This window comes from Arvicola amphibius, chromosome 1 (genome assembly GCF_903992535.2).
Source record: "Arvicola amphibius chromosome 1, mArvAmp1.2, whole genome shotgun sequence".
In the NCBI taxonomy this organism is placed as follows: Eukaryota; Metazoa; Chordata; class Mammalia; order Rodentia; family Cricetidae; genus Arvicola; species Arvicola amphibius.
In genome coordinates this window covers 27,125,718-27,410,262 of record NC_052047.1, presented here as the reverse complement: position 1 = coordinate 27,410,262, position 284,545 = coordinate 27,125,718, and the positions used below count along the sequence as shown (strand labels likewise).

Sequence of the window (284,545 nt, the reverse complement as noted above, 5' to 3'; positions counted from 1 at the left end):
GTTGTCAGATTTCAGTGTACACGAGAACCACTGGCAGGCTTTGGAAAACATGACTTGTTTAGTTGAGTACACCTGGTGTGTATGGCTCCACCCTGGAGGAGACATGTTATTGCACATGTGTTAAAACCTTTACCATGTGCGCTACCAAGAAAGAGTCCAAATGAACTCTCAGAAGCAAGAATGTTTTAATGTTGCATCGTTTGGCCATGATGAATGTACCCATAGGGTGGGAGAGAATGTCAGTGGAGAGGCCATGCAGGGGTGGTCAAGAATATATGAAAGTCTTTTATCTCACACTGATTCATAAGCAAATGCATGCAAATGAAGACAGTCCGACTTCATCTTCTGCTGGATCCCAGGAATCTGTATGTCACTGTGTAGAATATTTGGTGGTACCTGGGGAGTAGTTATGATGTCACTCCTGCAACCTGCAGGCATCTTCTCTTGTCATACGATGCTCCCAATTTCAGAAATGTCAAGACTTCTCAAAATCAAAGCCCTGAAACCAATCCAAATCGAATAGTATATACCCCATAAACTACACTGACTCGAAATTCTGGGTTATTTATTACAGTTGACTTTGTTTTTGGCACTTACTATATGCCAGGACCTGTGCCAGCCTCTAAGGATACGTACTGTGTCATCGTCCTGGCCGTTGTGGTTTCATAGTCTAATGTCCTATTTTAAGTCTGTTTTGGAAATTTCTAAAACTTAGTTTCAGTTCCAAACTAAGCTCTTCCACTTGCGAAACAGTTCATTTTAACTCCTTAGAAATAACTTGGCAGCCTTCACCTTGAAATAATAAAACATTGTAGGGTGTGTGTTGCTGTTTGTTTGATTGATGGTCTGTAACATGACCCAGATCATTTCAAGTTTCTATCAGAAGGTACCCATGAACCACCCATTCATCCCCACCCCACCATCTCGAGTTTCTATCAGAAGGTACCTGTGAACCACCCTTTCATCCCCACCCCCACCCCACGTATAACAGCCGAAGACAGAAAGCCCCCTCAAAAAATGAGGCGACTTTTCCAAACTGATAGTAAGTACCAACCCATTTGTAGGGGTCTTGATATGGTGCTTTTCTCATTGCTTCAGGCCTTATGACTTCAATTCCAAGGTTAAGGGAAATTATGAACCTTCATGTTAGAGGACTTTGCAAAATTCAATGAAGTTTCATTAGTAAGTTAGATTATTGATTTTTGTGAACTTTGTGAAAATCAGCAAGAAAAAAAAGCTGAAGGGCTGCGGGATGATGAAGAAGTAACTTCCTAGAGGCACACGACATCGCTATCTGAGAACAGTAACTCTTCTCAGCAAGTCTGCGGGCTGTGCGCAGTTGCCAATCCTGTTTTAAGCTTGAGAAACCTAAGGCACAAGAAGTTTGTTCAGAAGACATGGGTTCTACGTTCAGTTCCACATAGTGGACTTGATATAACTGATCCCCCAGATGTAGCCAGGTTCTGAGAGGAGGAAGGTTTCAGTCAGTAATGTTTTACAGCTCTTAGTTATGTAAGACCGCAGAGTCCTTCAGAGAACCCAGTCATTTCTAGAAGGCTTGGTGAATTTCACTGGACAGTTGTACATAGAAGGATATTTACAATTCTTCTACGCCTGTTAAAAATTTACTTAGCAATTGTGGTCTCTGTATCAAGACAAATATTAGATAAACATTGTTCTTTCAGTAACTGGATTCATGAGTGGGTCACAAAACTTCATTTTTGTGGAATGTAACCAAGCAAGGTACACACGCATAGCCAGGCACGTACATATGCACACACACACACACACACACACACACACACATGCACACACACACACACACACACACACACACACACACGTGCGTGCACTCATTCAAAGTCATGGATAAACAAATACCACTGCATACCCCAGGGAATTATTTTTAACTATTTTTGTTCAAACTGGTTTCACTTGGCAAATTGTAACTCCCTACAGGTGGCACCTATTCTCTGGGAAGTGTTTCCTTTTCCCACAACTGAGAAACTGGCACCACGTACCTCATTGCCCTTCTCAACATCTGTTTGTGCTTATGTGCCAGCCAAGGCCACCTGACCTGTGAAAGGAAACAAAACAAAAGTTCATGGCCACTGCCTACCAAACGTCATATTCTGCTCTACCCAGGCCCTGGAAACACAGCTTGAGAAACTCGTCTGGTCCACCATTGGAAAGAAGCCGCCCTTATTTGACTGTTGGTGTTAATGAGAAAAGAGGGCGCAGCATCAGAATCTAGAGAAAATAATTCTTAGAGCAACTAATTACTCATTTCGCACCCAAAGCTTTCCAGGTATGAAAGCCGCCCTGAAGAGGTTTGTAAGATTAGGGAACCAGAGAAAGAACTAGAAAGTAAATATGCAAAGCTGCATACCCGGTCTACAGGGAAAGCTGAGAGTGCCACAGACTCACTTTAAAAAGAGCAATAAACAAAAGTTGGGGAGACAGGACCCCCTCAACACTGGTAAGAGTTAAAGAAAAAAAAAACTGATCTTGCAGCAAGTGAACTTTCCTTTCCGTTGTTCATTAGGATAAAGGGTATCAACTCATCATTCTACCAAGAGCCGCGGAGAAAGCAGCCCTTACCTGCAATGCCTTCTGCATCTTTGTTTTCCCCACAACCAAGTTACATTTACCAGATGCAGTTAAGGCTAGAGAAAAGTCCCTTTTTCTTTTGGCCTTCGGTTTCCCTTTCTGAAACTTTTGCTGGAGTTGAAAAAGTGGGCACTAAAATGTTACGATGTAAAAGCAGGCATGCACAAGCAGACGTCTGCAAAGATGCCTGCGTCAGGGAGACTCACAGCAAAACAAGAAAACTGAAACTTTTAAAACTACCAATAGAGAGGAGTTAAACACAGAAAAGGTAAGCCAGCAAGCAATAATGCCTTGGATGAGCCCAGTTAGTTAAGGTGCAAAGGACATCAGTACCAATGATGTAGCTCAGGCACAAGCCATTTCCAAAAGGCAACATGAGAACGTGTTAATGATGCTGGGGTGTGTGAGACTGGCAGTTGGCTTGCATTTCTTGTGGTATTTTCCATGCTGGTGGAAAGTTTTAAATACATATTACATTGATAACTTAAGAACACAGCACAGGTTGGATGTATCTGTATGTATAGTTTTTACATGGGGGGGGGGGTGTTGGATTCTCTGTTTTATTGGCAGTCCCAAAGACTCAAAAGGAGTCTATTATCAAAAAAGTCCATAATAAATAAATGTAGAACGGTCATTGTGCACTGAGTATTTTCATTTACTGTTATTTAGCCCTTGTCTCACAGCAGACCAACTTTGTCTCAAGCAAGAGATGGATGAATATTTTGACTTTTGATGCTAACAAATGGTTCACAGCTTCAGAATCTTCAACTTATAGACAGAAGCTGTCAGACAACCCATTGTTTAAAAAGAACCTGTTGGGCGTTGTGGCATGTGCCTTTAAACTCAGCACTCAAGAGGTAGAGGAAGAGGGATCTCTATGAGTTTGAAGCCATCTTGTCTACATAACAAGTTCCAAGCCAGCCAGGTAACCACTGTGAGACCCCATAAAACAACAAAACCATGAGAAGACATGTATAAGGTCAAGGGGTTGCTGCGAGGCAGTGCTCCCTTTCGGTGACCTTTCATAACTGTGAGCAAGATGGGGGGGTTGTAGACATGGATGGAGACTTTCCTCTTTCACCTGAGGCTCTGAGCAGGGCAGCTGGTGGCCATGAGATATGTGTTTGAGACCTGGAGGTGACAGAGTACAGGACATTCTCCTGACACACCAACTCAGAGAAAGTTTGCTGCCCCAGCCCTCTGCCTTCCCCTTGGCTGAAGAAAATCAGGAAAAGTGGTTTGAACCCTGTATTTTCTTTGCCCTTTTCAGGGTCCACATGTTTCCTGACCTTTGTCCGTCAAGGGCAGTCACCTGCACATGAGTTTGGCTGACAGTCACATCCTGCTCATCTCATGGCACTGGACCATGGCTGTGGCTCCCTGAGCTGCCTAGGTCGTCACTGCTGTCTTCCTGTCATTTTCTCAAGATACCGTCTGATTAGGTTGCTTTTTTTTTTCTTAGCAGGGAGCCTACTAGCTAACTTACTTGTCAGATTAAGTCTGGGGAAATAAATTGGACTTGCCTGATTTCCTTAAAATTCTTGTTGGGGGAGGGGATAATAGCCACATCTTTAAGACTGACAGGTAAAATGTTTGCTCAATATTAACCTTTCAGTATCTGCTTTACTTCTGGGCAAGGATATGGAAATGCAGGGGTCTCCAAAGACGAGTGGGTCGGCACTGAGTGTCCATGTGTCTAGTCACAATCCTGGAGAAAGCAAATGTATGTCACGGATGACACAATCCTAAATCACGCTATGGTGGAAAGAGGACTAACACAAGAGTCAGAAAATCGACTTTTAAGGCCAAATCTGTCGCTAATGTGTCCTGAGTTTTCGTTAGCAAATCAATAATGTTCTCTAAAGTCTCATCAGGCAGGGCTTTGGTCCTGTCGCTCCATGGCAAGCCAGAAACAGCAGTTCTGCTCTATTCGGAGATCTACAGCTTGTCAGTCCCCACATGGATCCTTGAAGAGGGTCACCTCCCTTATACATGAGCCAAAAGCAATTAGGTCTTCAATCTTTTGTGCTATCCTATGGGGAAAAAATATATTTTCAGAATTTATATTATAAACTGGAAAACTGGTTCCCCCACCGTAGCAGCCTAAAAACCTTAGTGTAGAAAAAAGTATAAATGTAAGAAAATGATAGATAGATAGATAGATAGATAGATAGATAGATAGATAGATAGATGATAGATGATATCTGTGTGGTTGCTAGGGAGGAGGGTGGATGGATGAATGGGTTAATGGTCTCTAGAGACAGGCTACAATGGTTTAGATTAGATTATAAACACTTTAATCTTTTTGACTGTATCATCTCAAATGAATCATTTCACCTATTTGTGACTGTGTTCATTTAATACCAGAATTCTAGTAATAATATTCACAATATGGTTACCATTGTTAAACCCAATATTTCATGAAGCTCTTAACATGATGCTGGGCATATAGTAAGTACTCCATAAATGTTAATGTGACTGTGTTATTATCTAGGAAATAGTGCACATGTTGTGTGTTCACTGCACCACCAGTCACACATGCACACCTAGTGTCCTGGCTAGTTTTTACGTCATCTTGACACAAGCTGAAGTCATCAGAAAGGAGGGAACTTCCATGGAGAAAATACCTCTATACGATTCAGCTTTAGGGAATTTTCTTAATTAGTAGTAGATGTGAGAGGCCCAGCCCATGGTGGGTGGTGCGCTCTCTCTCTCTCTCTCTCTCTCTCTCTCTCTCTCTCTCTCTCACACACACACACACACACACACACACCTTTGGTGGTTACTACTTCCAGTAGAGAGTGGGTTTATGAAATATATTGTTGAGATACTTTTTTGCTATTTTTCTTAACAATAAGCCTTACCTTCCAGATATTTAATTCCTATCACTTTTTTTTGTTTGTTTGGTTTTGGTTTTGGTTTTTTTTTTGAGACAGGGTTTCTCTGTAGCTTTAGAATCTGTCCTGGAACTAGCTCTTGTAGACCAGGTTGGCCTCAAACTCACACAGATCCTCCTGCCTCTGCCTCCCGAGTGCTGAGATTAAAGGCGTGCGCCACCACCGCCCGGCTTATTCCTATCACTTTTAAATTCATCCTTCTCTCCTTACATCATATTATATCACAACTGGAGTTTCCCTTCCCGCTTCTCCCAATCCCACCTCCTTCCTTCCTTCCCTCTCTCTCAGATTCCCCTCCTCCTCCGTCTCCCCTCAAGAAAGAGCAGGCATCCCAGGGATATCAACCTCACATGGCATAGCAAGCTACAATAAGACAGGGCACACGCCCTCATATCAAGGCTGGGCGTGGCAACCCAGTAGGTGCTAGGCTACCTCTCTAGCTCCTCAGTCCTTCCTTCTCCTCTTCCTCAGGGTTCCCCGAGCTCTGCCTAACATTTGGCTGTAGCTCTGTGCATCTGCTCCCATTAGTTGCTGAACGAAACCACTCTGATGAGAACTGGGTTAGGCTCTGGTCTTGAGTACAGCAGAATATCACTAGGAAACCTTTCATTGGTTGGCCACTCCTAGAAATTCTGTGCTGTCATTACTCCAGCACATCTTGCAGGTAGGATAAACTATAGGTTGAAGGTTTTGTGGCCGTGTTGATGCCGCAGTGGTACTACTGGAAGCCTTGCTTGGTTACAGAAGATGGCAGTTCAGGCTCAGTATCTCCCATTCCTAGGAGTCTTCACTAGGTTCACCCTTGTAGATTCTAGGGAGTTTTGATTGCTTCTTTCTGGGAAGGGAAAATAGAATAGATCTTGCAGGTGGGCTAGGGACAGGTGGAGATGGGAACAGGAGGGACCAGACATTGGAGATTGGGAGACATTTGAGACACTGGAATCGGGAGGCATTTGGGGAATGAAATTCCTATTATTATCAACAAACATTTAAATGGTTTCAGAATTTTCAATGGATATCCCTTAATGTGCCTTTTATCTTGTGTGACTGTTTCTGTGAGATGGGTTCTCATCTGGCTAAGACATAAGAATGTGCACTAACTAATAAATGCTATAAACACAGCATGAAACAACATTATCCATTTGTACTCCCGTCAGCAAGTCGTGAGTTTCTCTGCGTCTCTGCACCTTATTCATACTGAATAGTTAGTTCTGTTTTTAAATCTGCCCATCCTATGAGGAAATTAAAATATTTAATTACAATTTAGAATTTCCCAGTTATTCTTGATTCTGACCAGGCTTTTTGCAAACCTTTACAGTGTTGTACTCCACCCACCACCACCCCACATCACAAATATTTTTCTGAAACTGTTAGATGAATGTGAAAAATGTACCACACAATATCTAGCTGATAATATAGTCATCATCCTGGGCCCTCTCTTCCTCGGGTTAGTGTCACAGAAATGGGACGGAAGAGGAGAGTGTCGTCTTTAGCTTCTTTCTTTCTCTTGTGTTCCTTCAGTCACTGGACTCAGAAATCCAAAATTTGAAATTGAGACTCTTTTAATAATATTGTTTTATAAGCAAGCCAACTACTACATGGGCAGAAATCAAATAAAATTCAAATATTTCTGTCTTAGCAAATGTCCATTGAGATCTTCAATCAAAACTCCCTACTAATAGGAACATGAGTGAAGGACAGAGACCCAACATGCTGCAAGTCTCTGGGAAAAGCAATCTACTAAAAACATCTATTAAAACTGCAAGTACACCATGGGCCCCAGAATTTCACTCCTTGGAATCTGATAATAGAGACGACAGCACTGACATGATATATCACATGAATGAGGTCATGAGTCACTCTTCAATGTCAATATCAATCTCTTGGGATCCCAGTAAAATGGAGATTTGTTTGTTTGTTTTATAATAACCGTATCTTCTGGGCTTTGGGGCCATTATCTGCCCCAGTCCTAGGTTCTCAATACTAACAAGAATCTTCCCTATATCAGTACCCTCTCAACTCCATGCATTATCTTCTAGTCTGTAGTCATTGACAGGGTTCAGGTTTTCCTTACATTAACAGCATGGCTGTATTTTTTTATGCCTTTATACTTATATGAACATATTTCTAAGTGAGCTATTATTGCTATATTTTACAAACCTTTTTAAAAGAGCATCACAGAGTTAAGGAGTTCCTTTCAGCAGCCATATGATATCCTACATGAGGATATGATGTAATTGGCGCAGATATTCCCTATGAGCTATTTGAGTTGTCTAGAGTTCTTTGAGAAATTCTTCAGTGAACACATTTGAAATAAAGCCCATGTACCTGGTGGTTTTGTTTCTCCTGGCTAAATTTTTAGGCATTTTAGGAAAAAAAAAAAAAACCTTATGTCAGTTTAAATTTTAATAAACAAAGACATGTTTTGGCAATTCCTAAAAACTTTCAGTAATTCATTTCTAATAACAGTGTATAAGAACACTCCTTTCCACCTCGCCCTTCTCTGTATTAAATGTTATCAATAATTTAACATTTAATCAACCTAATTGAAGGATTATTTCATCATTATTCATGTTTCCTGAGTACAAGAGAAGTTTTTAAAACATTGACTTGGGGCAAGATAATATCTCAAGAACTCTGTTTGCATGATCTCTCACTAGACTACATTCACCCCAAACAGAATCACAGACTCAAGCCTCAGCCCAGTGTGAAGAGGAGGAAGCCTCCAAAGCATTGTTTTCCTTCCCCAAAGACTAGATAAGATGGTGGATAGAAGGGAAAACTGTAAATTGGGGGCTCAAAGATCCACTCAAGTAAGAGCAGAAACAGTGACAGGAAGACTGGACCACCAAGTGGGAGAGAGAAACACCTCCCACCAGGAAAACCAGGAAACAGAAGCACAGGAAATCCTTTCAGGAGAGCTTTGAAGCCTGCATGCTCACCCTCTCCCCTCCCCAGCCACTGGCAAGCTTCCACCTTCAGTAGGGATCTGTAAGGACCTCAGAACTAGGCAAAAAACTTTCATATCTTAAAAGAGGATGGAGATGAGAGATGGGGTGGGCTATTACCCAGCTCAGTTTCCTTCTCAAGATGAAATTAAACAGGGAAGTTGGGAGTCCCTCCAAACGTCTTTTGGTACCAAGCCTTTTTGGTACCAAAAGTCTTTTGCCACCATGACTTTTCTTGACCCATCTGGACCTCCAGTGAAATACTGGCTTTGGTGTATTTTCCATTTCTCAATTAAACTGTTCTTATGCTATTTTATAAACATTTTTATCTACTTCATTTTGTAAACATGTAGCACAGATATGTTTTTCTTGCTTATTCACAGGACTTCTGATTTTGCTATTGCATTGTATCAGCAGAGGTTTTGAAATTTTATGCCATTAAATCAAAGTTTTTCCTTATGTCTTCTGTGAGTCAGCCCTGTTTAAGGAAGTGTGCATGAATGTTCCTCTAGATTATCTTTAATAGTATAAAGAGTTTATAACATCACCACTTTTATACATTCAGATTTTTAATAAACCTGAAGTCAATTTTGTATGTGGTAAAAGTCAAATATGATCTGGTTTTCTTGCCTAGGTTTACTTCCCGTCTCTATCACTTATTAGCTGTTTAACTTCAGATCAGTGTCCCCACCTTGCTGGGATACAAGTGTCTGGGGGGTGGCAAGGGCTCATTAACGCCAGCTAAGCCAGTGGAACAGTACAGACATGATTGTTAAACGTTTTCCTCAGTCAAAATGCAGAATTTAGTAGCATAAAGTTTATTATATATATATATATGTAATGTGTAATATAGGGTACATATGTACATATGTATATATATATATGTATATATGCATGACTATATTGATCTATTTCATTTTGCGTCCATTGAGCTACATATAAATGTTATAATTTTTGTTACTATCTCCATGATAAGTCATAAAGCTTAGAAGAGAAATTCCCTCTCTAATCCTCTTGTAGCAATCCTTTTCATTTTTTAAGAATTATGTATACGTGTATTTTTTTTCCCTGCATGTCTGTGTACCACATATGTGCAGTGCCTACAGAGGGCAGAGGAGGACATCAGATGCCCCTGGAACCGGAATTACAGGTAGTTGTGAGCCACCGTGGGTGTGCTGGGAATCAAACTCAGGTCTTCTGGAGGAGCAGTAGGTGATTCTAACCACTGAACAATCTCTCCAGCTCTTACACTTGTTTGTTCATTCGTGTGTGTGTGTGTGTGTGTGTGTGTGTAAGAGAGTGTATGTGTGTGCATGTGTGATGTGTGTGTGCATATGCTTGTAAATCCCGTGATGTGTTTGCGGAGATGAGAGGACACAGTTCAGAAGTGGGTTCTCTCATTCCAGCACATGAGCACCAAGGGCCTAACTTGTCAGGGTCAGGGACAAGAGCGTTCACTCTCCTAGCTGTTTCCCTGCTCTTCTGTCAGCAATCAATTTTGTGTTGATCTTACAAGCTTTAAACCAACCTGGCCACGTAGTATTCATCTACGCATTCTTTAAATTAGTCAGAAATCACTTCGGATGAGCAATGGAACTGAGCCAGCAGTGCCATCCTGTCCAGAAGAAGACTGCTCTCAGCCAACAATCTCAGAACCAGAGATGGGATGTAGCATAGTCCTGTCCAACACTCACAACTTTTACCACACAGAAGCCAAATCAGAAAGCTCTGGGGAGAGCAGCCACTCTCTCCCTCACTTGCTCATTTGAACAAGTTCCTCTGTGCCGCTGTGCACTCCTTCGTTGTGTTAGCAAACAACTCAGTGCCTGCACTGTATGCGTGCTTTCACCAGGGCAAGCCGAGCTACTCTGTGGCTACTGTTTTTACCAGATCGTCCCTAATGTAAGGAGAGGCTCTCCCCACTTTTTACATCGGGGGCACAAAGCAAAGATTCCCCTGTGCTTTCTTTGAACTGTCTTCAGCCCGTACGCTTTCTAGGATAAAATAGTTTATCTGGATTTGCACAATCATTTCCTGTCGTTCCGAGATCAAGCACCATCTTGACGTGTAAACATGTGTCCTTCTGTCCGCCCGAGCAGCTTAGAGGGCACCAATTCAGGTTTCCCTTCCGACGGTGACCAGGAAGGGGCCCAATAAATATTTCAAACATAAAAGGATTGTTATAACAAAGGGTTTTAAAATCCCCCCTGGGTTATCTGAACAGCTTTCCGTTTCATTTTGTGTTTTACCTCTACCATTCTCAAAGGGGAAGAACCTTGTCTTTATTTTTTCCAAAACAAAACACAAATGAACACAGAAATGGGTTAAGATTTGAAAAGAAAACGGAGACAACAGGAACAACAGCAGCAGACAAGTGGAGATCTCATAAACAAAGACACAATATCAAGTGGAAGAGATACCTTATGGTAAGAAGCCCATCTGAGTCCAGGTCAGCCTGGGTAATCCCCACGGAGGACACTCGTCCTGATAGCAAGCAATTCTTCCCTCAACGACAACTCCATGTAGCTGTGTTATAAACACAAACCTATCAGAGCATGCATTACACACACCTTACTGTGACATGGCAAATGGTGTCTGGCTTCCCAGATAAGCTTTATGGAGAGTGAAGAGGAGGGGGAACAAAAGAAGTAGGTGAGAGACACAGAAGAAACACTTCCCTTAATCCTTTGATGTCACCAAAGTGATCAGCGATGAAAGAGGCGTCCTACTTGCCTTCCCTCTTTGCAGAGATTGGAGGAGCGAGCTGCCTGTAAGCCTCGGACAAAGCAAATGGCAATGGATATTTTTAATATGCGTTTTCATTTTTACTTTAAGTGGAGTTGAATGTCTGTGCTTACAACACACAGTGTGACATTTCAATACATATGTACAATGTGTGATGATCACATCATGACAACTAGCCTGTCTACCACCTGCAACATTTGTACGTGTTGAGTACATTCAAAATTTTCTCTACTAGCTGCTTTGAAATACACAGCTAATTGTTGTCAACCATAGCTGTCCTTCTGTGCTATAGATCGTGAGACGCTATTACCCAACTGTCCTAGAAAGAGGCCGTGTTCCCTGTGTATAAATTGTAAGGTTTCTTTATCCAGCTTTCTTTCTCCAGGTGTTTGCACTTTCTTCTTTGACTACCAAAGTGCTTGATACCCCTCATGGGAAACTGTTAGGAAAGCCCAGCAAGCCAAGGTAACTTATAAGAAGTTCGAACCTTACAAACCATATGGCTTCACAGTGGAGTATTTCACTAATACAGGCATTTGGCCCAAAAGCAGCAGAGGCATTAGTATAATTAATAGTATCAAAAGTATCAGTTATGAAAGACCTTGGAGTCTGTTTGGTGACAGGTCCTTGCTTGAGGGTTATAAGAATGAACATATTACCTCATCCTCACGGTCCTTCCATTGTAGTTTAGAATAATACACAAGAATAAATTCAGAGGCTCCTGGGAAATGCGGGACTACACTTTTAAAGCTATACAGAGGCCAGGCATGCAATTAGACTCCTGGTGATTTCGCTTATAATGTTATAACAATGCAAAACTCAGGCTAGATGATCAGTCCTTTCCATACAGCTAAAGTACATTGCTTTTTCCTGAAAATAATGTTAGGCTCTTTCTGTCTCCAAGGCTTGTGATATCATTGTTTCCATAGGAATTTTTATCTCCCTCTTTAGAGTTCTTAAGTGCATGGACCCAGTCAGTGTCTTTAACTGTATTCAACTACTTGAAAACAACCTGACCTGGGAAGAACTAAGCAATAAAATTATGTTTTCCCTGCTGAGTAAAACCCATGCTGGCTTTCAAAGTGGTGAGTTGTACTTCTAAATAATAATAAATCAGGAGCAGAAAAGCAGATGGGAATGAAGCCAATTTATCATTAAGACACATGTTCTCCCACTCAAGTGCTAACCGGCTCCAGCCCTGCTTAGCTTCCAAGACCTGGATGGGAGTGTTCGGGGACATATGCGCAGTCTGTAGTTTAAAAAGGAAGAAGAAGAAGAAGAAGAAGAAGAAGAAGAAGAAGAAGAAGAAGAAGAAGAAGAAGAAGAAGAAGAAGAAGAAGAAGAAGAAGAAAGACAAGGAAGGTTGGCAGGCAATCATGGGGAAAATGTGGTGCACTACTGGAGACGTGTCAGGAGCGCATCCGCAAACCCCCCAGAGCCATTGATAAGATGCTGTGGGCTGTTCTCGTTACCTGCAGCAGCTGTCCATGCTGATTAAGTCACAGGACAGTGCCCCAGGAAAGCGCGTGTCCAATAAATATTTACCAAACGAAGCTATCTATTTGTCCAGTTCTTCATTTGAGCGCGTATTGCCCGAATCATGACATGATTAGACCACAGGTCTAATTAGGCTTGGAGTTGACTAATAGTTAAGTTTGTTTCATTTGTGGTCTTTCATAATGAACCTTTTCTCCTAGGGAACGAGAAGTGGAGAGGGAGCTAAAGACTGCTATTGCCCTCACCTTAGGGAGGAGGAAGCAACTGGGTCTCACAGAGGTGAAAAGACCGCTCACCTAGGGTCGGACCTGCTTCTTGACATCCCACTCCAGTGGACTCGTGAGGACTCTTAGGTCCTATGCCTTGGCTGAGTGTCATTCAGCGAAGCATGTCAGTTCATGGGGGTGGGGTGAGTTATACATGAAATATAGAAACAGTTTTATGTAATCGTTAGCATGAAGCTGAGTGGATAAGTCCTCCTCCTCCCCAGGTAGAGAGTGCCTCCCGGAATCACTTACCTACCATGGCCAGTAACTTGCCTCTCACTTTTAAGCAAGTAGAAACCTCATCTCTGTTCATTCTTTTTCTCCATGGAGCAGGCGGTCTAGGGCTTGGAGCTGGGAGTAGGGGGCAAGGTGTGCATTCTTGCTTGCACAGCAACATGGTGGCAGTCTCCTTTCATGGGTGTTCGGAACTGCAGGCTGTTGTGGCCTTGAAGGTCCCTCCCTTCCCCTTTTCTCTTTTTTAAAGCCTGTTCCTATAGTTTTGCAGGTAGATTTTTACAAGTCTCTAAGCTACTGAGTACTATAAATTGGGAGTTCGGAGGTATGTATTTTACGTACAACACAAGATCTTGTCAAACTTCCTTCAAATTACAGAATTAAAACCATTCACATCCCTAGCTCTTCTCTCGCCATGCTTTGCTAGAAGGTCATGGAAGCTTTGAGTGCAGCATATCCTATCCCATTTGACTGGCCCTCTAATCACTTAGGAGGGCACCTTGGGCCCCTGTTTTACAGATGTGAAGGCCACAGGTTCACGATAAGACGGGAGCAGGATTTGATGAGAAGATTGGCGTCCTTAACTATTACTGGATATTATCTCTCCCAGCAGATGCTCTGGGAAAGCACAAAAGCAGTGTGTTATCTTCAGTTGCATATCTTCAGTTCTATCTGTAGGAGTCCCAGGACTTACCACTGCCATTTGGTGACAGCAGTAAGAGCAATCTGTGTCATGTAATTTAACCCCAAAATGTACCCCTCCCCAACCTACGCTTTAATCATTGGTAGAAACTACAACCGCACTGCCTGGACGTGGACACTACCACTCAACCCCTAAGCTCCAACCCCCAAACCCAGGTCAACTTGACACCAGAGCCTGTGCTTTTAACACTTGGGCTCTGCTGTGAAGCAAATTCGATCCGAACACGGCTCACTCTGTGGCCACCTGGCACGACCATCCAAGCTGCTAGGAAGCAGAGGCCACAGACTGATCCCTCTGGGCTCGAAGCCTCTCTTTGAGGCCCAGAGGATCTCGTGGTGCAGCCACAGTCTGCGCCTTGTATCCATGGGTGGTAGTGTCCTTGCAGCGTTCAGGCACTCGGACCCCACCCCATCCTCTCCTTCCAACCATGTCCCCAGCCTAGACTCCACTCTAGAGATGGTTTCATCGACCATGGAACATAATTCTTTTGCAGTAAAGCCAGACATGTGGAGTCGGGGGATTCCCACTGCAATGTTTTCGTGGCATTAGGCCAGTTGTATTTTACAGTCACTGACCTAAGGTCTGGCTCCTGATAACAGGAGGTACACCAGCCATGGCATCTGGGGAAAACACACCTTCTAACAGCTGGATAGCCCAACCCTTTTTGCCATCTCTTCTCTCCTGGTCGCTCTCCTTGCTAGATTACCCCCACACCTCTATCTCCATCTCCCCCAAGACCTAGGGGTTCCCTGGGAGGTGAGTTCCTGTTGGGGGGAGGGGTGCTCTCCTGTAGATAGGAACAAAGACAGAGCGAGGACACCTAGTCTCTGCAAATGGAGATAGGGCTGGCCAAGACAAGGCGTGACAGACATGGGATTTGCATGTGGACACCAGCTATCTGAGCATCACGGACTTGTCAGAAACACATCCGGGAGGTAGAGAAAGAAAAATGTGACTTCTCATCCTGGCATATTTTGGAGAGCAGATGCTAGGGAGACAGTGGCCTCGGTGCGGCGTTTTCCTGTGTTTCACCATACTATTCCATCGGTATGAACACAGCATCATAACATTTTCCTTCTCGGGGGTATAAATTTGCATGTTGATGGATTCTCTTTCTTTCTGGCCATAAAATATTTATATTTCCAAATTATTTGAGGTTTGAAAAAGCTAAAACCACTTAAACCAAAAAGGAAAGGAGAGAAAAAGAAAGGAAGCAAAGAAAAAAGAGAGAAAAAAAAAGAGATTATTTTGTTCAGTAACACACACAGCTTCTAGCATGGCTGCGTCCAGATACTCACATGGTGTGGTAGGAATTACCATCCATCTCTTGGCTCCTTTTTTCCCCTTTATGTTGATTTTGTCTGGCAGGTTTTCCTTCCATGGTGACGAGACACCCCCCCACCCACTCTATGTAAGAAATTATCTCTCTCTCAAGAAGTCAAGCAAGATCCTCAGGTTTTTCTTTGTGATATGGGGTTGGTCAAGGACCCAGTCCAGAATAGTGCTGTGGCTGAGGCATTATGGGATATTCACTGATCAGACCCCAATCTCCAACACAGAGGTGTCAATCTCAACATCTAAACCATAGAATCAGCATCAGGGAGAAGCAGTTCTTCAGAGAAAGAGACGGAACCCTCCTGTAGAAGGGAAGTGAGCAGGCCAAACCACAGAGGATCGTGAACTTTCTTCGGTGGATCTTGGAGCAAAGCCTTCATTAATTCATCTTTTTGCTTATCCTTTTTTTTAATTTTGCTTTTTTAGCTTCTGCATCCAAACCACAAAAAAACCCAGAAAAGTAAAAAAAAAAAATTTCTTTGAATAATAGCACCAAGTGCAATAAAGCAGGAGCCAATTTATCAACAGAAGGCCATTTTCTCTCCCCTTTTAAATGAGATTTCCCAGCTCGTTGCAAAGACTCCATAGTTATGGCCAGGTGGTAGTAAACAGCACACATGTTAATTCGGAGGCCGCTACACTGCTGGCCCAGAGCCAAGTCTCAATTATTAGAGGATGCAGAATATGAGGAACTAGGGATCAAAACTAAGGCCCAATTTTATCCGCAGATTTGACACTTCCTAGATAAAACTTTGCCCCAGCTGCTGTGAACAGTTGTGCTGATTTGACAGTCGCATCTGGTGAAATTGCCCCCCACATACCTAGATAGAATTATGGGCCCTGTGATCCTCAGCACACTCCAGAGAGTTTGATGGATTCACCTCCACTTAGCCCAGATGCAAAATGAGAGCATTTTATCATAGGTGGGGAGGAAAAGATTCAACTGACCAATACCTCAAAGAACCAACAGTGAAAACCGAGTCTCAGGTCGCAGCTTGAAACTGAATTCCTTCTTGCCTTGCCCTCATCTCCAAGCTAGCCACAACTCCCAAGGGACATCCCTACCAAAACACAGAATGTCTTCTTCAGAGAAGTATCCATTGCTTTTTTTTTTTTTTTTTTTTTTTTTTTTTTTTTTTTTTTTTGAGGCTGCAGCAAAACGTCTGAGAAAAGCAATTTGAAGAAGGGAGGTTTATTTCAGTCCGTGATCCCAGAGTGTAGCCCATCATTGCGATGAAGATGAAGTGATAGGAACTCAAGGCAGCTGATAACAATACATTCACATTGTTTACACTTACATTGAATTGTAATTCAATGCTCAGCCAGCTTCCTCTCTTTTTATTCAGTCGAGGACCCCAGTCCAGAGAGTAGTGTCGCCCAGAGTTAAGGTGGATCTTTCCACCCCACTTAATCCAATCTAGAAAATCCCTTACCGGTGTGCCCCTAGACTTGTCCCCTAGGTGGCTCTCAATCTAGACAAATTGACAACCAAATTAACCATTGCATTCATCTATCCTTAATCTTTCTTGTTTCTGTAATTGTAAACAATGGCCAGAGAGAGGATGGAAATGAGAGATGGGGAAGATTAAAGACAGAACAGCGAGGGAAACTGAGTAAAAGGAACCACGTTGCGCTCCAAGGAGCCGGAGCGGAGGGAGAGGCAGCTTCCTGATGGAGGCCAGCATCAAAGGGTCTCTACCTGGTAGTCAGTTTTCATTTGTAAAAATCATTTTTATCTGGGACTGGAGAGATGGCTCAGCAGTTAGGAGCACTGACTGTTCTTCCAGAGGACCCAGGTTCAATTTCCAGCACCCACATGGCAGCTCCAGTTCCAGGGGTTCTGACACCCTCACACAGACATACATGCAGGCAAAACACCAATGCACATCAAATAATAATAAATAAATTATATAAAAATATTTTAATTGAAATATAATTATAACATTTCCTCCTTCCCTCCCCTCTCTCCAGTCCCTCCCCTGTGTGCTCCTCCAACCTTTCCCATACCCCAACTTCCTTTCAAATTCATGGCCTTTTGTTCCTTTGATTATTATTGTCACATATACTTATATGTAATCATACATAAATAAATGGATACATTGAGAAAGAAGTCATTTTATGTTTGGATAGGGAATATCCTCAGGGTTTTCAGCTAACTTGGAGATGGGGGGGCAGGGCAAGAAGGAATTCAGTTCAACCACCTGTGTTTGTTGAGTGTTGTTTGTATGTACATGATTTCAGGGCTGACACTTTGCAGTGGATAACCAGTTAGGGGCTCATCCCCTGGGAAGACTCATTCTTCCTCTCTCAGCTTTATTTTGTCCTAACTTCTCCCCAACATGATCACCCCAACTACCTCATTTTTTCTCTAGAAACTGGAACCATACCTTTTTTATGTCTTCCTATGGATAGCACATTGTACCCAGCTTGATTACAAAGTACCTGTGATTCTCGCAGTGGTCTGTGCTGATCCTGTTACCAGCTACCATTTATTCCGGAGGGAACATTATAACCTGGTGGAACAAAGCCGTCTACTTCCTGACCAGAAGGCAAATAAGCAAAAGAGGAAGAGACAAAGGTCCCACAAACCTTGCCAAGGGCACACCTTTAAATCTAAAAGTCTTCCACTAAGCCTCGCCTCTTAAGTTTTCACTACCGCCCCATAGCCCCAGCTATGGCCAAGTCTTCAACATACGGGCTTTTGGCAAACCAAAACTGCCAAACCATAGCACTGTTAAGACAGCCAAATAGGCCTGTCACCTAGCAGATGTATAAAAAGGGAAATTTAGTTGAAATTTTATTTGATTTCATTTATTTTTTCTTGCCATGCTGAGATCATATCCAGAGCCTTGGTCATCAAAGGCAAGTATTCTATGCCAAGCCACACACTCAGCCCTTAACCGAAATTTCAAATACATCTATTTAATCCAGAAGTCCCACTTCCGGAAAATCAGCTTTCTTCTTGAAAAACACAGGCAAATGAAGATGTGTACCCCTTACCCATCAGGCAACGAAACAGGGAATGGGAGAGAAACTAGGATGGCTAACTAATGTGCACCCAACCACTGCAGGAGGCGGTAAGTTGTCAGATAACAAACGCAGCTGAGGTGTGTGGGTAATGGAGTCACATGACATGACTCGGAATCCTGGTGTAGCCATGCTGTATGGCCCTGAACAAGTCGTCTGTCCGTGCTCCCATCTCTCGGCTTTGTGAGGTAACAAGGACAGATGAGTTTATTTCATAAGTTACAGCCACCGTTTGAGTTAATGATGTGGGATTCCCCTCCGTATGCTGTGAATACCATTGGTTAGTAAAGAAGCTACTTTGGGCCTATTGCAGCACAAAATAAGGCAAGGCAGGAATTCCAAGCAGATAGAGGAGGAGAGAGTAGGCTGAGTCAAAGAGATGCCATGTAGCCACAGAAAGAGAAAGACACTCACTGGAGCCTGCCAAAAGCTTGCTGGTAAGTCACGACCTTGTGATGATAATCAGATTAATAGAGATGGCTTAATTTAAGATGTAAAAGATAGCTAAAAATACGCATAACACTTAGAACATGCTAGAAGACATACATAATAAACTACTAAATTTCAACTATTTTACAAACTTTTATTTTTGCTTCTTTTGGGGTGTAATTTATATATTCAATCAACCCCAGGATGTTGAAAGCTTATGAATTTAGGTAATCATATGAAATTTTCAAACTTCCAGAACAATCAAGAATTTTTTTTTTTGTCATCCCAAAGAACTTTCCACATGTCCTTCTACAGGGCATTCTTTCCTTGCATTAGGCTGTTTAGAATATCACCAAGATGGAATCAAACACATACACTTCTGTGCCTGAGATCCTGAATCAGCCATGTGTTCCACATCATCAGGGCGCTTGTGCGTGCATGCGTGTGTGTGTGTGTGTGTGTGTGTGTGTGTGTGTGTGCATGTGTATGTGTCTGTGTGCTTTCACTTTTTCTGCTGAGCAGTCTGTCATGGCACGAATGCAGCAAATCTGTTCTCCCACTCACTAGCTGATAAATGTCCCAGAGGCTTCCACCATTTACAGTTTCTATGCATGAAACCGCTGTGAATTTTACATACAAGACCTTACATGTCTATGTCTTCATTTTTCCCCTAAAAATAAGATTTATGAGTCACAAATTGAGTATGTTTAACTTTATAGTGAGCTATCGATGGTTTCCATAATTGTGTTATCATTTTACATTTCTGCATATCACTGCTGATTTGAAAACTCTGAGCAAACAAATTGCAATGCCACTACACCTCACTTAGAATGGGTATAAATGTAAGTGCACAGCTAAGTGGGAGGCATACCCACTTTCTGTTTTTATTTATTCATTAGCAGCAGTTGCTTCTGGGACACAGCATAAGAGAACAAAGGAGCTGTTTTCCGTATTTGTCAAAATGGCAGACTTGTGATTTTTTTCTCTTTCTTCTTTAAAAATATTTCTCAAGTAAATAAAACCATTAATTTTACTCGAAGATGATACTCATCTGGAAAGAGACTCCTTCCTTTCCCAAAGATTCCAGCAAAACAGATGTGAAGGTTGGAAGCTCTGGGAAGACTGATAAACAGCTGTGGGAACGTTGCAACATCTCAGGGAGCCCAGGAGGAGTGAGGCGCTGCTGGTGCTGGTTGCTCGGATCTGCCTGAGCAGGGTCTTCACTACACACAGTGATCCCATTCATTCTTTGTGATTCTTTCCACACTTGGGCTCAAAAGACAGAAGGACGACTTCCTTCTTCATCTTTATTTCTTTTTTTATTTGTTTGTTTGTTTGTTTCTGTTTGTTTGGGTTTTTTGATTTACAAATTATAGTCACTTATTTTAAAAGTGAGGAAATAATTCTTGTATTACTAAATTCTGCTTAGGAATTCATAGTCTTGCTAAACACTAGCAGAGACTTCAGGGAATCCAAAGTCATCCAAGAGGTCAAAGACCCATCAGCATCTGTTGGTTGTTCTATCATTTTTTAAAGCTTTCTCAGACTTTAGATTGTCTTTTTTATGGAAGCAAACAAAGGCAAATCCCATTGACTGTCCTATGGGATCCTGAACACGTTTTCAAAGCTTCAGGCCAGGGAGCAGGGTTTGCCAATTACCAACTTGATGGTCTCCAGATCCAGTGTGATTCTCCTGAGAAACCTGTCTTCCTGTCACCAGGCAGGAATATAACACCCTTGCCCAAACCTTGTTGACCACCCTAACTGCCTACCAGACCCCTTCCCTGCCTCTGGGGCCAGCGGTTTCTAGCTTGGCCTTTCGGACCAGCATGTCTAGCCAGTTAGTCACTGCTCCAGAACCTCTCTTCCAGGAAAAGCCTATTGTTCCTGCACTTCCGGATCGCTGATTTCCTGTCATTTTTTTCTGCAGAGAAAGAAGAAAGGCCATTCGAAAATCACAGGAGCCTCTGCCGCACGTCCCAGTTGTACTTATCACAATTGTGTGCTCGATTCATGGTGAGGGCGAGCAGAAGGTCTCACCCAACCTAAGTGCCCTTGAACGCCAGGCAGTTTCCACCTGGGTCCCCAGCATCAAGACTACCTGTTTACACACATACGCTCAGTGGCTCCCTAGACAGGGAAGATGATGCTCAGCTCCATGGAGGCTGGACATCTTCCCAGGCTGGGGAGGAGGGACAAGCACTTGAATAGGTGGAAATGTCTCCTGCGCATTCCTGCCCTTCCCCTAACTCATACCAAAGTAAGAACTGGGTCAGACAAACTGCGCCTTCTTGCCCAGGAGAGACTGAGTCACTAGGATAGGAAAGATGACAGGCAGGGTGAGAACTGAGAAAACCAGAACCCGGGTTTGAGTCTTGGAGTAGACAGACACGCACACATGTGTACATGTGCACACACTTGCTCACATGAGTATTCTCTACAGTCTTTGTGGGGACCTGGGTCTAGGGCCTTGTGAATGGCTAGGTAAGTTCTCCACCACGAAGTTATACCTCCGCGAGTGTCCACATTCTACACATTGATACATACATATGAGTCAGAGAGCTTGCTCAAGTTCACACAGCTACCAAAATAACTGACCCACAGCTGACCTGTGCCTATACAACAATGAAGTTAGGCCACTGATCTCCTATTCACTAGCTCCGTATTTTCTGCTGATTTACTTAGCTGTTTGGGTGTCAGTATATTAATGTGTTAAAGCAAGAATAATAAAACCCATAGGATTTGTTTCTGGATAGACTTGAGAATTAAATTAGTTTATGCATATATTTTCGATATACTAAAGGTCCTTTTGCCTCTTTACCTTCGTTTTGGTTTTTCTTCGAGGTACAATATTGCAATCATATAATGAGAAACATGGAAATCACTTGTTTGTAACATTAGTCTTTATTGTTTGGAGACATTATTTAAACAGAAGACTATGACTCAGTAGCTTCTTATAGAAGCTAGTGTCCATAAAGGGCTATCACTGCTTGTGGGTGTGTGGACTGCACATCCTCTAAGATGCAGAAGTTGACATCTGTGCATATTCTTCGCACCAGTTCTGCCCTGCTGTGGAACAATGGTCTTGTACCCTGTCACTTATATTGCATTGTTTTAATAAAATGCTAATTGGCCAGTAGCCAGGCAGGAAGTATAGGTGGGGTGACCAGGCAGTAAGTAGAGGCAGGCCAACTAGAACAGGAGAATTCTGGGAAGATGAAAGGATCACTCTGCAGTTGTCATCCAGATGCAGAAGAAGCAAGATGAGAATGCCTCACTGGTAAAAGTACCAAGCCACGCGGCTAACATAGACAAGAATAATGGGTCAATTTAAGATGCAAGGAATTAGTTAATAAGAAGCCTGAGCTAATAAGCCAACCAGTTTATAATTAATGTAGTAGACCTCTGTGTATTTCCTTGGGATGAACAGCTGCAGGACTGGGTGAGACAGAAATCTCTGTCAACACTTCCCAAAATGTGAGTGTGAGAAATAAAGGTGTTTATTACATCATCACCTATAAAAGAAGTGAGGAATAAAATTAAAGTAACTCAAAGATTTATCAGAAAGGGCTGATGATATACAAGGAGTTTTATATAACAGAATATCATGAATAATTATTGGTAAAGTCTCTTTAGATAGTAATATTTAGATAATAATAATTTCCAAAGCCATTAACAAGTGGAAAGGAAAGACATGAACAGCATTCATGCTACCCTGCCATGCTTGTGCCCATACACACATGTGCCTATGAACCAATCATGCTACATTGCCATGTTTGTGCCCATACATACAAGTACCTATGAACCCATTCATGCTACCCTGCCATGTTTGTGCCCATACACACATATGCCTATGAACCCACTTATTCTTTAATAGACCAGCACTGTCCAGTAGAAATACAATCTAAGCAACAATGTAAACCACATAAGCAACTTAAAATTTTCCAGTAACCACACTTAGAAAAATAAAAAGGAACATATAAAATGAACTTCATGACACCTCAAATACTAAAGACATGGAATCGATATGAAGCATTTATGAGATGGATTATATTATTTCATAAGTTTCAGTGTGCTTCACACTTGTAGCACAGGTCAGTTCAGACTAGTCACATTTCCTGGTTCCGTGTGCCGTAGGCACATGGCCTCGCTACTTTCTAACTGACCAGCAAAGGTATGGTCATCTTCACAGGCGTCTAGTGACAACAGTCTCCGTGTAAAGAGAAGGAGGATGTTCTGAGGCATAGTTCCTTCTGCTCTGTTCCTTCTTGTGCTTTCCGAATAAAACAATCCGACAGCCATTCTTTACCAAAACTTCTTATTCACTCGGCTTCCAATCAGGGATGGATGAGTCACGGTGTGAGAAAATGATTACCAATAGTAAACGCCTCCTTCCTATGCCTTTCCCTGCTGTCATAATTTAATTATTTAAAGAATCCGTCCCAGGAACAAGCGATCTTAGCACCGTGGTTTGCCACTGCGAAGGGCGTCTGGCTGGGAAAATCATCCCAAACAGCAGAAAGCCATCCATGGGGTTTTAGAAATGATTCCTAGCTGGGCAAATGGAAAATGAAATGACCCTGGCTGGCAAGGGAGGCATCTCATCAAGTTCCGACCACAGAACATAGAGCAGGAAGTTGTCAGGGGCACATGACAGGCAAGGGCAGGAAGAAGGAGACAGGTAAAACTGGTAAGGAAAAAGGAGCCTTCCATAAACAGGAAACAAGCCGTGTCCTCTTTGCCCCTTAAATCTCAAGTGGCGACAAGTACAGGACCCTACTCCCAGTCAGGAGACAGGAGACACAGGATCTGTCTCTCGTGCTCAGCTCAACCCTGGCAAACATCTGGAGTCAAGCGAGGAAAATGATCAGGCTCTAATTCCTTCGAGCGGGGCGCGTGGGGAGGATAAGGAAAAGATAAAGTGGCGGGCTGAAAGGAACGGGACTCTGACGGCACAGGAAGGGCGTTCTGAGGAGTGGAAGCAACGACATCTGTGGAAGAGAGACCGGCAACCGGGACGCTTGTCCGCGCAGGGCTCATCACTGGAAGGATGGTGGACACACCGACAGCTTTATTTGGGGGACTTAGTTGCAGTGTAACACAAGGAAAAAAGCAAATTGTAAAATAATAGATAACATAATTCCACAATCCTGCACACTCAGACACACCAATGCATGTGACCAGAGAGACATTTATTAAGGTAGAAGGGGAAATGGTAGGATTATAGATATTAACTATTTTTTCCTTTTAGCTCGCCTATGCTTTACAGATTTTTTTTTCAACAATGTACAGTAACACGGGGAATGGGTCACGAATCCACACAACCATCAGATGGCCACACAGACAAGAAGTTTGATCTGTCATTCATCCAGGTTTCATACGCAGAAACAGTGGTTCATCCTACCCACATTAAAATGCATTTCGGTCAGTCAAATTAATTCTTTAACAATCCCTGAGTGTGCACCACCTCGTGCATGATCCTCCAGGGGCTACTTAGCTTTGCTAACCCGTACAGTTCAGCCACACTCACTCTGTTTGATTCCCCCACCCCCTGCACTTCTCCTTAAAACAGTTCTCAGCAATAAACACAAGAGCTTGCTTCCACCGCCCTTTATTTATACTTCAGTTTTCCTCCAAGAAATCCTAAGAGGTGAAATAACTGAAAGTAGATTTTTGTCTTGTGTATCTATCTTATGATTTTAAAAAATGTGGAGATAAATGCACAGGAGGATAGAAACAAGTAGCTACATTAGGATGTAAGGTTTATGAGTGATATACATTGCTTTATATTTTATATTTGAAAAATATATGTTTTATATTTTAACATCTGAAGATCCAATCAGCATTCTAACATGTAGGGGAAAGGGGCCCATGTGCCCTAATTGAATTGGGGGAAGAAATCGGGGTGAACAGTATCAAAATACAGGCTATGAAATTCTCAAGGAATTAAGACATTTTAAAGAGAATGCTCAAAGTGGGGTAAAGGGTACGAAACTAGAGTTGTACAGGAGAAATGACGTCTACGCTTGACAGCACAATGCAGTGACTATAGCTAACAATACCTTATTGTATACAGCAAAATAGGTGGAAGGGAAGATTTTTCACTGTGCTCAGAACAAAGCAATAGCCAATACTTGAGGGCACGTATATGCTAGTTCCTCTGATTTGATCATCATTCTTATATGCATGTGCTGAAATCCCAGTCTACCCCATAAATATGTCCAATCATTATGTATAAAATGTATTTTTAAAATAATGTTTGATATTGGAGGAGCCCAATTCCTCGGTGCTCCAAGCTGTGTCCCGGTGTGGTCCAAGGCTACAATCCTGCGTTCTCGGAGCTTGTACATCATGGTGGCGTCCCTCTGACGACATTGCTCCAGATCCTACTCTCTCGGTTCTGCTAACTTCTACCTCTCAAGGCCCCCAGTTCTGGGGAAGGCTGGAGTATGGGAAAAGCAGTGGCTTTCCCACTTTCTGGAGTTGATGGCAGGAATTCTGCCATCCAGGACTGGCCTTTAGGGAGGCCGGGCTGCATCAACTCTGGGACCCTTTGGTGATCTTGGAATACCCATGCAAACCTCCCTTCTTCAATTGTTGCCTTGGGGGCATTTTAGAGAGACCCGATCTCTAATTGTCCCATTGATACTGTTCCCCAGTCTACATCAGAAAGCCCGATGGGATGGTGGAGGGAAATTAGCCTGTTCATCTGACTGTCCTGCGTGACCCAAGCTGCCAGCTCTGCCCACAGGGATCCAGTCTCAGCGTGTCAGAACACCAGGGTCCCTGTGCTACCAGATGCCTCCCACAACCGGCTCTGGCCTGAAGGATCTCCAGCACATGGATCATGGGAGGTTATTCTTTATGAGATTAATAAGCAACAACAAGCCATTTCCCTGGGGCTCCCTGGCCCTTCTCTAGCTGGCCTTGATATCCATCCTCTCTCGGAAGTTTCCTTATGGAGAAAAACAGACTCGGGTACCTGCTTCTCATCTCTCCACACCCCGTTTTCCTCTTCTGCACTTCCCTTCTTCCCATAGCATAAGTGCAATGCTATTCATAAACTTCCCCACATGGTATTACACGGAAGAGTCGAAACCTTGGTACCCAGGCTTTCTCACCCTCCTAGAGAAGGAGGCCCCTTCCTTTGTATATTTTAGGGGAAATTAAGGAATTTAGAAAAACCACTCCTCAAAACAGTAGCTGCCTTGGAAGACCATTGTCTTCAGGCAGAATGTGATTTGTTTTTTCTGGGTATAGAAACCTTTGTCTTTGCATTCTATGTGTGAGATTTCTAACGTCCACACCCTCCCCTCACGTTTTCCCACCCTGCCCATGCAGGCAGAGGTGTGTTCTGATCCCACCAGGCCAACGTCATTCCTTCAGAAAGAGTTACTAGGAAGAAAAATGAAAAGCACACATCAAATTTCAAGCCATCTCATCCATGGCAGAAAGAAAATAATGTTTATTTTTAAAGACATTATAATTTGTTAGCTAGCTCAATTTTAAAAAATAAAAACCTCTAGAGAGTAGATAATCCCCAAGTCACATGTTTTAATGTGATTTTGGGGAAGTCAGATGGATGCTAAAATGTTGGTACCCAAACCTCCACTACACTGGTAATAAGCCTCGTTGCCTCATCATTGAAATGGGAACAGCTCTAAGGCCAGCATGTGCAGATAAAATTAAATGGAATCATGTGTGTTAAGCAAATCCACTGGTACTTGCTCAGGGAACATCCCGGATACTAGTAGAGTTGAGCTACTAACACCAGTAAACAGAGATAGTCCTAAAAGAGAGGAACCGTAACTGCTGCCCAAGGTTTGCCTTTGGGGCCAGGATTATGAATTTCAAATCATCATGAATACCACCACAGACTCTGAAAACATAATAGTGCCACAGAAGCGACAGAAACCTTGCAGGGCCCCAGCCCAACACCCCAGGCGGCAGCTGTGTATCCAGACGACTGTGGCAAGCTCCTCTCTGCCTTCTCTTTGCTGTCTGCAGAGATAAGTTGTTGTTGCCAGTGGGCACTGGCTCGTTTGTCCCTTTGGGTTCTGATGTCTCTAATTCTCTTCCTAATGTCACATTTTTTCTTACAATTCTAACTCATTTGTTCCTTACATTTTTCTCGTGATGTATCAAACACATCTTCCCCAATCTCCATCATTGCAATCAATGGTCTGCATTACCACTGGGCCATAGTCAGTGTAACCAGAAACTATGAGCTGAGCTCTTGAAAACTGTGAGCCAAAACAAACAGTCGCTTTCTGTAAGCTGTCTTTGGTATTTGGGGAATAATGAAAAGCTGAATGATTCAACCATATTAACTTAAGCTGGGGGTGAATAACAAGACTCGGAGCAAGGAGAACTTGTTTAAGATCATTCAGTGAGCTATTAACATCTTCATTTATGGAAGAAAAATGATATGGGTGGAAAGGAACCAAAATGAAAGCCAACAGCTGTTATGTGCAGTCACTGTGCCAAAACTTTTTAAATATGTATTTATTAGACCATAAGCGAATCGCCTCCTACCTCTCAGACACTGAGACACAGTCTTGAGAGCCAATCTCATATTCAGCCAGTTTGCTAATCTACCAAGTCACAAAACCCAATGAGAAACCACCAAGGTCAATCTTCACAGTCACTCAGGACAGACAGGAATGCAATGGAAGGAAGCATACCCAGAGGAAGAAATGGAGACTCAGAAAAGTGAACTGATTCCCCCAGGTCTCATACAACTAAAAGGCAGGAGGGACCTGGGCCCCTCCCTTACACCAGGACACCAGGCTCACTCCGCTTTGCCCTAACATGAAGTCTGGCATTGGGAATCTATGGAGAGTCTCTTGGTGACACATTCAGGACCTCAGAGTGTCTGAGAGCCACAGTAGATGTGGCCATGACAAAACCCTGGCCCCCCATAACTACCTCCTCACACAGGGACCATCAATAAAGGGACAATCCAGTTTATTTATTTTTTTTTACAAAAACTCCACAATGTAGCAGATTGCTCATGCAATTTTAAATGGAGAAAAGAATTGCATCCTATGCAAAGATGCATACCATGCACGGTTGAGCAGCCCCCAGTACTGTGTGAGACACCATTGCAGCCTTCTGAGCTCTCTAGTATGCGAATCACAGGGGATCCACTCAACACCTTCAGCAGGTGAGCAAGAGGCATCATCCTCCCCAGAAGATAAGGGAAGCAGCTGGCAAGAACCTGTGTGGGCAGCCAGCGCTCTTTTCCTAGACCAGTTGGCTGTCTCTGGTTATTTCATGAGCAAGCGCAGGGTAGGAGACCACTTTTACAGGTGCAGCCTGGAACACGGCTGTGTTACTTGATTAGTTGCAGTACATGGTGGTAGGGTTACCCCTCTCAAGGTGTCTTCACGATGACTGAAACGTTAAGGACAACGTGTTCCATCCCTGGGGAGTCACCAGCAGGGCCAACAGGCAGCCTGGCTCAGGTTTCCTTTCCTTGGTGGTGTTTTCTTATCTGTCTCCCGTGATGGCTCAGCCTCCATGGGTGAGTGGGGTCAGGAAGCGGCACACACAGCCTCTGGTTTCAGTCTCTGTGTGGAAATTTTCTAATTATAGGTCACACCAAGAGTTTCCATTCCCCCCACCCCCAGCACTTCACCGTGTTTATGTAACTTAATAAGCAAAGACCCCGAGCCTTTCGTTAAATGACTTAAACTATGGAGCTTTTAATGAAGAATCAAGCTCATTCTCTTATCTTTCTGACTAGTAAATAGCCGCCTGTTATCTGCTTTGTCTGTAGTCGGAATGACAATCTCCTCTCTGCTTAGGGTTTTACAGTCTGATTACGCCCCAGTTTCCTGTGCCAGCCATCAAAAGCAAAAACAGTAACACACACACACACACACACACACACACATCCCCCAAATAGAGCTCCTTAGAACTCCAATCTTCATAGAAGAGAGAATATATCAGAGAACCAAGGGATAAGTTATAGACTCAAGATAGGTAAATCATAGTACCAACTTAATAAAGAAGCCAATTAAGAGTGTACACAGAGGTTTTAGAGTGCTGTTATTCCTTGGAGAATGCAAACTGTGTGGGCTACCGGTTTTTAAAAGCTGTATTATAATTGTGTAGATACATCTTCCCTAAATCAATAGCCTACATGGTCTACATGGTCTACATGGTCTACTGGGATCTACCAGAAATGGATTCAAAAACAGTACCTTTGAGGCAGTAGCAATAATCGGACTTAGAGAGAAAAACGGAAAGGAAGAGCCTCCTTTTGTTATTGTGTTTGTTGGTTGGTTGGTTGGTTTGAAACAGTCTCGCTGTATAGCTCAGACTGGCCTCAACTGCGAGATCCTCCTGCCTTAGTCTCCAGAGCTGGGACGATAGCCTTATGCCAGTGGAGGCACCCCCAAGCCTCATTACTATAAAAGGTAAAACCACATTTTAAGCCATTTTTTTTCCAAGTCAAAAACCAGCTACGGAGGAAATCAGCTGGTCTTTTCTGCCAGAGTGTGTGAAGAGAAATCTCTTTAACAGATCAGCTGAACAATGAACCCTGCTGAGGAAATTTGAAAAAAAAAACTACAAAAGTAGGATTTTAGCAAAAGACCTGACCCTGAGGGTTGGCAGCGATTCTGACTACTATAAAACAAACCCCTTGATTACCCTCTAGGGTCTGAGGACCATATCTATATGAAGGGAAATTAATTTAAGACTCAGGCTGCCAAGTGGGCTTCTGGAAGGTGCTTTCTCTCCAGAAAGCCTTAACAGAAGCATTGAAGCAGGAAGGCGGGGTTCAGAAAGAAAGGAATCAGTGGACCCCAGAGAATCAATGGGCTTTGTGCAGCAGGCACAGCATAGCTTCCTTCTCTGCGTGGAGAAGACTAATTGACAGGTAGAGAGGGCACAGAGTGAACACCGCCGGACCATCATTATCGCCAGTATCTGGGAATTCCCAAGCAGTGTTCGCCTAGCAGATATCTGATATCACTTTAACAGACATTTTCCAGGCTGTATGTAGGTTTCTTGATTTCTTTTAAATTGGTGTTCCATTTTGATACGTGGAAAAGTCATACTCCTCTGTCTCAACTGGACTTCAGTATGCTCCTCTGTATGGTGAGGTGTCCAAAAATTCCCAAGGAGTTTATCTTCTTGTGTAGGAACACCCTGTAAAATTTAAGACTTTTTTTAAGACTATGAATACATATTTTTTATATATCATAATACAAGTATCTCCTGCACACAGATAGCATTTATTAAATGGCTTTATACCTGCTATGTTATTATACTTTATTCTTCGGGGGTATCATGTCTGTTTTCTCCTCTCCTCAACAGCCTTCCCTACATCCTCCATAAAGCCCATTCTTTTAGGACCTCACCTAAGAATCCTCCCAGGTTGGCTACATTCTTCAGCGTGATTTGCTAAAGGAAATCTTACGGAACTTGCTAAGCTCCTAGCAAATTAAATGAGAAAATATTAGGAACACAGAGCTAATGTGGAGTAAGGAGATTGTGTGGCGGGACAGTGTGGAGGTGGGATACTGAGATTGCTAACAGACAGGCAAAATAATAAAATAAACACTGTGCTCTTTAAGACCCCAGCAAGGACCCTGAGCCATCCGAGTCACCGGAGCCATCACTCTGCGACCACAAGCACACTAAGGTCAACCAACAGCCCACGTCATGTTTCAAACGCTTTTGTCAAGACACTTCCATTTTCACCTTCTGGAAAACCATTGTAAGCTGGTGGTGATTTCTGAGGGAAGCCTGTTTCCCCGGGGCTGGAGAGAAGGCTCAGCAGTCAAGCGCACACACTGCTCTGAAAAGGACCAGAGTTCAAGTGCCAGCACCCACATTGGGCGACTCATAACTGCCAGTAAGTAACTCCAGTTCTAAAGAATCCAGCGCCATCGTCTAAGCTCTGTGGGCACCTGCATTCACATCCCCACACACAGATACACACATAGACACGCAATTCACGTTAAATTAATAAATAGAATATTTCTAAAAGATACGTAACCTCCTGCGTGGGTTAATATTGCCAGGTAAGTTTGTACAGATGGATAGGTCCATGATGAAAATCATGCCCCACGGACAATCCTTCGTTCCGTCTATAACTTCCCCAATGATGCACGCACCCTGAGCATCTCTCAATTTGGAGTCCCTCAACACAAGTTTGGAAAAGCTCTAACTTCACTTTCTGGCATCGAGATCAGCTCCTGGTACGTGTTATGTCCTCGGCAGGGATCGATTAAATGGATGAATGAATGAGCAAATGAATGGAATATTTCTCTAGCCTAAGAATCTGTTATGAATGTGCAAACCAGTCCAACTAACGTTTACTGAGCGCCTGTGCATCAGGCCTTAGGTTAAACATGTGTTTAATACATTCCTTTGAAAACTACCATAGTTACTTTTTGCTCTTCCCAGACAAGCTAAGTAATTTTTGAAGTTCTTCAACTGATGACTTGCAAACTGTGAGGCTACCACAAGCCCATCCCTAACCATTGTCTTTACAGGTCTGCCCTGCCCCAGGGGCTGCTATATCTGTCATGAACACAGGACTTCCTGTGTAGTCCCTCCAAGGTAGAGAAGGCATAAAAGGCCCATAATCAAACTCCCTTTTCTATCTGTAGAGACAAGGTTATTCTCTTTATTCAACCCGGGCGTGGAATGAGGTCTCTATTAACAGAGAGAAACGGGATTTTGTTTGCTTGGGTTTTTGTTTTTGTTTTGTTTTGTCACCTGTGAAGGTAACAATAGGATTTATAATAGCATCTGAAGTGTCCCAACCACTAGATGGCACCGAAGCTCAAATGTCATAGCACTGGGGATCACTTCTACATGTCTTAAAATAATAATACCAACAATAACTAAGGTAGCTGCACCACGAAGCCTTAGTATGCGCCAGGAGCTCTCCCGAGGTCACTGTGCACAGCAGCTCCCTGAGTCCTTACACCTCCTAGGGGTAGGTCTCATACCACACCCACATTACAAACAAATGGAGCCCGATAGTCAAGTATCTCAACCGAGATTGCGCAGGTAGTAAGAGGCAGAGCAGAGAAACAAACCCAGGCAGCCTGACTCCACAGCCCAGCGCTCCTCATAGCCAGTGTTTCTTCTATTCCTCCTCGCTCTCACTGACCTTGACTTAGCTACTGAGCACACGTGCAATGGCCATGACAGATTATGTTTGAAACCCGTTGTGGAAAAATCCTTTCTCCAAAGGGAACAATCAGAACAATCAAACTCATGTGGGTCACATGAGCCCAGCAGGCACGAGCTAAGATTCAGCTGTCTTCAAGTATTTACTCACGAGCACAGCCTCAAAAGATCGTCACCCTGCTCTTGTTTTAAAAAAAAAAGTCACAGCCTTTGGTGTCCAATCTGACTGCAGTATCTCACATGGTTCAGAGTGCCCCAGGGAGACCAGGAGACCTGGTTCTCCTCACTCATCTCAGGATGTAGGACACATCTTGGCTTCCTGAGAATCTGGTACTGTATTTGCTAAAATTAGAGAGTAGTGGGCAAGGGTGTCGCTCACATGCCTTAGAATGAACTAGACCCTGGACTTGATTCCCAGGACTGCCAAAAGTAAGTCCATAAAATAGAGAATGTTTTTCCTCTTTATAAATATTAAGAAAATGTGTGAAAATGTTCACCTGTTGTTGTCTCTCAGTGGGGTAGTATTTTAAGCTCCTCCCCCTTTTTAAACAAACTAACTTCCTTGATTTTCCTATCCCTCCTTTTCTTTTACAACCAAAGGCTCTTTCCAAAGAGCCACTCTTAAAACACAGATCTTACCAGCTCTGCTCTTCCCCGGCTCACTGCATCACCTGCAAACAGCGTGGGTAAGGCCTTCTTTCATTCACATCCAACCTGCCTCTTCTGCCTCCACTCCACCAGCTTAGCCCCCTCCTTCAGCTGGCACAGCCAGAGCAGATCCTGTCCCCAGGTTCTCATTTCCCCCTCTCCCTGCAGCTGTTCCCTCCAGCTATTGGGTTTCTGTCGCTCACCATCAGTCATTGGCCACACTTGGCGCGGTGTCTTCCTGTAGAGAATGACCCCTCGACATCGCCTAGGAAAGAAGTGAGAACATCAGCCAAACCAGGTCTCTCGGTCCTTCTCAGCTTGAACTTTGACCCTACAGTGACCCTGCTCTTCCCAAAGCCCTCACTCTAAAGACCACTTGCTGCCCATCCCTCACCAGCCTGTTTCCTTAGAGATAGGGCTTTGACTCCAATCCTGCTCTATTTCTCCCTCTTCCATCAGAGCCCATCTCTGCTGCACCATCACACTAAACAGTTCTCCAGGATTCAGTTCAAATAGCAACTCCTCCATGAAGCCCCCTTCAGGCTCGTTTGTATACGTTCATCTCCATCTAGATGGCTAGCTCCTTAAAGAAGGATCTGGGGCTTGGTTACTTTTGTAGCTCCAATAACTCATAGTAGACAGCCAGATATACAGTCTTTTAAGAAAATAAACAATTCTTGACTTGATGATAAACTACCTCATAAGCAGAGTTGCGAGTCACTTATAGGATTTAGTGGTGGTTTAATTTTCTAATCCAAGCTGGGTCTGGTGTCTCGAGCCTGTAATGCCAGCCACTCAGGAGACTGAAACAGAAGAACCACGAGCTTAAGGTTCCCCTGGGCTACAAAGGGAGTTCCAACGTGACCTGAGCAACGTAGTGATAACCTGATTAAAAATAAAAAGTTAAAGGGAGGGGGGAGGATGTAACTCAGTAGTAGAGCACTCGCCTGAGATACATGAGTCTCTAAATTCACTTGCCATTAAGTGTGTGTGTGGAGGTGGGGGGGGAATCTATGATCTGCAGTGTTCATACATGTTGTTATCTAATTGAATTTCTTTTTAAACTAGAGGAATCTTCTATGTAAGTTCTATAATTGTCACATATTTGCAGGACATTGTGCTGTGTCTGCCCTCAGTGACAATGAAAAGACAGGGACACAGCACAGTGGTAGAATGCCCAGGGCCCTGGCATAAGAAGACCCAGATCTATAGGGATCTGGAAGCTGGAGGAGGGCCAGAGACTTCCAACCCTTGCCCTGCTTGTTAAATATTAGGCCTCTGGCAGCCACCACTGTCCAATCCCAAACTAGCCTCGCACAAACAATGGGAAGTGGGATAGTTCCCCGCTGAGGATTTTTTTTTTCCCTTAAGCCTTCAACAGGAAAAGCTTGGCTATGGCTGGATCTATGTTTAGACTGTTGTCTTTTGTATTTGGTGTAGTAAACTGCATTTCAAGGCCCCCAGGATGCAAGCTATCCTCATCATCGGCACAGTTTCCCCTCCAATAAGATTTTCACGTCCGAAGGATAAAGGGCGATAAATAAAGAGCAAGGAACTTTGCCGTGTGGCGCTAGCAGCCCCACATGTGAGCCTCAAGAGAACACTTCAGCCATTTTGCTGACTGAAGAACATATGTGCATACCATAAAATGTACATACCTGTCATGAAAATATGGTACTTTTCTGCAAACTTGAGATCAATTTGAAAAGAGGAAGAAGGAAAGGAGAAGAGGGAACAAGGAACTGACAGTTGGGTCTCTGATCCTATTCCACTTTCCTCTCCCCCACAAGGGGCCTGCCAAAGGGGGGGACACTTTGGCTCAACAGTCACCTTATGGAATTGTGGGGGAAGTGTTAGAAATTTTGAGTAGCTGCTGATTAGGGCCCACTGGTGCAAGCGGAATGAATGACCCTCCCAGTAATGGCTAACAGGGTATCCATCCATTGGCACAACTCTTGACAGAAGGCTAGTTCTCAGTAGAGGGAACCAGGAAATATCCTCCCTTTACAGCCCAGCTACCAAATGTTATAATTTGAACTTGACCGATGTCTAACAGTAAGGGTCTACACACAAAAAAAATAAAAGGCCCAGTCTAAGAAGATGGAGTAGAAACACTTTTCTCAGGCCCTCCCTGCCTATAACCAACTTCCTGCCCAAAACGTTGTGTGAAACAAACACAAAAAGATAGGAAAAGGTAGACCCAGCAGAGAACTTGGATCTCAGGAATTTGACTCAGGATTGAGTTCCTGACTTAGGTCCATATGTGGAGTTATAGAGTTCAGCGAAGCAAACATGCCAACAGGTACAGACCTTAAAAAGAAAAACAGAGCCCTAGCAGAGGCTAGCACTAGTTGTTGGGGGGCGGGGGGGAGAAGGTGAAACCTAGCAAGACACAAACCCTCAGAGAACAACACTCATTCTTCCTCAACTGGACAACACCACAACAACATAGCTCCCAGATGGCACCCAGTGAAGGCTGATGGAGGAGCCCAGACTTTACTCTCCAATGACTGTGGCAAGCCTTGGACATGTGTGTCCTCTCCCCATCTGCAACAGTATTAAGAGAGGGGACTCTGTGTGGTGATAATGACTTAGGCACCATCTTGGGAAAACTGGTTAAGGTCGTTAACAGACAGCAAACACGCCAGTGCCCGAATCTTTGATTTCCAGCCTCCAGATCTCGGGAGATTGTTCCCGTGCTTAAAAAGTTACCTAGACGTGGCATTTTGTTTCAGCAGCATAAATGGGCTGAGACAGTAGCTCAGCACTCCCAGTGGAGTGACATTAGAAATCATATAAGAAGCCAGGACCTCACCTCCACCAACTGATAATAAACCCCCATCTCACAAGCTGCACCCGGCATCAATGGAAACCGGGCTAGAGCTCAGGTATCCACTGTGACCCATCAGTAAGGAGGAAGCCCTCTCTCTCGCTGCCAGGCTGGACCAGAGGGTACCTAGAGCAGAGTCAGTCAGAACTTCAATCATCACCAAACAGCAAAAACAATCCCCTGCACCATCTGTGCAACGTTGTCTCCCCGCACAGCAGTTGTGAGGAACTCCAAATTCAGGTGTCACAGAAGGCTAATGGAAAACACACACTTCCACCTGAGAATAGCAAAGCCTTTCCTTCCCTTTCCTCACCAGAGCTGCCCCAGAAAAAGCCAGGCTAGACGAGAAGGCTGAACAAAGACTGAAAGTCTCCTCCAACACCACACAAATGTTTAAGAATTCCACACTAACTCGCACTATGATTAAACCACTGAAAGCTTAGCTAACCGCAGCCCGGGAGATGAAATAAATGACTATGACATCCTCTCTCATCAGAACCACAGAGGCCAGAAGGAACTGAAACCGCGTTTCTCATGTTTTGAAACAACTGCCAACCAAGAACTGTACACGCAGGGAAACTACTCTAAGGAATGAAGGGAGAAAGAAAGACGTTCACAGAGACGAGAAAGCCGAGAGAATGTGTCACCAGTGGGCTTAGTCTAAGAGGTCAGCTGATGTCCTTCTACACAGAAAAGAACCAATAAAGGGATAGAAAGCCTGGAGGACCAGAAAGAAGTGAACACCTGGTGAATGGAGATACATATAAACACAACGGGTGTTTCTTTTCCTCTTGAATCTTCTAAATTATGTTTTGTTAAGCAAAAGATAAAACCCCTTGAGGTATTCTAAGGCAAGTAGAGGAAATATTTAAAATAGATATGTTAGAGATGGACAGGTGGTAAAGCAACATAAACCATTTATGGTTTTGTGGTTTTCTGTAATAATCTGTCTATTGCAAAGCAATGATGAGGGATAAGAACCACAGTTATCTGTGGGTGTAAGAAGAAACAGATTGAACCTGCCAACATGGCTGCCAAACATGACCTGAAAAAGGGCAACCAATAGACATGCTAACGTGAGAGGGGAGGGCTCAGGAAGCCTCAGCCTTAGGCAGAGAACTACAGGAACATTAACAGCTGGAGAAATAGTCTTTCCAGGGAAGAGCTTGCCTGCCGGTTATCCAGTACCACCCGGTCAGCCATGAAACGTGCATACAAGTAACATAGAGACTGAGCAGATTGTATTTATGTATTTAGGAATACACACACACAAACAACAACAATTAATAAAAGGCCATATATTTGAAAGAGAACAAAGGGTATATGGTAAGAGTTGGAGGGAAAAAAGGGAGGGGAGGAAATGCCATAATTCTATTATAATCTAAAAAAATTATAATCTAAAATCTCTGATCTAGAGGCAGAGAGATATCTTAGTGGCTAGAAGCCTTTGCCAAGCTGGGCTGACCACCTGAGTTTGATCCTGAAAATCCTCATGGTAGAAAGAGAGAACTGACTCCCCATATTTGTTCTCTGACCTCTACACACTTGCCATGGTAAGAATACACCTATGCAAGCACACACATACACAGAATTAGACACACAGACAGTAATAATAAATAACTTGGGAAAAAAAAACATGCTCCAACTATATGCTATCTACCAAAATCTCACTTCAAACATAATGGTACAGGTAGGGTTGAAAATAAAATGGTAGAAAAAAGATGTATTGTGCAAAGGTTAATAAGAGAAAGCAGGAGCGGCTATATTAGTAACAGATAAGGTGGACCTCATAGCAATAAATAAAAGGCATTACATAATAACAATATGCCAATCCATTAAGGAACCATGATATTTCTAATTGTGCAGGATCAAAACATAAGTAAATAAAGCTGTGGAATATATGAAGTAAAGCCTGCTAGGTGTGGATGGAACCATAGACAATTTCAGAGGGAGAGAATTCAGCATCTTCATCTCAACAAACAGTGAATATAATTATTATATCGTAAACCAGCACAGATGTAGAAGAAGCCAACATCACTGTCATTGGGCCGCAGTCAGTATTTATAGAGCATTCTATGTAACAATAGAGAGACACGTCCTTTGCAAACACCCACAAAAATAGAACTAAGATGGATCCAATCTCCAGTCACTTTTTTTAGAGAAAGAAAGAAAAAGAAATGCAGTCATTCAGAATATGTTCTCCTACCACAGCAGAATCAAACTAGAAATCAATTGCCGAAATGGGAAAACCCCCAACCCTTGAAATTAACAACAGTTCTAGATAACCGAAGGGCCAAAGAGGAAGATCCACATTAAATTTAAAAAGAGCTATGATGCAAATTGACGATGTACTGAAAATCATAAAGCATTGTATGGCTAAAGCAAGAAGACAGAAAGAGAATAACACAAAACATCCTACCCTTGTGTTTACTAACTGCCACAAAACCAATCTATCCACAAACAAAACAAAACAAACAAAAAACCCTGACCTGACAACTTCCACCAGGTGTCTGTGGAGTGGCCACACAAGAACAACAATTTCAGAAGTATAGAGATCTCCAGGCTCAAGCGGTTTCCCTAAGGAATTCTAATTACCGAAAGAAGAATTAATATCAATTCTGTTGGATCCCTTTCAGCACAACTGAATAAAAGAGAATATTTCCAAAATCATTAAAAAACATTAATATACTCTAATGTCAAAATTTTAAAATAAGACAAAATATAAAAAGAAACTAAAGGTCAATATTCATGAATAAGTGCAAAATTAATAAAAGAGTAGCAAATAAAAATAATTCAGTGACAATGTGGGATTCCCCTCTGTATGCTGAGAATATGTTTTTTTGTTTTGTTTTTTTTGGGGGGGGGTTCCCCATTGATTAATAAAGAAGCTGTTTTGATCAATGGCTTAGCAGAGTAAAGCCAGGCAGCAAATTTGAACAGAGATATTGTAGAGAGAATAGGTGGATTCAAGAGATGCAAGCCAGCCGCCGAGGAAATAAGACAGGTAGAAAATAAGGTTATGCTACGGCCATGTAGCAATACAAGGACTAATAGAAATGGGTTATTTTAAGATGTAAGAGCTGCTAGAATTACGCCTGAGCCATTGTCCAAACAGTGTTGCAATTGATAAAGCTTCTGTGTGGTTATTCAGGTCTGCGCAGCAGGGAAATGAATGCTGAGTCTTCGTTTACACAGCAATCATGACCAAGTGGGTGTCACTCTGGTAGTGAAGTCTGGGTCAATATTAAATAACATCGTTGTATTCTATAATATTTGCAGACTAAGAAATAAAGATGATAGGACCCTATCAAGTAATCTTCAAAAAGAGTTGAGAGTGTTCAACATAATCATTCTAAACACTGTCAGAATTAATACAAAAGTATTTCTGCAGCTTGATAATGAACACATAACAAAAACTTACAAGTAATGTTCTAATCTCAAGGAGAAGGGAAATGCTGTGCACCTAAGATCAGGAATAAGGTATGGTGTGCACTCTCACCACTCATAATAGTGCTGAAAATTCATGCCAAAGCAATAAAACAAGAAAAGGAAATAAAAGCCATGCATTAAAGCAAGGAAGACAAAAAATGGGGGGGGGAGCTTTTCAAAGGTAAAGATACGGTAAGCTGATGAGTGAACTAACTTATTTCTATCTATCGGACGGGAATGCTAAAACTAATAATATAATTTATAATCATCCAAATCAAATTCGCGGATGAACATACAAAATTGTGTACGCAAGCCTCCCTTTCCTGTTGAGCGTCTTCGTATTTCATCCTCCGCCCCGTATCACACACAGCTTTTCAGAAGAAAACAAGCGGCCACCACGAGTGGTTTCCTTTTTCTGCTTCTCTTATCAGTGGGATGTTGAACTTTCAACTTCTGCTTGGTAGCTTCCAGGTGTCTTTAAGGATTTGAGGATTGTCCAGTTGCAGCCTTCGTTCCTAACCCTTGTCAGCTGAAGGCATGATGCATAGCTCAGCATTAGCAGAAGTACTCTGAGTGGGGAGTTTTGAAGCGTTCTCTAGAGTGAATTAGATCTCTCAGAACTTCCCTTTGCCAGACTGGCCAGTGGCCCTAGCAGCCCACCTGATGCTACTTCAGCAACCTGTCCTGGATGCTTCATGAAGCTCAACACATCGAAATGTTTTATGAATTAAGAGAAAGCTAAAGGCAGTACATAGTGACAGCTCATTGGCCATCTAAGCTCCTTTTGGCATAAATAATTTCATCCTAAGTCTGAATTTGTCTTCGTTTTAATCTGAGAACTCCATCTTGTTCCAGAAACAGAGCTGCATAAACTTTCACAATGAATGAACTACACGACTGCCCGACACTTCCAAACAAGCACTTGGATTACTTTATTTATCAAACCTGTCTCAGATGTAAGGTGTCGTGATCCTAGGTGGTGCACGAGATACAAAAATCACAGAGACACGAACTTTTGGGACTTGATAACCTTAAAGAAGATCTAAGACCCATGCAAGCAACGCAGAATCATCTCCCCTCCTTAAGATCTGTAATGTAATCATCTCCTAAATCCATCCTTCCATGAGTCTAACAGAACCCAAGGCTTGGAGTTTGGGGGTGTGGACTTTGGAAAGCCACTAATTTGTCTATCACAGATGCTTCAAACACCGGTTTCATGCCTTGTTCTTCAAAGGGTAGACACTGTGTTAGGGAAAGCTTCCAAGAGCTGACCATTCAGACACAGTGTAGAGCCAATTGTTGGAGGAAGGGGCCACTTGTTCGTTCCCAGCCGCTTAGCACTAAAATAATCACACATAAACTGTATTATTTAAACCACTGCTTTGCCCATTAGCTCTAGCTTCTTATTGGCTAACTCTTACATCTTAATTTAACCCACTTCTATTAATCTGTATATCACCACGAGGTCGTAGCCTACCAGCAAAGTTTCAGCACATCTCTCTCCAGCGGCAGCTCTATGGCTTCTCCCAACTCTGCCTTCCTCCTCCCATGCTATAGGCCAAGCCAGTTTTCTTTATTCATTAACCAATAAAATCAACACATAGACAGAAGGACCTCCCACACCAGCCAATTAAAAGTCTTTATTCCAGTTGGATGGAACTACACTCGGGTATTCGAGACCCAAGTGTAGCACTGAGTATTTAGGGTTAGGACTTTTTAAGGGCAAAATCCATACCCTGGTATCTGACTTAGCAGCTACAGGTGAGGTTTTGCAAAAGCAAGCAGTTTAGCAGAAGCTAAGTTAGCTGGGTTATCTTGACCTCTGGTTCCTGGTTGGATAATCTTAATCTTCCATGGGATTCTCTAGCAAGGAGAACAAATTCTAATTAAACCTAAAACGGCCTCAGCAAGACTAACAAAATGGAGGAGACGCCGCACTGCCTTCCCCCTCACACCTAGACCAGAGGTATCACCATCACTTGGTAATTTTTTTATTATTACATCATAATCATGATTATTGCTATTATTGGAGGTGTGTCTGCATGTGTGGAATCAGAGGGCAGTTTGTGAAACTGATTCTCGCTTTCCAATTCTATATCGGTTCCCCAAATCAAACTCAGGTCTTTGGGTTTGCACAGCAAACGCCTTTACCTTCTAAGCCGTTTGACTCCCTGATTCTTAAAATGAAAACTTTTAGGCCTCCCTCCTAACCTACCGGAAGAAGAAACTCGCCTTTAAGTGATTCTGACACGTGCAAGCTTGAGAAAAAATAATAAAGCAGGCCCAGAGGACTGTGGGTAGTGGAATTCACCAGACAGAGGATTCCCAGGCCCTTGGAATGCTGGGACAAGGCTGATGCCATCAGGGCAGAGAGCCTGAGTCTCAGGCTCACAGTGCAGCTGAATGTGCCGCTCTCGACATGAACTTAGTGGCGTTCTTATGCATCCCACAAAAACAATCCCTTAACTGCAAATGTACATTGAGTTCGTGATGCTATCACCTTAACCTATTCAAATTCACCAATTTAACAGAATAAGCTAGAGAAATGATTTCTCTTTTAAATCTGTAAATCAAAACCTTATTATCAGGATTTCCAGACTAACATAATCCAAGCATATACATTATAGGAATTCTCAAAACATGACTTATCCACACACATTCTTCAAAGTAACTAAGACACAATTTTACTCTTTCACTTTTCCTTCCATGGGCCTATCTATCTCCAGGCTCTGCACTGCACAGAAAAGAACTGCAGGTGACTTCCCTTGAGGGTTGATTTAGGGCGGAGGACAATGGCCTTTCCATAGGCAGAGAAATGGGGCCATTTAGAATTGTGCCTTGGAGAGGTACACAGGAAACAGGAAGCTTTCTGTCAGCCATTCTTCCCTGCCCCCACGGCAGGAAAAGCTGCAGGAGAGGCTAGGCAGCCTGTAGTACGCCTTTTGACCCAGCCCAGGAAATAAAATGGCTTATTCAATCTGGAGACCTGCGCTTGTTGCGGAGTGCGCAGACAACCCCCTCGATCCCCCAGCTCTGACAACATGATAATATCCATGCGGTTGTCATGCCGAACACTGAGGAAAGGAAGAAGAATGTATACTCAAAACACATTAATTAGGTTTTAAACAAAAGAGAGATACGTTTTTTGTCAGGCAGCCGTAAACAAGCTATCTTCTACCTCAAAGCTTCTCCAAGGGGCTGTCATTTTAAGTCACTGTCATTCAAGAGAAAGGTGCGCTACAGCGCCCCCTAGCAAAGGCAACAGTAATAGGAAGAGTTAGCCCACACCCCGTGATGCAGCTGTACCTCCTGATCTTGACAGCAAAGTGTTGCTCGGCTTGGAAACTTGTGCTCGAATGGCCTCACAAAATTAAATATACTACAATAAAAATAAGTTTGGAAAAGGCCAAAACCAACTGAAGCCCTGGATTTGATGCCTTGGAAGAAAGCAAGAGGGAGACAGATATAGAATGAATCAAAACATATCAATATAAAGGCCATCACAATTAAACAGTTTAAAATTTCTCTTCAGGAACTGAAAAACGTCTGCAAAACGGTTCTGCCATACAGCTGCAGAGCCAGGGATCACGCTTGTGAAAGGAAATCAGCCAGGATTTCCCTGGCAGACGAAGTGTGGCTGAGTTCATTTGAATGCAGATTCTGGCCATTTAAAACAATTCTAAACTTATTCTTCCCCCTGTGCTCCTTAGAAGAAGCCACACTGGCAACCTAGTTGCCTGGAGAGAAGCACATAGAGTCATTTTTGTATTCGTAGGTCGACTTTTCCCTCTTTGACTAGTGTGATGCTTAGCGTTGTTGTCGGCTTGACAGGACTCAGAGTTGTGAAGAGGCTGTTAAACCAGACATCTGTGCGCGTCTGTGAAATTGGGGAACGTAACTGGCGTATGGGTCAAGGAACCGAAGGGAAAGACCTCAAAATCTCGGTACAATAATTGGGGAGCCCAAATGAAACAAAAAAAGCGAAAGGGGAAGCCAAGCCTGAGATTCACTCCGTTATTCTTGAGTGAGGGCTCACGTCTTCTCCAGCGGCACTTCTTTCCAATACCATCGTCTCCTAGAGATGTTAGGCTCTGGATTGTTCCGTCTTCGAGTGTGGACTGGAATCAGGGACTCTCTAACAAGCTGTAGACCCTCCACCCCAGACCCAGCTACATCATTCTCTGGAGGTCTCCAACTTCCTAAACTGAGCAACTACTGCTTCCCTAGCTCACCAGCCTGCAGGGGGCTGTAATGGGGCTGTCTAGCCTCTGGCCAGTGTATAAGTCAATATTATATGCACATTCTCTTGGTTCTGTCCCTATAGGGAACCTTGATGAGTCGCTTCCTCTTCACACACGACTTCAGTCACTTAACGCGTTGACTCATTTTTTCCTCTGAACCATTCTTACCTCTGCCCCTCTTCATTCTCACTGCTCTCTCCCTAGCCTCAGTCAGCTCTGTGTTGACTACAAGCACTACTTCCTGACTTATGCCCAAAGGCTTGAATGCTCAGCCTGAAGCCCCAGGTCCTTTCAGTATACAGGGTCAATGCCCCTTGTGTGCACATCTTATTCCCCCTGGAAAGGAAGTCTCCCATCTGGGTCCCCATATCACCTTACTTTAACACAATTGTTGTTTCCAATTATTGTAGTAGGACATAACTGTCATAACATAGAGGGTGCACATCCATATAACTCTTTAAATATTTACATTTTTGCGCACTGGAAATCAAGTCTAGATCAAGATATCAGTGTCTTGGGGGACTCCTTTGTACCCCTTCCAATTCAAACTTTTTGCCACCCAAAGGTAACCACAACTATAACCTTCATTGCAGTAACTTCATCTGGTTACTTTTAAAAGCATCCATGGAACGTTAAAGTAAGCATTGCTGTTCAGTTTTCCTCTTTGGGGACATGCCACAGTTTACTTGTCCATTCTCCTGTTAGACATTGGTGCTTCCACCTGGAGATTATTAGGAATAAAGATGAGGTAAACTTTGTTCTACATAGCTTCTTTTACACACACACATGCTCATTTCAGTTAGTTAGTCAGTCAGTTAGTTAGTTAGCGAGTTTTATGTCCGTTAGTAGAACCGTTAGGAAACAGGGCAAATAGATATTTTACATTTTCATGTATTGCAAAGCAGTTTTCCAAAATGGTTACATCATTTGCCGATGTCTGGATTATTCCAATAGCTATGTTAGTTTATTATTAATTTTTATGTGTCCATTCCCCAACCATGCTTAAGCGCTTTGGACAAAGTTCCCTACCTTGTGTTCCCCCATATACACAGATTATAGGTACAGTTGAATACTTACGTTGCATACAACTCAAAGATTAAATGCATTCCCGAGCGTGGCGGGGGAGGGGTTTGGAGTGTTATGTTTAATTAAAGAAAAATCTATTACTTCCCTTTGGATCCAGTCCAGGGATGACAAATGCCTAACCCAGCCCTCTGGTACCTCAGTCATCCAAAGTGAAGTGGGACATTCAGACCAGGTCACCACATTCTCCAGCCGTCACTGAAGTGCCCTCAAAGCCCAGTCATGTGTATGTGCCTGGATTGCTGGGGTTTTGATGTGTATATTGTTACCTATCAAGCTGCCGGAAATGTGAATAGAATAAAAAATCTCCAGAACTCTTTTTTCCTAACTCCTGTAACTGTGCTCAGTAACTGTCCATCCGAAGGTGGAACCAATTAGTGCCAAAGTCAGCCACCTCAACCCATAGATAAAACACCCCTCCCAGACAACTCCCAATGCCTCCTATTCCTTGATCTGTTTGTGCAGATGGAGGGGATTAGTTACACAAACATGGGGCGAGAGATAGGATTTCCCGGAAGTCCTCCAGAGTCCTCCAACTCACCCCCTCTCCCAAAACGTGTCCTGTTCTTCCTGGTTTTGCTTCTGAGTGTGTTACATTTTTCACTGCTCCTACGTATTTTTTTTTTTTTTGCTAGAGTTAGTTACAGGCATGAACTTTTTCCTGCTCCATTTTATGGCACCTGTTTTTTGCTTTTTGATTTTCCTTCTAAATAAAACTGGTTCTAGACGCTTTCAGACACCACATCCAAGAGAAGCCCTTGGTAACTCAAACTCCTTGGGTGTCTTCCATGGGTTGATACTTAAAACTCCAAGACAAAGTTTTATAAAACTGTGTAAATGGAAGGTGTGTGTTGCTACTGTCTGCTCTTCACCCAAGGTATCATTAAGACAAAAATGTCCTTTTGAATCTAAATAAAAGTGTCCTTTAAATTAAGACATGCCGGTGTCCCGCCCCCAACCCATCTGAGGATCTGCAGTCAGCAGGTAGCTCTTCTGTGTTACTAAGACATCTCATCTTTCTGTAGAGAAACTTCAAACACATGGTCACTGATTATTCTCCTTCTTGAACTTCCTAAGGCTTTTTACCAGTCTATACCTCCCAATTCTCCTTCTCAAAGTCAACAAAACGGCTGTGTAAAATTCATTGAAACTTCTGATTTAAAATCATCTGGCCTGTGATACTCTACAAAAATTGTATAAATACACACACACGCAATGGCTAGCACACCTGATGTGCAAATGTGACAATCAGAGTTTAGATCCCCAGCACCCACACAAATTCTGGATGGGTATGGCAGCCCACCTATAATTTCAGCCACAGGACACTATACAGGGAGTACCTAGAGAAAGCTGGCTAGCTGTATCAGTGAGCTCTGGGTTAAATTGCTGCCTCCATGAGTAAGGGAGAAGAATTGTGATTGACTCAACCTTAAGACTACACACATACAAACACACACACATGCCTACACACTCACATGCATACCCCACAGGTGCCACCATGCATACTTGCGTGCACAACATACACACACATAAAATTCTTAATAAAAAATAATAACCAGATTCTCCTTCAATTGTACATACGCAGACATAAGGTTTTACAGAGAAAAAAGTGAATATTAGAATCAGCTATGTACACTACAGGATTCCTTTAGGCTATTTTTAGTCTGAGTCACCGAATTCCCTAGTTCTGATATGAAAGTAACTGTTTCATACATAAGATGTCATTGTGTCAATGGTTTTAACCCATAAAATTGTGATGCTTGTCTTTCCAAATATTCTGCACACCATAAGTAAATGGCTTCTGGTGATAATCAGCTGATGCTAATCGCAAATGAATGATCTCACAAGCCTAATCAAGCCGTGACTCAGCCAATGAACACGCTTCCCTCGCACAGCCTCTTGATTTGTGAAACCCACCTGACTTACTTAGCATAATATGCTAAAATAAAAGGACACACACATATTTGAAGACTAAAAATCCACAAATCTATACTAATTAAAAATATTTTTGAAAGATTTGATTTGTATTCGTTTGTCCACAAAGGAGATGATACTTAGGATGACAAGAAGAATCATTTATTGGGGCTGGAGAGACAGCGAAAAGGCAGAGGGTGCTGCTTTTCCCAGCAGCCCCTTCGGTGGCTCTCAACTGCCAGGAAATCCAGCTCCATGGGATCTGATACCTTCTGCTGGCCTCTGCAAACACCCACCCACATGTGCCATACAGAGACACAGAAATAAAAATAAATCTTAAGAAGATTTATTTGTAGATATTGTAGAAATTGTCTTCAGGCTGTTGTTTCGAAGAATGTGGGAGGACTCCATCACAGTACGTGTCTAAGAGCATTTTAAACATATTTTTTTTTTTGTAGTATCTTATTGGGGGCTCTTGCCTCTTGGGTAGTCTTTCCCAGAAATAATCAAAAGTAAACATTTATGAACTTGGAATCAATGATGTTCAATCCATGAAAATGTCTTCATTCAGCATAAAGTTTCGGTCATTGTGAGGCTTCTTGATAATTTTGTGACCGTCTTTTTAGATGTCCTTGACATTGGTTCTAGTGACTTCTTCATAGTGGGGCTCTTCTTTGGAATAAATTTATTTTCCTTTCATTTCAGTTAGTGCTTATTTTGTCTTTCCAAGTACTTTTTTTAACGATTTCAAGTTTCATAAAGTCATATAGGTAATTCCTCATTTCACAATCTCACTTAAAGAATATTTCCTATTTTATTATTATTCAAATATTTATTTAAGAAGTGTCTTTTCTATGAAAACCAGAAAGCATTTTTACATACTCATTTTTTTATAAGAACATTTAAGCTTTACAAGTCTAAGGAGACAGGTATGGTGGTTCAGGCCTGCAACCCTAGCATTGAGAAGGGGAAGCAAGACACTGTCTCAAAAAAACAAGCAAGGAAACAAAACAGTCTAAAGAATATGAATTTGTTAGAGAGATAAAGTTGAAAAACTAAAATGGAAAACTCTGGGTTTTCTCAGGCGAAGACTATATTTCACTTAGTGTTTGTTTTCTTCCAGACTCTGACCCCTGTTCTCCCATCTGCCCTAATTCTACCTTTCATTTCTGCTCAAAATTATTCTCTTCAATGTCCAAGTCATAACTTCAAGTCTTCCATTTTTTTTCGCTCAACCCAACTCTCAGGTCTTTGTTTTTTTCAATGGATAAATATGGGGTGGAAGAGCTGGCTCAGCGGTTAAAAGCAATTGCTGCTGTTGTAGAGGACACAGGTTTGGTTCCCAGTACCCACATGGTAGTTCAAAACCATTCTTTACTCTGATTAGACAGGATCTAACCACCATACCAGGGATGCACACAGTACACATATAAGCGTGCATGCAAAATACTGACATACATAAAATAAATTTTACAAAATATAAAGCAATAAGAATAAGTTGGGTTAATAGTCTTATCTATTAGTTGGCTAGGGAAGACATGTTCTCCTTGCTACTATGTAAATTAAATACAACCATACCTAGACAGTTTAGCACATAGTAGATGCTCAAACATGAGAGAAGATCCACAAGTCACACAGAGTTGTTCTGGAATTTCATGGCTACATTGGTCTCTCTGGGTTCATCTCATCTGTAGAAAAATCTTCTTCTTAAATTTCAAGAGTTTGAAGCCCAAAGTTGTGGGGTCACATCTGGTGAGGGCTTTGTTATATCATCTTATGACAAAAAAAATCTAATGGAAAGACAACTCAAGAGAGAAGAAGGGGTCAAATTCATTTCTATAACCAATCCACCATCTCCTTAGCTAACCTGCTCCCAAGACAGGGGCATGCGCTCACTCTAGAGGATGAAGCCCTCAGGATCTAGTCATCTCTCATTAGTCCCCAGCCTCTATCACAGTCACAGTCCGGAGTTCTGTTACTAACACATGGATTTTCGGGAACACGTTCAAACCACAGCACATGATACTGATGAATAAATGGAGACCAAAGTCCTCCAAAAAAGCAACAGGAGTAAATAGATTTTTTTTTTTTTGAGATTCACTTTAAATTTGGAAGTCTTCCCATCTCCAAGGCAAGAACACTGTGCTCTTGGGAGGCGAGAAAAAGTTTCCCTGGGGTCACCTTCCAAAACCTGTCTCAGATCTGAGCTCTGCTCAGGACAACTGCTCAGAAGACGAGCTGCCTGTGGGTACTGAGTGTGAGCACCATACAGAAAGGATGGGAGGAGTCCTTCAGGAAGCTGGCCTGGCCAATTATCTCCCTAAAGAACATGTGACAGTTCTCAACACAAATTGATTCATTCATAAAGCTGATGGGGCAGGGCTTTTGTCTAGCAACTCTGAGGTGGATCTCCTACACCCTCAGCCACCTCTCCCTAGAGGACAGATGACGAGCCTAGTGTACAATACTACTTTGTTTCTTGAAATGAACGTGAAGCATTAAATTCCCATTTATAGAATGAGGGACAGTTTTCATTATAACACAAGAGCTAAGTGGAAGCCTCGGTGTCCTACTAAAGTGAGAGGTGAGAGATGTTTAATACCAAAGAGCAGAGAAAAGACAAGACAAGAAACCAAGAAGGAAGGAAGAGGGGAAAGAGATTATCCCTGGGAAAGAGCAAGTAGAGCCAAGGGAAAAAAAACTAGCACTGGGCTTCCAAAGGAAAGGTGATATTCTGATACAGAAAAATTCAATCCAGCATCCAAGGAGAAGAGGTGCAAGTCATTCAGTACCTGAGCCCCTGGGCTGGATGCTTGGCACATCTGTAATTATTACCCCTGTATTCCAGATGAGGAAAGCAAACTCGGCACAGTGATGGGAGCCAACACTCAGCCAAGGCTCACAGGATAAAGAGAGCAACATGCATACAGTAACTCACGACAGTGAGTTCATTTGACCTCCCTGCCCCTACCCTGGGAGCTCCATCTCATCTGAGAGCACTATAACTGTGATTTCTAATCAAGTGTGAATGGGGAGTAAATGCCTCCAGTCTCCCTCCTGGGCCACTTTCCTCATCTTCACAGTCTAGAATGGCGACTGTGTGTAACAGAGAAACCTCACGACTACTTGAGTGTGACTGTGGAGGGCACACTACAAATGTTCCTCGTCAATTCCAATAGTCGCTCTGCGAAGATCCGTCCTCCCTTGTGCCTCTGGCTTTTTGCCATGAACTGTAGAAGCTACCAGACTAATAAATTTAACCAAGTTCTTCCTACCAAAACAACAACAACAAAATGAATGCAAGAAAACAAATCCCCAGAGCCTCTTGTTACCTCCACCTCCCATAATGATTGTCATAGGATCAGGCTTAACTGTGCCTCCTTAGATGGGTCCCTTCGTGTATCAAAACAACCCTTACAGACTCCAAGTAGTCATGTGTTTCCTTGACACTAATTCCCAGAACTCAGAAATGCTCAAGAAAAAAAGTCATCACCCCCATGCTTCAAGTGCTTCTGGACACCAATGTTTTTGGAACTAAAAGGAAAGGCTGGATGGATTATGTTGATGAGGCAACCCCCTGGCTTTTTTAATCTACCACAGCTCACAGCTCTGTTTACCACCATGACTGTTGTCCAGCTAGACAGTGAATCTAAGAGGTCATGATTTGAAGACAGAGAAGGGATTGCCCAATTTTAGCAACAACAAAAATTCTTGGTGACTCAGATTTTGGTTAAAAAAAAAAAAAACAGTCTTGAGTCCTTATTGTCCTAGTTGCACGATTCCCAGGGTGGCGTTTTAAAATACAACTTGGTTCAGGCTACTGCAATCCTCAGAAATGTTCCCTTGTTCTCTCTTGCCCGAATACTTACTGAAATGCCCTTTGATTTCAAAACCTACGGCAGTCTGCCTTTCCTGCCCCAACCACACGTACCTACTCATACACTTACAGTCTAAACTCACTTTACCCTGGCTGAATGAGCCAGGTGACTTCAAGCCTTGGTCTCTCCATCATTCTATTTCTTCAAACTTAATGTTCCTCCTCCCCATTTTTTCCCCAACCAAAATGTAGTTCATCCTCTAAGGCACAAATTCAATTTCATCTCCTGAAGATCACCTTGCAAATTTTCAAGTGGAATTAGTTATCCCTTCTACACAACTATTAACTACCTATTTTCTCTGTACATGCTGTAATATCTGGTTGTTTCCAAGGAACTTTCTGCTACTGGTTCACAGGGTCCCTGAAAGGAGAGCTCAAGAGTTTGTTTCTGGCTGGGCAGTAATGGTGCATGCCTTTAATCTCAGCACTTAGGAAGCAGAGGCAGACGGACCTCTGTGAGTTTGAGGTCAACCTGGTCTACAGAGAGAGTTCCAGGACAGCCAGAGCCACACAGAAAAACCCTTTCTTAAGAAAAAAAAAAGGTTTCTGGGCTCAGTGGTTAGGCACAGTGGTTGCTTTTCCAGCAGACATGGGTTTGGTTTCCATCAAACACATGGCGTCTCACAGCAGGCCCATGACTCCAGTTCCAGAGTATCTGATGCCCTTTCAGGCCTCTAAAGGCACTGTATGCACAAGGCACACATGCAGGCAAAATACTCAAACACATAAAATAAAACTAAATCTTTATTTATTTATATTAAAGGAAGCGTTTCTGTCACAGTGCTGAGTATGGGGTCTTGCACCCAGCAGGAGGTCAACAGATCAATAATGAGTGATGTGTGAACTTCCTGCAGCTTCAGGTAGTGAGATACCTGAAGTTTATAAATCTGGAAACTCATCTCAGCCCATTCAGAGCCAAGAAAGAAAATAAAAGAGCTTCAACTAGCAATGTACATTTTACCCACAGTCAGGGAAAGGTCTCGCATTAAAGGGATAATAGATGTGTATCCCTATAACTAGACTGCTTAAAGGGTTGTATTGGGGTTCTCTAGAGGAACAGAACCTATAGAATGAATGGATAAGATATGGAATTTATTACAATCACTTACAGGCTGTGGTCAAGCCAGATCAACGATGGCTGTCCACCAAAGGGAGGTCTAAGAATTCAGTAGCTGTTCAGTCCACAAGGCTGGATGTCTCAGCTGGTCTTCAGTATATACCAGAATCCTGAAGAACTAGGCTCACATGCTAATGAAGGAATGAACTGGCCAGCAAGGAACAAGCTTCCTTCCTCCACGTCCCTTAGATTGGCTGCCAGCAGAAGGTGTAGTTCGTATTAAAGGTAGATCTTCCTACCTCTGGAGATCTGGACGGAAGATATATCTTCCCACCTAAAAAGATCTGGATATAAGTGGATCTTTCCACCAAAAATTATTTAATTAAGAAAAAGAAATCCCTCAGGGGAGCTGGAGAGATGGTTCAGCTGTTAAGAGCACTGACTGCTCTTCCAGAGGTCCTGAGTTCAATTCCCAGCAACCATATGGTGGCTCACAATTATTTATAATGAGATATGGTGCCCCTCTTCTGTCATGTAGGCAGACATACCAATGGAACACTGAATACATAATAAATAAATAAATCTTTAAGAGAGAGAGAGGAAGAGAGAGAGAGAGAGAGAGAGAGAGAGAGAGAGAGAGAGAGAGAGAGAGAAAGGGAGGAAGGAAGGAAGGAAGGAAGGAAGGAAGGAAGGAAGGAAGGAAGAAAGGAAGGAAGGAAGGAAGGAAGGAAGGAAGGAAGGAAGGAAGAAAGAAAGAAAAAAAAGAAAAAGCTCCCTCACAGCTAATATCCTGTCACTTGGGTCTTAGGTGATTCTAGATGTAGTCAACTTGATAGTCAAGAATAACCACCACAAAGAATAGCCACCACAAGGGTTAATGACAGGAATCTGCTTCCCCTCCCTTTGCTTCCACCTTGTACTACAGTTACCTTGACCCCATTTGTTCAGTGCCCAGTATATGAAGGCATTTGATAAGCCCTTGCCCAAAGCCCAGTCAATAGTGACTTTCAATACCACAATATTCTGTGCACAGGACTCATGGTTCCCCAGAAAATGCCAGAATCTCAGTGCCAGCTACCAAGGAATGATACCCACAAGAAACACCAGCACCTACAAGGGCTGCGCAGAAATGAAGCATCAAGAAATGTGATAAAGTCTATTGAAAAAGCCAACGCGAATGAGTCACATGGCACGCAGGCCGGCAGACATTCCTGTGGAGGTTACAGGCTACAGAATCTTCCACTTGGACGTTGACTTGGTGCTTGGCTCTGGAGTGATGGCTCTGGAGTAAATCTGACCTCTGGTGATCTGGTGACTCCCTGCAAGCCAAGAAGCTTGGATCCCAGCTTCAGCTAAGCTGTGCCTTGAAAGTCACAAGAGGGAGTCCGTTTTCAAATCATCCATCATGCCTTGCTGGTGACAATCTTGAGCAACAAGAGGATTGAGGGGAAGTTCGGAGAAAAGGGATGCTTCATCTCTCGCTTGGACTGATTTTAGTCATTAAAACTGGCACAAAACGAGAGATTTCAAGACAATGCCAAGCGAAAGTTAGACTGTGTAAGATCTGAATGACAGGGGATATCCATCTGGTGTGCACCATGCATTAGAGGCTTGGTTTCTTTAACTTCTGCACCTAAAAGGGGTGTAAGAAGTCAGGAGGTGGTCCTGTTTGAAATTGCAGAATTTTAAGTGTAAGCAGCTAAATTCACAGGAAAAGGGGGGAAAATGCTGAGTAAGAAAGTTCCGTGGCTCCCAGGTTTGGGGGGAGTGGTTACTCCTGCTTCTTCCCAATTTGCCTGGAAAATAGAGCTGCAGGGGATGTCAGGAAGGAAGATAATGTAACTAATGTTCAAAGCCTCTGCTGCCCATTGGGAGCTCTTCCATGTCATATTTACCAACCCCCGCCTCTCCTCCTCTTAAGCAATGACGAAAAAAAATGCAGAATCCTGAAGTGCAAATTACAAGGCTATGATCAGGGATGATCCGAACTATAGGAACAAGCGGGGGCCTCAGCTAAGATGGAGACTGACATTCAAACACAGGAAGTGCCGGGGCCAAAATCCACAGCAGATGGAGACAGGAAGCATAGACCTCTTAAACATTTTGACTAAATCCTGTCCCCAAGATCTCTCAGCATTACAATTATATGTTTAGATTTGTATTTTCTCTCATTAAGGAAGACAGTCATCTATAAAAAATAACTGTAGGAGACAACAGGGAAGATAAGTCCTCTAAGATTTATATGCCGATTCTGTTTGATGTACATGAAAGAAGTCTTCTGTCTGGGGGAGTGGAGACGGCTTCATCCAGGAGAAGGCACGCGGCCTGTGTCTTTGAGGGCTTTGACAAGCACGGATGAGGGGAAGAGCACTTGCAGAAGGCAGCGGTGTGGGCACGGAGGCAGTTTAGTCTTGCGGATGGGCGAGTATGTGAATGATGAAGGCCATTTCATAAGCAAAACCAAATAAACCGGTCGCCAAATATTCCTACACAGAAACCGAGAAGCTCAGACTATTCAAAGAGTAATGGAAGTCGCTGAAAGTTTGTGGGTGGCAATGGAATCCATGCCGTGGGGGATTTCAATATGTTATTTTCCAGCTGAAAAGGCATGGGATATATGAGGACTACAGGGAGAATAAAGAAGCCAGACCATTTGGAAGGTGTTTGTGATAATCTTGTAAACGGGGATGCAAATTTGAACCAGTGAAAAGGACACATCAAAAGATGTCACTGCTCCATTGACGGTGTAGAATAGAACAAGCCAGACCTAAAAAACCAGTCATGCACAGCTAACGAAATGAGAACCGCGAATGGCAATGGGCCCCTCTTTTTTTTCCTCTCCCTTTTTCTTTCCACTTCAGGAAACAAAAAGCAAAGTGTACCGTGGTTGGTCTTTATAAAGGGCTGACACAGTCATAAATTGAAATGTCAAACGTCTGCTCCTTGTCTGGAAAGCCACAACTGTGGAAGCTTTAGACCTAGTCAAAGATCTTTAATTACAAAATACAATATAAGTTACACATAGATATTGTATAACATGCAAATATTATTTATATACAAAGTAAATTATAAAGTGCAATAAGAGTCCATAGAGAAAATAGTGAATTCTTTATTCTTCTCTTTGTTGAAAAATGCCCAAAACAAACAACTCAAAGAAGGTTTTACTTTGGCTCACAGTTTGAGGGGATACAAACAATCATGGCAGGAATATCCTGGCAACGAGAGGATGAGACAGCTGGTCATGTTACTTCCACGTCCAAACCAGAGAAAGATGGATGCTGATAACTCATGTGGTCACCCTTTTTCACACTTATTGTATCCAGGACGCCAGTCAGTCCATGGGATGGTGCAGGTGCTAATTCCCTCCACAATTAGCCATCTCCGGAAACAAAGACACACCAGAGGCATGTCTCCAAAGTGATTCCAAATCCAGTCAAACTGGCAATGAATATCGATCACCAAAAACAATTCTAAAAAGCAAATGACTTTCCCTTTTTTAAATTCTCAGTTTCTGGATTGGAGAGACAGCTCAGAGGTCGAAGGCACTTGCTGCTCTTTCGCAGTCTGTGCTTCTCACTCATCTAACTGTCTGCTGAGCGGGAGAGATGAACACGTTCTAGCAGAATTCCTTCAACTGCAAATGACCACATCCCATTCCAAAAGCCCCAGCGAGACAGAAGGTTTGGGAGTTCGTGGGACTTAAGTCCTTAAGTGACTGACTTCACGACTAGATGATCTGGTGAGACATCGGACCTTGGTATCTGAGAAAATTCCAGCCTACTTTTCTTTTGGTTTTGACCCATTTTGCGGGCATGCTTCCCTCAATAGACTCAAGATGGTTGTCAACAACTCCAGACTTAAATCCAGTGACCCCAGAAATGCCAGCAGAACCCTACAGATGCTTTTTTTTCCTTTCCAATGCTTAAAAATAAGAGAAATATAGAAAGAGAGAGAGGATAGGAAGGAAGGAGAGAGGAAGAAAAGGAAGATGGGGGAGGGGGAAAGAAAGTAAGAATGGGAGGGAGGAGGGATGGAGGGAAGGAGGGGCCAGCAGCATGAATTAAACCTATGACTTCCATGACTAAAGCATAGAATGCTCTGATCAGCAGCAGATGCAAGACCTCAGGGCTTCTCCTGAACAGGAATCAAAAGTGAAGAGACATTTCCCCACAGAAAATCTGAATACTCCTACAAAAAGAATAGGGAATGGATGGTGAGGTTAGAAACCCACAGATGTCCACTGAGGTCATTTCGCGGAAACAGAGAAGCAACATGAACAAGTTAGAGATAAGACTTATTAAGCACAATTAAGCAAGAAACTTAATAATTTTTTAAAAATCTGCATTTTAAAGCTATTTTACTGAAGCATGGAATGCACCACCCAGGCTGGCTTCCTGTTAGCCCTGAGATAGTTTAGTTGCCGGTATATTACATATTACAGATGAACCATGAATTAATTATGCGAGAATGCTGTTCTTTTGGCAGCTGTGGGAAGAGAGCACTGAAGAGAACACACAGCTGATGTAGGGGGCACTGAAGAGCACACACACAAGAGGTGAGGGAGCACTGAAGAGCACACACAGCTGAAGTAAGGGAGCACTAAAGAGCATACAGCTAAGGTAAGGAAGTACACACAGGAGGTGAGGGAGGACTGCAGAGCACACACAGGAGGTGAGGGAGCATTGCAGAGCACACAGGAGGTGAAGGAGCACTGAAGAGCACACACAGGAGGTGAGGGAGCATTGCAGAGCACACAGGAGGTGACGGAGCACTGAAGAGCACACACAGGAGGTGAGGGAGCACTAAAGAGCACACACAGCTGGCGTGAGGGAGCACTGAAGGTCGGCGTTCCTCTTGTCCAAAGGACTCTCCACAACGACAGTTCTAACCAGCTACAAACCCCTCAGGCATTTAAGGTTTCATTGTGAATGAAGTGCCCTTGAACATACCAGCTCATAAACACCCCATTTTTGTTCTGGCTCACGATAAATCAGTGGCTATCCACAGGCACAGCTAGCTAATTCACAGCACATGTCCTCCATTTATCCCCAAGGCTTATTTTTAAGTAATATCTCCCTTCTTGATTATTTTTCCTAAGTATTTTAATATTTCAAATCCCACACTTGATATGAAGTAGCTAAACTTGCCAAAAATATTAATTGAACATCTGCCATTCTGCATCTTATTCCAGCTTCTGCTAACCTCATTTGTCCACACCCAGGGCCTTTTGTTCGTTCTTATTCCCAGTTTACCCATGCATGTACAATCCCATGCATACACATGCATATATCATCCTCACAGGCCTAGTCAAACAACTTGGACTTGCAACAACATATTTACTTGCAACTATATGTTGAGAAATGCAGAGCTAGACTCAGCAGGAAGGAAGCTGTGATCAATTCATGATGGCTTCGGTGAGCACAGAAGAACACGGTGTGTATTCTATAGCCCCAAACCCATCCTAAAGTCAGCCCTAATCAGGAGGGACCCTGGGAGCTCCATCCAAGAGAACTCAGTGTTCAGTCTCTTCTCCAGGCAAGTAGGGGGCCAGGCCACAGGCTGCTCCTAGCCAAGTGGAATTAGCAGGACCTGAGCTATGTACAGGGGACAGGTAGGGAGGGACAGAACAGCTAAGGACTATAGAGCATGTTGTTAAAGTGATGCAAGCCAGGCAAGCCAGTTACCAACCCAAAGGGAATAGACATGGGGGAAATCCAAACCTAAGGAAGCAGGAAGGAAGCAGGGAAACCAGTTCAAAACAATAGAGTTCAAATGAAAGAATAGGGGGTGGAGCCTGGAGGAAGTACCCGGGCTGGGGAATCACAGACACAGATGCTTACGGGGTCTTTAACCAAGTGCACAGGTGGAAAGGAAGCCATTAAAGGCAAGGCTTAGCTCTTTCACTGAGCATCAAATCATCTTGCTATTGGGCAAATTCTGATCTGAACCCCGATGGTAATTACTACATCTTGAGCTATTCCCCAAACCCAAGCCCTTCCATGTTCCCACATCCTAGGATTGTTCCCAAAGCTGGATTCCCTATTCCCCCTGCTTTTGCCGGCTCCTTACCCTTCACCATTGTTGAACGGAAATTACACCTATTGAGTCTAAATTAGAACCTGGAGCCCATGGTATACCAGTTAGCCACCAACAGACTTCGCTGATGGTTTCATTTGTTCTACACATAGTTACTGAGGCCACTTACGATGGAAGGAATCCACAGGCACGTGGGTCCTATCTTCATCAAATTTTTAATCTGGTGAGAAAATTGACACACATAGAAAAATGAGACAAACAAATGTAACATTGTAACTGTGATAAACATTGTAAAAGGAAAGGATGCTCCTTTAATAGCGCTATCTAAAACAGTCTGAGAGGTCAGGGGAGCCCTGCTTGATAAAGTGAAGGCAAACTAAGCATCCATTCACCCACCTAAATCACCCATCCACTCAACAGACAGTAAGAATAAGTGTGCCTCTTCCCCATGCTAGGCTCTGCTCTCGGTTCTGGGGATCTGGCAATGAACAAAACAACATCTCCAGAGCTTGTATTCTAAGTAGAGAGGAAGATGGACAAATATTTGAACAACTGGATAAAATAATAACAGTTACCAACCATAAGAAAGACCAAAACAAAGCTGCACGGATTCTAGAGAAGTTAGGGATTTCTATGAAGGGGTCTGTGTGGCACTAAGGAGGCTAGCTTCATATCTTGGGTGTCTGCGGATGCTAAAAAAAAAAAAAAATACCTACATCAGAGCCCAGAAACAAAGCCATCCTCATCAAATAAATAACGTGTGTTAAACACGAAGGCATGCTCAGGCAGCCAGCTAGCTTATGTATTGTGGTTCTTCCTGTCCTGCTCAAAAGAATTGCAATGTGAACGTGAGACTGGTTGCACATGCCTGTTTGGGTACCCAGCTTACTAGCAGCTGTGGTAAATAAATATGGAGCCCACCGCTTGGCCTCCCTCACGCCTATCACAAGTGTGACTGTGACCCCTGATAACATTGTTTTGTCACCTTTCACCCCCATAAGCAATAAAGACAAATAAGTTGCTTCCTGACAAATGGCCCAGAGCTCTGAAGGAAGGAGACGTGAGACTTGGAACGTTTCTACCATTGAACTCCTTTGAGGGTTCACAGCCATAAGCTTCCTAGGGAGCGTCAGGGAGGATCACATCATGTCTGTTTTCCTTGTAGCCCATGAAATTTCAAAAGGCCCGTGGATTCAAGACTACTACTTTATGTTATTGCATTTTGCAGTAACGAATAGCTGGTTTCAGATTAAAGTGAGAAGCACCTGTGCTTCGTTTGTGTCTAGCCATGAGACCCTGCAAAGGTCATCTCATGTTCTTTCTGGAGTGATTTCCCACCCAAGTAAGACTCTTTCTAGGGATAACAGTAGCATAGTGTCCTTTCAACGTCAAAGCCATCCAGATACTCAGGATATTATCACCAGATTTGTCAGTAGATCTTTGTATGTTAGTAGTTTAGACAAGATCCTGTTGGACTGGGGTGGTCCATAAATCCAATGATTGGCATCTTTGTAAGAGAAAGGAGGAAGAGACTCAGCAGCAATACCTACACAGCAAAGATGGTGACAGAAAGAGGAGCTGGGGACCTACAAGCCAAGGAACATGGGAACCAACAGACACTAAGAAGACACAAGAAAGGATTTTCCTTTAGAGCTTCCAGAAGAGGAATGGCCTTGAATAGCGTGATGCTGGGTTTGCAAGTGTAGAACCGTGAAAGAATAAAATGCACTCCTAAGCCACACCCCACCCATTGCTTGTGATAATTTATCGTTGCAGCCCTAGGGAATGGATACAACAGCTACAGAAACCTGTGGCCTGGCATAAGAAGACAAGGGAGCCAGCATACTATACTTCCATCAGCACAGACAGAAGCAGAGTAGCTATTTGATGAGTTTAATTACCAACACTCTGGGTAAGAACCTGTCTTGCTTAACAGTGGAAAGATGGACCTCACTAAAGTGAGCGGAGGGAGAAGAGAGGGAAACAGAACGTGTGTGACAGGAACGCAAAAGGAGAGACTACTGAAGGGAGACAGAGACTCACAAGATGCCCAGCGGTGGGGTGGGAAGGACAGTGGGGAAGAGTCGAGTAGTAACAAAGTATAATAATAGATGTGTATGAAAAGTAACAGTGAGACCCATGGCTTTGTCTGCTAACTACAAAACTTACTTTAAGAAAGAGTTGAGCCTTTGAAATTAGACTAAGTTGATTCCTCAGCCCGTCATTTACCATATACAAGTTATTCACTCTCTCCAAGTGGGGACTCACCATATGAGGTGGCTGGGAGAGTTAGGAGAGGCCACTTAAGGGCTGGGTAAGCACCGCCGAGTTGTTAGGTCCCAGTCAGGGGAGAGTGTTGGAGTCAGATATTGCTGTAAATACCTAACTTCCCAAAAAGCAGGGTGCACTGTGGTTATCCCAGTGATGCCCTGGGATATTGGTTAAAAGACCCCACAGATACAGTTTCCTCAAAATGCTTATACTTCCTGGGCTGTTCAAGCTCCGCTTTTAGGAGAGTGAGGCACTTACATCTGGACTGCTGTGCTCTGGGAGTGGAAATGCTATGTAAGTAGCTGCTAGACTCTATTTAGGGATTGATGATAAGGAAACTATCTGTCCAGACTAGGTATGGTGGATACACATGTAACTGTGCACTCGGAGGCTGGGGCAGGCAGAGGCACTTATGGTCAGTCAAGGCTACCTAGTAAGACCTGTCTCAAAATACATTTTAAAAAAAATAATAAATAAGCTGGACCATGGAGGCACAGTCCTTTTAATCCCAGCACTCGGGAGGCAGAGGCAGGTGGGTCTCTGTGAGTTCAAGGCCAGCCTGGTCTACAAAGAGATTTCCAGGACAGCCAGGGCTGTTAGAAAAACCCTGTCTCGAAAAACCAATAAATAAACAAATACTAAAATCGTTTTAGTGTGTGTGTATAAAACAGACAAAACAACTTTTAAAAAATGTTCTTAAACTTTTAATTGAATCCTTGGATGCAGAAGCCACAGTTGATCAGAACCAATGACACATACTAGAAGCAGACAGAGCCAGGCACCCACCTTGTATCGTCTTTCTCTGGGCCTCAGTGATCCTGTCTGTGAAGCAAGACCAAATTATCTGGTGCTTTCAGACCCAGAATTCAGTATATAGCTTCATTCATTTTCAGACTTTCTGGTGTTGTTGTCTGTGTGTGTTTTTTTGTTTTGTTTTGTTTTTAGACAGGATCTCACTCTGTAGATCAGGCTGACCTCAAACTCACAGAATTCTAGTTGCCTCTGTCTCCCTCGTGCTGGGATTAAAGGCGTGTGGTAATACTCCAGCTTCATTCATTCTTAGTCTTTAGAAATTATTCCATGTGAAGAAAAGATTAAAGGTGCTATGGAAATGTCCAAATAAATCCATAGTATCTATAAATCATAATTACAATTTTGACTTTGAAAAACCTATGCATAAATTCTTCTTTCTCTGCAATTAGTGCATGTCAAAGCAAAAGTTGCCCTTTCGCTAAAATCATGTACTTTTTTTTTCTTTTTAGACAGGAAAATCTGAGAAATAACAAAAATAAAAACAGTAATGCCTCATGTTTACATAACATCTCTGATCTGAGACTTTCCTGTATGGTATTTTTATAAACTGTATGTGTGTCTAATTTTTGCAAGTCACACAAAAGTGCTAAGCTGTCTAGGACACTGATATTACGGGAGCTCTTCAAAGCGGCACGTGGGACGCAATAATAAACTCGGTTTTTCGTTTCAAGCGTGTGTTACACGCAGGAAGCACTGACTCTTTTAGTCTTAAAGGATGTTGCATCACGTGGTAAAACAGAAATGAAAAGCAAATCAAGGCAGGATCTAGAGAAAGTCCATGTGTGCTAAGTGTGGCTCTTATTAGGACATGCGTGTTAGGATATGTAGCAAGCATATGACCGAGGTGTTCTCTGCCCGGACGTGACTCTAAGTGCCTTTGAGGTCTAAGTCTCAGAAGCCTCACAGCCTGAGCTTTGGAAGTGAGTAAACCGAGGCCCAGACAAGGGGAGTGAGGTGATTCAAAAGCTGAGTGCTGGCCATCCAGGGGACTGGTATTCAGCTCCAGCATTCTGATGGAGTTCACTGTGATTGCCACCGCTCTCGGTGTGGGAAAGGGAAGCTCAAAATGTTTTCAGATAACCCACAGCGCTCACTGTTCCTGGTCTGTGTTCCGTGCTTGCCTACTCCACGAGGACATACGGGGCTCTAGATCGGATCACTGACGGATTCCACCAGCATGCACCATGCATCAGCCTCAGGAAGATATCTCTAGGCCACACCGACTGTTAGCAAGTGCTGTAGTTGTCAGGTAACTGGTATATTGACATATGCAAGGGCAAGAAATAGCCAAGGTCATGTTAAGTTTTGTTTCTGGGCAATAAGCTTCTCGTAAGCATTTCATCTCCTTCCAATACATAACCCAATCTCTATCAAAAAAGTCTATGATACTATTTCCATTATATAGTCACATATTGTAAGAAATCTATGCATATTTAAAAACACCTGAAAAGCCCTAAGAATTGGATCAAATCCATTTCGAACCATTTATTGCTATTTCTTATTCCTTGGAATTATTTGAAGTCTAAATGGCTAAAATTACTACCATCTGTACAGCACTTGAAAGCCTCACTGGAGGGCACACTGGTCAATGCTGATTTTTCCATGGCTTCTAGACATCTCCTCATGCCTGTGATGTCCCTTCTAGCTCTTGAGAAATAGACTCATTCTATCTCAGGAGAAAATGGAACAACCAACACATGGCTGGTGTGTCACCAGTAGGAACACTTCATCTGTTGCTACAGAGCTCTGATCAGAGAGAGCATTTAGGGCTTTGTCCTAGGCTACCTCCATAGTGGACTCAAAACTCCAGGTTTTTAAGAAGCGTTGTCAAAGAATGTTGGTCTGCTAAGTGGCATGTCCTTTGTGGTTACAGGCAATATTTTTCCATTTTGTAAAGTTTCTCCATGTTTGGGGGGGGGGGGGTCTTTGATCAGGCGATACTGATATTGTTCCCAAAAGGATCCCTCTCCTACTCCCCATTTTTTTCAGTCTCTTTAAAGGAAGCCAAAAATTAATTTAGAATTTCCAGGCATAAATAGGGAGAAAAATAATAATAAAAAAAAAAAAACAAGAAGTGGGTTATTTGTTCTGTGGAAACCGGTCTTATCTCTCATCCATTTGTTTCTGTAATTTAGGAACCTATGACTCCAAGCGCATGCCCATCTGTCACAAAGGACTGACTTCGTTTTGGAGGTATTAGCAGTTATCAAGGGGCGCAAGCAGGGAGGGGCGCCAGGGAGTGCGGGAGTGCGTGGACGTGCAGACAGAACCTGCCTGTGTAAGCATTCTTCCCGGAGGAAACCCGGCTGAAAGGCTGATAAACCCCAATCTCTTCTCACAGCTGCTCTCAGGGCGCCTTAATGCACTCCTTCATTCGTTCATCAGCGCTTTATGAGAAAATAAACAGAAACACGGCCTGCTTCCTCATTGTCAGCACGTCAGGGCACTTCCTGCTCGGCGACCCTGCCTTTCACCTTAAGAGTCTGGGGTCAAGGCCTCTGTTTTGCCCGGCTTCTTAATGGTTCTTTTTCAAGCTGAATTCAAAGAGCCTAATCAAATCTGAAGTCCTTTTGGGTGGATTAGACGTCACAGACCCCCATCCCTACCCCACGCTCTGTAGGGCATGGGGCTCAAGCCTGGCCCACCGCTCTGAAAGAATCAGGGAATAAACTGTCCCGACTCGGTGGAGGCGGCTTCTTGGCTGCTTCTGTTTTCTTCTTCTTCTTCTTCTTCTTCTTCTTCTTCTTCTTCTTCTTCTTCTTCTTCTTCTTCTTCTTCTTCTTCTTCTTCTTCTTCTTCTTCTTCTTCTTCTTCTTCTCTCCTTCTTTCTTCTTCTTCTTCTTCTTCTTCTTCTTCTCTCTTCTTCTTCTCTTCTTCTGTTCTCTTCTATCTGCCGTTCTTTCTTTTCGTCTTGCTTCTTCGTCTTGCTTCTTGCTTCCTTCTTCTTCTTTCATTCTGCTTTACTTGTTCTTCTTCCTCTTCTTCTTCTTCTTCTTCCTCTTCCTCCCCCTTCTCCTCTCCTCCTCCTCCTCCTCCTCCTCCTCCTCTTCCTCCTCCTCCTCCTCTTCCTCCTCCTCCTCCTCTTCCTTCTTCTTCTCCTTTTCTCTCTCTCTCTCTCTCTCTCTCTCTCTCTCTCTCTCTCTCTCTCTCTCTCTCTCTCTCTCTCTCAGAAAAGAAAAGAAAAGGAAAAGAAAAGAAAAAGTGGCCCTCAGGAAACACACACACTTAAAATTGCCTTTTGCCAATTCTATACGATACCTTAAACTGTGTGCTTTTAAAAGATTGTCAAGTTCTTCGTGACTTTCCACTAAATCAGATGCCTTTCACCAAAGAAGAAAGTAAAACCCATGGCAAAGATTCGAGCTGGTGAGGTCATGACCCTTGAGTTTAAACTCCCAAGCAGCAGCTCAAGATAGCTGTGGCATGAGGATCTTTGCTATTGAGAAGCTGAGTGTGTTTGAAGCGTGAACTGTGGACAGAGAGTCTAGCTGGTGACTGTAGCCAGAACTCCGATGGGAGTCGTCATATTTCAGTGACTCTGGGGGTTGCTGGGCACCCGTCATGCTGCCTCCAAGTGGCATGGGCCTTCAGTTAGGAGCACAGGCTCTGGAGCCTGACTCCGTGACTCGGGCACGGCTCTCTGTGAGACCTTTGGGACAAGCTGCTTAGTCTCCTGGGATGTTGGGTGGTAGATGAGGAACAGAGAGAGGCCAGTCATGCCGAGCTCAAGAGCTGTTAAATACGAACAGTGGATTCACACGTTTGTTACACTTTGCAGATTGTGGGTATGAGCCAAAAAGGCTCATTTTTGGTGGTAGTCGAGGTTGGTCTTGACAGAAAAAAGAGAGCAGCAGACACGCAATGGAATCTGATGTGTTGGTAAGTACTAGATGCTTCTGTCTGACCGAAGTTTATTCTCACTGAACAGAAATGAAGTAAGCTGTTGGCAGGAGCCTGGGATTTCAGTATGCTTTAGAACCAAAGGCCTGGGGGAAGAGGGAACATTCTTATCTGTGATTTGTGAGTTCAGACACAACCTCTCCATGTCCTTATTTTAAAAAAAAATAGAGTTGAACTAAATGAAATATTTCTGAACACTCTTATTCACCCCTCCCCCAAGATCCTATGATTCCACTTAATGCCATGGGCTATTTGAAGGTAAATGAACCAGCAATGAGTAATATTCCCCATAGTAATTTTTGTTAAAAAATGTTAGCGGCGCAGCTATCAGCCCAGCAGAGACGGTTGTGGGTCCCTGCAAGCTCCCCGGGTGGTAGCGGGCAGAAACCCATCCCGGCAGCCAGAGGGCAGACAAGCGGCAACAGGTTCCCGTAGGCGGGAGGGCACATGTGAACAGGCAGCGGCGGCAGGGGGTTAAAGGCACAGACTCAGAAAATAGGCATAAAGCTTTATTAAAGGGGGGGGGGGGAGAGACAGAGAGAGACACGTGTGCACACGCCAAAGGGGGACAGTGAGAAGAGAGAGGGAACCAAGATGGTGACCAGAGGTAAGAGGTAGCAGGAGTGGGCGTGGCTTGCAAAGGGGCGGGACCAAAAGAATAACAGTAATGACAGACAATTCAATACTGTAATATTTAGACTCTAAATATACCACTGTTCCAAAGTCTCCCCGTCCCATCCCTTTAATTAGATTTAAAACTCTTTGCAGACCAGGTCGATGTATGCGTCGTTCTTCCTCCTCGCAGAACACAGCAGAGCAGTTAATATCTGGTGAGCATTGGCCTTGTGCTAAGTGGAACTTAACTCCATACCCCAGGCTAAGGCGACCACCTCACAGCTCTGTCCTCATGGTGGGCACTCGTTGCTAGCCCAACTCAGATAGGGTCACAGAAAGCAAACCGGGTATAAGACTCAGTAAAGCATGTGTCTAGCCTTTTCCTCACTTCAGAGGCTATTTAATAATGTTCCAGCCACTGTTCTGGTCCTTAGGGACATTCCGTGACACCATGACACCCCTGAAAGGCCACGTGCATGCATCGAGTACCAGTGAAGCCTCACTAGACATTACCTTGTGCTCCGAACTTTTCTCCCCTAGCTGGAGTGTTCTACAGGTCTTTAGCGTTTCGTTAATATTCCCCCATGGTGAGAAGTGTGACATTGCCCAGCTTAAAATTAACAACAGCGGGTTCTGCCCGACACACCCTGTGCTGGACACCATGGTGGTGAACTGGGGGCAGGCTGCACCCTGCATCTGGTTCTCCCAGATCTGTGAGGAAGCAGTGAGGGATGCCCTGAAGACCAAGTTAAAGCAAATGCCAAGAAGATTTCTGGCAGCATCATAAAAACCGTCAAAGTGAAGGAGGAGGAGCCAACCCTGACTGGAGCATGAATAGCTGGATCTTTAAGGTGACAACATGTTACAGGCAGACTGAAACCAACCTCACCTCCTGGGCACAAAACTACCGGTCTTGTTGATAAACTGACTAGGCCAACAAATTGATGTAGTTCATTCAGAAAAAATTAACAAGAGCAACAGCCATACGCATGTATAGGTTTATGCAGAGCTAAGTCCCGAGCCTTTATCAAATAATCTCTGGAACTTCTTAAAAAGCAGCGTATTCTGCAGTCGACTGGTGACGCCTACTGCTAGGGGTTCTCTGCACTCCTTAGCATTTCCTGCTGCTCTGTTTCTGGTCTTAAGTGCGTTCCAAAACACTCTGGGATCTGTCAATTATCTGTAAACCAACTGACAGGTATCCAGTGCAGACCACAAGCAGACACGTCTTCACCCTCGTAGCTGCCCTCAGACAGCACTGTGAAAAGTAAAAGTCCATCATCTGCAGATGAGTGCCCGAGAGAGGGCTGCTCTGTGATTCCTGGGGCCAAAAGGCTGCTTAGAGATTTATCACTCCAATGCTTATCAGCCACGAAGTGGCTGTCTTCCATTTAAACAGCAGCCTGCTTCCCTTCTATGGCTCCATCCTCAGTTGCCAAGGTTCTTGAATGCTAATCAGGAGACAGAGGACACTCCGATCTTGTCAAGTGCTCCCAGAGCCATCTGACACAGGCAGTGTGCAAGCATCAGGACTGGGGGAGACACCCCCTCAGCTAAGGTTCAATACAGACATGACCATCACCCACGCTGCACCCATCTCCGAAAAGAGAAACAGAGCACGCTAGCTTGGTTTTTTGTTTTTGTTTTTTGAAATTTCAGATGTTTAAAAATAATAATAAAGCAGCCCACATATGCACGGCTACAAGAAACAAGACTGACATGTTAGTATCAGAAGTCTAAGGATAATATGCATGGGCAAAATGTGACTCTAGGAAAAGCATTTGAGATAGAAAAATATGAGTTTGCAGCCAGTGTGAGTAATGGCATCTGGGTGTTTATTCAGCAAATGAGACCCTCCGCAACACTGTATCTGGCAGCTTTGATAGCGAAGTTACTGTGGTTTGCCGATAGAAAACAAGTCCCAACTGACAAGTCTTTGCTGAGTTTACTGTATATTGAAGCCCTTCCCAACTTCACCTCATAATGAACAAATATTTCAGTCAGACCTGCTCCCTAAACTTCACTTCTTAGTCTTAAACAAGGTGGGGGGGGGGAACCTGTCCATCCGTCCCCCCTGAAAGACTCTGAACCATCAGTAGTATTTACAAGAAACATAAAAGACAATCACCAGATTATTTTACTGTGGCTTCTAAGAAAATAAAAACAACCCACCGACTTCAGCTCTGTCTGGAGAATCACAGAGTCCCAGAGCTGGAAGCACACGAGGTCACAAAGGAAGGGAAATTTGGGGACCGTATAGTTCATACACGTGAAAATGAATCTCAAGAGAACAATGCATGGTTCCCATTAGGCAAGTGGGGGTTCACAAGGGACCTGACACGGTGCAGCCATCAGATGTGATAGTTCCCAGAAGGAAACAAAGATAAGAGGCGGAGCCAGGCTTAGGGAATCAAAGCTGAACTCAAACCCTTCATGGAAAGCGAGCCTCCCGGGAACGCTAGTCGTTTCAACTCAGCACGGCGGCATTTGAATCCTTATTAGCACCAAATCTGCTCCTAATATTAATTGCTAAGGTCAAGTTCGGACACAAAGAGCATAGGTGTGTGGGTAGATACAACCTGATGGGTTTATCACCCCAGCACAGGCTTTCTGCTGCAGGCGTGTGCCCGATGGCGCAGCAGCTGTAGGAAGTTGTTTATCTAGCCTCTTGACCTCTGTGGGGTGTGAGGAGATGGTAAAAATCACAGTTTTAAATTATAGGAATCCTCGAGGCATGCCAGCGTCTTCTTAGCATGACGGAGGCAGCAGAAGGTCAAGAATGAAGGACCGCGCCCCAATAGCATCTGTGAAAACAGTCTTCAGTTCTGACAGTACTTGGGCCCAGATGCACGTCACCCCTTCAACACTCAGAACAGAGTTCCTGGGCTCCCACAGTGCACAGAGCACAGTTAAAAGGCATTAGACAAAAAAAAATAGTTCTAATACAGCAGCTGGGCTCTCCTGACCTTTTCTAAGATCAGTTGATCTTTGCAAATTTATTCTTCACATTTTTCAAAATATATTAATTGTACTGGGGTGAGAAATGGTTCAAATCTTCAGGTCATTTTTTTTCCTACAAAAACATTATGGGGAGGGAGGTCTAAGACAAATAAAAAATTTAAAGGAAGACGACAGTTTTCACAGAGAAGAAAGCTGTGAGCCAGCTTGAGGATCACACCACTTCCAGTCTGATGGGCTCCCTGCTCTTGCCTGTGGGGGGGGGGGAGAAGCTACATTAATTACAAATGGGCCTGATCTATCAACCCAATCACTCCTGAGAAACAACAACAATGTCATTAGGGAAGTTTCCAAAACAGCCCAGCTCCTGCTTGAAAGCTAATCCCTCAGAAGCATGCTAAGCATTACTTTTGTTATGACATTTGGATGAAGTCACCAAAGGTCCTTTGGTCTTCCTCTGTCAACGTCAATGTCCTCTGGGGACCCAGTGTTGTGATCTCAAAAGACAAAGGGAAACAAGTCAGGGTCTTCAAAGAAGAGGATGCGCAGACAAAAATAATTTTTAAGAAACCCAGATAGCTTCTCCTGTGGGCCTAGAATAATTAGAAAATATTTCGTTTCCTCCTCCAAAGAATGAGCTTGCCATCAAAATCAGAACGTATGTTCATGTTTCTCCTAGTCATGTTAATTGATTTGACATATCCCTAATCTGACAAAATATCTGTAAACTCAGTTATTCACCCTAAGCTAGCTCTAGATATGCAGACTACATGCATATGATACAGTTATAGAAGGTGAGATAGGTTCTCTGGAATCTGTGGTAGAAAAGTTGGAATAAAATTCCATTTCTACTTGACATTGCTCATTCGTTCTATGTATCATGCATGTATACACATGCATATGTCTGTATGTGTGTGTCCTTTTACCGGGAATACCAAGATTGACATGCATGGGTCTTGCCTTCAAGGGACCTCTTAATCTAATTGTGTTTTTAGAGCTAGTTTGTTTGACATGGTTTTCAGCAGTGATTTTTCTAAAACAGGCCATTTCAGACTTAAAATCTGAAATTTCTCTTTCTTTGATTACCAAGTAACTGAAGTTGGGCCTGCAGCATTCTGAGCCTCAGCGTTTCACTACTGTGTTGACTTGCCTCGGGGAGCTGGCATGAGAGTCTTCCAAAGTACTAATAACAATGATGAATTCTCTTTAGCCATGGAAATGACAGATACAAGGAGTTGGAAGGAATTTCTACAGCAGGACAAAAAGAAACATGAAAATAGTTACAGATGCTGAAGAAAGAAGACACGTATTTTAGCATGTAAAAACTATCAGCCAGAGATGCATTCATTGAAGCATGTAAAAACTATGAGCCGAGCTGGAGATGCACTTGGTGCTCACTGTGGTGGCAGAACACAGCTTCCAAATGTGTCCCCTCACCCCTCTTTAGCAAAACAGCAGATCATGGTGGACAAGTCATACTCACAGTCAGAGGCAAACAACCAAAACCACTTTCTGGAAACTTTGTTAAGATTTCTGTGAGCGTGAATTCATGGAAACAATAGAGTTATTACTGCAGCACTATGGGAATCACAGACAGATGTCCATAAGTGCAGAAGTGCACACATGAGTGACATTAGGAAAAGACATAGCCTAGCCGAGTTGACACCTTAAGTTAAGCATCACAGTTAGGAAATTTCTTTTAAGCAAATTATTACAGCTTAGATATGGCTTGAGAGTCTCTTGGGGTTCACTACTGGATACTTGGTCTTCAGCAGTGGGATCTTTATGAAGGGGAGCCTTCTAGGAGGTCTTTGGGGCATTGGAGTTCCTGGCAAGACGAATTAAAGTTCTTTGGGACTCCTGAGTTGATTCTCATCAAACAGGTTGTTCTAAAAGCCAGAGTTCAATCCCTGAATTGCTCTCTGGCTCTATCTGACCAAATGTTCTCTCCTTATTATACACCTCTTGGCGCTATGATACCTTCTGCCATAAGGCCGTCATCAAAGCTGAGCCTGATGCCGCAATGCCTTCAGGGCCCAGAACTGAATATTAATTATGTCTCTCTTTTGACTGTAAGTTCCAGGCCACTGGGTTACGTAGTTAGAGTATATCTCAAAAGTCACATAAAGAAATGGCTTTTCCTTTAAAAAAAAAAAGTTACCCGGCCTTGGGTACTTCATTCGAGTGACAGAAAATGGAGTATTACACAAACGGATCTATGATGATACACAAGTTTTCTAATTTCAAGTCCTTGTCCTGGAAAGTGATATACTATTTCATAGATGTTTTCTTTGTTATCGTTAGGAAAGCTTGTGTTCATACATCCACAGAGATCTCTGTAAAGAGGAAAACCTTCTTGCTTGTTAGACCTTTCAGAAACTGCCAGGATGCTAATCACCTCTCACACCAATAAAAGACTCTGGGGATGGTTTAAAGGTCCAATTCATTCTCCCCAAAGTTGAAACTAGCCCACCTTCGAGACCCCCCTTAAAGAACTTTTCACCACAAGGGAGCTTTCCCAGAGACACTTCCAAGGGTCAGTATCACCATCTTGACCCTTCTCAAAAGGTAAAATCTCCAAACAGCTACCCACTTCCTTCTGGATATCAAAGAGTGTTGATAGCTCATCCTCAGGGCCAGGTGGCAAGCTCAAGATGGGAGTGGTGATTTGACATGAATGGGCATTATAATGAAAAATATAACAGCTCTCAATCACAGGGGAAAAAATCTGATGAAATAAGTTATGGTATTAATTTAGATATTAGGTTAGAATATCGCACAGCTGCCTAGAATGGTGTAAGCAGGGACAGAAAACAAATCATCAGTTTTCAAATGGCAAAAATTCCTAAACTCTCATGCAGCACTTTGTGTGCTAGTTCATTCTTCTACCAGAGACTATGAGTTTGGTACAGTATGTTGAAACTCAAAAAAAGGGGGGGGGGCTAAGAAGTCATGCAGTGTTAGAATAATTAATTCAACAGGAAGATGTTCAAGTTATATTTCCGAATGAAAAGGTCCAGTGTTAAGAGGCACAATACAGTCTGCTTAATCTACCTCTCGCTTTGCTTGGTAATACTGGGAAAATATATGTACTGATATATGCAGGAGTTGTCTCTGAGTGGTGGGATTAAACGTTACTGTTTTACTGTTGATATTCGGCTTTGCTGTGGAACTGTCTGTATTTTCTCCATTTTCTACAATGCTTGTGCTGACTTTGCAAACAGAAAATATGGACAAAAGTTGAAGTTGCAAATACAACACATAGAAGGGTTTGTTAATCCGTCCTCAGCAGGAAGGTTCTAACTCACGTCCATTGGCCCGTTTGTTTTCATAGTAGCTGGCACAGCGATTAGAAGATGCTAATTAGAGACTGCTCAGTGGTAAAGGAACCTGCCTGATAGACCTGGTGGCCAGAGCTCCAGCCCCAGCACACACATGCTACAGGCCTACAATCCTGTCGCCAGGGTCATGATTAAAGCATGAGTTGGGACCCTGGTGGGTCCTATGGTGGGTGAGAAACACAGGTGGGAGACAAATACTCCATGCAGACAGAGCTTGAGTGTGGAGTTAATCAAGAGGAGGGTAGCGGGGAGGGAAGGGAGAGAGAGAGAGAGAGAGAGAGAGAGAGAGAGAGAGAGAGAGAGAGAGAGAGAGAGAGAAAGAGAGAGGGAATGTCTTGTGAGACATATGTGCATATGAGTGTGTGTGTGTGTGTGTGAGAGAGAGAGAGAGAGAGAGAGAGAGAGAGAGAGAGAATGTCAACGTGAGACGTGTATGTATGTGAGTGTGTGTGTAGTCAGGAGAAAGAGAGAGAATGTGAGTGTGTGAAAAGTGTGTGGGTGTGAATGTGTATGCATGGGAGTGAGAATGAGTGTATATGGGTGTGTGAATGTGTTCGTGTCTGAGTGATGGTTAGAGCAGAGCATGTGTCTGAATGTGAGTGTGTGTGAGCATGCACATGTATGTAATGCATCTCATTGTGTGAGTGTGTGTGAGAATGCATATGTATGTCATGTGTCTGAGTGTGTGTGTGAGAATGCATATGTATGTAATGTGTCTGAGTGTGTGTGAGTGTGGAGCAGTGGAAGTGTGTACTTGAGTGTGTATGTGTGTGTGTAGGGGGAGTGTATGTGTGAGTGTGTTTTAGTATGCATGAATGTCTACATGTAAGTGTGAGTGTGGGTGTGAATTTGAATGTGTGTGAATGAGTGTGAACAAGTTGAGTGAGAGTTTGTGTGGGAGGGGATGGGGATGAGTGTGAGTGTGAGTTTGTGTGTCTGTCGATATGTAAATGTATAGTTATGTGTGTGTTGTATGTCGATGAGTGTATGAAGTAATTATATTATGTGAGTGTGTTTGTGTGTTGGTGACTGTTTCAGTATATGGGTATATGTGCTTGAGTATGTCTTAGTGTGTGTGAGAGTCTAAGTATGTAGGTATGTGTGCTTGTCTTAGTGTCTGTGAGTGTCTAGTTATATGGGTATGTGTGCTTGTCTTAGTGTATGTGCGTGTGAGTATCTAAATTTGTGGGTACTTGTGCTGGAATGTGTTTGAGTATGAATGTATGTGAATAAGTGGAGGGGAGATTGAATGTGTGTGTATGAGAGTGTGTCTGAGCATTTGTGTGCATTTAAGTATATAAGTGTGAGTATTGTTCATGTGACTAAGAATGTGTGTAAATGTATATGTATCTACGTGTGTGAGTGTGTATCTGAGTGTCTGTGAGTGTGTATGATATGAGAATGTGTGATATGAGTGTATATGAGTGCGTATATGTGTGCTTGAATGTGTGTATATGTTGGGATGTGTGTATAATTATATATCATATATGAGTATGTAAGTTTGAGTTTCTATGTGTGGTATGTGAGTTGTTAGTATATCAGGGTATGTACACAAGTGTATTTGAGCGTGTGTGTGTGTGTGTGTGTGTGTGTGCGTGTGTGTGTGTTCTGTGTCAGGCTGCACCATACTGAAGTGTTAAACATTCTAAAAAATTCTACCACAAGCACCACTTTCATGCTTGATTCCTAACAACTGAGCTCCAGTATAAAAACAAAGTTTTCTCCTCTAAATTAACTCAGAATATGTCACCTTGATGAATCAGATAGCAAAATGCACTTCTAGATTACTGTGATTTAGATTTCTGCCAGGTGCAAAATAATAACCTAAACTAGATATTCTCCAGTGCCTTAAAAAAGAAAAAAGAAAAAGAAAAGAAAGAGAGAGAGAGAGAGAGAGAGAGAGAGAGAGAGAGAGAGAGAAAGAAAGAGAGAGAAAGAAAGAAAGAAAGAAAGAAAGAAAGAAAGAAAGAGAAGAAAGAAAAAGGAAAAAGAAAGAAAGAAAGAAAGAAAGAAAGAAAGAAAGAAAGAAAGAAAGAAAGAAAGAAAGAAATCAAGCAATCAAAACCCAAAGGAAGTAGCACAAGACCTCCAGCTCCAGCACACACTCCTGTCCCGTTCCCAGGCACAGAACAACTGCAAACATGGTGGGCATGGAGGTGCAGCCTGTAACCAAGAGCCAAGACCTGAAGATAAAGTTCCAGGCCAGCATGAGCGGCACAGCAAGGCTGTGTCTCAGAAACAAAAACAAAAACAAAACAAAAAAATAGGGGTTGGAGTGGAGCACTTGCCTAGCAAGCTCAAGGCCCTGGGTTAATTCCTCATGTCCTGCAGAAAAGAAAAATCCAAACCCACATCCTTAACCACCTCTCCCAGCCATCCTGGCTGACAGAAGAAGTAGCAAGACAGCTTAGGTGTGCAGGGCACCATTCAAAAAGCTGAGGGTTTCAGGCCATGTCTTTTAAGTGTGGCATGGGCACAGAGGAGACGAGGTTGGAGCTGGCCCTACTGCATTTTAGTCCTAGGTCACTGTCCCCAGCGTTAACAGAGTCGCAGGACTCAGAAAGCCTGAAGAAAACACTGTTCAGAACAGCTCCATTCTGCCTAACATACCAACAACCCCCAAACGGCTTCCCTTCATGAAAAACAGCAGAGTAGTACCCTGGACCACAACAAGTCATTAAGAAACCACAGAGGACAGCTGAAGAGTCAGCTTTCATTTTCATCCCAGTGACCCCCATGCTTGTCATCGTTATTAAGACATCAATTTCCTGTTCGCTTCCCTCTGCCCTTTAAGTAAGGAAAACCAATTCCCTGGAGGAGACTGGAGGGAAAACAACACGGACAGGGCACTTAAAGCAGAAACAAAAATGGATGAAGGGAAGCTCATATTTCTTCACCCCTGCCCCCAGTGACAATCACCTCAACAGAGAAACTGGAAAACCATGACACTAGATGAGACAGGACTGCCACAAACTATGCATGACTCAGCTTCTCTATCTACTCAGGGACCTGGTCGATAAAGACTCACTGAAGAATGTAAAGCAAAAATCAAGAAAGAATGAGAATAATTGATATTTTAGGAGAAACTTAGCTTGATTTCACTAAACCACTAATTTCAGTAATTATCACTGTAGCCGACATTTAATCATTGCTTAGTAAATAAATGTCAGGCCCCGAACTAAGCTCTAGCTGCTGCTCACCATATTTAATTCCCACAAGAATCCTTGGAAGGATGGGGGATGATTGTGTTCTTCTGACAGTTGAAGACACCTCAATACATCATGGCTCCAGTGGCCAGGAGGATACAGAGTCCACTGCTCCCCTGGTGCTTACAAATCCAGCCTCTTGTCTCAGAAAGAATATTACAGTTGTCTATGGCTGAGTGGAATTTGTCCTTAAATTCAATGATTCGAGGTTTTCAGTGATTCTCTCTCATGCTGCTACCATTCTTGCTCAGGATCTCATGTTTGTTTTAAGTCAGGTGATTCATGGGCCAAAAGTTATCTAGTCCCTGATTGGCTTGAATGTCCAAGCAGGCACATCCATACAACCTCTAGATAATGCTGGCTATCGGCTAAAAACTCAGGGCAAGCTGTGGATCTGATATGCATATGACATGGGTCTCTGACATCATGACACCTGGGTTCCAAGAGGGAGCATTCTGAGAAGACAGCCATCTTGAGAGCAAGCATCCAGGAAACTCAGATAGATGTGGCAAGGCCTCTTAGACTCCATCTAAACATCATGACCTGGGCAAGAGTGTACACAGGTATAGCCCAATTCAAGAGGAGAGGGATAAACAGGATCTGATGTTCAGGAGTTGGGAGATTCATCTCTAAATACTAATTACACAGTCATTTCTATGAAGCATAAATATGTATGTGCCACTCTGGGAAGAAACACAGGGAAAGGGGAGAGAGCTCCAGAGAGAAAAGGGGAAAACTGGGAAGACTAGCAAACCGCGTTAGGAGGTAGATCTAAAAACAGCACCAAGAAAAGCAAACTCAGGTCCTAAACACACGTTTAAACTTTATTCTAACTTTTCAATGTAAGTTGTGAACACCTCTGCATGGTCCTCAAATGCCTTCCCTAAAAACAGGTTCTCTAGAGTCCTTAAAGATGTGTTGCAGGAGACTTCTCTTTCCCTTGCATGATTAAAAAGATGGCGGGAGGTTTTGGACTCCAACCAGCCTAAATATGAACTTAGAATCTAACAGGACTCAAAGACCTAAGACAACTCTTTAAAAATCGTTTTCTACTTTTTAAAATTAAGTTAGTACAGCAATGTCATCACAACATTCTCATCAGTATTTATCATTATATATTTTGTCCCCAAAACCAAGGACTCAACTTATATAACATTCTGTTCCTCCATCTGAATTTTATGAACAATAAAAATAGCTGCTTCTAAAATATTGTATCTGTGTGTCTGTCTATGTTACTGCCATACAATCACAATGCATTTAATTCAAGCCATATTTACTTATATTCCCAAATCTAATAGAAAAAAAACTTAAGTTTCCTTCATTTAAAAAAAGATTTACATTCTCTCTCTCCCCTTCCCCCCTGTGTGTGTGTGTTGCCAGAAAAGGCTATCAGATAACCTGAAGCTGGAGTTACAGGTGACTGTGAGCATCTCAACATGCATGCTGAAGACTGAACCCTGGTTCTCTGCAAGAGCAGCAAAACCTTAACTGCTGAACCATCTTGCCGCCACCACCACCCTTCTTCAAAGGAGCAACCCAAGAAGAAATGAAATTATTTGCTAAGAATGTCAGGAGAACTGAGCAGTAGTGGTGCATGCCTTTTATTCTAGCATTCATAAGGCAGAGGCAGGTGGGCAAGTGGATCTCTGTGGATTCAAAGACAGCCTGGTCTACAGAGTGACCAGCCAGGACTATCTCAGAAAAGAGAAGAAGGAGGAAGAAGGAAGGAGGAAGGAGAAAGAAGGAAGGAAGAAGGAGGAGGGAGGAGGGAGGAGGGAGGAGGGAGGAGGAGGGAGGGAGGAGGAGGGAGAGGAGGAAGAGGAGGAAGAGGAGGAAGAAGAAGGAGGAGGAGGAGGAGGAGGAGGAGGAAGAAGGAGAAGGAGAAGGAGAAGGAGAAGGAGAAGAAGAAGAAGAAGAAGAAGAAGAAGAAGAAGAAGAAGAAGAAGAAGAAGAAGAAGGTGGTGGTGGTAGTGGTGGTGGTGGTCAGAAGGTCCCTAATCTCAAAGCTCTAGAACATAAATATGAGTTAAAAAAATAAAACCAATAAAAGAAAATACAGGGGAAACATTTCTGTATATTGGTGGTATGGGCAAAGGAATTTTTCTTCTGAGACTCCAAACATACAGGCAATAAAAGACCCAGACAAGGGGTGATATAGCAAGCTTAGAAGTGTCTATACAGTAATGGAAAAATAGGAGTGAAAGCCACCCTGTAGATGAGGAGAAAGTAATTTAATTTAAAATTACAGTCCCTCATTTCCCTATGCCAACCCCCCAGCAGACTTCACTCTGTGCTCAGCTCTTTGCCCAGGAGGTGTTAGCTCCAGGAACATGGTATTAACAATTCTGTACTTTGAAAGGCAAACCTTGTGAGGCGAGGCAAGAAGGCGGGATGTGGCATCACACAAAGTAATTTTCCCTTGTGTAGACTTTTTCTCAGTTTCATACACAGTCATTGCTACTGAAAGGGCAGGCAGGAGGTCCCATTTGACCTGTTATTTTTGTTTTCCTCCATGGCAGTCTCAAAGATGGCCTCTCATGTCCCTAGATGACGTCCCTAGCCTTTCTGTACTCCAGCAGACACGATTTCTCCTTCCCCAGCAACTGTTCTTCCTCTGAGTCTCATCTCTTCACTCACTGTTCCATTCTTTCCTCTCCGGCCTGTGACAGGATATTAAAGGGAAGATCTCTAGAGCTGAAGGGGACAGTCCTGAGCTCCCAGGCCTGGTAGAGAGCTTAGAGCTTTCCTTCCCTGTGCCAGGAAAGGTGCAGTGGAACTTCTTCTGAAAGGGGAATTAAGAATCTGCCTGAGACAAACAGGACCTGAATTCCTCTCACTCTGAGGGGAGCCCTATAAAAGCCTCTCTCAGGACTTTCCGAAGGCTAAGAGCACCACCCCTACTAGCACTGCCCTAACTCCCCAGCCCCACTCACCCATTACTCTTTATAATCAAGAAAAGGTGAAAAAGAAATAGAAAGTTGGAATTGAAAACATCCAGCCTTGTGGGTCCCTTGGGAGACAGAAGGGGTGCGATCTTGCTTCTTTAGGAAGCAAGGGGAGGCTGTCAAAGACCAGCCTCAACAGAATTCATATGTTCTAGGGTAGGAGCACGAGAATTAGAATTATTAAGCAAAAGAAACAGAGGTATAAGAGAGAGAAATACAGAACAACCTCGGGAGGGACATCCAGTGAATACTCAATCCGTCTCCTTTATTTTCCACACACTTATATACTTCATAAAAGGGGAGGAGGGAGGCAACGTACTTCGCTAACATGATATAAGGAATAGACTTAAATTCTCTGTTCTTTGGTCCAGGTGGAGCAGATCCACCTCTATACCCAAAATACTAATTAACCACAACAAGGTCAGAAGCTTGTTTGTAGCCACACCTGTTGTCAGTGACTTTGAAAGAGCAAAGGTAAGCTCAGACTCTCTGACCTCCAGTCCAGGCGGAGCAGGCTCACGTCTGTGGGCCCTCACAAGACGCAAGCTTGCAGAATACTTTGAGGTGTAGGGAGAAAAGAGTGGAACCGGCGTCTCAGCGGAACCGGCGTCTCAGCCTTGGCTAGATACACACTCTGAAATCCTAAACTGAGACTTCCCCCCTCCCCAAGTGGTGGTAAGAGACCCCTATGATGGTTTGGCTGGATCTCATAGAGTTTAGGAGTATCTGATGAATACTACCGGCACCTATGGTTCTTCTGGAGATTTACAAAGGCAAAATCCTTGGCATGAATTCCTAGGAGGAAGATTGGTACATTTCCACCACCTCCATTCTTGACTTGGTAGCTCCACCCAGATCCCTTCTCTAAAGTGGTCTGCAGCCTTCTAGGATCCAGAAAATGAATCGTTGCCTAGGCTGCTCACCACGTCTACATAAATTATCCCACACAGCAATGGAGAGAACCAGATGAAACCAAACCCAAGAGAAGAACATCCTAGCTTTCCTTCTCATCCCTAGCCCAGGCCTAGAAATGCATGACCTTTTGTCTCTAATGCTTCTTTCCTAGTCTGCACGGGGAGTTTCCAGTATTTCTCAACCAGGGCAAAATGGCATCTCCAGGAGGAACCTGGGACAGTGGGAGGACTTGTTTGGGGGGAGAAGACAGAGGAATGCTGTTTTAAAATGTGCACAGCAGTTCCATCCTAAAGAGCTGCTCACCCACCCAGAAAGGACCTGGGCAGGAAGTAGACCTCAGGGCTGATTCGCCCTCCACCTACCCCCATCCCCAGTCCTTGCGTTCATGGCCCTCTCTGTTTCATGGTGCTATGTCAGTAAAAGGCAGTGTTCATATTCCAGCCATGGATCTCCCTGGTCTCCTTTGTACTAGCTCCAAAGAGCTAGCCTTAGACCCGGCCTTAGATTCACGCCATAAACTCGAATGGGCTGAAGTTTTTGTAACTGGGAGAGAATTAAAGGATCCGCCAAATATGTAAAATAGCGGGAAAGGGAATTTAACTGGACACTATAGAAATCAGCAATTGGAAAAAAAAATAGAAGCATGTCATGTCTCTACCCGTTTCTGATGGAACTCCTCCACTGACTCCATAAAGTGGAGCCGGGTCATGGTTTTCAAACACGTCAAGGAAGGAAGGTCACAGAGACCATTTCTGTCCCCCTTACTGACCACCACAGATAAGCAACCTCTGGTGGCTCAGCTTGGAGCCTTACATCCTGTTTCCGCCCTGGGCTGGGGTGGAGCCCCAGTGCCTGCCAGCGGGACGCCTGTGATTGGATGCGAAGCTCACCAGCAGCCTAGTGGGGGACCGGCCACAGTGGGCACAGATGCATCCCTGCCAAAGAGGAACAATGGACAAGTAATAAAGGAGAGGTGGATTTTCCTCTCTCCCTCACTACAGGTGCTTGACACCCGAACCCCTGTAAATGACCCAGGAGGAGGAAATTGCCATAACAGAGCAAGCCAGGAGGACCGAGCCTCCTGGGAAGCACCTGGCCTGGTCAGATAGGAATTGGCTCTGAGCTTCCCTCCCTCCAGCAAGGCTCACACCAACTGTAGCCCTTAAGCCCACTTGTCCTCGGTATCTTTCCTCTCTCCCTTTTCCTAATCCTTTTAACATCACTTAAACAAGTAATTGGGAGGTAGCCCAATTAATACTTCATTTAAAATACCCTCTTAATTTAAAAAGTCAATTGGTACAGGCTTCTAAAGAACAATATTGGCAATCTGGGAGCTTTTTCAGGTATGTTTATCTCCTGACCCAGCCATTCTGCTGAGCAAGTGAGTTTACAGCATTTTATTGGTCGTGACTGCTCAAACAAGCGATCGCGGCATACTTGAGTAGATCAGCGGATGAGTTGGGTGACAAGAATGAACTGTGACGACATCGTGGACACACCAGTAGGTACTCAGTGAAAGCTGACTATGAGAAAGGGCTGCAGATGCCACCTGCCTCCAGGGACCTGACATCTGGAAAAGGGGACACTATGGAAACGGTACAAGGATAAGCGGTTGCTAGGAACTAGGGAGGTTAGATAGAGGTTAGATAGAGAACGAGATTCTTATGGGAATGATTTATGTCATGGTACAATGGTGTCTGGGTATCATTACGCAATTCTCTAAATCCTCAGCACGTGTTGCAGCCAGCGTGAACCCTAACGCAAACTGTGGGATTTGGGTGGTTATGATATGTGTCTATGCAGGTTCATTAGTTTAACACCCTGGTGTGGGTGTTGATAATCGAGAAAGTCATGAATGTGACAGGGCTGTGGGTATTTGGGGGAATATCTGAAGGTTCCTCTCAATTTTGTTATGAACCTGAAACTTCTTTTATGTTTAAATATTCCCTAAGGAAAAATAGCAAGTGATTTAGATTTATGGATGACAATTTGGCAATCTTTATCAAAGTTTAAGGGGCCAGCAAGATGAGTCAGAGGGTTAGAGCCCTTGCTGCCAAGTGTGATGACCCGAATTCAATCCCCATAACCTATGAAGTAGAAGAAGAGAACCGGTTCCTACCAATTGTCCTCTGCTGTACACACACTGTACACATTGGGGCACACAGGCACCCTCACATATACACACAAAATAAATACATGCAAAATAAATTACTTTTAAAATCTCTGATGTAGTAACTCCCTGACCTATTAGCTGTTCTAATTATTATTCTCTGGATCTGTCATCCATTGCTGTATTTGGAGCCTAGAGCTGTGGGATTGTACCAGAGACAGAGCAGATGCTCAATAAAAATGTCACGTCCTTAAAGTAAGAAATATGCAACTTTAAAAGTGAATTTGTATATAAATTATTCAGTCTTGGCTTATGGAAAGCGTGGATTTTCTCTGCTGCTTAAACATGCATAACCCTTTCCAGTTACAAGACATTGCTAAGACAGAGAATCAGCCTGGTCTAGACAAGACTCCTTCTTGCTCTATTCCACATACCTCTTTGTCTTGCATATTTGGCATAGCCCCACGTCTAACTACTTCCCCCATTCTGTTTAGAACATAAATCTTTGTGTCTATATGTAACAGCAAAAGATCACTTTTTTGGTTTTTATTTTATTTTATTGAGCTATACATTTTTCTCTGCTCTCCTCCCTGCCTCTCCCCTCCCCTTCAACCCTTTCCCATGGTCCCCATGCTCTGAATTTACTCAGGAGATCTTGTCTTTTTCTACTTCTCATGTACATTAGATCCCTGTATGTCTCTCTTAGTGTCCTCATTGTTGTCTAGGTTCTCTGGGATTGTGATTTGTAGGCTTGTTTTCTTTGCTTTATGTTTAAAAACCACTTATGAGTGAGCACATATGATATTTGTCTTTCTGGGTCTGAGTTGCATCATTCAATATGATGTTTTCTAGCTCCATCCATTTGCCTACAAATTGCAAGATGTCGTTATTTTTTTTCTGCTGTGTAGTGCTCTATTGTGTAAATGTACCACATTTTCCTTATCCATTCTTTAGTCGAGGAGCATTTAGGTTGTTTCCAGGTTCTGACTATGACAAACAAAGCTGCTATGAACATAGTTGAGTACATGTCCTTGTGGCACTATTGAGCATACTTTGGATATATACCCAAAAGTGGTATTGCTGGGTCTTGAGGAAGGTTGTTTCCTAGTTTTCTGAGAAATCACCATACTGATATTCAAAGGGGCTGTACCAGCTTGCATTCCCACCAGCAATACAGGAGTGTTCCCTTTACCCCACAACCTCTCCAGCATAAGTTGTCATCAGTGTTTTTGATCTTGGCCATTCTTACAGGTATAAGATGAAATCTCAGAGCTGTTTTGATTTGCATTTCTCTGCTGGCTAAGGATGCTGAGCATTTCCTTAAGTGTCTTTCAGCCATTTTAGATTCCTCTGTTGAGAGTTCTCTGTTTAGGTCTGTACTCCACTTTTTATTGGATTATTTGTTCTTTTGATGTCAGTTTCTCAAGTTCTTTGTATATTTTGGATATCAGACCTCTTTCTGATGTGGAGTTGGTGAAGATTGAAAAGATCATTTTTTTAAATGCTTTTTGCTTTATAAAAGTGATATTGGGCCAGGCGGTGGTGGCGCACGCCTTTAATCCCAGCACTCGGGAGGCAGAGGCAGGCGGATTTCTGTGAGTTCGAGACCAGCCTGGTCTACAAGAGCTAGTTCCAGGACAGGCTCCAAAGCCACAGAGAAACCCTGTCTCGAAAAACAAAAAAAAAAAAAAAAGTGATATTGGGTACAACTCTGCTCATTTAGTTCTTGCTCTTTAGAGTATGTTTTTAAGATCAGTCTCCGTAAAACAGCGAGTACACCTGCTTGTTCTATTATGGCTGCTGTGCAGTTTCTTACACTCTGCATCCACCAAGGCTCACTAAGCCAATCTCATCATAATAGACAAATGACGTTAGAAAAGATAGAGTTCCTTTATGCGATCTCTTAGAGACCTGTGTAAGGGTCGAAGGCATGTGGCTGCGGCTGGATTGTGGGTCTGAAGGAATATGCATCCTTGCATTGTCCTCCATTTCTCTATGAAATTCCAGACTGTTCGCTAGAATGGGTATGCCAGCTCGCGTGCCTGCCAGCATCACACAGGAGCATTGCGTTCTCTGGGAGATAAACTGTCAATAGGACAAACCACAGTGGCTCTACCGCCTCTTAAGGTCTCCTCCACGGTTTTATTAACTCACACTAAGGGTTTTATTAACTCATCTGATATGTGGGCTGTCTGACTGACACTTGTAATTATCAAACCCTGAGATTTTATTTTTAGTTTTTAGCTATAAACTGATATTCTTTGTGGTTTATTTAGAAGTTTAGATTTCAACAAAGTTCATTTTCTTTTGTTATGTGAGCTTTTTCTTTCCACTATATTTTAAAACTTTTAATCTTTGTTTTTTGAGGGGTTCTTCTGAGGAAAAAATAAGGATTTTATGTCGCAGTTGACTTCTGAGAGTGCTATTCTAGGTGACCTGAGGGGTGACCAAGTGCCTGAGATTGTTCCTGAATACACGATGAAGGATGAACCAGATGAAGTCATTTGTCTGCCACTTGGCTCTTTCATGTGATGCCAAAATCTCTTGTACAATATCTTTGTCCTGTATTAATTCAGGTCTTGCTTTAAAAACATCCAGCTTGGGACCTGCAAGTTGGCTCAGTGTATAAAGATGCTCACGGTACAAGCCTGGTGGCCTGTGTTCAATCCTCACAACCTATCGAAAATGGAAAGGAGAGAACTAACCCCAGAAAGTTATACTTCAGCCTCCACATTTACACTGTGGCTACGTGCCAATCCACACACACACACACACACACACACACACACACACGGGGGGGGGGGAAGGGGGAGAGAAAGAGAATAAAGTTTAAAACGTCCAGTTTCAACTCCATACTCTGGCCACAGGATGTAGTGAAATCAAACTGTAATGGGGCTGGACACTCACTTTGCTGGATAGGCCTCCTAGGGCCAAGCAGCGCTCAGAGGCTGCTGTTGAAGGGACAAAGTCACCAGTTTTATGAAGACATAAATCCTGTGTGTGACACAACTGACAGGCCAGGCAAGGTGTGCCCCGTGATACGACAGAGGCCAGTCTGGTACAGGCTAACCAAAGTCAGGTTAGAACCGAAGCATGCTCCCCTGGGAGGAAGCCTCATCTGGTACTAAACTCAGTAGCCGGGGAAGTTGCACTCGAACTCATGGCATCTGTGATTAAACTGCCCGAGATCAGGCCACCAGCATCCTGCCACGAAGGATGGAGGAGCTCATGAGGACCCACCTCTTCCTTAGGATTTATATGCAGTTACTGGGTGCTGAGGGTGGGAGGACATTTTCTTCGCTTGTGTGGACACTAGTAAGATACCCATGCTCCTGTACACAACCTTAATGTAACCCATGAAGTCATCAAGCAAAAGAAAGAAGGAAAGTATTAGGGAGCTGAACTAAGGAGGGAAAGGGGACCAGTGAGGGTGTGAGGGGCAGAGAAGAAAGGAGAAGAAGGACATCTAACTAAAATACATTATACGAGAATGAAAACATCACAGGGAAGCCTACTAGGTATAATTAACCCATTGTACTAAAATGACCAGTTTCTTATTTTAGGAGAATCCCGCTTTATCTCATTCTTCACAGACATTATATCAACATCCCATATTCGTTCTCAGCATGGCAACTGGGACACAGTAGGTCAGGGGAATGACGTATCTCTCTACGTCCCATTCTTTCTGGTTCCACTGTCATGGGCTGTGAATCCTCTCCTCATTAGGTATCTGGGAACAGCTCCCGTGTCCCTCATAGTGTTTCCTTCCTTAGCTTGGTAGCTCCAGTCCACAGTGTGCCCCTTACAGCAAATATTCTAACCCATTCAAGTTCCTGTTGATTCTCTGAGCAAGCAGTTCACTTGAAAGGCTTATCATGTCCCATGTGTAAAACTAGAACCTCCAAACAAATTCCAAACGAAGGACCATGGGTCTACTGCCTTCTAGGGTTGGTCACAACTCTATGGATATCAACTAAGGATGCTCCCCTATTTAGCAGCAGTTACCTGCTGGTTCACTGAATTGGTGGCCAGCTAAATCCCCATGGCCTTTAGAATGGTTGCTTAACCCTGTGAGATTGCCTTGGGAGCCCTCTTGGACAGTTTAGGGTGTAAAATGAGATTAACATCTCTGGCTCCAGAGGCCATCAAATGTGTTTTTGAAACTTAAGTAACCTCACTTGAAGATTAGTCTCCCTCCTTTGACCCATCCTCCTGCAATCTGAGCCACCTGACTTCAGAACTGATTAGATCTGGGTTCAAATCCTGCTTTTGCCTAACTCTCTGACCCTGGGAAATTATTTATTATCTTTGAGCTTTGCTTGCTCTGAATGTTTTGAAAACACTAGCATTTGCTTCATAGGCATGTGGAGCAGTGCAGCGTAGATCCAACAAGATGCAATATGAAGGGACTGGAGAGATGGCTCAGTGGTTAAGAGCATTGCCTGCTCTTCCAAAGGTCCTGAGTTCAATTCCCAGCAACCACATGGTGACTCACAACCATCTGAGATGAGGTCTGGTGCCCTCTTCTGACCTGCAGACATACACACAGACAGAATATTGTATACATAACAAATAAATATTTTTAAAAAGATGCAATATGAAGATGTGTCTGGTGTAGAAAGATGGTCGCCATACTAGGACTCTTCTCTGAACTCTTTACCCTCCCTTCCAAGTCCTCAAATGGCAACATAAGGCATAAGGCATCCAATTCTCCTCCCAAATCTATTCATTTCCTTTCATGATTCTTCAGCTCTGTCCTCTGGCTCAAAGCATGCTGAGTGATCCAAGACAGGACAGTACAGGTCACAAGGTGTTCCTTTCCTGGGTGACTGATAGAACTTCGTGGGAAATTCCCAGACTCTCCACGCTTCCATGACTGCAGTCAAAGGCAGGGTGCAAAACCTGATAAAGGTGACTCGCCCTCTCTCAGTGGTTTAATGTTGACACAGCACATCCACGACAGGCAGCGGTAAGAATGTTAGAAATATGTAAGGACACTGTGTGCTTGTCTAGAGCCCTTGGAGTTCAGAAAAGGATATCCGATCCCCAGAACTGGACTTACAGATGTTTATAAAGCATCACATGGGTTCTGGGACTTGAACTCAGATCCTCTGCAAGAGAAACAAATGTCCTTTTCAATATCTTCATTATCAACATGTGCCCTGGTTGTTTCTATACCTTGGATATTGTGAATAAATACAGAACATAGGCATTCCTCAAAGCTCTTGATTTCCCCTCCTTCTGATCTATACACAGAGGTGAGATTTCTGTGTATATAGTCGTCCTATTTTGTAGTTTGTCGAGCGAGTGAATATTGTCTTCCATAATGGTCTTAGCAACTCCCATTCCCACCCAAAGCTTACAAGCTCTTTTCTCTTCTGTATCCTCATGAACTCGTCATCTTTTCTCCACAGCTCTTCCAACAGGGATGGGCTGGTAGTTCATTTTGTTTTTATGTGTATTTCTCTAATGATTACCGTAGATCTACTGATGCTATAGACCTTATCATATCAAATTCTGGACATTTGTATGTCTTCTTTAAAGAAAATTTTATTCAATCCTTCTGTCCAAGTTTTAATTCGGTTGTTCTGAGGGTTTGTTGCTGTTGTTTGTTGTGGGGTTTTTTTTTTGGGGGGGGGCGGGGTTGTCTTGCTTTGCTATTGAGTTGCTTTTATAGTTTATATTCAAACCCCTTGTTAGATGCATAATTGGCAAATATTTTCTTTAAATCTGTACGTTTTCTTTTCTCTTTGCTGTTTTTTTTTTCTTCAGAGTGCAAAGACTTTTGAGTTTGACATAATTCCATTAATTTCTTTTGCTTTGGTTGCCTATGTTTGGGTGTTACTAAAACACATACAACAGACACACAGAGAGAGACACACACACACACTCCCTACACCAATGCCATGTGGGTTTTTCCTATGCTTTTTTTAATTTGACACTTTCAGGAGTTACACTAGAATCTTTCATCAATTTGTCATTGATTTTTTTTATATATGCAGCATTATTTATGGGTCTAAATTCATTCTTCTGCTCATGGCAACTCAATTTTCCCAATACTGGATATTAAAGAGATTGCCCTTTCTCCAACAAGAAGTCTTGGTATACCTGTCAAAGATTGGCTTTCTATTTTAGCTCTGTATTCTGTTCGGTTGTAGGGATGTCCACAATGTACTGCTCACTACAGCTCTGTGACATGTTTTAACACTCGGAATGCCACCGGCTCTGCCCTTTCTCACTGTTGCTTTGCTTGTTTGGAGCCTTTCATAGTTTCCTAAGAATTTAAGATTTCTTTTATAAATCTGTGAAAAATATTACTAATTTTTAAAAAAAGAAATTGTATCGAATCTGTAAATGACTTTGGGTAATATGAACATTTTAACAATTTAACAATTGTTCAGTGGTATTTACTGCTTTTTGAGAGAATGGGACACATTTCCCAGCATCCACATGGCAGCTCACAATTGCCTCTATCTCTAGTTCCAGGGACTTAGATGCCCTCTTCTGGTCTCTGCCAGCACCAGGCACTCAGACTGTGCACATATGCATGCAAGCAAAACACACATAAAATAAAATCATAAAATACGATATATTTTTAATTTTTATTTAAAGTATTAATTCTCCCAATCTGTGGACACGGGTTATTCTTACCGTTACTTGTTGCTTCTATTCTATTCCATCAGTATCTTCTCCTTCTCGGCTCACAGAGATTTCATCTTCTTCACCACGATTCTTCCTGAATGTCTCTCTCCCTCCCTCCTTTTCCCCTCCCTCCCCCTGTCTCCACGCTATTATAGATGGAATTGTTTTCTTAGCTTCCTTTTGGGGCTGTTTATTGTTTGTGTCAGGAACACCACTGAAAGTTGCACATTGGTTCTTGTATCTGAAATTTGCTGATGTCATTTAAATCCTAATACTTGCTGGTTCTAACGTCGGGGTTTTTCTATACCTAGTATAAAACCTCCAGAGATTTTTACTTCTTCCTTTTTAAAATTTCTCTTGTAGTCATTGTCATTTGCTTCCTGCTTCTAACTTCAGGCTTGCTCTGCTTTCTCTGTCTGGATCCGAGGTGCAAAGTCAGCAGGCTGGCTGTCATCTTTGCAGAGAGACCACACCTCTAAGACATGTCTCTGCTGCACCTATCTCTCCATTATTTTCATTTCAACTTGCTTTTCTCTACTCCTCAGATGTCTTCCTCAGCACATTGGTTCTTCACAAGCATGAATGTATTTTCCATATATTTATTAATGTCCTAAATTCTTATTCCCAACTTTTACATTCACTTTGCTTTAATTGGGAAAAACTCCTGACGTATTTGAATGCTCTTAAATGCATTAAAACTTGTCTTGTGGTTCATCAGGATCTATCACTGAGCAGGCCCTGTGCACACAAAAAGAATGTGTATCCTGCTACTGTTGATGGGGATGCTCTTTGTGGGTATATGTGGATTATTTGAGGCAGAGTTACTCCAGTTGATTGAGTTCTCTGTCTGGCTGATTCATCTGTCATTGAGAGTGGGATACTGAAGGCCTCTACTACTCCTGAACTGCTTTCGAGTTCCCTCTTCACCTCTCTTGATAGCTTCTGTGCAGATTTATAAGGTTCAAGGTTGGGCACTGTAGTGGTTTGAGTGCCAACGTCCCCCACAGGCTCAGATACTTGAACATTTGATCCCCAGTTGGTGACACTGCTCAAGAATGTTTATTAGGTGTGGTCTTGCCTGAACGGGGCCAGGCTTTGAGCGTTTATAGTCTCACCCCACATCCAGCTAACTCCCTCTGCTTCATGCTCGCATCTGAAGAAGTAAGCTCCCAGCTTCCAGTTCCTGCCATCACGTGCTGCCCGCTCCTATGCCTCATCGCCAATGGACTCTTCTCCCTCTGGAACCATGAGTCAAAACCAACTCTTTCTTCCTTAAGCCGTTTGACACATATGTTTACAATGAACAAACCGATGAATTTTCCCCTTTATCATTATTTAATAACCTTATTTGTTCTCATGTCAGACGTTATTTACAGCACATTTCTTTAGATGGAAACATGGTCATGCACTCCTTTGGTTACCACCTGCTCAGACCATCTTTTCCCACCCCTCCCTTGTCATCCTGTGTGTGTCTTTGGAGCTAAAGGATGGCTCTCGCAGGCAGCATGCTGTGGAACCTTGCTTGATTGCTCCGTCAAAATTTCATTCACCCACTCTATGTCTTCTATTAGATAACGTAACTTGGTCACATTTAAAGCAATTATCAATAGGCAATTTTGCTATTTTCTGACTGTGCACCCCAAGTTTCAGTCCTTTATCTTCCTACCCTATGCTGTGATTTGATACGGTTTCATGGTGGTATATTTTGATGTTTTTTTCTTTTGTCTTTTCTTTTGTGCACCTGCTAGAGGTTTCTGCTTTGTGGGCACCATGAGGATTATATATATATAAAAAAAAACATTTCATAGTAGTGACAGTCTATTGTAAGTTCACAGAACTTAGCCTCATTGCAAATACAAACTCAACACATTACTAACTCACTCATGTTGCTAGAGCTTTCACAATGTAGATCTTCTTATCCTTTATATCCACTAACAAATTAGTAACATTAATAACACATATTTTCTGAGAAATATGTTACTAGGCAATTTCAATGTTCTGAGCTGTAAAATCATCATAGAGAGCATTTACACAAGCTAATATGACTAGTGTCCTTAGGCAATACAGTCTTATGAGACCACTGTAGCAGATGTAATTCACCATTTACTAGAATGCCATTATATAGCCTATGAAAATCATTTTTCTTTTTAACTTTTCTTTTACTCTCTAGATTGTGCCTTTATTTCAGAAACGTTTTTAAATTGTGTTTATTAAGCTATACATTTTCTCCACTCCCCTCTCTTCCTCCTGTCCTCACTGGTGACCCCCATGCTCCCAATTTACTCAAGAGATTTTTGTCTTTTTTACCTTCCTATGTAGAGCCATGTATGTCTCTCTTAGTTAGGGTCCTCATTGTTGTCTAGGTTCTCTGGGATTGTGAATTGTAGGCTGGTTTATCTTTGCTTTGTGTCTAAAAGCCACTTATGAGTGAGTACGTATTATATTTGTCTTTCTGGGTCTGGGTTACCTCACTCAATATGGTTTTTTTCCTAGACACATCCATTTGCCCACAAATTTCAAGATGTCATTATTTTTTACCACTGAGTAGTGCTCCATTGTGTAAATGCACAACATTTTCCTTATTCATTCTTCAGTTGAGGGGTATCTAAGCTGTTTCCAAGTTCTTGCTATTACAAAAAAAATGCTGTTATGAACATAGTTGAGCACAAACTTTAAAGAAAGAAATTGAAGAAGATACCAGAAAATGGAAAGATTTCCCATGCTCTTGAGTAGGTAAAATTAACATAGTAAAAATGGCAATCTTACCAAAGCAATCTACAGATTCAATGCAATGCCCAGCAAAATTCTTCATAGACCTCGAACAAAAGAACAATACTCAACTTCATATGGAAAAACAAAAATCCCAGGATAGCCAAAACAATCCTATACCAAAAAAAAAAGAACTTCTGGAGGTATCACAATCCCTGACTTCAAGGTCTATTGTAGAGCAATAGTAATGAAAACATTCATTACTGTTTCTACAGTAATAGAAACAAACAGGAGGACAAACAGAATTGAATCGAAGACCCAGATGTGAATTCACACACCTACAAACACCTGGTTTTTAACTTAAAATAAGCTAAAAATACAAACTGAAAAAATAAAGCATATTTAACAAATGGTGCTGGTGTAACTGGATATCAACATGCAGAAGAATGAAAACAGATCTGTATCTATCACCATGCACAAAACTCAAGTTTTTTTCAAAGACCTCAACCTAAAACCAACCACACTGAACGTCATAGAAGAGAAAGTGGGAAGTACACTTGAACACAGTGGCACAGGAGACCATTTCCTAAATATTATCCCAGTAGCACAGACACTCAGAGCAACAATAAATAAGACCTCCCAAAACTGAGAAGCTTCTATAAAGCACAGGACATGGTCAACAAGACAAAATGACAGCCTACAGATTGCGAAAAGATCTTCACCAACCATACATTGGACAGAGGACTGATCTCCAAAATATACAAAAAAAAAACTCAAGAAACTTGATATCAAAAGAACAAATAATCCAATAAAACTTAAACAGAGGACTCTCAACAGAGGAATCTCAAGGATTCCTTAAGATTATTCCTTAAGATTACACTTAAGGAAATGCTCAACATCCTTAGCCATCAGAGAAATGCAAATTGAAACAACTCTGAGATTTCATCTTAACATGTGTCAAAATGGCCAAGATCAAGAACACTGATGACAGTTTGTGCTGGAAAGAATATGGTGTAAAGGGAACATTCCTCCATTGGTGGGAGTGCAAACTTGTACAGTTCCTTTGCAGTACGGCAATTTCTCAGAAAATTAGGAAACAATCTATCTCAAGACCCAGAAATACCGCTGTTGGGTATATATCTAAATGATGCTTAATCATACCACAAGGTCATGTGCTCAACTATGCTCTCTTTAACTTTTATATTAGACTGAAATTTGATTTATATACCTCTATTACTATGTATGAGTGTTCTAAGTTTTCCTATAGATGTATCTTTACCAGTTGTTCTAGACTTTTGCTTATTTTTCAATGATAGCCAGCTTGTGGGATACACCTTACATGGCTAGTAAATCCAGTTACTCACTATGCTCTTACTCAGAAAAGCATGCCAGTGAGGTCGAGGTGGGAAAAGCATTTTCCTGGAACCCACGAAGAGCATCAGGTATGGTGGGGTACAGCTGCAATCGCAGCACTCCTACTGAAAAGCAGTAGATGGATATAGGAAAGTCACCAGGAAGCTCCTGGGTCTGGAACCCGGAGCATGTGTGCAGGGGCAAGAAACAAGGGACCTTCCCCCAACGATCTAGAAGGCTAGAAACAACATCTGAAAATCTCCTCTGACCTCTATGTGTCTAGTACACACACACACACACACACACACACACACACACACACACACACGCCTGTGGTTAGTAATCACAGCTAGGAAGAAATGATACACATTTCAGGTATGTCTTTGTCTTTGACCAAATCCTTAAAGTATTCAACGCTCACAATGACCCCTTCCTGAAACCATACTTTATTACAAAGGTAAATAAGGCCCAGAGACATCATATTGTCCAAGTTTAGGCAACCGCTATGTGGTAAAGCAGAGATTTGAACTCATAACTACAAAGCCAACTTTCTTTCTCGTCAGACCTCCCAGGTTGCCAACAAGACCTCCAGCACTTTCCAGTGTCCCGCGCTGGTTGGGGAATCTGGAGCCAAGGCTTTAATTCCTGATTTGACCACTGCGTAATTTAGGTCAATTTACCCTTTTAAGGGTTTTTCTGACTCCACTCAAAATACAACTGCACTTAGCATAGAACCAAAAAGAATGAATTAGTGCTCATAAAGTTCTATGCGAAGACTAAATATACTTTTATTTCTTAAATATTCTCATATACAGATACAATTATAATCACAAAAAAGGCTTTAAATTAAGATTGGATTTCAATATTTCCATTTCCTGGCTAACCAAACACCAAGTGATGTTTTCAAACCCAGCATAGATAGTGTTTTCTTGGAGTCCAAAGAGCAAATGTTAATACTTGTGGTAAGTTTCTGAGAATTTACAAGCGTTAACCCCAAGTAAACAGGTCCTAGAAAAAAAGCCAATGTACACAGACGGATAAATATTCACCAACAATCCCCATGCAGAAACCATGTGGTACCCAGACCAATGAATATTCACCAACAATCCCCATCCAGAAACCATGTGGTACCCAGACCAATGAATATTCACCAACAATCCCCTTGCAGAAACCATGTGGTACCCAGACCAATAAATATTCATCAACAATCCCCTTGCAGAAACCATGTGGTACCCAGACCGATAAATATTCACCAACAATCCCCATGCAGAAACCACGTGGGAGTAGGAGGGTTCTGATTCAGAAGTAACCCAGGGCTGAAATGGATCAAGTCAGGACTTTCATTTTAGGTCCGCCTGGTTGCCTGTGACAAGCCTGTTCACTCTGGCTGGAGAAGCCAGGGTTAGGCAGAGGAACATACATGCTCCTAGTGGGGTGGGAATAAATTCTGCACAGGTAAGGAGGCTTCCTTGTATTCCTCTGACTTGATGGATATGAATTATCGTATGCATTTCCTTTTTCTAGAAATATTAAATATTCTGAGAGGCCACAATCAACCAAAAGGTTCTTCTACCAAATAAGTCAGAGCCAACCCATTGCTAAATGTGCTGTTCTCAGTGCCAATGAGACAAACCTAAAACTCAAGATTTACCAAGAAGTGAGCTAAGACTCACCCTTCAGCAAAGGTTGCCTGCAATACATGCCCACTCATTGCCACAGACCCTCTCTTCTGAGCCTTGGGCTGATGGTTAATAAACATGATGAATTGATCTGGCTAGGCTACTGTACCCGGAAATTTGTTCAAGCATGATTCTGAATGTTCCCATGAAAGTGTCTTCTAGATGGATTAAAATGTAAATCCATAGACTGCGTGAGGCGTCCAGCCCTTCGCACGCTAGGTGGACCTCATCAATCAGCTGAAGGTAATAACAAGAAAAGACTGGCTTCCCTGGAAAAAGAGGAACTTTTGTTGTCGGGGGTTTTCTGTCCTGCCTGGTTTCTGTCCTCCCACCAGGTCCTACAGCCATTTAACCCCAAAGAAATCACACAGAGGTCTATATTAAAGATAAACTGATTGGCCCATTAGCTCAATGATGGGGAAGTTCTGCCAATCACATTCTGTTTAGGGTGTATCCCCCTGGGGCCACAGAAAAACAGATAAAACATCCAGGTGTGTTTGCCCCTTCCTCTTCTGTTTCCTGCGCTCCTGTATAGCTGAAACCCTGGTTTTGTAAGTTTTCCTTTCTTCTGTTTATTAAAGCTAAATATTTTATATTAAGCTGGTCTGGTTAATTCTTAACTACCTATCGACTACACCCCTTCAGCTCAGGCTTCTTATTAACTCTTATAACTTATATTAGCCCATTATTCTTATCTATGTTAGCCACAGGGCTCGGTACCTTTTTCAGCGAGGCAATCACATCTTCCTTCTGTGATTGGGACAGGACTGGGAGGGTATGGGCTTCCTCCTTCCCAGAATTCTCCAGTTCTCATTGACCCACTTCCTGTCTGGTTGTCCCTCCTATACTTCCTGCCTGGCTACTGGCCAATCAGCATTTACTTAAAACATAATTGACAAAATATAGACAATTGTCCCGCACCAGACTTCTGTCTGAAAAGCAAATGGATGGATGGATGGATGGATGGATGGATGGATGGATGGATGGATGATTGGATGGATGGATAGGTGGATGGATGGATGGATGGATGGATGGATGGGTGGATGGATCTCTGGTGAATATTCTAAAGTTATATTTTTAACTGAACCTGATTGATATTTTAAGAAGGTGCAAAAACAATACTGGTTCTGTAAAAACCATACTTGGAACTTCAGTCTTTTCCCAGGTCGGCAGAATGTAATGCCATGCTCTCTCATGGTGCCAGGTAGGGACAGTGAGTACAGCTCCCACACAGCCTATGAGCATGGTGATAAGTAGCTGGCACTCCACAGAGTACTTTGTACCATCTCTGGCTAATTTAGGATGCGGGTTAGTATAGCAAATGAATTTTCCCTTCATCATTCTCAAGTTAGTATGGGCTGTGACCACCACTGTGTAGGACAGAGCACTTGTGAGGTGTGTGTGTGTGTGTGTGTGTGTGTGTGTGTGGGAACAGGAATCAAAACAGAAGGGTTGCCCAGGCTCATTCATTTGATAATCTGGATTGCTCAGAGAGATGTTGGGAGATGACCCATCAGGCAGTTGCCTCCATGCCTGACAACCTGAGTTCAATCCCCAGGATCCACTTAGTGGAAGGCTAGAACCAACTCCCAAAAGGTATACTCTGACCTCTGCACGTAAACATGGAACCCTTGCCCACACACAGGCACACAAAATAAATCAATAAATAGTCATGATTTTTTAAGAGTTAGCCTGTTTCTAGACAAACCACTTCAATTACTGGTTCAGTAGCCACAGCTTTGTGCCCTCTGGCATGACTCATCACGGTCACCAGCCATTACACCCTGGGAAAGCCGTAGCCATGACTAAGCAGCTAGCAGGCCCTCCAAGTTCATTTTCACCCGTTGTTTTCTGAGGCAGCCATAAAAACATGAATATGACACAGACAGAGCGTGTCTGCTTTTATTCATTGTCTGCTTGCGGGGAAAGAGGAGCAGCTGTAGTAGAAGGAAGAGGAGGCTGAAGCCTGAAGCCAATTTTTATCACTCAGGGCTGGAGATTAGAAGCAGTTGCTTCGTGTTCTGAGCTGTTTGCCGTAAGAGGAACCAAACTCCCTCTGCATTGCTGCCTCATGAAAATCTAAAGATACACGGGGCATTCCTCCTATTATACACAAATGTGTGTTTGGGGAGGATGGCCATTCACGCATGTGTGGTATCACATGAGGATGCATAGGTTCCTGCTTCTGAAAATGCTAAATACTGACTTGTGATGGGAAGGTAGTAAAGACTGCACCATTCCACAGCGGACCAGAAGTCCCAGCGTGTTTCTCTCCGTGTTCCTCCCTGCAGACTCTCCCATACGCTTCACCTTGACTCAACCCCTACTGCTCACACCAGCACACCAACCCCGCTCTAGAGAGAGTATCTGATTCCTGGGAAAAGTGCCCAGTACCCAGCAGCACTCAGCACAAGGTCAACAGTTGACGGGCAGCAACTGCAGAAATGAAGGCAGCATAAAAGAATAGATACAGCTCTACATAAGGGCGAGCATGACATTTACAAACAAAAAACCAAAACCAACCGGGCTGTTGTAGCCGGGGCGGTGGGGGGAGGGGGGGATGCTAGTATCAGACCCCAAAGGAAAGTGGCCCTTCAAAGAAAATCCAAGGAGTGTCCCTGAAGCCAAAGTATATGGGTCACTTCAAGCTAAATGACCTTAGGCAAATCAGAGTCCTTTTCAGATTCAGCACCTGCGATGGAACACTATAAAGACATCCTGCGTCACAGGAGCCAATGGATGAATATGCTGGAAAACTCAGTGCAGCAGCTGGGCCACTAAGTTAGGCTGAGCGCTGGTGCTGATGCTGAAGGTGGCGGTGAAGGTGGGGGGGGGGCAGTGATGGGGCTAATGTGGGTGATGGCGAAGGCCGTCAAATGGTGATGGTAACGGAGGTGGCAATGGTAGTGACAGGGGATGGGAGTAAAGGTGGTGATGGTGTGCTGTGGTACTGACAGTGTGCTGGTGGCTGCTGTGGTGGTGGTCGTGAGCAGTGATGGCGGTAGTGACTGGAAGATGGGAGCGGTGGGGTGCAGTGATGACAGTGGCAGTCACACACACACACACACACACACACACACACACACACACACAAGGATCAGTCCTTTGAGGGGTTGCTCTAAGCAACATTATCTCCTCCTGATAGCAACACAAAGTTAAGCAATGGCTGCCTTGCGGCCACAAGAGGTAAAGCAAGGACCCAGCACCCTTTTGTTTGAAAGACAGAATTGTACTGAAACAAGCCACACTTTCATTTCCTGTCACATTTGAAAGACTTTCCAAGGCCAGCGCTTTGCCAGTCCACTATTAGAATCTCAAAGGCAGAAGGAAGGACTGTGAGTCACCGCCGAGGTAAAAATAGTGAGTGCGCTGGATAGGGACCAGCCATTCACTGCCACAGCCAAGACGCAGCTATTTCCATGTTTGAGGAATAATGTCAGAAATGCCCCTGCTTTTGGAAACTCTTGTGGGAAGGTTTTTGTGGAAGGAGTTACAGACTTTCCAGAGCGATGGGGTATAAAGGTAACAATCTGATGGGAGGAAATTTGCCATGAACCTGAACTTGTGAAGTTGCATACTTCTTTATCCAGATCCGGTGTTTGGAATGGTTTGGAGGTTGAAGACAGGACTAAGACCCTCTTAAACTACCGTTTGACCATCCTAGTGCTGCCCAACAGCAAATGCAGCCACACCTGAGACGTTCTCCACATCAACCCTCTGTTCCTGTTCAGTAGGGAGAACTCTGCACCAAGGAATGAAAGGAGAGAAGAAACGTCCTCACTTGTAATGATATTTAATCTAAATTAAATCTGAAATGCAGGGTAGAAAACACGAGAGACCTTGCTTCAGCCCTCCCCTCCCTTCCCCCAAAGCATGGCCGGGCTCCCCAAATTCACACCTCCAAATAACTTTAAGACATCAAAGCTCCATTGAAATGCATACTTTGTCATGGGTAACACGGTGAGTCATTTATAAAAACAATTACTGGAATGAAGCCATTGCGTCATCTGGCCAGTCACAGCGCAGTTTCTACGGTACTAGTGAAGACGCTTTGGGTCCTGGGGAGAAAGCCAGAGGATGAGCTCTGGGTGTGGGCCCAGGAAGACTAAAAGGAGCCTTGCTACCCCACTTCCCAGTTTGCTGGAACTGACCCGCCCTTATTGTTTGAGTAGTTTGGCCTGAGATCGTGGGAATTGCCGTGAGCGCTGTCGGTTGCTTTCTAGTGAGAGCCGCCTGCCTACGGAAAGGGAACGGCGAGAACCGGAGTTCATGCTCCTCCACTGCATGACTTTGTAAGTTTTCGTTAAAGCCTTGGAACCTCAGCTTTGCTTCTGTAAAATGGGAAGATGAATACGTGCCTAATCTCAGAGAGTGCTGGTGGAGCCAAATCAGCTCATGAATGGGGAAAGGCGCCACAAGTTAAGGCGGAAATTCCAAGGACCATGTTTGGTCCAGAAACCACACCTTTCGGTATTTACCCAAAAACATTCAAAGGTTATGAATACACACACACACACACACACACACACACACACACGCATGCACATACACACTCTCACACCCCAAAAGAAAAACATCTGTACATAGGGGCTTAAATGAGTTTTTCTTTTATAATTTCCAAGACGTGGATGAACCCAAGATGCCTTTCATTTGGTGAGCTGATAACCAGACACATCCATATGAGATAATAGAATTCAGAGGTACAAAGCAATGAGCTACTGAGCTCTTGAGGCCCTACTGAGCTCTTGAGGCCCGAAAAGACACAAAAGAACTGTAAATGAATACTGCAAAGTGAAAGAAGCCAACCTGAAAGAGACAACATTAAAATACAATTCCCAACCTCCTGGCTTTGTGGAGAAGGAAGAAACTAAGATTAAAATAAAACAGCCAGTGGTTGCCAAGACTGTGGAAGCATGGTCAGATGACATGGAGTTCAGGGACATTTTAAGGCAGTGAAACTATTCTGTACGATATTTTCAGAGTAGGTACAGGACACGATCCACTTGTCAACATCCATAGAATGGACAGCACAGGATAACCCCAAATGCAAACACCCCGCTGCAGTGAGCCAGAGGGCTGCATACAGTTCATCAACAAACCCGGTCCTCTGCAGAGAGGCATCCAAAGCTCTCCCTCAGTTTAGAGAGCTGGTGTGTGGAAATAGCAACTTCAGGTTCTTTTCCCCAGGCCAGATGCCATGTTACTGTTTCTGCGGTATAATCCGCAGGCAGCGCACCCCACTCCTGCATGTTACTGTTTCTGGGGTATAATCCGCAGGCAGCTCACCCCACTTCTCAAGGTGCAGACAGCCTTCCTTGGGCAACCAGCCGGCCACCGATGCCGATGCCAACGCTAGCTTCAGTAGCCATAACCCTTCCCTTCTCTTCCGGTGCCCTCTCGCAGACTCCCCTCCTTTCTGCTCGGCTCACTGTTTCCCCTCACCTACACCTGCTTCGGCCTGAGAGTGGCCATTCTACGGCCACAGCTAGGAACAGCCTCCAGCCATCTGCTAACCTTACCTTCTTATGGTTCTCCCTCACCCGGTACTCAGAACCACGTTTGGAAGTCTGTACTTCCCCTCCCCCCTTAAGAACACTGCCAAAATGACAAGCAAAATAAGATCTTCCTCAGAGTCACGCAGGACCTAGTTTCTCACCGATGCAATCCATGCACTTATAGGGCCCAGACCAACCAGGAACCATTACTTCAGGCCAAGAAATCTAGTGCACTAATTGGACTTTTCTGTATCAGCCAATGTTGGAAAATACGTCCTGATAGTCAACATGTTAAGCGAAATAAGCCAGTGGCAGCCATTTCGTGATCCTTACTCATGTGAGACACCTTAATCAAATTCGCAGGAGCAGATAGGGGAGTGGTGTGAGAAGGAAATGGGAAACTGCTACTTGGGGGTAGGGGATGTGGTGGTTTGAATAAGAATGCCCCCCTCATATATCTGCATGCTTAGTCCCCACATTTGGAAAGAATTAGGAGGCGTGGCCTTGTTGGAGGAGGCTCCACTGGTAGTGGGCTTTGAGGTTGAAAGCCTGTGCCAGGTCCATTCTCCCTCTCTCTCTCTCCTTCTCTTCCTGCTGCCTACAGATCAAAACGGAAATCTTTCAGCTGCTTCTCCAGCACCATGCCCGCCCACGTGCCGCCAGACTCCCTGCGATGGCTCAGACTAACCCTCTGAAACTGTAAGCAAGTCCCCAGCTAAATGCTTTCTAAGAGTTGCCTGGGTCATAATGTCTCTGCACAGCAGTAGAACAGTAATTAAGACAAGGCGGGGGGATACATTTTCAGTTGCACAACAAGAATGTGTTCTGGAGACCGACTGCATAGCCTTGCTCCTCTAATTAATAATACTGTAGAAGTTAGAAGCATGGTAAGCAGATATATGTTAAATGTTCTTATTATAACTAATCTCAAACAAATAATAATGCCAGGAATCTCAGGTCCAGCTCACAGAGCATGGGATTTCAAAAAGGTTTTTTTTTTTTTTTTTTTTTTTTTTTGTCCAAGAGGATGAAGTCATTTGCTTGGATGTGAACCACTGCAGTCGCCCAATGTTAGAGTTCATTAAATAAACCATGAGTTTGAAAAGGAAATAAATAGCAACCAATGGGTCACTTTCACAATAGAATCGAAATGATCCGGAATTGCAATTCAACATTCTTCTCGAGCAATTGTGGAAAAAGTTTGACGCCTGTCTCTTCATCTTTAGCCACAATAGACAACATTTTTCTCTGTTTATGAAAGAAAAGGCTTCTCTAAGAATGTGCTGTGCAAAGCCAAGAGCCCATTGGTTCTCCCCTTGGCTGCGCTGTGGAATAGAAGGCAAAAAATATCTGTCTCCCCAGCAGGTCAGGTCCAGACACCTGGAGCTGGACACTGGGCATCACGAGCTCAGGTATTGCTTAACCACACTTTCTTCTTGTACCCCAACCTGCCCTGTACCGCTAGATATGTTCACAAGTTCATCTCTTCACAAAGACTGAGACAGGCCTGTGTTCCCCAGAATCATCAGTAGAGAAGAAGGTTCACGTTCCTTTGTTTTGGGGTTGCTTGTTCTTATCACGTTAAGGGGTGTTATCTAGGTGTTCCTTTGGGGAAGTCTAGTTGGCTTGGCTATCTCAAGGATAGCTAGGATCCCAGAATCTAGCACATAGACCCTGAGAGTCTGAAGTCCCACACAGTAACTATAACCTTAACAGTTAATGAAGATTTTAGTAAACACAAGAAATAATCACTTCCTATTAGGCTTGTATGGCAAAAGAGATACACCAGGCAGTAGTGGTGCACGCCTTTAATCTCAGCACTCTGGAAGCAGAGGCAGGTGATCTATGTGAGTTGGAGGCCAGCCTGGTCTACAGAACAAGTTCCAGGACAGTTCAGACTATTCACAAAGGAACCCAGTCTCAAAAAAAACAAAGAAAAAAGAATATAAATACACATTCCAATAAACATGTTAAAGCAGATTCATAAACAAAATATAAAAAGAAATAAAAATATCTCTCACGTAGTTAAAATGAGTATATAAGCAAACATTCTAAAAACTTGGAAAGAATTTGGGTCCCAGGGCAAGGTTGAGTGCTTGCGTAGCAGATATAGGGCCTTAGACCCCAACACTGTCACCTTCCACATACCCCAAAATTAGGTTACAGTTACTAAAACCAAAACCTAGAAAAAACAGCATTGTTTCTGTTATGTGCCTGAAAACCTGCTTCTTTAATACATCTTTTATTTAAAAAAATTAATTTCCTGTGTATTAGTGTCTGCATGTATGTCTGTGCACCACGTACATGCTGTTCAGTCTCAAACCAGAGACTGACTGTTGAGGTGTCTAAATAACATATCAAAGCAATCCTGGCCTCCAGGTTCAGCATCCCAGTCCCTACCTGTTACAGAGTAACATACCTGTTATGTAACATACCTGGAAAACCCCACACATTACCCTGAGCTCACCAGCCCAGGGGCTGGGCTGTCCTTCCCCCAGACGCTTTTCCCTACATAATCCAGGCATTTTTGTACCTTCAGCCTCCTGACTGCTGCACCTGGTTCCCCTCTCTCCCCTCTTCCTTCTCCTCCCTCTCTCCCCAAGTGGTGGCCCAGCTCAGTCTGGTAATTTCCACTCCGGACCCTCCCAGATGTCGCTCCCCTGGCTATGCTCTCCCACATGACTGTAACAAACTTCTTCCTCCTCCACTCCTAGGAACAGTCATGTCCCTTTCTTTCCTTTTTATTTCTCTCTTTTTTTCATCCACACGCCTTGTGCCCACAGAGACGAGGAGAGGGCACGAATCCCTGGAACTGGAATTACAGAGTCAGCATGTAGGTGCTTGCAACTGAACCCAGATTCTCTGCAAAAGTAGCCAGGGCACTGAGCCATCTCTCCACCCTCCCACCTCGATTTTCATCTAAACAATGGTCACTTTTTCTACTCTACACTTATCCTTCCCAGTTTTAAATAATATGCACATAATACTTTCACAGTCACAAAACAGGTATATATTTTCGAATCCCATAGTTGATGTCTGTCTTCTGGGAGGCATAAAACTTCTAAACATAGGTTAACTTTCCAGAGCTAGATGGTGGACGGGCATGCTGTGAAACTTTTCACAACAGAACTTGGAAGGGGCCTGGGGATGTGACCCATTCGGCACTGGGCTTGCCTGATGTGCAAGAATCCCCAGCATTGCATAAACTAGACATGGTGGCACCCATATGCCATCCTAGCACTAGGAAGGTAGAAGCAGCAGAACCAGAAAATGCAAGATTATCCTCAGCTATGTAGTTTGAGGTCAGCCTTGACTACCAAAGACCCTGATCCAAAAACAAAACAAGCAGGGGGGCAGACACCTTTAATTCCAGGACTGGGGAGGCAGAGGCACACAGATCTCTACGGTCTACATAGCAAGTTCCAGGCCAGCCAAAGATAGATAGAAAGACCTTGTCTACAAACAAACAAAATAGAACTGGGCAAGGGAGAGGGAGGAGTGTAGTGTGGGGCTCTGGGTTATCCCTGCTGTTCCAAACGACTTCTCCAGTTTCAGCACTAGCAGGAAGCAGACTTAAAAGACACACTGCTTTGGAGAAGTGATTTTGCCTTTGATTCCATAGGAAACTAGAGGCTGTGGATTCATTCCAGATAAAGATGGACCATATTTGATCAAGGAAGACCTCCTAAATCTTGACAAATGATATCAAGAAAGGTTTTAACTGGTCTTCCAAGGACTTGGCCATTATCTCAATTTTTCTCAGGGTCCCCATAAGAGTACCAACACCCCCAATCAGCAGAAAGTAGTCTAGAGAACTATGCCCAAATTCCAAAAATATTGTTTATGAATGCTTGTTTTCACTTAAGTGGGGGGTTGATTATAAATGGTTAATGGTCATAGTCAATCTCTTTCTAAGGATAAAGGGGGGGATACGATATAGAAATTATGGGAAAAGAGGTTGAAAATTATGATAAAAAGTGTAGATTATTGAATCTAGTTTAATCCAAAAAACAACTGTTAATCTCAAAATATTTTAAATTGGTATAGATTTTAATTTACTGACACAAATTTAAAGTCAATTTTATTATACTGTATGTATATTTCTACTCTTAAGATTATGTTCATGTAACTTATTTTAAAATATAACATAATTAAAATACAAATTGATAGTCATCTATAATAGTGAAACTTATAGTCATGTTAGTTAGGTTTTCTAGATAAACAGATATATTTCAGATGCATAGGTAATCTTCAAACACTTCAAAGACCTATAGAACATGACATTTAAAATGCTTTAAAAACTTAGACTTTTCTTGACAGTGAGACACATCTGTTCCTGGCAGCACCAATTACTTCAAGCGGATGATGAGTATCAAAGAAGCTCCTTATGGAGTTTGCTTTCACTGTGGCAAGATTAGCCATTTGGGGAAGAAACTGCTTTTGCCTTGATTGCTTGACTAGACATGCAGGACCCACAGGAAAGTGATTGCTGAACTTGTTAAAACAAGATGGGATAGTCCTTCAGTATTCCTGTCTAATGGAAGACTCTGCCAGACTTTCTACAGGACACAGAGGAAAATGACTGATAAACTGCCAACACAGATAGGACAGTTTCAAATTTCTTGCTTCGCTGAGAAATCTTCTAGATACTTTAGACCTGTAGGCAGAAGATGGATGCCCCAATGTTACAGAAGAACTTTGGGTGACTGTCCAGGCAGTCAGATATCTCTGCCATTTCTAGAGTTTTGGGAGTTACTTGCAATATGCTTCCTGTTTGCTCAGGTAATATTATATCCTTCGGGGGTCTTTGATTGACTTGAAGACCAGATAGTTATAATTATTGTTTTCCTTAGTTAAGGCAAAAGATAAATTAGTTTAGACTCACAAAGATAGGCTAAATAATAGAGTATTTTCTTTAATTTTTGCAAATAAAAATAGTCTAAATATTATAACTATAATTCTTGCTTGATACCTGTTCTATTATATGTAATTTTACAATGTTAAAGTTAAAAACTTTCCCTTTTAATTAGACAAAAAGGGGGAAATAATCTAGGATATCCTTCTGTATGCTGAAAATATGTGTTGTTCTTATTGGTTGATGAATAAAGCTATTTGGGCCTATGGCAGGACAGAATATAGCTAGGCAGGAAATCCAAGCAGAGAGACAGGAGAAGAAGGATAGAGTCTGAGATATGCCAGACAGTCACTGAGGAAGCAAGACATGTAGAAAATGAGGTAATGAGCCATGAACCATGTGGCAAAGCATGGATAAGAAATATGGGTTAATTTAAATGCAAGAGCTAGCTACTAATAAGCCTGAGCCTTCAGACAAACATTTATAATTAATATGTGCCTCTGAGTAGTTATTTAGGAACTGGTGGGTGGGAGAGAAACCTCCAATTATACCCTAGCACCACAAAACATCATCAACAACAAAAGTCCCTAATTCTAGTATTCTTTGAAGTACTATTTGCAATAGAACAGTAACCACTCAAAAGTTCATCAGTGGAAAATGCTTTAAATTACAATGGCTTTACTCCACTTAGCAATGAAGCCCTGAGGCCAGATGCATGCAGGTATGGGAATGTCTCTAATTTAATAACAAAGTACACAGTTGAATACAAGTTTTAAAACAAATTCGACAAAAAGTAAAATTAGCTCTATTCATGTACAAATTAAATATATGCATTCATTTTGCCCTAGGTAAACGTGTCATCTATTCATTTTGAATTATGGCTCATAAGCTAAGGCTAGCCTCAGATTCACTATGCAGACAAAAACAGCCCTGAATTCTTGGTAATTTTGCCTATACCTCCCAAGTAATGGGATGACACATGTGTGCCACCACACCTGGCATAAATCAGTTTTTAGAGTACCAAAAAAACACATACCAAAATGATAACAATAATTATTTCTGAGGGAGAAACTTGGATAGAGTGGGTCAAAAGAAGCTCTAGCTTTATATACAATGTTCAATATTTTAAAATTTACAACAAAACGTATAAGCATAGTTCATGTGCAACTTTTGGAAAACAAAAACAAAAAGGGTGGAAAATACATGTTAAAAAAGGAAGCTCTTAGGGAGAAAGGCACACACACACATGTACTTCCATGTAAGTAAATGAAGCTTTAAACCTCAAGAAGGAAGGGAGGGAGGGAGGGAGGGAAGAAAGGAGGGAGGGAGGGACAGACAGATGGAGAGAAGGAAGGAAGGAAGGAAGGAAGGGAGGGAGGGAGGGAGGGAGGGAGGAAAGAGGGAAGAAAAGAAGGGGCCAGGGAGGAGGGAAACAAAGACAAAGAGGAAGCTAAGCTAGGGCAGCTGACTCACATTCAGCCCTCCATAGGTGAGAAGGTGGGGCCCTACCTCTTAGCACCTGTGAACTTGAGCTAGCTCTTCGTTTTAGAGTCTTCAGACAAGCCTAGGTAAGTGATGGAGCTCAGCCACCAGGGCATAGTAGGGAGTCAGAAAACTCCTGATCAGTCTTGTTGAAAGCAAGGTGCTGGCTGGCCTCTCTGTGTTGGGATTCAGTGAACAGCATTCTATGGAGGCTGCTTAAGGTCTCCCATCTGTACCCTGACAAAACAAAGGCAGGGGATTTCATCTGAGCCTACAAGCTACAGCGGTCCGTGGTTATGAGACTCCTTGCCCATCAGCGTTATCACTAGACTTCATGCTTGCTGCACTTGAGAATTCCATTACCTAATGTGATTCTCACCATTCTCTCGGGCTATCAACACAGATGGTATTTATGTTTCCAGAGGAGGAAATAAAGGTTAAGAAGCTAAGCTAAGGGACTTGCCAATGTCACTAAGGAGCAGGTCAGGAGTTCAAATCAGTTTCCTGTGGCTGAGGAGCCCCTGCTTCAACCACAGCACATCTGGCACTTATCATGTGACCAAGTGAGTCCAGGTAGAGAGGACATGGGACAGGCGAGGAAGGTGAGGAGGGGAGTATGTCCTAATTCACACCAATCACAATCTGCCTTCTACCTACGCTATAAAAAGGAAATCAAATACTGATTTTCTTTGTAAAAAACGTTCCGTCTCGAATAATCCCTGCATATAACTCACACACATTGGGCTTGAGCCTGCCTTGTCCACAAAGAAAAGGTCCTCGGGCCACTGTCTGCTCTTCTCCCTGATGAAGCTGGCCCTTTTCCAGCTCACCCCTTCCTCTCCAAGCACACCACATAGGGGAACTGTTCTCCATATTTGTCTGGACTCTGCTGAGTATTGAATATTCCGAGGCTGTGTTCCACCTGCAAATCTATTGAAACAGATTTTTCTTCTCCATTATGTGCGGTAAACCATGACCTTCTGACCTTTGTGGCTTTATCTCTAGCCAACAACAGAAGGAATTTGGTAAGGAAAAGTTGTTCAGGCTGGTGTTCGAGTCCCTGTAGTGAAAAGGTCTCAAGTTTTGCATGCCCTCAAAGGCAGTTACACTCCTTTTTTTTAAAAAAAAAAAATTTATTTTATTTACATTGATGTTTTGCCTGCATGTATGTCTGTGTGAGGGTGTTGGGTCCCCTGGAACTGGAGTTACAGACAGCTGTGAGCTGCCATGTGGGTGCTGGGAACTGAACCCTGGTCCTCTGGAAGAACAGTCGGTGCTCTTAACCACTGAGCCATCTCTCCAGTCCTGGCAGTTATACTCTTTAAGAGAGGTGGAGAGGGAGGGGGGAGCAGAGGAGGGTAGGAAGGCACTTTCTGTAAGAAAACGTTAGTTTTTCTCACCTGTGAACATCTTCGCCTGCCGACTCCATGCCCTCATTTGTGTCCTGCCTGTAGAACTATATCAACTATTCCTGCCACCTCGCCTGGGGCTTGCTGCCTACTGAGACGGCGACAGACTCTTGAGAACTCTGGAACCCTATGCCCAAAATGAACTCCCCAGTCTATAAGTTGCCTTGCTGCGGCGTTTTATCACAACCATAGAAAGTAACTAAGACACTTCAAGTCATCAGATAATCAACTGAGAATTACAACCAAAAGCATTTTGCTCTTGGACCTTGGTCTAAGCAAGCAAGTGTGGCTTATGTTTAAAAAGACATCTTGGCTTCATTGTGAATACTGTAGACTTTAAAACTGTAGCCCACAGTTTTGTTAAACATTTTGTCGGCTGACAAATTCAAAGGGCAGAGAGCTTCTTTAACACAATGTGGTAGATAAGAGAATTGCCTTCAGGGTCAGGCAGACCAAGTGCAAATTCATGCTCTTCCCCTTAATGGATGTGCCATTAAAAAGCCAGTTACTCTTATTACAACTATTATTTTTACTTATTTACTGTGACTACTAGAAACGTGGAGGTTCACACACGCACACACACTAACACACTAAATAAATAAATAAATAAACAAATAAATAAACAAATAAATGTTCCAAAAAGTTGAAAGGCTTTGTAAGATGGCTCAACTTGTAAGGGCACTTCCTCTTTGAAAGAGGAGATGGTTGAAGTGTTCACTCCGTTGCTTTACTATGGGATTCTAACCTCACCTCGGCCCCTTGGGCACCACAGCTGAAGTATTGTCTAACCTATATTGGTTCTCCCTAGAGGATTACTCAGACCAAAGAATAAGAGCAGCTCCTAAGAAACTGGTCCCTGGAGGTGGGAGGAGTGGCACATGCCTGTTATCCAGACACAGGAGCGGCGGTGGCAGGAGACTTCACGAGAGTTTGAGGTTAGTCTGGTCTCTAGAGTGAGTTTGTGTCAGCCTGGACTCCATAGCCAGATCCCGTCTCAAAAACAAAATTCCAGCCTGGTCCTCAAGAGCTAGTTCCAGGACAGGCTCCAAAGCCACAGAGAAACCCTGTCTCGAAAAACCAAAAAAAAAAAAAAAAAAAAAAACCTAATGGACGTTGGGCACATCTTAGAACTACGTTTTTGTATTAAGACTTTTTCTTCCAGAAAATGCAGTCTTTTGGTTACAGTGTGGCTGGACGGTGGATGCAAGGGCTGAGTGGAAGCTGATTATTGCACTCACTGGTTCCCTGTCGGAAAACTCTGCACGAGCCTCACGAGCTCATGAGGTTACTGCGTATTGGCAAGATTGATAAAACCTGTTACCAAGCTCTCTGAGCCCGACGCACAGAAGCTTGAGGTTAGTTTCTCTGCCTCCACTGTTATTCCATCCAACATCTGGTTGTCAAACTCCACTCAAAAAGGTTATATAATCAGAGATCAATTTTACACGCCCCCTCCCCCCCCACACACACACAAAGAATAGAAAACAATGACTTAGTATTCCCTCTATTGGTCAAGAGTACAGAGAACATAAGACTTGCCATCCATAGATCATGAAAATTATGAAATGAGCAAACCAAGAAAGGATTAGCTTGGGTAGTAAGTTAAGTGGCCTTGTGGGCTTTGCTCATCCATCTAAAAACAAGTTTAAGGGAACTGAATATGGAACGTTAGCGCCACCTACAGGCAGAAGTCCATTTGACACGTGAGGTAGATGAGTCATGATAAAGGGTAGAGGCGGCAGATGTGATGCAGCCCTGCATCCTCTGGTGGTACCCACGCTTTGAGCATCTTTGTTGTGTATCATTTCGTTTTGTTTCTCCTGAAACACACTCTTATGAAGCCCAGGCTGATGGTCCTGACTTGGATTCCTGATTCCCCTGCCTCCACCTCCCAATTGTGGAGATCACAGGCATGAGCCTCCATGCCTGGCTCCATTAGAATTAGGCAGGTTCAAACTGAGTTGTTCTGTAAACACAAAACGTAGAAGGTTTAAAGTGGAGAAAGGGCTGTAAAATGTCTTGAGTATAGTGTTTATATTGATGTGTTAAAATGATATTTGTGATTACGATACATAAGGCTATTTCAATATTATTACAATTACTATTTTTACTTATTTATTACTTTACTTATTTACTTATTATTACTAAAATGTGGAAGTTCACATACACATTCAAACACACTAAATAAGTAAATGTTTCAAAACGTTGAAAGGCTTTGTAAGATGGCTCAAGAAGTGAGGGCATTTGCCACCAAAGCCTGACTTCTTGAGTTCAGTCTCTGGTGCCCACGTAATGGAAGGGAAGAACTAATTCCTGTATGTTGTCTTCTAACCACCACATGTATAGATAGACAGACAGACAGACACACCACACACACACACACACACACAATCTATAAAAGACTACTAAATGTACAAATGTGAAAGTCAATACTTGGCTCACATCATCTGTGTACTAGATAATGCTGGCCTCACCCTACTTTACAGAATGAGGGCCATAGACAGCGCTGCAGGCTCTCAGTCAGTACCTGGGAGCTGGTTAGAAACGGACTCTCAGGCCCCACCTCCAGCCTACTGAGGCAGAATTTACAGTAAAAGAAAATCCTTTAATATACTGAATCGTGTGTCTATTATGTTTGAGACTGGCTAATATAATCCAGCCTCCTGGAGACTCAGAATGTTGGCTTGTCCATGGTTATCTAGTTGTCTCCCCTAAAGCCTAGGTCCCCCGTGATCTTTAAAGTATTGCATACCCTACCCCACACTGCTGCACCCAATGAACCCACTGATTTCTTCAAGGGAAACACACACAAGATTGCTACTTCTTCACGGGTTGGGAGGGTACTGAAAAAGGGAAAATATTTTTAGGTATGTAAGAAGTTACATGTCCTGGGGAATTTTCATAGTGTGTTATAGAATGTTATTTTACACTGTGTGGTGCTATGTCACTGTGTTGGCTTAATAAATAGCTGAATGGCCAAGAGCTAGGCAGAAATATGTTAGGCAGGACTTCTGGGGCCAGAGAGGACTCTGAGAGGAAGAAAGGTGGGGTTGGACACAGAAGAAGCAGGGTATCCAGGAGGAGAGGTAAAAGCCACGAGCCATGTGGCAGCACATAGATTAATAGAAATGCGTTGGTTAATTTGAGTAATAAGAGCTGGTTAGAAACAAGCCTAAGTTAAGGACACGATTTCATAATTAATAAGTCTCCGTGTCATTATTTGGGAGCTGGCCTCACAGAGAAAGACTTGCTACAATAGCATCTTCTGCATTTGTGCAAATCAGCCACGGTATTTGCATAATGACCTGTGCTTTCTAAGCCTATTGCTACAAATAATATACTCCAGCCAGGAAATAAAAAGTGTGAGTTTGGAGAAAAGATGTGTGTCCTAGCCAATGAGTGAGCGGAAACCGGTAGCTGATCCTCCCACACTAGGCAGAAAAGAGAAGGAGCTGCCATTTTGACAAGGGGTTCCTGGCAGGAGTGTCTTCTCCGTTGAAGGTCCAGGTTCTCACAGTACTGTTAGCACACACAAACCTTTGAGACAATATTTGTCAGAGGAAAGGATTCATTCTGCTAATGAGGTCCTATACTTCAGGAAGTATGTCAGCCTTTACATTGTCACAGGCAAATTCAGGAAAACACCATAGCTAAAATCAACACCGTGTTTATGCCCAAAGTCCCTCTCAACTGAGAATACCATTAGGAGAAAAGTCAGACACTGTGCTTGGTGGTGGAAATACGACATTGCACGGAAAGATGAGGTTTCACTTGTAATAATACAGACCGATAACTCTAAGTGGGAGACAACTTAAAGATCCTTTCATTCATCTTGTGGAGAACATTTTATGACCTTGATCAAACCTAATCCATTCCCAGCATACAATGCACACGACCCACTGTTTGCTCTCACAAAAGATCCCTTTTTTGCATGTCAATTGGAAAATGTAGATTTCACAGAGGAAGTGAACTCCTGTGTTATATGAATTGATTGTACCAAAGAGGGTAGGAGGTGCGTTCATGAACTGGTGTTTAAAATGATGTAAGGCAGGGAGGAAGGAAGGCTTGCCTCCCACTCTCTTCCTTACAATTGTCCCATTTCCTCATGGTTTAGCCATTACTCATGTCATGTTTTGTCATTAACCTAAATAAAATAATGGGACTTCGATCCCACTTGCTACATAAAATAATGAACTCATGATGAACTAATGAAGGATGGTGGCCATAAAGAATTTTTAAATTAGTAATGACAACAAAAGCAATAGGCTTGAAGTTTAATTTATATGTATCACTGATTTGGAGTGAACACACGCCAACAGCATCTCTTCTACTGGATTTATATGGACTGATTCATTCTTTAAGAACCCATGGGTTAACACAAGGCACTGCAATGGGTGCCTGCAATACAGGTGGGAATAAAGCAGCCCTGGCCTTGCTTGGGCATTTGTTTTAATGAGAAAAGCCAAGCAGTAAGCACACAAATGATTAACTACAAGGTAGATCAGAATGTAATCAGACACAGGAAGGACAAGCAGAGAAATAGAAAGGAGGTACGGGTGTGTTTTATGGAGGTGTTGAGCATAGACCCAGGAAAAGAGGGAAGAAACCTCGTAGATCCTTTGGGGGAGGGTAGCGTGGTACTGAGCCAGAGTACAACACCTCTATCACTTGCACGCTGAGCAACACAGAGTCAGGGCATCAGGAGCGAAGCAGACACTATTAAGAGTAGGAGGGAGCTGAGCATGGTGAGGCACTGATATACATCTCTAGTCCTAGCACTCAGAAGGCTGAGGCAAGAGGATTGCAAGTTCAAAGACAGCCTGGGCTACTAAGCAATACTATTAAATAAACAAATAAAATGTCAGAGAGGTAACACCATGGGGATGATTCTGAGTGTGAGAAAAAGTCACTGGTAGGGTTCGAGGATTCATTTGTGATCTGGTCATCACTGTTACAGGGAATCATTTAGCTGCTACACTGGAAATCAATGCAGGAATGTGAGAAATGTTGGAACTTTTCATTGTGCTAATCCTAGCCAGAGATGTTGATGACTTAGACCAGGATGTTGGAGATGGTGCTGGAGATAAAGAAACAGCAGCAGGGGGTTGGAGCGGTGGTTCAGAGGTTAAGAGCACTGACTGCTCTTCCAGAGGTCCTGAGTTCAATTCCCAGCAACCACATGGTGGCTCACAACCATCTGTAATGAGATCTGGTGCCCTCTACTGGCCTATAGGATATAAGTAGGCAGAATACTGTATATATAATAAATAAATAAATCTTAAAAAAAAGAAACAGCAGCAGAGCAACACGTGTTTGTGAAGGTGAAACTAACCTGACTCTCAGGTTAATAGTCTATGGTGTTTGAGAAGTGAGCAGAATTCAAGCTTTTTAAACAACCTGACAGATATTGATGCCACTTTATGGAGGGGGGAAAAAGACGTGAATATACTTGAGTTAGTGAGACAGGAGAAGGATCAGCTTGGTTTTAGAGTGTTCTTTAAGTCCTGGGTATTGAACTTAGAGTTTCACACAGGTTAGGCAAGCACTCCTCCACTAAACTACATTCCCAGCCCTAGTAATAAATTTAAAATGTTTAAATGTATTAATTCTCTTACATTGGCTAGATGAGAATAGAGTTCAAAGGGGAGGTTAAGGTGAGAATCTCTGCTACAGTGTCAGTCTCTGGAACTCCAAAAGACCACCAAATGACAAGTATGGATGGAGAGGCACAGATTTGGGGCTCTGGGTCTTAGAAGAGCCAACACTGAAAATGGCTGGGTTGTGTTTATCCATCCTGATGCTTAGAATTGTCACCCAACTAAAATGGCTGTGCCTTTATCCTCCATGCCAACCGCCTGCACTCCTCACTAGACACTTTGTTCTGGTGGGTTCCCCATAAATATTTGATGGCTGAAAGAATGAGTGAGTGATTGAGAGCCAAGACAATGTGTGGAGGGGTTACCAAGATCAAGTCCCAGGCAGGCAGGAAGGATTAGAGGGCCACACCTGGTACCTTTCTCCAGTGCCTGTCAATCACTGTTCTATCTTTTTTTAAAGAAAGTTTTGGAGGAGAATGGGCTTTATGGCTCATCAGATTCAGGAATCTTACTTTCCAAGAGGAGGCCTGGAGTTCTAAGTAGGATTATCACTTGAGGCTAGAAATGGACAGGGGAGTGATTAAACCCCTCAGACCTCAAGATTTTTATTACATGGTCTTTTATGACTCACTTCTGTCCCTTGGCATGTAATCAAGGACTATGTCTGTTGTGATATGTCTTGGTCTATATTCCGCATGGCTGAACATTCCATTGTATGCATGTACTGTTTTTAAGATCTAGCCACGTGTAGAGGCCCTCTGAAATGCTTGAATAATGCCGCTATGGACATTTACATGTTTTTGTGTGAACAGACGTTTTCTGTTCTAGTGGACTTAAGCTTAGGAGTGGAAGTGTTGTTAGAGCCAATAGCTGCGCAGCTTAACTTTGTAAAGGACTTTCAGACTGCGTTCTCCAGGCTCATGATGCTCCCACCAGCGTGTAGGGTTTTAGACTTCCCCACATTTTGGCTAACACTATTTTTTGTTTTCTTTTTCTTATTCTTGTCTCCTCGGTGACTGTAAAGTAGCGCATCCTTTAGGTTTTTATTAGATTTCCCAGATATATAAGAGTGTTGGGATCTTTCGATGTGTCTATTGGCTGTGTGTGTGTGTGTGTGTGTGTGTGTGTGTTCATTATTTTCTCATGGCAATTAGACTGCTTGAGATCCTATTCCTATCATTTAGTTGCGCTTTATTTTTAACATCAGGTCAAACAGTTTTTAGACTTCTCCATAACACAAAGATCTTAAGAGAGTCAAATACCCCCTCCTATTATTTGGTAGCCAGCGTTTCATCCCAACTTTATTTTTCAGGCTTTAAAGTCATTGTTAGGTTTTCACTAGGCCAGTGTTGACTTTAAACACTCGCGTTGACAGTTTCCATCGCTTTCTGTTACACTCTGCACCTCACTCTTGCCTTCCAGAACATGATTTTCTTCTTCCCGAAGGTAAGCTAAAATATTTGAAAATAAAAGATAAAAAGAACTTACACGAGGCTCCATACATCTTTAATCCCAGAACTCAGGAGATAGAGGCAAGAAGTGGATCTTTGTGAGTGCCAGGCCAGCCAGGGCTACCCTGGCTCAAAAAAAAAAAAAAAAAAAAAAAAAAAAAAAACCTTATAAGAACTAAGTTTCCTTTTTTAAATTTCTGCTTTCATTCTTGAATGATACTTTCTTTTTTTTTTTTTTTTGATGATACTTTTTTTTTTTTGGTTTTTCGAGACAGGGTTTCCCTGTAGTTTCTAGAGCCTGTCCTGGAGCTAGCTCTTGTAGACCAGGCTGGCCTCGAACTCAGAGATCCGCCTGCCTCTGCCTCCCGAGTGCTGGGATTAAAGGCGTGCGCCACCACCGCCCGGCTTGATACTTTCTTTTGTATAAAGTTTTACTAACAGTTCCTTGGCTTTAGTATTTTGCAATCGTACTCCTTGGCTTCATGCTCCTTGTTTGGCTGTTATTAATCTAATGCTTATGCAGCTTAGTGATTTATCTTTCTTCTCTAGACACATTTATGACCCTGTGTTCATGTGTTGTCTCTGATATTCTATTTCATTCTTATGTCTGGATAACTATTTTTATCTATTCTGCTCTTGTTGTTACGTTTCTTAAATATCAATTCCCCCCTTTTTCGAGACAACATCTTTCTACATAATCCTGGAGGGCCTGGAACTCACTATGTAGGCCAGGCTGGCCTCAAACTCACAAATATTTATCTGCTTCTGTCTCCTAGGATTAAAGGCATGTGCCGTCATGCTAAACTAAAAGTCACATTTTTAATCAGTTTGGAAATATTCTCAGACACTTCCTTCTCAAACTTAATATGTTGCACAATCGTCTCTCTTTCTGGCCTCCTGGCACCCCCCTTTCTCCTGGCACCCCCCTTTCTCCTGGCGCCCCCTTTCTCTCCCTCTCCACTCTTTTCCATATTGTTTATCTTCTCGATGTCTGTCCTTTCACACCTCTATCCGTTGGTGTCATTCTCCTGGTCCCTATTCTGCTATTTCTTGTCACAGCCTAGGCTAGTTCCCAGGCCACAATCTCTATTTTTACTATCTCTAATTGACTTTCTTTTCTTTCTTAAGAAGTTCTCGCTGGGCCGTGGTGGCACACAACTTTAATCCCAGCACTGGGGAGGCAGAAACAGGCAGATCTCTATGAATTTGAGGCCATCTAATCTACAGAGTGACTTCCAGGACCGGCTCCAAAGCTACAGAGAAACCCTGCCTCGAACCCCCTCCTCCCCCCGCAAAAAAGAAGTTGCATTTGGTTCTATAAAACTTACCTGGTCTTGGGCTGGCGATGCATGAAGTCATGGGTTCAATCCCCAGCACTGCAGAAATCAGCTATACTAGTACAAACCAGTAATTCCAGCACCCTAGAAGTAGAGGCAGGAGGATCTAGAAGTTTGGGTCAACCTCAGCTACCTTATGAGTTCAAGGTCAGTCTGGAGCGCCTGAGACTCAGTTTCTCACTCCTTCTCCACCCCTCCTTGCAAAACAAAAGCTGCCTGCTCTTTTCCTGACCAGTGTTTTCTTTTCAAGGGTCTATGGTTTTGATCCTTGTAAACATTTTCATCGTGTTTTACTTCAGGTTTTCCTTCCCGTCTCAGTTCCAGTGTAGAGGATTCCTGCGTGCGTAGCTTGGAGCAGACTGTTTCCCCGTGAATTCTGCTGCAAACGCCTCGTCTTCGCTCTGACAGCGTCTTCCGAGTGGCATTTGCTCATGCCAGACAGGAGTATCAACAGCTTAAACTGATGTTCATGGTGTTGTAGTTTTCATCTAGAAAGACCGGTAAAGACTGAACCAGTAGCAATGACCCAATAAGCATGTTTGCTCCAGACAGAAAGCAGAGACTTCAGACTGTACACTGTACTGTTTCTGCTCCTGTGTACAGTTCACCCAGACACCTCCGGATGGTCCCTGCCTCGTATGGACAAAGGGGCTCCGTTCCAGTTTTCCCTCACAGGGATTCAACTCCTCCTCCTTTTAGACTAGGTCACTAATGAAATTCAGGTCTGAAGTTAGCGACATCCCAACCATCCCTCAGACCTTCTTCCTCCTGACCAAGCTCTTCTGAATGCTCATCAATCGACCTTGCCAAAGCTTCCATTAAATCCAAATGTTCATCTTAAATAAAAGACTGGAACTGAAGCTTCTTTTTGATAGTTCTCAAATACACTCATCCTGCCTTTGTGCCGTCTAGTCTCCCATTCTAATAGAAACGATCGATCATGGGAATCGCAGTTACGGGGAACTATAAGACAACACGCTTGCCTCCAGATGACACTTGATTCACTGCCCTTGAAAGGCAAAACTGGAAAGACGTAACCGATGTAGGGTTTGGAGCACGTGTGTCTTCTTTTGCCTAGGCCTCCTGCCAGCTTGTTAAAACCTTCCAGATGAGTAACCATTACCTGCCTATGCATGGGAAAACAGGCAGGGGCAAGAGGCAATGAAAAAGAAGATATAACATGCATTTGTCATAGTGAGTAAAACCGAAGGTACAAATGTCCAGGGCAAAGGTCAGGACAGCATTTAAAACCTTCAGCCAAACACAAATGGGGCTTCTGGAGCCTGGAAAGACAGAGGGGGCCTCGCTATAGGCATGTAAGAACTGTGCATCTGGGAATAAGCTGGAAACATCCAGTGTGTACTGCTCTCATCCAGGAAGAAAACTCCTAAGCCAAAAATATTTATAAATCCAAACACAGAACTAAAAGGAAATTTAGTACCAAGCTGTGCAGGGACATGGCAGAACCTGAAGTGTGCGTCCAAAGGCTAGAGAAGATAAGCTCTATATCTTCTCTAGTATAAGATAGACCCAGCCGAGCGGTGGTGGCGCACGCCTTTAATCCCAGCACTCAGGAGGCAGAGGCAGGCGGATCTCTGAGTTCGAGACCAGCCTGGTCTACAAGAGCTAGATCCAGGACAGGCTCTAGAAACTACAGGGAAACCCTGTCTCAAAAAACCAAAAAGAAAAAAAAAAGATAGACCCATACTCTAGGACCCAACCTGAGACATTTTGGCATTAAAAGCGGGTAGTGGAGCGGGGGGATGGGAAGACTATGATTGGGGGCTAGATAGGAGAATGTCCTTGGTTCGCCAGGGTAGCAGAGATGGAGAACACTGAGAAGTTCTAGGTCAATGAGAGCATTCTTCCCGCTGTTCTAATCGTGAATGTGGGACATGGTACACGTGACCAAACGGACTGCACTAAGTGGGACAAGCCAGTGGGGCATGGTGGCAGGTGTCTGTAATTCCAACACTCGGTTGGCTGACGTAGAAAGATCACCGTAAATTTAATGTCAGCCTGTCTACATAGCAAGGATAGCTAGGGCTACATACTGAGATCCTATTATTCTAGAGAATAATAATTATAAGTAGCCCCCCGGCATAAACTTGGGCTGTAGTTAATAGAACTATTAATTATAATACCAATTGTAACTAGCTATAAACTATAGGCTACAAATGACTATATATTTACTCAGCAGTCATAACAAACCATTTGTGATGGTTCGTTTCAGTTGTCAGCTGGCCACAATCTAGAGTCACCTGGAAAGAGAAATCAGTGAGGGATTGTCTAGACTTGAAGTGATGCAGGAGAACCCAGCCTGCTGTGGGTGTCACCATCCCCTGGGCTTGGGTTTCTGAACCATGTAAAAGTGGAGAAATCATGCCGAGCACTATGAATATAAGCTTGTATTCATTCCTCTCTTGGCTGTGGATATGACTCTCAGTTCCTGTCCGAACTGTAACCAAGAACTGTGAGCTAAAATAAATCCGTTCTCTCCTAAACTGCTTTCCATCAGAGTATTTCATCGGAGAAACAGAAAGAAAACTAGGACGGGACTCAGACAGATAGTACCAGGAACAAGAGAGCTTATGGGAGCGCTTTAAGCTGTTTTCCTATAAACAGAAATGTTCTTTGAAAAAAAGTCCTGTCTGTGAAAGTGAAAAACAGGGAATGAACAAACCCCAAGATATGTACTATTGGAAGGTGTAGGGGAATGTGGTACAGTAGTGGTATTGGGATATCCCGACTTATCCAGAAGCCAGGATATACTTGGGAAGAGCCACAATAGGACAGCTCAGCCCTGGAGGAAAGGTGTCCTATCAGGAAGCCAGGCTACCTGAAGCTGGGGTGCGGTGGGAGATGGTCTCCCCACAGGATATAGGGATCCTACTCCTCTCCTAGAGAGTTGCTACAGCTGAGTTCTGCTCTGCTCCCTTTCGGGAGTGTTCTAGCAGAGTTGTCTTCTCCCGCCCTAGATGTTTCTTCTGCTAACACTCTGCTAGGGGAAGCCCCTGCAGAAAGGTAGCAATCTCCTCCGGCTCAGAGGAATGCCATTTAAGGAGCTTCCTAGCAAGGTTCTTCTGCTCTTCTCCACCTTTTTGAGGCCCCCTAGGAAGCATCTCAGCAAGGTTTTTCAGCTTAGTCTCCTAAGGTACAGATGTCCCAGCCAGGTTCTTCTGTTCTATGCAGGCAAATGAAGGTCATCACCCAAGACTCTTTTGAGAAACAGATTTATTTGGGAAGCAGGAGTCCAGGAGGGTGGCTGCCTCTGCCACTTATGGGCAGCTCTTAACTGAACCAGTGAAGGGCTTTTTAGGGGCGGAGTTTTCCCAGGGAGATAGGGGTGGGGGTGGGGGATTGGTTGGTTTTTTTCCCTGCTCAGGGATTGGCCAGTTTAACTGGGCAGGGGCAGAGATGACTCTGACTTCATGGTCAAACTGTGTTTCTTTCCCTAGTCCTCTTTAGCTTTTTGACTCTAACATTAGGACCAGGGCATATTACTTTCACTGGCTCTAATTCTAGGGACAAAATGTGTTTCTTTGACACTAGTTTCAGAGCCAGGGCACATGTTTTCAGTTCTGAGTTCAGAGATAAAGATGTTTCTCTCCCTGGTCCAGGTCTCCCATACAGGGGTGTGTTTGTTTCTCTGACTATGGGTTCACAGCCAGGGTGCTCAGTGATTGGTCAGTTTCTGGCTCCAGTTGTCCCTTTTGCGCTACAGAAGGGCTGAAAGCGGGGAGAGGTCCTGAAGGACGAGTGGAGATTTACGGCACTAAAAAGTCTAGGAACTTTTTCCTTCAGTAATTCCTTTTAATGAGTGCGAGTCTACCGTCCTTAATTTTAGCCTCCAAAGAAATGTCCACTAGGGGAAATGGTCACATGATGCTGCTTCCCAGAGACCAGGGACAGGACCACTGCCTCCCTCACAGGGCACTCGGGCAAAGAACCAACGTTGCTGAACATTACTAGATGCAGCCCTCACCACCCAGAAAACTCTCCAAAGGCCATCAAGGGCTCCATTGCTCTCTTCAGCACCAACGAGTTAAGCCCATAACACACTTGCAGTTATTTTGCGTGTCTTTGTTGTTTTGCTGCTGGGGACTGAACCCAGGGTCTAACCCATGCTAAGCATGCGTGCTTCTGCTGGGCCACACCTACATGAGGTTCTGCTCCTTTTGATAGACCCACAAACATTCATTACTGGTGAGATTTTGAACAACTTAAATCGAGTTCTCGCTTCTGGATCCCTCTGTAAAATGGATATAACTAGCTCTGACCTCCGGAGGGCCATGCTTAACTAATTCAATATGTCAGACACTTGCAGCAAGGTCCAGTAATTGGAACACATCACGTGTCTATTAGCTGTTGTCTCCAGCTGAGTGCGCAAGCTGCTTTCTACAGGAACTTACCCCCCCCCCCATTTCTTCTAAAGATCTCTAAGTGATTTCCATTTCTAGAACCACAGCGCAAACCCCCTCTCCCTCCCCAGAGAGTGTGCTTTCAGTGTTTGCATCTTCTCTGATCCTATGAACATAGAAGAAACCTGCTTCAGGGCGTATGGGACAATCTTGCCTGCCAGATGTCTCTTCATGGTTATCTTATCGAAAATGTATGTGTATATGTGTGTGTTCATGTGTGTATACATGTATGTGAAAGCCATAGGTCAATGGCAGGTATTTTCCTCAATCACTATCCACTAATTTATTTATTTATATTTATTGGCATGAAGTCTCCCGTGGAAGCCCAAGTTCACAAAGGTCATTCATCCAAAGGTGGTCCACAGCAAGCCATCTCTGAAGGTGGTCCTCCTGTCTCCAGCTCTCCAGTGCAGGGATCACAGGCACATCTTGCAGACCCCCGCTTCCTTACATGGGCACACGCAGGTCTTCACAACTCCACAGCAAACACTTTACTGACTGAGCTACCTCCTCAGCCCCATGCTTATCATTTTCTCAAGAGAGGAACTCCCTAGACAGTAGTCTGGGTTTCATGCCGGCTAGTAAATCCCCTTACAGTCTAGCAAAGGACGGGGAACCGATTCTGACTGTAGCAAAGAAAACGACTTGAAGGAGCATGACAGCACGTGCAGGAGAGAAAACATATCCCAGAAGCAGAGAAGATGTGACTATAGGGGATGAAGTAAGAGGACGTCACCTGAGACCTCAGAGCGTACGGACTTCAGATGTATTGTGCAAGTGCCCAGAGCAGTGGCATCTGTGACAGGCCTAAGCCAGAGCTGAGACCCCACCTCACTGTAGAGCTTGTCGGGTATGGTAGCCCCAAATTCTTCTCTGTCTCCTACCATGGCTGCCTTCCTGCATGGGTACTGTTCTCTCCCTTAGCGTCTTTCTGGTGACGGAGAACACCCATCAGCAGGGCCTAGACTTGGAGAGCCGCAAAGCTTGTAGACATTAGTAATCACAAAGCCCACATCCTGCTTATGAGCCGTATTGATTTGACAAGGCTGTCCTCACACGTGTTTAGCTGGTTGCTTAAACAATTGGAAGCATCTGGTAGGTCATAGACAGACAGAATAACTTTTCTGTATTGGTCTTGGCAAATCAGGAAGCAAGTCTTCCAAACTCACTTCATCTGCAAGAGCTTCTTGGCTCCACTTTGACTTTCCTACTTCTGTGTAAATTGGGATCAGTTTGTTACGTTTCAGCAAACTGGAGTTTGATTTTATTAGGTTCATTTCATAATCAAGCTTGGAGAGAATTATCATCTTAACCATGCTTTGCCATCCAAATATAAGCTTCTCACTTCGGTTGAACATACTTTCCTTTAATATCAGTAATGTTTTATTATGTTTTTAGTGACGTTTTATGAACTTTTTATTAGAATTATTCCTAGACACATGATATTTTATGATACTATAAACTGTACCTTTGAAACATTTGTTTTCTGTTTTTTGCTGGGAAATAGAAAAGGCAATATTTAAGAGTTGACTTTTGTCTTTGGCAATCTCATCTCTGTTAGCTTATCTGTGGACATGGCCATGTAACATCTTCAAACAGTGAGAGCTTCTTGCTGTGGGACAATGGTCTGTACCCTGTCACTTGTGTTTTAATAAAATGCTGATTGGCCAGTAGCCAGGCAGGAAGTAGAGGCGGGGCAACCAAAACAAGAGAATTCTGGGAAGAGGAAAGGCTCAGTCTGCAGTTGTCACCCAGGTGCAGAAGCAAGATGAGAACACCTCACTGATAAAGGTACCAAGCCACATGGCTAACACAGACAGGAATTATGGGCTAATTCAAGATGTCAGAAAGAGTTAAGAAGCCTGAGCTAACAGGCCAATCAGTTTATGACTAATGTAGACCTCAATATGGTTTTTTGGGGGACTGAGCAGCTGTGGAACTGGGCAGGACAGAAATCTCTGTCAACAGTTTCCTTTCTTGATTTTCAGAGCTTATTCCTTTTATTTCTTTTTCCCATTTTCTAAGATGCCTTAAGGTCTTTAGTATAAAACACTGCAGATGTTGGATTTGAATTTGTATTTTGAAGGTCCAGTATGCTGCCTGGCTGGCTACTTTATGTTAGCAAGACACAAGCTATAGTTATCTAAGAGGAGGGAATCTCAATTGAGAAATTACCTCCATAAGATCAGGCTGTAGACAAGCCTGCAGATGTAAGGAGGCCACTTTTTGGTTCCTGGCCACTTAGCCCCGAAACAATCACACAGAAACTGTATTATTTAAATCACTGCTTGACCCATTAGTTCTAGCTTCTTATTGGCTAACCCTTACATCTTAATTTAACCCATCTCCATCAGTCTGTGTATTTCCAGATGGCTGTGGCTTACCTGGTAAAGTTCCCAGTGTCTGTCTCCGGCAGGGGCTACATGGCTTCTTCCTGACTTCGCCTTCTCTCTCCCAGCATTCAGCTTAGTTTTCCCCACCTAGCTCTGTTCCCCTGTAGCTCTGCTATAGACCCAAAGCAGTTCCCTTATTACAGAGGGGAATCCCACATCGCGCAGAGAATTTTCTTAATTAGTCATCAATGGGGGAGGGCCCAACCAAAAAATTGTGGATGATGTCATCATGGGCTGGTGGTCTTGGATTCTATAAACAAGCAAGCTGAGCAAGCCATGTGGAGCAAGCCAGTAAGAAGCTCCCTTCCATGGCCTCTGCATCAGCTCCTGCCTCTGGGTTCCTGCCGTTTGAATTCCTGTCCTGACTTCTTTCAATAATGAACAGTAATCTTAAGCCAAATGAACCCTTTCCTCCCTAAGTGGCATAGTCATGGTGTCTCATCGCAGCAACAGTAACAATATCTAAGACATCAAGACAACAGGATTTGCTAAGAGGTTGTATTTGGGGTGTGAGAGAAAGCCTAGAATTAAGGTTAAGTTCAAAGTTTGGGGCCTGAGTAACCAAAAGCACACCATGGCTGAGGAGTGCAGTTGTGGTCAGTGACTAACCATGCTAATGCTGCTAGTTAAATGAAGGAAGACCAAGCAAGGTATTGACCAAGACTGAATGTAGTAATCTTCCCAAAGGATGACCCAAACAGCACAGTTTTTCACTTTTGAAATCACTCTTGTGAGAATTTAAACACACACAAATGCTCAAAAACAGAGTTCCATGCCTGGCTTCTGGTTCAGTCACTGCCCTCTACAAGAGGTTTCTCCAGTCATAAACTTTGTTCTCACTAAAATTCAAACCAAAATCTATGGGGTCATTTTTCCTCGAGACTCCACTACTCATCCTGTTCCTGTTTTACACACAAACACACACACACACACACACACACACACACACACACAATTTTGAATCTTTCCCTAGGTTAGATATCTAAAGAAGAAACTCCTACTAGGAAACTTAGTCCCTGCAATGTGTTTACAAATGATCTTCCCAGAAGATCCCATAGAAATAGAAATGTTAACTGTGACTATGTCCCTGTCTTAGAGTTTCTATTGCTGTGAAAAGATACTGGTGTTGGAAGTCCTTCTATGTGTTGCTTTTATTGGTTAATGAATAAAGAATCTGCCTTGGCCTGTGATAGCGTAGAGTAGAGCTAGGTGGGGAAAACTAAACTGAATGCTGGGAGAGAGGAGGGGAGTCAGAGAGATGCCATGGAGCCACAAGAGGAGAAAGATGTGAGCTGCCAGTTGGAACCTTACTGTTAGGCCACGATGGACTGTGATTGTAGATGGAGCTGCGGGGCTGCGTCCCGCCACCCGGCTAGCTTTACACCCAAAATAATTACACGGAAACTGTATTCTTTTAAACACTGCCTGGCCCATTAGTTTCAGCCTCTTATTAGTTAATTCTCATATCTTGCTTTAACCCATTTTTAGTAATGTGTGTTCACCACAAGGTGGTCACTTACCAGGAGAGATCTTAACCTGCATCTGTCTTGGAGAGGAGAAGCATGGCAACTGCCTATGGCGACTGCCTGAAATGTCTGCCTTCTCTCTCCCAGCATCTTGTTCTGTCTACTCCACCCACCTATATTCTGACATATTGGGTCAAGCAGTTTCTTTATTAATTAACTAATGAAAGTCCTCCATCATGTGATGTGGAAACTGAGCTGAAATAAACCTTTCCTCCCCACGTTGCTTTTCATCATGGTGTTGTAGCACAACAGTAGAAAGCTAACTAAGACACCGAGAGGTCACACCGTCTGCTACAAACACAGAGCAGAAAGTGTGACCTGGAAATGGGGTAAGACTATAAACATGCAGACATCTGCCCGCAGTGACATATTTCCTCCAGGAAGACTCCATGTTGTAAGGTTCCACAACCTATCCCAGAGAGCACCAACCAGAGACCAAATGTTCAAATACGTGAGTCTAGGAGGAACATTTTTCATTCAGACCACCATAGGCCCACAGCTCACAAATGCCTGTAACTCCAGCTCCAGGGGATCTGACTTAGTTTGTGAACTGAGAGCACCTGTATTCAATTGTGCACACACACACACACACACACACACACACACACACACTTTCTCTCTCTAAAAATAAGAAATGTTTTAAGAGAAAAAAGTGAATGTATCATAATTTGGCTAAACACATCAAGGTGTATTCACGGTGTTTCCATTTTTCTGTTGGATATAAGGCTGTGATAAAGATCTGTATGACAGAGGTGCAGTTGGATCCCAGTTGCTCCCTCCTTTGTGAGTAGCCTGTGATAGCCAAGGACCTGAAATGCCACCAAGCTGTCAATAGGGAACCAGGCCTTCATCCACCACGATAGTGTCTTTCGTTGATAACTAAAAGACAGCATCGGAGCAAGAGCCAGATCCTTGGAGAGAAGAATGTCTCTCCAAGGGGACCTGTTGTCCTGTTCCCCTAGGACTCTAGCCAGTGAGTATCTACAGGTCTTCCAAATCTTCCGTTTTCATTACAGCAGCAAAGGCAGCAGACACAGCAGGTGGCTACTTCTCTGTCAGCCGTAGTTAAGACTCATTGTCCATAGAACCGAACAACATCGTGGAGCAAGCAGATAGGTAACAAACTCACGTCCATGGAGGACATTACTCTGCTTTTCCACTCCACAGTTGACAGCGCCTAGAATCTCTTCACCAAGGCCCTTCCTGAGGTGAGTCCTGCATTTGCAGTGATCTCCATCTGGAGCACATTGATGAATCTGTCTGTTCCTGGGGACCCAGTGTGGTACTAACATCCTTCAGAACCTGACTCTTGGGGGACCTTTTGGAAACCCAGACAAGAATCCAGCCTGGACTTGAACAGAAATTTCTCTTTACACCTTTTCTCAGCAGTAATCCTAACAGTTCAAGTTTACAGATACCTGGGCTGACGAGAACCTGACCACGAGAGTCAGATTCCACGTGCCTCATGGTGGAAGGAGAGAACCAATTCCCCCAAGCTATCTTAGGCTTCCAACCACACATCTTGGTGTGTTCCCACTCCACTAAATAAGTAAATAAGTGCAATTTATTTTTTTAAAGACTTGTAGCAGGTGTTCTTGCATGTTTCTGCAGAATTTCAAGATGGAGTTGCATCTAGGAATGCCTGTGCAGGATTAGAGGCCGTGAGAGTTCAAAACGTTGTTCCCATGAAGCCGGTGGGCAGCAGTGGCGCCGCTCTGGAATGGAGAGCCAGGGCGGGGCCGCGCGTCCCCGCCCAGGTGTCGCGTCACAGCCAAGCGCGCCGCCAAGGCGGGAGGGCGGGTGGCGCGCGTGCGTAGCCCGCTCCCGGGCCATGGCTGGCTGGGCCGTGGTCGAGCTCTCGGCGTTGAACCCGCTGCGCGCGCTGTGGCTGGCGCTGGCCGCCGCCTTCCTGCTCGCACTGCTCCTGCAGCTGGCGCCCGCCGGGCTGCTGCCGAGCTGTGCGCTCTTCCAGGACCTCATCCGCTACGGGAAGACCAAGCTGTCCGGCCCGTGCCGCCCCGCCGTCTGCAGGGCCTTCGATGTCCCCAAGAGGTAACCGCGGTGGCGGGGCGCGCCCGGCAGGGGGCAGCCGAGGCTGCGCGGGCACGCGAGCCTGTGGCTGCCCAGAGCCGTCCCCGGAAATGACTGAGCATCCCCCAGGTTGGCCAAGGACCCTAGGGTCTTTTCCCCAAATTCTCCACTTCCCCTTCCCAAAACTCTTAACTTGAGGTCGTGTGATTCTGTCTACGTGACTGGATCTTCCTTGATTTCCCCTGTTGTCTCCCCAACCTATCACAGTCACGAAGGAGATCTAGAGGGTACCATCCTGCAGCGTCGCAGACATGCCGTGCCTGCATCTCAGCAGGTGCGCTGGCAAGCTGGCCCAAGATGTCCCATCCCGGAAGGTTTCACAAAGTTGTGAAATACTAAAATCTTCCGGACACAAATAGAATTCACTCTGAATATGTGAGACTTGCTCCATGGTTTTCTCATTTTTGCCCCACGTTGAATTCCGTATGTAGATGGAGAAGTCAGTTTAGCACTATTCTAGATGGTAAAGCTGTGTCTTTTCTTTGAAATGTATCATACTTTTGCATTTGGAACTGAATTTGAAGGAATGTGATGGGTTTGTCTAGGTTATTTTCAAAGTCTATAAACAGTGCCCACCTCTGCAGATGGTGGTGGAATTGCCAAGGAACACAGAAAAGTGGGCTGGCTACAGCTCTCTTGACTGTTGGAGAGCGATCTATCTGGGGTTCAGTCTGAGAGCAGAGATCCACGAAGAATGTATGGTGTAGTGGCAAAATGGAGCCACGCAGAGTAGCTGCTACGGTAAAGACATAAGGCCCTGAAAAATGGTTTCTTAGAGGCTCAGTTTTAAACACGTGAGCCAACTCTGCCATCCTGTTGTAATCAGGTTTGGTTGGCCTGTATCCCTTTCTGCTATATAGTAATTTATTTTCTGGCTTTTGACAAAGGTCCTAGTATCCCTGGATTTAAAAGCACACTTACAAATCACTTCTACCCTTTCTGGCTGTGGATGGGGCTCATCAGCTCTTGTACTTAAGCCTGTCATTGTATAAAAGCCAAGAAGAGGTGAGCTTTACCTGTGTTCATCCCTGTAACACTTGGCACTCTGGGCTTCTTGTAATTCCAGCACTGTTGTGAAATAATTATTCTTTCCTTTTCCAGAATTCTAGAGCGGAACCTTCTGCGGTGTCCAAGTGCTCTGAGGTGGTGGTGGACGTTGATGTTTTCCCCTAAATTGTACTTTGTTTTTTCAGTACTGGGGAAGGTCCCACAAATCCAGGCCAGTAAGGAAAGGCATTTTTAAGTGAGGCAAAGAAAAAACCAGGGGAGCATTTGCATCAAAAATGACAAGGTCTTCAGAATACATGGCAACAAAGCCCTCTCACCTTGTGTCTTGCCGGTCATTTCCTTCCTAATTGTTGCCTCCCGTTTATATGACAAGGTGGTAGCTAGAGTTGAATAAAGTAGCATTCTGCTGCCAACTTTATACTTCTCTCTGGTTTCCAACTATCTTCAATGACATTGTGCTTAGCACTTTTCATGAGCAAAAATAAAATAAAGTATAGTGAATTAGAAGCCACGGCTGAATTGCCCGTGCGTCATGTACTCAAGACTCCCAGCACTAAATGCCTTTCTTCATTTCGTCCTCATGACAGGCCTGTGAGGGACATGTCATTGTCACCATTCCCACCCACTTACATACAAATGCAGGCTTGTCACACCAGTGAGAATGGCAGCCAGACCTTGAATCCCACCTGTCAGCCTACAAACCCAAACTCTTAACCCCCGGCATGCCTCACTGGCAGGCTCTTGCCCCATGCAAGCCTGAGTCATGTCTGAGAGATTAAATGGCTGTGGATTTACTCCCAGAGGGTGGCACTTCGTAATTTCTTGGTTAATCCAGATTTTATAATATTGTTCATCTTAGCCAGTGTGCTTATTACCTAAGTATTTTGAATAGGTTTTCCTTGTGTAAAATGTAATATCATTCTCAGAAATGAAAATAAAAATTAAGCCTGTGACTTCTACGCTTACAGATAGGCAGCAATGAACCACGTTTCTTCAGCACATGTGGTAGTACTTAGGTCATTTAGTCTGTAGTTATTTTCTCCTAAGGAAGCAAGAATAAAACCTAAGTTCCTGGAATGTTGTTTTCTGTTCTCGAGTCTGGTACTAGCTGTTTGTTTGTTTGAATTGGCGGTGGGGGTTGCTTGTTTGTTTTGTTTTGTTTTTTAATCAAGACAATAACTGCTTTTCTTGTTTTGATTGAATCCCCAAAAAGTCTGTATAAATAAGTGACCAGGACCCAAAAGTCTCATTGTTCTTGGCTTCCACAGTAGATAGAAACACTTCTGTTTCTAAAATTTCAAAATAGCACCAAATAACATGGAAACTGTTATCACTGCATGGGGCTCTGCCGGTCAGGTGCTGCCCAGATTCCAACACTGGAGTCCAGGGGCATCAGAAGCAGTCGGAATCTGTGGATTGGATACGGGTTACATCTGTATCTTCATCAACCTCCTGCTAGAAAGTTAGCATTTCCTTAATTATGGATGTCACCAACAAACCACAGGACAATAGCAATGTCTCCAAGTTTTTGATAAACTATAATACATTAAAAAAAAACAGTGAAGACTCCTTGAAACAGTATTGTTTCTATAGCCACAAAAACATAGTGCTTATTCACCTCTAGAGCTCATTGTTCAATGCACAATAAACACATGGGTTCCTTATGGCGTAAACTTGACTTTTAATGATTGGATTACCTAGATGTCCATTTAATTGCTTTTCTTAGTATCCTCCATGTGTGTTATGTTTATGATGACATTTTGAGAAGGGCCCAGAGCCTTTGCCAAGCAGCATTTACCTTTGTCACCAGCTATAGCAGTCTCAGCAAAAAGGCCCTCCTACCAGAAAGTCTGAAACAGAGGCTAAGGGGCTGGATGCTCAGTTGCTTTGACTAGTTTCTTCTGTGAATGAGCTATTTGTCCTTGACGCGGTTACTGTGCCAGTTTTCCCAGAGGGTCTGCTCCTAATCTCCGAGCTAGTCTAGGCTCCGTGAAGCTGATAGGCAAACAGAAAAATATATCAGCAAATTTCAGAGAAGCAGAATCTTTTCTAAGGCTGTCAAGTGGTCCAGAGGAGACCCAGCAAGGCTATCGGAGCAGGAATAAGAGTAGAGGCGGCACTACCTAGGGGCGGAAGGGTGGAGTGGGGAGAGAGCCTCTCCGCAGAGGCTTGTGGGCCAGGACGGATTGGGACGTTGTTCAGGGGAATGGAAACTGCTCTGTGGCAGAGGGAAAACATTGCATCACAGGACATGAAGGATGGCGCCATTGTATGAGTGAGACTGGGCAAGAGGCTGCTGTGTTAGTCCAGGAAGAAGATGGTGGCCCCGTGTGGATTACAGCTGAAGCATCATGGTATCCTCAGGTGTCAAAGGTGGGGGTAGCATCAAAGTACTGAGCGCAGGCCAGTCACCTGGGTAGCATCCCTTCCCTAATTATCCCCAGGCTTACCTGGCTTAACTCCAGGGCCAGTTCCAGCACTCAGTGCACACGCATGTAAATAAGACTGTGTGTCCTGGACTCCAGCCCTATGCAGTCCTGTCTCCCTTCTGACTTTTCGTCCTGTAACCTGCTCCCGCTGGCCCTGTTCCAGCTCTATACTCATCCTCATCCTACCCCAGAGCCTTTCCATCACCTGAAAATACTCCCTCTCAGCCAGCCCGTGGGTTAAAGCTTCTCGATTTTATCTTCAGTGGGGCCTTCCATACCTGCCTTACTTAAAATGGTAACTCCACTCCCCAACAGACCTTCCTCCTCCATGCCATCAGCCACAGCCCATAATAATCATCCAAGTGGTGGTTAGAGGAGTACCCACACCCAACCTCGTGCGGTCAGAAGATTGCTGTGTCCCTGCTCCCGGGACCTGGAAAACAGCTCTTCTAGGAAGCAAGTTACGGAAGGAGGAAGGAGCAGAGTGTCTTCCCCCAGAAGGCAATGGGGGTTGGAGCTCTGCACTTGGAGTCTTCGCTGTCTCCTTAACTACAAGCAAGCGATAGGACCTCCTGTAAAGACTAGAAAGTGCTTACTATAGAAAGACATTCAGACAGCAGAATAAATATGAGACTGAAAAACAATACGTTGTGTATTTAAACCAGAGGTGCCATGGAACAAGAAGAGCCGTAAGGCATAGCCCAGTAATTCATTCGAAACTACTAATTAACTTGCCTTTAGGTGTCGCGTAAACTGGCTATGTGTGATACAGGATTAGGAAAACTGGTTCGCGCAAGCGTGTCTGAAGACCAGAGGGCAACAATGTGATGTAAACACCAGTCATTCTAGCTGTGTCTAGAGCCAGCTGCTGCCACCACTGTGACCTTGGATAAGGAACTCAGCCTTTCAGAGCCCTGACTTTCCAACTGTGGACCTGTTGTAAAGATGAAATGGCATGCCCCTTCTCATGTCCAGGTCCCAGTCTGCATCCGTTATCTCAGGACTGGATAGTCTCTGTCCCCAACAGATGGTTACATCCTTTATCTCAGGACTAGATAGTTTCTCTGTCCCCAACAGATGGGCTGCATCCTTATCTCAAGACTAGATAGTCTCTGTCCCCAACAGATGGGTTACATCCTTTATCTCAAAACTAGTTAGTCTCTGTCCCCAACAGATGGGTGTTTTATTAGTATTATTTGTATTTATTAGTGTTATTTGTTTAGGGGTGTTTTGCCTGCATATATACCTGGGCATGATGCTCATGCCTGGTGCCCCTGGAGGCGAGAAGAGGCAGCTGTATCCCTCTTTTACTGGATGGTTGTGATGGTCGTGAATTGCCATGGGGTGCTAGGAATGGAACCTTGGTCCTTCAGAAGAGCAGCAAGTTCTTTTAACTGCTAAGCCATATCTTCAGCCCCTCAGAAAGATGTTTTGAAACTTTTGGAAGGATTGAATAATGATTTTCTTTCTAAAATATGTGGTATGCCTAAATGAATCCCCATTTAAAAAGCCTGCATCCTTCCATGCCCTGTGTCCCCTGCCATCTTCTCCAGGTCCTGTCACACAGCCACAAGGGAGCACACCCAGCACACACCCCTCTCACTGCCTTTGCAGCCTTTTCCTTTGATTGGAAAGTGTGCAAGTTGACCCCACTTAATAGTATACATTTTAGGTCCATCCATTTTCCTGCAAAATTTTTAAATTCATGTAGAAGGTTTAGACTTGGAATGTATAATATTAAGTGGGGTCACATAATGAAAGAAAGAGAGAGGGGAGGGAGGGAGAAAGAAAAAAAACTACATGTCATCTCATTAGCCAATGAGATGTATATGTGCAAACACATATACATGTGGGTACATTATAACATGAAAAGAGAAGAAAAAGGCTAAATACACAGGGTAAGGAAGGACTGGATGTAGGTGCTGGACACAAGTTATGAAAGCAGATATGTTTTTCTACTTCAAATTCCACCACGAATTTTTTTGGTGTTGATGGCAGACAAGTGCATAAACTATATTAGAAATTAAAAGGGTTAAACCTAATGTATGTCCCACAGCTTCTGCTCTGAGCCCACTCTAACAATATAGACGTTTATTGAGTTGTGTAGACCTTGGGTCTGGTTCAGTTCCTAACATCCGCGTTGGAAGTGTTCTTCCAGCTCTGCATCTGGTTGCATGACGCTTGCGGGCAGCTGTATGGCTGGCCCTTACTGCAATCCTGTTTGGGTTCTACAAGACTTCCATGGATCTCACTGGTGTTGGCATGGTCTAGATCTTCCGTGTAGGGAGCTGTGGCTCCTTCTGAGAACTTGGGGGTCACTCTTGTTACCCAGAGATGAGACCATTAATGGATCTTTCTCCAGTCCAGTTTAACAAGTCTCAGGATTTGAAAGTACATTTTGAAACATTCCCTCCTGCAGAATTCAGGTTCTGTTTAAAACCAAAACTCTATTTGGGGAAACGGATGATTGTTTGGGGGCGGGGTGGCAGAGGAGCTCGGAATCCTCCTCTTGTGAGGTCCTAGCTGGTGGTTACCTAACTCTTCCTCCTGTTGCAGGTATTTTTCCCACTTCTACATCATCTCGGTGTTGTGGAATGGCTTCCTGCTCTGGTCCCTTTCTCAATCTCTCTTCCTGGGAGCACCTTTTCCAAACTGGCTGCGTGCTTTGCTCAGAACTCTTGGGGCCACGCCGTTCCGAGGTAATTTGGCTCTCTAGCCTGTTCCTGGTTCCTGTCTGCAGTTCACCAATCAGGCCCTTCTGCAGGGCCTGGAAAGTGGAGGGCAGACAGGGTGTGCATGACTGGTCCACAGCCTGGCAAGCCTGTGTTGAATGCAGGGCGGGCTGCTCTCCCTCTGATATTGTCAGTATGCTGATAAGCTTACAAAGAGGGCCTCACACATGCTGGGGAAGCTTTGGAAATCCCTGGGTTTGCATTGAAACATTTATCATATTTATACGGCTGCAGCCAGAATCATGCCTTGGGACTCACAGAAATTTGATTTTTAAAAATTACCTTTTGGTAAACATTGAAAAAGATCTAGTAAGATGGATCAGTGGATAAAGGTGTTTGCCATCAGGCCTGATGGTCCAACGTCCATCTGCAAGAACCACATTTGAGAAGGAGGATACAGACTCCTACAGGTTGTCCTCTGACATCTTCACAGCACACACTCACATGCATGTACTCACGCATGTACGCACACACACGAGTACGGGGCGGGGGGAGTTCTGATACCTGGGCATTGCTTTGTTTCTTACCATGGTCATGTATATGGAAGGTTAGATGTGAGGAGTTTTCTTTGTTTTATCCTGTTCATAAAGAGTTTAAAAACTGGGTATTAATTTACTCACAATCCAAAAAGAGCAAAGCAGATCTGTGCTGGTAGAACTTATGTAACAGTTTTCAACTTTGGGACAGCCCGATGCAGGGTGAACACTAGGGGGTGCTAGTCAAGCCTTGGTTCTCAGTCTGGGTGCTAGTAATACGTAGGAATTAGTAAAAATTCACCAAGCTGTGTGCCTGTGATTATGTCCATGTTACAGCAGACTGGATTTCATGATGTTTAAAAATGAGCTTTCTTCACACTCCTTGGCTCATGCAATGACGGGCCTGCAGGAAGGTGGATCCTGGGACCCACGGTCTCTCAGAAAACGTAATTTCTCCTTTTTCTTTCGGCAGCACTGGAGCTGGAGTCCAGAGCCTCCCAGATGCTAGGCAAGTGCTTCACCACCCAGCCCAGCTCCTGTCCTCTGCTTTTTACGTCTGAAAAGAAACACCCACCTGTTGGATCCCCATCTCTGTCTCTGCCTTTGTGGGTGGGTGTGGCCCGGGATCCCACCAGATAGGACAGTACCAACATCACCATGAACCTCTCCCTGACCATTTGCATCTAGCAGTTGGCACAGGAACTAGAGACCCACGGATCCTGAGTCCTGAGCACACAGACCCTTTCCCATGACGTCCATGTAGCCTAGAAGGCTCTTAAATGATAAAGTAGAATCAGAGATGAGTCCTGTCCCCTCTTCCCACCACCCTGCCATTAGCTGACCACATGGCCATTATTCAGCTTGTGTTCTCACGACTTGAAAGAGGACGACATTAGTTTGAATGGCCTCTCCAGCCCTCTGACTTTGAGCCTATGTGAGGCTCTGTTTCAAGTGGGTAAACAGAACGCTTGGCTTAATGCTGGAGGAGCCCCTGACCGTGTTGCCTTCTGCACTGCAGTGGGTGAGCTGGCTCTGTCTGCCTTCCTGGTGCTGGTGTTCCTCTGGGTCCACAGCCTGCGGAGACTCTTCGAGTGTTTCTACGTCAGCGTCTTCTCCAATGCGGTGATTCACGTCGTGCAGTACTGTTTCGGGCTTGTCTACTATGTCCTAGTCGGCCTGACCGTGCTGAGCCAAATGCCCATGGATGACAAGAACGGTGAGTGGCCCTTGCAATGCAATCAGGTGTCATCACGTCAGAGGGGAGACATGTCAGCCGTGACAGCTGAAACCTGAAAAACACCAGCATAAGCAGCCAAGCCTTGAATGACAATAGTAAAGTACAGAGTCTTCTTGAGACCTGTAGGAAGCATAGCTAAGCTCTGAACAGGAGGCATGAGACGTCCAAAAGAGGAGGAGAAGGGGGAATGGGAGGAAGTGGCTTCACCAGAGCCCAGCTATCTGGGGGTGTATGGGGGAGAAAGAAGTTATGCGGGATTAAATCACAGAAAGTGAGATGAGGGAGGTGCTTTAGGCCAGTAGTTCTCATCTGAAGAAGGAAAACAAGCCTTTCTCTTGCCATGAGTTCTTGGGATGACTGCCGTATAACAAAGCCTTTCTTCAGCTGGGACAGCCTGAGGGAAGAGGACAGCCCAGTCTGGCAGTCTCCGGAAATGGCCTCAAGGTGTCCGAGTGTTCTCTAGCAGGAAGAGCTCTGTGTGAGAGAAGGAAGTGAGGTAGCTTGCTGTCTTATTTTGGAAGCTGCATAGCATAAATGACTATCAGTTTCATAAGAGCAATCTGTGCGGACAGTATAGAACTCTGGTCCTTTGGGGTGGTGGGAATGACTGTTTCAGTGCTGAGGTTAACTTGACCTTGAAGCCGTGGGCTTTCAGCCCAGCTCTCCTGTGACCCTTTTCTCCATGCCCTGTATAATAAGTTGAGGCAGAGATCTGTATTTCCAGCTATCAGTGATTGAGCCTTTCCTTGTTTGATTCCACTCTCAGAGTGCTCCAAAGCCCGCTCTGTTGCTGGAATACACTTCCTGAGGCTAGAAGAATTCTTTGAAAGACAGGCTCATCAACCAGATAGCTTCTCAATTTGTGAATTGCTTACCAATTCAGGCAGCATCTCCTAAGTCCTCTGGACTGCGTTGTATTAATTACTTTCTTGTTGCCCTGGTAACATACCGTGGTCAGACAACTTCCAGGAGGAAGATCACAGTTACAGAGGGTTGCATCCTTCTCAGTGGGGAGGCACGGCAGCAAGCCTGCTGAGCAGGAAGCTGAGAGATCACACCTCAGTCATGACACGAAGCAGAAAGGGTGAACTGGGAGCAGGAAGGGGGTATCTAGTCTCAAGTCTCACGTCTTGGGGTGCGCTCCCTCCAGCCAGGCTGCACCCCCTAAAGCTCCACACAGTGCTAGAGACAAGTCCCTGAGCCTGTGCAGGCCGTTTCTCGCTCAAACCACCATGTTAACCATTAATCAAGTCAGGTTTTCCTCCAGCATCTTCCACGACGGCGTTCAGATGCTCAGCCAGTTACCCTGGCTTTTCGCCCAGGGGAACTTTCCAGAACTCCTTGGTTGCCCACCAGCTTTCTCTCTGTCTGCTTCTGTTGGCCTTACTTTTCTGAGTTTCTTCTGTGGCTGGAGCCCAGCTTCTGCTTTTTGCTCCATAAAAATGTTTACAAAAGACAGCTAGGACACCCACAAAAATATTCTTCCAACCACTCCCCTGTGCCACTGCTTCTATTTGACCCAATCACCCCTCACAGTGTTCCCTGGAGCCCCTGGGACGTCATGACTGGATTAGTTAGTTACTCCTCTTTGTTGAGACCGGACACAAGACAAGAAGCAGCTTCATAAAGAGGCTTAAGAACACTTGCCCAGCAGTGGGCTTATGTATCATAGCCAGGCACGCTAACTCATGCCTATAATTCCAGTATCTATGGCACGAAGACAAGAGAATCATTTCAAGTTCAAAGCCAGCTTTGTCCATATACTGAATTCCGAGCTACCCAGGTCTACACAGCCAAACCCTATCTCAAATCAAAATTCACCACCGTAGTGTGGAATGCTGCATTTGGTGATTGTAGGACCTGCTAGAAGCACTGTAGGTTTGCGTGTGTGCTGGGCTGATGTCCACTTGACAGAGTTTCTTCAAGCTCAGGTACTCTATTAATGGTCAGGGCCACAGACTGACCTCACAGGGCCCTTATGCAAGAGAAAAGCGTATCTGCAGTCCATAAGAACCGGGTTAGAACTGAAATCGCCACACGTGAATTTGGCATATTCTGGTTAGCCATTAATTATCCTCAACTCATTCCCACTGTGGGTTTCTGTATAGAGAAGCGTGATCCTTGGTGCTCTTGCCCGAGTCAGCTTCTTAGGGCTTTGTCTTAGCTCCAGAGTCCCGGGCTTTTGCCAGTTTTCAGTGGACAAGTTCTGCTTCTTGAGTTAAGACAAGACTGTCCCGTCTGCTTGTCCAGTTCTGGGTGGCTCTAGGAATCCTTCAGTGGCCTGCCTTCTCTTCTTGCTGCTACACCAAAACGAAGGTTGTGCTACCAGCTCTTCTGCTTTGGGAACAGTCTCTCAGACTAGGCTCGCTCTAATCCAGAAAGGACATCATTTTTAAGTGTTTAAGTGTTCTTAGCTTTTACGTTTCTTCTCTTTATGAGAGACCACTCACCCTTAACCTCAGAAGGTCTTCCTAATAGACAGAACTAGGCAACGCAGTGCATACATGTTCTTGTTCTCTCTCTCTCTCTCTCTCTCTCTCTCTCTCTCTCTCTCTCTCTCTTTCTCTCTCTCTCATTTGCAGGGGTGGTTATTGTGTTTTCCAAGTCAGCCTTAGCTGGCCTTGAACTCCTGATCCTTTTGCCTCAGGTTTCCAAGTACTAGGATGGCAGGCATGCAACCACTCTGCCTGGGTTAGCTCAGCTTTTTGTATTCAGGATCTCTCTCACAGGGCTCTGGGTGACAGCTCAGGGAGATGTTTCTTTAGAGAATTTTTTTCTTAATGGGAGAATGTGAGCAAGAAAGCTTAAAATAAGACTCAATCATAGAAGCACGAAGCATCTCACCACACAGTAAGTCACTCAGGTATGGGCTGTTCTTGCCAGAAGCATTTGAAGAATGTTCAAGAGAAGATGTTGCTCAGTCCCTGCCTGTAATCACCAGAGCTGTGGAGACCGAGAGGCAGCTCTCACTGTCCAGAGGCAATATTATGATACTATAATACAGGATAACATGATGACTTAATTCTCGGAGCTCTGGTATTCTGGAATTAGCATTGACTGATGGGGTGGTTCCTGTTTTTATAGTCTATGTCCTGGGGAAGAATCTGCTAACACAAGCCCGGTGGTTCCACATCCTTGGAATGATGATGTTCTTCTGGTCATCTGCCCATCAGTATAAGTGCCACGTCATTCTCAGCAACCTCAGGAGAAACAAGAAAGGTGAGGTCTCTCCCAGCGCCTCCCAGATGGGCTCTAGCCCTCCGAGGATGGCTTTCTCTGCCCTTCATTCCTTTCTTTCATGTCCCTGTCGATAGCAAATACTCATTTTTTGACAAGACACCTTCTTGAATTGTGATCCTCCCATTGGTAAAATGATCTCCCTGACAGTCTGTAATTCTGTCCTGTACCCACCTCTGGGGACAGCACCGCACATGTGTCTGATCGGAGTGTAGAAAGCTCACATTAGTATGGGGTAGCGTGACCCAGCAGAAGGAAAGAAACTGAACTTCCGAGTTAGGCTGGTCTGACTCCTTATGTGTGCAGTTTGCAGGAGTCTTGTTTTATAGACGAGGAAACTGAGGCACAGTGAAACTGAGCAATTTACGTGAAGTTACACAGATATCAAGTGGGAGAGGCAGGATTTGAACTCATGCACCCTGACTCTGGCATCTGAGCTCTTGTGTGCTGTGAGAACTGATAGGAAACCTGAACAGAGACTCTTTCAGATTTTTTTGGTTTTGTTTTGTTTTGTTTTGTTTTGTGTTTATTGTTGTTTTAAGACGGGGCCACTAGTATATCCCTCGCTGTCCTGGAGCTCCCTTAGTAGGCCAGACTGGTCTCGAACTCGCAGAGGTTCACCTGCCTCTATCTCCCGAGTGCTGGGATTAAAGGTGTGCGCCACCATGCCCAGCAGGCCTTTTCTTTTCCTGAGACATAGTCTCACTATGCAGCACTGACTGGCCTCGAACTCACAGAGATCTACCTGCCAGTGCCTCACAAGTGCTGGGATTAAAGCCATGTAACACCATGCCTGGCTCTGTGGTTGGTGGCCAGTGGAAATGTGATGGGATGGTTGTTTTCCTACGGGGGAGTGATACTTGGTAGAGGTCCTGTTGGTGGTTTCGGAAGCGGAGTGGAGTGGTTAACCACCGCCACCGTTCTGTTTCAGGTGTGATCGTTCACTGCCAGCACAGGATCCCCTTCGGAGACTGGTTCGATTATGTGTCTTCAGCCAACTACCTTGCAGAGCTGATGATCTACATCTCCATGGCGGTCACCTTTGGGTTCCACAACTTAACCTGGTGGCTGGTGGTGACGTACGTCTTCTTCAGCCAGGCCTTGTCTGCGTTCTTCAACCACAACTTCTACAAGAGCACTTTTGTCTCCTACCCGAAGCATAGGAAAGCATTCCTTCCGTTTTTGTTTTAAGGCAGCCTTTGTGGTGGAGAATGAAGCCAGGCGACAGATTCCGTTCCTAGAGACACTGAGACAAAGGGAAGTACACTTGCTGCGGGAATGTTTGACATTCCTGTTCTACTGCAGTGCTGTGGAGCATTAACTGGAGAGCAGTGCTCCCGGAGAAGACATTCCTGCCGAGCTTTGCAGAGCCAACCAACTGCAGTAAATGGGCATCTCTGAGCTGATTTATGATGACACTAACCAGGAGTATAAACAGTTTTGCATGCATGCATGCTTGAGCCTCCCCCCCATCCCACACCCCACCCATCCTCTCTCGCTTTTGTACAGGAATTAAAATGATCATCTGTGACTGGGAACAGTGAACTGAACTGAGTATCATGGGATATCCCGGTTTTTAATAAATGTTACATGTCAGTAACAACAGAAACCTCTGAAAATCACAGGAATGTATGATACCACCCCATTTGTTCCAGGGAGAAAGGAGTTTGTTGGAATTAGTTAACATTCTGAATTTTATCACCAATAACTCCAGTTACTTGACCAGTGCTTTGCCTGCCCTGATAATAAGTTTGGGAACTTCTTTGATTGAATTCTCTTTTTGACGTTTGTACTGAATAAAACCCAGGAAATAAACTATTTTTATACTGATGCGTACAGACGTGCCCTGAACCGGTGCCCTGAACGCGGCAGCCTCACTCTGCCTTGACTCAGTGTTCCCTGATGCCTGAGTCTGTTTCAACTAGCAGAGCCAAGCCTAAAGGTAGGAGGAATAGCGTCACACCTATTCAGATGCTTCTGCTAAGGGAAATATCCAGCTGGGTGAATGGGAAGTAAAGGCATGGAATGAAAGGAGACGGAAGCCTGAAAAAGAATACCATTGCCCTGGCAACAGGAAGCCCTCCACATCCCTAAGGTGGAACACATTCGGGTTGGGATGGAGTTGGGTAGCTGAGTGCTTGCCTGGAGTATATGAGGCTCTGCATTCCGCTTCCAACACTGAGAGAAGAAACTTGGGCATACTGCTTACTAGCTGAGGTACTTGTTTGTTTGGGTTTTTGTTTGCTTTGTTGAGTCAGGGTCTCAGGTATCCTAGGTTGCCTTGAAGTCCTTCTGCACTAGAGAATGACCCTGCACTTTTGACTCTACTAGCTCAGTCTCCTAAGGGCCAGAATTGCGGGTGTGTGCAGTCCAGCGCTGTGGGTTGAACCCGGTGCTTCATGCCTCCCGCACACTCGGCCTTCATCCCCAGCTTACTCAGTCAACACAGATGTCATATACTCTAGAGTAAGACATCCCTAGAGTCATCCTGCACACTCGGCCTTCATCCCCAGCTTACTCGGTCAATGCAGATATCATATACTCTAGAGTAAGACTTGCCTGCAGTCTGCCAACTGAGGCTATTTAACTGACCGGCATTCTAATATAATGGATTCTTAAAACTTACTTAGGTACTTGTCTTTCAGTGATAGGGTTGAGCCTGAGGCCTCACAAATGTTTGTCACACCCTCTTATCACTGAGCTACACCCTAACTCTTTTAATCTATTGTGTGACAGTGGGACCCAGAAAGAAGTGGTTTTTTTTTGTTTTGTTTTGTTTTTGAGACAGGATCTCTCTGTGTAGTCCTGGCTGTCTTGGAACTTGCTATGTAGACTAGGCTAACTTCAAACACAAAGATCCACACACCTCTGCCTCCCAAACACTGGGATTAAAGGCATGTTCCACCACATCTAGCTTTGCATAGGGAATCTGGTTGACAGAAATAAGGTTAGCACCAAAATCCAACTTGGTGAACTAGTCAGTTTTGTTAGGTTACTTGCAGCAGTATGGGTGAAGGGAAGCTTACAGGAACCGAAAAGCCCACCCCAGCATGAGTGACAGCTCCCTGAAGCTGGGACCCTGGAGCACACTGCACAGCCTGCAGGCAGCTCCATAGGTTGGAGAGGGTCCTTCCCAGGCAGCTCAGTTGATTTCTGCTTCTTCCAGGCAGCTTATTTCATCAGAGTGTTTCTCAGCAGCCCTTACATGTTATATATTCCTGAGGGGGAGGGGCCTAGTGAATCTGCTCAGTTTCAGAGACTTCCTGAAGCCATAGAGTTGTTTCCCAGATTTAATGGACTTCCTGCAGGATGGAATGTTCAACTCCCCTTTAGAACATCCTGGTGTTTCATGTCCCTTTAACATCTTGTGTTTAATGAACTTCCCTTAAAACAGATGGTTTAATTTTTGGAGTCAACTACTGTCTAGCACACTTGCTTACCAAAGTCCACCCTGCAGCTCCTGTGTGAATCCCAATGTGTTTTTTCTGCCATCTATCAACTCACCACTTAATCAAGACTAATGGTTTGCTCTGTCTGTTCAAATAAATAAGGTTTAGCGGTTATCACTTAGAATTTGCTGTCTTTGGGACCAGGGCTCAGGAACAAAACTCTTCCCAATATATGGGATGTAAGGAAATCATGCGGCAGTTTGTTCTTTGCACCCATACAAATGGCACGCAGGATTTTAAATAAATAGTTTAAAGGAAAGTTGTACTCTGCTGTAGGAAGAAATTTTACGCCTAAGTTAACCAAGGACTTGGACTTGAGTAAAATAAGGAGCATCTCCTTTGATGTCCTGTCCGTCTGTGAGATAGCTTTGCTTTCCTGCCCCTGCCCCTACTGTCCTTTGCTGTCCCTTGCACACCATTCTATATTTATTTCTTCCTCACCCAAACATGTCACTTCTAGGTGCAGAGGGAGGGAAGAGGAAACAGCAAAGTGTTCCAGGGCTCAGAACAGGGCTGGGGTGAAGCTCAGCTCCTAGAGCACCTGCCTCGCTTGCATGAGTCCCCGAGGTTCATCCCCAGCACCGCATAAAACCAGGTGTGAGAGTGAATGCCTGTAGTCCCAGGACTTGGCACGTGGAGGCAGGAGGATCAGAATATCAGGGTCCTCCTTGGCTACACAGCAAGTTCAGGACCAATTTGGGCTACATGAAACCCTCTTTCAGAAAAGAAAGTGTGTGTGTGTGTGTGTGTGTGTGTGTGCAAACGTGTGTGTATGTATGTGCGCGCGTGCGCGCATGCATGCACACATGCATGTGTGTGCACGTGTGTGCACATGTGTATGTATGTGTGTGCGCGCGTGTGCGCATGCATGCACACATGCATGTGTGTGCGCGTTGTGTGTGTGCACATGTGTGTGTGCGTGTGCATGACTGTGAAAGTAGCGTGAGTGGGGCCTGAGCGATACAACACACGTAAGAACTATGTGCTGTCTTCAGGGGCAGAATCATCACTGTATTTTGTGTTTGTGAAAATATTCCAAAAGGGAGAGCATCATAAATTCTTCCCGAGGATGACTCAGAAATCGACTGAGGTGGAAATTCTTCACCTCCTGGGATGTAACTGCAACACTGTCAAGCTGGCAGAAAAAAGGCTGAGTTATCTCAACAGCACTGGCTACCCTAGCATGCTGACAGTAGCCTCTGTTTGGGGCTGTGACTCATCCTGCACACCAACAAGTTCTTACAGCGAGCATGGATTATCTCCACAATCTTGTGTTTTGTACTGTGTTTTTAATACAAAGAGTGGCTATTACTGCAGCCTGATACGGGTAGAATACACAAAGGTTTGTGTATTAAAGGGCTGGTTGCAGTTAATGGGTCTTTAAGTGATGACTGGAAAACTGGAAAGATGGCTCAGCAGGTAAGAAGACCACTGACTGCTCTTCCAGATGGTCCAGAATCAATTCCTAGCATCCACATGGTGTCTCACACCTGGATGTGTCTCCAGTTCTGGGACATATGACATTCTTTTCTGAGCTTTGTGGACACCAGGTGTGTATATGGTACACAGATATACATGCAGGCAAACAGCCATGCGTGTATTTATTTAGGAGATGAATGACTCCTAAGTTAATACACTGTTTAAATTACTAGCTGAATGAACGCTTAATGAGTGGGGCCTGGTTGAAGTTAGTGGCTCTCTAGAGGGCAGGTCTATCTTGTCCCTTGGCAGTTTCTCAACTCTTACTCTCTCTCTCTCTTTCTCCTTCCTGGTTGCTCTAAAGCGAGCAGTTTTCCTCTGGCATGTCCTCCTACCGTGTGTTTCTGGCTAGCTGTCATGGGACTTCTAGAAAGATGTAAAGAAACATTTAATCACCCCCAGATAGAGCAGGTACCAACAGACTAAAACACTTCCATCTAAATCTAGTTTTGTGAACCATTTGGTTAGGGGATAGTATCTACAGGCACATGGGTGACTCCAAGACAGCTGCACCACCAGGACGTCCCTTTGACAGCTTGCAGCTTTGACAGCTTGCTTGCAGCTGTGCCCCTGCAAAGTCCTGTCCGTGGTGTTTGCAGCACGGACCGCTTGTGAGTGACTGCACTGCTAAGACTCTGCCTCCCATAAGCAACTCTCCAACCTTTCTACAACCTTGGGGAGGTGGGGGATTTGTGAGCCTCATGGGTCTAGGGAACCTCCCTCTGGCCTCCATGAGGGAATGTTTCTAGGCCTAACTGCTAAGCATCTCTTGTGGGTTATTACAGTTGTTCTGATTCAAGATGGCAGCGAGCACGTGCAGCCCACAGTGTAAAGTTTCAGAACACCTTTGTTTCTTGCTCTTATATTCTTTCCCCTCCCTCTGATGCTCGATATGCCTAGAGCCCCAGAGGAGTGGTAAATGAGGTGTATAATTATGTTCTCCCATTGAGAGCTGAGCTTTGCACCATTCTACCACAGTAAAAGTCATGTATTCTAGACAATGTGACCAGCTCGGAGTTTTCATAGAAGCTGCTACCCTGACCAAGGCCAACAGCAGAGCTAATCTATGGCCATAAACCTAGATGTTTAGGCCACAGACACAACACATCCATTTAACAAAACAATAACAGCAACATCTCCATTCAGCCTATGGCCTTTCTGAGCCACAAGTTTTTATTTTGGTTTATCAAGCCTGGATTCCCTTTGGGGTGTTAAGTCTTTAATCCAACTGGAAGTGAGTTGGTTATGCCCAGAGAGTTGTGCCACTCTTGCTCCTAGGGGTCACATCTTGCAGGGCATGCTAGTGGTATGAATACATGGGACCAGTCCACAGCTGAGCAGGACCATTGTTTCCCTCGGCAGCTAGCACAGTAGCTAGGAAAGTCATCCATTAGTGAGGATGTCTCCATTTCAGTCCCAGGTGAGTTTACCCAGAACTTTCAGCCAGAGTGGGCAAGATTTTCAGCAATAAAGACTTACTCTCTAGTTCGGGCATGCAAACAGCAGAGGCAATAGCCGTGTTGTGTGCAGGGGTGGGTGGCCTTCAGAAGCCTCCCTTGCTAATAACTGTAGTTAAGCACCTGCACCTGGCACTGAGATTTCCATTCAATAACCCTATAGCATTTGGGTGTCCCTTGCATCCAGACAGAATTTAGCTGCTGTTTTTACTGGTCTTTCTAATGCCTTTCCAAATCTGTAAGACATTTACAGGCTAGCATTGTAGAATGAAATCTTTTCACTTAGGCTGAGCAGTATCTCTGAAGATCCATGGCCTCCTGTTCCAAGGAATGTGAATTGGCCTTGGAATTTAGCAGCTAAGGGGGTACTCACAGAACTTTAACAGGGTCCAGTACAGCATGAAAAGCTCCCTTCGCATGCCCCATTTGGGGCTTTCAAAAGAGCGATATTGGGCAAGCAGCACAGATGAAGTAATCACCCCCTTTAACCCTTCACAACCCAGTCATTTTCCAGAAGCTGTCTCACCTCGCAGGCTGCACCTGGCCATCAGGACCGCGGTTGGACAAATAATCTCAGCTTTACAGACTCATTTTGCCCAATCATGTGACTCTCCCTATGGTTTGAAGCCCAAGGCGAAACTCTGTGGTAGATGTTATGTGACAAAGGAAGCATCAGCTTAGTTGTCCCATTTTTGCTCACCGTGGTGACCAAATACCTGGCAAGTAAGAGAGGTTTCTTGGCTCACAAGTTGAAGGAAGATAGTCTGTTGTGGTGAGGAAGACAACGTCATGTGGTCCTGTGATGGCAGAAACACTCTGTGGCAGATACTTGCTCACCACTGAGCAGGCCAGGGAACGTAGGGAAGACAGAAGTGAGCCTGACAAGCTCAAAGCCTGCCCCAGTTATCTACTTCTTCCTGTAAGGCTCCATCACTTAAAGGTTCTACAGTCTCCCAAGACAGCAGCCGCTGAGGATCAAGTGTTCAAATACACGAGACTCCAGGGGACAGCGCACATTGAAAACATAATGCACCCCAAATCCCCTTCTTACAGGAAAGAAATGGACTCAGTACTCTGTCCAGGGAGGAGCCTTATGAGTTGTTTCAGTTCCCAGCTCTCTCCCTGAGGGACATTAATAGGACCAATCTTGTCAACTGCTCTGATTTGGGTCAGCAAAGATGATGTCTAGCCTGGAGGAAACAGCCTGCAAGCAATGCAGACAGCTAACCACGGACTAAACGTTTGGACAGTGTGAGTAGAAACGCATAGCCTTTCTTCTTTCCATTATTCTGCTCAGGTGTTTGGTCACAGTGACAAAACTGACTCTCATCTACCAAGAAAGCTGGATGGATGAGCATTTTATAGAGAATAAAATATCATGCGTAAATATTTGCATGATACCAGGGACCTTGAGACACTCCAGAGCTGTTAGTAGGCAATGCATGTCAAAATGGATTGCTCTTTTAATGAAGTCCTTAACACGGTGTCCTTAAATGTAAATTTAATTTAAAAAGATTGAATGTGGTTTGTCCAATATGTAAAAAGTCATTCTTTGGGTATTTAGACTGCTAATGATATTGTAAACATTCTGAGAAGGGAGTAAACAAACCAGGCAGAAGAAGTGTTTAGGAGCCAATAACCCTACCATCCTGCTCACATTTTTTTTTTTTTTTTTTTTTCCAGGTTCTGGTAAGAGAAATGCACCATTCATGGGAGATTGAGAGAAATGTCTCCAAAATGTTAGCGTTTGAATCTGTTTGGTGAAGTGAAGAGTCATCAGTCTTCAACTTGAAGACTGTAATGCTAATATTTGTTCCCGCATAAACTGAACCAAAACATGTCAGTGCTTTGAGGTTTCCTGTTTCCTGACCTTGAGACCTGCTGCCCAGTGGCCTACTGTCAACTGACTCTAATCATGACTCTTTGGCTTGGTAGACTGTATAAGATATTTGAGGCTTGAAAGCAACCCACCCTGAAGAAATCACAGAACCCAGTAGGTGGGCAGGAACACAGCTAGTAGCTGGGGTGACGAGGTCATAGTTGTGAGTGCAACTCTGGCCCACAATCCCAGGTAAAGGACAGTAAGATTGGGTTTTGTTTTCTCAGGATTAGCTCTGTCCAGCTCTCCTTCTTACCTACTTGTTGCAGACAAATTTTGCCTCCAGTTCATCTTTCTCCCTTTTCACTTTAAACTGTGTACAGCGGGGGTTCTCAACCTTCCCAGGGCTACGACCCTTTAACACAGTTCCTTATGTTGTGCTGACCCCAACCATAAAATTATTTTTGTTGCTATTTTTGTTGCTGGAGTTTTGCTACCGTTATGAATTATAATGTAAATATCTGTGTTTTCCGATAGTTTTTGTCGACGCCTATGAAAGGGTTGGTCGCTTGACTCCCAGAAGGGTTGCGACCTACAGGTTGAGAACTGCTAGTCTATAGGGTTTCCTTTTGTGATTTTGCTTTCAAGATTAGGAAGCATGGGGCTGGAGAGATGGCTCAGCGGTTAAGAGCATTGCCTGCTCTTCCAAAAATCCTGAGTTCAATTCCCAGCAACCACATGGTGGCTCACAACCATCTGTAATGATGTCTGGTGCCCTCTTTTGGCCTTCAGACATACACACAGACAAAACATTGTATACATAATAAATAAATTTAAAAAAATTAGAAAGCATGGCCACAAGATGGCTCAGAGGATGAAAGTTCTTGCTACCAAGCCTGATGACCCACATGGTCCTCTGGCCTCCACGTACTGTGTGTCCAACATGTGCTTGAATGTTAACAATAAATTAATAAATTATTTTAAAAAGAAGACATGAAAGAAACTGAGATTTTAGGATGAGCGTATACCCAGAGCACAAAGTAATTGCGAGGAAGAGGCAGCGGGATGGGAATGGGTTGTCTTTTCCCTCGCTCTAAAAGATGCAATTCTGGGGTAAAATCAGAGAACAACTTCTGTTTAGGGTTTCTGTTGCCGTAAAGGGGCACCATGACCATGGCAGCTCTTATAAAGGAAAGCATTTATTTGGGGGTGACTTATAGTTCAGAAGTTTAGCCCATCATCGTCATGGTGGGAAGCACGGTGCGGTGCAGGCAGACATGGTGCTGGGGAGGTAACTGAGGGTTCTACATCAAGACTGGCAGACAGCAGGAAAAAGACAGTGACCCTGGGCCTGGCTTGAGCATTTGAAGCCTCAAAGTGATGCACTTCCTCCAGCAAGGCCATACCTACCCCAACAAAGTCATACCTCTAATAATGCCACTCCCTGTGAACCTATGGGACCCATTTTCACTCAAACTACCACATCTTCTGCTAGAAGTGTCCTAGGAGATCATGCTAAAAAAAAAAAAAAATTGTGCAGCTAGTGGAAATCTAAGATGTTTTTCTAAATAATTCACTTATCTACTGTACAATTTCCAAAGTCACCGTGAGTGTTGTGTTTGTAATATTAGTTGGCAGCATCGCTGGTGAACCTATTCTCTCAAGTTCATTGCTCAGCGTTGCCCTTCAGAGTTTCTCCTTTCATCCTCCGGGCGCTTTCTCTTTGTGTCTTAGAATTACAAAGCACATTGAACAAGACAGAGCTCCCTCTGCCCGCAGTTAAGGTTTAGCGTGGCTCAGTGTTTTTCCCTACTCAGAACAACTTCAGAGTGTCAAGTTTTGTTTCTGTTTTGTTCAAGGAGAACACAAGATTTTAAAAAATTAATTTTATTCTATTCCTTGGATTGTGTCCCCTGTAACGTCTGTCCTAGGATGTGACCGTTTAAAAGCAGAAGTGTCTGAGGGTGTGTCAGAAGGAATATGTAACATTCTACTTGCTGTGCATAATCTTCGTCATTCACAGAATACATTCCGACGTTAGGATCAGAATGGTATTCAAAGGGCAAGGGAGATAGGTTAGTAGGCAAAGCACTTATAAGCTTGAGAATTTAAATCCAGCAGGATGAGGTAGGGTGTCTCTAGCCCTGGCACTCCTATGACGAGATGGAAGGAGGAGCTATGAGAAACCCAGGAGCACACTGGCCACCTCGCCTGGCACACCCACTGGCAGGCAAAGCACATTACAAAACACATTGAACAAGACAGAGTTTCTTCTATCCGTGGTTAGGGTTTAATGTGGTTCAATATTTTCCCTACTCAGAATAGCTTCAGATTGTCAAGTGGGTAAGTTTTGTTTCTCTTCTGTTCAAGGAGATTTGAAAAAAAAAATTAATTTCATTCCTCTCCATGGATCGCATCTCGTGCAATGTAATGAGGGACCCTATCCAAAGCAATGGTGAGGGCAGCTGATAGTCAAGGTTAGCCTCTGAGCTCCACATGACATGTGGACACCCTCTTTCTGTCTAACACACACACGCACACATGCGCACATGCGCACAAAAGGTGGAGAAAATTTTTTTAAGTATTTGGAGATATGGAGATCTTACTAGGAAACTCGGGCTCATGAGAACATGTCTGTCTACAGAGGAGACACTCATGTCACCTGTCTTGCAGTATCCAGGCCTATCTTCGTGACTCCGCAGCGTGTGTTTTCTTAACCATAACATCCAAACAAGTAAAACAAGAACAATCCCCAAAGCTACTTACTGCCGCTACTCGGCCAAGTGGGAACTCTCCAACCTCTCTACTCCAAAGCTCATCTTCTGTGTTAGACACCTCACTCTGCCCTCAGCCCCTTCCCTTGGCACAGGGAATACTCTAATTGAATTTCCTAGTATTACACAGGGTGTTCTAAGACAGCATTACAAAATCACCTTGAGGAATTCTTGGTAAGAAAAAAAAAACTATTTTTTTTCTTTATCTTGAATCTGGGAAAGAACTTCTCTTATGGAAAAAAAAGGGGGGGAGGGGACCAGAAACTTATCAATAGTCTTACTAGAAGGAAAACCCAGGGCAATCCTTACCACTTTCCGGAAGTTTACCCGAGGGCATGTTTGTGGAGGGGGAGCAGGAGGCACTAATGATGTTCCTCCCATAGATCAGACGAGCGGCTCTGAAGGGTTTTGCACCTATTTCGATCAGTTCAGTGTCTTCTGTCAAATCTACATGTTACTGATGTGAAACAAAAAGCAATAATTTAGCTATAATAATTTATCTATAATAATTTAGCAATAATACTAACAGAAGGGACCAGCGCCCGTGGCAGGGAGAAGCAGAATTAGAGATGGCACAGCAGCAATAGGTATGGGGGAAGGCCACAGCTGACCGTGGCTTGTGATGATCGCCCTGCTGGGAGGAGAGCACCCGTATCGGGCGTCAGCGCTGCGTCCTGCCGGTGCCGCCCAGACTCACAGTCACCCTGTCTCTGAGCAACAGAATATTGAGACGAAGAATGGTTCATTTTCTGGATTAAGCCTCCTCGTAAGACCTGTATGCTTTGACTGCTGCTGGAAGCCATGCTGGCCCCTGGAGGCCATGTTGATGTCCTTGGTCCGTGCTGCGCTGGAGACCGTGTTGACGGCCGTGATCACGGCTGTTCCCGAGACCGTGTTGATTTCTGTGGTCCATGCTGCCAGCAGAAGTCATGTGGAAGCCTGTGATCCATACTGCTACCGGTTACTATGGGCAAGGAAGCTTCCTTTGCAGTGGTATCTATCGATGACTGCAGACTCCTAACTGAGAATGAGAGACGTGGAAAGTTTCTGAGACACTCTACCCCAAGGGAAGTAGTCCAGACAGGAAGCTATTGAAGAGAGTTCTTAAAAGCTGTGATAAATATACCTCAAGGACATATGCTCAACTATGTTTATAGCAGCATTGTTTGTCATAGACAGAACCTGGAAACAACCTAAATGTCCCTTCACTGAGGAATGGATAAGGAAAATGTGGTACATTTACACAATGGAGTACTACACAGCAGGAAAAAAATGACATCTTGAAATTTGTAGGCAAATGGATGGAGCTAGAAAACATCATATTGACTGAAGTAATCCAGACCCAGAAAGACAAATACAATATGTACTCACTCATAAGTGGTTTTTAAACATAAAGCAAAGAAAACTAACCTACAAACCACAATCCCAGTGAACCTAGACAACAATGAGGACACTAAGAGAGACATCCATGGATCTAATTCACATGGGAAGTAGAAAAAGACAAGATGAGTAAACTGGGAGCTTGGGGACCATGGGAGAGGGTTGAAGTGGAGGGGAGAGGAAGGGAAGGGAGTAGAGAAAAATGTAGAGCTCGATAAAATAAAAAAAAATTGTGATCAAGAGGCTGAAGTGTAGCTCTTCACAGCTGATGGCTTCAGGCAAGGGGGTGGTGGGGGTAGTTGCCAGGGAAGGACTCAGTTTTCTTTAAGGGGTTGGCCACTGGGAGTTTGACTAGGGCAACACAAATTGGACTTGGTGTATGTTTTTCTTTTGAGAGAGGGAGGAGGTGCAAGGGTGGGAGGATAGACCTGGGAGGAAGGGGAATCAAGTGTGACCAGGGTGCATTGTATGAAATTCCCAAATAATTAATAAAATATTATGTTTGGTGGAAAGATTATTGATACGCCATTAAGTATAGAAAATGATAACATCAACATATTATTTTGGCAACTTTTAAGTGTCTGTGGTTTCTCATGAACCGTTATTTCCCCTCTTATAGTAGAGCTTTTACTGCACAGCTTTCCTGCCACTTGAGCAGGGAACCCTCATTGCCTTTTGCACTAAAAATTGTGCAGCTGGCCCCAACCTCAGGCAAGGCTGTCACAAGGTTCCTTAAGTCATGAAGGGAGACAATGCCCACCCATAAATGTTTAGGGGGTATAGGAAAAGAGCAAGAAAGACAAGATGTGTACTTTTAAAATGTTCTGTATAAAACCACGGGGTGGGTATTTAATCTATACTAAGAGAAAAGCAATGTACTGCCAGGGTAGGTAAAGTAGAGAATTAGAATAAGACAATATGCTGCAGCTGATTTTTGTTTTTACTATTTGGGGGCCTGCCACTCAGCTCTCAGTAAGTCACTGAGACTTATTTTTACTTAAGAATGCCAGGCCTAGCTTGGCCTGTTTCTAGCCAACTTTTCGAATTTAAATTATCCGATTTCTCTACAACTATGTTTTGCCTTTGGGCCTTTTGCCTTTCTTTATTCTATATGTCTTTCTTTCCCTCTTACTCCGTGCTGGCTGTGTGTCTGGGTGGCTGACCCTGGTGTCCTCCTCTCCTTCACCTTTTCTCAGTCCTCCCTCGTCTCTAGATTTCTCCTCCTATTTATTCTTTCTGCCCGCCAGCCCTGCCTCCCCTTTCTCCTGCCTAGCTGTTGGCCTTTTTGTTCTTTATTAGGCCAATAAGGTGTTTTAGACAGGCAAAGAAACACAGCTTCACAGAGTTAAACAAATACAACATAAAATAATGCAACACACCTCTGCACCATTAAACTAATATTCCTTTAACAATATGTTTTTACATTTGTGCTGAGGTTGCCAACAGAAAAAAAAAAGATTAAGGGCACTATCTTCAGTGAGTAGCATTCTTGTCAAAGATATATCTTTGCATAAAAAAATGGGCTTATCAGGATAAAAATCCATTCAGATAAAGATCAGATTCACATAGAGCAGACCTGTTAGATTGTTCACTAGTGTTCTATGATATTCAAGGATGCAGTGTTATTTTCTTTCTTCTTTCTTTCTTTCTTCCTTTCTTCCTTCCTTCCTTCCTTCCTTCCTTCTTTCTTTCTTTCTTTCTTTCTTTCTTTCTTTCTTTCTTTCTTTCTTTCTTTCTTTCTTTTCTTATTATGCATACAATATTCTGTCTGTGTGTATGACTGCAGGCCAGAAGAGGGCACCAGACCTCATTACAGATGGTTGTGAGCCAACATGTGGTTGCCGGGAATTGAACTCAGGACCTTTGGAAGAGCAGGCAATGCTCTCAACCACTGAGCCATCTCTCCAGCCCCCAGTGTTATTTTCTTTTCCCAAAGAGCAGATAGATAACTGCAGTGATGTGGGCCAACTTTTTTTGGTGTTTCTTTAGAAACAATGACTTTCTGGACCTAGGAAAATGGTTCATCAGTTAGGAGTGCTTACTGCTCTTCCAGAGGACCCGGCTCCAACCCCAGTCTTACCAGCATCCATAACTCCAGCTCCAGGGGATCTGATACCTTTTCTGGCTCTGTGGCATCAGAACACACATGTGCACAAACATATATGAATGCATATGCACACACACAAATAAAAATTTAAAAAAATGACTCTCAATGCACTCAAATCACAACAACATGGCTTGCGTTTTGAAAATGAGATAGCAGAGAAAAAGAACTTCAAGCAGATGAACAAATTTGCTTCCTATAGAGCTAACATAGATGTACTGAATTATACCTGTTTTTATTTTTATCTGATGGTTATTGTATAAACCAATTTATGATGGGAATTTATACTTACCCAAAGCTATTGGACAAAGCAACTGAACATATTTTATCTTCTCAGTTTTTAGTAAAATTACAGATTCCTAAGTGATGTAGCTTTTGTGTTGGTGCCTCTCCTGGGTCCGTTTTAGTTTTTCATTTATTTAAACACCAGACTGACTCAGACAACATGCAAGTGTGTGCAGTATTACAATAGAAGATTTCATACACGAGCCTCTAAAATTAGGAAAGACGGTGACAACACGTACAAGAAAGGGAAACCATATTTGATATCCATAAAGCCAGCTTGCACATCCGTGACACAACACCTCTGGCCTTGCCTACACTTTTCAGGGTGTTTCAAGGTCAACTCTGAAAGACAGCTGAGAACTATGTGGAAGTCACGTTCCTCTGTGCAGTGAGACAGTGTGCATGCATGGCTGCTAATTACAGGTTGAAAAGGCCACAGGCTTTTTGAGGACCCTAGTTAATTATCTCCTCCTTCCTTCCACCAACTCTCTAAATCATTAGAGAGCAGCAGAAGTTTGGCTTTTCCAAAGGAAAGAATTTAGGAGGTGATGGAGAAAAGTGTTTTGTTTTTAAGATAGTTTTCCGTTGGCAGAGTGGTTAGACATCAAAATTTAAATTAACAAAACCCAAACGGAACCAGGGCTGTCTCTTTGACTGCAGGCATAGAAAACATATGAGACTTTGTGCCTTTGCTACAGAGCTTCTCATGGTGATTGAGATCCCAGTTCTATGCAGGATCTAAAGTTACAGGGTTTTCACTATGAGCCTATCAGGGCCCAACCTGTTTGCTCAGCTATGTAGGAAAAGATTACCAACAGGCAGGATGCAAGTCAAATGCAGCCAACAGACAGGCCCTGTTTTGCAAGTGTTTTTTAAATTTTGAGTTGGGGCTGCAGAGATCCACGGTTAAGGGTACTTACTGCCCTTGCAAAGGACCTGAATTTGGTTCCCAGCACATATTAGGCAGCTCACAACTACCTATATTGCTCCCTTCCTAGGGGAGTTGATGCCATCTTCTAGCTTCTGTGGGCACTGCATACACAGGGTGCACAGACACTCAAACATACAGATACACATAAAACGATTAAAGAAATCTCTTTAAAAATTAACCAATAAAAAAATTGGACTACTGTGTTGCTGTATTTATGTGTCAACTTTTTTTGTTTTTTTAACACTAATCTAGATTGCTCTTAAAATACTTTATAGATGTATCTACAGTCTTCAATGGATGCGTTCAAATGGATGGTTGCATCAAATAGGTTGAATGTCTTGAAAGCAAAACCTGAGGCCTTTTGGAAGAATGGATTCTGCTTCTGGATTATATAGAAAAGTCCTCTTTTAGTTTCCAGACTTAAAGATTCAGTTTGTTCTAGGTCTACTGTTGTGGAGAACCCTAACTGATATCGTTATTTTGACATAAACTATTAATTTCTGACCCTAATGGGTTGACTCCCCTTAGTTTCTATACGAAAAGCTCTTGACAGAAAGACTACATTTCCCAGCATCCCTTGAAGCTAGTGGTAGCCATATTTTTAAATCTAGCCAATAAGATATAAGCAGATGAACATTATGGAAACTTCATAAAATGTACCTGATGGCTCCTTTGTGTCCCCATTGTAACATCCAGACATGCATCTCATGCCTGAGATGTAGGAGCTAGAGTCTAGAGGACATACTGAGTCATGAAGCTAAGTGCCACACCCCATGAATGACAGCACAAAGCTAGAAGGAACCTTGATCCCTGATCTCCATGGGTCTGCTGGACTGGATTTAAACCACTGTTACTGAAGGAAACCCTTCTAATCGATGCTAATGTAGACTATGTAGATATAGTTCTAGTTTGATACAATTGCCAGCTTTAAAAGAATGGAAATTTTACATAAGAATTTGGATCTCTGAATTCTCCCCTGAACATGTGGCATGTTTGATCAATTTGAGGTCATGCTCCCTGTTCTTTCAATTCATCAGTACAGAATAATGAAATCAGATGCATCAGATGGAGCTAAAGGGCCTCCCAAGTCTATTTCCTTCCTTTCAGTTCCTAGAGGTAAGGCAAAAGTATGTTCTAAAAATAGACACAGCAAGGTCAAAGGTCCTGAGGTGGAAGCAAGTTTGACTGGGCATGGTCCACGTGGTGGAGAAAGGTAAAGATGAACTCACACAAGGAGCAGGAATTACATAATCCATCCTTCGGAGGCAGGCACTTTGGTCTTTATCCTGAGCATATTTAGATGTCATTAGAGAACTTCTATTTATTCATCTGTGGCTATGTCTGTGTGTGAAGGTGTGAACTTGCCACGATGTACACACAGAGATCACAGGACATCCTCGTTGTCAGCCCTCACCTTCCACCTTGGTAGAGACAGACGTTTGTTGCTTGCTACTGTGACTCCAGGCTTGATGGCCTGTGGGCTTCTGAGAGCCTCTCCTGCCTTTGCCTCCCCTCTTGCTCAGGAGAGCTGAGAGTACACACGCGTGCTATGTCGATTCTGGGGATCCAAACTCAGGTTGTGGAACCTTCGCAAGTGAATAAAATTACCTATTTCATTTTAAAAACTCCTTCTGGTTCCTGGTTAGACTATAGACTTGCAAGAGCTGAGTGTAATCTCCCCGCCTGGGAATTAAAGGGTCAGGAGTTTGAGGCCAGCCTATCTCAAAACAAACATAAATAACTACACACACACACACACACACACCCCAGAAGCAAGGAGGCAAATTGACAAGATATTTAACAGTCCCCTGAGAAATGACATCTGCTTTGGAAAATGGAGAGACTTACGATCTGTTTTAGAGACAGCCAAAATTGCTGGCAGGTCGGATGTGGGGTGTGAGGACATGACAGGTACTCAATGGCATGAAAGCTGGTCCCCGTCACTCATACAGAAGCCTGAAGGAAGAACAGATTTGGACAGGCAAGCAGAAGACCCTCTCGGCTCCCACTTTGAAATTTCCGTGAACTATCCCAAGAAAGAGGACGAGCAAACAGGCACGTAAGTGAGGGTGGGCATTATTTAGCATTCTTTCTGAATACTCAACCAGGTTTTTCAGGTAGAAAGCCAAAAATTTCTATAAATTACTTCTGAAATTGCATTTAATGCATGAAACCCTTCTAAGTTATACTCAGTCTTGTCTGAGGTTTCCTTGGACCAGCTGGACATACCTACCAACTCGTGATCACTATGTTTCCTTTCCGGGGTCTTAGCGCTTAGCCTGAAGGCCAGTACTTTACTTCTCAGACTAGGTATGCATGGAAGAACTGAGGTCAAGTATTTTGCAAGTTGCTCTTTGTCATCCACTTATGCTTCAATTTATCACGTTCTCATTTTAATTTTGGATGATCTTTAGCTGACTCAGTGACATTTCCAGTTTCTGCCCCCCCCACCCCGCCTTTATCACTTTTGTCTGTTGGAGTCTTCTCTAACTAGTCTTTATTCCATGAAACCTTTCAAGAATAAAGCAAACAAAATGACTTTTTAAATTATTTTGGGGCTGATTCTGGGTTGCTGGGGAAGTGCTCCTTTCCTTCCAGAAACTTCAGAATGAAGGCAGAGAGTTAGACAGATAGGAGGCCTGTTTGAAGGGATTGCCTTCTGTGTGTGTGTGTGTGTGTGTGTGTGTGTGTGTGTGTGTTGGTTTTCTCCTTTTACCATGTGAATTCTGGGTATTGAATTTAACTTATCCGTCTTGTTGCCACAGACCTTTACTGTGATGGAGCCCCCTACACTTTTTTCCCCCTTTATTCTTTTAGACGTGGTGGGCAGATGGGCTGGGCTACTAGGGGCATCCAGATCTAAGAGCTTAATCATTCAGTAGAAGATGGCCCTGGGCCTGGAGAGCAGCACATACCATCCTTCTCTGCAGGCTGCAACCCCCACGAGGAACAGCACAGTGGGAGGAGTCCAGTATGCCCAGTTCTCCTGTCTCAATTTATTCTCCATTGCCAGATATGCAGATTAGGAGGTGAGGAAATAGTACTTCCCATAAAACCCAGGGTGGAGAGAGGTCTTGGCAGGAAATGAAACGTACTCTTGACCCGCTGACCGGTATGATGGCTGAATCCTCATAAACTGGGCACCAACAGGCGGCCAGAAACATTCTGTCACTTGTTGGCAGTTCTAGGATAATTCCTTGTCGTTTGAGAAGACATTTAAAGGGGGTTAGTACCCACCTTGTGAGATGACTCGGGACTGTCCTGCCTGGCTTAGAACAAACACTTGATAAAGATGTGCCACCAGCAGAATGACAATAAGTGCCTATTCCCCTTCTTTAGTAATGTGCTGGGGCGGGGTGGGGGGGTGGGGAAGTGGGGGGGGCGGGAGGACTATGCAGATAGAGTTAATCTCAGCAGATGGAAGCCTCGAGGCCCTGTTAAGAAGTATGCTATACCTTCGATTGTGAGTGTTACTCAAAGGTCCCTGTGCCAAAGGCTTGGCCCCCAGCTGAGTGCTGTTGAGAAGCACTAAGAACTTTAAGACCTGGGGCCTGCAGAGAGGTCTCTGGTGACCGGGAGCAGGCGCTCAAAAGGGGGTAGTACAAGAAGGGTCTTTCCGCCATCTAGAGAACTTCATTGATCTCTTCAGTGCCTTAATGCTTTCATTGAAGAAGTCTTTCATTTCCTTCGTTAGGCTTGCTCCGGGTGTGCATGTGCGTGTGCTGTCAGTGGCATTGTTACCCTGATTTCTATTTTTGTATGTTGTCAGTATATAAAAAGCCTAGTGATTTTTGTGCAGTTTGTATCCTGCCACTTTGTAGCATGTATTCATCAGCTCCTACAGGTTTTGGTGGTGAGGGCTGTAAGATCTCTTATATACATATAATCATATCACCTACAAATAGAAACACCACCTCTCCAACATCCCCTGCCCCCCGCCCATCATTTGTATTCCTTCGGTTTTTTTCTCTCGCCTTATTGCCCTAAGACTTCAAGCACTATATTGACTAGGGGTTGGGGAGAGTGGACAACATTGTCTTGTTCTGATTTTCATGGGAATGCCTTTTTTTCTAATAGCATGATGCTGGCTAGAGGTTTGTCATCTATATGTGGCTCCTGGTATGTTGCCCAGGCCTCAGCGGATGGCTTCATTTGTGCATCTAGGCAACACTAACTGGACCCAATGGATTATTTTTAAGAAGCAAAAAAGAAAAAAAAATAAAGTTCAGAGGTAGATGTGTTGGAGGGAACCTAGAGGGAGTGGAAAAGCAGAGGGAGAGATTAAGATACATTGTACATGTTTCCAAAACTTCCTATACCACATGCCCCACCATCTTGTGTCGCTCCACCACAGGTCCCCAGACAACAGGATCAACTGATCATGGTCTGACATTTCCACAACCGTGAGCCAACATAAACCGTTCCTCTTTTTAAACTGTCTCTGGAGTTTGTTACACTAATGGGAAGCAAACACAATACAGAAATAAAAGCTATCTTACAAGGCTGAGAGGAGCGGCCCAGTGCTAGTCCTGGATTTCATGCCCAGCCCACACACTGCACACACTGCTATGCCCATGCAGCAGTATTCCTTGCTGTAGAGTGCCTGCTAGGATTGTATTTCAGTGAGACCACATCTAAGTGGGACAGTGCCAAAAAGCTAATCTTGGGTAGGGGTCAAGTAAACGGCTTTAGTTCGTCTTTAGTGAGGGATGCCAACAGTGTGAGGAAGTAGCTTAGTGGTAGAGCAATTTGTGTAGTAGGCACAAGGCCTGGATTCTCTCACCAGCACTTCAAAAAAAAATTAGCCTCTTTTCTTTTGATTTTTTTTTGTTTGTTTTTCAAAGAGAGCTACTCACAATTAAAGCCTAGGATAATAGTTCTGAGTCCTCCAGGGGTTAAAGCTATGTCTTGGAGCAATGCATAGGCCCAGGAGGTATAGCTATGTATGAGAACTATTCCCTTTGGAATCTAACACCTAGAGCTTCCCTGGCAGAGCCCCAGTGAGGCCAGGGAGCTGGGCAACACCGAGGGGCTGGGAAAACCCCATACTCCTCAGATCCTGCCACTGTAACCATGCGATGCCAGCTCCCCTCTGGGAACAAAGCCCTATGCCCCTTGCCTGGCAGCCTTTGCTGAACATTCCTGTCTTACTCCAGAACCACTGGAGCTTTGGAGCCAGCAGTTCAACACCCTGCCTCTTTAGCCCAGGGACTTACTTGCTTTCTCTTTGTGAGGTAACTAGTATTTATCCAGAAGCTCCTCCTCTGAGACAGTCATAGATTGGGGGCAGCTAACTTCAGAAAAATAAACCCAGCCCCTAGCAGGAATAAAGAGCTTGTGGCACTTAGCCCTCTATGTACTGGGATGCTCCTTCCCTCCCACTTGACCCTTTTGAGCAAGGCAAATCTTTGCAGAAAAAGGTGGTTGAAGGAGTCTGCATTTCTGATCTGTTACATTACATTGTGAGGGCTCAGAACACTTGCACTCCCGGAATGAACAGGGAGGTACAACAGCTGCACCCCAAACTACGTGTAGGAGGGCATCCTGGTTACCTTAGCACACCAGGCAAATGCATAAGCTAGGGCTTGAAGGGCCAAGTGCTGCATTCTGTAAGGAGCAGTAGAAGGCTAAGGACAGGTTACAGGAATGGCTTGTGGAACTAGGAGTCGGACTTAAAATAGGACCTGGCAGGAGGTGTGTGTTCAGCTTTTCTTTTTAAAACTGAAGTCGTATTCTAGAGCCTAACTAGTCATTCCTTCCAGTCTTTTTTGTCTTGCCTACCCCAGAGCCTCCATCCCACAAAAGTCCTAAACAACACCCAACTTTTCAAAAGCGTAGCCTTTTCAGGACATCTCAAAAAGTAAGGCATTCTGGGCCAGGGTAGTTAAAGACCGTTTTGCCTGCTGCTATTCAACAAGGTCTTAAAACAAAGCTTGGAAGTTTTCATCTTTTACTTCTGAATCCCACTTCAGAGCCTTCAAAAGCCAGCATGTGGACCCCCGAAAAATATTCTATGCAGGTGACACTGGGACTTAGTGAGGTGGATGGAAGGGCCACTTTAAGGTGTGGCAGTTCCTGCCAGGGAAGTGCCACGTAAGTAGCGGGGCTGGGTGTCACTTGACATTCAACAGAAGTGGAAGTAGCGGTGGTTTTGGCTCTAATTGCTTAATGCTCTTGAGGAAGTGCTGGCAGGGGCCTTGCAGCCTGGTCACTGCCTGGCCAAGATCCCAAAGGGGTCGCTGGTGGGGCCCCGGAAAGATGCCGGGAGCGTCAATCTTCCAAGGCCAGCTACCTGCCCCGCGCGCCCGGTCCAATGGGAGGAGCGCGCGAGCCGCACCTCAACCTGCCGGAAACGTCACGACGCCGAGGCTGACGTCGGGCCAATGGGAGGCTTCCCTGGCCAGGGGGCGGGGTCGGAGGAGTTGGGCCGCGGAGGCAGTTGGAGGAGTGTGTGGGTTCCCCTGCCCTGCCGCCGCGGAGCGCCCGCCGCTACTCCGTCCCGATCGCCGCGTCCCGCGTGGTGCAGGCTGCCCGCTGAGCGGCGGCGGGAGCTGACGAACGCGCCTCCCGGCACGCCAGGCTCCACGCTTCCCTTCGCCCGCACTTCCTCCTGCCGCAGCGCCGTGCCGGCTGGGCGGGCGGGATGGCGGCCCGGGGGAGCTGCCGGGCGCCGACGCGACGGCTGCTCGTGCTCCTGCTGCTTCCGCTGCTCTGGGCCCCGGTCGGGGTCCGCGCCGGCCCCGACGAAGACCTGAGCCACCGGAATCAGGAGCCTCCGGCGCCCGCCCAGCAGCTGCAGCCGCAACCCGCGGCAGTGCAGGGCCTCGAGCCGGCCCGGGCCGAGGTGAGGGCCGCGGCTGGAGGGTATGGGGCGGGCGAGCCATCGGAGCCGGCCACTGGGTACCAGGCTCCGCCGCTGGCGGCGCCGCCCTCTTTCCGAGGCGACTGGGGGAGGGGAGCCGGCCCCTGTTAGCCTCGCCGGGGGGGAGGGTGTTCGACTGTTTTTCCCAGGCGCGGCTTGGCCTCGCCTGACTGCTTGGGGGAAGGGAAAGGGAGAGCCCAGCCAGGGGTCCCCAGTGGTCCCCTATATCCCCGGGATCGACGTACTTGCTCCGGAGTCAACGTTCTGCTGATCAGATGTGCCGTACTGGAAAGACTGGAAATACTCATCCGGAGTAGAAAGTTTTTAGCACAGAGCAGCTGGGAGACTTTAGCTTCTCAAAGGGTCATCATCACACATAATCTTCCACATCATTGTGGAAGCAGTCCAGTCGGAGATGCTCACCCAAACTCAGCTTGGTTCTTTGCCAGATATGGGTCTAGAGATCATGCATTGCTGGCCTCCCTTTTTAAAAACCGTGCTTTGGCTTGAGGGAAGTGGCCCTTAAAGAACGCAGAGACCTGTGTCTGATGGTAGAGTGGGGGATTCAAAAAACTACATTTACGTTCACCACATAGATATAAATTAACCTTTTAATCTATGTTCGTAGAATTTCTCCTTTCTTAGACACTATCTGTCTTGGGCTCTCTTATTTCCAGTTTTGACTCATACATTCTGGAGTTTTTAGTCTGTCAGTAGGGTCCATTTTGGCATTCAGTTTCCTGCCCCAGTCTATGCCCCCTAATTAACTGAACTCAAAACTCTTGAGAGAATGGCTCTGTTCTGACCTCAATCATATGACAGGTTGGATATTCACGTTTCTTCATCACCCAGTTCCAGCCAACTTCTAGGCCTTTTAGGGACCCACCACACCCTCACTGTTTTCTGAAACCGCCGCTTCCAGATCTCTGAGACCTGGCATGTGCTCTCTTGCCAGTCCCTCCTAAACAAAGGCCTTACAACAGAATTCGAGCTTGAAGCCTGCGGGTCAGAACCCTTCCCATCTTCAAGAGCCAACAGAAACCTCTGGAGCCTTTCCCAAGCTGTTCTTCGGAAGGGATCATTCTCTGAGTAATGGGTGTTTTCATTTCCTCACGGTTCATATTACACTGGCCTTTCCCGGATTTTGTTTTCTATGCAGTTACCGGGAGGTGGGAATGTCTGCGATTCTGAGTTTGCCTTTACACAGCAAGTACTTTCTAAGAATCACCTGCCCAGGATGTAGTAATCGGTCTTGAGAAATGAGGAAAGATTCTCCTTACTGCAAGTGCTCGGGAAGACGTTCAATAGCCACCTGTTCAGCGATTCCATTAGTGTGACGTTAAGATTTGGGGAGCCGATTTCAGCCATATATGGCTGTTAAACAGGTAGAACAGGTGACATTTCCTGGTTGTGGATGGGGCGGCCTAGGTTTGGGTGCTTTAATGTCCAGAACCCAAACCTGAGTTAGAAGCCAGATCCTGCTTCTCATCTCCCGGGTGCTCTTAGCAGAGTTAGAAGCCAGATCCTGCTTCTCATCTTCTGGGTGCTCTTAGCAGAGTTAGAAGCCAGATCCTGCTTCTCATCTCCCAGGTGCTCTTAGCAGTCCTTAGCCTTTTGTTCCATTCTAATGCATTTTAGTGGTTCCTGGATTATATATTGATGTAAGCCTTTGATCTTGATGACTTATACCTCCTTGCCTCCCTCCCTTTGAAGGACTTTAATATTTTATCTATTCTTAATACTTGGAGTTCTGACTTGGTTTCTTAAAACTTGTGTACATGTTGTCTGCCCTTGCAGAGTGTTAATGTCTAGAGAACGTTGTTATCTTATTCCTCTTGGTCTCTCTCCTAAAACCTTGTATTTTTTATTTTTGTATTTTATTACTTGTTGGCTAAGTAATTTTCTAAGAGGAAGATCTAAGATTTTACATTTTAGTTCCTTTTGGGTTTTAAATACCTATATGGAAGATGTGTAAAATGAATTTGAGCAGGAAAAACTATCTTAACAGTATACATCCAGGCTTCTTTTACTTGCTAAAGGGTTTACTAGGTGAAGTTAAGGAAACTCAACTTCATCTTTGCTATCTGTGATTTTGTTCATTAATCACAACTTAGAAAATCGAACTGCAATAGATTATATAGATGTTAATGTTGGGGCCCTTGTAAAGTTTACAGAGTACGTGCGTGCGCATACACACACACACACACACACACACACACACACACGCACGCTCAGAGTGGAGGGGTCAGGAGTGTTTGAACTCAAGAGTAATAAATTGCCTCTGATAGCAGTACAGATCAGGTGGCCTGTGTAGAAGTGGGAATCACTGGCTCTCAGAAGCCAGGGGCTCTAGTCCTTTGGCATAGAGGCATTGGGTGGAGCGGGTTTTCCTTGTCCTGTCTTCTGACGGTGCTGCCTCCTCCATTGCTGCCATTCAGATGACTGTGCATTCATGGTCTGGCTGGTCTGTCCCTACTCTACACATCTTCTGAACCAGCTCCAAAACGCTGAGTCATGAACTTTATTCTTTGTGTTCATCATTGAGCCTGCTGCCACATACTTGAGCATCAGAAGCCTACTTTAAAACAGGAGCGCCCCCTCCCCCACAGTGAAATAACCTAATGCAAAAGTGCATTTTATGAATGTATAACTTTATAGGCATTTCATGGTCACTGTGGTCATTAACAATTTTTAAGGCAGAAATGGTGGCAGGCACAGTTATAGTTAGTTACTGCAGACCTTTGAGGATGCTGGAGATAATCTTACTGTGGTAGTAAAGGTCACAATCTGTTGGCCTCACTGAAGTGGTCTTAGGGATGCTTGACTTTGCAGCTAATGGGCTGGAGGGGAAGTGCAGACACCCTGTGTTTTGTTCTAATATTTTCATAAGTATTGGTGTTCTTTTCCATTAGGAGTTGATGGTTTACACTTAATAGCAAAACTATCTCATTTTAATTATATTTTTGTATAACTTTTTGCTGTAGCTCAAATATTTCTTACACTACTAGAATACATTGAAAATTTTTCTCTTTAATAAAAGTCTCACTTGCTTCTGTGCGACATAAATGACCAAAGTGCAGTTTAACAACCATATAAGCCAGGATTCTTATCTGTTGAGTATCTGGGTTGCAGCAGACTTCGCAACTATATGCAGTAGTAGTTTTAAAAGGATGAGATATTTAAATTTAACCTTTGAGGCCGCTGCCTCAAGTTGAGAGTGGACTGTGAATATCCTGGCTTCATTGGCAGGGGTTCCGGTGGAAGAGACAGCACAAACAAGTGGCTCTATCTTACTGGGTGCAGTGAGCTGACAGAACTTTCAGACGGGGCTCTTGTGCTGAGTGTTCTTTGTCTTTAGAACCTGGTTAGGAAGAAGGCAGGTGGTGATGTACAGTTGTCCCACCCTCAGGAGGTCGAGGAGGAGCAGAGGGGTTCTCTTTGAGCATATAGTGATGAACAAATCACGGTTTTTGTGCTCCAGATAGTGACCTTAGTTTGCTCTTATTTTTTTCCGTTTCTTTCCTGGGCAGAGTATAGATGATAAATATTCTGAACTTGAAGAAACTGTTCTGGCTGTGTAGCACTGTTGGTAGGCCCACAAAAATCTTGTTACCCGTCCTGCCCAGGTTCGTGTTTTCACGCCACTTCTTGCTGTTCTGTTACGTATTTGCCGTGAGAACACCTCCACGGCACCGTTTGTTTCCCGTCTCACTTAGGGCATTCTTCCTCCATACTGTCGATGCCCAGAGCGGCCTCCGCATGGCTGTGACGGGCACTTTAGGCTGTGAGGACTGTTTCCCATGGTGGCCTCTGCCTGAAATGGTGCTTTGGTACTCAATTTATTTGGTGTTATGTCAGCAAAAGAACTCTATTAAGAAAAATCAGTAAAACTAAGTGTGTAATATGTTTCTAATATAGAAATACATAGTAGAATGGTAATGTTCATAAACAAAGTTGCTAAATGTTAATAAAAAATAAATTTAAAATATATACTCTTAATAGGAGTCAAATGTAACATTAGTAAAAATAAATATTTTAGATCAACTAATGAAATCATCCAGAAAGACTTAGACGTTGCAATGAAAACTTGTAATAAAATGCCTTCATCTGGTCATGGTGGCACACACCACTATAACCCCTGGATGGAGTTTGGCTCTGTTGGTACATATTGCTCTGTTACAGATCCAGCTGCATAGCAAGATGCTGCTCCTACCCAATCTCTAATTGGGATCTTTTAACGCTGGCTTTGTCTGCAGGGCCATTGTTTTAGGTTACGTGGCTTTTTGCTTTTTGTCATTTGCACACAGTGATATTTTCTAGAAAAATCTGTTCTGACTCTGTCAGTATTGTTGAGGCTGAGCTAGTCCTAAGTGTTGTCCAGATTCCATTATTTTACGTGGTGTCACCTCTTATTTAATAACCTTTTATATATCTTTATTATACGCACACACAAAATCTGAAGGGGTGGAATCAGTTTTTGGCAGCAAGCTGTAGGTCTTGTTTCCATGCAAGCATCTTCCTGGTTTCATCATGACTAAAAGGAGAATTTAGTAAGTCATGTTTGTGTTCATTAAACTCTACGGTTAGAATTGGTTAGAACACAGTTCTCTCTCTCTGTTGTCATTTTCTCGTGAGGATAATGTTGTGGTGATGCATACCCATAATCTCAGAACGATAAGAGATTTCAAGTTGAGTGCAGCCTAGCCTATATAGTAGACTGGTTCTCCAGTAACCAGTTTCCCCTTCCTTCCTTCCTTCTTTCATTCCTTTTTCATTTTTATTCTTCATCTAAGACAGCTAGAAAGATGGTTTATTGTACATGAGTTACACTTGGCCACAAGTGAGAACAGAACTAGTCCAGAATGCCATAGCTCCAAGGGCAAAGGGCCAGTGGGAGTGTTCCGGTTGTCATGGAGGCAGGCAGGTCTGTAGGTGGTCTCTGCGAGCAGATGGCGACGTTCCAGGGCCACTGAGACTCATACCGACCATATCACACAGTCCAACATCTAGTACCAGTGTCCCAGCCTTCAGCGTCTCTGAAGCACCTGGCTTTGAGTGGGTTCTGAGATCTAAATTCAGGTCCCCATAGTTTTTGGTGACGAATATGAACAGATCCATCTCCCCAGCTCTCAGCAAAGATTTTTGTTATGTTTAAGTGCAGGATGCTGGTCCTTTGTTTCAAGATGCAATTTGTGTTTCAAATATTAAAATACTGACATAGAGCCCCGCGGTGGTGGCACACACCTTTAATCCTAGCATTTGGGAGGCAGAGTCTGGTGGATCTGTGAGTTTGAGGCCATCCTGGTCTACAGAACGAGTTCCAGGACAGGCTCCAAAGCTACACAGAGAAACTCTGTATTGGAAAAAAACAAAACAAAACAAAAAACCAAAAACCCAAACCAAACCTGGTGTAGTGGTGTATCAGGAATACTATGAGGAAGCCCAGTATCTGGTGTCCTGTGGTGGGATGTGGCAGAGGAGTGGAGTGGGAACTGCGCTGCCTTCCAGATGCTGACCCCCTTCCAGCTGTGCCCCGTCATCTCCATGTTGGCTTCTTCTGTGCTCTTTCTCCCCTTTTCATGTTTGCATCAAACTCATCCTTTCTGCACCTCCTCCCTTGTTTTGTAGGAAGGGCAGTGTTGTGAATTGACCCCAGGGTCTGTGTCTGTTGGGAAGTGCTCTACCATTCAGCCACATCTCAGCCCTGCCCACCTTCTGCCTCCTCTGACCTCCAGTGCTTTCTTCCTTGATTCTCTTATTCTCCCCCCTTTCCATTGTTCCTTCAGTCCCACTTCCATAGCCAGCTCCTCCTATTCTGAGGAAGGAAGAAGAAATAATGAGGGACCTTTACTAGCACTGCTTGGCCCCATTGGTTTCTGTTCTGCTGTTTAGAGACCACTTCTACTGGACGACCAGCTGTCAGCTAATCTTTGATCATGGTTCCCACCATGCCTTTTTATCCTTTTGAGACTTACTTACATGTAAAGAATATAATATGTAAGTAATATATAAAAAGTACTCAGAGCAGCTAGTGTTCTTACCTGCTGAGCCTTCTTTCCAGCCTCCACCCCATCATTTTGAAGCCCACTTGTAACCTAGCGAATTAAGTCCAGAGATCTTTTCCTGTTCTCATTTGACATGGCGAGCTACTCTCTTAAATTTTAAATCTAACACCATCATGGCAATATGATTGTAGAAAAATGAGTTAAGCCTTTTGTGCCCATGTTAAATTGTGATCACTGCTTTTATGATTTTTTTGCTTATCAAATGAAATGATGTGAAAATGATCTGGGCTCTTAGTAACTTAGGGACCTATTTAGTCCCTAGTAGTTGCTACACAGTAAACAGCAGACCACTGCCTCAGCTAAAACAGCCTTTTTATTTCTGTTTGCTTTCTTTCCTTCTTCGACCCCTACCCCAAAGTAGGTTTTCTAAGGCCTCCCCATACCCCAAGTTTCTGCTTTAAAGAGATGTTTCACAAGGATTTGACAGTTGTGAAGACTGACCTGACAAGTTCTCTGTAGATAGGTTATCCAGCTGGCAAGATAATTTCTCTCAGGCCTAGCCTCAGGTTGCTTTGGCCGCTGCACTTTGTGCTTTGTAAGACCTCCACTTTGGCCTTACAGCCTTGTGCATGATTGCATGTGCTGTGTACATTATTTCAGGTAATCTGTTACCTGAATTGTAACCACGTCTGAAAATTGCCCCTATTACCACACCACACTGAGTGTGCACAGCTGGGGAGGCGGCTCAGCTAAGGGCATCCATAGAACTGAGCGCTTCAGCTGGAAGTAGGGAAATCTGAGCACCCACAGTACATTGGAATACTGTGGAGACAGCAGCACTGGGGTCGCAGTTCAGTCTCTGGGGCAGAAAACAGTTTCACTAAGTGAAGCCAGCCCACATGGAGCATGGGCTCATGCATGTTCGAGGCCTGTTAAACTCTACAAAATAACATCCTCTATGTATAGGAACCCAGAAGCACACCAAATATTCAGTGATGACCTTCTGAAACTATTCCTGCTCTTTGGGCTTTTTAGTAGTAAGGTTCTCCCCAACCCCAGAACTCCAGGTAGTGTGTACAAAGAGAAACATGTGACTGTGATTTCACTCTGCACATTAAGGAAACTAAGCCTTCCAGTGGGTATGTGTACGGTAAGGATGGCCAGGAGAAGTTGCAGGAATGAAAGATTTCTGTTTAGATTATGCTTATTTAGGAAAGCATGACGCCCCAGGTGACTGAGAGATCTGGAGATTTAGAAAATTAGTTTAACACTTTTATATTTTATTCTATTCTATTAATTTATTTATGGTTTTTTTTTTGAGACAGGGTTTCTCTGTGTATTTCTATTTTTTTTCTTTTTTCTTTTTTTGGTTGTTCGAAACAGGGTTTCTCTGCAGCTTTTTTAGAGCCTGTCCTGGAACTAGCTCTTGTAGACCAGGCTGGCCTCGAACTCACAGAGATCCGCCTGCCTCTGCCTCACTGAGTGTTGGGATTAAAGGCGTGCGCCACCACTGCCTGACTTTTTTTTTTTAGCACTTCCATATTTTGAAATATGGTTTTTGGATGCAGATCTATAGATTAATATATCAATATGGTAAGACATCCAATCCATACCTCCTTTTTTTTTGAGCACTCTGCAGCATCCCTCCCCCTTTTTTTCAGCGTCTGTCTCTTTTCAAGTGTTAAAATGTAGCCAGTCTCATTGGATAGAAAAGCACCCAGGAATAAAATGAAAAGGCAGCTGTGTCCATGGCACCAGGTGTGCACTGAAGGAGGCAGCTGTGTCCATGGCACCAGGTGTGCACTGAAGGAGGCAGCTGTGTCCATGGCACCAGGTGTGCACTGAAGGAGGCAGCTGTGTCCATGGCACCAGGTGTGCACTGAAGGAGGCAGCTGGAAGGACAGCGCCGGAGCTCTAACCTTGGTGGGTGTAGAGTGGAGTCAAGTTCAGGAGCATGAGGTTTGAAAGTCATAGGTAACCTGGGCATGCGGTGGTGGTTTAACTTTCCCCTGTGCTCTCTCCATTTCTGGTGGTCAAGACCCATGTATTTCCTAAGGTTCATTTTTGTGGGCTTTAGCCATTAGCCTTCTCCCATGGGAATTTCATCCCCTTGCAAACAGCTCTGGCTAATTTAGGCTGCTGGCACCAGGTCTATACCTTGTCTGGCCAGCCTCATCTCACGATCCGCTTCTCTTGGAAACCTTCATGTGAAACTGCTTGTCACTCACATTGAACATGTCTGAACTACATCCCTTGTTTTGATTTTTCTTTTCCCCATAGCTTTTAGGAACATGACTATCAGGCAGCCAGGCAAAAAAACAAAAAAAAAAACAAAAAAAAAAACAAAAACTTACCACCATCCTTAATTGAATTCTACTCTTCCTAAAGCCTATTGTGGTTTTTTTTTTTTTTTTCTTTCATGTGCATATGTTTTCCTTCTCTGATTGATTTCGCCATTCCTCTTGGGCAGTTTACCTTTGATAGCCCGAGTAGCAGATATTCCCCCACTGCCCTGTTTATTAGCCACAGAGCCTCATTCATGGTTGTCTTACATTCAAAATCTTTTAGGAACTTTCCTCTTGCCTCTGAGTTGGATTATCATTATCATGGACACTTTTCTTTTGGGGTGCAGTTTTTTTTCAGACTGCAGGCATTCATCCAGTGGTTTACTCTGGGGTCCTAGAACAAGCGTTATTCTTTCTCACTGTTGGGCAGGATCAGGCACACACTGCTGTACTTTCCAGTCAGCCATTCCCGGAGTCTAGTCCTAGATCCTTTGGGACTCGAGCAAGAATCTCCGAACCCAGCTGTGAGCTCCCTGACCTTTGGGTGAATAAGTGCAGAGTATATCCTTTCTGGTGGATATCCTTTCTGCATGAGGCCTGCTACAGCTCACAAGGAACTGATGCTACTGCTGGAGTAGTAGGTTGGGGGAACAGGTCTTTGGAGGGGCTGGAGACGAGACTCAGCTGTTGAGAGAAGGTACTGCCCTGTGAGGACTCAGGTTTGGTTCCCAGGACCCATGCAGGGTGGCTCAAAGCCGCTTGTGACTTCAGTTCCAAGGGATCCAATGCCTTGTCTAGATTCTGTGGGTGCCTGTCTTCACATGTGTGCATATGCCCGCACACACACGGGTGCACACACAGTTAAAAATACATTTTTCAAAGAGGTCTTTGAAGTGATGCAAACCTGGGTCATGATGGCAGAAAGAGGTACGAAGGCTGTGTGGGGCGAGGTGGCTTCGCCTTCTCCTCTGACCGTGGCTTCGCAGACTGGGTCCCCTGCGCAGCCGTCTCTCCGAGTGGAGCTCTGACCGTGGCTCCGCAGACTGGGTCCCCTGCCCAGCCGTCTCTCCGAGTGGAGCTCTGACCGTAACTCTGCAGACTGGGTCCCCTGCACAGCCGTCTCTCCGAGTGGAGCTCTGACCGTGGCTCCGCAGACTGGGTCCCCTGCGCAGCCGTCTCTCCGAGTGGAGCTCTGACCGTGGCTCTGCAGACTGGGTCCCCTGCGCAGCCGTCTCTCCGAGTGGAGCTCTGACCGTGGCTCCGCAGACTGGGTCCCCTGCGCAGCCGTCTCTCCGAGTGGAGCTCTGACCGTGGCTCTGCAGACTGGGTCCCCTGCACAGCCGTCTCTCCGAGTGGAGCTCTGACCGTGGCTCTGCAGACTGGGTCCCCTGCGCAGCCGTCTCTCCGAGTGGAGCTCTGCTGGAGCAGCCGCGCTGTTTCGTTTCTTCCAGTATTTCACAGCTGCACTGGAGCCGCAGCAGCAGAGCTGAGTGATGACCACAAAGCTGTGCAGCTCACAAAGCTGTGCAGCTCACAAAGCTGTGCAGCTCACAAAGCTGTGCAGCTCACAAAGCTGTGCAGCTCACAAAGCTGTGAAGTACTTGGCTCTTTAAGGAAAAGTGGCTCACCCGTTCTGGTTCCGATTTCCGTCTCTGGAAATGCCCACTGTTTCTTGAGATCTGGGGTGCATTTACCATCATGTACAGAACTCCCTTTTTCCCTCTATGTGTTACCTTCGTATGTAATACAGATTTCATCTGAAGTAGCTTAATAGTTTTTCAATATTAGTATTTATAGAACATTCTTATTCATAATCTTGAATTTCTTAAATTACAACTGTGTTTGTTTATGTGAATGTATGTGGCACCTGTGGGCCACATCACACTTGTGGAGGTCAGAGGACAACTTGTTGTTGAAGTAGTTCTCCTTCCCATGAGTCCCAGGGATGGAACTCACGTTGGTAGGTTTGGAAGTCAGTGCCCTTACTGCTGATCCATCTTAACAACCAGTATATTTTATGTAGCTCTCATAGGTTCCTGTTGATTGGACACTTAGTTACTTTGTCTCTTTGATTTCACTAGTAATATGTTTCCACTAAGGAAATGTCAGCTCCTAGGGTTCCTGGCCTCACCTTTGTGGCTCTCACCCCTTCTGTGGTATATTGTCATTGTATGAATATGACTGGATTTCAGGGGCCTGGGATGCAAAGGGCTAGAGGCCTGATAAAGCTTGCTCCAGACATTTTCTTTGAGCTGGGTTTGAGGAGCGCGGACAAATGGGGCAAATGAAGAGCACTGGGAAAGGAAGTCTGGCTGACTGAGGCTGTGGGTAGCAGAGGCCTGATGAGTTCTCAAGCTACACTGCCCGTGACTGATCCGTGAGCAAGAATATGTATACCACTTTAAATGTGGTATGAAAAAATGTTAGAATACTTCATGGCAATTTAAAAATATTGCTTATAAGTTAATGGTGATTGGATGCATTGAGTTAAATTGATCTCAAATAATTTTACCTGTTTTTACTTTGTATAATGGGTAATTTAAACCAGAAAATACAAAGGTACGTTATGAAGCTAATTGTTTAGCTTGTGGTGTTTTGCACTTAGCACTGCTATTCTGAGTTCTTTGGGAGAAAGGTTTATATTGGGAACTGGTGTGGTTAGCTGAGTATTAAATAGATACAGGTAAGGGTTTGCATTCTAGGCCTGGAACACTCTTAACAGTTTGATACTGATTTCTTTTAAGTTTATTTTAAAACTAAGAACAGAGCATAAGATAAGAAAACGGAGGTGGGTCACAGCTGCTGCAGAGAAACCCCTGCTACCGCCTCTTCCCTCCCCTCCACTCTTCTCAGTGGCCCAAGACTTGTTGGCCTGTTCTGGCCAGCTAAATGGAAACGGTACCTCTGCCTCTTTACAACCGAGCAATGGAACAGCGGTTGAGTGGTGAAGGGACGTGGAAAGCTGGTCCCGGGAAGGTTGGCGAGCTGGTCCTGTGTTGTGGGTAAGACCCGAGTGCTTGTTGTGTGCCAGGCGCCATCCCTCCTGAGGACCTCACCTGAAACTCCACAGTTCTGGCATGGCTGCCTTAGTGGGCAGATGATCTAGTCAGGTCATGTTGGTAATGCTTTGGATGTGAACAGTCTGGTTCCAGCGCTGTGGACCTAGCCACTTTACTAACTCAGTGAAGGCTGACCAGATCAGGGAGCCAGTAGATGCTAATGGATCATTTTTCTGTCCCAATTAATATTTCATGTTTTAAAAAATGGAGATTTTCACACAGAGGTCTATTGTATTTGCATAATTCTACCTCTCCCTCTACCCTTTCTGACTGCTGAGCCTACCGAGTCCACTTAGTGCTGTTGTCTGCAGTTGTAAATCCTAACCTGCCATCCACAGGCCAGTGCAGCTTGACCCTCAGCGAAGAGCCCTTTCCGGAAGACAGAGACCATTGCAGATACTGAGCTGGATAGAGCACAGAGAATAAGTGACTGGGTGGCCCCACCCCAAATGGGACATCGGCGATACTTCATTTTTAAAAATCTCGTCTTCACAACATTCTGCCGCTTCAGTTTGGCCATCCAGGACTGACTTAATAGACTTTAAGTTTACTCTTCTTTAGTCTTCTACATAGAGAAGTTTTGAGAATATGGAGGATTGTGTTTGTTTTAATTTTTTTATTATTTTTATGCATCTATGTATGTGTGTACCTATGTACATCTGTGTGTGTGTGTGTGTGTGTGTGTGTACATGCACATATGCATAGAGGTCAGAAGGTAGCTTGGAGGAGTTGGTTCTCTCCTTCCACCATGAGTCTTGGGCGTTAATCAGGTTGGCCACAAGGACCTTTACTCACTAAGCCATCTGCTGGATGGACTCACCCTTAAAAGTATTTTGAGAGAGAGAGAGAGAGAGAGAGAGAGAGAGAGAGAGAGAGAGAGAGAGAGAGAGAGAGAGAGAGAGAGAGAGAGAGAGAGAGGGAGGGGCGGGGGGAGAGGGAGGGAGGGAGGGAGGGAGGAGAGAATATGAATGAGAGAATGCATGCCCCATTCGTGCCTGTGGAAGCGGGAAGAGGGTGTCTGATCCCTTAGAGTTGATTTGAGATGCCTTGTGTAGATGTTGAGGACCAAACTTGAGTCCTCTCGTAGAGTATTGAGCCATCTCTCCAGCCAGCTCCTTCCTTTTAGTGTATTCTTTAGGCAAACTTGATTCTTTATTTCATAGGAGAACAGACTACATAACTTGGCCAAGGACTTAAGTCTTAGAAAGCCATGAAAATATGAAGCGTTTATCTCTACTGTGATTTGATTTAAAATGCAAAATTTTCTCTTTTTTGAGCTTTAGAGCCAAATGATCTTTTTTTTGATTTAATAAAGTTTTATTTTTCCAAATGTACAGCTGATTGAACCTGTTCATGCATCTTCACCAGCAGCTGGGGCATCTCCACCCTTTGTGTTTCTGGTGTAAATTACTTGGGCTCTGTGCTTTGAAACCAGCTTGATAAGCCCTTTACTAAGGAGCTCCCTGGGCTGCCCTGGCCAAGGAACCGCGAATCTTCAGTCTCTCAGAGACCACGGCTGGAGTAATAAGTTTATAGTTGGGAACTTCCTTACAGAGTTTGTCGTATGTAGCTTTGTCAAACAGGACTAGATTGTTGAGCTTGTCCAGAACTTTGCCTTTGGACCACTTCTTCTTTTTGGCCTTGCCACCGGACTTATTTACTGGGTCTTTGTCTTTTTTGGCCGACTTTCCGGCATCTTTCTTCTTCTTGTCATCCTTGGGCGGCGTGATGAAGCTCGGAGAGTGGCGACGACCACTGCAGCCTCCCTAAGATGTCGGGGAAAAAAAGAGCCAAATGATCTTAAGTGCTGTATATTACTCCTGAATTTTTTTTTTTTTTTTGGACTTAAGATCCTGAAATTTTGTGAAGTCTTTTCATATAAAAACATCTAGCTATGTGTGGTGGTTGGTGCTTGTAATTAACCCAGGACTTAGGAGGATGACATCGCAACAAGATGGTGACTTCCAGGCCAGCCTTAGCGTGGTAACCAGACCCTGTCTCATAAGGAAAGAGGGAGTGTGGGGAGGAAGGGTGGGGTTCCAGCAGGAAAGTTATGTGTTTGGGATGTTCCTAGTTGAAGTGCCTATCTATGTCTTCTGGAATGTGTCATGCTTACGGACTGTTTATTGGGCCAGGTAGAAGCTTATTTTAAAGGAGTGTAGCTAGAACTAAGGTGCTGAAGGAGAGAACCTGTACAGTGGTGCTTGCTGGCTGCGGGGACCACAGAGAGTTTCCTTGTTTTGGCTCAGAGGTCTCCCCTAGTCTGGGCCACTCTTACAGTCTGATGTTCCCTGTAGCAGTTGAAGTCAAGTTTATGTCATTCATTAAGGAATAGTGTACACAACAGCAGTGGAAAATGTTACAGATAGCGTAGCTAGAGCCACAGGAAAACCTTCCCAGTTACTGACACCGAGACACACTGTCCTTCCTGGTGTTCATCTGATTACCTTAGCGTCTCAGCAATGAGCCGGGAACGAACTGTATTAGATTTCACATCTGTGCTGGCCACGTAAAATCCCTGCTCTGTAGCCATCCTTTACGGGTTCTCTCTCTTCACCCTCCTTACTTTTCCCCAGTTTTTATGATCTCTTAAAACTGTTAACAGGCAAAGTTTGCCTCTACTCGCTTGCTAGGCCCTGGGTGTTGAATCTCTCCATTTCTGATGACCTTCAGAGGTCAGTGCCTTCTTAAAGGGCAGGGCTTTGGAGCTTTCTAGCCAGCTTTGGGGAAGGCCAATGAAGTTTGTCATATTGTTATGTTGTTATCTACCAAGACTGCTTTGTTTTTTATCAGATAACGTTCCAGGATATTTTTAGAGTTCATCACAGGACCATCTGCACATCCAGCTATATTAAACCTCGTCTTAGCTGCAGCCAGCTCTGGTGTAGCCTTTGAGAGCTTCCTGTATCCCGTATAGGCCTTTACAGTGTTAGTGATAAGGTCTTGTCAGCCTCATGTTAGTGAATGTTTGATCAACACCCGAGTCTTCACCCGGATTACTAGTGAGAACTTGAATGAGACAGCAGTGAATTGACTCTAACACATACTTAGAAAATAAGGTAATTATGGTGTCAGGACATAGTGTACTCTTCTGAATTGATCTGTGTAGAGAGCTGAATTATAGACTACCGCTATTACTAATGACATTCCAAATTTTAAAGCAATAAATTAGTGGAATGGCTATGACAAAAAATAACTCTTCTCATTTAAGAGAATGTCAGTTAAATGATTTAAACATTTTCTTGTTTGTTTTTTTTCTTTAATTTTCAGAAAGGACTTACACCAGCCGCCCCAGTTCATACCAACAGAGAAGATGCAGCTACCCAGACGAACCTGGGATTTATCCATGCATTTGTCGCCGCCATATCAGTCATCATAGTGTCTGAACTCGGTGACAAGACATTTTTCATAGCAGCCATCATGGCGATGCGTTATAACCGGCTGACTGTGCTGGCTGGTGCCATGCTTGCCTTGGCCTTGATGACATGCTTGTCGGGTAAGGGTGCTTTTCCAGGGAACACGATGTGTGTCTTGAATCATTCACCCAGTTACATTGAAATCTGCTTATCCCCAGACTTTAGTAAACAGCAAATAAGCAAATGGTTTCAGGATATACATTATTAAAACCCAGATTTTACTTCTTAAATGGAAGTTTTAGCTATTCAGAGCCAAGATACATACTTCTGTCATTTATTCACTGGTGGCTTTTACCCTTAATTTTTATTTATTCATCCATTTAGTTTCGAAACGGGTTTTCTCTGTAACAGCTCTAACTGTCCTGGAGCTTGCTCTGTAGATCAGGTTGGCCTTGAGTTCATAGAGATCTACCTGTCTCTGCTTCTCAAGCGCTGGGATTAAAGGTGTGCCACCACAGCTTGGCAATTTTTATTTATTTTTTAAATTGATTTATTCTGTGTGTATGAGTGTTTTGTCTGTATGTGTTTTGCACCATGTGTGTGTCTGGTCCCTGCAGACTTTAGAAAGAGGGTACCAGATGGTAGTGAGCCATCGTGTGGGTGTGAGGAGCCGAACCTGGGTCTCTGCAAGAGCAACAAGCACTGTTAACCACTGAGCCATCTCTAGCCTTAATTCTTAATGTTTTCATTTTATTCTAGTTCAGTGTTTTCCTTTTTCTTCTGTCCATATAAGTTCATTTATACTTGCAGTTTTAAAAGTGGGGTTCCAGAGGCCACAGAAAACTGTGTGCTTACTTCCTGAGGCACACTGGGTGGTAACACTGAGAAGCAGCCTTCATTTGTTTTTATTAAGCTTTTTCTTACCCTGCTTATGTGAAATGAAGCATTCTATAACCTTGTTTATGTTACGGTTGGGTTTACTGCTGTATAGGCTCTTAAGATGTTAGACCACAAGAAAGTCAGTTTAACACTCAAATAACCGAGCTTTATTTAGTTGCTACGTGAGAGCTACCTCAGGCCACCACAGTGTGTTAGACGACGTGTTAGACGACGGTGTTTCCCTTTGAGCCACAGCTTGGTGTGAGACTGACTTCCCGTGGCATACACTAGTGAATTAAGTTAACTCACCCCTGGATTTTAGCTTCCTCTCAGTGAAGTACAGATAATAGTTTCTACCCACCTTGTGGTTTCTGTTCTATAGTGATAAGATAGTTTATTTGGAGGGCTTTGCCATTTGCCTCTTACTATTATGAAACTAATTTCTTAAAATGTAGAGCAAGGGCCATACTTGTGGATTCCTGGGAATTTCTTTAGAGCCAGGTTTCTTGCTAGCCCCATAATGGCTCCCTCAATCAAAATATCTCTTTCCTTGCTCTCATCTCTGTCCTTCTTCCATCTCGACTATCCCGTTCCCTCAAGTTCTCCTTCTCCCTCCCCTTCACCCCTTCTCCCTTTCTCTTCCTCTTCTGCCTTCCCTTCTCCCACCCCTATGCTTCCAGTTTTGTCAGGCGATCTTGTCTGTTTCCCCTTTCCAGGTGGATCGATGTATGTTTTTCTTGGGGTTCTCCTCGTTACTTAGCTTCTCTAGGGTCATGGACTATAGGCTCCTTATCCTTTGCTTCACAGCTAGTATCCACTTATGAGACAGTACATACCATGTTCCTCTTTCTGGGTCTGGGTTACTTCATTCAGGAAGATTTTTTTCTAGTTCCATATATTTTCATGCAAGTTTCAGTATTTCATTATTTTTTACTACTGAGTAGTACTCCATTGTGTAAATGTACCATATTTTCTTTATCCATTCTTCAGTTGAGGGACATCTAGGTTGTTTCCAGGTTCTGCTATTACAAATAATACTGCTATGAACATAGTGGAACAAATGTCCTTACAGTATGATTGAACATCCTTTGGATATATGCCCAAGAGTGGTATTGCTGGGTCCTGAGGTAGGTTGATTTCTCAATTATCTGAGAAACGCCATACTTATTTCCAGAGTGGTTGTACAAGTTTGCATTCCCACCAGCAATGGAGGCGTGTCCCTCTTACTCCACATCTTCTCCAGCATAAGCTATTATTGGTGTTTTTGATCTTAGCCACTCTGACAGATGTAAGATAGTATCTCAGAGTCATTTTATTTGCATTTCCATTATGGCTAAGGATGTTGAACATTTTTAAGTGTCTTCCAGCCATTTGAGATTCTTCTGTTAAGAATTCTCTGTTTAGTTCTATATCCCGTTTTTTAAATTGTATTATTTGGAATTTGATGTCTAGAGATCAGTCCTCTGTCTGATGTGGGGTTGCTGAAGATCTTTTCCCATTCAGTAGGCTGCGTTTTTGTCTTACTGACTGTGTCCTTTACTTTACAGAAACTTCTCAGTTTCCTGAGGTCCCATTTATTTATTGTTGCTCTCAGTGTCTGTGCTACTGGTATTATATTTAGGAGGTGGTCTCCTGTGCCCATGCATTGAGCTAAGACCCTAAGCAGTAGAGAAGAGGGTACCTGAACTGGCCTTGCCCTGTAATCATATTGATGAATATCTTAAATGTCACCATTGAACCTTCATCCAGCAACGGATGGAAATAGAGGCAGAGACCTGCAGCGGAGTCCAGTTGAAGAGTGGGAGGAGTGAGAATATGAGCAAAGAGGTTAAGACCATAATGGTGACACCCACTGAAACAGTTTACCTGAGCTAACAGGAGCTTACCAACTCCATCTGGACAGGGAAGGAACCAGCATAGGACCAAACTAGACCCTCTTAACGTGGTTGACAGTTGTATGGCTGGGGCAGACTGTGGGGCCACTGATAGTGGCACCAGGATTTATCCCTACTGCTTGTACTGGCTTTTTGGGAACCCATTCTCTTTGGATGAACAAATCGTTCAGCCTAGATATAGTGGGGAGGGACTTTGACCTGCCCCAAGGCAATGTGCCTTAGTCTCTCTGAGGAGTGGATGGGAACTGAGGTGGGACGTAAGGTGGAGGGAATGGGTGGAGGGAAGGTAAAGGGAACTGGGATTGGTATATAAAATGAAAAAGGATAGTTTGTTTTCTTTTTTTAAAAAATAGTACTTAAGAAAAAATGTAGAGCAAGGTTTATTTCTGATTCTCTGATGCCTTGATTCTTAATTAAAACTTGTGTTTTTATAAACACATGAGTATTTTAGATATTTAGAATAATTTGAATACTGTTTACAATTTGAAAATTAGTATAGGTTTTAGTATTTTATAGCAGCAACAGATTTTTTCTTCAGAAGTAACGTATCACAGAAGAGGGGGTTGGGGTTAAAGGATGTAAGAGCCTGAGGTCAGGGAAGACTAGAGTGGACCTGACGGAGCACTGCACACTGGCATGACGGAGCACTGCACGCATGGACCTGATGGGGCACTGCACACATGGACATAACAGAGCACTGCACACTGACCTGACGGAGCACTGCATGCATGGACATGACGGAGCACTGCACACTGACCTGATGGAGCACTGCACACATGGACATGACGGAGCACTGCACATTGACCTGATGGAGCACTGCATGCATGGACATAACAGAGCACTGCACACTGACCTGATGGAGCACTGCATGCATGGACATGACGGAGCACTGCACACTGACCTGATGGAGCACTGCATGCATGGACATGACGGAGCACTGCACACTGACCTGATGGAGCACTGCATGCATGGACATGACGGAGCACTGCACATTGACCTGATGGAGCACTGCACGCATGGACTCATAGCAGCTGTGATTCTCATCACAAGAGCAGGCCTGTCTACACTGTAGCTTGAGTAAACCGGGAAGGAGTTCAGGAGCCCCACCCTAGGCTCTGGAACTATGGACAGCTGATGGCTTCTTAGGGAGGCAGAGGCAGTTTTCTTTTAGATTGTGGTCATGGTAGGTCAGCCATTCTCCAGTGGAGGGCTTCCTTCCCAGGAGTATATGATCTTGATTAGTTCCTTAACTTAAGAAAACAAAAAAGAAAAAGAAAGAGGACACGAAGTCAGGGTATAGAGAGGGTGGGAGTGGACCTGGGAGGAGTTAGTGGTGAATATGATCTCATTATATTTATATATTCTATATGAGGTAATATTAATTGTAGGAAATAGGGTTGAACTTGGCCACACTCGGGATGTTCTGTCTCAGTGCTGTCAGTTGTGTATTGACAATGCTAGCAGTGCCATTACTGTGTCTTTATGCACCGTTCTGTGCTGCAGAATACAGTTCCACCCATTCTCCAGCTCTTATGTGTGCTTAATCCTTTCCCTCTGCTGGGTACCTCCTGCTGCCTATGGGGGCTGCCTTGTGGCTCTGCTCTCTATTGGGACCTAAGCATCTTTTTTGTACTTCATCTGATGTTACCTAAAATACATTAATTTTTCCAAGCTTAAATTTCAGGAGTTGCAAAGCTGTTATTTCTGGTATATTGTACACAGCAAAACAATTACGGTGCTGTGAACTATGCGCAGTGCAGTCCTGGAGAGATGCTCAGTGGGTGAGAGCACTTGCTGTGAGCATGAGGACCTAAGTTTAGTTCCTAACATAAAAGCAGGTACGTCTGCCTGCGTATGCCTATAACCCAAGCTTTGTGGAGTAGAGACAGTGCCGCTCACTGGACAGCCGAAACTGTTGAGCCTCAGGGTCGGTGAGAGAGCCCCCATGTCTTCCTGTGGCCTCTCTGTGCACATACCTTCATACTCATACCAAAAATATTAACTATATAAAAAATTAAAGTAATAAAACCTGAGGCTAGAGAGAAAGTCGAGCAGTTGAGAGCTCTGGCCGCCCTTGCAGAGACCCAGGCTTGGCTCCAGCACCTAGAGCCTCCTCACTGCCATCCTGACTGCAGTTCCAGGGCGTCGTCAGTACCCTCTGCTGACCACCTCAGGTGCCAGTCGTGCATGCAGGCCAAGCACTCATCAAACAAATACATAGATAAATAACCAAAGAGACCTACCCAGTGGCATCTTAAATGCTGTTTGTGTGCTGTGTGCTGTGGAGGAGACATGTAAGGAGTTGGAAGTCTGTGGGCAGTGTCTTCCTGTGCCGCTTCCTCATCGGACTCTCCTCTGATAACTGAGAGCCTTCATCTTCAGACCTCTGGTGTGGTAACACAGTTGTTCTGAAACTGCTGTTACCTTGACCACAGGGCAGGAGCTTAAGCACCCCATAGTGCCGTGTATGTGCTCCTGAGTTGTGAGCCTCCAGAAGACAGGGGTAGGCCTTGGGCGGATGTAGGTGTCCAGGCCGCACTGGAGGTGAGAATGCTGTATCTGGGGAGAAAAGAATTAAGTTTGGGAGATTTCAAAGGGTCTTCCACATTTTATTTTAACACTTAATATTTTTTATGGACGTAGTTTTATTTTCCTATTCTGTCTTGCATGTGTGTGCTTGTGTGAGTGTGGATATCTGCACAGTACATGTATGGAGCTAAGGGAACAGTCTAGAGTGATTTTGGTCCTCACCTTCTGCCTTGAGGCAGGTCTCATGTTCACCGCTGTGTATCTGAGCCTAGCTGGCCCATGAGCTCATGGAGCCTCTCCTGCTTCTGACTCCCGTTTCCCGTTGCCCCATGTGAGCACTGAGATGACAGATGTTTGCTGCTGTGTCTGGCTCTGTGTGGGTTCTGGGGATTCAGACTCAGGTCCTCATGCTTGCACAGTAAACGCTTTACCCATTTTGATGGCAGTAATTTTAAATGTAAAGCTGCACAGACGAGAGGGTGTAGTGAACACTGGTGTACTGCTCTTGGTCAGGTGCACTGACTGTTAGCATCTTACCCTGTTGCTTTAGCATTTGTGGCCAATCTGTGTAAATAATCTGGGCATGTTTTTATACTTTCTGTATCTTTAGGCAAATAGAATGTATTTGTACATAATACTTTTTTTTTTAACTTTTATTGATTTTTTTTTTTTTTGTGGACTTCACATCATGTATTCTGATTCCACTTATCTTCCTGTCCTGTTGCATCAACTCTCTGCCCTTGCAATCTCCCCCCAAAACAAAACCAAATTTGAAAGGAAAATAAAAAACCAAACAAATTAAAAAACAACAAAAAAAAACAAAAAAAGAAGAATCTTGCCGTGGAAGCTGTTGTGTGGCCCGCTGAGTCACGCAGTCACCCTTTAGCCCACTCATCTTTACTTGCAAGTGTTCATTGCCACGAGTCATTGCTCTGGCTCCAGGCCTCTGGCTTCTGCTACACTGCTGGGCTCTCACTAGGGCTCCTCTTGGATATTCTGTTGTCCTATGTCATGGAGATCCTGCTGTTTTGGATCTATAGGTTTGTCCCCTCCACATGTTCCAATGGTTCATAGATGAGATGGATGTTGGGGTGAGCCAACACATAGCCCTGGTTCTGGACCTGGGTTGATAGCTGGTTTGGTCAGCCTGGCCAGTCTGCCAGCTTTCCCTCATGGTCACTGTCCGTACGATCTGTCCAGGACTGTCTTGGCTAGCTCAGCAGTGCAGCCTGCAGCAAGGAGCAGGGCCAGTGCTGCCCTCAGGTTCAGGTTCTCTTCACACATATCGCCAGGGCCAACTCTAATGTTTTGCACAGGCAAGGTGCAGGCCCCTCTCTCCCAATTGCTGTTGGGTACACAAGGGTGTGGTAGGGGAGGCCACACCCCATGGTTTTTCCTTTTTCATGGGGGATGTTTGCACATGGTTAAACTTGTTTATCTTCTTAGCCAGAAGCTCATGAGTGTCCTTGTGTCCTCAGAAGAGTATTTCATGGAAGCACATGACATCCATTTTTTTTTTTTTCCTCAGTGACATGTAGTTTGACTTGTCCAGTTCAGGATTTTCTTTCTTAGTCTTCTCTTGGAGCTAATATCCAGCCTGTGGGGACACACTGTAACACAGTTTATAACTTGTTCTTTACTGACATTTCCCCAGAGATGTAGTATAATTCTTGCATGTTTTTCCTTAATGCTTTCAAAATGGTAGCTTCCTAACTCTGGTTTCTGTTCTACACTAGTGAGCTCTGGCCTTGTGCACCTTCCTCCTGCTCTTATGCTCATGCACTGTCTCCAGGTGTTTATTGACCACACTGTCCAGGCTGGCCTGTGGGAGCCTATCTAGCTGCTGTCTTTGTCCTGGGGCAGCTTCTTGCCCTTCCTTAACTTCTAGGAATAACAGGTGCATCCTGTGCTTGGTCAGCCTCTTCTCAGACATTCCCTAAGAATGCTTTGTTACCAAAATGTCTGTTTCTTGGCCCTTTCAGTAGGCAAAGGAAAATATATGTCATATTGGTATGTCTACACATAACTATAAGGAATTTTTAGTATTTCATAAGATAACGCTAAATTTACATAGTTAAAAAGGAACAGTGTGAATTGTGCTATAAGAGAATTGTCATGATTCTTGATCTTTTAAAGATCTGTGACAAAGAGACATCTATTTATAGAGTGGTATGTGGCTTCCAGTTTGTAAAATCTTGAAATTCTTAGAGGACCTCAGTCTACCTGGCTCAAGTACTGTGCCTAGCACAAATGTAGGTGGGAAGCCAGCCTCTAGTTGAGCATGACTGGAGAAAAGGTCAGCATCTTAAAGGTCCCTGTGGCAGACGTGGGCATCATGGAAAGCCAGTGAGCTCTGACATTCTCAAAACTCAGATATGGAAAGAAAGAAGCAGAAGTATTTCAGGTCGTTACATAGCGGATGTGTCTAATGTGAACCAGCTCCCCTTCAACAAGGTACATTACAATTTCTTTGAGTTCACCTGCTGTGGAAGACACCTAACACTGTTGGCATTTCCTTACAGTTTTGTTCGGCTATGCTACAACAGTCATCCCCAGGGTGTATACCTACTATGTTTCAACTGCACTCTTTGCCATTTTTGGCATTAGAATGCTTCGGGAAGGTTTGAAGATGAGCCCAGATGAGGGTCAGGAGGAGCTGGAAGAAGTTCAGGCAGAGTTAAAGAAGAAGGATGAAGAAGTAAGTTGTCACTGGTACATGCCAAAGGCACTCGGGGACACAGCCCTGCTTTACGTGTGGGTGAACTTGATTAGTTTCAACTTCTAGAACTTGGCTCTGATGTGCTTTTGGGTTACTGTGAATGTGGCAGAGAGGAAAATGTTTTAGGCTGATGGCCAGTGTCTGAGTTCTGGGGACTGTTAGTTCTATGTGTTTCTTACGCATCTGCATACTGTTTGGTTTTGTTGAAGTGGGAAAACTGATACTGTGTGAGGCTGGTGGCTAAGGGGCAGTCAGGATGCAGAGTATATTTTCTTTAGTGAATGTGCCGTGCACTTAAATGCATTGAAAGGACTGAGTGACTTTGTTATTTGGATATTCTTACTAGGGTTAATGGTAATTTTTATTTGTTTCAGTTCCAGCGAACCAAACTCTTAAATGGACCAGATGTTGAAACTGGTACAAGCACAACAATACCTCAGAAAAAGTGGTTGCATTTTATTTCACCCATTTTTGTTCAAGCTCTCACTTTAACGTTCTTGGCAGAATGGGGAGATCGCTCTCAACTCACTACCATTGTTCTGGCAGCTAGAGAGGTGAGTAGTATTTGATTGCTTCTGTATCAAGACCATGGTTCACATTGTTCCACACCAGTGGGCAAGCAGGCCACGGGCTGACTATCCATGCTGAAAGTTGGACACATCTGTTTATTTTATGACCTGGAATTAGCCTTCCAGACTTTCTCCATGTCTGTACTTCTTGAACCCAAATTTAATTGTTCTTTTCTTTTTATCTTGCTGGGTCCATTCCCTGTGTTTTGCCAAAATAAAGCTGTGGCAGTTGTCATTGTTGCCTGGCTCTCCCTTCATGTCTTCTCTGTATGCTTATTGGGAATATAAATTAGTATATCACTTGCTTGTAATCCCAGCACTGGGGAGTCTGGCAATGATGGTCTTGAATTCAGGTCAGCCTGGGCTACATACTGAGACTGTCTTAAAACAACAAAATTTTTAACAGCAAAAATTGATGTAACAGAGGGGAACGCGCTTACTTCCTCATGAATTTTTGAGCAGCTTTTTGATTAATCATTTTTCAACATCATTTTAATGACTCAGAAATTTTCTGAAGCACACTTGCCTGTGAGTTTACACTGACCCAAGGAGGGTTACTTCTGAAATAGAGAAGGAAGGGACAATAGGATCTAAGGACATCAGAATGCTGGCAGTGCTCATCTTGGGATGCTGCAGACTGCGTCTGCAGAGCATTTCTGTCCCCTCAGCTCTAGGAGCTGATGACTGCAGTGTAATTAGAAGACACCTTCCGACCCTTTTTCTCGCGAGCTGGGGTGACTCGAGTTGGGACCAGAAGTGAGCCTGTCTTCTGCAGGTGCCCTTGGGCACACATATTTTAAAGACCTATCAGTTTGCTACTGGGAGGAGGGAGGGTGTTTGATGTTATCTTTTATGAGATGCCAGTTTCTGTTCACAGATGCTGATGTCCTGGGGAGCTGCATGCTCTTGATCTTAAGTTTATATCAGTTACATTATTTTACACTGAAACAAATTTAAATCCTGGGAAATGTCTCTCTGAAAGATCACGTTCCTAGGGGGCATACACCTTTAATCCCAGCACTCAGGAGGCAGAGGCAGGAATCTTGGTGGTTCAAGGCCGGCCGGTTGGTTCTACAGAGAAAATTCCAGGACAGCCAGAGCTGTAACACAAACCTGTCTCAAAAAACCAAAAATGTTCCTTACCATAGTCCTCCAGCTTAAAATAGAAAGCATTTCCAGGCCAGGACCGAGATTACACAGAAAGAAGCCTAAGAATGCTTTATTTGGAGATGGAAAAAATAAAAAAGGAACTCTATTATTTGATTCTCATAAAACAAACTTTTAAAATGCTCCTTAATGGCTATGTCCTGTCTCCTCTTGGATGTCAGAATTGGGTCTTGAAAATGAGCTTGTGGTGGAAGCTCTGCCAGGGTCAGCTGGTACCTGCAGTTACCCACTTTGTGGGATGCATAGGGTGTCTAGCAGCCTCCAACACAGCACTCCATGTCAACACTACTCCCCGTCTTTGTATAAATCATGCGGTTTGGCTTTTTAAAGGATCCATTAATACAGGTTAACAGCATTTTTTAGTCTTTGTTGAAATGACTTTTTTTTTTTTTTAGTACCATTTTATTTTCAAATGGAATGAGACAGTTTTCTGGGGTAGCAGTTTGGTGGTTGTGTGTCATGCCAGGCTGTCTGAGTCCTGACTGTACATGCTGCCTTCTCACTCCCAGCGGCTGGCTGCTGACCTGTTGCTCAGCTTTCTTCACCCCCATCAACCACAGTGTGGTCTTGGAGCCCAGGTCCCACCTTCTCACCTTTCTCGTAGCTCAGTTTTTGGAGCATTTTCTGCATCACTCCCTCCACTGTCTTTAGGGTCCTTCTGTCGCATATCTCAGTCTTACTTTCCAGAGTTCGGAGAGCTTGGTTATGGTTGGTTAAGAGGACAGCTCTCCTACCACCCAACTGCTCACCTCACAGGGTGGGATGGTTAATCTGTTATCAACTTGAGATCTTAGAGTCACCTGAGAATTATGTTGACTAGATTAGGGTTGAAGATCCTACGTGGGGGTGGAGGCACCATTCCCTGGCTTAGGATCCCTGACAGTGGTATAATGAGGAAGTGAGTTGAACACAAGCATTCATCACTGCTTCCTAATTGTGGATGCTAGTGACCACTGCCTCAAGTTCTTGCTTTCTTTAGCCTCTACCATTATGAACTGTTCTCTTGAGCTGTGAACCCAAATAAACTCACCATCCTTAAGTTGCCTTTCCCAGTTTATTGGACATCACAGATGTTCACCTGTTGAGGCCAACTGCTGGGTAGTTTTCATCTTGTTGATTACATCATGGTCAACTTGTCCATACTTCTTTCCTATGAGTTTTTATACGTTTTTATGTGCTCCCTCAGGTGATGTTATTATCTAATTTGGCCTTTTTATAAAGGACAATTGCTTTAGCTAACCAACCTCAGGCAGTCCTCTTACTGCCCGAGAGTTGAGATTACAAGTGTGTTGTGCCTAGCTTTCAGCTGAATACACTCTACTTTTCACTTGCCAGCTCCCATAATTCATTCCTCTGCTCCTTTAAAAACATTGTGAGTCTGTGTATGACAGCGTGTATGTAGGTGCTTGTAGAAGCCAGAAGAGGGCACTGAATTCCCTGGAAATGGAGTTACAGGCAGTAGTGTGCCACCCGACATGATGAAAAAGAATTCTGGCCCTCAAGAAGAGCAACAAACATCACCAACTGCTGAACTGTCCTCCAGTCTTACCACACCAGTGTGTCACACCGATGCCGTCATGGCGTCCATGTGCCTTGCCACTCACCTGCTCTTCTCGTCTTCGTCTCCTTCCCAGTCCAGGCAGCACTGCTTCTCACCAGGGCTGTCAGGCCTCCTGGTCGTGATCCCTTCTAGTTGTCTCCTTTGAGAGCAGAACCCCACTTGTGTTAAAGCCAGTCAGTGTCTCAAGACAAGGGAAGTGTTCATAGGGATCCCTTGTAGCTAAGGACTGAACCTTGGCATCTGAAACAGAAGTCAAGTGCCAACCTACACTCCATTCCTGGCTCTCAGCCTTCCCGACACACTCCTCAAGGCCTCCTCAACTATCTGTAGAAACTTTACTCCAGTGCGTCATTGTTCCTCTTCCCCAAGACATACATGGGGTTCCTTCCTATTCTCCTGGGCTGTCTTTTCTGGAAAGCTTTCACTGTTCCCCCAATTTGATACCTTCTAGCTCATTCTGGTATTTATTCCTTACCTTGAGCTAAATCCACAAGGGCAGGATTTCTGCTCTCAGGAAACACAGCAATATTGTACCATACAGGATTTCAGTATTCAGATCTAACCTTGTATTGTCCACATTCCTTGAAGCAGCTATTTTCTGTTTCATAAAGTTAGAGTATATGTGGACTTTTATAAGTGTTTATGATGCTATGTGGTTCATGACCCATTTTCAGTTCTACTTAATATTGATGTTTCTCACACAGCATCTCCAACTTAAATTAACACTAGCTCCGTCTGCTTCCAGGATCCCTATGGTGTAGCAGTGGGTGGAACAGTGGGACACTGTTTATGCACTGGATTGGCAGTAATTGGAGGAAGGATGATAGCACAAAAAATATCTGTTAGAACAGGTAAGAAGGTCTCTTTAATTAAAATGTAAACGTGTTCTAATGCTTGAAAATCAGACTTTTAACAGAAATGGTATGCTAGCTTTGCTCATCTCTCTAGAGACCATGTGGTCTTCATGCACATCACTTAGACCTGTGTGTACATTGCCTGCTTCTGCAAACTGACTTTTCCCATGTATACAAATTAGTTAAATTACAAATTGATCAAAACATGGCCAAACTCAGCTTCTAAGCCAGTGAAAAACCCACTGCCTGAAGTATGTTTATGATAGGCAGGTCCTGTGTGAGACTTGACCATTTTCAACCTTTTTATGCTGTTGTTTTTCGAGACAAGGTTCCCCTCTAACAGTCCTAGCTGTCCTGGAACTAGCTCTTGTAGACCAGGCTGGCCTTGAACTCACAGAGGTCAGCCTATTGGCCTACCTCTGCCTCCCGAGTGCTGGGATTAAAAGCATGTGGCACCACCGCCCAGCTCCACCATTTTCAGCCTTTGAAGGCCGTCTGGGGTCTGAGGCTTGTGGGCGTCATCTATCAGGCTTGGCAACAGCACCTTTATATGCTTATATGCTAAGCCATCCTACTGCCCCAATTATACAGCTGCTGCCAACACTTTCACTAATTCTTTCTCTAAGCAGTGTGCAAAGAAAGGTCTGCTTGTCAGGTAAGAATGAGAATCAGGAATGCTGGGCCACTGACAGTTGAGTCGTTTGAGAGTGGAAAAACAAACGGTTTTGTTAGCACAGTGTCACAGTGGAAGACATGTTGCTCACTCATCTTCTCTCTCCTTTTTTCCAGTGACAATCATAGGAGGCATCGTTTTTCTGGCGTTTGCATTTTCTGCATTATTTATAAGTCCAGACTCTGGTTTTTAAAAAGCTGTTCATCTGTATTCAGCTTAAGATATGCAACTTTCTGTACATAGTGTACATTACAACTAAAAGTAATGGAAAACACTGTATTTTGTAGTATTAATTTGTAAGTTTGACCCATTTACTGAAGTATTATGTCCAAAAGAGATAATCATTGATTCTAGTTGTAAAAGAAATTTAGAAGTCTGACTTCTAAGTGTGGGTTTTTCCTCTAGCCTAATTATGTTAACACCTCAGCCCTTACGTCTGTTCTGATAACGTGTGTCCAGTGCAGTGAGACTGACCACTTGAGTTTTCTTGCAGCATGACCCTTTTATAAATAACACTGGGGTGTTTATATATATATATGTATATCTTAAACATTTCCTTGGGGGAAAGAATATTTCTACTTTTAAAACCATACTCCTGAGCCAGTAGAGTAATCAGTGGTTTTGTGTTTCGGGAATTAGGGTTAAAGAGAGAAATAAGGTTTACTGTTGTATCAGTAACATGCCGTAAGAGTTGTTGGCTAGGTCCATTCTTCCTCTTATTTTTTTTTAATTGGGTAAGATACCCAATATAAAAATAGTCAATATTTGACAACATGGACTTACCAAGTTAAAAGAGAATACTATGAATGTATTCCTATTTTTTCTATGCTGAATAAACAATGTAACAGATATAATGTAAATAAAAGTGGTATGACTAGTACTTGGTTCTCCTTGTGTGCTATACAAAATACTTTATAACTTACCAAAGTAGTACTAGTATTTCCTATTTGTTATATTTACATTGTTATTTCCAAAAACTAATATGCAGTTTATTTCAGAAGTAATCCCTTGATCACAGCAAATCTCAGTAGTCACTCAAGAGTGTATTCTGACGATACTGTGCACCCAAACAGCAAAGGCTGTTTGCTCCCAACGTGTATTCTAGTGTAACGTGGGAGCACTGCCATTAATAGTATCGTTCAGTGTGAAGGCTGGTTCCTTTTGAAAATGTTCAGGTATCCCTGTGTGGAACATGATAGAACAATGTAGTTTAACTGAGCGATGATAGATGTCCACAGTGTAATTTGTAATCTGAGGCTATTGTGAAGAACCAGCTAAGTCACCTAACATTCTAATGAAAATTGTTGAAAGTTACTTTTTAGTTGTTAGCTGTTCTTCCAAATATTGTTAAACAGCAAATACTGATGAATTCTTTTCTGTAAGCTTTTAAGGAGTTTTCCGATTCCATAAAAACTGTAATACTAAAGGACAGAAAAACAGTTTCCATGAATTCTAACAAAACACTTTAAAGACATCCTCGTCCTGTCCCCACATTGCACCTTCTATATGAGTAGACCCGTGCAACTGTAGAAAGCAGCCAGCAGCGCAGCCCCAGGACTGGGTGAGGTGAGTACTGAGCATAACTGCTGAGAGCAGTCTTGTACCAGCAGGACATTGTTTCTCTACGTGGTAATTAAAATGTAAGCTACAAGGCAAACACTGCTAGCACAATTAGGCCCCACTGTTGAATAAAGAAAGGAAAATGTCACTGACAGATTTAAAAACATTTAATAGTCTTTCTGTAAATCAAATGTGACTCTTACATGTTATGTGCCACAGAAAGCAGGTAATTCATACTGAGAAGCAGCACTGAGGTATTCTTTATTTTTAAAACTGAAGGAAACAAAGTTTAGATCTAATTATTTTGACATTAAAACAAAAACAGAAAATTCATTGCTACTGCTTGGCTCTTTTGCTGTAAATTTTGATTCTAAATACATTACAGGCGTCTACGGAAAAGAGCATTCTGATAGTCCATGGAGATGTAGGTAGAGCCTGTGTTCATCCAGCAGGAGGCCTGAGTGAAGGCATGCTAGCAACACAGTTTTACTTCTTCAAAAGTAACTTTGATAACCAAGGATAACCAATTGTATCAAACTCAACTAAAATGGCAATATTCAGCTGGTAACAGGAGTCCTTATTTTAATCAATACTGTTTTCCAAATGTAGCTTATAAAAACCAGGGAACCTAATATAGCACCATTGAAACCATTCATTATCCATCATTTGTCTGTGGAGTTTAGGGTTTTGGCAAAAGGGTAATACCTGAAAGAATGCCAGTCTTTTTTAATAACTGAATTTATCTCAATGAACTGTTTGCTTGGGAGGGTTTTCTTATCTGGAGATCAGCAGCCATGTGTATCTCTCTCTCCCTTGGAAGCCGGAAATGATGAGCTATGTCTATTGTTTTCATTTAAACCCAGAACCAAGCAGTAAGGACAGCAATGTCAAGAACAGCACAGCAAGAACCACAGAGAACAGCAAAGAATCTGGTGCATGTTTATACAACCACTAAGTGATTTAACAAAGTTTACAAAGATAAAACATATATGTATATATATATATATATTTTTTGCACTAACTGGTTTTAACACAGCACTAATTGAACTTGTCTTTGGGCTTCACTCCTTACAGGGTGAATGTGAAAGTGCTATACTAGAGCTTTCCCCAACTGAAGCCACAATAAAATAGATTCCAAAATAACCTTAGAATGGTTTCAAAATTCCAGTTGTTTTGGCTGATACATCCAGTGTTTAATCAGGAACTTTTTGAGGGTAATGTTTTTGCTTGAAGATGTCAACTACAGGATAACAGCTTTTCCTGTATTTTAGGTTTGTCATATTCTTAAAACCATTGTCAGCAATAAACTTGAACCAGTACTCAAACACAAACAATTTGAATGTCACAGTTTGTTTTCTCTGATTTAAAAGCATGTATCTAAAAATGGTCTATTTTCAACTTACCCTCCTTAGAGTTAAACACCTTTTACATAATTAAACTCAGTTTGTCTGATTGTATTTTAACTACTGTTCTCCAAGGGGTCCCTGTGAGTTCGACCCTACCTGTGGGACTCGAGAGCCACAATGAGAGTCCTGTTGGAGGACTCTATCCCACAGATCAGGTGAGCAGGAGGGATCCTCACGGAGCAAGACCCCCAGTGTTCAAGCACCGCTTTACTAGTCAGTGCTGGCTATAGAGATTTAAAGATAATCAACTTTTTAATGAGTTTTCAGTATTCATACATTGTATAACTATTTGTAAGGACTCAATATATGGAAATGATGATGACAGCCATTAAAAGGTACTATTTTGCTAGCATTACCCAAATGGGCAAAAACAAAGGCAGCACGTAACATGTGCCCTTGGTTCTGTCATCTGGCCTTTGGCTGTGTTGGGGAAGTAACCACATAGAAAGTGCCCATGAAGCACTCAAGGCAACAAGTGACACTAGAAAAGGGTTGGAGTAATGTAACAAAGCAGAGCTGAAAGGAGTTAGCTTTGAAAATAAGGAGGAAGTGCAGGGATGTCCAGGTTGACCCACCACTGCCATCCTGATGTACAATGGGTTTCAGTTATCTGTCAGTGGAGAGTCACTGGGGGCAAGGTAACAACTGCTGCCCCAAATAAGACCCAAGAACAAGATAATGATGCAAAACAAAAGTGACCATAAATTAAATACAGGAGACCAAATGTAGATAAACAAATATAAATAAATACATAGCCATTTTATTTAAGAAACCCAGAGAACTGCGTTCGGAACAAGTTCCTTCCAACCACTTCTAAGACCTCCTATAACTACTTACTATGGTGATTGTCGCTTAGTTCAGCACCTCAGTGTTTGCTGGTGGTGTTGACGGGGTCTCAATAGTCTCCACAAACTATATACAAATACAACCTATTTCTCTAGAACATTTTCCTGGGAAAACCCAGGCAACTTAGAAAGTATTGTTAAATACTCATCTTTGAAAGTATTATTTCAAGAAAACAAGGAATGTAGTGTTATGACAACGGAAAAAATATGCAAACAGTCACGTGGAAAAAAGAATTTTAATTTTTAAATATATACTTTTGCGTAATTTCTGGTGAGCTGTTCAACACTGTTTGTGATATCCTGAATTAGTAACTCTACCAACAAAATTTACCTCCGGTGTTTCCACAGGAGACATTAAATAAGACCAAATTATAGTTTTCTTCAACCAAAGCAGTCATTCTCAGTCTTTTTTGTGCAAAAATATTACAAGAGCAACTCAAGTGGGAACGCTGAAATGACATGCCAACATTTCAGGGCACATTTAAAACACTCAATAATTCTTGAAATTACCATATCCTAAAATATTACTACCAACTGTTGATAGATTAGTTCTGTGTATCTACTCAAGACAGATGCATATTTTCCTAGACCTCTGAAAACAAACAGGCTCATTGGTCTCTTTTGGTGTCCACACAATAGGCAAGATAGGTTTACAATAGTGTTTAAATGAACTACGCACCTACAATCTCCTGACTCCACCACATTCAAAACAAAAGTCAGTTTATTTGGCTACCTTGAAATCACTCCCATAAACCTGCTACGGTTCACTGGATCTAAACATTTCTCAGAAATGTGTCATTTATAATTTCACCTAAGTGATGATTAGGGGATCCTTTAAAAATGGTTAATGCCTAAGATACAAACTTTATCTAAATGAATAATTGCAATAAAGTGCTTTATTACCTTTCAAAATGATGCTTTTAGACTGTGGTATGTTGATCTAAGTGTGTGCTATTCCTCCCATAAAGGATCCCCAGGCATGAGAGTCTGGTCTCACCTGTCTCAGAAAGCAGCAGCACTATCTTTTGGTAGGTAGGCTGACAATAGGCACATTACCCATGCGGATGAGGCTGTACTAGGGCTATGGCAAAGGGGGGGGGGATTAGAAAAGTGGGAGGCAGGTGGAGGGTTCCTACTACACTCATAGTTATATACAAATATATTAAATATGCTATAAAAATAGTCAACTCTTTTCCTTTGCATTTACTTCAGAAGCTCCTCTTAGAAGAGTGTTCACTCATTCCAGACAAACGTAAAAGGTTACTTTCTCTAATCACTAAAAATGGCAAGTGCCTTTGTGCTGTTTCTTCTCCACCACTGAAGAGTTCCAGTCAGCTTACTCCTGGCTATATGCCCTCAGCAATATTAATATCCAGTGTTTATACCTTCCATGTGGACTCTGTGGTACTAAGAACAGGACCACAGGTACTGGAAAGGTGATAAGCTTGATTGAACGCGTTTTACACAAATGCTTACCAACAAACTAATCACCAAACAGAAAAAATAATACTAAAAATGCTATCTGCGTTCCACTTTTTAAAAAATGCCTTAATGTAGTGGAAACATTTTAAGCACACAGTAATAACCAAGTGAAAAGAATCCACCTCTGTAGACTACTACTTTAAGGGTCCCTTTCTAAGGCTTGAACAAGGGCTCATCTCCCTCCACACGAGGCCCTTTATACAGCTGGACTGCTTCAGTGCTCCCAACTAACTTCAAGAGACTGCTTTAAGGCAACGGCCAACTACAGCACACACAACTCAAACACACACTCGTTTGCACAGTTTCTATCACAAACTATTCAAAAGCACAGGCATTCTTTTATTAGTACATTCCTAAGCCATGTCTATGCGACAGCAGAGCACAGCACTCTAGAGCGCCCCTAAATCTAGGCTGGAGCTTGGGGAAGGGCCTGTAGTGCTCCATTGTATACAGCCCCACCCACCACATCTGCTCCCCAGCCCCTCCATAGTTACTACTCAAAGGAAGAGGAGTACTTCCAATGTCTAGGCTCTGGGCTGATGCCAGCCTCAAGAGCAGCTTTGTGCTGTTCTGTTCTAATCCCATACTATCAGCAACACCCCATGCAGAAGCAGCCCAGAGCAAGGTACCTGCAGGGCAACGAGAACCTATCTGACCCGCACCCGAACAATTTCTTAACTAAAAAGTGCTGCCCAGAATCCAGATTTTAAAGAAAAATGAATCCCCAATGAAACAGAGTAGGGGACATTAAAGTTTATAAGAAGCTGAGAAGTGTTTCTATTTGGTATCTTTTCATAATTTAGATTTTAGATTTAGGTTTCAGTCAACAACTTTGGCTATAGAAATGAAGAGCAGGCAACAGATCAACCTTCATCAGAATGCTGAAGTCTATATGTAGGATACAGACAGGGACAGTTTGCCATCAGGGAAAGCAAGAATTAAGGAGCTGAGAGGCAGTTGGTGCTGACAAGTGTTGCCCAGCACCACGCTTCACATGGATACCTAAGTTAGTGGCTTGGTGCTCCTTTATCATCTGCTTTGAAGCAGGAAGATAACTGTGGAGAACAAGAATTACATAATTAGCACGTTGTATCTCCTGTTGGCTAAGTCCTTATCACTAGGTATTGCCAAAAAGTAAATGAGGCACAACTCAGATGACATGGAATGGCATAAGATCAAGAAGGCAATTTGGAAGGGGAGAAAAGCAATGTGGGGCTCTTTCACATTAATTTCATCACGTGTATATAAGCTTGCATTACATACATGTGTTCTCTAGCAGACCGAGATGTCGGTTACTGACTGGGATCTAGCCATGATTCTCTGCAGCAGGGCGGGTACCAATCTTCTTTGGTTGTTTCTTTTTCACCACTAACTTTCTAACTTAACTGCAGCCAGGTAAACAGGAAAACAAAGACATACTTAAGGATGACGACAAAGCTGAGGACAGATAACTGACTCCGTGTTCCCCAGAGCCCTTATCTAGAAATTCTGCATTAGGTTATTTTCACTGCTGAGAACCTCGGTTTAGCAGCCTCACCCGGTACACACTTTCTTTTAAGGTCAATTCTGATTTACCACACGTCTTCCCTTTTCCCAGTAATGTTTTATATTCTATTTTCTATAATTGAAAATTTCATTGTTAGTACCATAAAATCTAAAAAAAAAAAAATGCTTTTTAAAATCTATGTAACTTCGTTGGAGTTTATTACCTGTAGAGTATGATATTGCCAGATGAAATCTTAATTCATGTTTAGAAAGCATGTGAGTTACAGTCATGGTTTGACAAAAGGTTAAAGGCAATCCTACCCTTCCTCTGAGCAAGTGTTTACCAGTAATTCTTAAAGGACTATATTTAGCTTTAAAGGAAGAAACAATTTGGAAATAATTTTGGGATCACATTAACAGCTGTGATCCTATTCAGGTGGCCCATGAGACGTTAACAGTCTTCATGGGAACTTGAGAATGACAATGAGACCCACATGCTGCTAAAAATGTACTAAGGTTTCAAAACTGCTACTGAAACCAGACAATGAGTTCAAGACGGTGAGTTATCACCTGAATTAAAATCAAGGCACTATGGGTTTTCCCCCCTCAAATAACCCTGAATCATTTTGACTAAAAGAAGCATTGAAATTTTTAAGGATAATAAAAAGATTCCAACAAATCCTAAAAGTTAAAATTCCCACCACTGAGAATGTTAAAAAGTGCCTACAATGTTCTGTGTGCAAATTTGACTCTTATAACTGAAACATTCTTGAAATCACTTTCAGGCTTGTTGAAAACCATTTACATAAATATTCCAACTATGAAATATATCAAAATACATGATCAAACTCTCAACCAACCATCCAAAATAAAACAGTGCAATTCTATTTTCAAACATAATTAAAATAATGAAATAGGGATATTTCTGAATAAATGGAAATGTAGCAATAATTTAACCTGAAAAAAAAAAATCCATTCCCAGCAGCACATTATATCTCACTGAACAAACTGTGACACCACAGCCAAAGCACGAACAAAAAGACTTGTGCCCTGGAAAAAGTGACTAGAACACTATTATGTTGTAAACAAAATGAAAAGGAGGCTGTTATCAGTTTGTACATGGTGTCAAAATCTAATGAAATGTACTCATACCTGTAAGGGACAGATAATGCTTTCATGCTGTGCAAAGAAGGTTTGCTCTCTCCTCCATCCAGACACACACACATCTACATAGCATCTGTACAGAGAATTCAAACCTGCACCATATTCTGAACGGAATCACTGATCCATCATTATCTGAGCAGGGAGGGGAGTTTGGGGTGGGGGACTACTAACTACTGGACTATCTTCATGGCAATCTAAGCAAACCCCTGGCAGTGGTGTGTCCTCTGTAACATTTGATACCAGGCACAGAACCACTAAAGCTACCAACGCTGTCAGTGCTTTTCTGATTCAGTAATGGTCGGGATAGTTGAGCTTGTTAACATTTGGCAATATACTCTTTCTCCATCAAAGTAATATCTGGGCAAAGAAACTGTCCGATTGGCTGTGTCCCTACAATCCCCTACTGGCTGGTATTTAATGTACATCTGTAGCACTGGGCAGCATCTCCCTACCAACTAATCCAGGAACTGGAACACTCAAGACTACCCTCACAGAACTGCTAAACTTCTAACCATATGTCATCTGAGTGACTTTCTGGCCATTCCCTTCCTCTCTAGTGTCAGAGAGGAAGTGTGTGTGCTACTGTGGCTGGACCTTGGGAGGGTCACTCAGACTGTCAGTCCTGTGCCGACTAAGCTGCTGCTGCTGAGGCTGGTGTTGCTGGTGATGCGACGGAGGGAAGGTGCTCTGCTGTAGAGGAAAGGCAGCAGAGAGGATGAGCTGAGCGGAAGGATTCCCATGGAGCAACCTAGGTGTCTACAAAACAAAAGGAGGATTATGCAGCATGGTTTTATGTCTTCACACTGTCCATTCACATTGTCCACTGTCCACAGGGACAAGAGCTTTAAATTCTCATTTTGTTCACTAATCTAAAAACTGTTTTTGGAAAACAGAAGCTTTACCTTCTTTCTGAAAGCATAACAATTTAATTCAAAGGAATTTACGCTGAGAATTTAATAGTATAAAATACTACTGTCTTGAGACAAACTGCATATTTTTATTTTATTTCCTCCAGGCCCAAATGTAGGCAGTAAAACCGGAGCACAGCTATGTCTGTATAAGACACGGATACTCCCTGGTCAGACAAACAGTACCACCTGCACATAGGTCTGCCTGCTGTTTAAGAACAAGACCAGAGTTAAAAAAATAGCTCTGCCCATAAGTGCTTGTAATCCCAGTATGGGTGAGGTGGAGAAAGGAGGATCCCCGAGGCTCACTGGTCAGCCAACTTAGCCTAGTAAGTGAGCCCCAGGTTCCCACAAGGCTCTGTTTCAGAAAGACAAGGTAGACTAAGGAGCAAGCCCCGAGAGCTGACTGCTGGCCTCCATACATTTGGACTTGCACACACTAGTGCACCTCCCCCAACCGGAGCAGTCAGAAAAGCACGGGCCTTAAGTAGATTTGGTTAACTTGAGCTGATGTACCTGCAGATGTGTGACACTATCAAGCGGTCTACTTCTCCCACCCTCAGTACAAGTGTCTATGATGCTGAGTTTGTACAAACATTATAGAAAAAAGGAGGGCACAGCTGAAGGCTGAAGTCCTATGCAGCCTTATGAAGTAACAAAACAAAAATAACCCCTCCCCCAAACAGGGACTGGTCTACCATCACTTCGTCACATTTTGACTCCTGGCTTACAAAAAGGGACTAGCTGAGACAGTGGGAGAATTTTCAAGTGAACAACTTCTGGAAGACAGCACACATTTACTGAGACATCCTTGAACTCAAACTAGTAACATTTGCAAATATGTATGAAGAAGACCTATGTATGTACTCAAGCCTAGGGACAGACTTAGACCTTGAGATGACAAAACTTGACAAAAGGACCTTACTTAGAATTTTTCTTCTTGATTTGCTATCAGAAAGTATTGGTAAGTCAAATGGATTTATGACATTTACTTCCCTGACTACAATCCAAGTACATTTTCAAGCAGAGGTCCATTAGAAAAGCCAAATTATGTATTTATCAAAGTTCTTATGTTTTGGGGATGCATGTTTGCGGTGGGGGCAAGGAGGAGGAGGGTGTTCATCTTATAGACATTTATCCTGTGTGTGTGTTAACTGTTAGGGTTCACATGTGGGGGTCAGTTCTCCCCTTTCACTATGTGGAGATCTGAGACTGAACCGGGGACCTGAGCTCAGAAGATAGTACCTTCACTTACGGAGCCGTCTCCCCGTCCCAAACACTCATTCTTTTTAAAGGCCTGTCTTCTTTGATAGATTCAAAATACTAGACCTTAAGACAAATCACATTTTTTAAAGCTTTTGTTTAAATCTCACTGGAGATTTTATATTTTATATATATGTGTGTGTGTGTGTGTGTATTTATATATTATCACCTAAATAATAGCCTAAGACTTGTTTTATTATTTATAATAATAGCTAACCCAGTTATTGTAGTAGTTCAGAATTAAGTCCTGTGGGTGTGACCCAAAAATATTTAAGCAATAAGGCTGTTTGAGTATTCCATGTTACCAGAATAAGAATTCCACCTAGCCCAGATGGCCTCTTGTAGAAAAAGCACCAGATTCTCCAACACTAGAGTCTAGAAACCAGTTCTGTTGGTTCTTGGCTGAGGATCCCAGAGGGACTTTCTTCTGGACCTATGGATAGGTTTATCCACATGGCATCTGGGTGGGTTTTGTCATTAATATGAATGTCTTATTACATTTGCCAGTATCATGGTCACCAATGACAGCTAGCTATATACCTTACAGTGTTATGAAGTATAAACTATTATATCCAATGCATCAATGAGGTTTGACAAGTTTAAGTGCTATCCCAAAGGTCATGTATATGTGGTATAGCAATTACTCAATTTGAGGGCATCCTGACTTTAGAGCCTAAGTTCTAGTGACAAACTATACTGTACTACACTGATTTCTCCTCTGACATTAATTTATAACAAGAAAATTTCAATACTCTGGCATGGTAGTGCATACCTGTAATCCCAGAATGCAGAAGCAGGAAGATCTGCATGAGTTCCATGCCAGGCACAACAAACACAACAAAATCACAATCTAATAAAATTTTATCTGATGATTAAGGTAACTCCTAGGCTAAAAAAGGATCCTTCTTGATGTACCTGCTCAGTGAAGAGTAGTTTGAAGGTATTAAAGAAAGAAAATGGGGCTTTTTTATTAAATTCTTGAAATACTAGCCTGAGAGAGAAAATGGGCTTAATAAGTGATTTGATATGGTCAGGAAGTAGGTCACTTACTCTGGCCAGAGTTCAGATTACTAAATTTGGCTAGACAAGGTTTTAAAAGCCTTCCAAGACTGAAGAAGAAAAGATAAAATAGCCTATTAGGACAAGCTTCCTATTTCTGTAGATATTTAAATCCCACAATAAACCTTTACAGCTTTTCCAGGTCTTTTACAACCCTGTTCATTTATCATCTTGTTTGGTTATAAAATAGGCAATCAGCTCAGGGCAACTTCCCCAGGGTGAGACTCACCTGTAAAAACTGCTGTGCTGGCTGGGTCAGCTGGGCCTGAGATGGTTGCTGAACTGCAGGAAGCTGCTGCTCTTGGGAGCTCTGCTGCTGCTGCTGCTGCTGCTGCTGCTGCTGCTGCTGCTGCTGTTGCTGTTGTGTGGCAAAGGTCGGATAGGCAGTCACCACCTGGCCCATAAGCATGGTACTTGGTACCATCACAGCCCCACAAGCTACAGGAGCAGTCACTAATTTGGTCACAAGCTGCTGACCTTGAGAAAATCTGTGAGAGAAATCAAAGAAATGGCATCACAAGGACCAAGCATAACTCAAGTCAGCTAAAGATTTATCTTAGATAATACCCAATGAAATGGTTCATTTATTTTATAAAAGCATATGTTCCTAGTTTCTGTTTTCAGAGATCCTCCTTGGAGGCTAGGGATATAGTTTAGTGGCAGTGTACTTGCTTGTATGTTGGGGTCAATCTCCAGCACCAAAAACAATTTTAAAGGGCTCTTTCTTGGGGGGGGGGAATTAATCAAACAAACAAACAATACACACACACACACAGTTTGTAATATAAAACATATTATAACAACAAAAAACAGAGACACAGCAAAACAACTTTAAAAAATACTCAAATTCAAGATAATGAAGGACCTGCCATGCCATATATAAAAATTCGTTCAAAATGAATAAAAGATCTAAACATAAGATATAAACTACAAAACTCTTATTAAAAAAAAGGCACACAAGCTTCATGATGTTGGGCTTGACAACAATATCACTATCAATGCCAAAAGCACAGGTAGGTAACATTAAATAAAAAATTAATTGGATAACATCAAGCTTATCCAGACATATAAAGAACTCTTGCAATCAAACAACACAACACATTTAAAAACTGGACAAAAGTTAAATGTTTTCTCCAAAAAATACAAATAGCCAAGAGACACATAAAAAAGTCCTCACTAGACCTAATCATTAGAGAAATAAAAATAAAACAGCCACGGAAACCCACTGTGTGCCAATCAGTTCACTACTACAGAAGAATGTAACAGACGAGGAAAGCTGCTGTCTTAATTTGCTCTCTATTGCTAGGATAAAACACCAGGACCAAAAAGCAACACGAGGAGGAAAGGGTTTATCTGGCTTACAAAGTCCCAAGTCACAGGCCACTGAGGGAAGCCAAGGCAGAAACTGAAGTTGAGAGAAGAGAGAAGCACCCTTTACTGGCTTTCTCATACAGCCCAGAACCACCTACAGGGAACTGCACTGCCCCATAGGCAGGGCCCCTCCACATTGATCATTCTTCAAGAAATTGCCTACAGACAACAGGACAGAGGTATTCTGTTTTCTCAATTGAGATTCTTCTTCCTCCTAACGCTAGCTTGTGTCAAGTTGACAAAAACAAAACCAACCAACCCTAACCAGGACAACCCTGTAACAGTTCCTCAAAGAATTAAAAGAAGTCCATTTCTGAGCACTGAGTCAAAGTCAGAGAATGCAAAAGGCAGGAAGATCACACGAGGATGCTTTGTGCACAGTTGTATTTACTGACAGCAGCCGAGGTATGGGAGCAACCAAATACCCACTAGCAGAATGGTAAGAAAAATGCTACCTATGTATAACATACAGAAGAACACTTGGCCTTAAAATGAATCTGATATCTGAAAACAGAGAAGAGCCCTGAGAATATTCTGTTAGGTGAAATACAACAGTTACAAAAAGATAAACTACTGGGTAATTAATTTACACAAAGTATCTTTAGGCAGTCAAATTTATATAATCAGAAAACAGAATAGTGGTTGCCAAAATCAACATGCAGAAAGGTTAAGGAGTTGTTTAATGAGTTTCAATTTGGAAATATAAAAAAATGTTTTGAAGATGGTTGAGGGTGATAGTTGGAACCATGTGTGGATATACTCAAGGCCACAAGACAGTGCACTTTAAAATGGTTAACACATAGCCAGGCAGTAGTGCTGCACGCATGTAATCACAGCACCTGGGAGGCAGAGGCAGGCAGCTCTCAGGGTGAGCCTAGTCTACAAATGGAGATCCAGGACAGTCAGAGCTACACAGAGAAATCCTGTCTCAAAACAACAACAAACTCAAAATGTCTTGAAATCTGCATGCAAATGGATGGTGAGGTAATCCAGACCCAAAAAAGATGGCTATGGTATGTACTCTTAAGTGGATACTAGGTATAAACAAAGGATATTGTGCCCATAGTTCATGATCCTAGAGAAGCTAAGTGACAAAGTGAACCCTAAGAAAAACATACACAGAACCACCTGGAAAGTTGAAATAGACAAGATGCCTGACGAAACTGGGAGCATGAGGGTGGAGGGAGAAAGGAGGGTAGAAGGGGAGGGGGAGAGGAGAACTTGAGGGACCAGGATAGTTGAGATGAAGGAAGGACAAAGATGAGAGCAAGGAAAGAGGTATCTTGATTGAGGGAGCCATTATGGGGCTACCTTGCTCTAGAGAAATTCCCAGGAGTCCACAAGAATGACCCCAGCTAAGACCCTAAGCAACAGAGAAGATGCCCAAACAGGCCTTGCCCTGTAGTCAGATTGATGACTATCTTAAATGTCACCATAGAACCTTCATCCAGAAACTGATGGAAACAGAAGCAGAGACCCGCATCAGAGCACTGGACTGAGCTCCCAAAGTCCAGTTTAAGAGTGGGAGGAGTGAGAATATGAGCCAAGAGGTCAAGACCATGATGGGGACACCCACTGAAACAGTTTACCTGAGCTAATGGGAGCTCATCAACTCCAGCCAGGCAGGGAAGGAACCAGCATAGGACCAAACCAGTCCCTCTGATTGTGGTTGACAGTTACTGATAGTGGCACTAGGATTTATCCCTACTGCATGTACTGGCTTTTTGGGAACCTATTCTCTTTAGATGGTATGATACCTTGCTCAGCCTAGATATAGCAGGGAGGGCCTTGACCTATCCCAAAGCAATGTGCCTTATCCTCTCTGTGAAGTGGATGGGGGGACGGTGGGGTGAGGGTAAGTGGACAGAATTGGAGGAAAGGAGGAAGTGGGAACTTGGATTGGTATGTATAATGAAAAAAAGATAGTTTTTTAAAAAAAAAACTCCAAAATAAATAAATAAATGTTAATACAGAAGTTTTGTTTTAATTGATATTTTATCAATTAAAACTTTTAAATCTATAAAAGTTCACTTTTTATAAAATGGCAAGATACTTAGGAGTTAAATATATGGTAAACAGTTCATTGACTACAATGGCAGACAATTCATGAGAAAATTACAACTACTATAAAATCATTTTTAAGACATTTTACATTAATAGGAAAATTATACTCAAGGTTTTTATTTTATAAATGTAAGGAAAAGTGACATTTTAAAGGATAAATCAAAGTGAAATTTATCAATACAGAATATTACTCATGGTCAGAATTGACTAGTTTCTCTTCTCTTCCATTCTCTGGTGACAGTATTCCTTCTGTTGGCCCTTCCCATTTGATGAAGTTCACTGCTAACACTGACGACAAGGGAGTAGCCATGACTATGGCAGATATGAGAGAACCGCAGCACAAACAGCAGGAAGTCTGTATAGATGTGTGCTTTATTACTAATGCTATCCACATGACCAAAAAAAAAAATGTTTTCTTATTATTTTTGCAGTGCCAAGAATTGAACCCCAGTCCTTTAAAGCCATGTTTCTTTATGACAAAGGCCAACAAGTTCTGACCACTTTTCATTTGCTTACTTCAACCATAAAATTCATCTGTTCCCCTATAAAGTCGGCCAAATATTTATCACACCAAGTATATGCGAGTTGGTTATTCTTTTATTTTCATTAATCTCTCATTTCCTGTGGAAAGGAAATATCTATTGAAATATATTCCCTCTTCCTGGGTCCCCCAAAATACATGCCAGCTCATCCAGCTACCCCAGTGCTGCTCTCTTAACGCTTTACTACGACCCCAGAGGCACGTGGACAGAGCCCACTGAAGCTTTGTGTGACAGTGCCTACAAAATGGGCTTCTGTATCTGACAGTCCAGCTCAGGATGAAAAATGAATTTTGATGTTATTCTGTTAAATCTTTAATATAAGTGATACAGTATTTACTTCAAATCTTAAAAAATGGGTATAGTAAGCAATAAACTAAAATTTCATGGTAAAAAATGAAATTAATGGTTTTGGAGAAAAGTACAATACTGAGGATTGAACTGAGGGTCCTGTTCACACAAGCAACTTCTCTACTCCTGACTTGTATCACTAGCCCATGTAGATATTTTTATATATTTGTTTCTATGGTTTTCTTTTCCTGTGTCTGCCGCATGCATGGAGGCATGCAGAAGGCCAGAAGAGGTCATGAGAACCCTGCAGCTGGAGTTAAGGAGCGGTGACTGCAGAAGGGGAGTGATGGGAACTGAACTTGTCTTTCTGGAAGAGAAGCAAGCGTTCTTAAGCACTGAGCACACAGGTTGTTTTTATTCAATAAATTTACAACTCTGAAAATGATAAATGAAGTATGACAACCACCTTATCTGTCTGTCCTGAGTGAACGTAGTTACCGTAGCGCTCTGCGTACTGTTCTGCGGCACACTGGATGGGATCTGGACCATGCTCCCGGCCGCAGGCTGGGAGATCACCATTGTATTGTACAGTGGGGCTGTCAGAGTGCTGGGCGTCTGGCTCGGAAGAGACGTCTGCTGACTATGTCCGCTCATTACACTCTGCTGACTCTGTTAGAAACACAGATTTTACAGAGATTATCTAACAGTTGTAGGATGGCATGCTTTTACTATTCACCATTTGACAATGGCTGAAAGAACAGAAATGAACTAGCAAAATATATTATTCTGAGAGGAATACAAAAAAAGGCGGATTTGGAATAGTTGACTTAGTCTGGATTCTTTGATGGAAAGTAAGCTAATACTTTAAAAGAAGCATGATCTTAAAAGGGAAGTAAAAAACATGCACGGGAGACGTCTGTTAAAGCTCAAAGAAAGTCAGTGATGGTCACATAGTATGTTTTTTAAATATAGTAACAGATGAACACTAATTAATTACCAGTATTCTACAGAATGATTAAAGTATTCCCACTTCCACAAAATTCTATTCAGTATGCTTGCTATTCAAGAAGCTCTTGCAAAGACTTTCACATGCAGGAAGTTCGCATGTTATAAGAATCTGGTATAATAATTAAACTAGGTCCAAAAACCATAAAAATATTTAATAGTAACATATTTTCTACAAAATGCTTTAATGATCGTTGTCAATATTGTATGTTCTAATTTTTATTAAAATTTAGCAGCTGTTGCAGCACAGAGCTTTAGGCAGACATTCTGGTCCATTACCTGAGCTGACGTACTGTGGAGAGTCTGTTGTATCATGTGCTGGTTTGTGGTCATATGTCCAGTATTCATTCCACTTGGAATCTGGTTACCAGAAACAACTTGGCCTTGCATATTTATAGGTGTAAGTTGCTGGATATTAGAATTTCCAGAGGCAAGTTGAACGGAACCAAAATTCAATCCAGAGTTTGATTGTTGCAAAAACATCTTTGAAAATAAAGATACATTTCAGTAAACTTTCTTTGGCAGGAAGGCTCAGCTTGCTGCACAAGCCTGGCAGTCTGAGTTTGGTGTTTGGATCCCATGGTGGAAGGAAAAAATAGAGTCCCCAAAGTTATCTTCTGACCTCCACATATATTCTGTAGTACATACATGCTCACATTCTCTCTCTCTCTCTCTCTCTCTCTCTCTCACACACACACACACACACACACACACACAATTTTTAATTACATTTTTTGTGAGGGTGCTGGGAATGAAATCAGGGCCTCAAGAATTTTAGGTAAACACTCTACCAATAAGCTACATTCCCAGACTAAATAAGCATTACAGTTTTTAAATAAAAAACAAACAAAAAGACCAAGGAGAACACTGAAAGAAGCCAAGCAAAATGAAGTTTAATAGTCAAATAACAAGTAATTAGCACATTTTGTGAAACCAATTAGCAATAATGACAATAAACTATGAAGATACACATTCATTCTTTCTCAGCCACAAGATCAACTGTGCTATTCAGTGCTTGTCACAGGGCTGCTGCTGGAAGCTTTGTACCACCCATCACTCAAAGTTCACGGCAGTACACAGAAGAGTGTTCACCTAGTTTCCCTTCAGCAAAGCCCTAGTTCCCTACACATTCCTGTTAGTCAAGTATAATGTCTTAGTCAAGTAATAGGAATCATATCTATTGGCATTTTACTAAAACATATAAACTCTCTACCTCAAAGGTTCTACAAAGTAAAACTTTTTAAATTATGGATTTGAACTTACTAAAATTGAAGTCTGTTAGTCTAAAAAGCACTGATGCTGACAGCAGCGCCCTCAGAGTGAGTGTATCTTTGCAGGGTCTACAATTAAGCAGACAGCCAATGTGTGCTGTGCGAAGTCCTTCTGTATATGTGTTGCTTTTATTGATTAATGAATAAAGAGGCTGCTTCTGGCCAATGGCTTAACAGAACATAAGGCTGAAAGAGATACAGAGAGAAAGTAGGCGGAGTCAGAGTGAGGAGATGCCATGTAGCCACTGGGAACAGATGAGCCAGAACCTTGCTGGTAAGCCACAGCCATGTGGCAATACACAGATGACTAGAGATGGGTTAATTCTAAATGCTAGCTAGCAATACACTTAAGCTATTGGGCAAACAATGTTGTCAATAATATAGTTTCTGTGTGATTGTTTCAGGTCTAAGCAGCCCCCTACTACAAATGTGTACTGAACTAGAAAAAATACATCTCTTGCACCCGACTTTTCATTTAAGTCGGGGGAGGCAATTTTTAGGAACCCAAACTGTGAATGAGATTCTCTGTGCTCAGAATAACTTACCTGAAGCCCTTGACCATGGACCATTTGAAGCTGTTCTTGGATTTTCCTTAGCTCTTCTTGTTGTCGATGAATATTTGCCTCTATCATCCGTGTCCGCTGCTCCAGCTGGTCTTTTAAATGCTGCATGGCTCCTAACTGGGCTGAGAACTGAAACTGCAGCAGCACATGTAAAGAAAGCACAACACATCTTAGAGTTCCCTGGTCCTAAGGCCTGTGCACTGTGAAAAGAAAGCAGCGCCATGAGACCAGAATCTCAGTTCCCAAACCGCCATCTTTATTCTCCTGTGACACTGGAGCTAGACTTTAAAATCAGTGTCTTTGCCTGCAGACCCCTAGGACGCTGCTGCAGAGGTGCTTATCTTCCTGGTGCTGGTGGGGGCCCTTCTCTTCTGTCACATGTGCCAGTGGTAGCTGCTCCTCCCCCTGAACGCCCCTGGCTCACCCAGAAAGCCTCACTTTCCCAGCAGATGGCTTCCTTCATGACAGCTCAGTGCACTTCTCTACTCAGTGGCTTCAGCCACAAGAAGCCCATCTAGTGCAGAGTAAGAGCTGCTCAGGAGGCTGCGTCAGTGCATCTGTCCTTGGCTGTGCTCCCTTGATTTATGATAGTGGTTGTTCTCACATCATTTTTTTAAAGTTACAATTACTACACTGGAGGGGCACATGTCACAAAATGTGTGTGCAGGTCAGAGGACAACCTAGAGGAGTCAGTTCTCTCCTCTATCATGCAGGTCTGGGGGCAGAACTCAGGCTGTCTTATCTGGCTTACCTTCCTATTCTTAGCATTTTTTAGAGATTCTTCTCTTAGTTACTAGCTAATACATCTTTATATTACCTCTGCTTGAATTCTGGTATGCTTTTGACCTCTGACTCGATCTTGACTAATTACAGGAACAATCTGCAGTTAGAAGATGGGAGTGCTTCCAGGTGTGGTGGCGCACACCTTTAATCTTAGCACTTGGGAGGCAGAGGCAGGTGGAGCTCTGGGAGGCTGAGGCCAGCCTGGTCTACACAGAATGGTTTAGACCAGTCAGGGCTAAAAAGTGAGCCCGACTCTTTAAAAAACAAAGCAAAAAGACAACCTGAACTCATCTGTACCTCAACAACTTAGCAAAACAAGTTCTTTAGCTGCTCCCTTCATGCCTACATTTTACCAGAGGAGAAGGAACCCCGCACTTGGAATGAACCCAAAGCAAACTGTCATCTCTAGAGGGCCCTCTGTGTGTACATTGGCATAATTACCCAAAACTAGGCAGGAGGATCACAAATCCAAGACCTACCTGGGATGCAGAGTGAGTTCAAGTTTAGCCTGGGCAACATTTTAAGGCTGGGTCTCAGAATAGAAAGTAAAAAGAAAAGGCTTGAGGGCCCGATACAGAGCATCTCCCTAGGGTGCTCAAGACCCTGCGTCCAGTTCCCAGTATCTTCCTTCCTCCCCACATATACAAAAATTGCTTATTTACATCTGAGAAATAACCAATAATTTCATTCTCATACTGTTTTGAAAAAACTACTTTTCAGTGATACTATCCTTAAACCAGTTTAAAACACAGTTTTTTCTAAAGATTAAGGAATTTTAAGAAATTATGAATGAGTGTACACATGAATGAAGAAAGTCATTCTACATTCAGGGATTTCAATCTTCTGGCTTTTATATCCAATTAATAAGCTGTTCTTACAATTTAGGCACATGCAATGACTCATTACTCATTTTTTTCCATGAACAGCCTGTACTATGTAATAATAGAGCATTTCACATTATGGGAAATCTAGCTTCATAGTTTCCTGCAGTGAACTGCACCTAAAAGCAGGAAATGCCCACCCGACCCTTCCATATTTTATCCCCAAAAAGGTTGTCCTAAATTAATGAGTTCTTTTTAAGTTTGTGCTAAAGATGCTGAATATTACTTTTCTTTATTTTCTTGAAATGGCCTCACTATGTAGCTCTGGCTGGATTGGAACTCTCTTTCATACATCAGGTTCGCTTCAAACTTTTGGTAATCCTCCTGCCGCTGCCTACTAGGCATTTCACCATCATGCTTGGCTTCTAAATAATAGCTTTTACAGCATGGAACTCTGACCTCTGAAGACAACAACAACAAACTGATATCATTAGATTCTACTAGGCTTGAGAAAAATTACAAATTTAGTACCTCAACTTTCTCGTGCCTTTTTAAAATGTTGGTTAAAATATGTTATACTTATTTTTATGTCACACACATGTATTTTATTGTAACTAAAGTTACTTTTTCCTACAGGTAAATGTCATGTTGTCACAATTTAAAGCATTTCTACTAAACACAAACCAAAAAATAGAAACAAGAACAGAATATAGAGGATAACAGGAAATAAATCCACAGAACAAAAAAGCAAAGTACTGAGCTTTACTTGGTCAATGAAAACAGCAGAAGGACTGAATGCTTAGCACCATTTTTGACATAGTATATATTACTTATATATTTCATAAAAACACCTCTATAAAGATGTTGATGTTTTACTCATAATAAAATTAAAGAACAAATAATATTGAAAGTATGTCTGCATATTACATAAAAGTTCTGTCAGTACTTCAAAATAAATAAAATTTGAAGATTCAATTTGATATTTAATAATACAGTACTGATATAGAGCTCTTACAGGATAGTGTTGCTAGCAAGCAGCTTTTAGTGTCAAATAAAACTGAAGATCTCCTACTATATTTATTACTGTAATTCAGTAACATTTCTGAATCCTTAAATGAGCTATAACCACAGTTAAGAAGGCACACAGCACTGTGCTGGGGAACTCCTTTTCTTTTGGAGCTCACTTCTCCTTTGGACTCAGGCCATCTCACACTTCTAAACAGCTTTCCTTTGCTTTTGTTGTTATTTTGGTTTTGCTTTTGGCGGCTGGTTGTGAACTCACTATATAGCAATGGATAACCCTGAACACCTGATTTTCTGGCTCCCACCTCCCACATTGTTAGGACAGGCATGTACCACCATCCTTGGCATCTCACACTTGATAAGTTGCATTAAGGATCCAAGTCTTGTATGTAGACTACATAACAAGATATTTTAGTTATATGTTATATATTCTAGATCAAGTAGCTTATTAATATAGATATTACAAATACTGTCAGCATCCCTGATATATGTAACTCAATACATACATAGAACTCAATGCCCCATGTGCAAACAAATGAATTAATATGCAAATTAGTTACTCAAATCTCCCAATATCCATAGGAAGAACAAAATGAGATAGTATATCTCATGTTTAAAATGATCATACCTATAAGCTGTTGTTTTATGTAAGATGTTATAGCACAGCAAGCAAGAAAATTCTTTGTTGTATAAGTTCATCAAGAATCTTAAAAGATATATGCACCTGTGATTCTGTCTAGTAAGGGTCCGGGGTACCCAAAATCATTGTAGGTAACTAAAATGTCACTACATATTCTAAATATTTCCAATTAAAATTTACTGCCTTTATAAGTATATGTATTTATATATACATATGTATAAAATCATATTTGTTTAAATGCAATTATCATTTGTAAATGCTCAACTAAAACAAACAAAAATACCTGTGACATGCCTTGTGGAATTGGTAAATTTGCAGCTTGAGACATCACTGGCTGTGTTAATGATGAACCAACAGACTGGGAGTTTACAGACTAGAAGCAAAATAAAAATGACAATGAAGTGACGCTCACACTCATCTAAGAGGACTTCCACCACGAACACCAGCACAATGTGTTATCACTGACAACCTTGTATTTGGTTGAGTACAAAGTACGTCGCCTTTTCTACTCTTTTTATCTTTTCTTTCACGTGGTACCCAGCACAGGCCCTTGGATCTACACTCAACTGGAAGTTGGGTGGCCTGAACTGAAGGCAACTGGAACTTCACAGCTCTCAATTAGCACTTTTCACAATTAAAAAAATAATTATTTAGCATTTTATCTGTAAAATGGGAAAAGATTTTCAGTGTCATATGTGTGCAGAAACTGTGATTCTTACAGAAAGGGTATCTTAGTCATCTGTTACTGCAACAGGGAATCTGCTGAAGGCTGCGATGCCGGCTAGCGCATACCTGACTGCTGAAGGACGGCCTCCGCTGTGTCGTCTTTTCGTGAGCTGGCAAATGCTGTCTGGGAGGAGTGCTAGTATCAGTGGGGAGCTTTGTCGGTGTTGCTGAAATTAGTTAAAAAAGAACAGAATTAGTGCTTACAAGCAGATCTGAATGGTTAATCTCAAAATATGCTTCATGAATAGAAATGACTGAGTTAGCTTTCTGATGTTAGATAGATAAATCCATGTTTATAAGAGTAATTTTAATTACTTTTTTTTAAAGGTAAGGACAAAGAAAATGTGTGACAGAAAACTTTGAAAACAGTTCCTCCCGTTCTCCTCAATTCCCTCAAAGGCTAGGCTTCAGGGCTCCCTGCAGTATAGAAATCTACGCACACTAAGGTGTCTTCTAGCAGACAGCAGAGTATTTGTTTATCAGCGAGGCACATTCTTCTGTATAATTCAAATCAACTTCAGATTACTAATACCGAATACAATGCGTACTTGATAAGACAGCCGTAACAGTACTAGAGAACAATGGCGAAGAAAGAAGCCTGCACATGCTCACACAGACATCGGAGAAGGCACTTCCTATTACCAGCTGTAGATACAGAGGACCAACTACAATTTAAGGCAATTACCCAAGTCTCCATACATTAAAGAACACTCAATGGTTAACAGTCCTTATTATTGCAGAGGACCAGGGTTCTGTTTCCACCATTCACATGTGGCTGATAAGTGCCTGGTTTACAATGAAAGGTATTTTTTCTTATAAGGGAATCATTTAAAAGGTAAGCAGAACATTACCATCTATATATCATCATCTGATGACCTTAAATCTTTTCTAAAGATAAATAATTTGCTTCTTACTAGAAAAGTTACTGTACTTCAAAACTGAAAAAAACTACAATTAGAAGAACTCTGGACAAAAGTGCTGATGTCAGCAACACAAATAACTTAGAAGAGCTCTTTGAAACACACGCCTGCCCCCAGGTCAAGGCACTTACAGGAAGGGTCCGAGACTGCTGTGTGAGATGACTTTCGTGAGCTTCTGGAAGAGGCAGACGGAGTTGGGCTGTGATCAAACCTTTCCAGTGCTTCCTTGAGACTGACCGTATTGATGCGATTGTCAGACCCTGAATCCTGACTCTAAGAGACGAGAAAAACAAATGTTTTCACATTGCTCAGTGCAGCTGCACAAGAGGCTGGAGAGACAGTGTGTGCAAGCACAAGCAACGGAAGCCTTGCTTTACAAGGCTTAAAAACTGTGTGTATGTATGCATGTCAGGAAAAAAAAAGTCTTATTTTAATATTGTAAAATTTGATTTCATTCTCTATTTAGAAAAAATAACAAGACTCAGGTTAAACTCTTGTTTTATGTTCAAAAATTAACTCAAAATTCATCAAAGACATAAATATTATAAACTAAACTAAAACACTTGAAGAAAGCACAAAGAAATGGTCACCAAATTAAAAACACTTCTGCATCAGAAAACACAGATGGCAACAGGATTAAAATAATCTACAACAGTAAGGAGATATTTATATATCATTATCTGATCAGGACTAAATAACTAGAATACAGAAATCAGTTATAAAAATGGACACAAAACACATCATTTGTGACAAGACGCACTCCTGTTTGTTGTTGAGAAAAGGTCTCACACTACTGGCCAGGAACCTGTAGCAATCCTCCTGCCTCAGCTTCCCAAAAACTAAGATTATAGGAGTGAGCAACTGTACCTAGTGAGTATGTACCTTTCAACACAGTGTTTGCAAAGGCTAGTAAGAGGATCATTTGAGCTCAGCCTGGGCAACACAGGAAGATGCTCTGTCAAGAAACAAACAAAACCCCAAAACAAAAAGAGGACAAGTTGGACACAGGTGGCACAAACCTGTAATCAAAACACTTGGGATGCAGAGGCAGAATCATCAGGAATTCAAGGTCATCCCGGGCTGCATAGCCAGCCCAAGGCTATCCTGGACTGTATGAAACCCTACCTCAAAAACAAAACAAAACAAAAACCCAGAATCGATAAATGAATGAATAGATAAATAAGAAAACAAAAAAGAGAGAATGAAAATAAATACTTTTCCAAGGAGGAAACAATCACCTGATGAACTGCTCAAACCTACTAACCAGGGGAATCCAAATCAAAACCGGTCACGCTAGCTCATGCTCTATTAGAATAGCTAGGACCAGAAGACCCAAGTCAGACACTTGGGTGACAGATCTCCTCTGGGAGTTCAAAGTCAACCTGGTTTTTATAGAGTTCCTGGCTGTCAATGTTACAAAGTTTTTTGTGTTATAAATAAAACAACAAAAAGTAACAAAACCTCACCAAACACAAAAGCTTCTCAGAAATCAATCAGTATGATAAAGATGGAAAGAATCTTGAACTCTCTTTTTTTTTCTTTTACACAACAGTCTGAGAAACCAAATTTATTTTAAAAAATCATAGTGAACAGGAGTCTGCCCCAGGTCCTCTGTGTATATATTACAGCTTTCAGTTTAGCACTATCATGAGAGTCTTTAATGTGTGAACGAGTAGGGTCTCTGATTCTTTTTTTTCTTTTGAAAGTGTACTTACTTCCTTTTTTATTATTAAAAATTTCCTCCTTCCCCCCCACCTTCCACCTCCCTCTCCCTCCCCCCACTCCCTTTCCCCTCCTTCTCCAGTCCAAAGAGCAGTCAGGGTTCCCTGCCCTGTGGGAAGTCCAAGGTCCTCCCCCCTCCATTCAGGTCCAGGAAGGTGCGCATCTAAACAGACTAGGCTCCACAAAGCCAGTACATGGAGTAGAATCAAAACCCAGTGCCATTGTCCTTGGCTTCTCAGTCAGCCCTCATTGCCCTTCATGTTCAGAAAGTCCGGTTTGATCCCATGCTTTTTCAGTCCTAGTCGAGCTGGCCTTGGTGAGCTCCCATTAGACCAGCCCCACCGTCTCAGTGAGTGGGCGCACCCCTCGCGGTCCTGACTTCCTCGCTCATTTCTCCCTCCTTCCGCTCCTCATTTGGGCCTTGGGAGCTCAGTCCAGTGCTCCAATGTGGGTCTCTGTCTCTATCTCCATCCATCGCCAGATGAAGCTTCTATGGTGATATGCAAGATATTCATCAGTATGGCTATAGGACAAGGCCATTTCAGGCTCCCTCTCCTCAGCTGCCCAAGGAACTAGCTGGGGACATCTCCAACAGAAGAAGTTCGAATGGCCAAAAGACACTTAAGGTCATGCTCAACCTCCTTAGCGGTCAGGGAAATGCAAATCAAAACAACTTTGAGATACCATCTTACACCTGTCAGAATGGCTAAAATCAAAAACACTAATGATAACCTTTGCTGGAGAGGATGTGGAGTAAGGGGAACACTCATCCATTGCTGGTGGGAATGCAAACTTGTGCAACCACTTTGAAAATCAGTGTGGCAGTTTCTCAGGAAATTTGGGATCAACCTACTGCAGGATCCAACAATACCACTCTTGGGTATATATTCAAGAGATGCCCTATCATACTACAAAAACATTTGTTCAACTATGTTCATAGCAGTATTATTTGTAATAGCTAGAACCTGGAAACAACCTAGATGCCCTTCAATGGAAGAATGGATAAAGAAAGTGTGGAATATATACACATTAGAGTACTACTCAGCGGTAAAAAACAATGACATCTTGAACTCTGCATGCAAATGGATGGAAATAGAAAACACTATTCTGAGTGAGGTAACCCAGACCCAAAAAGATGAATTTGTTATGTACTCACTCATAAGTGGATTCTAGACATAAATAAAGGTCAGTGAGCCTATAATTCGTGATCCTAGAGAAGCTAAATAAGAAGATGAACCCAAAGAAAAACATAGTTATCCTCCTGGATATTGGAAGTAGACTAGATTGCCAGGCAAAATGGGATCTTGGGGTGGGGATGGGGTGGGGGTAAGGAGAGATGGGGAGATAGGGAGAGAAAAGTGAGGTGGGGAGGATGGGGAGACCCTAGGGGAATGGGATGGTTGGGATGGAGGAAGGGTGGATAGGGGAGCAGGGAAGAAGATATCTTAATTAAGGGAGCCATTTTAGGGTTAGCAAGAGACTTCACTCTAGAGGGGTTCCTAAGAATCTTGAATTCTTATGGCTTTGTAAAGGGACTGAAAAAATGGCATGGTTGCTATGGAAAACAGTATGTCAGGTTCCCTCAAATTCTAACGGAGAGTTACCTACCGTATAATCCAGTATACTACTTGTTATACACCCAAGAAGTAGGGACTATAGTAGCTGTCTGTACACCTACCTATGTTCACATATTATTACAAAAAAAAAGGTGAAGGCAACCCAGGATTCCACTGATTAATAAGAGGATACACACACGACAGAATATTACCCATCCTGAAAAACAAAGGGAAATCTGATATAATGAACCTTGAGAACATTCCACCAAGTAAAATTAGCCAGTCACAATGGAACAAACACTTCATGACTCTACTTACATGAGATACTCAAGAGAAGTCAAATTTAAAAAAGAAAGCCATAGATGAAAAGAGCTGGGGGCAAAGGGTGAAAAGCTGTTTAACAAACACAGCTAATGTTTAAGAGGATGAAAAGGTTCTAGATATGGATGTTGATGACAGCTGTACAGCAGCTCAAGTGTGTCCTTAAAATCAATAAAATTGCCATTTTACCACACTATCAAAAGTAACTAACTTCAAGTGTATGCTCAATTCTAGTCAGTAGAACTGCCAAGTGTACGAAAGGGCTCATTTTTCTATTTCTGAGTTATCCCAAACCTTTCCCACTGTTCCTAATTCTTTGTCTCTCCTCTCAACTGACACCCTTGCCTTATGCAGGCTTACCCACCACCAAATGAAGAACCTACTATGGACAGAACACATATACTGGTGCTTCCTCCCCATCCCATACTTAGAATAGAATCAGTGTCCCTTAAAGTCATTCTCCATGCATCAGTGAAAAAGAAACAAGTGTACATCCTATTTCAAGGCTACACAGAATTGCTTACATCATATTATATGTAAATACAAACTATTTGTTCTCAGAGTTATTCATTCTGGGGTGGAGGCTATGTCATTCCATGCCTTGTCTCCTCCTTCGTTAACTTGCAGCTCTTCCCAGCCTGTATCTGAGTCCATTTCTCACTGCTTCCTAGCCTCCGAACCTTCCGCCCACCTTCACAGTGCATAATAACAAACAGCTCTGCATTTTCCACCTCAGCTCTGATTATTTATTTCACACATTAGTTCTAAAAATCCGACCTCACCAATGTCTGTGTCATTCCCATCAAAAGTGGGAGTTTCTATTTTAGGACTCTCAGATCTTAACTTCACAGGATGAAGAAACCTCCTTAAGCTCGGCGGTGTGGCGCTTAAGCTCACACACTATGTCACAGGGTTTCTTGAGGTTATGTATCGTTCCTGTGCTGACTTCACACATACACCTGAATGGCATTCTAACATCTGGCTCAGCGCTCCCCAGAATTAGTAATCCCAAATCACTTCTACTCAAACCCAACACAGTAAGCTCTTGTCCTTGGTGTCGCCCCTTCAAAATCTCCATGAGTCTTTAGTCACTAATTCTTGGTCATCCCTCAAATGCTTTCCAACCTCCTCTCCTTAAGCTAATTCTTATTTCACTGAGAACCTTGCCATAAGCTCCCCACTATTCTAACAATCACTAATCATGAGCAGAGCGTGATGAGGAAATGTGATCCTCAAGTAATCTACCACGCCTCAGTGTGCTACTGTAAACCAGGAAGTAGACATCCTCCATAACACTGACTATCCAGAGAGCGAATCGCTCAGCTTCTCGCAGCCATACAGTCTCTGTCACCACTACTCAATTACTGCAGCACAAATATAGCCACAGACAAAATATAAGCAACCGGTTGTCATTCTATTCTTTATAAACACTGCAATTTGAATCTGATACTTGTTTCATGGAGCCTTATTATTAAAACATTATTATTATTATTTAATTTTTTTCAAGTATTTAGTATATAGTTTATAGATGTTGTGAAATTAGTCAGAAGGCCAGATGTGACCTGCAAGTCATAGCTGCCAGTTTGACAGAGTTGAAAACCTATCTGTCCCTGACCAAACCCTCTCTGCACTTGTGTAAGAGAGCTGTATTCCCACACATATTCCAGAATACTGCTCTTGGATCTCTACTTTCTTCTCCATCAAATCAGACAGGTGATATACCTGGTCTCCACGTGATAGACAACAAAGAAACCAGAGTTCCAATTCTAACTGTAATTTCCCAGTCACATGTCTTTAGGGAAGGTTCCCTCATAAAACTACTCAGTATTCTCACAGTGTATGTTATCACCTCAGAAAAGGCCATCTAAGGAGTAAATCACAGTTTATCATTATAAAAGGAATACAGTCTAGCACATCAAAGTTAATTATAATGATAGTTTTAAGATTATATTGGGTATGTCTCTCACCTAATTAAGTTTTAAATGGCAAGATCTTCAATTCCTTTTTAGAAGCAAATGGTATTTTTTAAAAGGTGAAAAATAAACATAACCATAACCAAATCTCTCTCACAAATTATTAGGAAATGAAATATTTAAAAAAGAGGCTGTAAGAAACATACTTTGTCAGCAGCTGTCTCAGGAAGAGACTCTTCAATGCCAAGTTCTCGTCGTCTTTCAGCCCTGACTTCTGCATAACTATAAATGGAAAAAAAACAAATTTTACTGTTTGGCCATTTATTTAAAATACTGTAGAGATGCAAATAATTGGTGCTAGTTATATATCTCTCTGGATCACAGTACTTCTGTATGAGCTCCTATGTGCTAAGCAAACCTAACACATATGTACAGTATATATATGCCTTAGCTATGCTACCAAGGACTGTAGGAACTAAGCATGTAAATTAAGAGGAACTAAATGAAGAAAGGACAATCAGCAGTTACTCTGGTTTATGCTTTTTACGACATGCACTGCAGCTTGAATGTTGGTACAGCTTTGGTGCAGCACAAACTCAAGTCAGCTCTTACATACTTATGCGCTGCCAGTATTAGATTTCTAACTATTAGATAGTTTACTATTAAAAATATTAAGTATTAAACTGGGGAAAGATCACTATCATTCATCAACAAACCACACATAGCATATTTGGCTATTAGCACACCTTACACATGTTTTAGAGAATTATTACCTTACTACAGTGTGAGTACACACAATGAACTCTGGCCTTGAGTTCCACTGATGGTAAGTGATATAATAATGAGTCTGAAGCCAAATCCACTGCTGTCCTTTGGTCAGGAACCTATAATAACAGGATTTGCCTTTCCCATACTGCATTACTGAAAAGAAAAGAAACACGTATTTTTTTTTCTTTGATAGACATTTAGCTATAAGAATCTAGATTTCTTTTAAACAAAGGCTTTTATTTATATTTAACTCTATACAGATAGAATTATTTTTGGATAACTTTCAGAAAAATGTTATCAACTATAAGGATGGTTTTTAAAAACAGCTAGGTCTCCCAAATAACCAGATTCCCCAGTTTCCAACTTTATAGTCAATCATTGCTGATCTTATACATTTCTTCATTCATAACAAATCCCATATACTGAAAGACTCATACTATTAATTTGTTCATGCCCAGATATACAACACGTAGGGAAACAAGAGCTCATAATCATACTGACTGTATTTTCTCACAGACACTGACACGTATGATATCTGAGGCATCTAATTATAAAGCTTTTATTAACCAAAACGCAGAATAATGCCACTATTTGCAATAACTGTTAAGTGGAACTTCCCAAACTAGTTCAAATATTAGGTTCTAAAGTACTTTAATTGAAGTTAGGCAAAAATTGGGTTTTGTGGTTAAACTGATTTGGGAAACTATGTACTTCTCTAATGTACTATAAGATTTTCTTGTATGTAAGACCAAGTATAAACTTGGTCCTTCTGTATATGTTTAGAAAAAATCAGTTCTAAATCTTTTCTCATTCTCATTAATAGAACAGAGTATCTATTTGTGTGTTTTAAAATAGTTCTTAACAGAGAAACATTAAGATTTACTTACAGTGCTCATGACATTTTGCCAGATTTTCTAGGTCATCCACATGATAGTAATCATAGCCTGATGTTCCCAAAACTTCAAATGGCAAATAGCCTATTATTGGTGGTGCCCTAAATTATTTAATGACAATTAAAAAAAAATCAGTATTGCCAGGTGGTGGTGGAGTACACCTTTTAATCCCAGCACTTGGGAGGTAGAGGCAGGTGGGTCTCTGTGAGTTCAAGGCCAGCCTTGTCTACAGAGCAAATTCCAGGTCTCCCTCCATAGCTGCTGGGAAACCCTGCCTTGAAAAACTCAAACAAACAAACAAACAACAAATAAAAAAATAATCAGTATTACAACTTTTCTATAAGAGACATCACAGCCAGAAATTAATTTGAAAAGTACATTTACATTTTTCCAGAATGAATAATGAATTTTTTTTTATTGAAAAACAATAATATTGCTCATAATATTTTAATTTTTTTATTTCCATGAGATTGTTTTTTTTATTAAAAATTTCCGCCTCCTCCCCACCTCCCATTTACCTCCCCCTCCCCGAATAATGAATTTCAAAATTCTGTTTAGAACATTTGTCCCTGTAGTCCATTAATATCCAGAATTACATAATTATGGTCTTTCCTTTTTCTTTTGTGAAATTTAAAGGTGACATTACCTGTGATCCAGAAAGAGAAACTTCCATTCTAAACTGTGTCTAGATGTAAACTCTTCATTGGGCTCTTCAACAGTACACATTTCCTACAAACGAATTAACAAGTATAATTTAAAAGAAATTGTCTGTATCCTTAGAAATATTAAATACTGTTAGACATGAATCATTAAATAAGTTTCATCTAAACAAACTTTTTAACACATTTAGTTTTTAGTACCAAACACAAGCTGGAGATACAGAGCGCCTGTCTAGGGTTTGCAAAGTCCTAAGTTTGATCCCCAACGATTCTTACAGCCATCTCAAGCAACAATATAAACAGCAGCAACTGCCAGCCTCAGGTCAGCAGTTACAGTCCAGTTCATTCTCGCTCACATACCTAAGAGCCTACTACTAAATCCAGACCTTTATTCTGATTTACCCTTCCCATTTCTCAGTGTCTGGACATGCCTTACTCTCATATATACTTAAACAACTTCCCTCTCATTGATGGTCTTATTTCTGTACAAAAGAGTCTAGAAATCAGCACACTCTTTCATGATATAAGTAGCCATTATTAAATGTTTTTTAATAAAGATTTGTTTTTATGTATGTGTATAGATATGTGTCTCTGTGTGTGTCAACATGTGTCTGGGGAGACCAGATGAGGGCGTGGTCACCAGCTGGAGTTACAGCCGGTTGTGAGCCACCATGCACGGCTGTTGAGAACCAAATAGCAGTTCTTTGTAAGAGCAGTAAGTGCTAACCACTGAGCCATCTCTCCAGCTCTAAGGACTTCTAATCTCACCTTCTAGGAATTTTAAAATCCATTCCACATCACTTACGAAGTGACTAAGTTTAGATCCTTACCCTCCCTCCCTAATTGTCAGCCATTATCATTACCTTAGCAATTTTCAAACATGATTAAATAACTTCCCACTTAAAACTCTTCCATGGTTTCTCATACTTGAATCTCTCCAAGGAGAAAAACCACAGAGAAAACAAATTTCAGGCCTGGCTTCTGATTACTTTTCTAAAATAAGTTCTGACTGTTCTCCCCTCATATCCATGAAACCTAGATTTTGTTGCACAAAGCAATGTTCTACAGTCTCTCCATCCTTACACAATCTTCTCTAACAGTTAGGAGATGGGGCTTTGAAAGAAAAATAATTCCAATCAAGTTCCACTTACTAGATGAGATATTTGACAAGCAACTTTCTTAAGCCTTGGTTTCCTTAAGTATAAATGATGACAGCATCTAACTCACAGTGTAAAACTGAAATGAGATAAAGCACGCAACTGCCCTCCAATTTCCTAAGACAAAATGGGTACAGCAAGACTAGTTCAAGATCCTAACAGCTAACTGTTCTTTCTTACACTATGATGTCACCCAAACTGTAATATCAGTTTGTCTTCTTTCCAGTCTCTAAGGGCTAAAGTAATTCACTTTTTTCCTTCTCTACTAATCATCTGCTTATGGGATGCAAGAAATAAAAGCAGACAATTTAAAATTCAAAGAGCAGGGGCTGGAGAGATGGCTCAGCCATTAAGAACTCTCCAGTCTCTCAAAGGGCTTTGGTTCAATTTACAGCATTCACATGGTAACTCACAACTGTATGTAACTCCAGTTCTAGGGCATCCAATGCCTTCTTCTGGCCTCCCTGGGTACCAAGCATGCACATGGTACACAAACATACATGTAAACAAAACACCCATACACATTTTTAAAAAATTAATAAAAATTCAAATATCAAATTATATCTAGTAACGCCATATCTTTTTTATTTTTCTTCTTCTTTTTTTGTTTTTTGTTTTTTTTTTTTTTTTCAGAGAGAAGGTTTTCCTGTTAACAGCCCTGGCTGTCTTAGAACTCACTCTATAGACCAGGATGGCCTCAATCTCAGAGATCTGCCTACTTCTGCCTCTCAAGTGCTGGGATAAAAAGCATGTGCCTCCATCGCCCAGTGCCACATTCTTTTAAAAACTAGATTTTTTATTTTATTTTTATTTTTCAACTTTTTTTCTTTAAGGTAATAGTGAACTATACACACTAAATTCTGCACAAAAGCAGGGCAATAATAATATACTACCATGGGATGCTTACAAAGAATACACTAAAAAGGTTACATATTTTTGAATGAGTGCTGTGTCCTTCACTGTGTTAATAAAAAGTTCACGCATATTTAATAACTCTGCAGCCATTACTACTTCGATGCTGGCCTAAGTTTCAATCTTCTGAAGACAGAAAAACAAATCTTTTAAGAACAATTTTCATACCATGAACTGGCACTAGAGCAATTAAAATTAGAAGCATACCTTGATGAACTGAGGTGTAGCTAATCTGACAGTAGCTACGAAACAAACTCTGTCTTCATAAGAAGGCCTATGTGTGCGTTGTATAGTTCCTTCAAAACCATTGTGCGCTGAAGTTGATACTAAAAAAAGCAAGGAGACATGCACCATGGGTTAATCTAGTAAAATATACTTGTTACTGACACTTAAGCATCTAAGAGCTTAGAAAAATAAAGCTAGTTAAAATGCATTGTAAGAGAAGCATTTTAACTTACCACTGTTTAGAGACTTAAAATTTCCTATAAATCTCACATATTCATAGGTGGATGGCTCCTTTGGATCTATTGTTCCTCGAAGCATATGACAACAGAATTCTAACTGATTTTTTGCTGAAATAAATGATAAAAAGTTGGGTAAGTTCACACTCATTTTTCCAACAGAAAAAGCACTACACGTCGTCTTCAGTGCATCACAGTAAAGTGCTGCAGGAGAGGACTGTAGCACGCACAGCCATCCGTTCCTTTCTCCATTTGCATCCGCTCTCCTATCCCACCCTACTTCTAATTTCACAAAAATATTTTATTCTCCATTTAAAGCTAATGCTCCCCTTTATTTAAATCCAATACCTTCTTTTCTGCTGCTGTTGCTTTTTGGCAGGGTTTTACCCACTAACCCAGTCTGGCCTAGAATTTGTCCCTTGCTTCAGGCTCCCAAGTGTTAAATTACAGGCTTACTGTTCCCATCTCTACCTTCAAGAGTCTTTCCCACCTCCTTTAGGACCAGAGCCTTGCCATCTGAGATTCATCCCTTTAGCAACTGCAAATTTTTCTTTGATTCCTTACTTCCTACAATTTTAAATATCATCAGGTCTTAAATCTTTTCAACAAAGTATTTTTCATGCCAATCTACTTATAGCACCAGAGAACTCATTAAAATGTACTCTGGTTTTCATGTATCCATTTCTCTAACTTCCTTACACCTCTAGAGTGATGGCTCTCCCAAACAATAACGACATTTGTATTGTCAACCTCAAGTGGTTTTTCTCATTCTTTCCAGCTCATCTGACAACTTGTTCTTCCTCACTCCCACAGCATGGACCCCCTCCCTATACTACTGTATTTGCTAACTGTCTGACACTAGACACTTTCACAAAGACTTTTGAGCTTGACCTTTAATAACCTTTCTATATTCACCAATTGATCTTGGGAGGCTCCTTACCCTCCTGTATCTTTCCGATCAACTCTATCCTTTATGTAAGGCAGCCTCACATCATGAATATGGAGTACCCCATTCCTTCGCTCACTGCACCACTGAACTTAGACTCTTCTGCGTCTGGCTTTATCACCTAACTCAACAGGTGCAAATTCTAATTATCTTTTCAAAGTTTTCCCAGATGTAGTTATTCTGGATCTGCCAACTTATCAATCATGTTTTTTCTCCACCCATACTTCTATTGCTAATTATATACCTCCCCTTTTTGACCCAAGAATGGTTCTTTGCAAAAGTCTCTAGCTTGATTCCCCCCTGCAACTACAAACCACCCCAAAGGCCTTCACTAGTTCTTTACTGTGTAAAGAGTAAAAATTAAACTCCATAGGATGAAAATCTAGGTTTTATAATTCTGCTTCATCTTTACAAAAATCGTATTATCTGTAACAACTCATAGACATTATAGCTAAAGAGGCTACTACATTTTCTAAGCAACATAGCTTGCATTTTAACTCTTAGTTAAGACTTCTCTGATCTCCAGAGCAGGAGGTCTATCTTGGCAGAAGCTTTTTATGTGCGCTTTTGAGCAGTCCTCTCCTCCAAGAGTCTCTAAAACTGGCTCCTTCTCCGTGTCCTTCTGCTGACAACTCAGAGGGCCAACTTTCTATCTCTCCCCCTTTTCTATGCATTTGCTTCAGTAATGTCTTTTGTTCTGTGACTTCAAATACTGTTTAAAGCCGTATAGTTGATTTCTCTATTAAGTCCAGCCCAAATGTTTCTTTTAAGTACCCATATTAAAATGGTCTAATGACTAGCGTAATGCAAATCTCATTATAAACAATTACATATAGGCTCCAAGTAAATTTCTACTTCTATCTTTTTATAACTCCTTCTGAAAGACAATCTATTCTTAACATGGATGTAAGACACAAATACAAAGAACTTTTTAAGTTGATTTAAGTTACTGTTACCAGATAAGATACATTTTAAAACTAATAAAAAGGTATTAAGGAAGGTCTCTAATAGCTAATGGCCACACAAATACAATAATGTACTAATTTACACACACACACACACACACACACACACACACACACAGAGGAAACGAGCTCAGGGTCATGTGCATTATAGGCAAGTACTTCACCACTGTTACACGCCCAGACCCACATTCTTGATTTTACTCAGGGTAACTATTACGGTATTACGGGTTGTACCCAAACTGTCAGCACGAAGGGCTCACACTGGCAATGCTACTGTGAGAGAATCTAGAGACTGCGGAGGAGGGAAGTCTGGAGGAAGTAGGCTGCGGCAGGCATGTCCTTATGCCCTTCTTCCTTCCTGCTTCCCAGCTGTCATGCTGGGAACAGCTGTGCCGCACCACGTCCTCCCCAGAACGTTAGACACCTATAAAGCATGAGCTTAGATAAATGTGCCCCATATCAGAGTCTACTACATGGGGACGCTGTGTGAAGGTAACCAGAACACCAACAATGAAGACAGCAAAAGTTCCAGTCAGCTGCTTGCCCAGGCAATCTACAGAAATGTCTCACTACACCAAAATACTTTGTGCTACTTGATGGCAGGGACTATTTTTCACTATATTTGGCACTTTAAGAAATTATATTAAACACATCCAGCAAAGATTGTTTAATAAATACTTTAAGATTTCATTTAAAAATTAAAAACATGTAACTGATTTCCATCTTTTTTATATATTACAGTTTGTTGCATAATTGTGATCAATTTTTATAACAAAAAAGATGGGACTTCAATATACAATGGAATAATAGATCTGTTATCTTAAAATGAACACAATTCTTTTAGTTGTGTATATTCACCAATATTTTAAAAGCATTTAATAGAGTTCATGAAACAGTGCTATTTTAATTTAGTTAAACAAATCGTGTTTTTAATAAACTTACAGAAATAAAGGATAATATTGCCAAATATAAGCTTTGAGTCTCTGCTTAGGAGGGCCTACTTACATTTTAAGTATTCAGGGGTTAATGAATCACTTTCCAGCAGGTGAGTAGAGAGTATCTTATAAACCTCTGAATGTTCTCCCTCTGGGATAAAATTAAATATACTTTGATCCACAAGATCAGACTGAAAAATAAGAAAATTTAAAATTATATAATGGTTCTTTGAGAGGCACTTATCTTTAACACGTATAATAGACATTAAATAACAGGGGTACATATGATTAATATTAAATTATCCGTGAAAACCAGTAATGTCAATCTATAAACTCCATATTAAAAACTGAGATTGAGAAGCTAGAGAAGGCTAACATACCAGAGTCATCAGATTCACAATAGATGGGATTCAAAAAGTCAGAAACACTATTCGAAAACTTGAGTTTTACCAAATTTGAACATTGTAAAATACAATGGGACCGAGAAAGTTAATAAAATTATTGGCTCTAAGACACAGTCTTGTAATTTATTCTAACACCCGTTAAACAGCGGTGCTGACAGTGACAAGCGAAATGAGCACATCTGACACCATCACTGCACTAAATGAGCAGATCTGACACCATCACTGCACTAAATGAGCAGATCTGACACCATCACTGCACTAAATGAGCAGATCTGACACCATCACTGCACTAAAAGAGCAGATCTGACACCATCACTGCACTAAAAGAGCAGATCTGACACCATCACTGCACTAAAAGAGCAGATCTGACACCATCACTGCACTAGTCCAACACGCCCTTTAATCTTAGTCCACCTTTTCCAGTCCACCTTTTCCAGGCATTTATTCTATATCACATTGCCAAAAGCCTTGCCTAAAATGGACAGCTAGCATGTAAAGCATTTTAATTCTTCTTGCATGCTAATACGTGACTTTAGTCATTATCCAATAATCAGCAGTAGTCTCACAAATGTTAGGAAACCTGTGACAGGTGATGCTGTAGACTCAAAGATGAAGGAGACAGCTCCCATCATTAAGAACCAATGACAGTAACACCTCAGCGACTTTACCTTCTACTGAATCCAGCCCATCCTATTAAGAGTCCTCAATGTCCACCCTGCTCTAACTCTAGAATCAAGCAGTGAGAGCTCGGGTCCTGTGGGAGGCAAGGGAGGTAGAGGGAGCTGTGGGTGGAAGGCAGCTGCACTTCCATTTGGTTTGTATTTTATACACCTGTAAAGACTGTATCTGAACAGCTCCACTGCTTAAAAGAAAACAGTAAGAAAAACCAAATCATGGAGGAAGGGAGGGATGGTTTACTACTCTCCATATACTCACACCATTTCTTCTGGCTTTTCTTTAGGGATCAAGGTCTTCTCTACAGCTTAGGTAAACTCCACATCTCTATCTTACATTTTTCAAACACTAATTCAAATTACTTCCTTCAAAAAAAGCAATGCCTGGTACTAGAAACCTAGCCAAGTACTCCTAGTAGTGAGGTCACAGATCTTACAGGAGAAGCTACTACAACCACTTACCGTAATTATTAACTGCGTTCTTAAACTTATCCTTATACACACAGATAAGTATAGCTCTCAGCCTTCATCAAAAAAGTGTCTCTTTGCAGCAGAAGACAGAGACCATTGAAGAAAACAACTGGTCAAAATGCAGAGATCCGTTCATTGTGGTGTGCCCAATCTCAATGGACACGTCTACGACATAACCCCTGCACCTATCAGAGAACACCTCATAAGAAGGAACAGGAAAAATTTAAGAGCCAAAAGACTAGGAAGTCTGCTGTGAGACTGTGCCTCCTAGAAATGACGAGAAAGCTGTATCTATGACACCTCAACAACTACGGCAGCCTAAACAAGACATGTACAATGGCAACACCAATAGATATGCTGATATGGACAGGGAATCTCATGGAGTCTCTACATAAACAACAGTAAGTGACTAATGACTACTGCGAGTGAAAATTAAGTATTTCACAGGAATGACCCTAATAATTGGTATTCAATACCCAACAGTCAACCCAAAATCATATATACATAAGCAACACCAAGATTCATCCATATGTGTATATGTATGTATATGTGCATGTGTGTAACAATAATAAAGAAAAAGAAGTCATCAAGTTGAAATGGAGTGAGTGAGGACATGGGAGGGATTAAAGGGAGGAAAAAGAAGGCAGAAATGATGTATTTGTATTTTAAATAAAAATTTAAAAAATTTTAAAAGTCACTTCCTTCAAAACAGCATACCCGAAACCTCAAATGCAAACAAATTGCGTTAGAATTTATGGCTCATATTATACCCCAAGGAGGGTAGGTAGTTCTCTTCACATCTATGTCTTGTTGCCCCATGATGAACAAAAAGGTCTTATCTTTTTTTTTTTTTTTTTTTTTTTTTTTTGGTTTTTCGAGACAGGGTTTCTCTGCAGCTTTTTTAGAGCCTGTCCTGGAACTAGCTCTTGTAGACCAGACTGGCCTCGAACTCACAGAGATCCGCCTGCCTCTGCCTCCCAAGTGCTGGGATTAAAGGCGTGCACCACCACCGCCCGGCTTCCTCATCCATTTTCAAGAGAAAGAAATTCCTGCTGTCTTTCTCTGTAAATCTAAAAATAGTTTGAAAATATGTAACTTTTAAGAAAAAATACGGGAGGGAGTGGCAAAGTGAGGTTTGTATTGAGGGGTTATTATATAGATCAAATACTTTGTTTTAACCAGATCTGTCAGGTTGTCCATTTAAAGTGTAATTATCCCACACCAAAGATCCACCAGCAGGTGGATCATAGACACCTCAGGCGTTAAGAGCCCTAGTTATTCTTTCAGAGAACCCAGGTTCAATTCCCAGTACCCACATGATAGCTCACAACTGTCTACAATCCTATTTCAGGGAATCTGATGTCCTCTTCATTAGGAAAGTATTTTTTAAAGTTTTATTTGTTATTTATTTAATGGGTATGTGTGCATGTTTAAGTATACATATGAGCACCATGTGTGTGCTCTGCCAGATCTACTAGAATTGTGAACTGCCTGATATAAGTTTTTGGAACTAAACCCAGGGCCTCTGCAAGTACAGCAAGCACTCTTAACTAACTGGCCATTTCTCAGGGCCCTAGGAAACATTTTAGAAGGAATCATTAAGATGGCCAACTACTTAATTCATATTTATTTACTCAATAAGTAATTTCTGAGTGACTCTGAAAAACCAGCCAGTATTCTTAGGAATAAAGAGATAAAAATTGCTGGCTTTAGCATCATACAACTACACTAATTGTAAAATAAATACATCATTTTTATTTATTTTAAAAATAACAGCATAACAGCTACTTTTAAGTGGTAGGATGCACAGTTAACAAAAAGAGAAGGCCTTTAATTCTGCATGAAACCCAAAGATAGTGCCAAAAAGCAAATATGAAAAAGTGTGAACAAATGCAAATAATACTTTGATTATAATTAAGAAAAAAATCTTTCCTGTAAACGCAAAACTGAAAAAAAAATACAATTATATATGGTTAAAAGCACATAACTATTCTCATTTTCAATTAATCCTATCTTAATGCTACAAAGGATTCATTCATTCCTTGTACTTTGTGGCCTTCTGTTCTACTGGCTGCTGTTTTTGAAGAGCCGGAGAGGGAACACAGGGCTATGTGCACGCTAGGCAAGTGATCTACCACTGAGCCATATCCCAGGCTCCCAGCACTCTTTCCCTAGCCTGCCAAGCTTTCTTATTGTGCAAATAGTCCCCATCCCCATCAAAGGAGAAAAAACGGTAACTTATTCTGAAGTCAAATTTAAGTGACCATGGCCCTGGAATACAGATTTAGTTTATCCCAAGTTCTGTTGTTCCAACATGGAATCATTTCATGGAGTTTTATGGTAACAGAAAAAAGAAATTTGTAAACCAAGACATTAAAAAAATACATCAGTAGATGTATTTTAATTTTAAAAACCTGGATGAAACATCAGACATGGGCTAGCCAGAGAAATCTCAATATGGACTTCAGGTATTATCTGACAACATCCTTAGCCCATCTGCTGGTGGAGAGTAATGTTTTGTTAAGCTAGCAAATTCTAAACATTTTGGCTCAGCATTTAAGAGCAAATAATTTGTTTAAACAGAGGTCATTAAGAATATCCACTTGATCTGATCTTCTCTCTGTCAGTGCCAACTGACTGATGTGTTTACTGTCCAGTCACTTTTTAGGTTTGGGCTTCATTTGCAGAAGACCAGTGAAGTCAAGCCAGATCTAGAACTAGCAATAGGAACAGAGGGCTCAGCAGCTGAGAGCACTTTGCTCACCCAGAGCCCCAACCTGAGTTCAATTCCCATCACCCACACCAGGCAGCTCACAACTACCCTCACTCCACACCTTCTGCCTTGCTGGGTATCCGTATGCAAATGGCATACACACACACAGACACAGACATACATATGCTGCAATAAAAACTTTAAAAATGAGTACAATGCTTACTGCCTGACTTTCAGTAAAAAGTTGCCCTTGTGTACAATCTGACATTTTTATGGGTAGTCCTTTCTCTATACAAGGTATTAAGTAGCAGAGAACCAGAGGGAAGGAAATAGTTTTGTTTTTAAATATTTTTTCTATTTATTTATTTGTTTGTTTGTTTGTTATGTATACAGTGTTCTCTCTGTCTGTATGCTTGCAGGCCAGAAGAGGGCACCAGATCTCATTACAGATGGCTGTGAGCCACCATGTGGTTGCTGGGAATTGAACTCAGAACCTCTGGAAGAGCAGTCAGTGCCCTTAACCTCTGAGCCATCTCTCCAGTCCCTTAAAGAATATTTTTAAAAAGAAATATTTAAAGAATGGCTTATATTGCACTGATGTAAATTTTCCAACAATGGGCATTTCAAGGATAATCTGAAAATATTAGAATTTTTATACCGCAAAACAATCTTAAATACACATTATATAAAAGTTTCAAATAAATTTCTAAAACCTTTAACTGTAGGAAGCACTTAGCCTAGTGTTCAATAAAGAATGAATGTTCAATAAATACAGGAAGAGTAAAAGCAAGCATACAAGGTTTTATGGAGCTGCATCTCTAGCACCGTGCACCTTTTTGAGGACATATTTTAAAATGGAAAATGGCCATTATTACATTACCAGTCCAACTCACATTGCATGCAAGTTTTGCACCTACTTGTATTTTGTTTGTTTTTTCAAGATAAGAGTTTCTCTGTGTAACAGTCCTAGCTGTCCTGGAACTAGCTCTTGTAGACCAGGCTGGCCTTGAACTCACAGAGATCCACCTGCCTCTGCCTCCCAAGTGTTGGGACTAAAGCCATGCGCCACCACTGCCTGGCTCTACTTCAGTTTTTATAAGTCACTTTTTTGAGAAAATTATTTATGAGTTCGCCTCATAGCAATAAATGCAGTAGAAATTTGGTTGGGGGTTTTTGTTTGTTTTTTGATTGATACAATATTTTCATCAGCTAAAAGAAAAACATTGCAAAATTATCATTAGAATGCAAAGGGAAGAACAACAGAGGCTAAAGTACTGTGGATGAGGGCCTTAGGACTGGTCTGAGAAAACACAGCAATGCTAATACAAAGACATTAGCTGGGGTTTTAATCCCAACCCCTCAAGCACTGTTCAAATATCACTCTGAAGGTCTACTTCCTAGTGCATTCTAATATTTTATATAGACATTAAATAATAAAGAGATTATAGGGTTTTTATACTTACTGGTAAATGTTCAAGTAATGAAGTTACACTCTCAGATACATATATTATACTTCCATCTGTCATGATCGCTAAAAAAAAACCATCAAGAGCCTGAAATTAAACATAATGGTCAGTTAAGGGAAAAGAAAAAAGTATTTTACTGAACAGAAACAAGAAAAATGACGAAGGAATTATTGTGGAAATGTTTAGCGTACAGTCAAAATGTCAGCTAATTTGCTTTTAGTACCTTAGTATATTAATTTTTGGGCATCTTTAGATCTTTCTGAGGGAAAAATATCATTTTGGCTATCTATTGGAAGCTGGTTTCTAAAGATGAGATAACCCATGTTCTGCCTTTCCAGCGGCAGACATACATTGTCTGATACACTGTGTAGTACAGTACAGCTTATCTGGAGATGGTCACATCTCATAAAGGACACACAGACAGGTGTGCGCTTAAGTGTAGGTCTATAACAGGAGGAACAGAATGAAGAAAGAAGAAATTAAGCCTCCCCAAACTAACCTGAGGCACAATCATGTAAAGCCCAAATTCTTGGTAAAGATATCTTAACTCTATACATAAAGGAAGCAAACAGAAGATTTGGTATGGGGGAAGGTGGTAGCTGTGTTTCAATTCTAGTAGTCTAGAAGAAATACATAAAACAGAGAACTGAGTCAAGAAAACATGCCTTGGGATAATCAGGAAATTAACGACACTGAATGAAATCAGTAGCAATATGAAAAGAGAAAGATTAACCAAGGGCTAAGAAATACAAACATCTTCAGAAGAGATGTCAGAGAAAATACGAGACTCAGTGTGCATCCATCTGACAATCACAGGAACAGTAGTGCTAAATGAAGTGGTGCAACCTTCAATAAAGAAATGGGCCAAAGACAAAGCTTGGAAGAATCACCGAAATATGAATATGGAGAGCAAAGAGCCAGACAAACAGTAAAGACAGAATACAGTGTGGAAAGAGCTGGGAAAGAAAGGGATGGTACAGTGATATCAGATAGGCCAAGGAACAAGAAAAGGAACAAGTTTAGTTATTTTCAAAGAGCAACATCAACAGGAAGGCAAGTCACTTACAACAAACTTAGAACAAGCTGACATGAGCTATTATAACTCACTCATAAAACTGGCAAGAAAATAAGGAAGGAAGAACAATTATTTTAAAGGGCTCAAGTACCAAAATAATAAAGCAAAGGGTAACCAGTACATTTGTAAGTTAAAGGAGAGAAAGATCACTAGTGGAGAAGTTGCAAGTTATTTAGTTAAATAGCTCCCTCAAAGGGTCACCAACTCTGGTAAAAACTGTGTGTGTTTCAGTCATCCTTATGTCTGGGTACAGATGAACACACTTGGTACAGTGAAAAGTAGGATAGCCCATAAAGGATGGGACTAGGAGCAGAGGAAATCAGTACAAGTTGGGCTTTAATTTTTATTTTGGTGTGTGTGCACTGAGGGTTGGCGGCAGGGTGTCTTGAGACAGCTTCCAATGCTCATACTGGCCTTGAACTCAAGTAAGCCACCATGCCCAATCACTACTGCTGTTTGCAGTGCTAGGAAATGGGTGCAGGGCCTCATGAATGCTAGGCACGTGCCCTACCATGAAGCTATCTATATTCCCAGTCTCTAACTGTTGAAGGTACAAAAAAAGGTATCTTTCCCCTCTCTCCTACTAGGGATGAGATATGGTTCAGAAAAAAAGGCACTTTGAATGGTTTCTTTCCAGAATAACTCAAACAAATATATTTTTAGATAATGAGGGGTTTTGAAATCTTGAATTTAAAAAGCAACTCTTGAAGTGTTACCCCATTACGATTTAATCAGTAATTATTTGATTGCTACTGTGAATAGAGTCAAATTGGTGTAAAGAAAACAAACCTATGCTTTCTCATGTGAAAAGACTGTCAGTGTTGAAAGTAAGTTATCTTCCACTGTGATGCTCTGCTCATGCTGGGAAGACACTGCTGGGCACTTCAGGGCTTCTCTCTGAGGACAATGAACTGAAATGAAAATGCTCAGTCCTTTAGTCCCACTCCTAGAGCTGAAACCTGCTCTTTCCTCTCGCAAGGAAAAGTTTCAACAGCGCCAAGTCATGAAAATCTTCTGAGCAGAGGATAAAATTTCCTTGAGAAGGGTAACTGGAGAAATATGGAAGAATGAGGCAGAGAGCATCCCCACATCATGGCGGGCAGCTGTGACTTATCCCTGTCCTCTTACTGTATGAACGAAGGAGAACTGTTCATTACTTAGAACATTACTTTCATCTAGATATCTTCTTGGTAACAGTGATTATTTAGTTTGTGGAAGATAAGAATGTCAGTTCTAGGGAAGGGTACAGAAGTTCCCTATAGATCTTCAGCAAAGACAAGACTGACACATATTGTGAGCCCTTGTTTTATAAACTACAAGGAAGACTATGAGCTGCCAAGGGGAAAACAGTATAAATCAGAGATGACTTTAACAAGATGACTTTGTTCTAAGATGCCTACTCCCAGGTCTTGCAGTAAATTACTCCTCAGGCAATAGATGGGGGGGGGGCTTGGGGAGGCACAGTTGCATTCAAAGAATTAAGAGAGGCAACATAAGTAAGTATTAAGACATAGGTTCTAGTTATAACATGAATTAGCTTTTGGGAGGTGAGCAAGCTTTAACTTCTCTGAGCATGGTCAATAATGATCAAGCTCAGCTAAATTATCTAAAACTCCTATACCAGCAATGGTAATATGTTAAGTAGATGGTCCAAACTCCTGTAGCAGTAATGCTAGGATGTTAAATGGATGGTCTAAACTCATGTACCAGCAGCGCCAACATGTTAAGTAGATAGACTAAGCTTCTGAACCACAATGCTAACATTTTAAGATAAAGCATAAATCTGAAATTCAGCTGAAACCAGAAAGGGACTACTCAATTCTAATGTAATCAACATGATTACTTAAATGTAGCACAACTACATCATAGTCTTGCCAATCAAATAAACTTTATCCAAACAAAATCAGACTATTTTATCAACAAATCCAATTCTAAGTTATGATTAAAAATTTCATATTCAATCAGAAAACTGAAGACTTGAAGCATGTAAAATCACATGTGTGCAAACATCTGGATTAAGGATATAAGATACACACCTATATACACACCCTTCACCTTAGTCTTTTACTTTTTCTTTCTTTTCTTTTTTTTTTCTTTTTTTTTGGTTTTTCGAGACAGGGTTTCTCTGCAGCTTTTTTAGAGCCTGGCCTGGAACTAGCTCTTGTAGACCAGGCTGGCCTCGAACTCACAGAGATCCGCCTGCCTCTGCCTCCCGAGTGCTGGGATTAAAGGCGTGCACCACCACCGCCCGGCTAGTCTTTTACTTTTTAAAAATACACTTACTCAATACATAAAAAAAAACTTGAAAATATTTGGGCTATTAAAATAGTTAAGTGGGTAAAAGTGCTTGCTACTAGGCCTGGCAACTTGAGTTTGATCTCCATAATCCACCTGGTGAAAAGAGAGAACCAACCCCCACAGTTGTCCTCTGCCCTCCACATGTGTGCTGGGGCAAGAATGGAACCACAGACAGACAGATAGACAGCCAGATGGATAGAGATAGATATAATAAAAAATTAAAAGTATTTTTTACATATTCAAAGTAAATACAACATTGTTCAGTTATGTGACTCTAAACTCTGAGGATATAAAGAATTAACTTACATTTTCAAGTTCTTAATATATTTTCTGTTTATATAATGTCATATCATCACTAGAATTTTTGGCTTATTTTCCTTTGATAGTTATATGGTATGTAGTACACACACCTTAGTAACTAATATAAAAGTTTCCTATTATAAAGAAAAAACCCTGAATGTATTTAGCCTGTTAGTAAAGCAGGTGCATTATGATTATTAACAAAATAAATAATTTTTGAATTATAGGAAATTTTTATGCCAATAAAAGCAAGCAGTTTATAACAAACACAGAAAATCTTATTGAATGACAAATTGCACTAGGATTATAAAATGAGTCATTTTCTTTCTTGTTATAGACTAGCTTTTATGTATTCTTCCACAAACATAGATAGATAGATAGACAGACAGACAGACAGATAGAAACTTTTGTACAATGTCAAACTTCTTTTAAGAGGAAAAAACAAGTAAGACTGTTCGTACCTCAACTGTACACTAATTAATGAGTTTTAAAGCTCCTGCACATAACGGTGGCTGAAGGCACAGCATCCTTACACATCCCAGAAGCATTGTTTACCTATGTGACATGAGCACATTTCCTGACAACTTTGCTCCTAGATTTCCTTATCTCAAACACTTTTTTAAAATATTCACTTTTCCAGCCATAGCCTCCCCCATCTTCCTCTCCTCTCCCCCCAATCTTCTCTTCCGTCTCCATCCAGGAATGGGCAGGTCTCCTCTGAGTATCCATAAAACATGGCACAGCAAGTTGCGGGAAGACTGAGCACCTTCCTACGTATTAAGGCTGGGCAAGGCGACTCAGAATGAGAAGTAGGGTCTTAGGAGCCTGTAAAAGAGTTGGAGAGGCCCTGATCCTGCTTCTTACACCTTCTTAAAGCGGGTCTGGGAACTGGCAGAGTTAACAGGAGGAAAGTACTCTTTAGTTTTAAAGTATAAGTTTAAATGCTTATGCTATACTTATACTTTTAACAAATTTTAATAATTTCTGGTAAACACACAAATAGAGTTCACTAGTTGTTACACCCTGAAGTATAATCAAAGAAACAAAAAGCCCCTTATTGAAAAATGTTCTGCCTTACTTCAGACTCTAGTGGTACAAAAAACCATTTGCAACATAAGCATTATATACATACACATCATACGTGAAATTACCTAATAATTTCATTTCGTACATCGATGATTTCTGTACATGCTGCCCAGGCTAGCCACACTACCCCTGACCCAGCCTCTTGAGTTGTCTTACCACTGTTAGCTACAAAGCAAACCACCTATTTGCTGTTTTAAGTTTCCATGAAACTCAGTATTAAATTCTGACCAGCTTATTGCATAAATGATAATTTTATTACTCTATGTAGGAAAAGATAAAAGTAGAAAAGTAAAGCTTTTGGGTATGAATATTATAAAATTTATGTGCATTACATATCTGACAGGAGATGTTATGGTCTACATACAAGCAAAAACTGTTCTAAATTATTTTTAAAAGCAATTCTGTAACAGAAGAACATCTGCTCACTTCCTTTTAAACATTTCTATTTACAGAATGATGACCTTTTAACATATTTTCATTTGAAAAATACATCATTTTTTATTACAATTTGTGGTCATTTTACACAGGTGTCTAGTAGGACTAAATGCTGTGTCCTACAAAATTTATGTTGAAACCTAATTTCCCATTATGTTGCATTGGGAGGCGGCTAGGAGGTGATTTGGTGATCAATATGAAGCCTCCAAAATAAAATTAGTGTCCCCATAAGAGGGTCCTTGAGAGTTCTTATACAGCGTATCTTCATGCCATGGCACAGCAAGAAGACCACCCACAAACTGACTCAAGAGCTCTCACACACACCGAGCCCACTGGGTCCTCTCACTGGACTGCCTGCCTCCAGGACTACAGAATCCAAGCTGTGACAGCACAGCTGGAGTAAAACACACACAACTGACAACTGTGGTTGATGTGATAATGCACGCTATGCTTTGTTAGGATGGAGTGGGCATCTCAGGCTGAAGACTCAGTAGCTACAGATTTCCGAACTGTATGAAAGCATCTCAAAATTTCAAATAATGAAAATAAGAAAATTTGGTATTATTCTACCACATGGCATTATCTACTTAAAATACTTGATCAATACACTGATCAACTGTAATTATACACAAGCAGAGCTTATTACATTTACACTGAATTAAGACTTTTCAATATTCATACTGCTAAAACTATACTAAAATTAATCACTGTTAAAAATTTAGAGAAATAAAACTTTCAAAATTAAATCTGGACATACCTCTAACATTAATTGTGTAAACTCTTCATTACTAAGGAATGTAGGTTTCCAGTCCTGTCGAATTTCACTAGCATCTGACTGTGCAGTGATTTCTGTAAACAGATTGACACATTAGCAGCAAACTCTAACCACTGGGAGAGCACAAAAACCTACAAGTCACCTTCTCTTCCTACTCAACGATAAGCACAGGAGGCCAGGGTTTGAAAATGTGAAATGTTGTCTTCTAGACCTTGGTCTGAGCCATTTAGTATCAATTTCTTTGGAGATTTTATTGGGCAGGCGAGGGTACAGTTTTGATATGCTCTGTGGGTGACAGGCCTAAATCTGTTTCCAACTTGACATAATTAGCAAATAGAAACAAGCAGATTATTCCAAACATTTTGAGGAAATTTTTTACCTTGGCTTCCTTGCCATTCAAATGGTAATATCTCAAGTAGAGATAAGGAGTCAGCTCAAAGCAAAGTTACCAATGGGGTCAGCCAGTCTGTTTTCAACAAAAAGGACTTATTTTTGCCAGGCAAAAAGATTTTTCTAATCTTAGGAGACTAAATGAGGATTTGAGGCCAGAATTTCACAGAAAGTAACAACACTTGCAGAGTGACTTGCTCAGTGTCATTTTAATGCTAACTATGTGGAGTTTGCCCAAGTCACTGGGGCCTCTGGCATAGCACACATATTTACCACATGATTCCTTCATTTTGCTCTAGGCAAACAGATTCAGTTATAAAAATGCTATCATAAATAGTGAAGTCTGAACTATTTGCTGTTTAACAAGTATGTTTTCTTTTCTTTTTAAAACAGTCTTACTATGTATTTCAGGCTGGCTTCAAACTTATGACCCTCCTGTCTTCCAAATGCTAGGATTATAGGCAAACACCACCATGCCTCAACATTATTTTTCCATTTTAGATATAGATATACTACAACAATCACACAAATTAAAGAACAATGTGGTAGGCTGTACTCTACCTTACTTTATAGTGAAAAGTATGGATTATATTATTTTAATGTTTTGTTACCAGATATTTAAATATATCATACTTATATAACAAATTTGGTGATTACAAATGACTATACTGAACTATGGCAGGGAACTAAAGTACAGCTACTAATTCTGTGAAATACAGTCAAGCTCTTTAAATTGTTGTCAATTATATGCATAACGATATACACTAATTTATCAAGGGTTAGTTAATACAGGTCTATGTTAGATAAATAAATACTTTAAAAATATCCCTGAAATTTACCATAAATTTCATTTTTGTGAGAATTATACATTCAATTTTGGGGGCAAAACCTAGATAATGCCAAAATTAATGTTCTATTCTCAGAGCGTGGAAATGTATGCATTTCAGTTTATTTCATTCAACAGTCATTTACTGAGCTCTACAATGTGTGAGGCACTGGTTTCTGAGTGTGCCATTATACAAGGGGAGATCAAGTCAGCAAGGACACCATTTACAAAGAGGTTCAATCTAAGTGACTGACACATTTACAAAAGAATCAGGAGAGAATATGGCATATGTGATATGATGCTAAGACAAATGAAAACATTTCCAAAGTATTTTCATGTTTGAGCCCTGGGAACCTAATCAAATGGTATAAAAATGAAAAAAGCCAGTTTAGGAGAAACTGACTTGACAAAATGAAAATGAATTCCATTTTAGAGGAATTGAGTTTAGGCACATGGAAAGTGGTATCTATAAGTTAACTAGAAATACAAGGATGAAAATTCTGCATCTGAAAACAAAGATTCATTAGTGCTTACAGATGCACAGCAGCTACAGTTATACAATGAGTCATCCCAGGAAAGAGGGTTGAGAAAATAAGATCACAAGGATAAGCCTTGAGAAACACCCCATCTAGAGAGCAGAGAAGGAAGAGGAGGGGCAGACAGGAGGGAGCAGCAGCAGACTATGGCGGCATGGAGTCAGCAGCGGGCAGGTAGAGATTACCAGTTCTAACTCTACGGGGAATAAACAAGAAAAAACTTTTGCTGTACTGGGATGGGTGGGCAATGCCAGCAAGTGAAAATATTTCAGAGAGTAGTGGCGCACAAACGAGCCTAGCAATGAATTACAGAGGTGGTAAGGAAAATGAAAAAGACAGCAGTTAGCGTCTCTCTTCCTGAGAAGGTCTGTAGTTGTCCTTCATCTAAAAAAGCAAATATCCTTCTCTAGATTCAGTTTAATATCTCCATTACCTAAATATCAAATACTTTAAAGTTTCTTTTTCCATGACTGATTTAGTGAAGATGATTTTCTTCTAGTAACAAATACTTTTAAGTGTAACGTTTGCTTCCTAGACATACACTGAAATGACCTTTAAAAATGGCCTGCAACGACCTGACGTGACCTGACTCTGATACACCTCCAGCCTTCCAGCACAAACACGCTCAGTTACAATCAACCTCTCTGCTCTCCCACTTTTGCACACAGTACTTCCTTTGTGTAAAGCACTTTCACTTGCCTAACCTAAAAGATTTAGCTTAAAAAAAACCTTATTTGTACATTATTTATGATTAAAAAAAAACATGACAAAATGTGCTTCTCAAGCTTATAGTTCATAATAATGACTCATCTCTATTTTAATTATGTGTTTATACATTTGTCTCCCCTTAAGTTGAGAGCCAAGAAAGTCATCCTAACTTCATAAGGACCTAGAATACAAAAACAACTAAATGCTTGTTGAATGAAAGAAAGAACATACTAGGAATCTTTTCCTCTTTACCATAAACATCATATAACTCATATTTTCTAAGAGAGTCTGCTATAGAAACCATACCCAATTTAAAGTCAGTATTTTACCTTTATGTTTGCGTAAAAAGTCAATGCTCTTCTGCAAAACTGTGGACTTGTCCATCTTTCTAGCATTACCAGGAAGCATAGATCCAAGCTCTTTAATGAGAACATTGAATTGATCTCTACGTTTCTTTTCAGATTTGTTTCTAGATACTCTATGAAAAAAGAAATTAAATATGTAGTTTTAAAATAATCTATTTAATTACACAAATAGTTTAATGCAGTGTCCAATTTGGACATGACATAATATATTAAAACTTACTTTTCAAAAAGTCAGGAAATAGTTCAATTTCTAAACTGCATACTGATAGTTTAAGCTTTTTTACTTTGCTAATATATCTAACACATGTAAGTATTATTTATTATTTATTAGTTTCTATTTCACAGCTAACTACCTTTTTGCTTTGTCCTTGTCATCTTCTTCCACCAATCCATCAAAAATACTACTGTCATCTCTACAAGAGAAAACAAAATGAAAAACTTAGTAAGAGGGAGAGGTGAATCCACTCAGACTGATTTGATTCCTAGGTGAAGAGATCAAATAAATACAAGCTCAGGAACCATGAACTTATTTTTTCATAAAAGTTTAATTACACTTAATTATACTTTTAGTTTTCCATACGTGAATTTTAAAAAGTTATACTCAGCTATGAGTATATATCAGGCTAAATAAGAACTTAGATAGTTTAAATATATTTCAAAATTTTAATATCTACTGGAAACCTATCAAATGCCAGTATAAAATGTCCTTGTATTAAACTACCCATCTGGAATGTATTAACTATAATACCTTAACTTAAAAACCTTTTCAGATAGTCACTTTTAATTTTAAAAACACCACTACTCATAAACATCCTAATACCTATTAGCTCATGAACGCAGCATTCTGACCCACTGTACAGATACTGAATAGCACTCAGGCACCAGGCTGTGTGCTGAACACAGAATAGTAAGCAGTAAACTGCAACAGAACAGCAAACAGGACTAACAGCTGCTCTCCTCTTTTTCATCTTCTGTTACAAAGAAACACATGGAATGTGTGGCAACAGGCCTTCTAAAGGAGGGTGGTTTTGAATGGGTCTGATCCCCAAAAGCTCATGTACTTGAATGCTTGGTCCTCATTTGGTAGATTTGGAGGTGTGACCTTTTTGGAGGATGTATGTCCCTGGCGGGGTGGGCTCTGGAGTTTCAAAAGCCCATGCTATTCCTTCCTTGGCTCACTTTTATTCTTTCTCTCTCCCTTTTGCTCCCCCTCCCACGGACATTATTTCAACTTGCAAGCCTCAGTCAGCTACGCTTCAATGAAATGCGTGCTCACCTACTGCCATGTTCCCCACTATGACAGTCACGGTCTAGACCACCCTCTGTAGTCCCAAATTAAATGTTTATAAGCTGCTGTGGTCACAGTGTTTTGTTGTGGCAATAGAAAACCAACTAAGAACCCTGGGTGGTTAGGAAGGACGTGTATAACTGGGAACATTAAGTGAAGATTTTTTTTGTTTGTTTGTTTTTTTTTTTGTTTTTCGAGACAGAGTTTCTCTGTGGCTTTGGAGCCTGTCCTGGAACTAGCTCTTGTAGACCAGGCTGGCCTCGAACTCACAGAGATCCGTCTGCCTCTGCCTCCCGAGTGCTAGGATTAAAGGCCCACCACCGCCCGGCTTAAGTGAAGATTTAAGTGACAAGATGAGGACAGCTGAGACCGGGGGTGGGGGTGGGGTGGGGTGGGGGAAGAGTCTAACAAATTACATCAAGAGCACTAGAAGCTGACTCTTAAAACTAAGGAGTTTTCTTAAAACTTAGTTTCTGGTGACTGTGAGCTTCTACATGAACTCACCAGTCACACCATTCAGTCAAATCCCGCTGCTTGGGATATAGGAAGGGTGGATATGGGTGCAGGGAAGCATATATCCTAATTAAGGAAGCCATCTTAGGATTATTAAGAGACTTGACTCTAGAGGGGTTCCCAGCTATCCAGGGAGATGCCCCCAGCTAGTTCCGTGGGCAGCTGAGGAGAGGGAGCCGGAAAAGGCCAGATCCTATAGCCATACTAATGAATATCTTACATATCACCATAGAACCTTCACCTGGCAATGGATGGAGATAGAGACAGAACCCCACATTGGTGCACCGGACTGAGCTCCCAAAGTCTTGACGAGGAGTAGAAGGAGGGAGAACACGAGAAAGAAAGTCAGGACAGTGAGGGAACCTTCATCTGGCGATGGATGGAGATAGACAGAGCCACACATTGGTGCATCAGACTGAGCTCCCAAGGTCCAAATGAGGAGCAGAAGGAGGGAAAACATGAGCAAGGAAGTCTGGACTGCGAGGGGTGCTCCCATCCACTGAGATAGTGAGGCTGATCTATTTGGACCTTACCAAGCCCAGCTGGACTGGGACTGAAAAAGCATGGGATAAAACCGGACTCCCTGAACATGGCAGACAATGAGGGCTGCTGAGAAGCCAAGGACAATGACACTGGATTTGGATCCTACTACGCATACTGGCTTTGGGGGGGGCAGGCCTGTTTGGATGCTCACCTTCCTGGACCTGGATGGAGGGGGTAGGAACTTGGACTTCCCACAGGGCAAGGGAACCCTTACTGCTCTCTGGATAGGAGAGAGAGGGAGAGTAGAGGGGGGAGGGGGGTAAATGGGAGGTGGGGAGGAGGCAGAAATTTTTAATTAAAAAAAAAGATCAATAATAGCCTTTGAGGCGTCTATTCGCCTCATTTTGAGATTAGTTGTAAATTGTGTTTTATGGAGGCTCATGAATAGACCTGAAGCAGTCCATTTATGCCTGGGAACTTATTTTAAAAACCCTACATGGATATACTTTTTCTGACAAGAGAGTCTATAAATATTATAATATTCAGATATAAGGAATCCATATCAATAATCACTGTTTTATCTCTGCACACACAGACATCATCCCAAACATCATAAAGTATAGAAAAGGAATTGACCACCCACTCATTTTCAGTCCTTTTAGATGACTGGTGTGTCTTTTCAAGAAGGAGACAAGGCCTTAATCCAAAGCTAAGGCCACAGTAAGGCAAACCTCTCTAAGGACATCCCTTGCCTTTAAGTCTTATGTTCTAATAGAAGATATATCTTTGTTTAGTCAGAAAAGAAGAAAAGCTGCCTTCAGATATCAACAACTACTCTACGTACAAATCTATTTGCAGAATCCTTAAAGAACTGGAATCGTCATACAGTGAATTATGTAACCATAATTTAAAAAACTGGCCAATCCCTGACCTATATCTTCAGAACCTTGAGGATCTAAGCAATTCAATGAGATAATAAAAAAGATTCTAGACATTTCTAAGATTCATCTTTATGTGGAAAGAAGGGAAGAAGGGAGGGAGGGAGAGATGGAGGGCAAGAAAGGGAAGGGAAAAAGGGAGAAGGAGAAAGAAGGGGAAGTAGGGGAAAGGAAAGAAAGAAGAAAGAAGCTACCAAATGAAGTCTGAGAAGTGGATTTTAAGACATCAAATGTTAAAGGTGTTAAGATGAAAACAGTAACATAACAAAGAGTCTCAGAAACAAGGCTGGAGAGGCAGCTCAGTGGGAAAGCTCCTTGACTAGTACACATTAGGCCTTGGCTGACATTACTAGCACCAAAAACAAACAAAAACACAAACAAACAAAAAAACAAAAAAACAAAAAAACAACCAAAAAACCAACCAGCAGTTTTACAATCAAAGAAATAAACAAGTTTATCTTTTCCCAAAGACTTATATATAAAAATTAAAAACGAACTAATGAACTAATGATCCTAGTAACAATCATGTCTTACCAGTCACAAGTGCTAATATGCTTGCAGGGATAGAGGTAGCACCAATAGACTTGATCCTAGAGTCTAAAAGGGGCCAGGGAATCATCTACAAGCGTTACTGTTTCTTTCAGTTGACCAAAATTCCCAAAATTAAGAATAAGGACTCATTTGTAACATAAGTCCTAAGCAATCCACTTTGGCTTTTAAAACTACTAAAATACCTTTTTTACTATTTATTTGTTCTATGTAGAAATTGAATATGACGGCAATTATGTTTAAGCACTAACACCTAAGAATATTACTCTAGTAGTGAATTTAAAAAAACATACCTGTCAACAATTGAGCTCATCTTACTACAGCTTACGGTAAACAACATAACACATTGCGTTTTCGTCTTGCGGTAGACATTTGTATTTCTCCTTGGGAGAAAAAAGAAATAGTTATGAATTTTCTAAAGCACTTCTACAAAGTAATCTCGAGACTACTGTAAGTTACTGTGCAGACTTCAAAATGAAGCTAGTGCATTATTTTCGAGCAAATTATCTTTGGATGGTGAATATTTGAGACTTTTTTCTTCTAAAAGGAATATGAAAAAGATCCAAACTCATATTTAATGTATTTCTCTAAAATAATAGAAATGTCATTTTTAATATTCAGTATATACTTTGCATAACTATAAACTGGCCGCAATAATACTATCTAATAAATATTTGTTGAGATTCTATTTTCTGTTAAACAGCATGGTAGGCCTTGTACCAATAAGGATGAAAGGCTAAGTTCTACAGGCAAAAATCTGCAATGACCAAGGAGACAGATATCTAAGCAACTCTAATAGAATGCACTGTGAAGCCTATGTTGTCCAGTGGAGTCACCCAGACAAGAATCAATCAAGAGTACCTGTGAGAGTTACAGAGGGAAGCCTGAGGTAACGAGTCCTGTCATGTGTCAAGACTGGTGCAGAGGCAGGAAGCATCCTCCTCATTTGAGAACCCACATTTCCACCAGGCTCCTCACTGACTGCTGTGACTGCTCAAGTCTGAGAAACAACAGACCACAGGACACAAAGAGGTGACGGCTGAGAGGGCTCTGAAGAGCAGAGTGGCGGTCTGACACCGCACAGGCATGAGCTACAACAATGCACTTGAGAAAATCTAGAGCTTATTTTCTTCATAGGCATGTTATAGTTTAGAGTCTTAATCACTAGCACTTAAAGGGGCTTCAGGAAAGTTGAGGAGGAGGCAAATCAAGCAGAGAAAATAAGTATCTTGAGGTGTTTCATACCTTTAAGTAATTAAACCTTAAAACGCACTGCTTCCAAACTGAGTCACAGCCTAAAAGTCCTTTAAAAAGCAGTTTTATCTCAAGCCGTGAGTTAAATATTGATTAACAAATGATCTGATTTATCAACATCCTAAGTTTTGAGGTTTAAGAAATTTATATTGTTGGTTCCTTTATTTAGAATTTGTAAAATAATATAAATTAACATGTAATTCTATCTAAACCAGAGGTATTTAAAGGTATGTTAGTTAACAGGAGAGCCTAAAACATTCTGTCGTTTTCAGATGCCACTAAAAGAGGAAGAGAGACAGCCCTTGAAAATGACACTGCACTGTCTCTATGGTTAGGTAACAAAATGAGACTGAGAAGACTGAATTCTTACAACATAATGACCAGAGGTGATCAACAGCAAACGGAGCACTGTGACTCCAAGTGTCTGGGTTAGTACCACAAGAGGGAACACAGCTACACAATATTCAGGTTTACCTATGTCCACCTTCTAGATCCCAAGAAAGGGCAACGGTAGTAATAGATGCTGGTTCTATTACTAAAATAAAAAGGACAGCGGAAAACACATATAAAATATAGTTTTAAAACTAAGGGGCCAAATCTCTGCCTTATATGTCATTCATTTAGTAAGCCATTATTAGCATGCTTAACTGTCATAAAGGAGAAAACGGGACAAACAACGGGGTGGGGTTATGACAAACCTATCAGGAAAGACACTGCTGACTATGTACAAAATGAAAGAAGCAAAATGGCTTAGAAGACCAACTTACTGTTTAGCTATTCTCTGTTACCATCAACAATAATTTTCAAAAGATTTGCTCAGCTTATGCTTACTCATAGCTACACACTCAAGACTACACTTGCTCACAGGGTAGCTCACAATCTTTATTCTACTTTTTCAGCCAACTGACAGATATATTTTATTTATGAGAAAAATGAAGGGAATAAAATAATTAGGACTAAATTACCTCCAGAACACAGCTTTCTGAAGAGTGTCATAGCAACAGAATGCCGTGGTAATAAAGAAACACACACACAAACACAAAACCCACCCAATAACCCAGGATTTTAATGACAAGTTAGAGTCACACTTGCTCATCAGAAAGGTTGCATCTTAGACATCATATCATTTCCCTACACAAGCTCAAGAGAAATTCCAAGTACACAGTCTACTCATATAAAATTACGTTTATTTATTTTTATAAAGTATTGACATTAGTAGCCCAGAATGATAGGCAATGTGTCTTTAAAAGGATCAATTGCAATTACTTAAATGCACAGTTCACCAAAATGCAAAAAGATCAAGTTAAGCTAGGAATTAAATGTTCCTTTCCATAAGCTCCTTGAACTCTAAATCACAGATTTAGCATGTATCATGTTACTATTTCATGATGACAGGGTACTGAGGGCACAAGTACTGGTGTGTAAATGCTACTTTAAAACCAGCTTTAAATGCAAGCTTACCAGGGAATGGGCAGGCAGCATTAAATGAAAAAACTATGAACAATTTAAATGGGGTAAAGACAGAAGCAACTCCTACTTCAGCACAAGAGCAGTACACAGAATTAGAGACGATCTCAGTGTCTGGCAGTCCATCTTTGGAATAGAATCCTTCACATAAAAAGGATTCTGTTTTAAAAATAAACTGTGCAGTGTATTATTACTGGCATTACACTACTGTCTTTCTGAATCCCATCTGCTGTCACCCACCACAGGCCTTCCTTTCCAACTGCTGCCATTGATCAATATTAGCACCGTACTTCTGAGCTTTAAGAGACCAATAAAATAAAACCTCACTTCTCTTGATCCACCAACCTTCTTCAGCTACTGCCATTTATTTTTTTTTTTGTCCCTTTCCCCAGGAAAACAACTGTGATCTCAGTGTCCAGTTCATTCTTTTATTTTACAATTTAGTTTTTTTTCCCACATGCACACACGGGGATGAACTTTATACAGTTGAGTGGTTGTAAGAAACTTACTATAAAATCAGAAGCCCTTTGTTCTGACCCAGTTTCCACTTTCTTTCAGTAACAAACCTTCTACTGCGAACATCTTTTGTTAATTTTGATTCTTTCATTTTCAGATAGAGTGCCTAGATAATCATAATTGTCCCAATGTATTTAAATTAGCTTCTTTGGCTCTCAAAAGTGTCTAGATTTTTAGGCATCTTCTACTTAATTTTACTGAAAAGCATTGTTTTTAGGGAGCAGGAGTATTTTTTAAAACTTAGTTCATTTACTTTTCTGTGTATGGGTGTTTTGCCTGCTTGTATATGTGCACCACACTAGTGAAGAGCCCTCAGAGGCTAAAACAGGGCATAAAATCCCCTGGGTCTACAGTCGCAGGTGGTTGTAAACCACCAATCAAAGTTAGGTATTGAACAAACCTGAATCCTCTGGAAGAACAGAGCAGGCAAAGATCTTAATCACTTTCTTGGCTGGTTTTAGTTTTTTTTTTTTTTTTTTTTTTTTGGTCAACTACACAGGAGCTACAGAAAGGAACCATAATTGAGAAAATGCCACTATAAGACTGGCCTTATGTAAGCCTACGGGGGTATCTTCTTAATTAGAGACTGATGTGGGATAGCCCAGCCAATGCCACCCTTGAGCAGGTGGTGTGTAAGAAAGCAGTCTGAGCAAGCCCCAAGGAGCGAGCCAGGAAACACCACTTCTCGACCGCCTCTGCTTCAGTTCTTAACTCCAGGTTCCCACCTTGACTTCCCTCAGTAACGAAGTGTGATACTGAAATAAATCCTTTCCTTTCCAAGTTTCTGTAGGTCATGATTTTAATCATATCGATAGATAAAACAACTGAGACATTGCTGAACAATCTTTTTCACTTTTTTTTCTTTTTGACATTAAAAACATACGCCCCTCCCAACTGCTAAGTTCAAACTTTTACAACTGTAAATGTGGTTCACAGCTAAGCCTCGACCTCCCAGCACACATTAAATTTCCCCTCTGAGTAGTTTTCCCTGTAGTTAGCTGCTCCAGAGGTCTGAAAGAGATTGTTTACCACTGGCTCATATATTTGAATACTTGATCCCCAGTTGGTACAACTATTTGGGAAGGATGTGGCCTTGGAGGTTATCATAGGGTCAGGCTTTGTGTCTTAAAAGTTTCCTGCCATTCCCTACTCCCATTTGTGGTTTGAGATGTGAGCTCTCAGCTATTCCTGCAGCCATCATGAACTCTTACCACTTTGGAGCTGTAAACCCAATAAAATGCTTTCTTTCACAAGTTGCCTTGGTCACAGTGTTTTATCTCAGCAGGAAGAAAGTGTGTAATGGCTTTTTCCCTTTACCGCTTATCTGGTTTTACACATACTTGTTGCTGATTTACTACAAACTCATGACTATCTAAGTATACTTTCTTTACCTTCATATACAGTAAACTTCTCACCATTTTCTAACTGTTTCCCCCAGAACTTGCTAATCTGTTCTTATGATGTCTGTTATCTGTACCCAAGAACAGTGCTGTCATCTTGGGATCAGTATTCAGTATCACCCTGATGATTCCTTAGGTCTCTAGTGAAGCTCTTTTCTCACTCTAGGTGACATGGTTTGATCTCAAATGACAGGTAATGAATGCTTAGTTCCTAGCTATGTCAGAAGGTAAAATGTTGGAGGAATGTTATCAGCACCCTAGTATCTTTTCTGGGTACTACAAAGTGAGCAGCTTTACCACATGACGTCTAGGGTCACCACAAGCAATGACATCAAGTGGTTGGAGACTGAACCCCCTGAAACAATGAGCCAAGCTAACCCTTCCTCCTTTTAAAAAGGTGTTTATTTTGGGTGTTTTGTCAAGGTGACCAAACGCTGACCAACACATCATGATGTCACCATTTTTTATTTACTTAATTTATTTATTTAAGTTTTGCTTGTTAAAAGAGAAATGATATCACAAGTCCAAATCTGCTGATTATTAATCCTTTCTTATGTAACTAACTTCTTTCACCCTGAAAGCAACCCTCTGTTCTAAAAGTTAATGGTAATGTACCCTATTTTCCACTTATTTTTCTAGCTGTAACAGTCATTCTGCAGGCTATAATTTATGTCATTCAAGCAAGGTTTCTTACATCATTCCCTATTTACTTTTTCTGTTTCCTTGATTTTTTTGAACTCTTATTTGAATATGAAGGATAAAAGACAGTTTAGTCAGTTTATTCAATTTTTAACTTTTCTCTCTACTCTTAACACATTGCTTTTATTTATCAACCCTTCCATTTAGCTCTTACTTATTTTACACTTACTAAAGAATAGTCAGACTTATGGGAATATCAGGAGCAACTACACACATTTCAGAGTCAGAAGAAAGAAATCTCTCCAGTATATGTACAATGAATTACTCTATTTAATACCACCACCACTTTCATTTCCAGAAATAAAGAGGGCTTTGAAATTCATGGCGATTTCAGAGTGACAAGAAGTTCCTCAGACCTCCACTGCTAGTTTAAGAAACTTACCACACTTCCTTTAGCTTTTCGAGGTCCTTTTTTTTTTTCTCTCCCATTCTCTCTGTCCTTGTGAATGTGTACCAATTGCAAAACTATTTTTCTGTATTTAGCTGTGACTGGTTAATCTTGGTCAACTTTACTGGATTAAGAAACATCTAAGACAGTGGATCTCAACCTTCCTAATTCTGCAACCTGTAGTATAGTTCCTCATGGTTTTGGTGACCCCCAACAATAAAATTATTTTCTTTGCTACTTCCTAACTGTAATTTTGCTACTATTATAAAACATAATATAAATATCGGCATCTTTCGATGGTCTTAGGTGACCCTGTCAAAGAGTCATTAGACTCCCCACAAAGGGGTTGTGACCACAGGTTTAGAGCCACTAATCTAAGAGATTAATGAAGTAAACCTCTGGGTGTGTCTCCAGGGTAGTTCCAGAGTCAAATATCCTAAGGGTTCTAACATAATGAGCAGACTGATGCTCTGACTGACTCATGATACAAAGGTATTATTGACAGGTGGCAAAAGGTAGGAGGTGAGGCCTAGTGAGCAGAAGTAGGTCAATGGCCGCCAGATCTTGATGTGGGAGGGTCTTCTGTTTTAATAAAGAAACTGCCTTGGCCAGCCCTTAGGTGGGTGGAGTAGACAGAACAGGAAGAAGGAAGTGAGGTAGATGGCTCAGTCAGATGCCACGCCTCTCCTAAGTGAGTCAGACCGCCATGCCTCTCCTCAGGGAGACAGATGCGATGAAGCTCCAGCCCAAGATGGACATATGCTAGAAACTTCCCGGTAAGGCACCACTTCGTGGTGCTACACAGATTATTAGATATGGGTTAATCAAGATGTGAATAAGAGGCTGAAACTATGGGCCAGGCAGTGTTTAAAAGAATATAATTTGTGTGTTGTTATTTCGGGGCATAAGCTAGCAGACAGCCGGGAGCAGGGCGGCGGGAACGCAGCCCGCAGCTCCTCACTACAAGATCTTGCCTCTTCCTGTGTCCTGCCTTCTCTTCTTCTTCACGTTCCTGCAGCCTTAATGATCAACTTCACAATGAGCCCAGAAACCCAAAAGCAAATAACCATGGTCTACTGAACCCAGAATCCAAAATAATAATCAAGAAGTCTGTCTTACAGTAGTTTATGCTGGGTACTGCACCACAAGGACAAGGGAGCTAACACACTGGCTCTAAGGAGATTTCAAGGCGTGAAATTCAGCTGAGCTGTTTACCATTGCAGTCTAGATGTCTTCACTCTTTCTCGTCACTCTTACTGTTGGACTCCTGCAGCCTCCACTGGATCGCTTATCTGTATTCACAAACACTGTATTTGCTACATGCATAGGCTACTTCCTTGATTCTCTAGACGATCCCTTGGTGGATGTGATGTAGCCATCATTTCTGTACTGACTTAATCACTTCTCTACTGCAGAACATTTTCGGCTTTTGTATTCATTTTAATGACATTGCTTCTCCTATGATAACTATCAGTGTGAACTAGGGCTGAGTACACTTCCTATGATAACTATCAGTGTGAACTAGGGCTGAGTACACTTCCTATGATAACTATCTGTGTGAACTAGGGCTGAGTACACTTCCTATGATAACTATCTGTGTGAACTAGGGCTGAGTACACTTCCTATGATAACTATCAGTGTGAACTAGGGCTGAGTACACTTCCTATGATAACTATCAGTGTGAACTAGGGCTGAGTACACTTCTTATGATAACTATCAGTGTGAACTAGGGCTGAATTTCCTAGGTAACTGAATGCAAAACACTCAAGCAGTTCTTTATGCCAATAACTCCTAAATACATTTTCTTACTCTATTATTTCCAACTTCGAAGCCTTAAATATAGACTGCCCCCCCACTGCCCCATGGCAAATTATCACAGGGCCCAAGCTGGCCTCAAATTTTGGATCCTTTCCCTGCCTCCCAAACAGGCATGTGCTACCATATCTGGTATCACAATGTCTTTGACATAGCTATAGTTTGTGTGGGTACATACTATGTAGTGTATGTTATGTATATGCACATGTAAGTGCAAAGCATGTACATGTGTAAACCAGAGTTTGACGTCATGTTTTCTTCTATTGTTTTCTATCTAACATTTTGAAACAGAGACTGACTGAACCTGAAGCTCACCAATTTAGCTAACCTGGCCAGGGAGTTCTGGGTAATCACCTGTCTCCACCCACAAGTGCTGGGCTTATAGGTATAGAATGCCACAACAGTTTTTTGTTTGTTTGTTTGTCTGTTTTATGTGAGAGCTAGGGTGTGAGCTCAGGCTAGCCCTCATGCCTGCACAGGCAGCACTCTGCCCAGTGAGCCATCTCCCAGCACCACAGTCGTCTATAGGCTCCGAAGCTGTGCAGAACAGAACAGAGCTCACCTGGAGCACCTGACTGCTCTCTCGCCATCTGCTTTCCTCCTCATCGCCTTTCCTGCAGGCTGATCTTCATGTCCGCTCTGCAGCACCTAGGGCACACTTCAGCCACATTTACACTCTGCTCTTTCCTGCCAATGTAGTTTCTTTTGCTCGTTCAGAGCCACACACGGCTCAGCACCGCCATTTCACACACAGCTGCCTCCGGCTGACACTACGAAAGCCGCCCCGTCTACTGTCCATTTTCATTCTTTTGGTACCACTAATGGTTTGTTTACTGCTTGTCTTCCTCTAAAATGCAATCTTCATGAGACAGAGATAGCTGCAGTCTTATTAACCATCATGTAGTCATTAATTAAAGTAATACATAAACAGTAACGACTGTCTGCCAAATGTTCTAAGTTGGACTTAACACAAAAGCAAAATTTTTTAAATAATGCTTTCCTCAAATGAGCATGCCAAGTAATTTCTAAGTCCTTTTACACATTTTTTTTCAGGGAAAAATCAATACAATAGAACATTATAAGATGCCTTTACCTTTTGCACTTTTTACACTTTTAGAACGGATTCTCCAAAATCCACGTGCTCAAGGCCTTCCTCTGTATGACTGACTATCAGAACCCTATTTAAACAAGAAAGAAACGTTAACTCTATTCAACTTATATACAGTTTTAACACAAAAAACATTTTAACTAATTCTTAAACATAGATTTAGAACTTTGTTATAAAAATAAACAATAAAATTGAAATTCTATAAACTGATGCCATAAAAAAATAGTTTTAAAACTACAAATAAGGCCAGGAGCTGAGGGGAAAACCAAATAGTATTCTTTTGCTAAAGGAATATATCCATAAAATGACTTTTTATCAATGTTCTACTCATATACACTCATATACTCATAGATCAGTGCCTTGCTTAGCCATCATCAGAGAAGTTTCCTGCTGCAGCAGATGAAAAGAAATAGAGACCCATAGGCAGACAATGTGAAGAGAAGGCGAAAGACTGGAATTCTCAGTCCTAAACGAAATGTCTCCTTGACAGTCCCCTCAGGGCTCAGGGAACCCTGGGGAAGAGGTGGAAAGAGTGTCTGAGGCAGAGTGGATGAAGAACACAAAGGAAACAAGGCCTTTTAAACACACTGGCCGATGGACATATGACCTCATGGAGGCCATGGCAGCAGGCACAGGGTCTGCACAAGTCTTCACCAGATGGGGTGCCAGAGCGGAGAGGAGAAATGTACAGAAGCCCCCACCCCAAACCCAGAAGCTATGGTTCAGTTGATGACAAATCAGTTCTCTCCAATGGGGTCTGGGGACATAAGGGCAAGCCCATGCCTAGCAGGGGATGGCCAGTACAGAACGGACTCAGTAGCGCTTTGAAGGGTCTCTGTCCCATAAGGTTTTGACAAGGCTTTATGTGTGTGTGTGTGTGTGTGTGTGTGTGTGTGTATTCTGGCTTCTGGTTTTGTGTTTTTAGGGAATTCTTGTGTGAACAAAAATGTGTCTGCATCTTCATGTGTATACTGTATTTTTTTTCTTGGGCTATTAATTTCTTCTGTTTGTCCTATTCTGTTTGTTTTTGCTATTATTATTATTATTATTATTATTATTATTATTATTATTATTATTTAGATGCCTGCAAGCAGAAAGGGTGTGGATTCCAATAGGAAGGTATGTGGAATCTCAGAGGAGGGAAATCAGATTCAAAATATATTATACAAAATAAATCTCTTTTTAATAAAATAAAAGAGAAGACAGAAAAAAACTATAAGTAAGATAAATCACTTTTAATTCTCTACAGAAATTGAAACATAGATATTTTTAAAAACTACACAAAAATCCTAATGGGCATATAATATAAATAAATAAGTGTAAGATGTGATATCAGTAACGTAAAGCAGGAGGAAGAGTAAATGACTCGAATTTCTGCACCTAATTCAAGTTTTCAGCTTAAAGAGACAGTCACATTTTATTTACTATCCATGAAAATAACAGATATTTCTATGGATACACAGAAAGAAATGTGAAAACCACAATAACGTAAAGAGAACAAAATAAATGCAGATGAACCGGCAAGGAGAGGAGCGCTAGTGACCTGGAAAACAAGGGTTACACTAACCTAAGAGTGTGTGAGTACCTGTCCTACAGTGAGAGACAGAGAACAGCTGAATGAATTCAAAATAGGCAAGATCCAACCATGTAATACCTTAAGCCTCACTTTAGATTTAAAAGTATAAGCCGGGCGGTGGTGGCGCACACCTTTAATCCCAGCACTCGGGAGGCAGAGGCAGGCGGATCTCTGTGAGTTCGAGGCCAACCTGGTCTACAAGAGCTAGTTCCAGGACAGGCTCTAAAAAAGCTGCAGAGAAACCCTGTCTCGAAAAACAAACAAACAAAAAAATTAAGTTCTTAATGATAGTTTAAGCCGGGCGGTGGTGGCGCACGCCTTTAATCCCAGCACTCGGGAGGCAGAGGCAGGCGGATCTCTGTGAGTTCGAGGCCAGCCTGGTCTACAAGAGCTAGTTCCAGGACAGGCTCTAAAGCTGCAGAGAAACCCTGTCTCGAAAAAACCAAAAAAAGAAAAAAAAAAAAAAAAAAAAAGAAAAAAAAAAAAGTATATATGGGCTAGAACTGAAAGGACAGAGAGAAATCTTCCACACAGGGGAAGAGACAAACAGAAACAGGCACACAGGGCCATACTTAGGAAGATAAATACTACATATGACATGAAAGCGTCACCTCACTCAAGAGCTACAGCTGTCGCGATGTGCACTCCACCAGCACAGCATCCAAATGAAAGAGCAGCGTGAAGACAAACAAAAGTAAAGGCTGCGATGACGGACAGTTCAGTCCATCCTTATGAAAATAAAACAAACTCACATCACAGACCAAACACACACACAATACTTCATTCACAGTCACAGAATGTACACTCTTCTCAAATACACTGAACAGTCTGTAGAACAAGTCACATGTTAGATCGTAAAACAAGCTTTAACAAATTTAAGCCTGAAGTATGCTTTCCAACCACAATAGAATAAAAACAGAAATGTACTAATGTGCAAATTTAACAATACATTACTAGATAACCAAAGAGCTAAAGACCAAATCAAGAAGGAAATGATCAAGTACTTTGAGAGAAACAAAAGCACATCAAAATGTAAAGGAGTAGCCATTTTAGAGCAGTACTTAAATACCCAAAATAAAAACTACCACACCCAGAGTGCAGCTCTCTGAAGGGCACTTCCCTGATGCACTAACAGTCTTAGGTCCAACATCAAGCTCTGAAAAAGGAAAATTAAGAAACCTCAAAGAACCAGAAAGAAAAATAACCAAGTCTGTAGTCTGCTGAAGGAAGGAAATAAACATCAACCAGAAAAAAGACCCACCCCCAAAATCAACAAAGCTAAGCCTTAAAAAAAATCAAATGAATTTATGTCCAATTCTATGAAGTAGATTCAGATAGACCAAATCAGAAATAGGAGACAATTGAACTGAAGCCACAGACACGGGACTGTAAGACATTACTACAAACCAGACAAAAGACTGGATAAACTCCTGCGTACATACAGCCTATCAAGACTTAAAGATGAAAGGAATCTAAACAGATAAATAAATAATATATAACCAAAAACTACTCACAAAGAAAAACCAAACTGCCTTCACTGGTTCTATCAAACCATGACTGAGTTAACACCTTTGCTCCTCAAACTCTTCCGAAGAACTTCAGCGATATTACAAAGTGATTCCACAAAGACAGCAGGACCTTCTTAACAAAAATTCAAAGGAGAAACAGAAGTACAGAGAAAGTCCTTTATGTCCATGATGGATAGCACTAATTGTTTTCTTCACAGGATATAGACTCGCCCAGGAAGTCCGGATGTTCCTGTTAGGGATTCTCGAGATTTGGGTGACTGAGGTGCCAAGACCCACTATGATGTGAACAGCATCATCCCCTAGGCTGGGGTCCTGGACTGCATGCAAAAGAAACAGGTAGTTGAGCAAAGAGCTTTCAATGGGACCAGCTGCCTCACGTTCTGGCTGCCATGCTTACTCGCTTACTCACTAAGCACTCTAGTAACTGAGTTACAGCCTCAGCCAGAAATTTGCTCTTCTTAAAGGAAAACCTGCGGCTCTGTTGGTAGCACTTGCCTATGAAGCATGGAGCCCTAGTTTGATGACACACCAAATAAGCCAAGCATGATAGTGCCTGTTTGTAATTCTAACACTCACTCAGGAAGTGAAGACAGGAGGGTTAAAAGTAATAAATGGCATCCTCCCTCAGCTACATACTAAGTTCAAGGCTAGCCTGGGTTACACTAGACCCTGACTTTTAAAGGGGGAGGAAGGACCCAGACTCATAAATAATCTGAGAATATACAGATCCTTTGACCAGATAATTTCACTTTGGGAAATAGACAACCAGAAGCACCCTAAGTTTTATATTCACCAAAATATTACTTAAACTAAAGTGCTGTGGGAGGTCTTTCTGTCTATGTGCTGTTTTTATTGGTTAATGAATAAAGAAGCTGCTTTGGGCCTATAGCAGAGCAGAACAGAGGTAGGTGAGGAAAACTGAATGCTGGGAGGAAGAAGGCTGAGTCGGGAGATGCGAAGAAACCACCAGAAGAGAAAGATGCAAGCTGTAAGGTGGAACCTTGCTGGTAGGCCATGAACCTCTGGGTAAAATATAAAATAATAGAAATGGATTAATTTAAGAAGTAAGAGTGAGCTAGAAATATGCATAAGCTAATAGGTCAAGCAGTGATTTAATTAATACAGTCTCTGCGATTATTTTGGTTCTGGTCAGCCAAGAACAAACAAGCGACCTTCATACAACACTAAAGCTAGAAAAAATTGTATGTCCAATTGTACTTAGAGTGGAACCAAAACAAAATCAAAGCTACAGCATATGATGGCTTCTGAGATGTTTTATGGACAATGGTTTTCACATTTTCTTTTGTATATTCTAAACTATCCTTCATGAAAACACATTCTTTTTATAATTAGAAAGCTGAAGTATTCTTTTATCTTTTTATGAATTTGGTGTCTAATACTATAGCTCGACCTACATCTAAGAAGGAAGATAAAATACATGTTATTTATTCCAAAAAACAAACACATGAGCAAAAAATTACTTTCCTATGTTTTTACATCACTCAAAGGAGGGAAATTCTTTTAACTTGATTTAATTATTGCTAATTATCATTATCAAAGGACAACTCAAAACCTTAAGGTAAAAACTAAAATTATAAATTTTCTATAATTTATAAATTAAAACTGTAACTTGTTTATAATCTAATAACATGTTGATTTATGACCTACTTTAGAATTTTGTCTGTTGATACCACAAATTTTGTTTCCTGATACAAACACTAATCAAAAGTAGAGCTAAAGTTTAGCTGGTATAATACAAAACTCAAGCAATGTTCTTTAAAACCACACCCAAACCAGGTTTATGAATCAAGCCTTGTGGCGGTACCACAGAAACTTCCTGTAGCAAGTTCTCTTAATAAAACATATGACCATTTCAACAATTCAACAAATACATCTTTGCAAATATTACCTAAGTCTCCTGTTTGTATACTGTCCAAATAAATATGAGAACCTATTTTTCTCTTCTAAAAAAACTACTTCATTGTTATGTCATGTTTTAAAAAATGGCATTAATTTCTAAATGCACATTAAAAAGATGTGATGTGATTTAAGTGTGAAACAGATATCCAAATTTAACTAAACCACAAATTTTGTAAGAGTCCATTAACTTAAAAAGCCAAATGTTTGTGGATTTCTTAGATGAAAGAGAAAAGACTGTACTGACCTAAAAGGACAGTCTTAGAAGGACAGTCTTTTCATCAGTGCACAAGTCTTGAGGACGTCTGCTAGGAAATCTGATCTGTGCAGCACTACAAAACACAGGCTTAGAGCTCGCTTATTATACAAAAACAAGTATTAGATACACAGACACACATACTTGTTCAAGGTACATTACATACTTGCATGAAAATGCTCTTATGGAACTCTGATAAGAAGCGCATACATATACAACTCCATGTCGCCAGGGAAAACAACCCACCATCTCTCCTCCTCCCACAGCAGGTAACTCCAACATATTCATTATGTTTATATCCATCCCATCAACGAGGCCATACTTAAAACATCACCCACGGTAAATAAACCCTTTTTCAAATTGAAAAGTCCTCTGAATATTTTTCAGCATAATCACTTCACTAAAATGACAGTTACCCTGATTTATTAAAACTTGTGTTAAGTGCCAAATCACTTTTGTACAACCAATTAGGCTAAGCAAACTCACAGCCATCTGACTAGTTTAAGTAAACATTCTGAACCACAGATTATTTAGAAAATAAGGGTCATAGTATTTTCTCTTCACTCCAATAATTACTCTACATATTTGTCTTTAGTCATTGTAATGGCAAGTAATGGCTGCCTCTGAACCTGTGGAGAGACAAGGCTCAAACTGCACACAGATCTCTGCAGCCGCTAAGGAGCGATTATGTGAGGAACATGCAGATGTGTACAATTTCCCTCTACCAACTGTATAATCCTGGGACATAATCTGCACAGGAGGAGACAGATAAATGTTTGTTTTCTTTTACTTTCACTTACCAATCATTTTCAATATGGAACAATTTTCCTTCACTAAAACTCCTGTACACTATCTTTACATGTTGTGAACTAAGACTCTGTAAGTTGAACTGTTGAAGAAACTGTATAGACAAGTTCCATTATAAAATGAGATTTGTTGGAGAGTTAGGGGAAGTTCAAAAAACTTACATGAATTTTCCAAATGAGTGTGTTTGTGTGTGTGCACGCACACATGCACACGCACTAAGGTTTTACAATGAATTAGTTCCTCTATTTCTTAGAGGCGAGGCTAATTAATTCTTAAAATAGCAGTTCACCTTGCCATTTAAAGCATTCATAAAATGTTATGTAATTAAGTATACCAATAAATCTAGCCAATGAATTGATAGCATTCTATAAATAACAGATCTGAAGAAAATTTCTATTTCCATCAAAATGCTACTCTAGTTAACAAAGCCTGGTCAAATCCCCAAAAGCAAACCTTTGAAGAAGCTGGCATTACTGTGATCGTGCCTATCTGAGAGACATGGAACCTCAACCAGTCTTTTTTCTTTCACTCAACTAATCCTTAAATAGTCAACCATGTGCCAAGTTACTGCTAGCTGTGAGAGATCAATCAGTGGAGAGCAAAACTCGCACAATGAATAATTGTAGCAAACCCCCAAACGCCTACAGCCAGAAGAAATTTTTTTTTTATCTATTTTTCAAAAAGAAACTGGATTCAGAGAGATGGATATGCCCAGTTGCTATCAAGTGTTCCAGAGGAACAACAGAGGTAAATACTAAAATCCTGGTCTTTCTTCTAGTAGTATAGGACTGCCTGTATCTAACTTCAGTGAGTTCCTCAAAATCATTCTCTAATCATCCATGGGGCAGTGCACCTTCATCTCTAATGGACTAGTTTTAAGAACTGTCATTAAGTGGTCTCCAAATAATATCAATTCTTTTACTTAATAAGTAAAATGAACAGGCTATCACCACACATTATGGAAAAATAGAAAATGTGTAAATGATACATACAGGCATTTACATGTAAAATAAAGACGACTTTAAAACATGGTAAAAACTTAAAATTTCTATATTAATTATATATATATTCACTCATTAGTGAATATATTCTCTTAATTTATTCCCTACTTTAAAAAAGAAACACAAGTTAGTCTACCTAATATGGGCTACTCTTCCCAGGATAGAAAAGAGCCTAAGCCAGTCACTAAGAGCTGGTACCCGACCTTTACCTCCAGTTGTCAACCTTCCCCGACTCCCATACCTTATAAACCCTAGCAATTGACCTACAAATACTCCTACTACACAGAGCAAGGGTGTAATTAATCTTCTCTGTCAACTTGACTGGACTTAGAAGAGACGAGGAGACACAGCTGGGAGTGTGCCTATAAGGGTGTTTCCACAGAGGTTCACCTAAAGGAAAGACTCACACTAAAGGTAGGTGGTGCTGTCCCACGGGGTGAGTCCTAGAATGAATCAAAGAGACAACGGGAACATGAGCTGGGCATCAGCATTCATGCTGGTCTCTGGTTCCTGACTACAGACACAATGTGACAGCTTCCTCAGAGTCCCACTGCCGTGCCTTCCCCATCAAAACGACTGTACCCCTCAAACTATGAAGCACAATAAAGTCTCCCTTCCTTCCTTGAGTTGCTTTTATTAAGTGTTTTGTCAGAGAAGTATGGGGTCAGCTGGCGTACCCTGCAAAGGACGGTCTTGAAGCAGGTCCTAAAGTCCTGCTGCCACCACTGTGCAGTCACTGCAGTTGAAAGTAGTTACACACAGTCCACAGAAAACAAGAGGGGCTGCATCTGAGTAAAATCAACACTGAAATCCGAATTTCACCTTTTTATATGTCACACAGTATACTTAAGATTTTTTTTAAAGCAAACAGTCTTAGCTTATGAGTCACAGAGAAGCAAGCAGCTAGCACGCCAAACTTGGCAGTGGGTAGCCCTCTGATGTGAACTGGAGCTGCAGCAGGGAACTTATCGCACAACGGAGAAACAGAAAGTGTACAAATAATACTGCATTTACATGTAAAATATTAAAGCAACTCTAAAACATGATCATCATTACTCTGTCTAAAACCTAACAAATAATTCTTATTCTGCTATTCAGCCTTTTGCAGATAACCTCCATCACAGGAATGGAAAATTATAGCTCTTATTTTTCAGAGGGAATTGGGAAAACTTCAGAGATTGAAGTTTTTTAAAAAGAGCACATTTGGATTTCAGTTATTTATATCGCATGGATATAAAATGGTTCCTGGGGCTCATGTGTTAGAGGCTTAGTCCCAGGGAGTGGTGCTACTCACAGGTACTGCGCCATAAGAATGCTGACCTTACCAATGAATTAATCCACAGCTGAATGGGCTATAAGGAGATGGCAGCTGCTTAGAAGAAACGGGTTACTAGGAGTGTGCCTTGGAAAGGCAGGCCTTCTTCCCAGTTCTCACATCCATATGAGGTAAGCAACCTCTCTCCACACGCTGCTGCTGCCATGAAGCTCTGCCTCCCCACAGACCCGCAGCAACAGAACAAGCAGATGATGAACTAAAACCTCTGAAACAGAACCAAAATAAAACTTTCCTCATTTAAATTTTTTTCAGTTCTTTGGTTATGGCAATTGGAAGCTTGCTAATACATATTCCTTATAAAAATGAAAACCTCACTATTTTTAAATAAAAACTACAAAGAAAAGAAGCAGCCCATGCTCCAAATACATTTACACTTCCTTGGTCTGTGTTTACCAGGACACTGAAATCCACCACATGACAAAAACACAACAACAACAAGACCCACAGAGCCGCACCTCTGAGCTCAAGAAAAGGCTGGAGGTCACTGAGTGAAATCCACCAAGTTCAAAGACTGATCTAGAAGGACAGGAGAAGTTTCCAAAGGCCTCTCTCTGACAGAATCAGCTTCTGAGTTTTACACCAACACAAAAAATAACTCTACAAACAAGGGAGCTGCTCACCAAATTCCAACTATAACACTGACTCCACTATTACTATTTTTAAAATACTGAAAAACTGTAGGGGCACTCCTTTTTCAGAAATTGGAAATATGGCAATGAACATGCCAGACCTCATCAATATCTAGATTTGATTTCAGTGTAGGGCAGCTTCAAATGAATTAAAAACTTGAAGGACCATCACAGTACAGAAACCATAAAACCATAGGCAAATCAAGGAAACCTCATCAAGAGACCCCTGACCTGATCTTCAAACTTTATATACATTTAAAGGTATATTTATTTATAAATTTATAAATATTTATGTGTGGGGTGGTGGTAAGTCATGTCCATGCACCAGGAAAAGTACGCTAAGCTGGAGATACCGATGGTTACAAGTCACCCAAGAAGTACTGGGAATTGAACTCTAGTCCTCTGGAAGAGCTCTTAGCCACTAAACCATCTCGCCAGCCCCCAGGTATATCATGCATTCAAATGCGGACAACTGAACTATAAAAGGGAAAAATCATAGGGACCTAGAACTTGGTGCAATTTTTCAGCTTAACTTCAAATACATGATCCACAAACAAACAAAAAACTGATAAATTAGACTTCATCAATATGTAAAATTTTGTTCCACAAAAGACTCTATTAAGACTATGCAGAAAAAGTTTACATACTGTGAAAAATATTTGCAAATCACTGATTATCAATAGTAACCTCATATCAGTGACCTTCCTTCTTCCCAAGTTTTTGTTCAGGTCAGCATTTTTCAAAACATTCCCACACCTGTTTCTCTGGTTTCTCCTTATATTTATTATTTAAGTCTTACAAACCATTTTGCATGTACGACAGGTCTTGCCAGAAGAGGAATTGCAAATCTCTCAGGCTGTACAAAGTTGCTGATGATAGTTGTCAGGCAGAAGACAATAAGAAGCAAATGGGAACTGATCTTGAGAAGGGACTTCATTAAGCAGATCCTTCTTTGCCTGGGACCATGGCAGTCTTTATTTAGGCAATGGCCTGTTGTGTGGGGGAGGATGCTATACTCTAAAGGAAATGCTTCTCTAGGGTTGGACAAAGACTTCATCAGGAACTGCAGGGCTCCAAATTCTTAGGTCATACTCTTTCCTCATTAGGGCCCTAACAGACACAGAAAGACACACATTTAGTCTCCTCTCCAATTCTGTTACAACAATCAACAGACTGGGACCCGCTTCCTAGCACAAGCTTTCTGAAGCCAACTAGACAAATGTCTTCTGTAAAACTGTCATGGAGACCTCTGACTTCTTAAACTGGTCGCTGACTAACTTGTCTATTTTCTAAAGTCACAAAGTTATCAAAAATAACCTATATAAATTTTAAATAAATGTATATGTGTGTATGTATATGTGTATACACACACTCACACACAGTTTTTTCTCTTACAAAGCCTTTATAGGCATTAGAAATTCAAATGAAACAAGGAGATGATATTGGGAGAGGGACATGGGAGAGTATGGGGAGGAGCTGGAGGATGGAAATGGAAGTTAAGTGAGGGCTACTGCATTCAGCTTTTAGAGTTTACTGACAAAGCCTGGAATGTGAACATTATCAATGTGGTCAAAAACAAAAGGTAGAAAACTGAGACGGAAAAGGAAAGGAGTCAAGATGGAAAAATGCAGAGAAATCCACTATCATCCTGCTATGAAACAGAGAACTTAAAGCGCACTGTCTAAGAAATGCAATTATTCCATTATTACTGCATGGGCATCATTCAAGTAGTAGACTGTTCCATGGCAGATGGTGATGGTAAGAGCGGGGAATGACAGTATGGGATGAAGCCTTAGCTTTCTTTTCTTTGTTGTTGTTTGTTCTGAGACAGGGTTTCTCTGTGTAGCCCTGGCTGTCCTGGAACTAGCTCTTGTAGACCAGACTGACCTCAGACTCTCAGAGATTCGCTTGCCTCTGCCTCCCAAGTGCTGGGATTAAAAGCGTGCACCACCACCACCCAGCTTGAACTCTTAGATTTCTTAGTAGGAGATGGACAGATATAATTTGCTATAAATTACTAAATCAAGAAATAACACAAAGAAGACCCAGCACCAGATCACTTCTAACAATTATCGACCAGTCCTCCTCCAAAGCCCTGAAAAGGAAAAGACATTTAAAAATTCATCCTAGAAAATCAAAACTACTTATCAAAACCAGATAAAGACATAAGAAAACTACAAGAAATTAAATTCATTACTATCAGTGAAAAAATAATATGGATAATTACTTATATACAAAAAAATAATTACTGAATATATCCTACAACTAGGTACTATTTTAGAAACTGAGCTGATCAGTAAATAAAACCAAGACCCTTATGATTGGCACAATACTTCAATTTATATTTATAACTACAAAAGGCATTCTAGTAACATCTTTAGAAAGGAATCTCAAAACTTTTAACAAATGGTAAGGAGAAGAAAGGATCTAAAAAAAAAAACAACGGCCTCCCTCCTGTAGCACACAAGCAGGTGGGTGGTAAGAGTCAGGCAAAGGAAGCCCTCAGTGCAGGGCTGTTCCAATTATACTTCACTGGGCTCATCAAATATTATACCGTAATCATTAAAGTGACTGTTTCAATGCTGGTAATCATAGTGTAGGTATAATTTGGGCTAAATATCAAATAATTATTACTAGATTTTTAGACCATGTACTAATCCTTAGAGACCAAGCAACCACAAAGCATCAAGTGTTGACTGAAAAAGCGCTGAGTGTGATGCATCCTAAGGTCAGTAGACAAGGATCTCACTTCTGTTCCTCTATCCAGTGCTCCATTTAAGAATAACCACAGAGATCTTCCATCTCTACAATCACTACTTTCCAAGGCAGGACATCCCCAAATTCCAAACAGGAGATCAGGAATTCCAGACCAGCTTGGGAAACTCAGTAAAACTTTGCCTCAAACACTGACAAAATTGGCTAGGCAGTGATGACCATACCTTTTAATTCCAGCACTAAGAAAGCAGAGAGACAGAAGATCTCTGAAAGTTTGAGTCCAGCCTGATCCACAGAGCAAGTTTCAGGGCAGGCTCCAAAGCTACACAAAGAAATGCAGTCTCAAAAAACCCAAAAATCAATCAATCAATCAATCAATCAATAAATAAATAAAACAAAACGAACAAAAAAACTGAGCTGAAGGGACTGCATGGTAGCACATAATTCTTATTTCAAAGCTGGGGAGGCAGAAACAGGAGGATACCTGGGGTTTGCTGTCAGACTAACCAAATAAGTGAGTTCTAGGTGCTTCAAATAGCAAGATAGTAACAACTCACATTAGACAAGTTTCTTGTTGTAGCTGGGAATAAACACAGAAACCCTGTGTTAATTATGCTGAATTATGAGTGGAGTAAGAGACTTTGGAGAGCACAGTCCTAAATGGAAAGTCTTCATCAAGCCCCTCCCCTCAAGGCTCAGTGATCTAAGGGAAAGAAAAGGCAGTAAGACTGTAAGAGCCAGAGATGATGATGACTCCAAGGGAAGTGTGTTCCAGACACAGCAGAGCTGATCCATGAACGTAGGGGTGTGGCAGCATGCACAGGACCTGCAGCAGGGCCAAGATAGATGGAGCCCAGCACTGAGGGCAATGGCAACACAGGGTCCTCCCCTAACCAAGAAGCTATCTGCAACTGATATCCACTGGTGGTGGGAAAACCAGTTTTCTACAATGAGTCTCACTGAGTATACTGATCACACTTCAGGGCAGGGCCCCACCAGGAGTAGGTGGCCAACACAAAAGGAACTTGATTGTGGACATTTTGTTTCATTTTTGCTTTGTTTTGACCTTTTTTTTCTTATTGGTCTTTTGCTTGTTTATTTTGTGGGGGGTTGTTGTAGTTCTCATTTTGTTTTAATTTTTGAAAGAGGAAAAAAACCAAAGTTGTGTGGGTAGAGTTCAGCAGGATCTGGAAGGAAGTGGGGGAAGGGAAAACATGATGAAAATTAAGTATATGACAAAAAAAGGCAATAAAAAAAGAAGCAAGGCAGCAAGTTAGAGCTGAGCCAAAGAAGATACCCAGTGCCAGCCTTTGGTTTCAGCGTGGGCACACATGAGCACGTGCACCTTCAACACACACACACACACACACACACACACACGTAAGCACGTGTACCTTCAACACACACACACACACACACACACACACACACACACACACACACACACACGGAGAGGGAGAGAAGAAAAAAGTAACAAAACCATACAAAGGCCAACTGGTATAGGAAAAAATGCTTAGCATCACTGCTCATTAGGAAATGTAAAACAAAACCACAATGAAGTATTTCCTCATTCTATTAAGAACAACTAATACCAAAAAAGAGCACAGCTAACAAGTGCTGACAGGGATGCAGAGGAAAACGAGCTCTTACACACTCCTGTAGGAATGTGAACTAGTACGGCCTGCTACAGAAAACAGCATGGACACTCCTCAACTACATTAACAACAATCCACCAATTCCACAACTGTATATAAAGGACTGCAGCCAGGCCGGGTGATGACGGCGCACGCCTTTAATCCCAGCACTTGGGAGGCAGAGGCACACAGATCTCTCTTGAGCTTGAGGCCAGGCTGGCTACAGGGTGAGTTCCAGGACAAAACAAAACAAAAAGAACTGCAGCCAATATGTTGAAGAGAAATCTATGTTTCTATGCTCACTAGATATATGGTCCATATTAACCAATAAATGGAAATGACTGTGTCAACCGACAGATACACAGATTTTTAAAAGGAGGAGGTATACATATATTTTTTCTCCATATCATTTAAAGGCAACCAAGCTCAGTTAAAATATGAATGTGGCTAATGAGAGAGAAAAACTGAGTGCTAAATTTTACTTTAAATTTAAGCACACATGACTAATAGCTACTCCATTAACATAGACAGCTGCATGTTACTACTACTTTAAGAATACACTGAAGTTTTATTATATTATCTATTATGATGGTCTATTTTTCATATTTTCCCACAAATGTTCTGAAAATAAGTATAACAATCTCTATTTTTAAAGCAGAATTAAGATTACCCACCCAATTATAATTACAATTGATATATTCAGCTACTATATACAGACTTGGTTTTTGTTCATCTGATACAGTATTATCTGATGGAAGTCCATGAAATCCTCTACTAAGGTTCCTAAAAAACTCTGGGCAGTAGTAGTGCACACATTTATAGAGGCAAAGCAGATGTCTGTGAATTCAAGGCTAGCCTGGTCTACACAGTGAGCTCCAGGACAGCCAGGGGTGTTACACAGAGAAAACTTGTCTTGAAAAACAAAAGCAAACAAACAAACAAACAAAAAAGGTCAATTCCATTAAAAAAACTCTCCTTTGCTTTTTGAGCATTAATGCTTTATTATTTTCAGAGAAATACTATTTATTAACTATAATTCTGAAGTACTATCATAGTAACAACTGTGTATTTACGTGGGAAGTTATTTTTAATATCAATCTTTTCCTCATACTATATATAAAAATCAATTTGAATCACAGACTTAAATATAAAACCAAACCTTTAAAACTTCTGTTATAAAACATGAGACAAAAAAATACTAGTTCTCAGCTAAGACGCCAAAAACCATAAAGCATAAAATAAAGAAATTGCCAGGCACTGTGGTGCACTTTCAATACTAGCACGCGGCAGGAAGAGGGAAGCAGATGTCAGTGAGTTTGATGCTGGCCTGGCCTACCTAGCAAGTTCTAGGCCAGGTAGGGCTACACAGGCACACCCTGTCTCAGAAAGATCTACAAAAAAAGAAGAGAAGGGGAAAAGGGGAAGCGAAAGAGAGACAAAATGCATGAATCAGGTATCATCACAGAACTCTCTTCAAAATGCCAATAACATAAAAAGGGGAGTGAGTCACGGGTTGGGAGATAATTTCTACAATTCGACTAATATCTGACAAAACAAAATATATTCTAATAGACTATATTAAGGCAAAGAAGATCTTTCTATCTCAATAATAAGCAAATAACCCAATCGTCTAAGTAGACAAAGATTTGGGCGTACACGCCACAAAAGAAAATACACCAACGACATACAGCTGAAAGTATATTTAATATCGTTTATTGTAAAAATGCAAATGAAAGCCAGAACAAGATACCTAATCATACACACATATTAAAATGGCTAAAATGCAAACCGACCAACATTACTGAGTGTAGGTTGCCAAAAAAACTCTGCCAATGATTGGTTCAAGGATTATAAAGCTGCACACCCACTTTAGGAAACAATTCATCAGTATCTTAGAAAGTGAGGCATATAATTACTACGAATCCTGGTAATACCATTCTCAGATGTTTACCCAAGTGAAATGAGAATATATGTGCTCCAATGTTTGCCACTTCTTACAGTAGTAGCTCCATATGTCTATCAACTCATAATTGGAAAAACAATTTATATACATATCCTACATGACAGACAATACCCAGCACAAAAAGAGGCAAACTAGTTGACATGTGAGCGCTATGAAAGGCAGGCCCAGAAGACAGACTGCATGGCTCCACTTCTGCATCACAGGAAAGGGAAAGATGCAAACAGAAAACAGACCAGGGGCTGCCAGAGAACAGGGAACTTTCAAGGGTGAAAAGAATTTGTTTCTTGGTACTGGTAGTAGCTACATTTATTTGTGTACATTTATTACAACTCAACCTGCATAGTTACATATACAGGTTTTAAATCAGTGAACTTTAAGAAATAAATTACACTTCTAAAAACAATGATTTTTTTTTTAATGTATACAATATTCTGTCTACATGTATGCCTGCAGGCCAGAAGAGGGCACCAGACCTCATTACAGATGGTTGTGAGCCACCATGTGGTTGCTGGGAATTGAACTCAGGACCTTTGGAAGAGCAGGCAATGCTCTTAACCACTGAACTCCAGCCCCCAAACAATGATTTTTTAAAAGTATTAAAATTAAATCTAATAACATTAACATATAAACAGTAAGATAAAATGATTTCCCCAAATCGAGCTTCTAGGCATTTATTTATTTATTTTATTTTATTTATTTATTTATTTTTTTTTTTTTTGGTTTTTCGAGACAGGATTTCTCTGCAGCTTTAGAGCCTGTCCTGGAGCTAGCTCTTGTAGACCAGGCTGGTCTCGAACTCACAGATATCCGCCTGCCTCTGCCTCCCGAGTGCTGGGATTAAAGGCGTGCGCCACCACCACCCAGCTAGGCATTTTTTAAACAGGAAAATGTTTGTCTAGGTACAAAAGAGAACTTGCAGTAGACCACTGTTCTTTTTGAGAACTAGAAAAAACAATGGAATTACAAAAACCATATTCAAAAGCAGCTTGAGGACAAGATGTGAAACTCCAGAGGCGGGGCGGAGGGCTTTTAAAGGTTTCCATTTTATCTGACTTATACTGATCTAAAACATTTTCTAATTTGGACTCAGACCAGAGGCTAAATTTCAACTTGGTCTGTGCAGAATACTGTTGATGAAGAACAGAGAAGCTAGGACAGCACTTTGAGGCTCATGAAGGGCTAGAGTTAACAGAACGGCCAGCACGCGAGAATTCAGAGTTCTTCGCTTCTATCTAGGATACTCAACTGAATTATGAAACTACACAGGGCACAAATGTTAGGCCTGCAATCCATCTTCTCGGGAAGCAAGGTGGAAGGATCATGAATCCAAGGGCAACTTAACAAGATCCTGTCTCATAGCTTCCTCTTAGTTAAGGTGCTTTCCTCCCGGCCTAGATGAAAAGGTTAGCATTCTGTTATGGTCCAGATAGGATGCGCCCTCCACAAGGCAAAAGGGTGAAGGCATGGTCCCAAGTTGGTGACTCTGACTACAAAGATGAGAAATGCTGTGGAATATTAGTGATAAGATGCGTTACATTCATTTATGCTGTGAAATGCTTGCTTAATGATGCAAAGATGTGTTGCATTCTTTTATGTTGCATTTGTTTAACTCTGTAAAGTTTGTTACTCTGCCTGTCTAAAACACCTGATTGGTCTAATAAAGAGCTGAACAGCCAATAGCTAGGCAGGAGAGAGAAATAGGCAGAACTCAGGCAGAAAGAACAAATAGGAGAAATCTAGGCTTGAGAGAAGAAGAGGAGCAAGAAAAGGAGAAGAGGGGGATGCCAAAGGCCAGTCACCCAACCACACACCAGCCATGGAGTAAGAAGGGAAGAAAGTCATATAAGAAAGGTAAAAAGCCCAGAAGCAAAACAAAGAAGGGAAACAGGCTAATTTAAGTTACAAAAGCTGGCTAGAAACAAGCCAAGCTAAGGCCAGACATTCATAAGTAAGAATAAGTCTCCATGTATTTAAGTAGAAGCTGGGTGATGGGCCCCGAAAGAGTAAAAAACAAAACAAAACAAACAAACAACCTCCCCTCCCCCCCCCCAAAAAAAAACCTACAGAGAACAGGTCAGTAGAGGTCTGGCCTAATCAATGGATCAATCCACTGACAGATTCCTAATTTGATGGCATTACTGAAAATGAGAAACTTCCAAGTCACTAGAGACTAACCTCCACTCAGAGCTCTTCGCCTCTGCTGGCCCAGCTGAGGAACCTGTGCTATCACACCCTCTCCTATCAAGCTCTGCCTCACCTCAGAACCCCAACCATGGGGCCATTCAGCCTGTGGAACTGAAGAAAACGCCCTTCCTTAAGTTGTTTCATTGAGATATTTTATCACAGCAATGAAATGTGCACGTGCGCTCTGGCAGAAAAGAGCAGGTTTTTCATTCAAAAGTAATAAGGTATAAATAAAACAATAAACCAACTTGACATAACTAGTATTTATAGAACACTCTACCCAACAACCTTCTGTTCAAATACATGTAAGACATTTACCAAGCTCACATTTGGAGCTAAAAAACAAATTTCAATGAATTTAAAACAATCACATCTCACTGGAATTACATTAACAGAAATATCTCTGGAAAATCCTAATACTTGTAAACAAACTTCTCAATAATCCCAGATCAAAGAGATACCAGAAGCCACACACAGCTGTGTTTGCCTACAGCCCCAGATACTCATAGAGTGACTAAAAGGACCCCGCAGCCCAGAGGGTAGAGGCTAACCTGGGAAACAACAGAATCCCAAGGCCTCCAAAATAGAAAAATCTGGAAGTAACCAATTTAAGCAGTCAGAATTTCTAGTATGGTTATAATGAAAAATCAAATGTCCTCAGCTTCTAGCTTGAGAGATTAAGGAAAACAAAGTACACCCAAAGAAAACAATGAGCAGCAGAGAAGAAATAAGGCCTTTAAAAGCAGAAAACGCAGAGGAAATCAGTTAAACTAGAGGCTGCCAATGAGATTCATCCTCAGTAATAAAAAGAAAACCAAATCCCCAACTGATTTTTGCTCATGAAATGCAATGTGAAATACATTTCAAAGCAAAACATAAATTTAGAAAGAAAATACTACAAAAATCTTTGATTCACTTCACTATTGATCATGATTATTAATCGACTTAAACTGACATATTTTTCCAACAAAATTTGTTGAATTCGGTTATCAACACAAGTTCAGTATCATTTTACTTGCATTCTAATTCTGAAGACTATGAAAATTTCCAAGCTGTAATTCCCCTTATTAACTTAAAAATTAAAAACTTGGCCGGGCAGTGGTGGCGCACGCCTTTAATCCCAGCACTCGGGAGGCAGAGGCAGGCGGATCTCTGAGTTCGAGGCCAGCCTGGTCTACAAGAGCTAGTTCCAGGACAGGCTCTAGAAACTACAGGGAAACCCTGTCTCAAAAAAAAAAAAAAATTAAAAACTTGCATATCCAATAGTAAAAGTAGTTAAGTAAATTATATGGAAAACATGGATGAGAATCAACATATTAAACCAGTTAACACTGCAGAAAACAATGGCATGAAAGCACGCTGAGGAGCTGCTGAGAGACACACAGCCGTTTACACTGGAGTAGGCGGTGCCCTCTATGCACCCACCGGTCTGTGAGTGTGCATAATAAACTCACGCAAGTCTTAAGCACAGTGGAGGAAAAGGTAACAGAGAAATAACAATGGCTCCTCTGGGTGATAGGATTTTCAGTAGTATTTTAAATTCTTAAAACTATGCTTTTTGTTGTGGTTTCTATGTTTTCCAAATTCCCATACAGGGATGTGCTGCATTTATAACCAAAAGCTGAAAATTAAAAAAGTAAGTCAACTATTGAACAGTAAGTTATATTTCAATACAAATAATAAACTCTTAGCTAGGCAAGTAGCTTAGGCTACAATTACAACTTTATTTGTGCCTCGTTTCCTAAATACAAAAACCTTTGAAATTAAGTCGGAGCAGACGGATTGAGAGGACAAGACACGCCTGGACTACACAGCAGGACTCTGTCTCAAATAAATCCGAACACCAACAAAAACAAAAAGCGAATCAATTTGAGGTCTTATTTTCTACTACTTATAATTAAAATTAAAAATTAAAGATTCAATTAAACATGAGTTCTTTTAAGAAGCAGAGTACTTGTTGGACACAGGGGTCCACTTTTGATTCTAGCACTCACCATACAAATAAAAGAGATTTTACCAGAAAAAAAATATTTAAAATACAGAGCATTTAAAAAAAATTAAAAATCCTTTAGGGTATGGAAAGATGGGTCACTGGTTAAGAGCACTGGCTGCTCCTCCAGAGGAGGGGGGTTCAATTCCCAGCACCCACATGGCAGCTCACAAGCATCTTTATAACTCCGGTTCCATGGGGACCTGACATTCTTCTAGCTCCCAAGAGAGCCCACACTGACAGGTGCACAGACATACATGTAAATAAAACATCCAAACACAAAATAAAATTTTAAAATAAATAGTCCTTTTTAAAAAATCAAAACAATAAAAATGTACACTCTATAAATGATTTTTTTCGTAGAGTGACAGGACATACTTAAAATAATAAGACGAAGTATTTTTTCGTGAATTATACAACTAACATAATAACTCGGAATTAAAACTGTGAGGATAAATTGTTTAGGTAATTTAATATTTGCAGAGTAAAGCATGGAGAAAACAGAACTTCTTTATCCACTTAATTTATGGGAATTACATGTATCAGGGATATTAAAAATGGTTGTAAAGATATCTATAAATGCCATTATGTAATTAAGCCAATTAGTAAGGATTAAATTGTTCTTACACTTAACAGTGTTAGGGTGATAATTCGTTCAACTCTACCAACAACTTAATGGTCATAAAGGGAGAAAATACAGTTGATGTACTGTCTACAAAGGATCTACGTCAAAAAACATGCTGCAACATCTGCAGATATTCTAAAGAATAGTCACAAAGATGGTTGTGCTATGAAATGTGAAACTTAAAAATAATGTGTTCCCTACAATGTTTTATTAAAAAATAAAACAAATAAATAGTTTACCTGACACAGCAGCATAAGTAAAAATAAGGAGAGGAAGCATTTAATGCTGTGCTCTGGGGAAAGAGTAAGAAAGGAAAAAAACTTTTTTTTTATTATTAGCAAAACCTGCCCGACGTGTTTGATAATGGACAGCAGTAAACTGACAAGTTTACTTCTTAGTTTCATATTTTTAACAACCTTGAAATCAATATATAATTAGTTTATAATGATCAAATAAAACAGCAAAAGGCTCTCTCCAGAGGGAAAGCTAAACTAAGTCATGTACACATGACTTGATAAATAGCACCACCGCAGAGACACCTGCTGTATGGTAGCAGCTGACTCCTTCATGTGAAGAAGAGTGGCTTTCTGGTGTGCTTTTCTCTCCTTTCTTAACTAGATAGAGGCTGAGATACCTATTCACTCTTGAGGACCCAAACTTGAGATCCTATAATTGGGTCCCTAAGAGTGCTATAGCAAATGTTAAAACTTAAGTCTCTATGCTGAATTCACACCAGTCTGAACTCCCTTCAAACATTGGGGAGTGGGGGAGTGTAAGGGGTTATATCCTAAGATTTATATCAGATGTTGAAACTCTATGACATATTCTAATCATTCCTATCCTGGGGGGTGGGGTACAGTTGAGACAAACTGGCAGAACAATCATTCAAGAAGAACTCAATAACTGGCCAAGCATAACCTCAACATTAAGGCTGAGTAAGGCAGGAGATTCTGTCTGGACTTCATGCTAAGACTCCCCAACATCCCCACAAAAAGCTACCATAAAACTCAATAATTCAGCTTTTAAGGCTAAAATGAACATACTTATAATTCACAGGAGAAGATGGAGAAAGCTACACATCAAATTGTTAATTCTGGACAAAGTTAGGAGGTAAAAGTAGAAATGTATACCCAGTGTGGCAGCACACACCCGTAATCCTAGTACTCAGGAAGCTGAAGCAGGAGGATTATCTTGAGTTCAAGGCCAGTCGAGAGTACGTGGTAAGTTCCAGGACAGCCTGAGAGCCTGTCTCAACAACCACAGCAGACAGCCTCACTTCCATGAGTCACTGGCTTACAAGACTGGGATGGGGACACTGTGAAGTGCAAATGAAAGACAAATGCCAGGTGCACTAGAGTGACGACCAGCAACAAACAGAGGCAACACAGATAGCCTAGCCTACAAATAAAAATACTACTACTATTAACGAAAATCTCTATAGCAACTAGCTTCCACCCAGTACTATTGTCACTAGAGGGAGTTTCAGAGGATCCCTACTAAAACTGTACCCACTCTCACAAGACCCTTTCCACCTTAACCTTGTTGAAAAGGGTACAATGTATATTTACACACCTGTAATCATAAAAATGCTTACTTTCTTATATATTTGCCTCTGAATTTTATTTTCCATACGAAATAATCTCCCCCTCCAACTTCACTGGGGTTCATGTCTGACTTCCTTAAAGGATACAATGGCTGCCCATCAGAAAAGCACATGAAGCTAAACAATCTAGTCTATTAGCATTGAAAATACAGTGTTCGAACTTCCGAGATAGGGATCGACAAAAGGAATATATATATATATATATATATATATATATATATATATATATATTACAGTTCCTGAAAAAATAAAAGGGAGATACTACCCTATCAAAGCAGCATGATCCAACTGTGACACCAGATGCAGTTACCACTAAGTGTCAACAAGGCAAAGGAACAACCTTTGTGGTTTTGAAGTCGTGTGACTTCACCTTCTTAAAGTGGAAAGAGCCAGCAAATTCATCCTAATCTTTTCTTCAGCTTATTCTTTCAAATATTAAGAAAAGTATTGAAAATAATCAAAATTCCCTACAAAAATAGGAAGCCAACAGCAAGCATATAAAGTATTTTAAGTAATTTTTGTTGCTTATGAATCCATAAAACAAAAATACTATAGACAACACATAAAACATTTCATCTTCCACCCTTTCCTCTTTAGACCACTTCTCCCTTTCCCAGAATTATTGGTTTTCTAGTATTATTTTAGGACTTCCTTATACAGAAGAGCAATACAAATCTTATAGTTATTACATGCACCCTTAACACAGAAAACAACACACAGTTCACACCATTCTACTTCTTGCTTTTTTAACTTTATGCCTAGGTTTTGCTTCGTTCTTTTTTCATAGGTGATCATGGCTAGTCCTGCAAACTAACCAATGTCACTCTAGTCAGTAAACTCTTGGCACATAAGGTTTCTTTCCCCTAAGATTTTAAAACAAACCAGATTTGAACTCTTCCGGGGCACATGACTTAGAGACAGCAACTTATTAAGTTCTAGCCTCTTAAGAATTTCTTTTCAATCAGCTATAAAAATGGATGTTCTACAACTTTTCTTCCCTAATCTCTTTTAAAGCTGTAACAATGCAATCGAGCGAAATTACCTTTCCTGTGATTTCGGGGATCGGTGCCGTAGTCAAATCAACAATGCCTTTAAAAGTTTCTTCTTGTGCTGTTCTTTCACTGGAAAAGAAAACACCGGGGTTTGTTGTCGCCTTTCAGATGGTGGGGGTACGGCATTCTAATAGCAAAAATCCACCACCCGATCTGTCATCTGCCAGGTCCGAGGCCAAAGCTCTTCATCTTTCAGGATTCTACTGACTACCCGGGACTTGGACGGCGGCTGAGAACACCCACGGGAATATAAACTTCGTGGCGCTCCGTACCGGTCGAGCCAGGACCACGACCGGGATGGTCAGCTCCACCAGCGGAGAGTTGCGGGTCGGAGGCCCGGGGCCCCGTGCAGCCCGCCGACCAAGCCCCGGAACCACGACCACTAACGGAACCAGCCGTGGGCGGCAGCGGCGGCCGCTCGGACCGCGGAGCGCGGCTCTCGCCGGCCGCCGCGAGGGCGGGGGCTCGGCGGAGGAGCTGGCCGCCCCATCGCCCCATTGGGCGCCGCTCCAAACGTGCCCGAGTGGTGACAGGAATAAAGTGGGTCACAAGGCCTAGCGGGTCCCGGGCGCGAGCCCTCTGGGCGGCCGACTCAGGTTGTCCCCGCGCCCAGCCTCCAGCGCGCGGCCGCCCCGGCGGCCCCCCACCCCCGGGTTGCAGGACCCGCCGCGCCCCCCTGCCCCGCAGGTAACCCCGGCAGCCCGCGGACACTTCCCGCAGGCCCAGAAGAGCGCGACTCCGGGGAGCTCCGCGCTCGGCTAGCACCCCGATCCCGGCCGCAGCTCCCGCCTCCCGGCTTGGTCGCCGCCGCCGCCCCCCTAGCCCCCGGCCCTACACACCGCCCCCCGCGCCCGCCCGTGTCCTCACCGTGCGGCCGTCTGAGGCTCCGGCTTCCTCCCTCCCCCCGAACCGGGACTCTGACCGCGGGGACTGGCGTCTGTCAGGCCGCAAGGACCGGGAGCCGCCGCGGCCCCGGCAGCCAGCAGCACCTGGGGCGGCCGGTGCGCGCCCCCAGCCCACCCCTCCAAATTCACCGCTACTGCCGCGCTCCTCCCCCTCCCGGCCTTCCCCTCCTCCACCGGCTCCGGAAGCACGCATGCGCCGCCGAGGCCGGCCGCCCGCCTGCCGCGCGTCCGACCCGGGGCCCACCCTGTGGGGCGCACCTACCGGGAGCGCGCGCGCGGCGGCGGCCAGATTTCCTTCGCGCTCTCGCCGTCCGGGCTTTCCTCTCCCCAGCCGGTAGCCGCCAGCCGAGTCCCTGATTGCGCTCCCTCCCGGCGCATGCGTCGTGGATGCGGGACTCCGCGGCCGGCCGGGCTCTGCACTCGCCCCTCCCCTCGCGGCCGTCTTCCCCAGCGCACTCGGGCGCGCATGCGACTTTCCCCGTTAGGCAGCCCCGAGCCGCGTGGCGTCGCGCTGCTCCCGAGGATCCCGGGCGCCCGAGGAAACCCCGACTCCTGCGGGCCGGCGTCTGCTCGCTCTGCGGCCGCCGGGGGAAGCGGGGATGCCTCGGGGTCCCCTGTCCCGCGCGGGCCGGGAGGCGGGGCCTGGCGGAGGGTGCGGCCGCCGGCAGCGGTTTGGGTGGCTCTCGGTTCTCCGGGATGCGGCGCTCCCTGCCTGTGGGAGCCGCTGGCCCGACCGAGACCTCTGTCCCTGGAAAAGCAAAGAGCTTAGCTGACGCCAAGTGAAACTTCTCCAACCCGACTTGGAAGAGGTCGGCTTCCTCTCCTGGAGGTGCGTGGGCTGCGGGGACTCGGTTTCCAGCTGCTCGCCGGACGTGGACTTGGGCGACAAAATTGACCACTGCTCATTTTATAAAAAGGCAAGAGAAAACTATAAAAGCTGAGGATGACTCCAGAGATGAACCAGGATCCCAGATTACACTTATTTCGTGGCCACTGCACGCGAATTATTGGAAAAGAAGCCTTTAGAGTCCTAATTCCTACTAATTTCTTTTTTAAAAATCATCTTGGACATGAAACAGAAGGCAATAAATAAATTTGTACTTTTTAGCTTACAAATCTCTCCTCAAGGTATGTCTACTTCAGTAAGAATTAAATTCTTGGTGTATGCTCAGAATAAAAGAACTTCAAACCGGGAGAATTTAGCTGCCAACTCTCCCAGCAGTGTGAATGCTGAGGTAGGAGAATCCTCAAATTCCTGGCTAATCTGGGCTGCATAGCCAGAGCCTGTCCGGAGAATTTTCCCTTGATGGATGCTTTGTTCATTTCGCCATCGAAAAAACCCTTACTGCACATTTCTGCTGTTCTGAATGCCATGTGCTGCTCTGGTTCGTTTCCTCTAAACAACTTACCCATTCTCCACTCATTCCCTGCGGTCCAGGCAGAACGCTGCGAAGGAGGAAACCTCTTTCAGCCTGACAGTTACGACCGAGAAGATTGGTTTCCAGTGTATTTGAATCTGGAAGAATAAAGGCTTTTCTTGTGTGACTAATGAAAAGGGAAGGAAAAAACAAACAAAAAGGCAGATTCAAAGATGGAGATGTAGCCTAGATGCTTGATGCCCATCAGTGGGGACTAGATTCCTCTGGAAATTTCAGTGAAGTAATCAATAAATTCCTGAATGTGTGTGTTTTATTGCTGAAACCAATGAGATTTTCTGTCACATCCAAGTTAGTGTCTTGACCACTCGTCGGTAGTGAAAGGAGGTAAGGTCAGTGCTGGAGTGCTGCAGCCAGACCAGAGTGCAAGGGCTTCCCCGGGGCACAGTGTTTCCGTTTTAGTCTAGAGACCGTCCCATTTTATATTCCGTATTCTCTAGTACATATATCTTCACATGACCTTTGCCCTCCTAGTCACCTCTGGCTCCTCCCTCTCACATTTTGGGTTTAATTATTTACCAAGACCTGTTGATAATCCCTTGATTTTCTCCTCAGTCCTCTGCCACTGTTTGAATATTTCCACGGTTCACTTTACAACTCTCCTTCCATATTCTCTCCAAGGGAGGGAGAAAAGCTTTTTCTCCCCAACTTGAACATTCTGTGTTTCCATCAAACAAAAATTTTGCCTCATAGTTTTCATAAGGCTCCCAATTTTAACCACATGTGTTAGGTGTTCTGTAAACTCCCCTGTGCCTTGCTGCCATTTAAACTGTTTCCAATTTCTTTTCAACTGATTTCCATATAAAGCTCTTCTTCATCTGTAAAATGAGGATTATAGTCTCAGCGCACAGGACAATTGAGACAGCTGTGCATTAACACTACCTGCTAATAAGTTCCATGTCAAGTATTGGCCACTTTAAATGTTTTTGAAATTGAAATTTAATTGCACCATCTCCCCCCTTCCCTTTCCTCCCTCCAATCCTTTCCATGTACCCCACCTTGCTCTCTCTCAAACTCATGGCCTGTTTCTCTAATTCTGTGTATGTGTGTGTGTGTGTGTGTATATGTGTGTGTGTGTGTGTGTGTGTGTGTGTGTATCCCTTACCCCTAAATATAAAAATACAGCCTGCTTAGCTTGTATGATGCTACCTGTACGGCTATAATTTCAGGGCTAGGCACTTGATATTGAATAACCAATTTAGGGGCTTTTCTCTGGGGAGAACTGTGTTTCCCCGATTTCAGCATTCCTTAGTGGCCTACACAAGGGTTGAGGCCCCATGAGATTTACCCCTTCCATTTTAGCATGTCTGTTGATGTCTTTCTTGCTCAGGTCTTATTTCGGCAGCCACACTGTTGAGACTTCATAGATAAGCTCCTCTGACATTTCTAGGAAATACAATCTCACAGCAAACTCCCTGTTCCTCTGTCTCTGATAATCTTTCTGCTCCTCTTCCACTGTGACCCCCGAGCCCTAGGTACAGCACTGTGTTGTAGATGTGTCAGTTGGGGCCAAGTACCATACAGTTACTCGTTCTTGCATTTTGATCTGGTGTGGTTTTCTGTAATAGTCTCTATTTGTTGCAAAAAAACAAGTTTGATAAAGGGTGAAACCTGTCTGTATCTGTGGGTGTAATGATTAATATTTAGTGTGTAGTTAGGGCTCTTGCTGGACTGGTAGTGTGGACACTGTGGGTTCTCCTTCAAGTTTCACAGTGTCACTAGCACCAAGTCTCTGGCTAGGTTTCCAATGCCAGGCATCATTTTCTTCTTGCTGAGTGGGCCTTAAGCCCAGTGAAGGAGCTGGGTTTCAGCCAATGGATGTGTGCTACTATTGAACTCGAAGGGATATTGTTTGGCTATTTTAAAAATCAGTTTCCTTGCATGATTTTAGCTGTCTTTGGTCAGATTCTTTGGCCCACCCTCTATGTCCCACTAGTCACAAAGTAGCATCTTCACCCTCATAATACCATTCAATCTGCTGCCATAGACATAACTATCTCGCCATATTTTTAGGTGAGTTGGAAGCTCCAGGCATGCAAAAGAGTACTGTACAGTTTTTAAATATTCATGGCTCTATGACTTGGGATCTTTCTAGTTTTTTTTTTTTTTAAAATAAAGGGGATTTCAACAATATCTGTGGTATTATAGAATTCAGAGTCAACAGTATAGATTTAAAATGTTAATAATTCTCCCTAAGCTGAAGGGACACTGAGAGTCAATTTCCCCAGCTTCCGAGTATTACCCGTAAAAGACAAGGATAGGAATTCTGGAAACTTGTGGCTATAGGTGGTGAGAATGGTTGCTGTCCATCTTTACAGTCTGAGTATTACCCATAAAAGACAAGGATAGGAATTGTGGAGTCTTGGGACTTTAGGTGGTGAGAATGGTTGCTGTCCCTCTTTATAGCCTGTCCCTGGAGCCCAAGGAATGCTTCCACTGACTCGGCATTCTGCCTACAGCTTCCATTTTATCAGTTTTCATGCACATGTCCAGCTACCGACCTGATGTCTTTTCTTGGGTGTCTCAAGTATGCCCCACAAACAGAAATATTCTTTTGAAATTGTGAGTGCTTAATAGTGGTACATACTTGTAATCCTAGCACCAGGGACACCAAGACAGAAGAATGGTGAGTTCAAGGTTAACCTAGGCTACCTAGCAGGACCCTGCTTAAAAAAAAGTGTGAGAGAAATCACATTGTATTCCTTCTAAAACATCTATTTGCAGCTCATCCAAATGCTTAACCATGGTCACAATCCCTTATTTGATCTGCCCCATGCCTGCCCTTCCAGCCTCATGGCCTACCATTTGCTCTTGTGACATTCCAGAAACATCTTTTCAATTCCTTGCTAATCACCACCCACTTTCAGGCTTTGACTTTCCTGCTTTCTGCTGTGCCTATTCTTAAGCCTGCCTCCTCCACTTTCATGTGTCAAAAGGGCTTGGTATATTAAAGGATCCCCACTCTTCTTCCACCTGCACAGTGCCCACAACTGCTCTACTTACTCTTTCCCCAATAACACTTCCGAGTAGCGTATGGATTTGTTTAATGTTCAATGTCTTGCTAACCATCTCCCCTACCAGATGATATACTTCAAAAGGAACCACATGCTTTATTTATAGCATTTATTTCAATATCTGAAGTGAATTGAGTGAATAAGATTAGAGATGCTAGATTTTTTTATACCCCTGACTATGACTGGAGGCAGATTGTCAAGAAGTAGCTCTAGATATGTATATAAAAGTGTAAAGGATGGATAAACTGGAATTCACTGGGGAAGATCATGTGACTAGTACTGTTGTCCTAGTATTTGAGAATCCTGAAGAATGTGGAACACTCTTACAGGATTATCTGTATAAGAACATGAGACTATACTGAAGTTACCACCTGTGTAAGAATGTGTGGCACTGTAAACAGGTAAGGCTGTCACCTGTGTAGGAGCATTCAACACAGGATTAGATGAGTTACTGTCTGTAAGAAGATGTGACAGTAACGAGAAAGCTACCACCTGTGTATTATGTGTCACACTTTAACAGGATGCTGCCATCAGTATATGATGCTAAGTGAAGTTCAAAGGAGGGAACAGAGCGTCTAGTATCTCATTCCCTAAATAACTACCAGTATTTGATGCTAGAAACCTGCCCCTTCAGCTATGATCAAAAGTAGTGGAAAGTGGATCTTCCATGGCCATCTCTAACTTCACACTCACACACAGCACTTAAAAAGAGTACCCGCCAGGCAGTGGTGGCGCACGCCTTTAATCCCAGCACTCAGAAGGAAGACAGATCTCTGTGAGTTTGAGGCCAGCCTAGTCTACAAGAGTTGGTTACAGGACAGGCTCCAGAGAAACCCTGCCTCAAAAAACAAACAAACAAAAAACAAACAAACAAAAATACCCAAGAGCGTCATTCACTGAAGCCACGTTGCTCTTCCTTCTGTGCATGCGTACTCGCATGCGTGTGTTTGTGTGTGTGTGTGTGTGTGTATGTGTTTGCGCTAAGATCAAAGCGCTCCACCCCTCAACTCCATCTCCAGCTATTGGCTCTTATTAAGACAAGTCTCAATAATGTTTGTAGCCCAGGCTGCCCTCAGACTTGTGTTCTTTACCTCTGTATTCATGTCTACCCCTGAAGCCACATCTTGAGTTCCTACTGAGTACTGTCTTTTTCTTTACTCCCCTTTTCCTTCCATGTTAAGTGACTAAAGGCTTTAATAGCGTCAAATTGAAGGTGTCTCTAAAGGTTGAAAGTCTAAAGGGAGATTTATCAATATCATCAATACTTACCAAACAGTAAGAGACTTGAAGAGAAACCACTGACCAGAGATGGGCTGAACTAAATCAAAGCATACATCCCCACCATTTGATAAGGCCAGGATGCCACGCACTGTGCCCCCCCCCCCCCCCCATCTGTGCTCTATGGGCTAGAATCCAGTTCCCGAGCTTCGGGCAAGGGGCTGGAGGTTGAGGAAACACACGCAGAGACAGACCGACACACGGACCTCCAATCGCTGGTACAAAAGCCCTTCTTTAATAGCACCATGGAGGCTTAAATACCCGGCAGTCAATGGCCAACAGGTGAAAATCTCATCCTCTGATCCTCTAGGTAAAGCACAGCTTTTAGTAACTTCAATTAGAAGGCTCTAGCAGGGAAGAGCAGCTGAAGGCCAGGACTCAATTCGTCCCAACAAGATTTATCAGTATCATCAATACTTACCAAACAGGAAGAAAGAGACTTGAAGAGAAACCACTGACCAGAGATGGGTTGAACTAAATCAAAGCATACATCCCCACCATTTAAAAAGGCCAGGGTATGATATTTCTCATGATTTGATTGGCTGCAAGTACTGACTGGGCTTGAACCATTTTGACACCTACAGAAAAAGGAAGTTCTAACATCAAGAAGCCTAGGAATACTTCTGGGGGTGGGGGTGAACAGTACTAAGAGATCAGCGGAATGGGGCTAAACCTGATCTGTGTCCATGCTGAGCATGAGACCGTGCCATAAAAGGTTGACCCAGTTTCTTAAAGTCAACATGACTCATTAAAGAACAAGTATTTGGGTGCAATATGGATTTTAAGTTCTTGGAGATAAACAAAGGGAGGGAAGGAAAAAAAAACAGGCTAAAACACAACCCCATTTGAGACCAGTCTTGGCTACATAGCTAGATCCTATCTTAAAGAAGGCTCCTCCGTCTTCAGGGTTCCTTGAATTCAGTTCTGACTTGGAACCGAAGCTGGAGTTTCAACTTGGGTGATCTAATAACCCAGTGTGGGGAGAGGCTACCACGTTCAAGCTTTAAGGGGCTTGCTGCATAGTGCTCCTGGAACTTTAATGCACATGCCAATCACCTAGGCATCTCATGAAAGTCAAAATTCAGCCCAGTTAGTTTGAATAGGGCCAGAGATCATGTACTTTTAACAAGTTTCTTGGAAATGCCCATAACAACAGGAGGAAAGTTGAATAAGATACTCTAAGTAGAGGAGCAGATTTCAATAGCACACAGTTGTCAGGGATGGCTAAAATTAAAGTCACAATTATTGAGTATTGGGCAATTAAAAACTGTCAAGTTTCTGCCCTATCAAATCATTCAATATAGTGAAGAATATGACATATCAGTTTTTTCACAGACTGACAAATACCTATATGCTACTGAAATGACAAAGGGTGTTTATGTCATGGTAGAGGCTTATGATATCATAAGAATGAATCTCTGCTGAAAGAATGTGTGTGTACATCATGTGGAAGGGAGAGGCTAGAATCACATACAATCATCCTGTTCTAATATATTACAAATGTTGGTCTTCAGAACTGTGTCTATGTAAAAACCCTTATTACTGGGTGGATCAGAGTTAAGAAGGAAATTTTTTATCTTTTTATTATTTTATTTTATTAAAAAAGAAAACAAACTATCTTTTTTCATTTTACATACCAATCTCAGTTTCCACTCCTTCCCCTGCTCCCATCCTCTCCACCTTCCTTCCCCACCCCCATCCACACCTCAGAGAGGGTAAGGCACATTGCTTTGGGGAAGGTCCAAGGCCCTCCTTACTATATCTAGACTGAGCAAGGTATCTATCCAAAGAGAAAAGGTTCCCAAAAAGCCAGTACAAACAGTACGGATAAATCCTGGTGCCACTGCCAGTCTACCCCAGCCATACACATGTTACCCACATTCAGAGGGTCTAGTTTGGTTTTATGCTGGTTCCTTCCCTGTCTGGCTGGAGTTGGTGAGCTCCCATTAGCTCAGGTAGACTGTTTCACTGGGTGTACCCATCATGGTCTTGACCTCTTTGCTCATATTCTCACTCCTCTCATACTTCGACTGGACTTTGGGAGCTCAGCCCAGTGCTCTGCTGTGGGTCTCTGCCTCTATTTCTATCGATTGCTGGATGAAGGTTCTATGGTGACATTTAAGATAGTCATCAATCTGACTACAAGGCAAGGCCAGTTCAGGCACCCTCTCCACAACTGTGTAGGGTCTTAGCTAGGGTCATCCTTGTAGATTCCAGGGAATTTTTCTAGAGCCAGATTTCTTGCTAGTCCCATAATGGCTCCCTCAATCAAGATATCTCTTTCCTTGCTTTCCATCTCTGTCCTTCCCCCATCTCAACTATCTTGTTCCTTCAAGTTCTCCTCCCCCCTCCCTTCTCTCTTCTTCCTCCCCTTCTGCTCTCCCTTCTTCTCCCACCCCCATGCACCCAATTTTGTCAGGAGATCTTGTCTATTTCCCCTTCCCAGATGGATCTATATATTTTTCTCTTAGGGTTCATCTTGTTACTTAGCTTCTCTAGGGTCGTGGACTATAGGCTCAGAATCCTTTGCTTTTCAGCTAGTATCCACTTATGAATGAGGATATACCATGTTCATCTTTCTGGGTCTGGGTTCCATCACTTATGATGTTTTTTTTCTAGTTCCATCCATTTGCAAGCAAATTTCTGGACCTGATAGAAGAGAAAGTGGGAAGTAGCCAACAATGCACAGGCACAGGAGACTGATGGAGGACTCTCATTGGTTAATAAAGAAACTGCCTTGGCTTTTTGATAGGGCAGGATTTAAATAGGTGGAGTAGACAAAACAGAATGCTGGGAAAAAGGGAAGTTAGTCAATCGACATGCCTCTCCTCTCTGGGACAGTCACCATGAAGCCAGCCACCAGGTCAGACATGCTGAATCTTTCCTGGTAAGACACCACTTCGTGGTGCTACACAGATTATTAGAAATGGGTTAATGAAGATGTGAGAATTCGATAATAAGAGGCTGGAACTAATGGGCCAGGCAGTGTTTAAATGAATACAGTTTGTGTGTTGTTATTTCGGGTGTAAAGCTAGCAGTGTGGGAGCCAGGCGGGACGAAAAGCAGGCCTGCCAGCAGCTCACTCTACAGGAGACCACTTCCTAAATATAACACCAATAGCACAGACACTCAGAGCAAAAATAAATAAATGAGACCTCCTGAAACTGAGAAGCTTCTGTAAAGCAAAGGACACAGTCATTAAGACAAAAAGGCAGCCTACTGAATGAGAAAAGATCTTCACCAACCCCACACAGACAAAGGACTAATCTCCAAAATATATAAAGAACTCAAGAAATTAGACATCAAAATTCCAAATAATCCAATCTAAACAGAGAATTCTCAACAGAAGAATCTCAAATGGTTGAAAGACACTTAAGGAAATGTTCAACATCCTTAGCCATCAAGGATGCAAATCAAAATTACTCATCCTATACCTGTCAAAATGGCTAAGATCAAAAACACCAATAATAGCTTATGCTGGAGAGGATGTGTAGTAAGTGAACACTCCTTCATTACTGGTGGGAATGCAAACTTCTATGACCACTATGAAAATCAGTATGGCAGTTTCTCAGAAAATTGGGAATCAACCTACCTCAGGATCCAGCAATACCACTCTTGGGTATATAGCCAAAAGATGCTCAATCACACTATAAGGAGATTTGTTCAACTATGTTCATAGCAACATTATTTGTAATAACTTGAACCTGGAAACAACCTAGATGCCCCTCAACTGAAGAATAGATAAATAAAGAGTGTTACATTAATGCAATAGAGTACTATTCAGTGGTAAAAACCCAAAAACTCAACGTGAACCTTAGATTTTGCATGCAAAAAGTTTACCTTTTATTTTAGCTAATTTTAACTGTTAATTTCAACACCTAAAAAGAGATAATCAGCTACTATTTTTTATAAAAAAAAGAAAAAGAAAGAGCGATAGAGGAACGATTTAGTGGTTAAGATCACTAGCTGCTCTTTCAAAGGACCTAGGTTCAGTTTTCACCACCAACATGGCAGCTCACTGTAAGTCCAATTCCAGGGGATTTGATGCCCTTTCTGGCCTCTCTGAGCACCAGGCATGGGTGACGTGCAGAGTAACATGTGGGCAAAACACCAACAGAGATAAAAAAAATTAAATTGAAAGGAAAAGACGACATTGTGAAGATGCTTTAGACGTGGTTCCCTGGAAGGAGAACTGACACTCATGCTTACGTGCATCGGCTAGCGCAAGAGCTGCATTGGACTCTGTGATAGTGTGGCTCTTCCTTTCATCCCAAGATTGAGGTATCCTGAACAAGAACTAATCCATCCATTTCTTAAGGAATTTGGGAATTAAATGGCTATAACTAGGTAGCCATTTCTTTGATAAGATTTTCCTAGAAAATAGACTCTAAAATGTATCAACTTAAGAGTCTATAGAGGTGGCTCCCAGGTAAACTTCAAACGTGAACCCTAGTCCCGGTCCTCAGTACCCACATTAAAGCAATGCTGTATTGGGAAGCAGAATGCAAGGACCCAAGGATGGGGACAAGGGAGTGCGCTCCTTGCTCAGCCAGTCCTGCTTTGCTATGAGGGCCCCTATCACAGAAATTAAGAGGAGAACCATTAAGGAAGATACCCAAAATCAACCTCTAACCTCCACATGCACATTCGTAGGCATGTATACCTATACATACATGAATGCATACATACAAAATGTATTAATTTTATTTATAAAGTTAAATTTATTTTCTTCCATGGGTCTTTTTGGAAGTGATTCTGCAACACAAAAGACTTAAGGTATTTGCTGGTTTTGTTCAACAGGTGTCAGACAAAAGTAAGTCACAGAAAAATACTAAGGAGTAAAAGTTCGTATTTTCAAGAGACAATATTCTTAAGTACCTGAAAAATTTTCACTCGCCATTTAGGCTCTAATTCTTAAATAAAAATAAAAATAAGGTTTATACATTTTTATCTGATTATAAAGTCAATAGAAAATAAAGCATTCAATACATATACATTGAAGCTATTTATTAACTAGTTCTACTTGGCATCATTATCACTGTTGGAGCTGTCACTGTCATGAATGGAAATGTTTCTAATTGAAGACACCATCATATCTGCAATGCCTTTTTTGGGGTTTTCTTCCAAGTCAGTCTGTATTGCACCAACTTCTGATAGTTTCCATTCAAGTTCTACAATAGATAAAAACCCAGCATTAAACTGGATAAAAATTTTGGGGAAAATAGAGATAAATTTCTCATCTACATGAAACAGAAGTTGACCTTGATAAAATTAGCATGGAAACTGAGGATGGTGAGAGGGTTCACCAGATAAAGGAGCTTGCCACCAAGTCTGACAGACAACCCGAGATTGATCCCTCAGATGCACATGATGAAGGACTGACTTCTAATGTTATCCTCTGACCACGTGCACATATTGCATGCTGTTACACACACACACACACACACACACATACACACACACACACACACACACACACCATGCACACTATGGCATGCCAGTATACACACATACACACTAGTCACACTATGCTATGCCAGTATACATACACAACCTGCACACTATGGCATGCCAGTATATATATACACACACACCATGTAATTATAGCGTTCCAGTACACACACACACCAATCACACTGTGCCATGACAGTATACACACACATACACACAACATACACACTATGGCATGCCATTACACACACACACACACACACACACACACACACACACACACACACACAATAGACCAAATGTAAAAATTAATAGTGTGGAAGTGAAGATCATTTAAACCTGAATGATAAAGTGTTACACAATCAGAATTACATTGGGTAAAGTTATCCTTAACAGGGGAAATGGGTAAAATGTTCATCTTAAAATAACTAAAAATAAGAAGGTCAAAAGTGTATACCAAGAAGCTAATAAGTTAGATGTTGTGGTTTGTGCTGTAATCCCAGCATCTGGGAAGCTGAAGCAGAACTGTCACAAATTCCACCCAAAGAAGGGATATAAAGAAAAGATCTTGGTAAAAATAGGAAGACAAAAGTGGTGGAGATGACCAGGAAAATCAAAA

The 284,545-nt window shown here is 42.4% G+C and overlaps 4 protein-coding genes and 1 pseudogene across 9 annotated transcripts in view; 2 read left to right on the top strand and 3 right to left on the bottom strand.

Moving 5' to 3' along the window:
* Positions 1-124,209: 124,209 nt before the first annotated feature.
* Positions 124,210-137,433, top strand: Srd5a3 (steroid 5 alpha-reductase 3). The gene is made up of 6 exons (XM_038334954.2): positions 124,210-124,439; positions 130,472-130,614; positions 131,596-131,631; positions 132,142-132,339; positions 135,445-135,579; positions 136,529-137,433. Exons 1-6 carry the CDS (start codon positions 124,219-124,221, stop codon positions 136,786-136,788), a joined length of 993 nt encoding a protein of 330 aa, XP_038190882.1. The 5' UTR covers positions 124,210-124,218; the 3' UTR covers positions 136,789-137,433.
* Positions 137,434-157,719: 20,286 nt separating this feature from the next.
* On the top strand, positions 157,720-185,967 carry Tmem165 (transmembrane protein 165). The gene is made up of 6 exons (XM_038349511.1): positions 157,720-158,119; positions 172,757-172,982; positions 180,668-180,843; positions 181,239-181,418; positions 184,907-185,012; positions 185,805-185,967. Exons 1-6 carry the CDS (start codon positions 157,919-157,921, stop codon positions 185,879-185,881), a joined length of 966 nt encoding a protein of 321 aa, XP_038205439.1. The 5' UTR covers positions 157,720-157,918; the 3' UTR covers positions 185,882-185,967.
* Positions 170,782-172,019, bottom strand: LOC119818558 (annotated as a pseudogene).
* Positions 185,968-189,716: 3,749 nt separating the features above from the next.
* Clock (clock circadian regulator) lies at positions 189,717-273,327 on the bottom strand. Of its 6 annotated transcripts, XM_038349485.2 has the most exons (24): positions 273,010-273,324; positions 271,833-271,911; positions 269,427-269,479; positions 249,011-249,095; positions 240,672-240,761; positions 236,961-237,020; positions 236,572-236,720; positions 233,765-233,856; positions 227,811-227,900; positions 222,156-222,276; positions 219,237-219,350; positions 218,986-219,104; positions 216,697-216,779; positions 216,045-216,151; positions 215,163-215,310; positions 214,596-214,671; positions 209,009-209,150; positions 208,024-208,124; positions 207,515-207,604; positions 203,947-204,099; positions 202,410-202,613; positions 201,592-201,794; positions 197,090-197,348; positions 189,717-194,386 (listed from the first exon to the last, which is right to left on the bottom strand). In XM_038349485.2, the coding sequence occupies exons 5-24, from the start codon at positions 240,716-240,718 to the stop codon at positions 194,210-194,212; spliced, it is 2,535 nt and encodes an 844-aa protein (XP_038205413.1). In that variant the 5' UTR covers positions 240,719-240,761; positions 249,011-249,095; positions 269,427-269,479; positions 271,833-271,911; positions 273,010-273,324; the 3' UTR covers positions 189,717-194,209. The 6 variants fall into 6 exon arrangements, with proteins under 6 accessions (XP_038205413.1, XP_038205407.1, XP_038205410.1 ...); XM_038349479.2 differs by lacking the exon at positions 269,427-269,479; XM_038349482.2 differs by lacking the exons at positions 269,427-269,479; positions 273,010-273,324 and adding an exon at positions 272,710-272,905.
* A 10,167-nt stretch (positions 273,328-283,494) lies between these two features.
* Positions 283,495-284,545, bottom strand: part of Pdcl2 (phosducin like 2) — a 12,200-nt gene continuing 11,149 nt past the window's right edge. The window contains exon 4 of the mRNA XM_038315392.1: positions 283,495-283,646. Within this exon, the coding sequence (XP_038171320.1) occupies positions 283,495-283,646 (152 nt within the window). The remainder of the gene's footprint in view (positions 283,647-284,545) is intronic.

Bases quoted from the DNA above. Each gene is read 5' to 3' on its own strand.
- Srd5a3 (XM_038334954.2), top strand. From the start codon at position 124,219: ATGGCTGGCTGGGCCGTGGTCGAGCTCTCGGCGTTGAACCCGCTGCGC. The intron at 131,632-132,141 runs GCAAGTGCTTCA...TCTGCACTGCAG, and splicing joins CAGAGCCTCCCAGATGCTAG to TGGGTGAGCTGGCTCTGTCT. The intron at 135,580-136,528 runs GTGAGGTCTCTC...GTTCTGTTTCAG, and splicing joins CCTCAGGAGAAACAAGAAAG to GTGTGATCGTTCACTGCCAG.
- Tmem165 (XM_038349511.1), top strand. From the start codon at position 157,919: ATGGCGGCCCGGGGGAGCTGCCGGGCGCCGACGCGACGGCTGCTCGTG. The intron at 158,120-172,756 runs GTGAGGGCCGCG...TTTAATTTTCAG, and splicing joins TCGAGCCGGCCCGGGCCGAG to AAAGGACTTACACCAGCCGC. The intron at 185,013-185,804 runs GTAAGAAGGTCT...CCTTTTTTCCAG, and splicing joins AAAAATATCTGTTAGAACAG to TGACAATCATAGGAGGCATC.
- Clock (XM_038349485.2), bottom strand. From the start codon at position 240,718: ATGTTGTTTACCGTAAGCTGTAGTAAGATGAGCTCAATTGTTGACAG. The intron at 216,152-216,696 runs GTAATGTCACCT...TAAATAATTTAG, and splicing joins TTTCTCTTTCTGGATCACAG to GGCACCACCAATAATAGGCT. The intron at 209,151-214,595 runs GTATGTTTCTTA...CTCGTCTCTTAG, and splicing joins CTGAGACAGCTGCTGACAAA to AGTCAGGATTCAGGGTCTGA.